Raw genomic sequence first — 258,925 nt, 5'->3', positions numbered from 1 at the left:
AGACTGCTCAGCAAAGAAGAAGCCACTACTCCAAAACTGCCATAAAAAAGCCAGACTACAGTTTGCAAGTGCACATGGGGACAAAGATCTTACTTTTTGGAGAAATGTCCTCTGGTCTAATGAAACAAACATTGAACTGTTTGGCCATAATGACCATCGTTAAGCAAAATGGCTTAAGGACATTGGAGTGGCCATCACAAAGCCCTGACCTCAATCCGATAGAAAATTTGTGGGCAGAACTGAAAAATCGTGTGCAAGCAAGGAGGCCTAGAAACCTGACTCAGTCACACCAGTTCTGTCTGGAGGAATGGGCCAAAATTCCAGCCAATTATTTTGAAGCTTGTGGAAGGCTACCCAAATCGTTTGACCCAAGTTAAACAATGGTAATGCTACCAAATACTAACAAAGTGCATATAAACTTCTGAACCACTGGGAATGTGATGAAAGAAATAAAAGCTGAAATAAATCATTCTCTCTACTATTATTCTGACATTTCACATTCCTAAAATAAAGTAGTGACCCTAACTTACCTAAGACATGGAATGTTTTCTACAATTAAAAGTCAGGAATTGTGAAAAACTGAGTTTATATGTATTTGGCTAAGGTGTAAGTAAACTTCTGACTTCAGCTATATATATAAATTATTAGTCATGTAAGTTACATGATTATTAGAAACAATGTCATTTCAAATTAACAATTAGAACAAAGGAATAGTTCACACAAAAATTAAAATTCTCTCATCATTTACTCACCCTCATGCCATCACAGATGTGTATGACTTACTTTATTCTGCTGAACAAAAATTAAGACTTTTAGAAGAATATCTCAGCTCTGTTGGTCCTTACAATGTAAGTCAAAGGTGACCAGAAATCAAAAGGTCCAAAAAGCACATAAGTCAGCACAAAAGTAATCCATAAGACTCCAGTGGTTAAATCCATATATTCTGAAGTGATGTGATAGGTGTGGGTGTGAAACAGATCAATATTTAAGTCCGTTTTTTTTACTATAAATCTCCACCTTTGACCAGCCCCAATCAGTAGGTGGCTGAATGTGAACGTGTAGATTAACAGAAGAAAACTGACTTAAAATGTATCTATTTCTCACCCGCACCTATCATTATCACAAACTTTTGTGTGTGATTCAGTTATGAGTGAGAACGATGAACATATGGTCTCAGATCAAAGGCTTATATAAGTCTCTTCAGCACCACCAACCTCTCTCTTTCTCTGTGGAGGCACTTTTAATGAAACTCTTTGACAGCTTTCCGGCATGCTATCATGAGCGAGAATTGTCACACCTCTACAGCTTGCTCAGCTCCTCAGACTTCAATGCTGTATCACGCTACATAATTTCAGTGCCGCCTCTTAGATTACTGTGTATTACTTCTTTGCGTAACATAACATTTGAGCTCAGCAAGTCTGAATATTTGAGTGACTGAGTGAGACAAATCCACTTGTAGGTCTGTTCTCTGTTTGTCTAAATGCCTGTTGCTTGGAATGTCTGTTGCACTTCCGTAGTCGACACCGTAAGCCAGGGCGGACTGGGAAGAGGTTCAAGGGAAGAGGAAGAAACTGGCCCAAAAGTTGCTGGGGGTGGGGGGGTAATCTGGGTCGCTGTCCTTTTCTGCATATCACTGCCCCCTTCAGCCCATTTCAGCTTATCGCGGCCCATTCGGCCCCGTTTCATGGCCGGCCCTATGGAAAAAGTCTCGGTTCTCCCGATGGCCAGTCTGCCCCTGCCGTAAGCCTGAAGTCGACTAGTTGCTCACCGTGTGATTTATAAAATGCATCTGTTGGAAATACAGCAGGTGTGAAGCCCGGTGGCTCTGCACTAACAAAAAGGTGTGGTTGTGATGTTCTGTCAGACACTCACATTAAAAGACACACACACAGAATTCACGTCAGAACTGGTGTTTGTTTACTGTGTCGCTCTGCTCAACAATGTAACACATCAACATGTCAACAACAATCTTACGCATTCTCCGTATCTGTATTGCACATGCACATAGCATTGTATCAACAGAGATAATGTTCAGAACTTTCCATCTATAGATCCTTTGTCAGCTACTCTGATAAAGATGACACACATGCTACAGTAACCTGAAATATATGCAAATTGGACTTCAAATATAACCAAAATACTAGTGTTATGCTGACCTGGATGCTGTTTGCTCCTTCAAGAACATGATTCGTCAGCAGTTAGAAAAGTACTTAATGTTGGAGTCTGATGACCTGACAGAATACATCCCGATTGTCACCTATGTGTGTTGGGACATCTGACTCGGATGCTGTTAGCTCCCTCAAGAATGTGATTTGACAGTTTAGAGAAGAACTTCAAGAAAGCATCTGAACAAGTGCCGGCAAGAGGATGAGGAACCGCCTGCAGCTACATGTAGTCCAGGCTATGATAAATATGTTATGTAAACAACATTTATGTTAATTTTTAGCCAGATTACAACTTAACATATTACCTGTTGTGGCACACTTCTAATAAAAAAACAGTACAATGATCAGTCGCTCGTAGCAGTTCTCAAGTCAACAGTACATTGAACTGAGAATCGCCTCTTTTGGATGTGTCCGACATACTGAGAATTGATGAGCTGATGATACTGAGCAGTCATGTGCCGTGTGATTAAGTGGGGGCGAAATGTATGGTTCTGATGTATTTTACAGAACAGCAGAAAGTATAACAAATACAACATACTGGAAATATGTTTATGACTTGATTGCATTACCGTTTTATCAACGCATGCTAATGATCCGGTCGCAATAGTTCTGAAGTCACCAGTACACTAATCCGGGGACAGCAGCTCTCGAGTAAACAGTAAACTGAGTCGATCACATCAGTTCTCGAGTTAACAGTACAGTGAACTGAGAATCGCTTCTTTCGATTCGAAATAATGAGAACTGATAAGGGAGCTGCTGATGAGCATGCATGGACTTGAGTGAGGGGGCGAAACGTTTCAATTGAGAGATTGAGTATTGTTGAGTATTGCTACTGAGTATTGTGCATGCAGATTATATTCGAAGTCGTTATGAGCTGGATCATGGTTACTGAAAAAGGGATGAGTAAAGACTAGTTTATTAACTTTTTATGCTTTAGACACGAAGAACATCCGCGGTTGTATATCAGTGTCAGTATTGGGTGCTTAAATGCAAAAATTGTATGTAGGAAACTTATCCAAGATGTAAGATCACTGAATGAAACACTGATGACAATAAACACCCTTGCTATTATAACTTAATTGAATAAAATGTAATAATCAGCAATATGTGCTTAAATTTGGCTTTTTTGAATGTGTTTGAGCATGTATTCCACAACGCCGGGGTATTATCATTATGTATGTTGACGTCATTATGCAATGTCGTAAAAGAACTGGTGAATCATATTTTTTTAGCCGGTTCATTGAAACGAACCGTCCAAAAGAACCGGTTCGTGGAAAAGAATCGGACTTCCCATCACTACAACAGCATTAACAGCTCTCTGAAGAGGAAGATTATAAGTATAATGCAAAAGAAATATGGACTACTTTTATGATACATTTATTGTGCTTTTTTATCTTAAAAGTTCCAGTCCCTATTATCTGTAGCTGCATGGAAAAAAATGAGTTAATGATAACAGTTTAAGGTGAACTATTCCTTTAAGTTTGTACTTTGTGCATTCACTCTATCTTGTGTCACCTATGTAATCACCACTTAATTTATTCATAGGTTTTTGAATCATGTGTCAAACAGACATTTCTCTTCTGCTTTCTTCTTTTTCTCTGTGTCCTTTGTATTTTTGGCAGGTAGAGAGGCTTTGTGCAACACAAGGACAAATTGCCCTGTTAGCCATTCACAAATTATGCACTTGTCACTGCACGTTCATTTGCTTTTAACTAAGATAAGAAGGTGATAATGTTCTTTGATCATCTTTCTGTAATGAGTTTTTGCAGAGGAATGTTGTGACTTCAAGGTTGTGCAGGGTATAATGCGGGTACTAGCTAAAACAAGCTCCAAATCAGTGCCAGTCATCTGCACCTTCTTCGGTAAGAGAGGTAGGACCACCCGCCTACCTGATCCGAGACAACTGGGCGATGCTTGAAAAGACAGTGTCAGATTAAGCTGGAGTGTGTAAGCATATCTAGGATCTGTAATTGACCTTTTACAAAGCATTAAAGATTGAACGCTGATGTCTGGTTTAAAAACATCAAGGGAATACCCTCCGACCACCCTCTATCTTCTTTTTCCCTATGAACACTGCTGGTTCTCCTATCTGTACCATCAACCTCGCCAACAGAGTTCTGTGACCTGCTTTATCAAAGTCCTCAGAGTCAAAGCTAATGTGTCCATTGCTGATCTGAGACCAGTGTGAGGTGGCGTTATCATAAAACCGAGGTCTGCACCTGCTTTTAGATCCTTAATCCTTATAGCAATTCATGGCAGAGTGAGAGGGGCATTGTGGGCAATGAAATGGCCTACCTTAATCTAAGGGTCTTAATGTTGATACCATCATGCAGAGGCTTTAATTGAACCTCTGATTAGCCAATCACTGAGGTATTAGAATGGGTGGTTGTTTGCATAGGATGTAAAGATCAAGTGTCATTAATCCACACAACTGATTCCCACCAAACACAGCAAGGCAGAAGCAACTGAGTGATGCATGTGTTGATGCTTTTAATATTTTTAAACTTCTGAGCAGAGATGTTATTTCATTCTACTGATGACTGCCAGTGTTGACCAATCAAATTAATCAATCTTCAAGCATCTGTTCAAGAGAATTTATGGTTAATGGAATATTCCGGTGTGACGAGGATGAGGGCGGGGCCGGGCAATGAGGACGCACGCCCGGCGCTGAGTTGCCTAATCAGCGGGAGAGAGATAAAGGAGGGGCTGGAGACGAGAGAGAGAGAGAGAGAGAGAGAGAGAGAGAGAGAGAGAGACACACACACACGGCCGCTGTGTGTGTGTCTGTGTGTTTTATGATATGTTTAAGTTCCTTTGTACCATTAAAGTTTACGTTTACTGCTCAGCCGGTTCCCACTTCCTCCTTGCCCATCTTGCAAACTCGTTAAATGGGTGCCGAAACCAGCGATTTATTTCTTCTAACATAATTACACAATTTCAAAGCAAATCAAAGTGTCATGTCCATTTATTAGTTTATTTGGCAAGTAGTCTTGTAATAGGCTGAATAATGATGAGTCAGATAGTAATTTTCACAGAAAGAAACCACCAACAGAACTCCGACGCAAACCGGAGGTTGATTTCAGCTGTTCAGTGATTTCTTTCTTCTCAAATTACATAATTTCAACGCAAATCAATGTTTTATGTCCATGTATTTATTATTTTTGTCTAGTAGCCATGTAATAAGCAGGATATAATATTCTGTTAAAACTCATGTATTATTTGTTATTATTTTGTTTGTTTAAATCATCATTTTTACAGTCATTTTAGGGTTTGTTACATCGTCATGGCAACAAAGTTGTAAAATTGGCTATTACTTTACACAGAAAAGGTTAGTAATTAAGGGATAATGCACAGTCAGCCGGTTGTTATTGCACAATAAACCCCAACAGGGTGATCAGGGGCCGGTTGCACCAGCTGTTCGTACGTTAAAACTTAGCCTAGTTGTGGCGTAAATGGGCACTAAGTCACAATTTACACACTACTAAATATTTGAGCGTTGCACTATTAAACTTAGGTAGGATGTAGGTAGGTAGCTACGTATAAACTAAATATTTATGGCAGACTCCGACCATGAGTAAAAGTTGGAATAAAAAAACAGACTCATTTAATTACATCAATGAGCTCATGTTTTGACTGACGGGTATCAATCCTTTCAACATATATGATGGTGTTGGCATTTACACTCGTCAACCGTAACAAGATCAAATTGAAGCTGATGGCTTTTTAACACTTCTGTGTACAAATTTGAAGGCTGCTTATTGGATAAATACGGGTAAACGTCATATTATGCGACTACGCATTACTTTACGGAGAGCTTACGACCTACTAGTTAAGTCTTGCCTTAAGAACAGGTGGTGCAACCAAATTAAGCACTGACTTAGTTACTAACTAACTAGTAGTTACTAAGCCCTTAGTGTGAACTTCACATCCCAACTTACGTGAGAACTTACACACAGCTGGTGCAACCCTTCCCAGGACCCCGACGCGAAGCGGAGCTACTGCCCATCACTGACATTTTCTCTCTTGAGCTGTCCTCCCTCATTATGTAGTATGCTACTGATGCCTGTTCCATGTAAAATTCATGTAGGAAAAAACATGCAGTGGTCGCCCCCTTCCTGTCTAAATTGGCATTTCTTGCCACGAATTGCTGCAATGTTAATCAGACTTTACGTCAGTAGTCAAAAGTCAGACAACCTGCATGTACCATACATCTATTGTACAGCAAGTAAATATATCTCTAAATATGGATATATCACTTATTAAGCAAATGCTGCTGCTTGACTTGTTCTTAAAGGAATATTCCAGGTTCAGTACAAGTTAAGCTCAATTGACAGCATTTGTGGCTTAATGTTGTTGATTACCAAAAATAAATAAATATTTTTTTTTAAAAGAAATCCACTTGTTCATCCTTTTCTTTAAAAACAAAACAAAATTGAGGTTACAGTGAGGCACTTTCAATGGTAGTGAATGGGTGGTTTAAATGTAGAAATATAAAGCTTATCATTTTATAAAAGCAATTACATTAAATATTCTGTTAAAACACAAATTGCCTATGACAAAATTGTCATAGCCAATTTTACAACTTTGTTGCCATGACGATGTAACAAACCCTAAAACGACTGTAAAAATGATTTAAACAAAATAAGAACAAATAATACATGAGTTTTAACAGAATATTTAATGTAAGTGCTTTTATAAAATTATAAGCTTTATATTTCTGCCTTTAAACCCTCCAACAAATTGCCCCATTCACTTCCATTTTAAGTGCCTCACTGTAACTTAGTGGAATTTTTGTTGTTGTTGTTGGTAATCAACAACATTATGCCACAAATGCTGTCGATTGAGCTTAACTTGTATTGAACCTGGAATATTCCTTTAAGAACAAGTCAAGCAACAGCATTTGCTTAATAAGTGATATATCCGTATTTAGAGATATATTTACTTGCTGTACAATAGATGCATGGTACATGCAGGTTGTCTGACTTTTGACTACTGTCGTAAAGTCTGATTAACACTGCAGCAATTCTTGGCAAGAAATGCCAACTTAGATAGTAAGGGGGCGACCACTGCATGTTTTTTCCTACATTAATTTTACATGAAACATGCATCAACAGCATACTACATAATGAGGGAGGACAGCTCAAGAAACAAAATGTCAGGGATTGGCAGTAGCTCCGCTAAAACTACCAAAGCTATTAGATTAACTACATTTCTGAGTAGCGAGGTGGTAGCTTCACTAGTTTTTAAATCTAGTAGCTTTTCAGTAACGAAGCTATATTTCTGATTAGGTAGCGTGTAGCTTTGATAAAAGCTACATCGCTACATCATATATCACAGCCAGTTTTGAATCAGAACTAAAGATGTCTGACTCACAAATGAATCGCTCATCTGAGTCGGTTGTTTACAATGATTTGGTCACACTTCATAGCAAAGCTGTCTGAATTGGTTTGCGATTCAACATAAATGACTCAGGAAGCTCATGCGCGTGCTGCTGAATCATTTGGTGCGCGCTGTCACTTGCCAACACGCTCACGGAATATTTTAAAATATGGAAAATAAAGATAATGCTGGTTGCAGTGGATCTACAATCGATGGAAACCAAACCTGAAAATGCGTCCTATCGTTTGCCAGTGATGAAGAAGGTCTTTATTAAGTTCAACACGTGTACAACTTGAATGGCACTGCAGGTAAAGATTTTACCACCAAAAAAGTATCAAAACATTTAGAAGCCCATATGAAAGCACATCAAAAAAGTATCATGGCATTACCATGTTTTTTGGACATGTACCGTTACCTGGGAGCACCATGTTAATACAGTGGTATATGAATAAGGTAGTCATTTATTGAAGTATCATAGTAGTACCATGGTATTCTTTTAATTACCTTGAAGCACCATGTACATTTAATTGCATATGAATGTAGTAATCATATATACAATTACCATGGTATTACCATCTGATACCATCAGAAATTACATTGATATTGCCCAGATGTGCTTAAACACACAAAGAATTTGGCCTCTGATCAGAAGCTTCAGATATACAATAGCTAGATACAGAATTACAGGATAAGATGAATAGTATATGTGGAGTTTTTATTTAGGAACGTGCAAAGGAAATTATGTTCAAATGGGTATGGGTTTGTAGAGGTAGTAGTATAAATATGATAAATAATATATAAAAATAGTGATTTTTCATATTGAACACATGGATTTGTAGAGGTAGTAGTATGAAAAAGAAAATGTAAAAATAGTGATTTTTCATTTTGAATGCATGGGATTTTACAGGTAGCATGCATAAATATGAATTTACATGTTTTTTACATGCATATTATTTGCACCATACAGCATACCTGATACTGTACTTTATTGCACTATGCTGTACTATGCTGTACCATGGCTTTGATAAACATTATGTGAATAAGTATTTTGGATGTTATGACAGTATGCTCTGTGCATCTCTTTGAAAAAATATGTAGTTGTTTAAATGTAGCATACTACTTTTGTTGTGTAGCTTGTAGTGTAGCTTATCTAATTTTTCTGTTGAATAGTTGGTAGCTTAGCTTGCTACATTTTTTGAGTAGCTTGCCCAACACTGGAAAATGTTAATGTGTTATATGCAAGAATCTAAAGCTGAGAACAAGACGGGCATGGAAAGGCCAATGCCCTTTTGTGAATACATGAAAGCAGTAGTGTAGTCTAGGGCATACACAGGCATACACCGTATGCCCACCTATCTTTCTTAGGATTTTGCGTATGCCCACCTAAAATAAGTTATGATAAGCAGGGTTGGGGAGTAACGGAATACATGTAACGGGATTACGTATTTAAAATATAAAATATAAGTAACTGTATTCCACTACAGTTACAATTTAAATCATTGGTATTTAGAATACAGTTACATTCAAAAAGTATTTTGATTACTGAAGAGATTACTTTGCATTTTATTGTCATTTGTTTCATTTAATATTTAGTCCTTTCAGATGGAAAACATTTATACATATAAATGATGCGATCCAAAGTGCATTTGAACAGTGGTGAAACACTTTCTTATGATGTGTTACATTCATACGAGTAGACAGAGAAGTACGTTTGAAGTAAGTTTGGAGCAGAAGAAATAGATATAAACCTTGTGTAAATTGTCAACTTTACGCTAAGCTAAAATGCTATTTCTAGCCATTTTACATGCACATGTTACCGGACACGATCATATTTTTTATCAAGAAAATTTTTTTCTAGTAAGACCTTTGATATTAGGGCAAAAATTGTATTCTTGATTAATAATTTTTGTATTGTTTTCCTGTAAAAATATCTAAAAATCCTTAAAACAAGATCAATTAGATTTATCTTGTTTTAGAAACAACACTGCATAAGATATTATTAGAGTTTTTATAGTCAAAACAAGTGAAAAAATCAACCAGTGCTGAAGAAGTAATCCAAAGTATTTAGAATACGTTACTAACATTGAGTAATCTAACGGAATACGTTACAAATTACATTTTAAAGCATGTATTCTGTAATCTGTAGTGGAATACATTTCAAAAGTAACCCTCCCAACCCTGATGAAGTATGGCCGCCAGTACAACAAATAGGCTTTTGATCTGAAACTTTTTCAATCTAATAACACGATGCTGCAGCACCGTTGAGTGAATTGTGTTTATTATTATTATTATTATTATTTTAAAAAGTATACAGAGCTTCTCTCTAAATGTGCACGGATCTGTGGGAGGCAGGAGAGCAACTGATGGCACAGGCAAGACAGTCAGTCTGACTAAGCTAATCCACCAATCAGAACATTCATTTCAGACGCTATTGGATATTTGCTAACCAATCATATTTTCCGTTTCAGTAAGGGGCGAGACATTTCCAGCGTCTAATGCTGATGCACGAGCAACCCTGGAGTAACAATAATTTACACTGTAAATTTATTTCCCTGCTAAACGTATGTATATATATATATATATATATATATATATATATATATATATATATATATATATATATATATATATATATACATACACACATTTAAAATTAACTTATGCAATTAAACTTTGTTAAAATACTGCATATTATTGCACCTGTGCTAGTTTTTGTTTGCAGATGCTGGACAACTGTGTCCTGTAATTACAGTATATCAAATGTTTTTTTTTTTGTGTGTGTGTGTGTGTGTGCCTTTTATTGCTGTCTGTGGTGCCTTTTTCTCGTGGTATCAAATCAGTTACATTTATATTTCTTAGTAGGAAAACAATTTAACTATACACAGAAAAGCACATTATAGTACACAAATAAAAAAAAACATTAATCATTATGTAGGCTATATATGGTAATACAAGATAACATGTTAATGTGAATATTACTACACTCATATGAGCTATACAATGCTTAACAGTTTATTGCATAATATGTATGTATTAGTTTATTAATTAGAGTAATTTTCAAAGTAGCCTAATGAAAGGAAATTTAATAAGACCTATAAATGTAAATACATATTTAACATCAAGTTACCATACCCTGGTTTTTAGTAGTGTACTGTACATCATGCCAGCAAGAAACTTACCATGATATACATTTAGTAAATTCATGTGGGACTATAATTACAACAGCCAATGTTTTTTTTAATGGAATTTTTTTTTTACACATTTTACATATGTACTGTATATAAATGTAAATGTAACTTTTAGTGACTGGGTGCATGTGTTTGTTTTATGAAAAAAAAAAAAAAAAAAAATCTTCATAAATTCACAGTATGCCCATCTCTTCAGACACTACTACACCACAGCATAAAAGGCATCTCTGTGATCAGGCAGGACTGGGGGGGAGTTGTAACACCATCATTTTCACCAATTAGAAATTAGCTACAAGGGTGAATGCCTTATTGCCAGGGTTGGGGAGTAACGAAATACATGTAACGGGATTATGTATTTAGAATACAGTTACATTCAAAAAGTATTTTGATTACTGAAGAGTTTACTTTGCATTTTATTGTTCAGTTTTGTGCGAATCAATCCCAGAACCACAACAAAGGACCTTGTGAAGATGCTGGAGGAAATAGGTAGACAAGTATCTATATCCACAGTAAAACGAGTCCTATATCGACAGAACCTGAAAGGCTCCTCAGCAAGGAAAAAGCCACACAGTTACATTCCAAAACCACCATTAAAAAAACAAAAAAAAAATGTAACTGTTTGGCCATAATGACCATCGCTATGTTTGGAGGAAAAAGGGTGAGGCTTGCAAGCCAAAGAACACCATCCCAACCGTGAAGCATGCGGGTGGCAGCATCATGTTGTGGGCATGCTTTACTGCAGGAGGGACTGGTGCACTTCACAAAATAGATGGTATCATGAGGAAGGAAAATTATGTGGATATATTGAAGCAACATCTCAAGACATCAGCTAGGAAGTTAAAGCTTGGTCGCAAATGGGTCTTCCAAATGGACAATGACCCCAAGCATACCTCCAAAGTTGTGGCAAAATGGCTTAAGGACAACAAAGTCAAGGTAATGGAGTGGCCATCACAAAGCCCTGACCTCAGTCAGATAGAAAACTTGTGGGCAAAACTGAAAAATCGTGTGCAAGCAAGGATGCCTACAAACCTGACTCCGTTACACCAGTTCTGTCTGGAGGAATGGGCCAAAATTCCAGCAACTTATTGTGAGAAGCTTGTGGAAGGCTACCCAAAACATTTGACCCAAGTTAAACAAATTAAAGGCAATGCTACCAAATACTAACAAAGTGCATGTAAACTACTGACCCACTGGGAATGTGATGAAAGAAATAAAAGCTGAAATAAATCATTCTCTCTACTATTATTCTGACATTTCACTTTCTTAAAATAAAGTAGTGATCCTAACTGACCTAAGACAGGGAATGTTTTCTTCAATTAAATGTCAGGAATTGTGAAAAACTGAGTTTAAATGTATTTGGCTAAGGTGTATGTAAACTTCGGACTTTTATATATATATATATATATATATATATATATATATATATATATATATATATATATATATATATATATATATACACAACAGTTAGTTCCGGTCCTCTGATTGGACGAGAGACATTCCATGAGCACTGATGGTCTGACACCATCAGCACTCCGACGCTTCACTGTGTGTGTATCACTCTGTGTGTGTTCATGCCATTCTAAACTAAAGTTTAAGAGCAGTGCAGATGTGTTAAGAGCTACAGTTTGTCTTTTTTTTTTTTTACATGTATTTTTTTGACAATACATATGTTAGCCAGCAGGTGGTGGCAAAAGATCATTTTTTTTTGTAATATGAGCCAGTTAGGTGATGTGAAGTGAATCCGCATCAGCCAGTGTTTACATACAGCACTATATGATCGCTTGTATTACTACTACACTACTAAAGCTAGGAAATAGCTTTAAATGGCTTTAAACAAACAACTTCAGCATTACAGCTCATCACAGCTGAGAGACACAACAGACTGATTATTTACACAAACTGAAGGCGCTTACCTCTTATCGGACTTTCCACATTGGAGTGGACATATGGCTGTAGCCAGCTATGAGGTCACCGAGGTCCAGACCTCTGTAATTTTTTCATATTCGAAAATAAATGTTGATGCTATGTACAATTGAATTAAAAAAAAAATAAGCAATTGATAACTCCTTTGAGTGTCTGCATGCATGTATAATTTAGTTTAGACAGTTGGAAGGATTCTTTAGTGTCTGCAAATACTACAAAAGTGTGACGAAATGGCGCTACCTGAAGCTGCGCAGCGCATTTTGCCGGGCAGAGCAGAGTAAAAGTGGGCCGGTCTCACTAATCTGACGAACCTGCGCTGCGCTTGCAGCATGCTGTCCTGAGGTTAACACAGTGCGAGTCGCATGTGACCCATTTGAATTTGACACAGAATTCTCTGTTATAAACCCATCTGATATGAGACACTTAAAGGCTCTGTGCTGAAGCTAGTTGATACAAGATTAAACAGCCCGTCATATCAAACTACAGTGACGAGGTAAACAGGAAAACATTGTTCCATTCACAACAGTAATTATTTCATTCCACAAATCAGCACACTTACAGAAATATACCTGACAGTTACTGTAGTATCATTAACTGTAGTAGTAACTATGGTATTTTGTCAGAAATAGTGTATATGTTTGTAATAAATGTTAATATTATTAGCCTACAAAAATATGAAATATTATGTATTAGGGCAATAAAAGTCAATTATGGAGGTTGTTTTTATTATTTCTACATGTGTTTAGGATATTGTTTTTTATTACAAATTCCATAGATCATTATGTATTTGTTTATTTATTTTTACAAATTAATTACATACAATAGTTACATCAAACCATGGTGATCTTATTTTTATTTTTATTTTTTAACCTGTGATTAACATGATCTTACTAATACCATAGTTAAACTCTGGATACTATGCACGAACAATGGTAAATTGTCATAAAGGCAACTACAAAGCAGAATTTAACAAAAAAGCTTTAAAGCCTGGACACTCATGAATTAAGGATGAAGTTATGACTTTTTCTCCTTTGTAAATATGTTTAGTTCTAGTGAACTTTAATTGAAAAAGGTGAATTTAAGGTAGCTACACTCGCTAACTCTTTGTTCATGTCATCTTGGAGTTGGACAGTGACATCTAGTGGTGTGGGTGCATCATTCAAAATCAGCAGTTTTCAGTTACAGATGCCATTGTAGAAATTCACTATTCACAATCAACCATGATTAATTTAATCCAGGAGTGAAAGTGTCCAATAACAAGATGGTTACTGAGATTAAGCGAGTAGTATTCAGCTGGTCATGTGATTCTAAAATGGCAGCCCCCATGAGGGCGCCCCTGCCCCATTATAAGGTTGCTGATATGACTAGAGTCCTCATCTCATGTGAGTGGTCATGATTTTATACATATGTTTCAAAATTATAATTCATTTCTTCAGGAGTAAAACTTTTTTAAAAGGGGAAAAAATTACTGAGTGCACCTTTAAATAATTAAGAGTCTGTCAAAAGGAAAACAATTGATTGTTTTGGATAATGTTAATATGTAACGGAGTTAACATAGCCCTAGATAAATGAGTTGTTAATTAACTTTTGCTGTTTTTCTGTAGTTAGTATGAGTAAATTTAGCTGCCCAACTCAAAATCAATGCTTTATTTTCAAATGTGCATTTCTATGTGACAAAAAATCAGTATTAATATTGTTAACTGCATTTGAGATTAAAAAATTATTTCAGTATTATTATTGGTTTCTGTCCTTTAATTTTTATATTTAATTTTGATGTATAGAATATGTTGCGTTTGTAGGTGTAATTTTGGTAAAAGTCTTGACACCTCACCGTGGACCTGACTCATTTTCAAACCCTGGTTACGGCCCAGAGTGGACACACTGTTTAAAATGGAGGACATTGCAGTTTCTATAGTGATCGACTCTTGCGCACCAGCTACCGCGAAATAGGTAGAATTACCCCCACTTGGACCTCTACTTTTCCACTGAGAAAGCTGATCTTCAGAAAACTGACAACATCTCTGCTGTGGAGTGGCAACAGGTGATCGCACATGCTACGTCTCTCTCTCTCTCACACACACACACTCATACACACACACACATATCCATCCATCCATCCTTGTTTATCCAGTAACTTGTTAGAAACAGCACAAGCCCTGATACTATTTCTGAAGTGAAATTTTTGAATTACTAACAAAGGCTTGGACGCATCATTTGGTTTGAACCAGCAATGGCAGATTCTGATCCGCCACATAATAAAGTAGTTCCATGCACAAATGCGTTTTTATGACTGTACTAAATTTTTCCTAATTTTTAAAAATTTACTTGTTCATTGAACTGTTATATATAAGCAATATCACACTCGCAATCGTGCTATATGGCCCTAAATCAGCACTGCTGTGATTACCTACGACACTTGGACTGCGGCCGAATCACAGCAGTGCTGATGTAGGGCCATATCGCACTCTTGCTCGTGTGAAATTGCTGAAATATATATATATATATATATATATATATATATATATAAAAACAGTATATTAGGGCTGTCAATTGGTTAAAGTGTTTAATCTAATTAATTACATGATGTGCCGATTAATTAATTGAACTAAATACAATAATATGCAGGTATTGCATCCCAGTATTCACTTAGAAAGGACCCCAAAATAAAGGTAATTTAAAACAACTACAACAATTGTAAACATAATACAGAGGCCTAATAAATATTATAATTCAAATACATTACATAATATTGGGGCAACAGACAAGTACAAACATTTAGACAATACAAAAATCTTTAAATATTGAAGACAAGTATACAAAAACAAGTGAAAATATTGTGAAAATCTTTATTTTATTTCCGTATCATTTTTTTTATTTTATTTATTTTTGATTTTCTCCCCTTTTCTCGCCAATTTTGGCATGCCCAATTCCCAGTGCGCTCTAAGTCCTCGTGGTGGAGTAGTGACTCACCTCAATCCGGGTGGCGGAGGATGAATCTCAGTTGCCTCCGCGTCTGAGACTGTCAATCCGTGCATCTTATCACGTGGCTTGTTAAGCGCATTACCGCAGAGACCTAGCGTGTGTGGAGGCTCATGCTATTCTACACGGCATCCACGCCCAACTCCTCATGCGCCCCACCGAGAGTGAGAACCACATTATAGCGACCACGAGGAGTTTAACCCAACATGACTCTACCCGGCAACCGGGCCAACTGGTTGATTAGGAAGCCTGGCTGGAGTCACTCAGCACGCTCTGGATTCGAACTTGCGACTCCAGGTGTGGTAGTCAGTGTCTTTACTTGCTGAGCTACCCAGACCCCCTATTTCCATATCATTGAACATCTACTGTATACTCATATATATATATATGTATATGTTTTTTCAAGCTTTTCTCGTGAATCTCACACACAATATATTTATTTCAAAGCTATCACCATCTGCATGTCTGTCAACCACTCTCATCTCATATACCCTCCAACACACACACTCTGCGAGCACATTTGCTTGAAGTAATTCTGCATATCATGTCCGAACACATTCTGAACTGAACACCTTACATGTGTATTACTAGGCCCATCTGTATACACCGATCAGCCACAACATTAAAACCACCTGTCTAATATCGTGTAGGTCCCCTTCGTGCCACCATAACAGCTCTGACCCGTCAAAGCATGGACTCCACAAGACCTCTGAAGGTGTCCTGTGGTATCTGGCACCAAGACATTAGCAGCAGATCCTTTAAGTTCTGTAAGTTGCATGGCGGGGCCTCCATGGAACGGACTTGTTGGTCCAGTACATCCCATAGATGCTCAGTCAGATTGAGATCTGGGGAATTTTAAGTCCAAGTCAACACCTTGAACTCTTTGTCATGTTCCTCAAACCATTCCTGAACAGTTTTTGCAGTGTGGCAGGGTGCATTATCCTGCTAAAAGAGGCCACTGCCATCAGGAATTACTGTTGCACAGGGGTGAAAGTGATCTGCAACAATCTTTAGGTAGGTGGTACGTGTCAAAGTAACATCCACATGAATGCCAGAACCCAAGGTTTCCCAGCAGAACATTGCCCAGAGCATCACACTGCCTCCGCCGGCCTGCCTTCTTCCCATAATGCATCCTGCTGCCATCTCTTCCATAAACGACCCACACGCACCCAGTCGTCCACATGATCCGAAAGAACACGTGATTCATCATACCAGGCCACCTTCTTCCATTGCTCCATGATCCAGTTCTGACGCTCACGTGCCCATTGTAGGCACTTTCGGCAGTGGACAGGGGTCAGCATGGGCACTCTGACCGGTCTGCGGCTTCGCAGCCCCATACGCAGCAAACTGCGATGCACTGTGTGTTCTGACACATTTCTATCATGGCCAGCATTAAGTTATTTAACAATGTTTTCTACAGTAGCTCTTCTGTGGGATCGGACCAGACGGGCTAGCCTTCGCTCCCCAAGCACATCAGTGAGCATTGGGTGCTCATGACCCTGTCGCCGGCTCACCGGTTGTCCTTCCTTGGACCACTTTTGGTAGGTACTAACCACTGCATACCAGGAACACCCCACAAGACCTGCCATTTTTGAGATGCTCTGACCCAGTCGTCTGGCCATCACAGTATTGTCAAAGTTGCTCAAATCCTTACGCTTGCCCATTTTTCTTGCTTCCAACACATGAAATTCAAGAACTGACTGTTCACTTGCTGCTTTATATATCCCACCCCTTGACAGGTGCCATTGTAATGATATAATCAATGTTATTCACTTCACCTGTCAGTGGTTTTATTGTTGTGGCTGATCAGTGTAAAATCACTGCATGTTCTTGGAACACTGTTTTGAATGTCAAATCCTGATTTCAAATGCATCATACATTTCTATGAGTGGAAACAAAGCATCAATGTTGAAAAGAAAAAAGAGAACTGTACTTGAATGGAATAGACTTCTTGTAAATAATAATGTGGTGAGAATATGACTCAAAGGCAAACAAGACCAATTGACTTTGGCAGCTCGTGCTCCCTTCAACTTGAGTGTATAATGAGATGCTAATGTATGCACAAAAGTTAAAAGCTTTCAGCCTATGGAAGCAAATCTGGCAAACTTTACATTTGAATCACACTTACAAGCGTATCACGTTTATCATCCTTACAATATCTCAAGCTACACAATAATTTGTTAACATTCACTGCCATCTTTTTCCCACACAGTGAAAGTAAATGGTGACTGAGGCTAACATTCTGCTTAACTCTGCCTAGCTCTGTAGGTCCCCATAATGCAAGTGAAGAGTGAACAAAACTTTGAAGCTCCCAAAAGCACATAAAGGCAGCAATAAAGAAATCCATAAGACTCCAGTGGTTTAATCCATGTCTGCTGAAGTGATCCAATCAGTTTTGGTTGAGAACAGACCAAAATGTAACTCCTTTTTCACTATAAGTCTTGACATCAGCAGTTGGCCATCATGATTTCAAGCTTGATAACACTTCCTAGCACCATCTAGCGCTCTACACATGCTTCAAACACTAGGAAGTGTAATCGAGCTTGAAACCACGATCATACCTAGAGACTACAATGGCAAGATGTACAGTAAAAAACAAGTTATATTTTGGTCTGTTCTCACCCAAAACCGATTGGATTTCTTCTGAAGACATGGATTAAACCACTGGAGTCATATAGATTACTTTTATGCTGCCTTTATGTGTTTTTTGGAGCTTAAATGTTTCGATCACCATTCACTTGCTTTGTAGGGACCTACAGAGTTGAGATATTCTTCCAAATATCTTTGTTTGTATTCTGCAGAAAAAAGAAAGTCATACACATCTGGAATGGCATAAGGGTGAGTAAATGATGAGAGAATTTTCTTTTTTGGGTGAGCTATCCCTTTAAAAACACCTGGGGCTTCATGTATAAAACTCTCTAGATTTCATCGTAAAAGTGTGCGTAAGCACATAAATCAGAACGCCAGAACCAATGCAAAGTTCACTTTATAATCCAAGCTAGGGGAAGATTGTTCATACATGCACGTGATTTATTCCCCATCTCCTCCCTGAAATATCCATATATGGAGTGTACAATGGCTGTTTTTATTATGTATAACCTCTTTTACATACAATTACCATATGCAAATCGCCATCCAGACATGTGACTACCAAGTTTAACGGTACAAGAAAATATGAACACGGGAGATATTACAGACTGTTAATGCCTCAAGTGCCCATAAGTTAGATGCTGGTGCTAAAAATCATTTCTTAATCTTTGTCTTGTTTTAGAGTAAAATATTTAGATTATTTAGACCAATATTTCCTTATTACAGCTTAGATTTGAATGCCTTTTCAGTTAGTTGCATACAAATAATATAGCCTAATATTAGCTGGATAGCGATTCATTTTGATTCAAGTGCTTAACTACATATTGTTTTTATTCTAAATGCTGTGTATTTAATTAAAAGCAGAGTTTATAATCAGTCTGTTCAGTTCATTACTTGCCCTGCTGGAGTTGCCAATTCACACACAGCAGTAAAAGAGCGCGTATGAAAGGGGTACAGCTTCCGTGGTGGTGTGCATATTTTCACATCAAGTGTACTTTTTATTAATCCCGTACGCATCATTTTTGTGAGTATGCAACGTTTATACATGAGGCCCCTGAAGTTTTTATTGATTTCCCCCTTTTTTACGACACAGATAAGAGTATATGTAAACTTTGATCCTTGTAGACGATTTTTACTGTTATCTTCACAACTGTCATGTTTTATAGACGATGTTTTAGAGATGACATTGCAGGGCAGTGCACAGATGTAAGGAACAATTTTATTCTGATGATATTTTTTATATTTGCTGTGGCCCCATCCATTACCTCTGGACAAATTTAGATATGGCATCTGATACTCTTTAGAAGTCACCCCTAAGACAAGTACTGAAAGTGGGACAAACTAAAATTATATGTTTTTCCAGAACCCAATATGTATGCATATACTGTATGTTTCCTACCTCAGCTGAAACCAGACTTGCATCACAAATTCATTGTATATGGTCAGTTTAGAAACAAGCATGTGGCCCTATCAGGAAAGAAAATAGCCTAAGCTGGTTAGCTGGTCTTGGTCAGTTGGCTGGTTAAAAAGTTTTTTTGGGGGGCTCTGTTTAAACCAGCTACACCAACTTGGCCAGGCTGGGACCAGCTTAGACCAGCTAAAAATAGCTTAGGCTGGACAGGTCAGGACAGTGGTAATGGACAGTGGTAATGGATGGGACAAAAGGCTATTTAAGCTGTGGCCCTGTTAGAATGGTTTCAGAAATGTGATATGGTGAAGATATGGTTGACATAATAGGGATGCCTTAGACATTATGAAATGACTGATTGGTAAACACTTGGAAGTGTTATGTTATGGTATTGTAGTCAATGGCATTAGTGTGTATAAGGATAGTCACTTTTTTGTTGTTTTCCTTTCTGTGTGCAAGATTGGAAACACTCAGTTGACCTTTTTATGTGATTACGGCTCAACTCCCCAACAGCACACTGACATTTCCATCTCATGAAAACTTAGTTCATTACAGACCACCTGGGAGACAACTACACACAGACCCTGCATCAATACATGCAAAAAAAAAAAAAAAAAAAAAATCATGTCTAAAAAAATATGTGAAGAGAATGAAGTGAAGAAAATATCAGTGATTATTGCCTGTGCAAAACGTGCTGCCATGATGCTAGGTCGTTGGTGGTGGTTGCCAGGGCATTGTTATGTAGTAGCTAAGGTGTTCTGAGGCCCTGTCTCAAACAGTGCATCTTTTAATTTTTTATCTTTTAACTAACCTTTTCTCTGGTCTTATTAACACATTTGACCATATTTAAATCCATTCTGCAGAATTCAGCAGATTTCCCCCAAAAAAGCACAGAAAATGCTAAAAAATAAAATTAAAAAATTGCAGATTCTGTCCAACACAGGAAAACGTCCTGGTTACTTTCGTAACCTCCATTCCCTGATGGAGGGAACAAGACGTTGCATCGATGTAGTGTCTGCTTTTTTGAAAAAAGGCCAATGGGAATTGGCGAGTGGAATATGCATGCCACTCCCCCGGACATACAGGTATAAAAGGAGCTGGTATGCAACCACTCATTCAGGTTTTGTGCTGAGGAGCCGAGACCAGGTCCAGGCCATTTCAGCAGGTAGTTCAGCGTTGTGGCAAGAGGAACACAAAGTCTTGTTCCCTCCATCAGGGAACGGAGGTTATGAAAGTAACCAGGACGCTCCCTGTCTGTCACTCACTCGACGTTGTGTCGATGTAGTGACACTAGGGGTCCCTATACTAAACACCACAACTAGCTGAACTGTTACGTGAACTGGTGGTGTGTGACGGGCAGACTGCTGTGTGCCTCGTAGCCAGCGCACCAGGCCGTCACTTAACCTCCCCCAACGCTCGCATTGGCCTTTTTTCCAAAAAGCAGAGGTGTTTGGGGCTCCCAAGACTGACCCCTAGTGTCACTACATCGACACAACGTCTAGTGAGTGACAGATAGGGAACAAGCACACACATTCATAGGCACACACCAAAAGGAAGTTACATGTAAAGGTATAGATAAAATGAACCCAAAGCTAATACCTCTTAGCTTGACAGAGTACAGGGCAGACTCTGATCTTTTCAGTCCACTGAGACATAAAACAATCATCTGATGAATCATGCACACACAGGCACTAATTTATTCACACACAGACACACACCTACAGATGACATCAGTAACCTTTAAGATTGAGAGTGGATGAAAGTGTACTACACTTCTTCCTCCAAGCGAGTCTGTCCCTTCGTATTATTGATTCTCAAAGCTCTACTGAGCATCTGATTTTTTCTCCGTCACTGGGACTTCAACTGCTTCATACTTTAAGAAAATACATTAAGCAAATTAAATTTAGTTGAGGACATCTAAGTTGGATAATTTCCAGATGTCTGTCGGTCTCATTCTTTGCAGAGGTTCTTGAACATTTTGTTCTGATGATAACAAAATTTGAAAGACATTGTGGTAAAAGGAAGTAGGATTAGAAATCTGACTTTTGCTTCACTGCCAACAAACATCACTTTTTTTTTCTCCCCTTCTTCTCCCCAATTTGGAATGCCCAATTTCCAATGTGCTCTAAGTCCTCATGGTGGTGTAGTGACTCGCCTCAATCCAGGTAGCGGAGGGCGAATCTCAGTTGCCTCTGCATCTGAGACCGTCAATCAGCGCATCTTATAATGTGGCTGGTTGAGCGCATTACTGCAGAGACATAGCGCATGTGGAGGCTTCATGCTATTCTCCGTGGCATCCACGCACAACTCACCATGCGGCCCACCGAGAGCGAACCACATTATAGTGACCACGAGGAGGTTACCCCATGTGACTCTACCCTCCCTAGCAACTGGGCCAATTTGGTTGCTTAGGAGACCTGGCTGGAGTCACTCAGCATGCCCTGGATTCGAACTCACTACTCCAGGGGTGGTAGTCAGTGTCTTTACTTGCTGAGCTACCCAGGCCCCAACAAATGTCACTCTTAATCCTACATGACATAGTAAGAGGCAAGAAAGGATGGTAAGCGCTATCTTAAATTGAAATTTTTATTCTCCTTGTCTCTCTGTCTGTCTTGAAAAGATTTCAGCACTAAAGCCCAAAGTATACTTCAGTTTTTATCCGAACGCTTAGAGTCTTGTGTACAGTCAAATGCTCAGCCTTTCAAAGTATACGTTCTTCATTTGACTGTGCGCACATACACAGGCGGTTGACGCATTCACACTACGACTGCTATGTGATAGTGGACTATTTCTCTTCAGGAGTTTAGACCCAAAGAGATGCCTTTATATTCTTTAAGACTCAAGTTATACAAATGCAGGTATCTCCTGACCTCACACCCGTGTTCTTGATGTGCACATCCACTGTTGTTGTTTACTAAAGTGGAAGTCCAAATTATATAGTGTTTTTTAACTGAATTAAGATCAAGAACCGTGACCAAAAATTTTGTCCTAGGAACACTCAGGTACAATTTAATTTATTTGGTACTTCCTGAACACTATTAACATGGTTTGAGTGTATTTATATGTCTGGCTCTCAGAATAACCAGACTGGCTTCAGGCACTGCACATAATCTTGCTGACCCAGCTGTCCATCACTGAACTGTGTGTGTTTGTGTAAGTGCGTTTAAAGGTACAATAAAGTTCAACAAAATATGAAAATTCTATCATTTCTTCATTCTGTCATGAACATTCTATCCTCATGTCATTCCAAACCCATTTTCTATCTTATTTATAACACAAAAGAAGATTTTTAGCTAAATGTAAAATCTGCTCTTTTCCATACAGTGAAAATGAAAAGACTGTTGAGCTCCAAAAATGACAAAAGGCATAAGAAATGTAGTCTATTTACTCATGCCCTACATTCTAAGTCTTCTGAAGTCTTTGAATAACTTTCATGAGAAAACAGATTGAAATCTAAAGCCACGTCCACACTAGTTTTGAAAACGCTCTCCATTACCGCATGTTTTGAAAAACGATGACATGTGGCTTAAGTCAAAAACTAAATTAATACTTTTATTGACTTAGACAACTTGGTGTCAGCGGTATGGTTTTAGTCTGGGCAATTTCCCCACCAATCCAATCCATGCAGCATGGACTTAATAGAACTTCAAATATTTAACAAGTTGGTAAATGAAGAACAAGGCACAGTAACACATTAAATATAGACTTGCAATAGACTGCTCGTCTGGAATGCCTAAGAGCAGAGATTAACAGATGTTAAGAGAATTCAAGGCAAAAAGCTGTCAGACAAAGATGCTGAGCTGAGGATAAAGGAGTATGTTAAGTGTAGCTTGCATCCATGCAATGGAAGAGAATGAATGAATGGAGGACTTAATAGACCACACTGATAAGTGACTGAATTGTATTGGTATACATCATGATCAGCTGATTGCAAGCTTGACTGATGCTGCGTATCATTCAAGTCAGATGTGGGATATTCCTACTTGATATCTCCAATCTCCCACCATAAATGCATTCCATTGCCCGATATTTGGAAGGTGATGTTGAAGGAAACATATCTGCAATGCTCCCGTTAGCTTAGCAGGGGTTTGACTGTACCAGAGACGTCTCCTAGCAACCCAACTGATAAAGATTGCTGTAGCGCAAGGATTTGTGCTAAAGGTGTACGATTGTCAAAAAATAGTTTAATTTACCATGTTTTATACACCTGTTTCTGCTGGAGTTTGTTAAACAAGCTTTAATATCATGTAATATGGAAACTTGAACTAATTTTTCGATATTACTTAATAAAGTGAATGTTTTTTACTTACTTTGTATATCTCCCTGGGTACCGCCATGTTTGTGTGACATCACACACTTGCACTTCGGCGAGGTTGGAATTCCAACTTCAAGTGGCGTTCCATTGTACATTTCTTATTAGGAAATTGGAAAATCCGATTTTCCGAGTTGAATGGAACACAGCATAACATGACCTGACTGAACTAATGCATTGCTTGACTTCGTGTTCCACAGAAGAATGAAAACCAAGCTGGTTTGGAACAATATGAGGATGAGTAAATTAGAACAGAATTAAAACATTTTAGTGAACTATTACTTTAAGAGATAGAGAGCTTTCTCACAAGCTTTAGCCTGCAGTTAAAACACCTACATCTCCAGTAATAAGCACGTGAGTGGAGCTATTTTATGAGATAGCTAAAAATATCCCATGCTGCATCATGTCTCATGCACTACATGACACCACACTATTACAGCCACCAAAACACATGCATACACACATGAAATTGATATGCCATTTTAAAAACATCAACGGATTATTAAAAATGCTTTCCCTCATTTTGACAGATAGAAACATTCCAACAGTAAATGATGCTAATGGACCCTTTTCACAGACTGTGATTATGCATTTCCACCTTATCTAGCATAGCAGCAGATATTTTGTAAACTTTCATATATTTTCACATTTTTTATTACTTGGTGTAAATTTATAACATTATTCTTTGTATTATAATAAACTGCCATTATTTTTTTTATTTTTTTAAACAACAACTAGCCAATGACTCTGTGATGGGCTTGAGGGAGTGAAATCAAAATCAAATCCGTTTATTGTCACTCAACCATATCCCCAAGTGCAGCAGTGGGTGAAAGATAAACATCTGATTTACACATAACACAGTTTACACATCTTGCTACACAGCACAATATACAATATACACCTGATAATATACAATATAGAGTAAGCACAAAATAAGAATACTGTATACAATAAAAATACACTGTACAAAAAAATACACTGTACACCACTGTACAAGTTTTTTATTTATATACATGTTTTTAAAAAGGAAGAGATTGATACTATTGCAATGTAGATGGGTGTATATGAGTTTGGCAACTCTGCACACCACTGTGTTTATTTTGACTGATCTCGACTGACTATGTAAACAAATTTTAAAATAAGTTGCCACCGAAGTAGGTGGAGCACTGGGTCACGCCCACATGTTGGACCAATGTTTGTAAGAAGGTGTTAAACAGCTGTCACAAACTTTTCCTGGAAGTACGCAAACCACACACTCAAAACCTTCTTTTTTGGTTCTTTTTTTGATTTCGCTAGAATTATATTGGCGCCTTAAATGTGGCATCTTTCTCTCTTCTGACTGACGTAATCCACTGCTCTCTGTTTTTTTTGTTTGTTTTTTTTTTAAGTCGTGGAAATGTAATAGTGGATTTATTATTTTGCTGTTGGAGCTCAAAAATTTTTTTTTTTTTTTGCTGTGATCTCCCATTCATCGCTATGGAAGTTTACCCCACAGTAGTTTACTTTCATGTTCCAAACCCAAAAATGGGCCATTGTGATTAGAAGTGAAGAAAAGGGGAGGAAACCTAGTTTTTAACCACCACCTGAGAGACATGAGTGAGGATTTGAGGAGTTAAACAAGAGATTCCAAGTGTTGTCCAGTGGGATGTTGTTCATTAAATCGGAGACCGCAGCAAATGTTGTCTCTTTCACATTGCGAAAGCAGAATAGAAAAAATAAAAAGACCTCTTTCCACAGAAGTTAATTTGATCAGTGTCAACTTAAATACCTAGCGTTATTTTATTTTACTGATGATTAAAAATAGTGTGTGGCGGATAATTTACAAGCCAATCCACAACAGTTATGGAAAATAATTTTTGTTGCACAAACTCTGTTGAGAATTTCAGAATGCTTTGGAAAAGATCTGATGACCAATGTGTGTTTGTGTGAAAGAATATAATGAGGAAAGACATCTACACTTTTTTCGTAATTTGAAACTTGTGAATGGGTTGTAGGAGAAGATAAGGAGAGGTTATGCTGAGATGAAAATGAGTGTGTATGTGTGTGTGTGTGTTTGTGTGTGTTGGAAAGGTCAGGTGATTAATTTCACACTTGAGCAGAGACACAGGCCATCTTATTTGTTCATGAAAATAAGATCCGTCCCATCAGCCCCTTGGTCGGCCTGATAACCAGCTAAAAAAGACATCACTTCCAGTGTGATGTTGAATGATGGTCTTCTTTAAATGTTGTATTTTTTTACTCTTATTCAGTGTATTGTGTCTATGTGTCAATGTGTGTGTTTTTTGTGTGTAACAGATGAACAAGCTTGGACAGGTGGCAAGGCAAATAATGAATGTTTTCAATTACTGTCAAGATGTGTTTTCTTATTTTTTTTTTTTTTCATCCCTGGTGTTCCCTTTATCCATTTCTCTCACTCACTCTTTCTTCATTTCATCATTCTCTTTACCTTTTCCAAAACATTTTTATTGATCAGAGTTGACGGTCCTATTCATAAACAATATTAACCTTAAAACCACAAATGACAAGTCTCTGGCCTTTATGTGGACATGTGTACAGGCATGTGCAGGTGAACAATGTATTTATTTGAAGTCAACATGACATGTAATTTCGTAACCCAGTTTAATTCTACAAATGGATATATTTCTGAGTGAAACAGAATAAAAACGTATGGCAGGACTTCATTTTATCCATCAGAAATTTATTGGTTTGTGATAAGTGGGTGTGCTACATATCAGAATGGAGCCATGTAGATGGAGGGGAGGAGTTGAAACAAGGAGGTCTTTAATAACTGGAAAAAGGTTATTCGTTAGCATTCTCATTCTTCCTTAATGGTAGTTGCTCAGCTGGCACATGCATATGCAGCCCTCGAAGTATGCAATATGGAGGCTGCCATCTTTGAAACATTGAGAATGGGCCCTGGTGAAATATCAAACTCGTTGGATGGAACACGAAGCCCCAGCACACAACAAAGTAAAACATGGCAGTCATGACAAAAGACTAACTGACCATTTGAAGCGTCACACAGCACATTGAAGGACCAGAGCCTCATCATAAAGTTGGCAAAAAAAGAGGGTTTTTTTTAACAGCACCCCAACCACCAATAAATATAGAAATAAATACGCAACTGAACACACTGATTTTAGTTTTAAATGTTAAGTGTTTCAAGTGTTTCATAATTAAGTAAACATTGCTTTAAGATTTTAAAGAAATGATTCATAACAAGTAAACAGTATTAAAATGAATCAGAAAACATCAAATGAAGTAAACATTGCTGTAGGTTTTTCCATAAGAGCAGCATTCAATTAAACATTCAGAAAATTGAAGCGAAGGCTTCCCTCCTCTTTGCCGCTAGTTCTGGGGCAGCCGCTGGTTGCGCTGCAGGCAAGAGTCATGCATAATTCCCTCTGTCTACCTGTCTGTCGGCTTGGCAACAGCTGAAAAGGCATTTCGAACTGGGAACTTCGAACAATAAAGAATGGTTATGTAATTCAATTCAGGTGGGCTCCGCCAGTATTCAATGGGGTTGTTCCGACAGAAGTTTCTGTTCTGGAAGCCCCGTATTTGATTCAGGAAATTCACTCTCTCTTAGAAAAAGGGGCAATTGAGGAGATTCCCCCTTCTCAGAGAGAATGTGGCTTTTTTAGCTGTTATTTTCTGGTCCTGAAAAAAGACAGCAGCTTGTATCCCATTCTGGATTTGAGACGTTTGAATTTCACTCTAATGACATGTCAATTCAGAATGCTGACGCAGAAACAAATAATGTCACAAGTACAGCCAGGGGACTGGTTTGTGACAATGGATTTGAAGGATGCTTATTTCCATATTCAGACTGCATCGAAGCACAGGCGTTTTCTCAGATTCACTTTTGGGAGCAAAGCATATCAGTTTTGCGCCCTTCCCTTCTAATTTGCTCTGGCACCACACACTTTAAAAAAATGAATGGATGTGGCTTTGACGCCCTTGATGCTTCATAGAATCTGCGTTTTTAATTATCTCAGCAATTGGTTGGTGTTAGCCCACTCAGAGACTTTGGCTGCCCAACGTTGAGATGTCGTTCTCAGTCATTTGAGCAATCTAGGGCTGCGTGTAAACCTAGACAAGAGTGTTCTGTTGACAGGGAAACAGACTCTGTTTCCAGGGGTGGAGCTGGATTCACGGGTGATGCAGGCACGTCTGTCTCCAGCTCGCTTTCTGTCTGTCTTTTCACCAGTGTTTAGCGATGTTCAGAGTGGGACATGTTCTCTCTGCAAGAATATTTCACAGGCTTTTGGGGTTCATGATCGTGGCTTCTGCTGTCATTCCCCTGGGCATGTTGCATGCGAGACCTTTTCAGTGCTGGATGAACTCCATGAAAAGACTTCAACAACTGACGCATGCATCCCGTCTCTTCAAAGTGACACGTGGGTGCTACCAAACTCTGTTAACATGTAAACGGACCAACCTTCTGATGTCAAGTGTTCCATTGGGACAGGTGTGTTGCCTAAAGGTTATGATGACTGACACCTCCTCCAGGGGTTGGGGCACTGTGTACGAGGGTTGTCAAGCCTATGGGGTTTGGACGGGCCAGCGGCAATATTGGCACATAAATTGTCTGGAGATGTTCACGGTACTACTAGCATTAAAGTTTTTCCTCCCGGAAATTCAGGACAGCCATGTCCTTATCCAGTCGGACAACAGGACGGTGGTGTCCTACATCAATTGCCAATGAGGAGTGTGCTCTCATGCCATGCTGAGGCTGGCATGTCGCATTCTCCTGTGGGCACGGGACAGTGTGCTATCTCTACAAGCCGTACATATTCCAGGCCAGTTGAATTTGGGGGCGGATCTCCTGTCCAGACAGGGCTTGATGCCCAGAGAGTGGGCTTTACATCCTCAGATTATTAAACAAATCCAGAGAAGGTTCGGCAGAGCGGAATTGGACCTGTTTGCTTCGAGCGAGACATTGTACTGTCCCCTCTGGTTTTCTCTCTCGCCCTCGGCACCGCTGGGCATTGATGCATTGGAGCATCAGTGGCCGACAGCGTGTCTATACGTGTTTTCACCAATCAGTCTGCTGCACGCAGTTCTGCAGAGAGTTCGGGAGGATCTGTTCGACTTCTGTTAGTGGCACCGTTTTGGCCATCTCAAGTGTGGTTTTCGACTCTGGTCTCTCTCCTGGAGAAAGTGCTTTGGGAGATTCCAGTCAGAACAGACATATTGTCTCAGACTTGGTGCAGCATTTGGCACCCCCTGCCGGACTTGTGGAAGTTATGGGTATGGCCCCTCAATGGGGCAATCTTTTGAATGATGGGTTATACCCCGCTGTGGTTGATACCATTCTAAATGCTAGAGCTTCATCAACTAGGAGGCTTTATATGTTCAAGTGGCGTATTTTTGCTTTTTGCTTCGCGAGGTGAAAATCCAGTTCACTGCCCTGTCAGTACAGTGCTGGAATTTTTGCAAGAGCGTTTCGGGGCCAGGGTTGCCCTGGTAATGCTTAAATTCTATGTTGCCGCTATAGTGGTTGAACATGCACTTATCGATGGAGTCTCTGTCAGTAGACATTCTCTTGTCTTTCCTTTAATGCACGGGTACGCAGGCTTAGACCTTTTAGTCCCGTCCACTTTCCTTTATGGGATTTATCTGTTGTTTTAGAGGTGCTCTAGGGTGCTCCATTCGAGCCCTTGGCAACAATCACTGATATGTTTTTGACTCTTAAAACAGCCCTGCTAGTGGCATTGGCATCATATAAGAGAGTTTGTGATTTGCATGCCCTGTCGATCAATCCCTTATGTATTGATTTTGCACCAGGGTGTTCAAGGGTCGTGTTAATACCTTGTTTGGTCTACTTTCCCAAGGTTATTTTGATGTCATTTCGCTCACAGGCCATTCATTTTCAGGCTTTCTATCCTCCCCCATTTGAGTCGGAGCATGAATGGTTACATACAGTATGATTTGCCCAGTTCGGGTGCTGTGAGTTTATGTTGACCGTACTAGCCAGTGGCATAAGTCATAGCAGTTGTTTGTGTGCTTTGGTGGCCGCAACAGGGGTGTTTCTGTGTCCAAGAAAAGACTGTCTCATTGGCTTATTGATACAATTTCAAGTGCCTACAAAGCGCACAGTTTACCTTCGCCTTTGGGTATTTGAGCCCATTCTATGAGGAACATGGCATCCTCATAGGCTTTGGCTACACAAATGTCCGTGGAGGGACATTTGTATGGCGGCAGGGTGGTCCTCCCACATACATTTGTTAAATTTTATAATCTGGACGAGGGTTTGACTCCTGCTTCCCAGGTTCTTTCTGTTGGAACAGGAGTAAACTCATATGTCCTTCTTTTTATTCAGATGCCTTAGCTCGCTTGTGCACTGCTATATGCTTGCCACATGGGCTTAAACAGTTGGCAGCTATCGTTCGCATGGCATGAATGTATATCGTTCCCATAGCAATTACGCAGCTCAAGTTCATACAAAAGGGAACGTCTCAGTTGCGTGGAATGTAACCCTGGTTCCCTGAGTGGGAATGAGACAATTCATAGCTGGCCATACTCTCTAGCAGCTGCATAGGCTCGTGCCTTCCTGCAGAAAATCTGACTCGATGGCGCGAGAGCGCGTGCCTTTTTGGAGTCTGTGCCAATAAATTGCCGTGATTGTATAAGGGCTTTAGACCACGTGACACTCAGACGGTGTCCCATAGCGATTACGCAGCATCTTGTTTCCACTCAGGAAAACCAGGGTTACCACAGTGACACAGTGTTTACAGTTTATGAGAAAATGAACCAACAAACTTTAATACTACTGGTACTCTTGGCATCGTAGGCTATTAAAATACTTAACTGAGCAGAGATTCTGTGGCACCTCCAGTAAGTGTCGTAGATTGCATCTGTGTTAGTATATTCATGGTCGTCGATGTGAATCCCAAGGTTTGAATCGACTCTCTCCACATTGCAGACATGATTACAGACGGGTAGGGTTATTTTTTCTTTCCTAGCTAATTGCTAGTTCCTTGGTTTTAGCAACAATAATTTGAAGACAGTTTGTTCCACACCACTTCAAAAAGTTGTTGACCAGTGTCCTGTACTCAGTCTCCTTCCCACCCTTTAATATAACCCACAACAGCAGCTGAGCTGTATTGCATCTACCATAATACCATATGTGATTTCTATATTGGTTACAATTTTTTTTTTAATTTTTTAATTTTTTTATTAGAGTCATTATTTTAAATGACTATTAAAGGGATATTTTACTCAAAAGTGAAAATTCTCTTATCATTTACTCACCCTCGTGCCATCCCAGATGTGTATGACTTTCTATCTTCTGCTGAACATAAATGAAGATTTTTAGAAATATATCTCAGCTCTTTTGGTCCTTTCAATTAAAGTGAATGGTGGCCAGAAATCTTAAGGTCCAAAAAGCAGATAAAGGCAGCATAAAAGTAATCCATAAGACTCCAGTGGTTAAATACATATCTTCAGAAGCGATATGATAGGTGTGGGTGAGAAAAAGAACAATATATAAATATTTAAAACTTTCAGATGTGAAAGTGAAACTAAACAGATGACAAGATGAAGAAAGTAAAAGTGGATATTTATAGTAAAAATGACTTAAAAATACACCTGTTTCTCACCCACACTGATCATATCGCATTCACTTGCACTGAAAAGACCAACAGAGCTATATACTATATAGCTATAGAGATATACTTCTAAAAATCTTCATTTGTGTTCAGCAAAAGAAAGAATGCCATACACATGCGGGTGAGTAAATGATGAGAGAATGTTTTAATTTTGGGGAGAACTATCCCTTTAATGGAAAAACATTAACGGAAGTTTTTTGTTGACATAATTGTGTAGCTGCTACATTCACTCAAAGTGGCTCGCAAAACCCTGACTCCTTGCATTGAAAAAGTAAGAGGGATTTATGCCGTCATCCGAAAAGGAGGGTCATTTCAGAGGCGGAGCAAGTTATTAGGCTCCATTGTGATAAAAGGCTATGAAGACAAAAACAAAAATATTTGGATTTACCGGCGCAGATGAATTGTGCACAATAAGACAGAAATAAATTAGCCAATTTTGATTTCATGTTGAAGTCTGAATTGCATTACCATGTGGCATTCAGGCTCAGTAATAATGGGGTTTGATGGTAATGTTTAATAAAGTGGAAGGCTAAATGGGGAAAACAAATCACTGAAGGACAGAGAAAGGAAAGGAAATTATTTTTGGGGGGGTGAAATCAGTCTAAGGGTACGTTTTCAATCAGATCCAAGGCTGTGAGTATTCGCACCTGTCTGTATATGTACTGTATATGCTCAGGGTGCCAGATGGCACACAGAGTTTGTCACAAATGAGCTAAATAAATAGACTGCCACATGACCTCACTCTCAAACCCTTGATTTGCCTAAGCTCAGCTTTGGTTGCTACTGATCTAAATCTGTTGTTTTATACCATGTCATAATCACAATCAGGAAACCCACATCAGGGTTCAACAATAAGGATTTTTGGGGCCTTGGTAGCTCAGTGGTAAAAGACGCTGGCTACCACCCCTGGAGTTCGCTAGTTCACTAGTTCGAATCCCAGGGTGTGCTGAGTGACTCCAGCCAGGTCTCCTAAGCAACCAAATTAGCCCGGTTGCTAGGGAGGATAGAGTCACATGGGGTAACCTCCTCGTGGACGCTATAATGTGGTTTGTTCTCGGTGGGGTGCATGGTGAATTGAGCGTGGTTGCCGCGGTGGATGGCGTGAAGCCTCCACACGCGCTATGTCTCCGTGGCAACGCGCTCAACAAGCCACGTGATAAGATGCGCGGGTTGACTGTCTCAGATGTGGAGGCAACTGGGATTCGTCCTCCGCCACCTGGACTGAGGCGAATCACTATGTGACCACGAGGACTTAGAGCGCATTGGGAATTGGGCATTCCAAATTGGGAGAAAAAGGGGAAAAATCCCCCCAAAAAACAAAAAAAAAACAATAAGGATTTTTTTTTCTGCTGGTCTGGTCAGGCCAGTAATTCAGATTTCTACCTGTCGTGGCCAGCATTGCGAAAACCTCCCTTTGGGGGCATCCGCGGACATGGTCAATTGAAAAAAATACATTACATTATAATTAGCTTTAAATAAAACAATAGTCTATGACAAGTCCTCATTTAGATAATAGGAAATAATAAGTTAACATGTGTGAGCTGTCTATGTTAGCTGTCCTGCTTGTTCTGGTGTTGTATCAATTGTGTGAGAGGTCTTTGGCCTTTCTTGCCTGACCCTAATGATTGCTGTGTCAAGGGTGTTGGTAGCTAAGCTAAGAGCTTCAAACTGTGTCCTACTTTGCCACTTTAATCCACTTATACAAGAACGTGTGTGTGAAGGTATTTGTGAGTGCTCTTTTCTTGGTGTGTGTATGAGTTTCTATAAGTGTGGAACACATTTAGGAGAAGGTTACATATGTAGATGCTTTTTATTGCATAATGATATGAGGTTATTGTGAAGTATGTGAGTCAGCAACATTTGCACTGTGTGTGTGTTGAACCAGTACATTTGTCTTTTATTCTCTATAGACTCCCAGCTGCTAAGCACCCGCTCTCTCACCTCCTCAAAGAGATTAGACACATTACATACACACGCACACACATTATAATGTAACGTGCATGCTGCAACAAGACAAGAAAAATAGAATTATTACATGCATAACAATGAGCAAATACATTAATTCTGTCAACATTACCTGTAAGAGACATATTTAATACACACTGAACACTGCAAGTTACTCACACATAGCCACTACGGTAAGAGCAAAGCCAGAGCTTCAACGTCGTCTCTCTCAAAGAGAATGATAGAGAGAGAGAAAAAGAAGGAGAGAAGAGTAGAAGATGAAAGCGAATGATCCTCGTGGACTCAAAGAAAAATACACTTGTTCGTCACAGTGTGCTGATGAGAAAGAGAGTTCAGCTTAAGGTAAGTTGCAGCCTGGTTCTGCTTTGCATGTGCTGCCAAGTTTGTGCGCATGTGTGTTGTTTGTGTTTATTTACTGTCTCTGTTGATGAATGCACTAGTCTTTGTGTTCATCTGTGAATGTTTGTGTATCTGAGAGAGCTAATGGGACATTTTTGTGTGAGATTGTGAATTTAAAAGCAAAAGCATATATGTTGTGTTCTGTCTATACATTTATAGTGTGATGCAATTATTTTGTTGCACTGCAGTGGTGTGCACAGACCACAGCAGGGACAGGGGCGGAAAGATGAAGGTCGCTAATATATATATTAATGAATAGTACTTATAGTATTATACTTAACTAATTCTTTGATTTTAGAATATTTAAAGGAGTCATGACTTGCATTGTTTTAATTATTTTAATATGTTCCTTGAAGTACACAAAAAATATAAAAAATGTTTTTGTATTTTTTTTGTATTTTTTTTTTTTTTTTGCACTTAAAACAGTCATATATTTGTAAAATATGATCATTACATTAACACCCACCCACTCTTATGATTGGCTCTCTGCTCTTGACTGACCTGTTCTCTCCTTGCCAACTCACTGCTACTGGGTGGGCTACGGAAGTGATAAGGTAAAGTAGGTGTTGATGTGTTGTGGTGGAGTTGGTCAGATGCAAATGTCTAACACAGTGTGACATCCCAATGTGGATGAAGTAGACAACAAGACATTTTGGCAACTTGGTTTCAACAAATGCTCTTTTTGCAGCAAGAAGGAAGTTTTAAGTTCTGAAACTTACAGCATGTTTTCTATAGTATGTCAAAAGATCAAGGACAATTTGATTCTTCATGTCATGACCCCTTTAAGCATTTTTCTTTTATTAAATAGATATCCAAATTTGTCCAGTGTTTCCATTATCACAAATAATTGCCTTTTGTAATACCTTTCTCACAAAAAGCACCACAGTATTACAATGTTTTTTTTTTTAGACATGATCCGTGGTAATGCAAATAGTAAAACCGAGGTATTTTTTGAAGAACCGTGGAGTACCATGACAATATCACGAAATGTGACTATAGTATTTATTAGGCACGTTTCCACAGTCGGGCCAGTGCGAACCAGGGCTATCAACTGGTCAGCCAGTGCCAATAGCCTCAGACCTCGAGCCACGAGACCAGAATCGATCTGTGTTCCACCATCAGCTGTACCACCAACGCACTAGCACGCCCTCATTTGGCCTGATAGTGGAAACTCTGCTATTCAGTTCCATGGTATTACCCTGGTAATGGCACATGGCTTTTTTGTTGAGCTTAAATGTTTTTTTTTTTTTTTTTTTTAATTTTTTTAAATGTTTCACAGCACTAAAGCTAACTCTAAATCTAACAGGAGTAGCCCTATTCTGTACCTTTACACTGACCTAACTGACTCAAATGGCAACTGCTCAAATACTCAACTCAGTCTCATTACAAGTCTTAATAATAACAGTACAAGATGGCAGAATCATACAAAATTGTACAAGTTGACTCTACAAAAAGGTACAACTTTTACTCCCATTGAGAAAAATGAACCAAAGTATGACGTTATTACGATTTCCCCTAAGTTTAACCCTTACCCAAACAAAAACCTAACCATGTTTTAATAGGAAAATAACTTTTGCATACAATGGACGAAAGAAAATATCAGGTTTGGAATGAGACGAGATTGTTTTAAGAATGTTTAGACATTTTTAAAAGAAGACAAAAATGCTAATTAAGAAATTTATTTTTTGCATTGTAAATGTCCAAATACTCACAAAATAATATTTTTTTACTATTTTGTCTTGTTTTCCAGTGAATATACTGTATATGCATATCAATTTGATTCAAAGAGAAAACAAGCTTACCCCATTAGCAAACAGTTTTTTCTTCTTGTTGTTTTTAAGCATAAATGTAGATTTCTCTGAAAACAAGACTTAATGTCATTCTACCTGTCAAGTAATTTGTTCTTGTTTTAAGGATGTTTCGATATTTTTACTGCAAAATACAACAAAAATGTTGTGTTGTTCTATGACCCTTATGAACTCCTTAGTTATCTGCTATAATGAGTCTGAAGTCATCTCTCTGGGACTAAATAAAGAATAAAATGAATGCAGGTTTTGTTTAATCAAAGTAATGAATGAGTGTACAGAGATCAGCATATGGCACATAAATAAATGTATGAAAAACATAAAAGATAGTATGAGAAAGTGAAAGTGAGTATAAAGTGTTTGAAGAGATTGAACCGCTTGCAACAAATACACTGATTTTTGTTACAGTTCCCTGATGCTTTAATGTATTTTTATCTGTCAAATCATTTATTTAGGGCAAAACACTACATTTAATGATCTGGCACTGTCTACTGATGGCTGTAATGAAGATAGGAGGGAAATCTCATTATCTGTGATTTATGAGTTATTTCAATTCACCTCAAAATCACCAGATATCCTCTTATTTAGCTCTCACAAAGTAGGCCAAAATCATCTGTTTTTGCTCTAGTGACCAGTAGTTGGACTCAGATCAATGCATGTTTACTTTATCTTACAAGGGTTGACGATGACATACTGACAACAAAACTGACAATGTGTGTGAAGTCTGTTTAAAGTTGGCAGTGCACAGTAGCTGTTTGAGTCATAGTGCTGGGTGTTTTCTAAATTTTCATCCACCCTCTCTGTGTTAATACCCAAAACAGGTCACAGCACTAAAGCTAACTCTTGATCTAACATGAGTAATCTTATTAATTTACACTGACCTAACTGACTCCATTGGCAACTGCTCAAATACTCATCTCTCCCTCTCTTTCACTCTACCTATCCTGAACCTGTTTTTAGGCTGAAGTTAATATCTAGAGAGGAAGGAATATTAGATTCATACAAAAAAGGAATATCACATTCCTAAAAAAACGAGGAGCAAATTCAGTAAACAGTTGCATCACTTTTGTGTATGGTATCTCAGCGCAATAACTTTCATCATATTCACAGACTAGCCGTAATCCAATTCAACCTGGTGCTAAATTAATGTAATTAAAATTAAGACATTTAAATTCTTTTCAGTGCAAACACCTCTTCTTCCTATGTAAATTATGCTTATAATTAGTGCTGTCAATTGATTAATCACATAATTTTTTGTAGTTACTCGCAATTAATCACAGATTTTTAAAGTGCTGAAATTTCTCCTGTCAAAATTTATTTATTTCCATCACAGGAAAGAAAACAAAACAATATGTAGCAATATAATGCTTTACTAACTTTTTCCAAACAAAGCCTTCTACAATATAAAGATAGAAATGCATTAAAATAGCACCAATTCAAGTAACATTAAATGTTTCCCAAAGTCTAATTGGGAGTTTGACTAATTGAAAGAACTAGTCCCCACATAGGTTGCATATTCATTGCAATGGGCATTAAATCATTTAAAGCCAAAGTATACATTGCGCATCCGCGTTGCTGATCGCTTCGTGCACAGTATGCGTGACGCAAATTTCATCATCAGCACAGCCACCTAGATTTTCTTGACTCGCGCACACGGTCCTCATCTGTGCATGTCGACTGCGCATGCACTGGCCATTAACTGTACTAAAAGAGTGTCACAAAGCAGTTGTAGTGCGCATGCGTTGAATGTGTTCCTATTCCTTCGCAGTCAGAAAAGTATACTCAGAAAGGCAAAGTGGTTGGCTGGGCACGATACGATACGGAATGCGCAATAAAGGGTACCTGGGCTTTTAAACTCTCATCCTCCACAATATTAATCTGCCAGTAGACTGTGGCAATTTGCTTTGTCACAGCAATCGTGAAGCTGCGTTCATGATTCGTGTCTCTGTACTCACCATGACAAGCGCTTGCAGACAAAAACGTCTCATTCTGCGTGTGACAAGGAGGAGGGCATGGCCGGGCCCTGAGGACGCACGCCCGGCACTGAATTGTCTTAATCAGCCGCTGTGTGTCTCTCTCTCTCTTTCGAACTGGCGCCTCTGGCTCATCTTTATCCCCCTCCCGGCTGATTAGGACAATTCAGCGCCGGGCGTGTGTCCTCACGGCCCGGCCACACCCTCCTCCTCATCACACTGCGTTTTGGTGATAGTTAAGACTTGAAGTGCTTCTGTGGTAATTAAAATGCACCTTACATAGGCTGAAAAATACTTGATTTCTATCACAAGTCCTGTCTGGGCTTGTTTTGTACATCAAATAGCGCTAAGAGCTCCTTTCTCCACAATTTTTTCACTGACAGGGAAGCACTGTCAGAGATTCTTTTATTTATCGAGATAACAAACTCCACAGCTCAATCATTGGAGAGAGTGTAACAGTAAACAAGCGTGTTACGACAGTACCACCCATAAAATGTCTATGGGGCCGCTGCCTAATGCTATTTTTATGCTAAGCTTGTAGGCTTAACTTTGTAGAAGGGCTCTGGAGCTGTTGTGTGTCTGTCTGTTTGTGGCATGTGCGTCAGTGTAATGACTGTGGGCGGACACATTACAAAGGTTCCACCCTTCACACCAGTGTTTATTCTGTATTAACGGTAAATACGTTTAAGAATGGAGCAATGCTTTATATACTAAAACAGTGCAGACAGTGCATGCAAATAAGTGGGGCTTTAAGAAGGCGCATTTTATTTTTTGGTGAATTTGGTAAGTCTTAAATTAAAAAAATACTGTAACACATTACATTTTAAATTCTTGGAATCAGACTACAGTTACTGATTTCAGTTAAGTTAATTCTGTTAAATATATTACTTGGGTAAAGTGGGTCTACAATTTTTGTGTGACAATGAACAATAAGGAAATATTGCCTTTTGAATTTGTTGACAGATAAACAAAAACGTTTCTGTTTTAAAAAGTAATTTAAAAGTAATTAGTAATGTGATTACTTATTTAATGTAGTAATCAGTCAAGTAATCTGATCATAATTTTAAATTACAAGAAGTAATTAGTCATTTGTAGTGGATTAATTTTGGGGGGAATTTACCCAATACTGATTCCCACTATTTGACAGCACATGTAGGGTTGGGGTATAGCAAATAACATTACCATCATATAAAAACTATTTATTCTACTGTATGAGATGCCCTCACTTATATAGTGAAATCAATGTGTGTATGTGTGTGTTTGTGAGAGTGAGGCTAGTCTTGAGTTCTACAGATGTTTAGAGAATTAACTGAGTGACTGAACAAATGGAAGTGCAACATAGCAAAAAATGTGTATATAATTGAGAGCAAAATAAAGGTCAAACAGAAAAGACAAGAAGCTGGAAAAAGAGAATATCAAATTGCGGGTGCAATGCTCACTGCAGGTAAAGAAGAAGGTAGAGATTATAACATTTCTTTGTGTTACAAGAATTGTGAGATAGGTAACAAATACACTGTATTCCAGAAGAAGGTGTGGTTGTCTCTTCTATCATACTTATATATGTATCCAAACAATCACACAAACATTAGGGATGGGCATTTTGGTCATTTTGTCTACTCGAGTACTCAGACTAATTACTCGAGTACTCGAGGGGTAATGACATGTACATTACTGTATATATAATAACATGTCCGACAAACGTCTTTGGCTGCTGCATTGCATCTTGTTGTTCCAGTGTATCGTCTATTCGTTATTATAAACTGTTATAAAATAATCTGTTACAAAATGTACAAAAGATTGCATAATCAAAATATAATGTATCATATTTTGTCATTATGTAAAGATTCGCTGCCCAACTCAATGAAAGAATGTGCACAACGCATGTCTGTCTGTTTTTCCTTCAGGTTACCGTGGTAATCTTAGTAAGCGTGCACCAGTTTTTTTAATGAATGCCTGAACCGTCTATTTTCAAATAGTGGTTGGCTTAACAGGAGACACCATAACCATCTCGTTTTTAATATACGTGTTAAGTTGAAGTTCAGTTTTGAAGATGCTGCATTCTGCTCTGTCTAGCTGTTTGAAACACTTGCAGTGCATTGAGTCCACTGCCACACGCCTGGCCTGTGTGTCCCCAAGTGTTCACTCCTGTGGGGAAAGCCTCAATGCTCCATATTGTTGTTGCTGTGATGATTCATGAATTTCCATTCAACTCGGAGAGTCAGAATTTCCACCTTTCAACTGGGGAAAATGCAATGGAGTGACACTTTATGTCGGAGTTCTGACTTGGAAATTCGTGCGGAAATCTTCAGCTCCCATTTCATTGAGATGCAAGTGTTACGTCACGCAAACATTTCGGCTCCCAGGGCAGGGAGGTTTACAGTCAGTGACGAACATTCACTTTTATTAAATAATATCCATTAACGAGTCAAAGAGCTTTCATTATATTATATTAAAACGTGTTTAGCAAACGTTTTTCAGAGACAGGTGTTTAAAACACGGTTAATTACACTCTCTTTTGATGATCATAATGATAGCATTGCAGCTTAATAGCGACAACGAATGAGCTCACACACAAATATATCAAAGTACTATTTAAGTGAAACAGCAACAGCCAACACACGGACAGCTTGTTAGCTGGGCTCTCTATGATGGATGGAGGTGAGAGCCAGCAAACATCCAAACATACGACTTTTATTAAAAACACTTTTCAATGTGACACAAAATAAAATAGCTTTTCATCACACAATATCTTCGACACACCCACACACAGCACTGTGTGTCTCTCTCACAGTTGACTTTTCAGCCCAACATGGAATGCACACATCAACTCGGCTGCGTGCATCTCTCTCTCTCTCTGTGTCTTGCCTCTGTGGCTCTGGCTGCGTCTTTATCCCTCGCCCGCTATCTCCGTAATCGTCCACAGCTGCGAGGGATAATTCGCCACAAGAGAAAAGTAGAGATGGAATTTGTTCTTCATTTCCTGTGTTGTGTTGAGGCTGGGGTCTATTGGGTTATTTTATGTCAAATCAACCAACTTTTTGAAAAATCTCTGGCTGAAATTTTTTATTTTTTAAATATCTTTTATAAAGAAAGATAAACATAAATGATGACGAAAGCCATATTATTAAACGACATGGATCAATATTTACTAAGTAATCCATTATTTTGTAGAGGGGGATCAAAATGACAATTTTCACCTGTGATTTGGAGATAAACTACAGGTAAAAAAAGTACTTTAGAAAGGTGGCAGCGAAATAATAATAATAATAATAATAATAATAATAATAATAATAATAATAATAATAATTATTATTATTATTATTATTATTATTATTTATTTATTTATTTTTACACAAAGATAGGTAGGTCATTTGACTTCAGCACCTGTTGTTGCATTAAATGCCAATGTGTAAAAAAAGATTTTTTTTAAATTGTGTTGTTTTTCCAAAGTTGGAGTGCCTATAACTCCAGAAGTATCTTTTAAGATTCTGATTCAGAACAAACTTTCCTATTGTTTAGACTTTCCTATCCTCTTCATATTTAAGGCCCTATATGGTTAAATCCCAGAGATATGGGGCTTTTAGTGTGGATTTTTGTTTTAATTTTTTTTTTAAATAATTGTAGTTTTTTTTATTTATATATATATATTAAAGAGATCTTTTTTATTTTTATTAAATTGTTTTGGTCATATGGGTAAGGGGGGTAGGCTATGATTTCTGTTGTGCTATTTTAGAGGTTTTTAACTATACATCTAAAACACTGCCATCTACTATTGATTTACTCTAATGGAATTACTTCAAAGACATACTTTCCTTTTACATTAGGTTTGTGAACATTTATTCTTTAAAACAGCCATTTCACAGAGTTAAGGTTAAAAAATAAACCTCATTAATATTGCACTGCTAAACACGAAAAACAGCAACAAAATGTGCACTAAAACGTGGGCTGATTTTAAAGGGCGAAAGCCTGTCGTGCAGAGAATGTCAGTTTGTGTGCGACTGTGCGTGTGCCAATAGGAGGTTCTTTTCCTGCTGGCTGCCATGATGGTGACATGGCATTGTGGGGTTTAGGGTCACCAGAGCACTGTGAGTCAGTTAGACAAGATAATTACTGAGCACACTTAGAGGGTTGAAACAATCGACCAATCAAAACAACCAAAAGATCTCCCATGCTAACAGTTTCCTCTAATACAAAAGTGCTTTTCCCCTCCCACTCTTTGTTTTCAAGTACGATTGTGCATGTGTGCTTGTTTCATGTCTTGTAAAATGGGTCATTTTGAGTTTTGACTGTAAAGTCAGTGCCTTGCATGGGCTTTCTGAAACTGAGTAACCATATTAACCAGAATGTATTGCTCAAAGTTCAGGAGACTTAATGGAGATTTCAGTTAGGTTTCAATTTGTGTATCAACTTTTTCTCAGATGTTTCTTAAAATTTTTGTGAAGAAATACAATTAGACACAAATGAGACTTGTTGACATGCAGTAAGTGAACAGACCTACAGTATTAATGAATGTGGATAGCATAGTTATAGATAATTTGTCTTAGAAATGCTTGCGTTCATGTCAAAATCTCTGACATTTGATTACAGACTTTGGTATTTTGTCAAATCTGAGCAGTTTGTAACATTGAGTGCATACATAGACATTAAAAGTTAGATTTCAGTTGGACCAAAGCAATAATTTGTCATTGTAAAATATAACGTAAACACGTTAGTCTGACTGAAAGTGTAATACAATTGTAGCTAGGCTTCGTCCAGCATGTATACACTTTATTCGGACCGCAACTGGCCTCGGCGTTACGCGCATGCTCAGGTGCAACACTTAAGTATAAAAAAATATTTTTCATGATGTTACGTCGACTATTTTCACAAATTCCATTATATAATATAATAAAAGAGCATAACAGGTGCATACTATGGCCAAGGTTAGCATGCTATGTATAGAATGTAAACATTACAAATTACACATTATCTACTGCATATATCTTTCAATTATTATCGAGTGGCTATAACAGCATTTTTTACTTATATCATGTGGATTACATTTATAAAATGAGGCAGAAAACATGATTTTTATTGAATATGCAGCCTGAAGCAAATGACAGGTTCAGTGACAGATGCTAACCTATTCAAGTATAAAGACACCATGCCTATAAAAATATGACAAACCATATATTTTCTTAATCGTCTGTTTATTCACAACATCTGTCCTGACATAAATAGAACAATATGGAAATTATTGATTCTAAGTCGAGATATGGGAGAGAATAGCCACTGAGAAGAGCTAAGTGGGAGCAACAAGCAAGTGGATTAGCATGCATGCATTCAATAAAGGAAGTGAGTGAGAGATCCCTGTATTCAGTCTCATGGGTTGTTGTGGCAGACCCATAGAGGCGTCTTATAATCTATAGACAGATGGCCCCTCCAGTCCAACTGTCCTCTGTCTCTTTCTGTTTCATCAGTTACCACTTCAGTTCCTCCACTCTTTCTTTCCTATCTCTTCTCCCTCCGATTCTTAATTTCTTCCTCAGTAGCACAGAATAACCTGGATCAGGTATTAAATAAATAGTTAAAATAATGGCGATTCTGTCATAATTTACTCACCATAATTTAGTTTTAAACCTGTACAAGAGTTTCTCTCTTCTGTGGAACATAAACAGTACATTTTTGAAGAATATCAAAGTCCGTCTTTTCCATATCATGAAAAATCAGCTCCAAAAAAGTTTCATAAAAGTGGTCCATACGATATATTGTGCATTATTTTCCAGGTTTTATGAATCCATGTGATAGCTTTGTTTGAGGAACAGACCCATTTAAGCAGTTATTCAGTGCAAATTCTGCCCACTGTTAAAAAAAAAAAAAAAAAAAAAGAAAGAAAAGAAAAAAAAAATTACTGTTAAATTGAGTTATAATCCATTTAAAGATATCTTCTTTAGACACATGACTTCAGGTTTGGCATGAATGCCATCTGGTCATGATACACACGAGAGCCAAACCTCACACAGCACGTCTAAAGGCACCATATTGGAATGTACTGTATATGGATGCAAATGAGTCACACACAGCTATTTTAAGGTTCCAGAAAATGCTAAATATAGAGCACTGGTCATATGGACTACTTTAATGATACTTTCATGGTCATTTTTGGGAGCTTGTCAGCACACCTCCCCACTTTCAAGAAGTCAGGACATTCTTCCAAAATTCACCTTTTGTGTGACTCAGAGAGGAATGAAAGTCAGTCCATACTGGTAGAGATACACTGATGAGCCAAAACATTATGACCACTCACAGGTGAAGCACATAATGTTGATCAACTCCTAACTAGGCCACATATCAAGGTCTGGGTAGATTAGATGGTAAGCAAAAAATCAGTTCTTGTAGTTAACATGTTGAATGCAGGACAAATGGGCAGGAGTAAAGACCTGAGTGTCTTTGACAAGGGCCAAACTTTTATGGCCAGATGACTGGGTCAGAGCATCTCTGAAATGGCAAGGATTGTGGGGTGCCTACTGACAGTGGTCCGAGGAGGGACAAACCACAAACCAGCGACAAAGTGTCTGGCGCCCAAGGCTCATCGATGTGCGAGGGCCACGAAGGCTATCCCGTCTGGTCCAAACCGACAGATGGTCTACTGTGGCACAAGTCACAGAAAATTTTAATGATGGTTAAGGGAGGAATGTGTCAAAACATACAGTGCATCGCACCCTGCTGTGTACGGGGCTGTGTAGCCTCAGACCGGTCAGAGTGCCCATGATGACCCCTGTCCACTGCTGAAGAGCATCGGAACTGGACCTCAGAGCAGTGGAAGAAGGTCACCTGGTCCGATGAGTCCCGTTTTCTTTTACATCACGTGGGCGGCTGTATACGTGTGAGACGTTTACCTGGGGAAGTGATGGCACCAGGATGCTCTATGGCAAGATGACAAGCCAGTGGAGAGAGTGTGATACTCTGGGCAATGTTCTGCTGGGAAAGCCTGGGTCCGGCCATTCATGTGGACGTCAGTTTGACACGTGCCACCTACCTAAACATCGTTGCAGACCAGGTACACCCCTTCATGGCAATGGTATTTCCTGATGGCAGTGGTCTCTTTCAGCAGGATAATGCGTCCTGCCACACTGCACGTATTGATCGGGAATGGTTTGAGGAACATGATGAAGAGTTCAAGGTGTTGCCCTGGCCTCCAGATTCCCCAGATCTTAATCTGATTGAGCATTTGTGGGATGTGCTGGACCAACAAGTCTGATCCTTTGCGGCTCCACCTCGCAACTTACAGGACTTTTACAGGATCTGCTGCTAATGGCTTGGTGCCAGATACCACAGGACACCTTCAGGGGTCTTGTAGAGTCCATGCCTCCGTGGGTCTGCACTGTTGTGGTGGCAAGTGGAGGATCAACAGCACATTTGGCAGGTGGCCATATTGTTTTGGCACATCTGTGTATATGGAACATTATGAGGGTGAGTAAATAATGACAGCATTTCAGCTTTGGCTGAACTATTCCTTTAAGGCAGTTAGAAAGGGAGATAGAAAGATTGTAGTCTGTTTGGACTTAAGGATATAAGGAGATAATTTTTTCTTTGATAAAGTGATAAATGAAGCACTTGGTTCTCCCCCTGTCTTTCCTTAATCTCCTTGTGCTCTGTGTAGAGCGAGACTTCATGCTCCACTGCATCCAATCAGGTCAAGAAACAGGGATCTTCACCCTTCTGTGATGTCTTTACAACTGTTTTCTGGGCAGTTGGCTTTTTCTATACACCCCAATGCAACTCTGATTATAAAAGACCCACCTGATCCCAGGTCAGTCTTGCAATAAAAGGGTGGCAATGAAATACAGGGGACAGGTAGACTCAGCCTTATACAGCACACCCACAGACCGCCCACAGTCTGTTCGCTAACCATCTAATGCATGATTTGACTAGCACTAATTTGATTGGCTCACACAATTTATGGAAGTCAGGGTGCACTGGTTTATCTTCATGAGACCACATGTCCACATGCATGGACATTACTTTTTGGTTTCACTATAGGCTATGCATAATTTAATTTAATTAAACCAACTGATCTCAGTTCAGGAGACTCTAGGCTGTCATTAAAAACTTTCAACGCACCGAGTTATGTGACAAAACAACATGGGGCTGATCTCAGCTGAGTTTGTCTTGGGGAGAAACGGCAACAAAACTATATCTGGTAAGAAACCTCATTAAGTTTTTACATTAAATTCTGTTTGAGTCAAAAGAGTAGTCTCTAGTTTCATCCGATATGCCATTTTAAAAAATGTCATTGATTTATTGCAAAATGGCATAATGTTAAACACAATGACCATGTACGTGGACTATAGACTAATTTTCCTTAAAATATTCTATATTCACTGTTATTATCACATTGAGAGTCAATGGGTTCATCCAAAAGCTGGAAAATGTTGCTTTCAGAGGCTGTATACGGAGCTTGAATGAAAATAAGGTGCATTTCAAACTGTTCTAAAACCAGTGCAGACAAACAGCACACTGGAGGCTAAATAATTCCCTAATTATGGCGCAAGGGAGCATCCTATAGCTTTCCTATGCAGCCAAGTTCATTCACTCCTAACATCCGGTCAAAAGTTCAGTTTCAGGCTGCAGATGATGTTTGGACCACTCAACATGTTTGGCAGATATGGGAGAGTAGTAATCAGTACATAGATTCAGCATTCTTCATTCAAAATACAATTTTAACATGGTTGGCAGTGATTGGAAAATGCTGGCCATTATTTTGAATCAGAATTATTATGCTAATTTCTGATGTAATGTCTGTAACATAACAATCAACACTCCTGGAAACATAACAATTTGATAAAAAATTTCACAACTTAATCCTACTGTCCACATATGTGCACATTAATTTTTAGGAAAACTATTTGGCCTAAAAAATAAATGTTATTATTATTATTATAATATATATATATATATATATGTTTTTTGCATGTTTCTTAGGGGCTACTAGTTACAAATCAAACAGGGAAATGGAAACCGCACACAGCAGTCCTGCTCGGGTCTCACAAGGTTTTACCAGTCCGCCTGGACACAAAGTTATGTTTACAAGGTTCATTCACTTCACTCCATTGGTTGATACAATGAGTGCTTTTGAGGATGAAATAATCATTGGATGTGAAAAAAATTTGTTCAGTTTGAGGATGTTAGCAGCTAGTTAACAAAATATCCATGCAGACTGATCACACTGTGAATTCGGCAACAGTCGGTTGAACGTTTTACTGCTGAAATCAGCTCTTTGCTGAAATTCAAATAATTCAAATAATCTCCCCAAGTGGCCGAAGCTGGAAGTGTTGTTAAATGTATAGGCACAGATGAGCTCATTTATCTGAGTGAAATGTCCACAGAGTGGCACCAAAAGAGAATTGCATTTTTAGTCGTAAAAGATGTAATACAGTCAACAGAAATGCATTTGTATCAACAGTTTCCCCTAACCCCAACGCTAAACCTAACTGTCAGTGGAGTAAGAATTTAATTTTAGAGCGAAAAAGCAATTTTTGAATCAAATTCACCCATTGTTTATGTTTTCTCAATTACTTCCTTGTTTCCATGGGACCAGAACCCTTGTCTTGAAGGTTGTTCATGCTATAGTTGTGCTTGGGAAATGTGTTCAAGCTTGAACTGATGCAAAAATATCTGATGGAGGATGCCACGTGTCAGTAATTCGGTAGTATGGGGTCAATTTTAGGGTACATGAACTTTCGTAAGCAACATGTATATTTCACATGTGATTATGTTCATCCATGAACAGATTCTTCTGTAAAATTACAAATAAAAGAGTGAATTGTGATTGGTCACGTTTCATGCTGGTCACCATTTGAAGTAAAAAAAAAAAAAATTAAGTTACCTGACAAAATCTTTTGCAGTGTTGGAGACAGGGTGCACTTCAGAATGAATGTGGTGATATCAGTATGTCAGAAAAGTATTTCCAGTTAAAATAAAATTTATTGTGCTACTGCATTTGAATAGATTAGTTGGTCAGAGTTAGCAAACGACTGGAAGAGAGCTACAGAATATTGCACTTTCATTTTATTGGTTTGCATTGCCCATTTCGGCTACGTGCCGATGAATAATATTTGTGAGCATTCATGCAATTTCTTTGGGTATAAAACCCAGTTTTAAAGTGACAGTGTACACACACACACACTCACACATACATACATACACACACACACATACACACAATGTATGGTATTCTGAGTCTGGCTGCAGTTGCACACAGCCTGTAGAAAATCATCGGTTTAATCCTTCATTCTGTACCGAAACACTCACACACATATACTCACAGCTCAATTTCATGGGTTTGGAGAAAAAGAATGGCTGCTGTTTAGCATCACTGATTCATGTAGAGCAATTCACAGCAGGAGACATAGAAAAGTACTTAAATTTAACATGTACCTGTATATCGGTGGACGATAAGCTACAAACTGTCTCGCTTTCTCTCACTTGTGCCCTATTGCCAAAACTATTGGCTGGAATTTCTGGTGTGAACACACAAGCTCCACTTAACGGTTTACCATGATACAGTGTGAACTATGTTTTGTCAGGTAACCTACATGTGCTTCATGTATCTAAATGAACTGGTTTTATTCAAGTCCAATATATTTTTTAAATGACTGAATCAATCTGACTACATTAGGTTACACCAATGAAAGTCCCTTTTTTATGTTGAGATAATCTAGAAATAGTGTTTAATAAAGTGTCATCAAACAGAATTCCAAAAATAAGGATCGTTGTCATACAGGTTGCTGTTGTTACCTTAAAGGAATATTCCGGGTTCAATACAAGTTAAGCTCTATCGACAGCATTTGTGGAATAATGAGCATTGGGGACTAATCCGTAAACATTAAAATACTCACTGTTTCAAAAGTATAGCCAGAAAACATAAACAATATGCATGTTAACATTATTTTAGTGTGATAAATCGCTTACTAACCTTTTATGAGTAAAGTTATATCCAATTTTACATTTTTGTTGCCATGCCGACGTATCACCGTAAACCCTTGAACCCCAAAAAAAAAAAAAAAAATGTAAAAACAATGATTTAAACAAATGTACAGCTCAAATAATACACACGTTTTAACAGAAGAATTAATGTAAGTGCTTTTATAATATTATAAGCTTCACATTTCTGCCTTTAAACCCTCCAAAAATTGTCCCCATTTACTTCCGTTTAATGAGCTATTTCTCCTTGATCTGACCATAAAAATTATGTTTTCAGGTATTTTCAGTAATATTAAATCACATTTTTGACTTGAGTAAAACCAGTAACTTTTTTTTTTTTGTTGTTTACCTGATTTGTGAAAGACATTAAAAGCTCATACATATGTCTTGAAATGAACAAGAAGCTAAGTTTAAGAAAGGTTGGCCATCTAATACACAGCATATGTTTAGACAAGAATCATATCATGCATTCATACTGTCCCAGTTTGCATCTAACATGTAATTTCCATATGTTTATCTGATAGAGACAGTGACAGAAAGCAAATAAAAGAGGTAAGACAGGCAGAAGAGGAGAAAAACCACATGTGACATCTTGTTATATACAGGTGCATCTCAATAAATTAGAATGTCATGGAAAAGTTCATTTATTTCAGTAATTCAACTCAAATTGTGAAACTTGTGTATTAAATAAATTCAGTGCACACAGACTGAAGTAGTTTAAGTCTTTGGTTCTTTTAATTGTGATGATTTTGGCTCACATTTAACAAAAACCCACCAATTCACTATCTCAAAAAATTAGAATACATCATAAGACCAATAAAAGAAACATTTTTAGTGAATTGTTGGCCTTCTGGAAAGTATGTTCATTTACTGTATATGTACTCAATACTTGGTAGGGGCTCCTTTCGCTTTAATTACTGCCTCAATTCGGCGTGGCATGGAGGTGATCAGTTTGTGGCACTGCTGAGGTGGTACGGAAGCCCAGGTTTCTTTGACAGTGGCCTTTAGCTCATCTGCATTTTTTGGTCTCTTGTTTCTCATTTTCCTCTTGACAATACCCCATAGATTCTCTGTGGGGTTCAGGTCTGGTGAGTTTACTGGCCAGTCAAGCACACCAACACCATGGTCATTTAACCAACTTTTGGTGCTTTTGGCAATGTGGGCATGTGCCAAATCCTGCTGGAAAATGAAATCAGCATCTTTAAAAAGCTGGTCAGCAGAAGGAAGCATGAAGTGCTCCAAAATTTCTTGGTAAACGGGTGCAGTGACTTTGGTTTTCAAAAAACACAATGGACCAACACCAGCAGATGACATTGCACCCCAAATCATCACAGACTGTGGAAACTTAACACTGGACTTCAAGCAACTTGGGTTATGAGCTTCTCCACCCTTCCTCCAGACTCTAGGACCTTGGTTTCCAAATTAAATACAAAACTTGCTCTCATCTGAAAAGAGGACTTTGGAACACTGGGCAACAGTCCAGTTCTTCTTCTCCTTAGCCCAGGTAAGACGCCTCTGACGTTGTCTGTGGTTCAGGAGTGGCTTAACAAGAGGAATACAACAACTGTAGCCAAATTCCTTGACACGTCTGTGTGTGGTGACTCTCGATGCCTTGACCCCAGCCTCAGTCCATTCCTTGTGAATTCAACCAAATTCTTGAATCGATTTTGCTTGACAATCCTCATAAGGCTGCGGTTCTCTCGGTTGGTTGTGTATCTTTTTCTTCCACACTTTTCCCTTCCACTTAACTTTCTGTTAACATGCTTGGATACAGCACTCTGTGAACAGCCAGCTTCTTTGGCAATGAATGTTTGTGGCTTACCCTCCTTGTGAAGGGTGTCAATGATTGTCTTCTGGACAACTGTCAGATCAGCAGATTGTGTAGCCCAGTGAACCAAACTGAGAGACCATTTTGAAGGCTCAGGAAACCTTTGCAGGTGTTTTGAGTTGATTAGCTGATTGGCATGTCACCATATTCAAATTTTTTGAGATAGTGAATTGGTGGGTTTTTGTAAAATGTGAGCCAAAATCATCACAATTAAAAGAACCAAAGACTTAAACTACTTCAGTCTGTGTGCACTGAATTTATTTAATACACAAGTTTCACAATTTGAGTTGAATTACTGAAATAAATGAACTTTTCCACGACATTCTAATTTATTGAGATGCACCTGTAGATACTTCTCGAATTGAAATGCTCTCTGCCATTTCTTGCTTTTACCTACCAGAGTTATTTCAGTGTTTTTGTTATTAAGTGAATGGATGGTAGTTAGCATACATTCATTAATATTCAGCTCATTAATATCCAATACTCAGTATATCAAAAACGTTATTCATTATTTAAAAAATCAACAGAAGCTAGCTGAATCAGATTGCCAAAAGCCCTTTCATGTCACATCTCCTATTAAGCTGTTAGAAAGTAATTCAACTGCAATGCAGAAAGTGGTAGTGTTTAATTCTCTTTCTTGCTGTAATTATGTTGTAACTTTTGGTCCAACAGATCAGACAACCAGACCTAACACATGTGGACCAATCAGATCCTTTGGAAGATTTTGCAAGATAAACAGAGTGTAAGTAATTGAGTGCCGGATCTTCATTGAGATACAACTTTTTAATCTATGTGGAAACTTTCATTATTTAGCTTTACTGTATGTGTGTGTATTTTGTGTGTGTTTGTGTATATGCAGTGAAGCAAAACGAGACAGGTGGGAAGGTGATATTCAATCAATGGCATTTAATTAGAAAGATATCTGTCGAGAGTGATGTTATAGATCAAACGTCTATTGGGGATGCAGATATCAGTGTCATTATGGATACCATCGTTGCCACGGTAGCACAGCGATAAGCTGAAAGAGGGTCACTGTGGTCAAGTGTCAACTTTTATGCTTGGTTTTCATTGATCCAAACACGGTTCACTCGAAAAGAAACAAGGTCACAACATTAATCCTGCTCTACACACCCAGAGGATAATGTGATTGCTCAGAGGTTGCTCTTTCATAGAGCAAGAGACTTATTGGAGATCTCAGTTATGAATTATGCAAGTATCAACTTTATCCCAGATGTATCTCATGAAATTACTTAGGAGAAATAAAAAATAGAAACAAATGAGACAATTCTTGACATACAGTAAAATTATAGAGCTACAGTATATAGAGATGTCATGATACCAAATTTTCAGTAGTCTACCAATACCAGTGAAATTTCTCTATTCTCAATACCAATCTTGATACCACTGCAAAAATTAATATTTTTTTTTTTGCCAATGTGTGAACGGCTTGTAACACAACTTAAAAAACGAGCCCTTCCCGGACTTCCTAGGTTGCCTATTAAAGCTTGTAGACTGATTTTCATGTGAAGGGAGCGGGTCGCTTTTGCCGGGAAAATCCAAAGGATGTGACGTTTTGCGCGCTCCCGAAAGCCTTACCTCAGTGCTTCTCTTCCACTGTTCAATAGCGACAACAAACTGCAACACAAGGTAACGTTATCTTAGAGATGGAATCCAGCAAACGGCCGGCTCCAAACACAACACCAACTCCTACACAAACTCAGAGTAAGAAAAAAATAAAATTGGAAAAAAAAATTTAATTTACTGAATCCCGTCTGACTAAGCGGGAACGTGATCGTGGTCGAGCGAAAGCTAGACTGAACATCGGCAGGACATTTGATTACTGGAGGGACCTTTGTTTGGTTTTGGGGATCAGAACAGACCCTGAATTGGCGTTCTTCTTATTGGACAGGTAAGCTTACATAACTGCAAAGCATGTGAAATATAGTGCCATAAGGATTGATCTGTGTAATTTTAGCTAACTTGATCTTGCCTGCTAACCCTGACGAATTGCAAGCTACCTTGCTTCGTAACTTTAAAATAATTTCAACGATCTTCTCTTTATACTAAAAGTCAGGTATGCTGATTCACAGTAACTGACATAATGTTAATCTGTAATTATTCAGCAAGATTAACGACAATAATACATGAAATGAATGTTAGACAATGTTCAAGATAATGCAAAAAGCTCCATTCATTAGTGTAACGTAACTTGGTTATACAGAAAATATATACATTCTATTATTATAAAACAATAGCGCATCGATATATATGGAATAAGATGGAATCACATCAATACTGAATTGTGTCAACATATTTATAATGTACAGTCTATTTTATAAGCAGCTACTGTCATCATCCACCAAATTTAACTAACAGCTTTTGGTAAAGCTGGCTAGCTAGCTAACGCCGACATAGGCTACCATATAAATGCTGTCAATGTATCATACAAAGAAAAGTGATTACTTCAAACTACAGTCTCGCATAATCAGACCTATATCCACACTTTGTTTTAGCCCTGTTCCAGCACTGGAGAGTCAAATATAATATACAGTCTAAAAGTTTGTAGTAAAACAATCATAACTGTGTAATTTTAATTGTGCTACCTCATCTGTCATCATGATGCCGGTGAATCACGTTCAGTCTCTTTGTTTTGGTCGATGCTCGCTCGCGTCCCTATGGAGTGTGTGAGCGCGATCACGAGCAACAGGCTGCAGTTCACTTAACGGCCACAGGTGTCATTAATAACAAGGGTTTCTGAATCTTACATACTGCACCTTTAACTACACTGAACAAAAATATAAACGCAACATGTAAAGAGTTGGTCCCATGTTTCATGAGCTGAAATAAAAGATCCCAGAAATTTTCCATATGCATTGATTAGATAAGATTAGGGCCTAATGAATTTATTTCAATTGACTGATTTCCTTAAATGAACTGTAACTCAGTAAAATCTTTGAAATTGTTGCATGTTGCATTTATATTTTTGTTCAGTATAATTTGTTAAGTAAGTATGCTGCTTGTCAATCAGAAAGCAAGCAGGTACCGAAATGAGTCAGTGCTTGGTACTATTGGTACTGCAGAAAGTCTATTATATTGTTACATTTTCTTAATTTTAGTATTGACTTGGTACCGAAGTATCGGTACTTTTGAAATCCCTAGAGCTATAACATTCATGTGAAAAGCATAGCTCAGACAATTTGGTTTGAGAAAAATCTGATAAAAGTTTTAACTTATATTGAAATTTCTTTTGATTGCAGACTTTGGTATCTTAGCAAATGAACACAGTTTGAAAAATTGTTGAGACATCTTTTGAAACTCTTGAGGAGACACATGTGAGATTACCAAGGTTTTTTTTATCAGGAGAACTATCTGAAAAGCAGGAGACTTAAAAAAAAAAATCTCCATTTACTCTCCATTTAATCTCATTGCAGTCTAGGAGTGAAACTGAAATATTCAAGAGGTCTCGTTTGTAATTTCTCTTATCAGGCAGACCTTCCTAGATCTAGAATGACATATTAAGCAACAATGACCTGAATGAATGTTAAGGAAGTAAAAGACTGATAAAAAGACGAAAGCTGGGAGGAAATTGGGGAGTAAAAAAGCAAAAAGCAAGAGAAAGAGAATGAAACCCTCTTGTCTTCTGCATGTCCTTGCAGAGGTTTCAGGAGATGGATGAGGGTTAATCAGGGCTCAATAATGAGACATTATTAAGCAATTGACTCTCACTGATTGACTGAGACCATGGCCCTCTTTATCACCATTACCATCACTTGCTCAGTCTCTCTCTTACCTGTCTCTACTTCCACTGTTACCTATTTGAAAAGTACACCCCTCTCAAACTGCGCAATTCTCATCACCAGTTGAAGATAATAATTCTTTAAAAGTATTTAGACTTTTTCAATTACAAAGCATCTACCTGCAACGTTGTTATCTCTCCACCCTGAACAAACAAACTAAATTATTAGATATAAATGTTCTGTGACTTATTTGTATGTCTATTGCTTGGCATCTCGTAGCTAGACAGAGACCAGCTTCTCTCTGAAACAACTTAGTATCCTGTCCTATCCTATTCTATCCTATTCACTTCTGTAAGTCACCCAGGTCACTAAACTTTTGACAAATATGGCATTTCACGCAATTTCCAGACTGTGACTGTGGTGACATTTTTGTGAAATTACACTTGGTTCATTACATGTTTCACAGAAGTTCTGAGGTGAAATGTCCACTGTCAACATGGTCATATGGGAAGTCTGCATTGCTACCGAATGTTCCAGTACCCTGACATCGGCCCCATTTTGCAGAGTTACTGACAAGCACAATCTCCCTTTAGACATTTTTTGCATCAGTTGTGTTTACCTTCTCCTGGCGCTTTGCAGGTCTTGTCCTACATTGAAAATGGGAAGTAACTGTGTTAGCATAATCATTGACAAGTGCAATTCGGAAGATTACATTGCATTTCCATTCACTGGAACCTCTCATGTGGATATTCGTTCAAAAACACTTCCTGTTTTGGCCACTGGGGGCAGTGCTTTGAAATTTGTTAAGCACAGGCCGAGTTTAGCTCAAGAATTGTCAATTTACTGTTGCTGAATTCACATTAAGATCGGTCTGCCACTGTGTGATGCTAAAAACAAGTTACATTTTCTCCCAAACAGAAGAGGTTTTTAAGGTAAATGCTTTATCTAGATTTAAATTAACAAAAGCTACCTACCTCCCTACCCTAAACCTTAAATCTAACTAGTAGTGTCATAAAAGCAAACATAAGATGAAAAACGAAATTGCTGAAGCAACCACGTCATTTTGTGTTGCTTCTATGACACTTTTGGCGTGTTTCTATGACAATTTCGATTCCCGTGATCTTTAGGACTCGTACTCCAGTAATTTGTGCCTATCAGTTAAGCTAACACATAATTGGATTGTACTAGCTTCCAAATGTAATTGATTATGTAGTAAAAATGTTCAAATGTATTGCCTTACAAGTCATGAACTATAGTAAAAGAGTTTTGAAATCATGAGAGAGCATTGTGTGAACAGGAATGGGGTGAAAGTAATTGTTTATGAACTGATAATCTGCCATTTTACTCGTGATTTGTGTGAAGGGAATAAAAGTAATGAAAGTCATAAAAGTCAAAGCCATGTTGTTTTAGTGCCTCTAGTGTTCATTTTACTAGGATACGTCCAATGAGATATGCTTTAATAAGAACATTTAACAAAAATGTAGGTAAAGTAACATGATTTTATGAGACCAGTTTGGCAGTTTCACACACATTCACACAATACTTCCAATATAGACAGTTAACAGACAGTTAACAGTGAGACCAAGTTAATGCAAACAGTGAAGCTAATATGCTAACAAATTTGACTGCAATACATTCCCTTGGGTTTTGCTTAAACTAAAGCATCGCTGCAAATATCAGTTATACTGTATGTCCTCACTCCTAAATGATCGATGGTCAGACACTTGCCCCACTCTTATTTATTAAGTGCTGCCATTTTCTGATGTGCATGTAAAACACCAAAAGCCATATGCTCCAAAAGGGTGATGAAACGGTGCTACCCGACTAAACCTCGCAGCACATCCACTGGCCACAGTGCGAGAGCAGAGAGCTCTCTCTCACCCTTGCAGTGCTGACGAAACAACTCTGCGCTCGCGCCACGCTGTACACTGGTAAACAAAGGGCGAGTCCCGCTACCCATTTGAATTCGCCACGTTGTACACCTGTGTGATGTGGGAACCTTAACGGGTCTGTGCTGAAGCAAGCTGAAACCAGATTAAACAGCCCGGACATTCTAAACAGCAGTGAAATGCTGGTAGTAACTTACCTGAATAAGAACTAGTGCTGTCAGTCGATAACATTTTTAATCGCGATTAACCGCACTATTTTTTGTAGTTATACGCAAATAATTGCAGATTTTGAAAATGCTGAAATTTTACACTATATATACTTCTTTTCCTGTCAAAATAAATTAATTTACAGCTTAGGAAAGAAAACAAAACAATATGTAACAATATAATGCTTTATTAACATTTTCCACACAAAGCCTTACAAAGTATAAAGATAGAAATGCACTAAAATACCACCAATTCAAGTAACATTAAATGTTTCCCAAAGTCTAAGTGGGAGATAAATCCTGAGTTTCTGCTATGCAAAAGTTATTCCATGAATGATTATTTCTTTTTTTGTGTTTTTAATTATTGCATTTTTGTTGCACCTATTTTGTTGACACTGATTCTTTAAGTGCCAGAATTAGTTTGAGAATGTAAGTTTTTTGTGGTTGTCTGCATTTAAAGCTCCTACTATAAGGTAATTTGTTATGTTATGGAGTGACGGCTTTGTAAGTTTTGCTTTTTTTAAAAAGTCACAAATTTGTCATCAGACACCTGCAACTTGTGGTGTTTTTTTAGTCCTCCTGTAGAGATTTGTATCTATTTTATACTTTTCATTTTTAATACACATTCCTGTTTTTACATTTCGACCTTCAATAATTCAACCTTTTTTGTCATGGCAATGTCTCATTTCATTTATTTCCTCTCAGTCCTCTTCTCATTTTCCTCTTCTTGTTCAATATCTATCTATCTTTCTTATGTTTTCTATTTTATCCAATCCATCTTTTCTTTTCAATGTTGGCTGCTGTTGTTTATTCAACAACATGTCACTATTCTTCTTTTTCCATTTTTCTTGGCAGCTGTCATTCTGACTTTTCTTTTATCTGTTTCTCTCAGGCAATTTTTGGTCAGTTTGATGTGAAAAATATACTCAACATTCACATATGTATTCATCACATGCACACGCGTCTTTACACAAATCAGGTGAATTGTGCCTTTCATGGTCTCTCTCTCTCTCTCTCTGTGTGTGTGTGTGTGTGTGTGTGTGTGTGTGTGTGTGTGTGTGTGTAAGCACACACTCTCTGTCTGCTGTCAAACGTAGACATAGAACATTAACCGACCTTAAATCCATGACCTCACCCTCCAGTTCAGTTGTCTTGATTTCAGTAGCATGTCTGTCAAAATACAATACTGCCAAAGTAATGTATAGTAAGGAATTTTAAATGAAGAAATAATACATTTTAAGCAGACCATATATTATACGCATTTTTGCAAATTGATGACAATAAAATGAAAAGAGAAAAATTATATTTTGATGTGAAATGAAACAAAAGGGAAAGAAATATCCTTCCTGAAAATTGAGAATGAAAGTGTAAATAATCAAGTATGGTTTCTGAGATTGTTTTTCACATAGAAGTTATTGTGTGTTGGGGAATTAAGAAAAGGAATATATTTTTATATTAATATGGAAATATCATATTTAATATTATTCATCCACAGATATTTTCATAAAAATGAACCATCTCTCTGACTGATATGTATTTCAGGCAACAGAATAGAAATGTGTTTTATGCATTGCCTACATAACTTCTGCTGTCCTTATAAGCAGGTTGCATTTTTTCTTCTCGGTTTCTAGATTAATTACATTTTTCGTTTTTAAAGCTTAACTTACCAATGCAGCACTATCTAAGGTCTGAGAACATTAACACATTTAAAAACTTTTTCAATTGTTGAAGGTCTGATGATTTTGTTGTTTAATCATGATTATTACATTTTAGTTCATTTGTCGAAATCTAATTTTAAAGTTAATCATAGATAATCATATCATAGATTGTCAATTAGGTTAAGCATGCATGCACGTATAAAGGATGTGACTCTCTTGACATTTAAATGACAAGATGAATGTTATAATGGAATTAAACCAATTAACTTGATTGCGGTGACAGTAAAATTAAACAGCCCTTTTGCATTTCAGTGTGGAGTCACAAATGGGGGACGTTCAGTTTAGATTATTTCTTCATTAGAGCAATAATACTGCTATCAAGAATTTTATTTATATATTTATCTTGTTGTAACGTGATTTTATAATGCCTCCAGGCTAGAGCTGAATGATTTGGACAAAAAATCAAAATGCAATTATTTTGAAAATTATTGAGATTGTGATTTGAACTGTGATATGATTATTAACATAAAAAATAACAAATAAAAAAAAAAAAAAAATAGTGTTTCCTTTTGACCAAAATTAGTCATTGGCAAACATACTCTATTGCCAGAGTTGAAATACTGTTCAGGAAAGGACATTCACACTTGAGTCCTCTTAAAAAGAACCAGACTAAATAAACAAAAAACAGTGAAACATAGAGGTGGAAAAAAAACTGATTCACATCATCTACACATCATTCTTTTTTGGAAGTTATTATTAAGTATATTTAATATATAATATATATAAATATATTCTTATGAAAATATATTTTTGTATAATATTTACAACAACAGTAACTATTATAATTCTTGTTATAAAAAAGTACCATATTTGTGTAATATTTTCTGAACCTACAGTATATATGGCATAGCTATGAGACCCTTTATTTTGGCGGAAGCTTTTATTTTGACGGTTCACTGAAAGTTTGTAGTAGAGTGGACAAAGGCCTCTTAATGCAGAGAAATGCTCTCATCCACTCTTCTATCCACAAAAACTTTTTGAGGTTACTCTTGATTTGGATAGTAACTCAGCGGCCAAGCATATTTGGAATTACACAAATGTGCAGTTAGTGAATTTAGCAGTATATTTAACACGCTCAGCTCATTAGCCTCACACATGCTTTTGTGAGATTGCAGATGGCAAGATTTATATTGAAAAAGGAGTTACATTTTGTTCTGGTTCTCAGCCCAAACCAATCATATCACTTCAGAAGACATGGATTAAACCACATGAGTCGCATGGATTACCTTTATGCTGCCGTTTTGTCCTTTTTGGAGCTTGGAAGTGTTATTGACTTGCATTGTGTGGATATTTTAACATCATATCTCCATCAAAACATCTTTGTTTGTGTTCCACAGAATAGAGAAAGTCATATGAGTTTGAGACAGCATAAGGGTGACTTAATAATGAGATAATTATCATTTTAGGGTGAACTATTCTTTTATGTTAGGACAAGTATAGATTGCTGCAGTATTAGATTTCCTAAATGTTTAATAAAGTTGCAAGAGAGCCTTCTGTAAGTCTTTTAATGTTTTAATTTAATAAGTAATGTGAATTATTTATTACATTTTAATGTACATTCATTGTCAAACAAAACTTCTTGAGCATTGTTTGATCTCTGCTTGGCTCTACTGACAGCGTTCCAAATGGAATATTCAGATTTCAATTGCTACATTTACTGTATTTATTTATTATAATATATTGGATAGAAAATTAGTTAGCTTTTTGTTATAATGGGCTTTTTCATGTTCCCTTAAACGTCTCAGAGCTGAATTCATTTCATTTGATGTTGGGCTTGGAAATAAAATAACAAGGCCTTAGGCCTAGGTCTTTTTAATTAGTTTTTTTTTTTTAATGGAAGTAAACTTTTTTCAATGCTCAAAAAGTTGGAGCATTGGTCTGTCTGTATAAGCATTATTAGAACCTGATAACAGGAGTGTGTAAAACAGTCGTCTGCAGTGCTTCCTCATTTGAATTGGTGTATACTGTGTGTATATACAGTAAATTTGTATATCGTTTGAGACTCTTGTGTTCCTGCTATAAGTTACACAGACATGCAGATCGATTTTTTTACACCCCAAGTCGCCAAGTTTTTTTGAGTTTAGTTAAAGCTAGGGTGTGTAAACCAGAGAGGCTAGCAGTTAGCAAGCTATCTTTGAAAGCATAGAGCCCGCCCTCGCTTCAGATGTGTCTCCAAAGCCACGCCTCCTCCAGCGTGGAAAAGCAATGCCAATGTTAATTCTGCTTTTAGCACGCTCTTGATCCATACGTTTTTCGTTGTAGAAGTTTCTAACACAGTCTTTCTTTTCTTGTTTCCTTTTATTGGTGGTTCAGGAGGAACATAAGGTAGCTGCGGTTCGCCTTCCATTCTCGCGCTCGCTCTGCACATCGTCAAGGAACCCGCGCTGATGACGTGTAATTGTCTGCGCGAACAAGTTGCGCGGCGTTATGCAAATATAGATTGACAGACAGGAAGGACATCCTATCATTACATTCGGACCGAATGCAATGATTGGTCGATCATTTTTTAGTCCTGTCCCTTCCACAGAAGAGAGATATATATATATATATATATATATATATATATATATATATATATATATATATATATATACTTTTATTTAATTATATATATATATATATATATATATATATATATATATATATATATTTATATTTATATATATATATTTATATTATTTTATTTTTTTTATTTTTTATTTTTTATTTATTTTATTTTTTTTTTACATTTAGACCACTTAAATTATTGATTGCTATCAGGATGTGAAGAGCCTTTGAACCAGTATAACAAAAAAAATGTTTCAGGAAAAGATTCCACACCCTAGCTTTAACTGTTTTGTTCCTGTTTCTTTGAGAAATATCTGGAGTTAATTGAAACATAATGATTAACATATTACGGTGCCGTTAAGGTTCCCATATGATTTATCTTGCTGTCCAGTCACTCCCTGGGTTCTTTAGACCCCCCCATTTTAGAATAATAGTAAAGTAATTAAAACTATGGAATAACATAAATGGAACTATGGGAATTATGTGGTGACTAAGCAAAATCCAAAATAAATCAACACTGTGTTATATTTTAGCATCTTCAAAGTAGTCACCCTTTGTCTAGAATTTGCAGACATGTACTCTTGACATTTTCTCAACCAACTTCTTGAGGTATCACCCTGGGATGCTTTTTAAACAGTATTGAAGGAGTTCCCATCTATGTTGGGTACTTATTGGCTGCTTTTCTTTATTATTTGGTCCAAGTCATCAATTTCAAAAACTTTTTTTTTTTATTTTTATAAAATTTTAATAATTATAATTTATAATTTAGTTTTATAATGAAATAAATTAATATGGTGGCACAATGATATTTTTGTCTACAAAACTAATTTCAAACATTTAAGCATACGCCTTCAGATCAAAAGATTTTTAAGATCATGGAAAACATTTCAGTCAAGTGTTTCAAAACTTTTGACCAGTAGTGTGTGTGTGTATATATATATATATATATATATATATATATATATATATATATATATATATATATACATATATGAATCAATACAAAATTGTTAATCAGAAAAATAAAAGTAGCAACATTACTAACTTAACTACATTTTTCAGTAGCTTGACAATAACTCAGCTATTTTCACAATAGTATTACTTTTTCAGTAACAAGCTACATTTTCCAACAAGTAGCGCCACAAAACGATGCATTTGTCAGATTGTATTGCGAACACAGCAGTCAACCAAAAAAAGAATTAAAACTTGCTCACCTAAACTACTCTCTCTCTTATATGTATCGATGGGAAAACTAAATCATTCAAGGAAACTGGTTCTTTCTGACAGTTCATCAAGATGAACGGGTTAAAAAAACAATTTCTTTATACAGTGTTGGGAACTCCGATTCATTTTAGTGAGTCGCTTCTTTTGGACTGTTTATGTTAATGAACTAGTTCACATACAGTAAATTATTCCGGCGCAGCCTTTTTTTTTTTTTTAAATATTTAGTTAATTGCTGCTGTTAATCACAATATTTATATTCATTTATATAAAAAAAGGGTGTTTTTAGTTTTAGTAGTGTACATTAAGTATACCTGTACATTTTTGTTCAATTTAATGTTGTTACCCTATTTGTTTAACCTTTATGAAAATGAATCATGGTCTTACTGTAGTCATTTTGTTGTAACTATGACTGTAGTAACCTTTTTATTAACCTTCCAGTATTTATTACAGTAATAATACAGTTGAACTGTTTATTGAATATTAAACCACTTGAAAAGCAATAAACCACATAACTCCGTGCATTAGAGTGATTTTTATTTCTGGTAAAGGAGGTTTTCTCTGTTTTGCATCATGTCTAACAACACCCATGGTAAAATCACTGACCTTTCGTGGCTTATTGCTTTAGTGTACCTTCCACCATCATCAGCTCTATCTGAGAATCTCTTTTAGAGGCGATTGTAGTTACTTTGGTCATTACTGTCATTCTGAAGACAGGAAATCTTTAAAGTCTCTGCTCTGGGCATTAAACAGAGTACACAGGTCCAGCACACCTTAAGAATTTTGACTCAGTGTTTATTTTTCTTTAGAGAAAAAATGAGCTGTCAAAGGTTCAAAGCGTACCTCAGGCACAGAAATGCATTATGGGTGGTGGGCAGCGTGACGGTGGGGCAGAGAGTGAGAGACGACTTTTTAAGTCCATCTTAAGGCCAGCTGTACGAATACAAATCCTGACCATAATCATTATTAGAGCAAACACACACATACTACACAAACAAAAAAAGGGCACAGCCCACAGCTGTTTCTGAAGGGTAAGATTGATGATCACAGCCTTAGTCTGGCCACCACAGAACATTTCAGAGCCCCCCTGCACAGCGTGCTCAGTGCACAGCTAGCATTTTCCTCTCTTCTAAGCAGTTTGGACATAAATTAAGTGTGGAAATGTCTGCTTTTACCATCAGCTATGGAAGCCATCAGTCTTTATGCTTTTAATCGCTTAAAGCCATCACCTGATGCAAAGAAGCAGTACATTCAAATAACAAGGCAAATATTCCTCTCTCTCTCTCTCTCTCTCTCTCTCTCTCTCTCTCTCTCACTCTTTCATACACATGCTCAGCCACACAGAGTAAAGTGCTTCCGACAGCATGGCAAAAAAATGTGCCTGTGAAAAAAGAAACTGAAAAACAGGGAAAGGTTATATGAGAACTGGGAGATGGAGGACTAGGAGAGTTCTTAACTTGGGTAATTATTGCCTTCATAAGCACTCTAGGGAGAACAGGTTGTGAGTATGAGTAATACAACAGTTGTTTTGGACACATTCTGTAGGGCTTGTATCATGTACCCATATACGAGGTTCTCAACTTGTTTTGCTTCAGGACCCAGATTTTACATTGGATAAAACAAAATTGGATACATAATAAACAAAATCTCTCGATAATCAAACATTGAAATGTATTAGTCAAGTCATTTTTATTAGTATAGCACTTTTCACAGCACACATAATTTGTAAAGCAGCTTTACAGAAAATGATGCTTTAACAGAAAAAGAAGCTGAGCTGGCACCAGTTCACCCTCTGTGAAGTCCATCATAGTAGACTGAGGTGATATCTGGCTGGCACTGGCTGCAGTTAATCATCCTCTCTCAGGAATACGTAGTAGTGTGAGTTGGACATCAGGCAGGATCTGCTGGATCTGGCAGGCTCTGATAACCTCAGGATATGTATCCCGAGGTTAAGCCAGGGAAACAAATAGAATAATATTAGCGTAGATGCCATTCACTTTAAAACAGGATTATAGAATAATAGAGAGAAAGTGTTTCCAGTACCGGCAAACCTAACTAATGCAGCATAACTGAGTTGATGGGTAAATTAGGTGTATGCCTGGCTGAAAAGATGAGTCTATAGCCTAGACTTACATTTTGTTTTTTTATTACCTTGCACATTTTTGTTCATTGTTTTTGAGAATGAGGGCATGTCATGCAATGTTGGCATCTGCCTCATTTGGCTAGCTTCTACCAAGTGATAGATAGAGTTTTTATGCCAAAATACCATAGAGTTTGATTGGACACACAACCTTTGACATCAACAACAAAAGATCTGAGAATCATTCTCACCTCCCTTTTAAAGATTAATAAGATGAATTATTTTGCTACTAACTATGCAAAATTATATGGTTAATTGCTTGGAATTCTTTGCAATTAGCATTGTTTTATTTTAATTTTTTTCTGCGAAAATACCTGTTACTCATTTATAGGTCACCACCTACCGCTTTTTGCTCTATCCATCAGTCCACACTGAAAAAAAAAAAAAAAGAATTTGGACATGAATATATTATGCTCTTTCAAATTTGGCAAATTTTACTCAATAATAATACATTATCTTTAAATGTATTCTCTGAGTTTTGAATGGACTTATTATTATTTAAAGTCAATTAGATTTTTTTTTTTTTACTGTCTTTGAGTGGCCATAGGCTCTTGCACCCGAATTGTCCACTATGTGGGCCCAGCTGAGGTATGGGAGCTATTGTGGAGCATAAATACTAGTTGTTGTTAGTAATTAATACGAGTTGTAGTTGTGTTTACACTTCTGTTTAGTGTTGCCCAAGCTGTTTTGTGTTCAATTAAGATGTTTTAGTTGAAGTAACCATCATGGAGATTAGTGTTCCTTCTAACTAAGGGAAACCTTTTTCTCCACAATGTACAGTATTTCTGAAACTGAACATGACAAGCTGATGCACTGAAATTTAAGTCAAATGTACATATTATAATTAGGTGGGATGAACATTATTAGCATTAACATTTACTCAATATAATTGAGCTACATTTTGTGTTTTAACTAAACAATAATGAGTATTTTCAACTAGTATTTTAAATTTAGATAAATCAATTTCATGCAGCCACTTACCTTAAAAATTGTGTTAATTCAAAAAGCAGTTTTTCAGTCCATCCATCCATAAATCCATCCATTTCTTTCTTGCTGTGCCATTTGAAGCAACATCAAAATACAAACAGAGAGAGAGAGAGAGACAGAGAGAGAGAGAGAGAGAGAGAGAGAGAGAGAGAGAAAGAGAGAGAGAGAGAAAGGGATGCTATAAGGTATGGAGGAATAGGCTAATATGTGAGTGAGGAGAAAGAAAAAGTGGAGGGAGAAAAGTGACAGAAAAATATCAGCAGATGGGAGTGAAGACTACCTGATTTTTCTTAGTTTCCCCTTGGGAGCAGATGTCTTTCTCCCTTCCTGTCCCCTCCATCTCTCTCCCCCTCCTTTTCTCACTCTTTTCATCCCTCTGAGTGATTACTGTTTCTGATGTGAAGCCACTCACCCTGAGAGCTGATCTGTTTTCCTTCCTTTCCTCGCTCTTCTTCATTTTCTCTCTTTCCGATACCTATTGTAGTTTTTCCCTCTTCTTCAAATGGAAAATTGAAATTTCAGGGGCGAATTAACTAAACTGTTGTCACATTAGCACATAAACCAATGCAATGTACAATGCAAAGCCATAAGCATATAAGACAGACCATAATGGCTCCCTATTTCTGTGGTTAGGTTAATATAGCTAGTCTTTCTAAAAATAAATTATAGTATTTTTGAATACAATAGTAGCCAAACACTTTTAAAACATTATTTATTACAACATGGTTTCAATACACAAACATATAATAGATTTCACCTAAAAGGTTAGCCTATTTAATATGATACTAACAAATTTTGTCAAAATACCTCAGTTAATGTTACTACTAAAATCATAATACATTTTAGTAAGGGAGGGGGATTATGTGTAAAGCATGAAAACTGTACCTTCTAAGGGACTGTTGTTGAATTCCTAGATCGATTTGGCATAGAGAAAAAAAATTCCCATCACCATAATATTAATGTGGAAAAATTAAAATAATAATATTGATATTCGGCATGCAAATATCGATACAATATCACGAGGAAAAATATCACGATATATTAACATATCAATATTTTTTCCCAGCTCTAATAACCAGGCATATATCCAAACTTGCCGTGCAATCAAACACATTTTTGACATTTTAAAAATCTGATTCAGGTGATTGGATCACAGTGGTGGAACAGTGCTATACAGTCCCAGTATGTGCCATATCGGGTAGTCTGCTGCATCCTCCATCACCTAACCCTCAGAACTGGCATGCAAGATGGGCAACTGCAGCGTGGAAATTGCATTCAACACTATTTTTGGGGGTGTTTTTGCACTGTTACTTGATTTGCATAATTCATGACCTGAATCGAAGGCGTGTGCAAATAAACAGCGCTATCAGTCCATGCAAATCATTCTTAGTGAATCCCTTAGTGAAAAGAGATTTTTACCATCTCCATCAGTCCTCTGCATCAGTTTGTCCTCTCTCTGTGTTCTGACGTTAATCAAGCTCTTGCGTCTGCTACAGTAATAATTGGCTGTAATTTCACAGTGTGTCTAATTCATAGAGTGTGAGGTTTCATTTGCATGGTGATTAGTCCAATTTCTGACAGTAAAAACTTGGTTCTCTTTGTCAGCTGCTCTTTATGTGTAAGAATTGCAATTGCAATGAGCTCAGTAAAAAACAATCATCCAAGATGCCAGACAGAGTCAAGAGAACTTTTAAATATATTTGATTCAAATATATATATATATATATATATATATATATATATATATATATATATATATATATATATATATATTAGAAAAAGTTATATTTAGAGATGCCATGGTGTGAGTTTTTGACGATTAGAAAAAATATTGCTGTTAACTGGTTTTACAATTATTTGCAAATTGTCTTATTTTGCAACAGCACTGAGGCAAATAAGTCATCTCATATCACAACTGAACGTGTTAGTGAACGCGTTTCTTAGGGATATATGGATGCTAAGTGTAGCCATACAATAGGAAAACTTATAAATACACAACAAGTAAATAGAAGGTATATAGTAAGAGACACTCCAACATAGGGCAGAACACCACTTGTGCCCATCCTAGGCTCAGAATGATGTGCTTCAATGTAACCAGAATGCTTGATGTCTCTTCAAAAGTGCATAACTGTAAGATTATTGTGGGTAACATGTGGCGCAACATGTACAGTAGTTCACGGCATCCAACGATTTTTCTTCTGCAACACAATTCCAATGGTTTTTGTTGTGAATACTTTTAGATATGTTCGATTAAATTAATATCTTACATAAAATTAACCTAATATGAAAAGTAGCTAGTTTTAAACACATAAAATGTCCTCATCCTTAGAATGGTGATTTTGGTCCATCCCACCTCACCTTCTCAGCTGTATCCAGAATGTAAAATCATACAACAGTGGCACATTTTTGCCATTATCAATTGAACTGAATAAATGTTTTAATGATTAAATAATGAATTTAAATGAAAAAAGTGTAATATTTAGCTGTGTTTCACATTTTGTGCACAACCCTGTTATTGCATGAATTTTCCTCATAAAACAACAACAACAACAACAACAAAATCCTTAAAATTATGACACCCAAGAAGTAACATCATTTAGACCCTTTAGCATGGTTGGAAGACAATAAAATAATATATTTTCAATTTTAACAAGTATTGTTACTTTGACTGCATTCATCAAGCTCAGCATGGAACTTACCCAAGTTATTGCAAGAGAAAAATATCAAATGAATCCTTTACGTTATTGTTTGGGGAATATAAGTTAATCAATAACTATAAACCAACATTTTGTCCCAAACTAGCGGCTCCTATATAGCTTAAAGGTGCTATATGTAAGATTGACAACAAATGGATACTGCAGTCCATATTCAAAATATTGGAGAGTTGTCTGCCCCGCCCCAGACTCGAAGCTCATGTGGCTTGCCAGAATGAACGAAACTGAAAATGTCTCCAATATTTATCCTTTTTTTACTACGCCTCTGGTCATGGTGGTTTTTAGATGGATGGCGAGGCTTTTTAGGTCGGGTGGAATCTGTTATCTCTGATCCAGTTAATTTGCTTCCATGGCTGCAGCTCGCAGTGTTGTTTGCCTGTAAACCTGTTCAAATCTGGCAACCCGGCGGTGTCGAAATACTACTGTTGAGCGGGCAGTGGGAGGGATCACACAGGCCAAAACATAAACAGAAATTCCGGCCCGGAATGGAAACTTCAAAGTAGAATATACTGGCTGTAGCATTGTTATCGGAGAAGCCAGTATTTCAACTTAGCATGTTTCCTAATTCTCTAATGACATATTATGGTCATTTTATAATTTAGTACAGTACAAATATTACATATAGCACCTTTTATTAAGGCCATTTTACTGATATTTATTTTATTTTATTTTTTATTTTTATTTTTTCAATTTGTACCCTATTTATGGAAAGTGTACCTTACCTGCCTGAATACTTTTATTTCTGTCTGGATCCGCTGTTAACTCCCTGTACATCTTAATTCAGTCTGGTTGAGGTACAGACTCAGAAAAAGAGAGATGTTAAAAAAAACACTGAAAATGTTCTTCTGTTATGTTTCGCCCATCTTCTGTGATGAGATTTTGTTTTTCAGCCCCCTGCCGATTCGGGTCCCTCACCTTCGTGCCACATATGGATGACATTTAAGGCTATTTTCATTTCAAGTTACTGTCGCTCAGTGTTACCTCTGCATCTAAAAAGCTATTTTATCGGCATGGCATTTGAGTCTTCCTGTTTGTGCTGTTTAGTTTTTACTTCAACACTGAAAAAAAAGTTTTTTCGTTTTTTTAGTTTCTACATTAAATAAGTTAGTTCAAGCATGAACTATTAAAATATTAAAGGAATAGTTCACCCAACAATGAAAATTCTCTTATCATTTACTCATCCTCATGCCATCCTAGATGTGTATGAGTTTCTTTCTTCTGCAGAAAACAAACAAAGATTTTTAGAAGAATATCTCAGCTCTGTAGGTCCACACAATGCAAGTTAATGGTAAACTAAACTTTAAAGCTCCAAAAAGCACATAAAGTCAGCACAAAAGTAATCCATAAGACTCCAGTTTTTTAATCTATGTCTTCTGAAGCAATCCAATCAACAGATCAAAGAACAGATCAAAATTTAACTAATTTTTCAAAATAAATCTTGACATCTGCAGTCTCCTTGGAAATCATGATTGCGCCTAGTGACTGGCCATAAATAACTAATAAGGTTGCATGATTTCATTGTTTGCCAGTTTTATTTACACTGTAGTTGTTGTTTATTTTGTTGTTTAGTAGCTTGTTTTGTGACATCTAAAGTTCACCTTCCTCCCAAAATTAATGACTTGTTTAAAAAAATTTTTTTTTTTTTACCCTTATCATGTATTTTGCATTATGTGTTGAGGTCTGTGTGATGTGTGGCAGTTTGTCTTGTAATTTTACATTATTTTATACCTGTGAAATTTATTTAAATTATCTAACATTATCACACAGGAAATCGACTTGTTGTTCCTTAAAGTTCATGTGCCCTGAAATCAACCCATTTCGCCGAAATAATAACAAGCACCATCCCCGATCTTTGCATAAATAGAAGTGTGATCCCCTTTCCCTCTAGCGCTACTGATGAGCATCCTATAAGACACAGATACGGATCCTATGGAAACCAGGACGTAAACACGTTCACATATACTGTGGTAAGCATGATTCTGAGGTTGCATTTTCGCCATAAAATTTATTTTGTACTCCACTGATGATTAGGTTTAGGGTTGGGGTTAGTGTAAGGGTGTGCGGTTAATAAAATATGCATTATTGTTGACATTACAACTTGTATTTGGCACCACTGTGTGGACATTTCACCCTGAAACTGGAGCTCACATGTGCCCAAATGTTCATCAACACTTCCAGCTTCGGCTACTGGGAGCGGTGGTTCGAATTTTGGTTTGCAGAGCAATTTTAGCAGGAAAACTTTTGACCTACCGTTGCTGAATTCACAGTAAATCAGTATTAATTATCTATGTGCAAAAACTTGCAAAATAATTTTTTATTAAATCCTACTTGTTATAATTTACACATCTCAGCTCAGTAAATACTGATAGTTAAGTTGTGCTGTTTGCATCAGTCCTCATTGTGTGTGTGGGTGTGTGTGTGTGTGTGTGTGTGTGTATAAAAATCAAACTCATCTCAACACCTTCTCCATCATATGTAGAAACCCCTCTCGCAGTAATTAGCACTCATTCGCTCTCTCATTAGCTGCAGAATCAAACCTGTGCATGCCTTTTATGAGGCTTTATTTTCTCATTAAAAAAGAGCTGCCTCATATTGAGCGGTCTGTTGAGAATCAGTCGTCATGGAGGCACATGAAAGAATCGCAGGGAGCTGATAGACGCTCTCACACTGAGCAGGACTTTAAGTGACTTAAAGCATAAACAGAAGTGTAATTTGATAAACATTTGCTGAATTATAGATCAGATGCATCCTGCTAGTAGACACCTTTCAAACTCATATTTTTGTAAGTTAAATTATGGATATTAGTCAGTGACACCATACTTAATTTTACAAAACTGTGAGGAATAGAAGTACAGTCTGTTCAATGGGTTGTACTGTTGTATAACTTGGTGTCAGTCCTTCAGCCATTACAACACTGAAGTGACATCTTTCCCAAATGTCTCCAGGTGAAAACATGGATTGTGAAAATTAGTCATGATATAGGACCTTAAAGGAATAGTTCACCCAAAAATTAAATTCTCTAATTATTTACTCACCTTCATGCCATACCAAATGTTGTGTTTTTCTTCTGTAAAACACAAATTAAGATTTTTATAAGAATATCCCAGCTCTGTAGGTCCTCACAATGCAAGTGAATGGGTGCCAAAATGTTGACATTCCAAAAAGCATACAAAGTCAGCATAAAATTAATCCAAATGATTCCAGTGGTTAAATACATATCTTCAGAAGTGATATTTACATTTATGCATGCATTTAGCAGACACTTTTATCCAAAGCAACTTACAGTGCACTTATTACAGAGACAATTGCCCTGGAGCAACCTGGAGTTAAGTGCTTTGCTCATGGACACAATGGTGGTGGCTCTGGGGGTCAAACCAGCAACCTTCTGATTACCAGTTAGGTGCTTTAGCCCACTATGCCATCACCACTCAGGACAATTTTGCTAGAAATTCTTCTCCCTGCCCAGTAAACATGAATAATGTGAATCACCAAAAACACAAGAAAAAGAATGTGAAAGAGAATGTTAAAGTGGAGTTTGACTGAGCAGAGAGGAGAATTTATAGTAAAAATGTATTTACATTTTAAATTAAATCACACCTAACAAATCGCTTCTGAAGACATTGATTTACCCACTGGAGTCATATGGATTATTTTAATGCTGACTTATGTTATTTTTGGAGCTTCAAAATGTTCACTTGCATTGTATAGACCAAAAGAGCTGAGATATTCTTCTAAGAATCTTAATTTGTGTTCTGCTGAAGAAAGAAAGTCATACACATACGGGATGGCATGAGGGTGAGTAAATGATAATGGAATTTTTAATTTTGGGTGAACTATCCCTTTAAATGAATAGTTCACCCAAACATTTTTATTATTTCATCATTTACTCACCCTTATGCCTTCTCAAACTTATATGACTTTCTTCTGTGGAACACTCGATTATACTTCCTCGGGCTTGACGCACACGAAGACTATTTGTTCAGTGCGTGTTTTCCCCAGAACCAATCACATCCCTTCAGAAGATGTATATTAAACAACATGAGTCATATGGATTACCTTTATGCTCTCTTTATGTCCTTTTTGGAGCTTGGAAGTGTTGGACCCCATTGACCTGCATTGAATGGACATATTCACATCATATATCCATCAAAATATCTTTATTTGCAGCCTGATCTCTTGACAATTATGTTACTATGGCCACATTTTTGCAAGTTTAACAGTGAAATTAACAGTGAAGTTGAGTTTAACAATGAAATGTCCAGCAGGGGGAGCCAAAAGCAAGTGAAATGGTGTAGTAATCAGACGATGTATTTAATGTGAGTTTTAATGAGTAAAATGTACAAGCCTAACCTAAAACTTTAGCCTAAACCTAACCTAACCAATAGTGATCTAAAATGAAATGATAGGTAGGCTCAAAACAGACATCCTTACCCTAAACCAACACCTAAACCTAACCGATAGTGTTTTAAAAGCAAATGTGACATGAGAAGCACATTTTCTGAAACAACCACGTCATTTTGTGTCACCTCTATGACACTTTAATCTCAAGTGTCAGCTTGCACGCCTGACTAGGTTTGAACCGTGGTCTTCCAAGTTCAAAGCGCAACACTGTTAATAAAGTCATAATCAGCCATTGTACTCTTGATTTGTGTGAAACTGAATAAAACGCACAGTTGCTGTAGCACCTCTGGTGTTAATTTCACCAGCAAACTGCGGCGAAATTTAGAATGCGGCATGTAAAAGTCAGTTTGCATGAATGTAGCAATAGTAACGTTCATTCTTAGAGACTAGATTGTTAATTTGTGTTCCACAAAATAAAGTCATACGAGTTTGAGACGATACTCACTATAGACTGGTGAGTAAATGATGAGAGAATTATCTTTTTTGGGTGAACTATTCCTTTAAAGGTGATGTATATAATTTCTGCACTACAAGCATCATGAAGCAGAATTGCAAAAATAATGAGTGTTTTTAAACAGGTTTCATGATCACTCCCCCATTCTGCCATTGGTAGGACAAACAGATAGTCCTGCCCCAACCTCACGCCATTAGTTGAGCCAATGTTGCTCTGTCAGGGTGCCAAAAAAAAAAAAGTAATGTTTTGATAACGCTTAAAATAGTAAACAGAGTTTACATTTTTCAGGTAAGTAAACCTATAAATGTGTTACTTCACCTTTAAGACAGTACAAACTGTTGGACTGTGTGCATCTATCACTCTCAGCATCGTTTCCATTTGTGTCCTGATTAAGGTCTATACTGGTACATTTTTTACAAGTTGTTACAGAATGCCGTTTAATATCTAATATTTTTTGACAGACTGCCTCTTTTTTCAGACATGTTTGCTCTATGATTACAGAACGAAACTGACAGTCGAAAGATGCTGTCATATACATGCCCAAACACACACAAACATCATCATTTGAAAATGTAAACTTGTTCTCCTGTGAGCTTTAATAAATAAGCTGTTCAGCATGCATGGTACAGTGAAAGTGGAAATGCATATTTAACTTCAGCATCTTGCCAAATAGATCATCTATAATGAAAGTGAGCAGTCAGAGACTTCCACAGCAGAGTTTTATCTGAACTGAAGGAAGGGTGAGTGAGTGAGTGAGTGAGTGTGTGTGTGTGTGTGTGTGTGTGTGTGTGTGTGTAGGCGGGTTTCGGTGGTTTATGAGGATAGTTCTAGTGTTCCCATAATTCAAATTGCTTAAAAAACATACTAAACAATGTTTTTTTGAAAATGAAAAAATGCAGAAAGTTTTTTGTGAGGGTTAGGTTTAGGGTTAGGGTTAGGGGATAGAATCTATAGTTCGTACAGTATAAAAATCAATATGTCTATGGAGAATCCTCATAAGTATAACTGCACCAACATGTGTGCGTGTGTGTGTGTGTGTGTGTGTGTGTGTGTGTGTGTGTGTGTGTGTGTTTGTGTGTGAGTGTACAGACAATGACAACTGTCAACAGTGGATGTTACGCAAACATCACTTTCAGATGTGCCTTGTTGCCTTTGTACATCACTTGGTGTTGGGCAAGCTACTAAAAAAAATAGTTAACTAAGCTACCAATAACTTGACAGGAAAATTAACAACGCTAAGCTGAATGCTACCCTATATAGAGAAAGTTACTAGTTACACTACAAGCTGTAAGCTACTAGAACGTTAACCCAATAGCTTTGTATTGTACCTCTGTATACACCGTGTTGGGCAAGCTGTAAAAATTTAGCTAGCTAAGCTACCAACTATGCGACTGAAAAATTTGCATGCAGTAGAGAATATAGCTAGTTACACTACAAGCTTCAAGCTACTAGAGCATTAACCAAATAGCTTTGTATTGTACCTCTGTATACTCAGTGTTGGGCAAGCTACTAAAAAAAATTAGCTAACTATGCTACCAACTACTTGACAGAAACATTAGTCAAAGCTAAAGTATGTAATTTCTTCGCCACTAGCGCCACCAAGTGGAATTGTAAAAATAAACATTGTTTTCAAAACAGCTTTCTGAATACGCCTCCATTCTGCCACTGGTCAAACAAAGAGATAGTCCCGCCCCAAATTTACACCATTGGTTGAATCATTGTTATTGTCTCTCATGAGATGGGTTGCTTAAAACAAACAGAGGAATTTTCATAGTGCCACAAATACGCAGTGTTTACAGTTTTCAAGAAAATGGACCTATGAATGGCTTATTTATGGCTGTCTCTGCATATTAAGCTGGGATAGGAGAAAATATTTTAACACCAAAAAAGTTATATATACTTCAACTTTAAGTGAAAGCTACACTTTAGAAAAATTAGTTTGTTATGTTACAAGCCGCAAGCACCACAAAAACTACCACTATACCAAATTATTAAAATAGCTTTGCTACTGATGCAACCACCTCACTAATGAAAAATTTAGTTAAGCTTTGCTACTGAAGGCAGCATTTTTCAGCTTCTGGAAATTGCCATGGACTTCATAGTTGTTATGTAATTAGAATTAAGAAGTTCACATTGGTTTTCATTTGGGGTGTGGGTGGTTCATGTGGATCTCCTTGAATCGTTCAAACAGTCAACAGAATACTCATGTATAAACCAAGAGACTGGATTTTAGACGGCAATTTTTACCACTTATTCTCTCTCTCTGATTGTCTCTCTCTATCATGCACACTCCCATCTAAACCATTTAGCCTCATGCCTGTATATATACTGAAGGGTAGGAGCTGAGATTGGCACGTGCCTCAATCTGTGCTTTTAAATATCAGACACATGCTCTGCTCATTTGGATACACCCCACCAAGCACCAGACGTCATATGGACATTTTGGGCTAAATCTGGTCGGCCCGTCATGGCCTTAATTTAGCCCAAAAATAGTTTGAGCCCAATAAATTGGGCTTTGTTTAGTCCGTCTGATTTGGTCCAAATTTATCCCAAGATGGATGTCTGTTTTGGACCACATATAGCCCTAATACAGCCATCAAAATAAGATCACATTGCAGCAAGTGGAGAATTATACCTTGATGAAAACGTGTGTTGTGTTGTGTACACTGTGTTGTTTACGCTAATCCCAAATTAGTCTTTCTGAACATTTTTTTTACATAATTAATGCTGTTCAAAAACTTAAATATATTTATATAAATATAAGCATTTTAAAACATGCCATACAAATAACTTGACATTACTGCTCTTTTATATAAAATGTGGCTTGTTTTGACTGATTGGTCTCTCAAAATTCGAAATAGTTGCAGATGGGCGCGGAGGAGAAGGGCAGGGGTAGTGTAAAAAGGCGGAAGACACTCACTCTGTAACATACGTTATGAAACCTAGAGCGACGGAGATGGAGACACAGACACACGTTGAACTGGGTAAGTATTCAGTAATTATTATTTATTTGGAAAATACAGAAATGCGTGTTTGACTGAAGTTTAGTCGAGCTAATCAGTTGCAAGGTAAGCGTTCCGTTAGCAGCTATAGCGTTATGTTAGCCAAGCTAGAACATTGTAGTTAAACTGGATTTCTGAGGCAGTTGGGCATGTAGTGTGAAGTTGGTCCATTTGAATGGAGCACTTTATTCTTAGTTCAGTACATAATCAATCTAAGCATTTTCCTGTATCACTTGGTGTTACAGGGCAGTCCAGCTCTATAAGGGAGTGCTCCAACTCTTCCAGTCACCGATCACGCCATGGAAGTGATAAAAGACACTCCCCTTCTAGTTTTCAATCGCCGTTGGGTTCATCTTCTGGCTGTTACTACTCAAGACATGCTCAGAGAATATTTTTAAGTGTTTTTTATTGTACATTCAATAACATGCCCCTGGACGGTCTGGCAGATGTATCTGACGTGTCAATATATTTTTTATTGGTACTTTTTCGTCAATTGTCTTATTTTGAGAGCAATTATGAATATAATATGATGATATAATAATATAATGAATATAATATATAATCATGAATTCCAGGTTGAAATTAGATTGAATTCAAGTCGTTGAAACAGCCTGAAAAAGACGTCTTTTCAATTTAACTTTGCAACCAAATTTAGACGTAGAGGGATGTCTTTTTATAGACATCTTTTCAACGACCTGAAATAGACGGCTTTTCACCTTTCACTTTTCAACCAAATATCAACACTGTTGAGACGTTAGGCAAAGTTGTCTTTTCAACGAGTTTTTGCAGTTCTCCATCAGAGAAGAGCTGCACTTCAAAGACGAACCCTACAGCATCTCTGCACAAGGGCTGCTAATATTTATAGATTCACACACACACACACACACACACACACAGACATCTAAGTACTGCACGCAAAAATCAGCTTGCTCCTAAATAAAAAAGCTTTCTCTTGCTAGCCAAGTGTAGTACACACAGCTTCCTCAATCGCAAAAGCATTTATACTCACACACACCATTTTTCCAGCACCTCTGAATCACTAAACACGTTGTCACCTTGAAGTTTGTATGCAGACTATGACTCAGAGTCATCCAAAAATAGCCCATACTCTACAGATGTTACACCCTCCTCTATATAGATCACTCCACATAGTGCAAAGCACAAGAGAGTTTAGAACAACCATGTAAAGGACAAAGTGCCTAAAACGGGTTATCTTGACAAATGAGAGGAGGTTGAGATTTTGTGTGCAAAGAGTCAGAGCCCCTCACCCCCCCACACATTTTTTTCTTTTTTTTTTTTTTCTTGAAATGCAACATTTTACAAACATTTACAAACTTGGCATCCACACTACCATAATGAAACTTGTCGTAGAATGCACTAAACGAAACAAAACTAAAAAATACAAAAAAAAAAAAAGGACAAGTAAAATTTAATTAGTATTAGGGCTGTCGATTAAATGTGTTAATTTAGTGCCCTTTGGAGGGACACCCCCCGACGCAGACACTTATGGCTCCTAGTCGGTTAACAAATTCCACTCTTTCTGAAGGACCGTTTGACACTCATAAATGCGTTGGGGGAGGTTATGTGACGGCCTGGTGCGCTGGCTACGAGGCACACAGCGGTCTGCCGTCACACACCGCCAGTTCATGTAACACAGTTCAGATAGTTGTGGCGTTTTGTATAGGAACCTCTAGTGTCACTACATCGACACAACGTCGAGTGAGTGACAGATAAGGAACGTCATGGTTACTTTCGTAACCTCCGTTCCCTGATGGACGGAACGAGACATTGTGTCCCTCTTGCCACAATGCTGAAATGGCCGGGACCTGGTCTCGGCTCCTCAGCACAAAACCTGAATGAGTGGTTGCATATCAGCTCCTTTTATACCCGTATGTCCGGGGGAGTGGCAAATTCCACTCGCCAGTTCTCACTGGCCTTTTTTCAAAAAAGCAGAGGTGTTTGGGGCCTCCAAGAGTGACCCCTAGTGTCACTACATCGACACAACATCTCGTTCCCTCCATCAGGGAACGGAGGTTACGAAAGTAACCATGACGTTAACCATTGATGTTTTTCACAATGTGCAGTGACAAACTGATACAAATTTGTTTTTGACTCCTATTCCGAGTCTGCAACATTACCATGTTTTTATGCATGTAACAAAACCTTGCTGGCAACACACTCAAACAGTTCTATTATACTAAAATATTTTCCAGGACATTGTTTTTTTAATTTTCCATGACTTTTCCATGACTGGAAAAGTGCATTGCAAAATTCCAGGTTTTCCAGGTTTTCCAGGATGCGTGGGAACCCTGCTAGTAATAGGCAGTAATGTTTCCAAGTCTCCACAGCCAGGCCAAGCGCCTGGTAAAATGGCAAAACCCCAAAAGAGAGCCACTGAATCGAACACAGCATGTTACAAATCTAAAAGGGAGAAGAGATTCATCCCTACTTGGTAGGATGAATTTGACTGGGTGCTGTATGAAGCCTGGTTTATATTTGAAGTGCCAGCTTGTTCGCCAGGTAAGGCACTCAGAGAGTGACGTCATAGTCGTCAAGCCTTTGCAAGGCTCTGTTTCACGCGGTCGTACACATGCCAATTTTTTTTACTTTAAGTACAGTGCGCTTTAGAGTTCAACCGTGGTGCACGTCAAGAATAAATGCCTCGGGCCATCGAGAGATGCAGGATGCATTGCGGTCTAACTATATGCATTTGTCTTCTTTCCATGATCTGACCACGTCATTGCTGTTGGCAGCTACCACATCACTGTAAGGTTTGGTGCTGATTTAAATTGAATTTTTATTATGCATTGTTTGTATTGAATATACCTTTATTTGGGGAGCTTCTCAGCAAATATGGATATTTGCGATTAATTCTATTAATTAAATGTAATTTAATTAATTCAGTTAAAAACTGATATACAGCACTAATTAAAATGTTATTTGTTGAAGTATTAGAGATTACCCATGTTCTTGCTCTATTTGTATTTTATTTTAATTTACAAACAAAGTTTTACAAAAATTTAATTTTGACCAGGGCCAACACATTCATCATGATACCTTTTGCCTGCACCCTCAATACGTCACATTTGGTCCATTGCCCTACCTGTGCCCTGATGTGTTATGACAACTTTGAAGTCAGTGATGTGAAATGCAATTGGATCTCGTGTCATGTGACCGATCGCAACATTCTTATATTTGGATGGATATTTCTGAATGAGATACGATTGTCTCACAGAAAGGAAGATTTTCAATGATTAAAACCTTCAGTTTGACTCCCCACATAGAGCTATTGTATGGTTTCAGAAGACTTTAAATGCAGCATGAGATGTTTGGAATACTTTTATAGCGCTTTTTTTTATTTATTTTTTTTATTTTATGGAATAAATTATTGTGAATATACTTTTATCTGCTTGTCATATAATAACATATGCATATTATATATATATACAGTATATATATATATATATATATATATATATATATATATATATATATATATATATATATATATATATATATATACACACACACACACTACCGGTCAAAAGTTTTAAACACTTGACTGAAATGTTTCTCATGATCTTAAAAATCTTTTGACCAGAAGGCGTATGCTTAAATGTTTGAAATTAGTTTTGTTGACAAAAATATAATTGTGCCACCATATTAATTTATTTATTATAAAACTAAAATTTTATTACAAAAAAAAAAGTTTTTGAAATTGATGACTTGGACCAAATAATAAAGAAAAGCAGCTAATAAGTGCCCAACATAGATGGGAACTCCTTCAGTACAGTTTAAAAATCATCCCAGGGTGATACCTCAAGAAGCTGGTTGAGAAAATGTCAGGAGTTCATGTCTGCAAATTCTAGGCAAAGGGTGACTACTTTGAAGATGCTAAAATACAACACAGTTTTGATTTATTTTAGATTTTGTTTAGTCACAACATAATTCCCATAGTTCCATTTATGTTATTCCATAGTTTTGATGACTTTACTATTATTCTAAAATGTGAAAAAAACAATAATAATAATAATATATATATATATATATATATATATATATATATATATATATATATATATATATATATATATATATATATATAAATCGTTTTAATGGTGCAGGCACAAAGTCGCTTCAATGACACTTCGCTTATGAGACTGCCCCGCAAAGACTTCTGAAAATTTCTTTATAAATATTATAAAAAGTGGGGGTGATTTGATTAATCTAAATTTGTGGAAAATATTTTGCCAATATAATATTAATATCAAAATAATACCAGAAAATGAAAGTCAGAGCTACTTGTTTAACTCACACTATTTTCTATGACATTAGCTGCTGAGAAATCTACAGACTCCGAGAAAAGATGCTCATTTCCCCAGAGAGCCATTTACTGATGTTACTACCATACATTATCATATCATTTTTCCATAAATCACAATAGTGCAGTTATAAAGTGTTAATTTATATCTTATTATGGTGTAATAAATGAATGTGTGGCAGTGTGATGGATTTAGGCGTCTACACTTTATCTGTCGACACATAAATCTGTCTCTCTTACAAACATACAGTGAGAGATGTCTCTACAGATATCAATCATTTGGGTACATTCAGCACACAGGTCTGAAGGTTGTCATTTGACAGCAAAATTTACTGTTTGTCAGAACCGTCATAAATCACAAAGCTACTCCTGTCAGCATATGCTAATTGTGTTTGTATCTCATGGGCTAGGTGTGTGTTTAGGTGTGTGTGTGTGTACAGGTAAAGGCCTGACTTTGATTTCCCTTTAGGCAACATGCTCCCTCCTCTGGTAAAATTCATTGACTGTTAAGACAGGAAGCAAAGTGAAAGGAAAGAATGAAAGTCTGGTCCTTTGAAACTCTTAAATGCCATTGATTTTGCAATGTGCAACTTTCAGGCCTGAAAAGTGCATGAAATATAGATGTTTAAATTTAGCTGCACATAAAGCAATACAGACTATACCAATAAACAAGTCTGAGGTACAGAGCTGCAAGATGGAGTCATTTCCTACCCTTCATTTTTATTCAGTTTTCCCCTCTACATCACCACACTCCCCACCTGTGCTTTCATATGCTCATTCATTCTATCTATCTATCTATCTATCTATCTATCTATCTATCTATCTATCTATCTATCTATCTATCTATCTATCTATCTATCTATCTATCTATCTATCTATCTATCTATCTATCTATCTATCTATCTATCAGAGTGGTGGTGGTGTAGTGGGCTAAAGCACTGAACTAGTAAGCAAAAGGTTGTTGGTTCAATCCCCACAGCCACCACCATTGTGTCCTTGAGCAAGGCACTTAACTCCAGGTTGCTCCAGGGGGATTGTCCCTGTAATAAGGGCACTGTAAGTTGCTTTGGATAAAAGCATCTGCCAAATGCATAAATGTAAATCTATCTGTCTGTCAAAAATGCACACATATATACATTTCTGTAGATATGAGTTCATAAATGCACTTGAGCCTCCATGAAATCAGAATCATTCTGCAAATCATTTATGTCCTATTTACATCCTGAAAGACCAAACAAATGTGTAGGGAAACAGACTGCACAGTAATGATTGTTCTTTGAAACATTTTTCATGAAATTACTCTGACACATCCTTTGACACATCCAATTCTTAAAACTGCTTTAAAGGATGAAATTGTGATTTTCCTTCTTTTTCAGTTCAGTACAGAAACATATTATTGATTTATAAATCTATCTTAAGACAAAAGATGAATGTCCTGCTCTTAAAATGAAAGGCAGTCTGAAAATGATCTCTGCTGGTCTGGGTAAAAAGTCACATAAAACACAGTAACTGGCAAAGTGTATGAGTGTGAATCATTAATAGTCAATAAATAATTTATTTATTTAGAAATAGACATACAAAATGATATTGATCTAAATATATTTTAGACAGGATAAAAACAGCATAATTTACAGAATTGTATATGTGTTATGTTAATAACTGAATTATTGATTCTGAGGAGCACATGACCATATTAGGTGTGGTCATAGCCTCATGTTTTATATACCCGTGAACTCTGGTTGTCCTTAAAAAGACATTGTCTGTAGACAAATATTTATGCAGTCAAGTCTGGCCTTATGGTTTTTAAAATGTTTGAAACTTCAATCCCAGATTGGGATGGCAATGAAATGGAAACTTTTCTAAGCACTGAGATCCTGTGAGCAAGACACTTTACACTAGGTTGTTCCCGGGGGACTGTTTCTTTAAGTACTGCACTCACTAGTGCATTTAGGAATGGAAATAGAAATATGATGCCATGAAACTGTGTAATTTTATAACCAGCCAAACTTAAATACATATTGTTCCAACAGAGGTTAACCAAAAATCTTCTGTCATTTACTTCAATGATGTAATTTAGTTTACAATTCAAAATGCTCTCCGTCATTGTATTGAGTTTCCCTACTTCAGAAACAACACAGTAAATTTCAGCGGATTGTGAGTCATCCATGACTTTCATAACTTCCTTTGTAACATGTATGTTTTGCCAAGTGCAGGACATTATAATCATAAATATAGACTATGCCTAAAAAAAAAAAGGCCTCAATAATAAATACTCTTATGCTCTATATTTCATTTAAATTAGTAAATATATTCAATTAAATGTAACAATTATTGTGTCAGGTACAAAGGTTGCCACCAAACATAAATTGAGATCTGATGCACAGAAGGAAGATTTAATAATAAAAAAGCCAACTCTAATTTTCTCCAGAGCATTGCATCTTGCAACATTTTGTTTTCTCTGGTGCACTGCACAACACCTGCATGATTGTAATTAAATCAGGTGAGGGGTTAGAGTCTTGTTGGGATTTGCTGGGATGGTGATTGGTCTGCATGCAGTTTTGCCAATGATTAAAATGACAGTAGGAACTGGGATGTTTCAGAGGGCACACACTGTGATATGTCTATCTTTTATATCTCGAAATGATGATGACTGCACTGACAGATGAATTCACTGATCCAGGCACTGGTTCACCCCAGACCTCACTGGTAAATATTCACTATACTGTATATGGATGAGCTCAGCTGATCTGCACAAAGTCGTCCCGCTCACAGATGCTGGGCTTGGGTGAGTCAGCCCTCTTGGGAGGCTGCAGCTATTTCAGGCAGTAGACTGGAGCCAAACTGCCTGATGCTTACATGGAAATTTAGCTCACCTTGGTTATTATTGCATGTGTGTTTTAGAGTGTGTATGAGTTGATGGAGTGTGCGGAGGGTGTTTATGCATATAAAAGGACAAGGAGGGTTAAATAGAGCTTTTGATCATTGGTTGAAGCTAGTAGATACCTCTCAACATCATTTTCAGCTTCATTTGGCCTTTTCAATGTTTTCTCTGCCATTAAAAGTGAGCCAGTGCATTAGCCAATGGGAGCATCCTCTGTTTTAAACAGCCAACCAGTACCTGCACTACAAGAGCTAATGAAAGTCTCCAATTAAGTACATGTTGACATCACATCAAAGAGCCAGGCAACCTGATTAGTTAGGTTGTATCCATGTAAAACAAGTTCTCAGAACCATTTTCCCTGAGATTTTTTTTTATGATTTACAATTACATTTATTCTCTAGGCACTTCCTGCTGGTCAGCAGGATAAGTTGTTTTTTGGATGCCGGTGTCCCTTCCAGGCTTCCTAACAAGACTAACCAGCATGATGAAACACCATTACATGTCTTTACCTTAACAGAGATTTGCTGTTCAACATATAGGCTGCGCTGGTCCACACCAGCACTAACCAGTATTAACCAGTCTGGACCAGCATAGTCTCAGCCGAAGACAGCACACCCACAGACTGTCCACAGTCCTTTCACTAATCTTTTTATGCATATTAGACACACAAATGGCAATTCAACTTTTTCTTCTTATATATGTGAAATAATAAGTATTTATTATGATTAGACCACATTACTGTTGGATTTTATTGGTGTTTTCTCACTGTTTGTAGATACTGCCTTGCTTTTATTTTATTTTTATTTATTTATTTTTTCAGACAGTATTTTCTTGTATAATTGGGTGATGCAATGTAGCCAAGAATTTATGCCTCAAGTCAAAAGTCTGGCTTTGCAGGATTAGGACATACATGGAAAGCCAAAAAGTTTCAGTTAGTTTCATATAGTTTATTTGAGGTGTCATGAAAAACATAGTGATGTTTGTAGAATGGAAAAGTTTTGCAAATTATAGGTTACTATGTTTTTTTATAGATTGTTTAGTTAGCAGTGTAGTGTTTGAGTGTTTTCTTCTTTATTTGACAGTTTAATCAAGGTTTTTTTTTTTTTTGTTTGTTTTGTTTTTTAAGTGTCTTTAGCCAGCAAAAGCATGTAATCATTAAGATGGCCTTGCTGTTCTCTTGCCATCTTAAACATTTTGGCTAAAAGCTCTGTGTTTTTAAACATGGCATCTCATATTTTGCTGGTCCAAGTTTATCGACCATCACAGTCACGACCAGCATTGTCACATGACAGTATGAGGTGGCAGTATTGGAAGATATCGTATGACTTGGTTAATATGAAAAGGTATGACTTTTATTCCCATAGAGACTGACCAATCAACAAACTGAATTTCAAATACAATACAGGCATCAAATGTTTGGCTTCGAGTTTTAATTTAGGAAAAATCATTATAACATAGTTAGTTGGTTCATTTATTTTTCCTTTGGGAGTCTAAGTCGTACAAGCCAACTCGTTCGATTTCTTACATTTTCTCGTACATTTTCTACATATCGTACTATTATTACGACAAGAAACCAGCTACCATGTTCCAAAAACCAGCTACCACCTTAAGCTTGTTTTAGCTGGATTTTCCAGCAGGGATGTTTATATTGTTGTCTGAGTTCTTATTCTGACAGTGTTGGGAAAATTAATGGAATAACTAGTGCAATGTCACAACATCAAATAAAGGAGGTTATCAAAGAAAACTAAGAAAATTCTTGTTTTACAACTTTGTCATCAATTTACATTTGTACTCACCAACACTCCCTCATACAAGCCAAATGAGATAGGAAGCCAACACTGACATGTAAACATGTCATTAGTGTCCTGTGCGGCTTGGTCTGCTAGTTGTGTCAAACTGGACAGCACAAAGGTGTGTGTGTTTATGTGGGTGTGTGTGATGCAGCTGGAATTTAATGGAAGCTGACAGTCTGGCAGGATAGTCTTGACCCAGCTCAGCTCCTTGCAAACTGGGTAAGCGTGACTTTGTGTGTGTGTGTGTGTATGTCTGTTTGTACACTGCACACATGTTGTAATAAAAGTATGTAAGTTGGGTCGGTTGCTTTTTATACACAATAGCAAGCGACTAACTTAACATTGTTTTATTTTTATACATTAAACCTACTTCACTTAATTAAGTGCTGTCAGATTCTGAGTAGAGCTATTTCATGATACGACTGCTAAGGCAATTAATAAAAGTGAAATGATCATTCTACTTTTTTCTCCTATTTCCGAAGGAGCGCTTCCAGAATTGTCAACTAACATATGAAATAAAAGTGACAGGTAGTTGATTCTGTCTTTAACTCTGATAACTGGAAATAATAATAAGTTAGTATGACAGATATTTTTTTATACAGTTTTACTGACACATGCTCATGGAAAACAAATGAGAAGACACATGAGTTTCCAAGGTCTAGCACCTAATATGTGATTTCGGTATTATTTGGTATTCATACGAAAAGTGTACATGTTTTACATTTGGATCAAAACTAATACATACAATTAAAAAGGTATAGACAGCTTCTAAAATTGGAAGCCTTTTATTGAACATACTGTAAGTACCAATATAACAAATCCTCTTTCCTCTTTCTAAAGACTGGTCTGAAGTGGAATTGCCAGAACTTTTGTGAGGGTGAACAAGTTTAATATTTAGACACAAAAATCCCATAGTCAGACTTTCGTTTATCAGTAATTGGTGAAGAACCTTTGTCTGGGACATTTGTAATGCCATTTTTTTATAAATGAAATCCAGTTGGGACTTTTTGTGCAGTTTTTGTAATAATATTTTTTTCTATCAGGAAGACTTGCAGACTTGAGTGAAATTTAAGATGACATTTATTTGATGAATATAAAACAGAAATGTAATGTCTCTCTTTGGTGTAAGCCCCGTCTGGCGGTCCAAAGAAGGTGTACTCGGAACCGTCATATCCTGCCGGAGATAGGAGGCAGGGGCGAAGGGCCTACCCCAATGCAGGACGGGACTCAACCTGTGGTGGTGGGGTGGTGGAGGTTGCCGTGTTAGCACACTGAAACAGCATTGTGATAGATTGTGAGCAGACTTATAAAGCAATGGCTTACATGTGATTGGCTAGGAGTTACCTAGCTAATTGTGCGATGATGTACAGCTGCTAGTCTTCCCGCTAGAACTACGCTGCGCTTACAAAGAATGCTGTCCATATGCTGATATTGTACTGAATATTCACATTAAAAAAATTATAAGTTTTAGAACAACACTTTGTTGAAGTATAATGTAGCAATATCTGTGAAAATAATAACGTGAGTATGCCTGGGTGTTTGTTTAATTCTACAGTCCTGTTTGCTTTCAAACACACACTAACAGTATTCCCACTCTAAAAGCATTTCTCTATAAATATCGAACTTTTCCAGACGATATTCCAAAGATAGCATGTCTTAGTTAAAAGTTAAAAGAAAATAATCGAATGCAGGCTTGAATTTAAGTGCTTCTTTTCTTTAAAGATCTTTCAGTTCTTCAGCGTATGAACAGGACAGGAGGAGATGAAAGAAAAGTGGAGAGAGAAGCAGTTAGCTTTAAATAACATGTCAGAACAAACATTAGTTCAAGAATTGTATCTGCGTGTCCATTTACTCTTTAAAGAGGAAATTTGTCTGCTTTAAAAAAAGAGATACAGTGTGCACACTGCTGCCCACTGTGAACTGGCACTGTGGTGGAGCAATTAAGAGAGCTCTAATGACTGTTAACGAGTCTAACAAGGTATAACAAAGGCCAAGGTTTGGGCTCCTGCTGCAGAGCTTGTTAAAACAGGCCTGTGTGGACAATCAAGCAGTCAGCTAATGAGCAAACACAATAATCAGTTAATCAACCAGCAAAAACTATACACGGCTTAGAGATGTAGAGAACACAACTAGAGAGAAAGTCTGAATATATGTCTCCCAAAAGACAGAGTCTCTGTTCCTAAACCTAGTGAGCTGCCTATGTAAGAATCAGAATCAGAATGCATCAGAATCAGAATCAGAATGAGCTTTACTGCCAAGTATGCTTACACATACAAGGAATTTGTCTTGGTGACAAAAGCTTCCAGTGCACAAACAATACAACAATACAACAACAAGACAGAGATAATAATGAAAAATAAAAAAAACAGAATAAAAATAAAAAGAGAATAGAAAAGTATATAACAAAATACACAATAAGACAAAAAAACATATACGTATGTACAAATACAAATCTGTTATATACAGACAGTGCAAGGGAATGTAATGGCTGAAGAGGTAGGATATGTTGGATAAAGATAAATATAAGCTGTGTACTGATTTTGCCCAGAGTGATTTTTCCAGCCCTTTTCCTCACTCTGGAAGTGTGCAGTTCTTGAAGAGAGGGCAGGGGGCAACCAATAATCTGCTCAGCAGTCCGAACTGTCCTTTGTAGTCTTCTGATGTCCGATTTCGTAGCTGAACCAAACCAGACAGTTATTGAAGTGCAGAGGACAGACTCAATGACTGCTGAGTAGAACTGTATCAGCAGCACCTGTGGCAGGTTCCTCAACTGGAGAAGGAAATACAACCTCTGCTGGACCTTTTTCACCAATGTGGGTCTCCCACTTCAGGTCTGTGTTGTACTTCATTTATGTTGTATATTTCTTTCATATTATAATTTTTATATATATATATATATATATATATATAAAAATTATAATATGAAAGAAATATACAACATAAATGAACAATACAAAATATATATATAATATATATATATATATATATATATATTTACTAATTTCTTTCAATTCATTTTAGATATTCAATTTTACTTACTACTAGAGCCCAGGAACCTGAATGACTCCACTGCTGCCACAGTGCTGTTCAGTATGGTGAGCGGGGTCAATGTTGGGGAATTCCTCCTAAAGTCCACTATTATCTCCACTGTTTTGAGCATGTTCAGCTCCAGGTTGTTTTGACTGCACCAGACAGCCAGCTGTTCAACCTACCTTCTGTATGCTGACTCATTGTCATCCTGGATGAAGCCGATGACAGTAGTGTCTTCTGCAATCTTCAGAAGCTTTACAGAGGGGTCCTTGGTGGTGCAGTCATTTGTGTACAAGGAGAAGAGTAGTGGGGAGAGCACACATACCTGGGGGGCACCAGTGCTGATCGTACAGGTGCTTAATGTGAATTTCCCCAGTCTCACTAACTGCTGCCTATCTGTCAGAAAGCTGTTGATCCACTGACAGATAGAGAGTTGGTTTAGTTTAGTCCAGAGAATAGCTGGGATGATGGTGTTGAAAGCCAAACTGAAGTTCACAAAAAGAATCCTTGCATATGTCCCTGGTCTGTCCAGATGTTGCAGGATATGATGCAATCCCATGTTGACTGCATCATTGACAGACCTGTTTACTCGATAAGCAAATTGAAGGGGATCCAGAAAGGGTCCAGTGATGTCCTTCGGGTGGGCCAACACCAGTCTCTCAAATGACTTCATGAACACAGATGGCAGAGCGACAGGTCTGTAGTCATTAAATCCTGTGATTTTGGGTTTTTTGGGACAGGGATGATGGTGGAGCTTTTGAAGCAGCAGGGAACTTCACACTGCTCCAGTGATCTGTTGAAGATCTGTGTGAAGATGGGGCCAGCTGGTCAATACAGGATTTTAGACAAGTGGGTGAAACACCGTCTGGGCCCTGTGCTTTCCTTGTTTTTTTGTTTCCGGAAGGCCCGGCACACATCCTCTTCACAGATCTTAAGTGCAGGTTGAGTAGCAGGAGGGGGGAGGAGGGGGGTTGCAGGAGGTGTTGATGTTTGTGGTGAAGTGACGGTCAGAGTGGGTGTGGGGTGTGAGATTGTGCTACAGTAAAACACATTCAGGTCATCAGCCAGTTGTTGATTCCCTACAGTGTTGGGGGATGGTGTCTTGTAGTTAGTAATGGCTTTCAGGGCTCTCCACACTGATGCAGGGTCGTCAGCTGAAAACTTGTTTTTCAGCTTCTCAGAGTAGCTTCTCTTTTGTCAGTGTGTTTCTGGCCTGATTGTACAAGATTTTATCCCCACTTCTGTAAGCATCCTCTTTGGCCTGACAAAGCTGCCTGAGTTTTGCTGTAAACCATGGGCTGTCATTGTTGAATGTTAAATAAGTCCTAGTAGGAATGCACATATCCTCATAGAAACTGATATATGATGTCACAGTATCGATGAGCTCATCCAGATTGGTGTATGCAGCTTCAAAAACACTCCAATCAGTGCAGTCAAAGCAGGCTTGTAGTTCCATTTCTGCTTCATTGGTCCATCTCTTTACTGTCCTTATTACAGGTTTAGCTGATTTAAGTTTCTGCCTTTAGGTCAGAAGAAAATGAACCAGACAGTGATCAGAGAGTCCCAAATCTGCTCTAGGGACAGAGCGATATGCATCCTTTAATGTTGTGTAGCAGTGATCCAGTATATTTCTGTCTCTGGTGGGGTATGTAATGTGCTGTCTGTATTTTGGCAGTTCACGGGTGAGGTTGGCTTTGTTAAAATCACTGATAATAATAATAAATAAGTCCGGGGATTGTTGTTCCATGTCTGTGATCTGGTCAGCCAACTGTTGCAGCGCTGAGCTCACACACACTTGTAAAGGAATATAAACACTCGCCAGAATAAACGAGGAAAACTCCTGTGGCGAGTAGAAAGGCTTACAGTTGATAAAGAGATCTTCAAAATTAGAACAGCGCATCTTCTTTAATGTTGTTACATCTGTACACCAACTTTCATTTATGTAAAAGCATGTTTCACCGCCTCTCGTTTTCCCCGTTAACTCCACAATGCAATCCGCTCTGAACAGCTGGAAGCCCGGCAGATGTAACATGCTGTCCGTAATGGCTTCACTCAGCCAGGTTTCTGTGAAGCACAAGTTTGAAAAGTCCTTGTTTGTACAGGTGAGGAGATGTAGTTTGTCTGTTTTGTTAGGAAGAGAGCGGAGATTCGATAGATGAATACTCGGTAGTACTGTTCGAAAGCCGCGCTGACGGAGTTTGACCAGCAGCATTTTATGGCAGTGGTTTTCAAGTCCAGTCCTGGGGACCCACAGCACTGCACATTATGGATGTCTCCTTATAATATTTGTTATTAGGGAGGAATATGTTAAGATTTGTGTCAGCTACTGTATGTAATTTTATGCTTATTTGAGTATTGCATCATTAGCTTAGCAACATGCTGACACCAACCTCAACTGAAATCAATTGAGTTGCCTATGCAGAGTATTTTCAAATCAGTCACTTATGAGGTTCCATTGAAATTAGGATACTGCCATTTATTTTTGACTTTTTTTCCATTCTTAAAATCTTAATTATCATCATAACTGATAAAAATCATAATCTTTTTATCCATGATTTCATGTGATTTTTAACGTTCTTTTTCAGAGGAGAATACACGTTTACATGCACGTTTTTACACCGATTATGCTTAATAAGCCGACAACGTGTGTGGTCATGTAAACACATTAAATGGCTTTCCTTTATCGGTGCAAGGTCATAAACCACTTAAGATTAACCGAATGGCACGGGTAGATTTTTGCCCATAACCCCGATTTCAAGTTGCATGTAAACACCTTTACCAGCCTTTTTAGCGGCTTATCCAATGTACACAAGTGTTGTGCACATGTCTCTTCAGGGTTTGACGTCAAAAGCAGAGAAACAACTCATGTAAACATTGTTTTCGGATGTTTTAAATAAGATGATTTAGGGAGTTAACAGTGTATTGGTGTGCATGGAAATGGGTTTAACATCTGTCAGATAAAACACATGCAGTGCAGACAAAGTAACAAAGTATCCCACTAGAACAGTGGTTTCCAACAAGTGTGCACCCCCTTCTTATCTTTGACAGCAGTCTAACACACCTATCTCAACCATTAATGGTAACTAGTAATCGACATGGTAGAAATTACTAATAATTGGGTAACTCAATTAAATATAATACAAAATAAAAAGAATAAAATAATATACAATCCAGAATTTTGTATCTCAGCTCAAAAAGTTGGCTATGCAAACAATATTGTTTGTTTGTATTGGAATAAGAACATATCTAATTTTCACAAACTTTCTTATCTTAGAGTCAACTGAGAAGGTCTTAAATAATTTAATAATTGAGCAAGAAAGTTATTTTAAGAAAATTATTTTTTAGTGATATTTAGATATTTTTAATTATAATGGCCAAATTGTCTTGGCTATAAAAAGATCCACTCTGTTGTCCTGTAAATATCCTAATTTACATAGTTTTGAAAAGTCACTCAGAGGAGCTAAACACTGCTTTGAAATTTCTGGTGTTTTGTGTATGTTTGAAGATTTTGTGCTGAAAAAGGTCACCCACTTTGGTCTTTTCAGTCTTGCACAGACTGCAGAAATGGGCACAATACAGTTTTTCAAATGAGGACATTGGAACTGTGGTATAAAAGGAAAGCAACATTACAATCAGAACATGTTAGATGTAAGTGAGTGGAGGCATTTCTAGAAGGGAAGAAGAATGCAAAATGATATTCAAGCAAGAAGCCATTTAAAGTACCTGTGGGCAGTAAAAAAGAAAATCAAAAAGAAATGAAGGTTGATCAAAGTAAAAAATTTCAACAAACAGTAGTCTAGGGTCAAGAGAAGAGGGAGAAGGCTGTAGCTCATAGAAAACAGTAGATGAATCAGCCACTGAACCATTAATCGTTTTTCTCAAGAGAATCCTCAGATTCATTTTTGGTTAAAGTCAATGGTGTAATAGTTATAGCCTGGAAAGGGTAAGGAGGTTCTCTAAAAAGTACAAAAGACAATAGTATAGAAACAGAAATCAGGTTATTGCAGATGTTTTCTCCTGATTATGAACTCTTTTATTGATTTAGCAAAGTTTTTAATGAAATATATAGATGATAATATTTATTCTCGAATTGAATGTATACAGCAATAATCTAAATGGAGCATGGGACATTATAGTTTGAAAAGCATGTACACTAGTGTAAGCCACCATGAGAGCACATAAATCATCTATCCATTGGCTTCCAGAAGATTGGGGGTGCAAGGTTGGTGTTAGATCCTGACCGACAACGCCAGGAATGTTAGATCCAGTCTCCCACAAGACCTCTCTCTCCATCAGAAGATATCCAAATATCAGGGTTTGTCTGATATCAAAAACCCAGTCAACATCAATAGCTTGTTATGTTAACTCTTCTGCCAGCCCAAGAGTAGGCAGAGTATTGAATTATCTTAGTTGAATAAAGCACTTCGTCTGACCAGCACAAATTCAACCATTTGTTATTATAGCACTATTATAATCTTGATATTGCCCACGTGCCAACCCCTCCACATGGCAAAGGTGGCATGTGTACCTTCGGCAAGCCTTTTAAACTTTAAACTCATGTACATGCTGTCCGTTCCCTAACCCACACCCCTGCGCTAATAGTACAGTCCACAGCGCAAATTGCAAGACAAAACATTTTTAAAATTTAAAATTGATGAAAAGTCATTTATTTAAAAATTCATTACTAAAGTCACAATTTAGAAAAAGTTAAATTGAAGAGAAGGAAAGAAAAGTACATTTATCCATTGTTGAAGTAACTGGAAAAAATTAAGAATAAAAGTTTCAAGCTGTTTTTCCATGTTTGCATTTTGGATTGGTATGGTCTGAAAAATGAAATGTAAAGCATTACACAGACCACTTTTTATCTCTTAACTTGTGAAAACAATACAGCACACAACATAAGATTAAACAAAAGTAATAATGCATAGCAATTATTTACTAAGATTTTTTTATTAATCTTGGTTAATGTTAGTTTATAAAAATACAACTGTTCATTGCTAGTTCATGTTAGTTCAAAATGCATCAATTAATGTTAACATATACAACTTTTCATTTAAAATGTATTAATATATGTTGAAATTAACATTAACCTAGATTAATAAATGCTGTTAAAGTAATATGTATTATTAGTTCATTAATTCATAAAACTTATTGTAAAGTAAATGGAATAAAAAGAAAATTAATAAGTAAAATTGAATATCTAAAATGAATTGAAAGAAATTAGTAAATATATAAAATAATAATAATATGAAAGAAATATACAACATAAATGAAGTACAACACAGATGTATATTTGCTCTCTTTAAGGAGCACACACACTCCGATTGCCTTTAAAACTCGAATTTGATTTTTAAATCATTCAGTTACAGTGCATTCATAAAGTATTCCATCACATTTTATTATGTTGCAGCCTTATGCTAAAATGCTTTAAATTAGGGATGCACCGATACCGATACTGCTATCGGAATCGGGTCCGATACCGCACTCAAGTACTAGTACTTGTACTTGTAAAAATGCTCCGATACCAAAAACTGATATCATCTGACATATGAAAGTCATTATGTAAACATTCAGCGCACAGATTAAAATCATATTATGTCCTAGTGAGATTATTTAACAGCAAAAGCTGTGATTTAATGAGATAAATATATAGTTTGCACATGCAGCGTTTTAAATGTGAGTGCTTGTGAATGTGTGGAGCCGGTGTACTGACATAGAGACACAAACTGATCATACCTTCAGAGATCCTTGGCTCATACATGGAAAACACTATTATGAGCACTGCATGCTCTGTTTGTAGCAGATGATAGCAGGCAGAGTGCTAATTCACTTTTTAGCAAGAGTCATATACAGACTACCTATTTATTTATTTAAATAGTAGCTTTTGCGGTTTAATAATTCCTGTGATTCACGTAGCGACTGGCTTTTCCGGATTGGGAATCTGGTGTCATTACGTCAGAGCTCCTTGGTCTAACAACACAGAAACACTTCAAAATAAAAGCTCTGCCAAAATAAAAGCTCAATTTAAATGAAAAAAGTATGACAGAAATAGATCACTACTATATAGTTATGTAATATTCACTGTTATACTACTACTTCTTCTACTACTACTACTACTACTATTACTACTACTACTACTAATAATAATAATAATAATAAATCAATAGTAACTGATTATATTCAAGTAATATCCCACATCTGTGATGCTCTATTATGCTGCAAAAATAACTTCAATTTGTATTTTGGATAGTGCTGTGAGTTTCTGTATAAAATCACTTCATTTGATAAAAAATTATACAATTTCATGTTGAAAATTAATTGTTCTACTTTCATTTGATTAAAGTTTTAATTAACGTGTTTATTTAAACACAAATTTGATTATAACATTGAAATAAACTGAAAATAAAACAGGTATCGGACTCGGTATCAGCGAATACTAAAAAAAAGTATCGGTACTCATACTCTTTCTCAAAAAAATGGTATCAGGACATCCCTACTTTAAATGATTATTTTTTTCACATCAATCTACACTCCATACCCCATAATGATAAAGAAAAAAACAGATTTTTAATAACTTTGCAAATTTATTGAAATTAAAACATAAGTATTCAGACCCTTTGCTATGAAACTTGAAATTTAGCTCAGGTGCATCCCATTTCTCTGGATCATCTTTGAGATGTTTCTACATTTTGAATCGAGTCTACCTGTGGCAAATGCAATTGATTGGAAATTATTTGGAAAGGCATACACCTGTCTATATAAGGTCTCACAGCTGAAAATGCTTATCAGAGCAAAGGTCAAAGGAACTGCCTGCAGAGCTTAGAGACAGAATTGTGTCGAGGCACAGATCTGGGGAAGGCTACAACAAATTTTTGGCTGCATTGAAGGTTCCCAAGTGCACAGTGGCCTCCAAACTTCTTAAATGGAAGAAGTTTGGAACAACCAGGACTCTTTCTAAAGCTGGCCGCCTGGCCAAACTGAGCAATCGGGGGAGAAGAGCTTTGGTAAGAGAGGTGACCAAGAACCCGATGGTCACTCTGGTTGTGCTTCAGAGATTATGTGTGGAGATGGGAGAAACTTGCAGAAGGACAACCATCACTGCAACACTCCAGTGATCTGGGCTTTATGGCAGAGTGGCCAGACAGAAGCCTCTCCTCAGTGCAAGACACATGAAAGCCTGCTTGGAATTAGCAAAAAAGCACCTAAAGGACTCTCAGACTGTGAGAAACAAGATTCTCTGGTTTGATGAAACGAAGATTGAACTGTTTGGCCTCAATTCCAAGCGTCATGTCTGGAGGAAACCAGGCACCGCTCATCACATGTGCAATACCATCCCTAAAGCACTGAACTGGTAAGCAAAAGGTTGTTGGTTCAATCCCCACAGCCACCACCATTGTGTCCTTGAGCAAGGCACTTAACTCCAGGTTGCTCCAGGGGGATTGTCCCTGTAATAAGTGCACTGTAAGTCGCTTTGGATAAAAGCGTCTGCCAAATGCATAAATGTAAATGTAAATGTAAATGTAAATGGTAGCATCATGCTGTGGGGGTGCTTTTCAGTGGCAGGGACTGGGGGACTGGTCAGGGTTGAAGGAAAGCTGAACACAGCAAAATACAAAGATATTCTTAATGAAAACCTGGTCCAGAGTGCTCAGGACCTCAGACTGGGCCGAAGATTCACCTTCCAACAGGACAATGACACCAAGCACACAGCCAAGACAACGTAAGAGTGGCAAAGAGACAACTCTGTGAATATCCTTGAGTGGCCCAGCCAGAACCTGGACTTGAACCCAATCTAAGATCTCTGAGACCTGAAAATAGCTGTCCACCGATGGTCCCCATCCAACCTGACAAAGCTCGAGAGGATCTGCGGAGAAGAATGGCAGAAAATCCCCAAATCCAGGTGTGCAAAGGTTGTCGCATCATACCCAAAAAGACTTGAGGCTGTAATCGCTGCCAAAAGAGATTAAACTAAGTGCTGAGTTAAGGGTCTGAATAATTATGTCAATGTGATATTTCAGTTTTTTCTTTGTAATACATTTGCAAAGTCATAAACACTCTGGTTTTTGCTTTGTCATTATGGGGTATGGAGTGTAGATTGATGTGGAAAAAAATAATAATTTAAAGCATTTTAACATAAGGCTGCAACATAACAAAATGTGAAAAAATGAAGGGGTCTGAATACTTTCTGAATGCACTTTAGTTAATCAAAACATCGCTCTTGGTCCTTATTTCAAATGTCTCTCTCAGGGCAGTAACCACAAAAGACATTGAGGAGGACATGCCCCCCCCCCAAGTATTCTAACATAGCTCGTCACTGTCGTTTGAGATGGCCAAGAAAATCAAAGAGGGCAGGTTTCAAGTTTAATAGAATCTAAGTGGGAACCCAGTGGATTATTCCAGCGCAATATTTGCAATATTTGCCCACTTTTTGCCCGTTTTGAATTGAAAATATGCCATGTACAGTACATGATTTGTGAATGTGAATGTGAAAACATTAACAGAGCAGTTTTCATAATATCAGGCATAAGACAAAGAGTGAATGTGCATGTGAATGAATGTGGTTATCTGGGTAGCTTTTGAAGTTGTCTTTTAGAAAATTCATTTGATATTGTCTTAGAAAAGATCCATAAAACTCAAAGAAGGAGATTTATCACTCTCAAAGTAAAACTAGAACATGATAAGATTTTTGGCTTTGACTCCATTGTGTTTTTAGGTTGTGACAAGGACAGTGTCATATATTTTTAATGAAAATATTACTTGCAAACATTTACAATAAATTTGAGTGTTTTCTAACTATTTTCCTAACTTTATGACTTCTGACATTTGGACAACAATCTCTGAAGTGGTCTTCTTTCAAAAGAGACCAGGGTTCATGAACTGCTCAAAAAGGTATTATTTAGTCCAGTTAGTAGGAGTAGTTTACCTAAAAATGGAAAAATCTGTCGTTTACTTACCCTTATGTTATTCTGATGCTATAATTTGTTTCTATATTATTCACTGTATCTGAGACAAAAGTTATAGTAATAAGACAAAAGTCCTCTCTGGGGTAGAGAGAGTAAATCTGAAAATGGTTATAGAGGTAGCAAAAGTTTGGCAGACCCAGATCCAGGCTGTAAAATATAAATATCATTACAATAAATAACTGTCTAATCAGGCTACTAGGTAATTTCCTTTTTGGGCACTGCACAGATGTAGTTTTTGGCAAAAGGCTATGTGAGTTGTGGACATTGCCTGTTATTTATATGTTAGATATGTTAGATAAATGTAATATGCAGACGTCAGAAGAAGAGTGTATATTTTTAAATAAAGAAATGTGTACATTTTGGGCCTTTATCACATTTGGAGCCTTTATTCCAGAAGTTATTGCATTCAGCACCTTTACTATTTTAAGGATAAAAAAAGTTCAATACATTTGTGACCTCAACAACCATTCATGCATTCATGTTTGGCAGTTCAAAAGGTCATGCATATCTCTAGAGCAATGAAAGGTCATGCTATAGTAGCCCAAGGCAAACACACACATACATAGACACACGATTATGACTCAGAGACAACACGGAGAAAACCTTGATTACAAAATGTGCATTTTATTATTTTTTATTGCATTTAAAAAACAAAAAAAATTTTTTATCAAGAATTGTTACATAAGCATACCCTCCCTCTGTCATTGCATGACCAGTCTTCACCCAATAACTGCCTGCTGCTCTTGTAAGCACACCACTTTCTCCTTAGTGCAAATACATATGATAAAAGAGCAGAGAATGATGGAACATGTGTGTAACACACACACACACACACACACACACACACAGGGCAGGGCATGTTGTTTTCGTTGACTGAATACACCTGCTGCTTGACCTGTGAGTCATACAGCAACAAGGAATTATGGAGCAGGTTTCCCCTGTCCCATCTGCCTATCTGGTGGACAGCTGTGTGAATCAAAAATTACATTAACACCTCTCCCTACTGTTCTTCTCCTCCCCCTCCCTCTCTGATTTAGAAAAAAACCCAAAGAATGCTGTTTTGCAGTAGTTATCCTGTAAGTATATTATACTTACAATATATTTGTAGTTCACTGTGAAATTAATGATGCTAGTTGTATGAATGCTGTATATTAAATTATAGTCTTTAACATAAATACACTATAACATACTAATACTGTTATTTTTAGTTTACTGTAAGCACACTGTAATTTACTATACAGCTTTCAAACAACTTCCATAATTTTATAGAAAAGTACAAATATACTGTAATGTCATTACACAGTATGCAGTAAACTGCTGTAGTGCATTTTACTGTAGTATGAAATACAACAACTTTTTTGCTGTTTGTTGCTGGTAAGTTACTGTTCGTTTTATTTTTACAGTGATAGTAGGCTACTATACATTATATGCACATTTTCTGTATGTAGGCTATAGAATACCCAAATAACTCACTACATTTGCCAAAATGATCAGTATACAACTGTGTGGAATACTGTATCCGGGGGGGGTTATCTCAGACTACTAATTTAATGTCTTTAATTAGCGTAACATGGAGTAATTGTTAAGATCAAAAGGCCCAGTATAACTATATTTTACACTTATTCCCAATTTAAAAAAATATTGAAATAAGTCAACATTGCCCTGACAACCTTATTCTTGGTATACAACCTCCATTACTAATAAATAAAATAAAACAATACACTTTCAGAGTAAATAGAATTAATTTAAACAAATTACAAACACAAATCAGACAAATTTTAATTGCTGAGTGTGTGTGCGGGTGGGAAAACACTGATGTGTGAGCAGGAGCGGGAGAAAGAAATGACTCGTGGGACTCCATTCTGTAATGTGTACAGAATGTAATTTGTGTTATTCATCTATTGCACAAGTGCAACAAAAAAACAAATGATTTACAGGCGCAGGGTTGGTGGCTAATTCATACAAATTCTTCCTTGCACTCCATGTGGTGAAAAGTAGTGCTTTGGATGTTAATGCTTTATTAAAGAAATGTACAAACAAAACTTTGAAATCAACCAAAGGTCAATCAGATATTTGGCAATGTTAGGGTGTTAACAAAACATGTTTTTTCTCTCTCTTTCCATTGGTGGGGGGATTGTAAACCAGAGCAGGACAGAATCTTAGGGGAGCTGGACTGAAAACTACCCGTGGGCCTTTGCGTGCAGGATCGAGACAATCGTGAAAGTTGTGGTCGGGAGTGGGACAAAATATGACATATTTTTTACAGGCAGGAAAGAATCTCGCGGGAGTGGGTCTGAAAAATCCATGCCGCACAGACTTCTACTTTATAATTCAGGTCCAATATTTCATGAACACCTACAGCGTGATTTTGGGGAGCTGAGGTGGAGAGGGAGATATTTGATGAGAGGGAGCCTGTTGTACATTAACAGCAGCCACTGGAGACACTAAATAGAAAAACACTACACATTTCTGGTGCTGTTTTGTGATTGGGTGGTCTGCAGCCCACACTCAATGTTTGCAACACACAGCCTGCCCCATATTGCTTTAAACCAATGCACAAATCGTAAATACCATGTTTCCCATATGTTTAAAAGGGTGGGCAAGACTCACGTTTGGGTGGGCTCAGCCCACCCCTGCCCATGCCTACATCCCTTACTGTATCACACAATGCAATATGTTTTACTTAAACTTCCATTTCCAAAAGGGACACGAGCTGCACCAAATTAAATAAATAAACAAAACAAAATCCCCCTCTAGATGATGTTAAACCCTCATAACTGGCTAGAAAACCAAAAAGTATGACAGGAAAAAAGAACTTCTGTCTCCAAGACGCCATAATTATTCTATCAGCCAAACAGAAGTTATTCAGTAAGTGGCACTCACTCCTAACCTAATGTGTCTAATAAATAGGATATACATTTATAAACATTAATAAACAGAATTTAGAGTCAGAACTATTCACTTTATAATACACAGTATGCAGTATGGTAGTATTCAATTTTGAATAGAGCCCAGGGAAATGAAAAGAAAGAGAAGAGAAATAAAAAAAATTCCATGGTAGAGAAAGAGGCAGAGGCTAAGACATTATAAAACACTCTGTCTGTCCATCTCTAAAGAGACTGGATCAATAATTCAATCTTCAGATATCTGAAACTGACAAAACAACAAAAGTACAAACACACACATACATCTTTTTATGTGTCAGATCAAAGCAAACAAGGTTTGGAATACTGTATGTACACAATTAGGCATTAACAACATAAAATATTTAATGTGTGAGGCCAAAGTGGCGAGGTTGCAGATTTTCAGAGGATAACGAAACCGATACCACCAGAGAAATGCTGGTCTTTTTCCTTGACAGCCTCTCTCTTTCAAAATCTATCTTCAACTTAATGTTTGTTCTCTGGTTTGAGGATATCAGCTGGAGGTCTCATGCCTCAGCTGTTAAAGTGCCAGATTGATTTTTGCTGCTACATATGAGTTTTTTCATGTTGAGATTTTTGTTCACCTTGGATCTGAGAAAAGCAGCACTAGAAAAAATAGCTATGTATCTTCAGACGAGGCCCTAAAGTGTTTCTTTGAAACAAAAAGACAAATGAGCAATGGAATGGAAGAAAGAACAGCAAACAATATCTACCATCTATGTGTGTGTGCCCACACACATATGTGTGTGCTGTTATATTATTTCTATCATTCAGTGCATTCCAGCAAATGCCTGTCTGCATGTAAGATGTTTGTGAGAACATATGTATGTGTAAATGTGTGAGTGTGTGTAATTGCTCTTTTCGCATTGCTGGCAGTGCTGTCATTTCTAATAATCCCTGTGATATCACTGTGAGTCAGGGTAATCGTAATCATTAATGAGTTCATTACACAGGGTCACAAAATGTCACTTTCACAGATCAAAATTGTCTCTTTGCTGGGGCGAATGCTCTAACAAAACAAGGCTGCTTTTACTTGCAAACACACGCACACACACGCATGCACGCATGCACACACACACACACACACACACACACACACGCGCGCGCACACACACACACACACATACTACTATCAGCTGAGAGCTGCATTTCCCTTCCCTGCAGTTTTTTAGCCCCCTCTTTAAACAAATCCTCTCTCTTTTTGCCTGGATTATAATTAGCATCACTATTACTGCTTACAGTTGCTCATGCTTCATTCCAGCATCATTTGTGCCACGGACATGAATGACGGCAAGTTGTCAGCAATCAGACATGATTTTTACTTGTTAGACGACAAAATAGTTGAAAAAACCCTTAGATTTACATTGCAGGAGGGAGCAGTGTCATCTAGAGATCAGACTATCATGGAGACTTGGGTGGTGTAGGTCAGTAAGCAACCACTGCTCTTATTAAAAAGATGAATTAACATTTACAATCATACGTTTAGACAAATCTTAATGATTGGAGCTGACTTGCGTGCAATTGTGCATCAGATGGACTGATTTCATAGGGGGTATAATATATTGCAGCTGAGTGCCCTAAACAATCGAGAGGAACCAGAATTCGATACCTAATGACTAGTAAAGTATAATACTTAAAGTGGTGAAGTTTAAAGTTTTTATGACTGGTAGAGGAGGATTCAGACAGAAAGAAAAATATTACTTATATCAGATTGGTTTAAAATTAAGATTAAAAGGCTCACTGCAACTGAGTTTTCAGTTAACAAGAAGAAAGGAAAGAGTAATCATCAAGATGCAGAATTTCAGCACCACTGGAAATAAACAATGACCGATCAAACACAAAGCATAGACATACACCGATCAGCCACAACATTAAATCCACCTGCCTAATATTGTGTAGGTCCCCCTCGTGCTGTCAAAACAGCGCCAACCCGCATCTCAGAATAATATTCTGAGATGCTATTCTTCTCACCACAGTTGTACAGAGCGGTTATCTGAGTTACCGTAGACTTTGTCAGTTCGAACCAGTCTGGCCATTCTCTGTTGACCTCTTTCACCAACAAGGCATTTCCATCCACAGAACTGCCACTCACTGGATGTTTTTTGTTTTTGGCACCATTCTGAGTAAATTCTAGAGACTGCTGTGTGTGAAAATCCCAGGAGATCAGCAGTTACAGAAATACTCAAACCAGCCCATCTGGCACCAACAATCACCCATGCGATTATCTAATCAGCCAATCGTGTGGCAGCAGTGCAGTGCATAAAATCTTGCAGCTACAGGTCAGGAGCTTCAGTTAATTTTCACATCAACCATCAGAATGGGGAAAAAAATTTGATCTCAGTGATTTAGACTGTGGCATGTTTGTTGGTGCCAGACGGCTGGTTTAAGTATTTCTGTAACTGCTGATCTCCTGGGATTTTCACACACAGAAGTCTCTAGAATTTACTCTGAATGGTGCCAAAAACAAAAAAAATAAAGTGAGCAGCAGTTCTGCAGATGGAAACGCCTTGTTGATGAGAGAGGTCAACAAAGAATGGCCAGACTGGTTCGAACTGACAAAGTCTACGGTAACTCAGATAACCCTCTCTCTGCAATTGTGGTGAGAAGAATAGAATCTCAGAATGCTATTCTGAGATGCGGGTTGGCACTGATTTGGTGGCATAAGGGGGACCTACACAATATTAGGCAGGTGGTTTTAATGTTGTGGCTGATAGGTGTATATATATGGAAAAACTGGCTGACTGTTCTACTGAAATCAGAAACATAGTAACTGCGTCCTTCTTGAATGTCATGTATATATCCATGGCACGCTTTTTGTATACTCAGGGAAAGTGTGGTGCTCATCGGGCTCTCTTAAATTATAGATAATGTAAGTATATTTAATGATATTGCTCTACTGACATGTAACAACATGTACTAACTGTAATTGTCAGGGATGTTCCTTTATGTTTTTATTGATGTCTTAAGTGTAAAAATTTACAGTATTAAACTGGGATTTGGGACACTTCATTAACATGGACCTCCCATATATTTTTGCAAATACACCCACTGTTTGCTTGCATCAGCCCACAAAAAGCATGAACACTCCCACCCACGCCCAGCTACAAATTTCCCAGGCACAAAAATTGCACTTAGATTTAGCGCTCTCATGTAAATTGAATAAGCCTAACCCAGGTACAAAAATAAAGCCTTTTAACTCTGTTTTTATGGCATGTACCGTATGTAAAATGTGTTACTGACTGGAAATCTATTGAGCCTTGGTAAAGCATCCCAAGGGGAACGTGAAGGGATGGATGTAATGGAATGATGGGAAGTACAATACTTTTAACACCATTGAAAAATAAAAAATATGAACTACCTTCTCCTTGGACCCCATTGTCAACTACAACAACACAGCCACTAAAAACATCTGTGAAAAATGCATGTTACTATGTGTACAAAGGAGTCAGGAGTATGGACGAGAAAAACTGCAGACCCTGTGAAGTGTTAATTACTCATTTTCAGTATTAGACATATATTGCATGGTTGCATTGCTTTAGCAACACTGAACCTTATCAGCCACAGCAGATGCAAAGAATGTACTTTGTAAAAGAATGATGGGGAGGGAAAGAGAGTAAATAGAAAGATGGTATGAAAAGGGGCTGAAAACAAGTGTCCACTGCTGCAGTCCCATCAACATTATCTTTCTTTATTATGCAGCTCTCTGAAATACTTGATTCTGACTTGCAAATATTTTTGTGAAATGACCACTGCAGTTTATAACTTGGGACCGTTGTCCCAGGCAGACTATTTTCTACATAGCTGTGCTAGTTTCATGCCTCTCGTATCACTCAGCGATCTCTTTATTCTCACTTACCAAAATAATTTAAACTCAAATATATATTTTATGTCAATTTATTTATCAGTAGCTCTATATTATTTATAATTTATACTTTTTAAAATTATACTTAAATTATGACAGAGGCACTAAATAGATGCAAATAGCAATAGATGCTATCTACAGTAAGTGTAAATAGCAACCAAAAGCATACACTAAGTGCAAATAGTGTTAGAAACTATTTGCACCCCGGTGCAAATAATTGAAGATACTATTTATACCCCTAATTAAATGCTAAAATACAGTATAGGGGCATCACTGCAGTGTGTTTATTGTGTTTATTTAGAGACCCACAGGCACCCTACACCAACCCCTACCCCTAAACTTACCCCTTCCATTTACGATCCCATTAAACATGGTTACTATATTAAAACCATATTACTGTAGTTATACCATGGTTAGTTACATTAAAATTATGGCTTCTGCAAAAAATAAATAAAATAAAAATAAAACATGATTACTGCAATATTACTATAGAAAAACCATGGTTAATTTTACCCAGATCAAACCTTTCTCTCAAATCCCTGACCTTCATCGTGACCAAATCACTGCGAGGAAATCAACCTTTATATTCATTTTTATGTATTATTTATTATAATTAGTATTAAAGGAAATATTAAGAGTGTAGACAGGAAACAGGATAAAATGTGGGACAAAAGGTGGAATCAAACCGGGGTCTTCCGCACGAAAAAGCACATCCACACCTTCATTACACCCCACACCACTGCAACGACAATAGAGGCGCATGTTTGTCTTTAGTTTATGTGTTTGTACTAGACTATTGGAGTGCAAATAGCCACGCTGTGTGGTAGGGGCTTTTACACCTAGTGCAAATAGTCACTCCATTAAGTTATTATACTTTAAATGATTAACTTTTTGTGAAATTATTTACTTGAAATGTGTGTTTCTGCTTTCTATCTTTAAAATAAATGACAGTTAGTTTGATATTTTGTATTTAATGCAATGACATTCATACTTTTTTAAGAGTGACTTAAGTGAGGGTCACGTGACACCATGCAGGGAGCAGACGTGTGAGCAACAAGCTCTGCGCACTTTGCTAAATTTTTAATTATTTTTATGTGATAACCTGGTGAAATTCGATACAGTCAGTTACACATTTGCTCTTTGAGGTAAAATATGGCAAAGAAGTCAAAATTCTCAGGCTCTGGAGACATTAAAAGACACTTACGTGCTCAGGATGAAAGCCCCGTCAGGCCTACAGACCGGGGACTCGATTTGGTTGGTGCGAAGAGAGAGGATCCAGCGTCAACTGTCCAACATGTCGGTGATGCTGACGAGGATTCTTGCTGACTTGGAGGATCTCGCTGTTATATGTCAATCGATTCTGAGTTAGTCACAAGAGTGACGGATGTTGAGAGACGAATCGATTGTCTTGAGTCATCGGAGAGGGAATTACTCGCTAATCCACCCGTGACAAAAGTTAATTTGGAATGTGTTCTTGGAAAAATGTAAGATCTTGAGAATAGAAATCACAGGAATAACATCAGAATTGTTGGAATTCCTGAGCATGAGGAGGGCAGAGATATGGTGAAATTCTTGGATGAACTCTTCCCGAGTCTGCTCGACATAACGGGCCGCAGGCTGGAAATCGAGCAAGCTCACAGAGTCCCTGCGGGTAGATCTACTGAGGGAAACAGGCCCCGAACGATTTTGGTCAAATTTCTGAGATCATCCGATAAAGATCTTGTGTTGCGCCAGACGAGGAACAAGGGAAGGCTTTCTTGGAAGAATCACAGTATTTTCTTGTTCCCGGACTTTGCGAATTCAACAAGAGAGAAACGTGAGCGATTTAAGGAGTGTAAGAAACTCTTGCGTCAAAGAAATATCGTTTTTGCACTGATGTTTCTGGCCAGAGTGAGAATAGAGACAAAGGACGGTTGCAAAGTATTCACGTGTCCGAAACAAGCACTGTCTTTTATACAATCTATGAGTGAGTAAACCATTTGGGGTTTTTCTCATGTAAGTGGATCGACTCACTGTTCATTGACTCTACTGTTGGAGGAAGTTGGGCGTCATTTTTGTTTCTTTTTGCCTAGTGGCTGGAGTCCGTTTGGTGGAATAACAGTTTTCCTTAAAGAATCTTTTGCATTGACGGAAGATTGCTTCTGCACTGAAGTTCCCGGCCAGATTTTAGATTAGACACTATGGATGACCGCAAAATGTTTACATGCCCACACAAAGGATGTCTTTTTTCAGTTGGCGGTCTGAGTAAGTCATGGTGTATTCTTTTCATGTGCCCACTGAGTGAACTTGACTCTTGATCACCCGAGGAACCGGGATTCCAGTTTTGCTGCTGTTTATGATGGTTCCGCCTAGCGGCTGGAGTTTGCTTTGTGGAGTAACACTGCTTAGGGACAGTTTTGTGGATGAACCTGCATGTTTTTTGTTCTTATGCCTCCTGTTGGCTGGGGTTTGATTTGCGGAGTTTTTCTGCGGGACATTGGAATGCTTACGTCATCTGCTGCATTCATAAGCAACCGGTTCACTGTTCATCTGTTTGATTGTTCGAGGACACTGAACGGTTTATAGTGGCTGGAATTTTGTTCTATGGAAGAACACATCTTTGAGTCAGTTCTGCGAATGAATCTATCCGTTACGTGTGTTTATGATGCCTACTGGCAGAGGTTTGTTTTACAAAGTATTTTCTGTTATGTAATTTTGCCTTACAAATTTGTGAGGCAAAATTGAGCAATCCAATGGCAAAGTTGTCGGGGGGCTCTTGCAGGCGTGCATGGACCTTTTGAGTTTGGAGGGATTGACCCTGGTTGGCGCTATCGTGCGTGGGGTTAATGCGCACGTTTTCTTTTTTCTTTTTTTTTTTGGTTCGGGGTTTGAATGTTGCACTAATGGGGATTGTGGTCTGTATAATCTTGTTTTTGACACACATTTTTTTTCTTTCTTTCTATTATATCAAGATGTCAATCATTAATATGAATGGATTATCCCTCTCCACATGGAATGTGAATGGGTTGGGGCACCCCATAAAAAGAAGAAAGGTTGTTACTTTTCTTAAGCGTAAGAAATATGATATAGTGTTTCTTCAAGAAACACATCTTTCCCCACAGGAAGCTGAAAAATTTGGAAAGATATGGGGTGGACATGTTTTTTTTTAGTGCTGGCTCAAGTAAGAGCAGGGGAGTTATTGTATTGATAAATAAACATCTTCAATTCAAATATCTTAAACAGATTAAGGAAAAATTAGGAAGATACATTCTTGTTTTAGTTGAAATTCAGGAACAAAGGCTGATTTTGGCTAATATTTATGCACCTAATGCTGATGACCAGGGCTTTTTTATAGATCTTGAAGGGATGTTGCAAACCGCTGGCACCCCTTATGATATAATATTGGGAGGAGACTTTAATCTTTTGATGGACTCAGTTCTTGATCATTGTGAAGCAAAAGTATGTAAGCCCCATAGGGCAACATTGATACTTCACAGGATGTGTAAAAATCTTGGTCTTGCAGTTATCTGGCGACTTTTGAACCCATCTGGTAGGGACTAAACATTTTTTTCATCAGTTCATAAAATCTATTCTAGAATAGATTTATATATATATATATATATATATATATATATATATATATATATATATATATAGATATAGATATATATATATATCTAAGTCCCTCATTTCATCTGTAGTCGATTGCTCAATTGGAAACATCTTAGTCTCAGATCACGCCCTGGTGAGTTTAGAGATGTTGCCACATACAAAGAAAAATAAATCATATAGTTGGTGCTTTAATGTATCCCTTTTGCAAAATCCTGAATTCCAACAAATGTTAAAGGCTGAAATCAATGTTTATATGGAGACCAACTGGTCCTCAGTATCCTCTGTGGGCGTGGCTTGGGAGGCACTTAAGGCGGTTCTTAGGGGTCTGATCATACAGTATGCCTCATTCCTCAAAAAATCCAAAGCACAAGAACTTGTGGAATTGGAAGGGAATATTAAAAGGGCAGAGGCGGAGCTGAAATGTTGTATGTCGTCTGATGGCCTCAGAGAATTGACCCAATTGAAATATAGATATAGTGCTATTTTGTCGTGGAAAGTGGAGTTTTGGTTATTCAGGGCAAGACAGTCATACTTTGAGTCGGGGGACAAAGCAGGGAAGCTTTTAGCTAAATATATAAAACAGAGAGAGTCTTTTTCTACCATTCCCTCAATAAAATATTCTGCCGGTGAAATATTTACCTCGACCAGTGATATTAATAATGCTTTAAGGGAGTTCTATTTTGATCTCTATATTTCCACGTCTTCATCTACTGATGAAGATATTGGAAAATTTGTGGATCCATTAGAACTCCCTAAACTGACGACCGAGCAAAAAAACTCTCTTGATTCTGAGATAAACTTGGAGGAGCTTGACGAGGTAATTAAGTCCCTGCCTACAGGCAAAGCTCCGGGGCCAGATGGATTTGCCGCTGAATTTTTTAGATCTTGTGCAACAGAATTGGCTCCACTTTTGCTAGAAGTTTATACAGAAGCATTAAAGAATGGAAAGCTTCCCCAACCATGACACAAGCCCGGATCAGTCTGATTCTTAAAAAGGACAAAGATCCAAGTGAGTGTAAAAGTTACTGCCCAATTTCCCTGATCCAGTTAGATGTAAACATTTTGTCAAAACTTCTGGCTAACCAATTAAGTAAAGTTATGACATCTCTTATACATATAGATCAGGTGGGGTTTATTCGGGGCCATAGCTCTTCTGATAATATTAGGCGTTTCATCAATATCATGTGGTCAGTGGTGAATGATCAGAATCTGGTCGCTGCCATCTCACTCGACGCTGAAAAGGCATTTGATATGGTTGAATGGGATTATCTTTTTAAGATTTTGGAAATATATGGGTTCTGGAGAACATTTATTGGTTGGACTAAGTTACTTTATAGAGACCCTATAGCAGCAGTACAAACAAACAGATTAATTTCAGATTATTTTACTCTGAATAGGGGCACCCGGCAGGGTTGCCCACTTTCCCCATTATTGAATTATTAATTCCTTCTCCAAGTTCTCAGGATACAAAGTCAATTGGTCTAAATCCGAAGCTTTGGCTCTGACAGCATACTGTCCAGAAGTGGCTTTCCAGCCAGGTGCTTTCCAGTGGCCCAAACAGGGCATTAAATATTTAGTTATTTTATTTCCACCAAATTTGTCTGACAAAGTTAGAGTTGATTTTGACCCTCTAATAAAAAGAGCGATGTAGACAGGTGGGCTTCACTACATTTATCGATGATTGGGAAGGTCAATGTAATTAAAATGAATTTTATTCCAAAATTCAACTACCTGCTACAGTCACTCCCTATAGATGTCCCCCTCTCTTATTTTAAGCAATTTGAAAGTATAGCGAAGTCCTTCATTTGGAATCGTAAGCATCCCAGATTGCACTTCAACAAATTACATAGGCCGATTGACAAAGGTGGACTAGGCCTACCCAAGATTTTGTTTTATTATTATGCATTCGGTCTCAGACATTTGGCTCATTGGTCGCTTCCACCTGAAAGGGCCCCTCCTTGGTTTTGTATTGAACAAGAAGTTCTTTACCCTATTTCACCATTGCAGGGCCTGTCTATCAAATTAATCGGTGAAATTAAGTTACACCCAGTCATCTCGCATTTGAACTCGGTATGGACAAAAGTGTCCAGAGTGTTTAATTCTGACATTTATTTGAATGCTGCTTCAAGCATATGGTTGAACCCAAAATTATGTATTGACAAGTCCCCCTTGTGCTGGTCAGAGTGGATTGTCAGTGGGGTTGCTGCACTCGGTGATCTATATGAGAACGGAGTGTTGAAATCCTTTGATAATTTGACTCAACATTTTGGGATTCCCAGATCTCAGTTTTTTAGGTATTTACAGTTGCGCCACCTGCTCTTTACTATTTTTGGGAGTAGCGTACACCCCCTAGAGCGGTAGATACTTTGGGAGAGGTGCTTGCTGCTTTTGGTAAAGGACATGAGGCATCAGTGTATTACACTTTGCTAATTCAGAGTTTGAGGAATTGAGCTTTAACTTCTATTAAGAGATTATGGGAGAAAGATTTTAATTTGGTGTGGGAGGATGGGGTGTGGGCTGGGATTTAAAAAAAACATCAAGTCTGCATCTAGAGATGCAAGGGTGCACCTTATGCAATTTAAGATTTTGCATCAATTTTATTGGACCCCCTCTAGAATGTATAGGCTTGGTCTTAAAGACACACCCACCTGCTGGAGATGTCAATTGGAAGATGGGGACACATCCCATGTTTTTTGGGGATGTGTTAGGATACAAGAGTTTTGGTTGAAAGTACAGAGGTTCGTATGTGAAGTGGTCAATACACGGTTTTCGTTTTGCCCCAGACTGTGTGTTTTGGGGGATGGAGCGGTCCTGCATGTGGGTGATAAATACGTGGAGAGTTGGGTCCTGACAGGCATGATGATTGGCAGGCAGTTAATTCTCAAGGGATGGAAGTCGTCTGTTGCGCCCTCGTTTCGTGAGTGGTGCGTTGAGCTGGGTAGGGTGGCAACCCCTTTTTTTTTTATTATTATTATTATTTTATTATTAATATTTATTTATTTATTTTTTATTTCTATGTCTAAATATTTCCTGTTTTATTGTCTATTTGTGTGTCTTTGTCAGTAATGAAAAAAAAAAAAGAAAAGAAAAGAGTGGCTTAAGTGTCCAAATCCTTTTTAAGGGCACTGTATTTGAATACATACATAATACTGGTACAAATATACTCACCTATCTATAATAAATTCTATTTACACTGTAAAACCTTTTTAATAAGTACATATTTTTGTATGTGTGTATAAGAAGGCATTTAATGGCCCCATATCTTTTTTCTATGTCATTCTCTTTGCACTTGTAGAAAAGACTTTTAGGTGTGTTTGTGAAAATGAGTGTAAGAGCTATGGAGGTGAGATAAATGGAGTTGTTAATGCTATGTGATGCCATTCTGCTCTATGCCTTGGGCAGTCAAGAAGAAAGCGTGAAAATATTATCATTACCATTTCATTGCAAATTGTTTTAGCACGTATATTGAAATATCCCCTGTGGAGATTATAAGACTGCTCTGAATTGTATTTGAGAGGCTGAAGAAACAGAAACCTGAAGAGAGTGAAAAGAGGGTCTTGTGAAAGTGTTTACATCTTTAGTTATGTTATGTTGTGTTGTCTACCTGTGGTTTTTGTGTTATGTTTTATTTTACATTCAGCAAATTTGGCTGATTATCTGCACTTCACTATAGAGTGAACAGTAAAATCAATGTTTCACGTGTCTTTCCGTCAGCTTAAGATGGATCGAGACATTTTGGTCTTGAAGCACACTCAGCGTATACACACACACACACACACACACACACACACACACAAACACTGAAGAGCAAGTGATCCAAGTGTAGCAGTGTAACGGATTACACGCTATGTCTCTCTAACTGGACTTTCTCCCATTTCTGTCTATCATCCTTTCTCTTTGTCTGCCTCTTTCATCCTAAGATAAACACTGTGTTGGTGGAAAAATGTCTAAGATGGTTAGAGGAGAATCAAATACAATACTTCCTGAACAATTTCATAATTACACAGAATGCTTTGCTGGGTGATTGAATTAAAGTTAAGTGAAACTGCTAAGACAAAATGGAAATCGGTCAGCACTATAATTAAACCATCATGCTTCTGGTTGATGTTTTAAAACGGCATATTAAAGATGTTATACAGAACTTGAAGTGTCTTAAGATGAGATAAAATGGGGAAAAAGTAATTGCTTGTTTTATGTGCATGGTGGTAAAATACACATACATTTTAGTACACACATAAATTGGGGGTGGTGTCTGAAAATTTTGAGTGTGCGCTTTTTTGAAGGTATGTGTTTTCTGCACAATTTGAGATTAATTCATTCTCTCTATGTTCCAAAGCAGCAGTCCAACACCTGTCATTTGACGCCCAGGGAAACCACAGTGATTAGAAAGAACCGAAGAGACAAAGTGCCATCTGTTTCACACACTCTCACATACATACCCACCAGTGCACACGTACGCATACAGAACGTTTATCACAGGCTTAGCTTCATGAGAGATGACCATATTATAGTGGACAGAGTGTATGTCTATGTGTGTGCTTTAGGAGTTTGAGCATATGATCATGGATCAGAAGAATCTCTTTGAAAAATGTATATAATTTCCCTCTTCCACACTTTCCCTGTCTGTACTAATTTTTATTATCTAATGCTTGATTTTTAACTGCCCTTAAATTGCATGAGCCATATCCATATGACAGACACGTGCCTAGAGTGGCTACAAGGAGTATTTGGACACTTAAGTCATGCTAAAAAATGTATAAATGTCATTAAATTAGAAAACAAAATATCAAAGTAAATTGTATTTCTTTAGAATGATAGCACAAGCACACTTTCACGAAATTGGTTTGTTAGGTTTAAAATGTTAAAACAAAATATACGGTTCAAAATAAAGTATTTAGACACTTTCAGGCTGTCAAATGTTATAGTGGATCATGTCCATAGTTAATGTGAACTACACCAGTGGTTACTCTGCTAGGACACTTGGTTGTTCAAAAAATGGCTACGAAAAGAGAAGTTAGTTCTGAGAAAAGGTCTAACATCATATGTTTGCAGATGCAACTTTGTCTGATATTTTGTTCCCTAATACAATGATATTCATACAACTTCAAGTGTAGCTTTAAGGGATAGTTCACCCAAAAATGAAATTTCTATCATCATTTACTCAACCTCATGCCATCCCAGATGTGTAAAGCATTTTTTCTTCTTCTGCTGAACACAAACAAAGATTTTTAGAAGCATATTTCAGCTCTTTAGGTCCTCACAATGCAAGTGAATGGGTACCTACATTTTGAAGCTCCAAAAAGCACATAAAGGCAGCATAAAAGTAATCCATAAGACTCCAGTGGTTAAATCTATATCTTCAGAAGCGACATGATAGGTGTGGGTGAGAAACAGATCCTTTTTTACTATAAATTCTCCTCCCTGCCCAGTTTATATGCACGTAGAATGTGAATGGCCAAAAAATAAATAAAAAAGAAGAAGAATGTGAAAGTGAAAGTGGAGATTGATAGTATAAAAGGACATAAATATTGATCTATTTCTCACCAACACTTATCATATCTATTTAGAAGACATGGATTTAACCACTGGAGTTTTTAGGATTACTTTCATGCTGCCATTATGTGCATTTGGAGCTTCAAAGTTCTGGTCACCATTCACTTGTATTGTATGGACCAAAAGAGCCGAGAAACTCTTCTACAAATCTTTGTTTGTGTACAGCAGAAGAAAGAAAGTCATACACATCTAGGATGGCATGATGGTGAGTAAATGATGATAGAATTTTCATTTTTGGGTGAACAATCCCTTTAAGTGTCCAGATACTTCTAGGGACACTGTACATATTGATTAATGTCCATAGAGCATTCATAAAGAGTATGAAGTACCTTATAAAAACTACTCCAGTTTATTGACAAAATAATAATTATTATTGTATAAAACATACTTTAATTCAGCCTAATAATGTGACTGTGGCAACACTTTATCAAAATGACATGAAGTGGTTCATTACGCGCATTGCTTCATTTGTTGCGCTAAAGGCGATCTACATGGTATCCCAAACAGATGATGTTTTTAGGGTTAATAGTCTATTGAGTTTTAATTCAGTAAAACCTATCTATACCACCATTGTAAAAAAAGATAATAATAAATAAATAATAAATTGATCTAATTCAACATAAAAGCTTAAGTTTAATTGCTGCCAAAGATTTAGTTTGCAACTGGAGCACACTCAAATAAGTTTGTAAATGTAGTTGGTTATATAATGAAACATTAAAATGTATCACCTTACAAATCATGTGCTGTAGTAAATGTGTTTTGATGTCATAAGATAGCATTGTGTGAGGAACAGGGCGAAAAGTAAGTTTTTATGAACTGATAATCTGCTATTTTACTTGTGAACTGAAAATGAATAAGTCATTATTGTTGTAGCGCCTTTTGTTTATTTCACCAGGGAACTGCTGCAATACTGCAATGTACTGTAGGTGCAGTATTTATCAAGTTATGTATGCTAATAAAACTAGTCATTGAATTATTTATTAGCACACCATCATAAAATTGTCAGTGAATATAATTATACAGGCTTAAATGAGGAGAGAACATTACATATTCAGCACTACATTCCATCAGAGACCCAAGAATGAGATAAAACTGTTTTTCACTGAGAAATTTAATTCCTCATAAATTTTTTTCTTGTGTATAATCTTATATATGTATAATATTTATTTTTCAGGAGGGGAACAGAAGTAAACATGCTAGCTAACCTGCTTACCGTCCTTCGAAACTTCACAGAGAGGTAGGTAGAGGATATAAATCTTGTTTTTATTTCAAGCTAGGGGTGATTTTTATTTTGGATTATTTTATTATGTTGTGATGTATAAATAACAAAACTTCAACATATATTTGCTTGACAGTCTGCATTATCACTCTGGAATGATCCTCCTAAACATGCTCATAATTCTCTTCATTTGCTCTTGGGTAAAATCATTCTATTTTTCCAGCCCATTTTTCAGACCTTGTAAATCTTTTCATTTCTGTTTATCAGACCACAATAACAAGCCTGCTCTTTAAAAACCCGCGAGGAAGGTGGATTATATTCCTTTTTGTGCCATCAGTAAATAAAGGGAAGTGGTAGCCAGGCGAGACATCAGGATTAGTCCCTCTGAGTCAATGTTATAATCGAGTGAATAATCTTCTTCTTAAGTGCTTCCCCTCCTATAGTGTTCCTCAGACATGTTCTCATTCAACAAGTATGGATATTAGTGTATTTTAATGCCTGCTGTAAATAGCCATTTCTACACTAGATTAATCTTGGATATCTGTTTCTGGGCTCTGTGCTGTTTATTCCTTTATCCGGCTCTTGGATATGTCAATACACTCACACAAATTTTTGAATTAGCTAAATTAATCACATAAACCCTCTTTACATCTGTCCGTATCATGCCTGCTCTAAAAGCCATAAAACTAGAGTAACAAGCTAATATTTAGTATTGCTAGAAAAATAATTCCTGTTGCACACCATGCATTGATTTTTATACTTTTCTTTGTTATGTGCCATGTTGCAAGGATGCAAACGTCATGGTTACTTTCGTAACCTCCATTCCCTGATGGAGGGAATGAGATGTTGTGTCAATGTAGTGATGCTAGGGGTCACTCTTGGGAGCACCAAACACCTCTGCTTTTTTGAAAAAATGCCAATGAGAATTGGTGAGTGGAATTTGCATGCCACTCCCCCGGACATACGGGTATAAAAGGAGCTGGTATGCAACCACTCATTCAGGTTTTTTGCTGAGGAGCCGAGACCAGGTCCCGGCCATTTCAGCGAGTAGTTCAGCGTTGTGGCAAGAGGGACACAACATCTCGTTTCCTCCATCAGGGAACAGAGGTTACGAAAGTAACCATGACTATCTGTCACTCACTCGATGTTGTGTCGATGTAGTGACACTAGGGTCCCTATACAAAACGCCACAACTATCTGAACTGTGTTACGTGAACTGGCGGTGCGTGATGGGCAGACCGCTGTGTGCCTCGTAGCTAGCACACCAGGCCGTCACGTAACCTCCCCCAATGCTCTTATGAGCGTCGAACGGTCCTTCAGGAACAAGTCAACTGCCCAACGATAGGGACAGGCTAGCCCAGCCGAGGCCTCTTTTCCTCTCGTTTCTCCCCAAAAAGAGTGGAATTTGTTAACCGACTGGGAGCCATAAGTGTCTGTGTCGGGGGCTGTCGCTCCCAAGGGGACGACACCGCGGAGACCATACCCCACCCAAAAAGGGGGGGGGGGGGTATTTTGAGTGGAATACGTCACATGGTCTTACCGAGTCTTGTCGGAAGTATGTCATGTGGAGAGGTCCCATGGTAGGTCCTACCCAAAGGGGGAGGAGTTTCTACAGAGCATGGCGACCGGGGGCAGAGGGGCCTCTGCCCAAGGAAGATGCAGTTTACAGACAGGGAAACTATATTGCGGAAGATATCACATGGGGTCGCCTTGGGAGAACCAGCACATGTGGAGCACCTACCTCAGTACAGGGTCTCATTAGCACACATACTGGGCCGGCAGCGAGTTTCTCTGCAAACTCAACAGCCAGAGGGCTAAGGAGGAAAGTCATCCAGGGATCACAGTCTGTGAACACGACTGGGAGTCAAGAACGCACATCTTCACCTCAAGGGAGGGGAAAGGCGCTATGCGCAAGCGGTACACTCGGCCAGCTGTCCCGGAACTTACCAGCTCGTGCCTGCCAATACATGGGATGAGACCGGCTCAACCCAGAGATAGGCTCACTGGGGGAAACGCATATTTGTGTAGTCCAGGGGGCCAGCTGTGTGCCAGCGCATCTATACCGAGGGGTGCCTCTGTCAGGGTGTACCAAAGCGGGCAGTGGGAGGATTCCCGGTAAGCAAACAGGTCTACCTGTGCTCGGACAAATCGAGTCCAAATCAGCTGGACCACCTGAGGGTGGAGTCTCCACTCTACCCTGAGGGTAACCTGATGTGACAGCGCATCCGCTGCGGTGTCGAGGTCGCCCGGGCTCGAAGCGACTTGAGGCACTGTTGACTCCAGAGGAGGAGACGGCGGGTGAGTTGTGACATGCAACGGGAGCGTAGACCACCTTGACGGTTGATGTATGCTACCATCGCTGTGTTGTCCATCCGGAACAACACGTGCTTGCCCTGGATCAATGGCCAGAACCTCCACAGGGCGAGCAGTACTGCCAACAAATCTAGGCAGTTGATGTGCCAATGCAGCCGCGGGCCAGTCCAGGAGCCGGCGGCTGTGTGCCCATTGCATACGGTGCCCCAGCCCATCTTGGAGGTGTCTGTTGTAACCATGACGCACCTGGAGACCTGCTCTAGGGGTAGCCCTGCCCATAGAAATGCAAGGTCGGTCCAAGGACTGAAGAGGCGGCGACAGGATGGTGTGATGGCCACGCGATGTGTCCCGTGGTGCCATGCCCTTCTCGGGACTCGAGTCTGAAGCCAGTGCTGAAGCGGTCTCATATGCATCAACCCGAGCGGTGTGGCCGCCGCTGAGGATGCCATATGCCCCAGGAGCCTCTGAAAAGTTTTCAGTGGAACCACTGTCCTCCGTCTGAACGCCTTCAGACAGTTCAGCACCGACTGCGCGTGCTCGTTCGTGAGGCGCGCTGTCACCGAGACTGAGTCCAACTCCAAACCGAGAAAAGAGATGCTCTGAACTGGGGAGAGCTTGCTCTTTTCCCAGTTGGCTGAGGTGCCGGAGCACGAGGTCCCTGTGTGCGCACAGCAACTCTCGAGAGTGAGCTAGGATTAGCCTGTCATGATCACATCAGACGTACCGACGGGTGGGGCCTCGCGGCGAGGTGGAGCTCGAGGTGCCATGTCGAGGGGACTCGAGCCCCATGGCCGTGCTGAGTCCAGGGACATCAAAGCACTTACCTGGCTCCTGCCGCCCACCATAAGATTGGCCGAGGAGGGGGGAGGAGGGATCTCGTCCCCGTAGTCCACCCCGTGTGGTCGTGTTTGTGCCACAGCTGGGCGCACAGGGGCGGGGGGTCTGCCGCTGGAGCGCCATACCTGCCAAAATTGGACAGTGGTCATGACCTTGCCCCTGGGTCGCCCGTCTTGGGGGGGGGGGCTTCGAAGCCTTCCTCGGGTTCTTAGCGGCCGGCCCCGAGAAGGGTGGTGTCTGCTTCCTGCGGAGGTCTCCACGCCGGAGCCGGGCCACGGGGGCTGGCTGCGGCGGAGCTGGTGAAGTCACCGCAGGGGGACGCCCTTGGTGATGAGCAGACGGGGTGCGGGATCTTGAGCAGCGCCGGGGCAGGATGTGCCGGATAACCTCCGTCTGCTGCTTCAACTGCTGGGCAAATTCCTCAACGGTGTCGCCGGACTGGCCAACCTGGGAAATGGGGGCGCCAAGTAACCGTGTCTTGTCGGCCTCTCCCATCTCAACCAGTTTGAGCCTGGACCACCAAGGTGGACATCGCCCGCCCGAGAGACCGTGCCGTGACCTTCATCGCCTGGAGAGCGAGGTCGGTCGCTGAGAACAGATCCTGCATCAATCCCGGGTCAGAACTACCCTCGTGCAGTTCTTTTAGCGCCTTGGCTTGGTGTACTTGCAGGAGAGCCATGGCGTGCAGGGCGGAGGCAGCTTGTCCAGCGGCACCACAGGCCACAGTTGTCAGGGACGACATAAACCTACAGGCCCTGGACCAGCGCCAGGTGGCGGCGCTCTGCGGTCACAAGTGCACCGTGAGCGCCTTATCTACCTGGGGGATCACCAAATACCCCCTGGCCACTCCACCATCAAGGGTAGCGAGAGCGGGGGAGCTGAAAGACCGGGACCGGGCAGTAAAAGGTGCCTCCCATGATCTTGTCAGCTCCTCATGCACTTCCGGGAAGAATGGAACGGGGTGGGGCGTGGCCGTGGCCGTGGATGGTGCCCCAAGCCCAGGAACCAATCGTGGAGCCGCGAGGGTTCAGGGGAGAGTGGAGGGTTCCACTCTAGCCCAACGCTCGCGGCCGCCCAAGAAAGCATGTCCGTCATTTCCGCGTCAGCGTGAGACTGGGTGACCGTTCCCGAAGGAGGAAGCCCAGCCAAAGCCTCTGCCTCAGACTGGATGAGCCCGCTCTCCGATGCTGCACTTGATAACTCTCGTGCGAGAGCCCAATCGGGGCAAGCGAGCGTGCTGGGGAATGGGAGGTCCGTGGGGGGATACCCGGCGGAGGTGGTCCCATTGATGTCCCCAAATCACCCCCAGTGCTAACCGATGCAGCCTCAAACCCGTAGGTAGAAGGACCAGTGCGGGGAGCCACTGGGGTGGCTTGCTTTCTTACGAAATGTTCTCGCAATGAGGACATGACTCATCCACGAACTATGTCTCCATGTGGAAAGTGCCCAGACACGTGAGACAGCGATCGTGGCCGTCAGAAGCGGAGAGATAACGACCACAACCAGGAATAACACACAAACGGAAAGGCATCTTTAAAAAGACGTTCCGTGTGTGCCACTCTTTTTGTGAATGAAAATATACTCTTTTAGAATAAACTCTCTTATTTTCGCTCTGTGGTAGCACCCAGGGGCTTTCTCTGCACTCCACGGGTGCAGAGGGGGAGAAGCCGCTAAAATGTGCCGTAAATCCAGCAGTTTTGAGGTGCGTCTTTGGAGGGAATTGAATTCAGTGCACTGAATACAACTGCTTGGCTCCGAAGAGAAAATCTGAATGAGCAGTTGCATACCAGCTCCTTTTACACCCGTATGTCCAGGGGAGTGGCATGCAAATTCCATTCGCCAATTCTCATTGGCCTTTTTTCAAAAAAGCAGAGGTGTTTGGGGCTCCCAAGAGTGACCCCTAGTTCAACACAACGTCGAGTGAGTGACAGATAGGGAATAGCAGTTATCATAACCCCATCTGCCATGTTTTTTGCCTCCACACCTGTGGGGGGCAGCACAAACTCTATTTTTCCTTCTCATAAATATATTAAACTACTGCCACCCAGCATGGTAGAGGCATAATAACTGAGCAGATGCAGAGAGAGATACGAGAATGGAAAGGCCAGCACTTATTTGTGCCGCAGAGATACACCATAGAGAGGGGTGGAGGGTCATAAAATCTGTAGTGGCTGACTGGGTGCTGAGTGTGCAGGGGTGTGAGGGTACAAGTTGTATTTCACCATACACTCCACTGTGTGTGTGTACTGTATGTACGTGTACGTAATTGCAACCATAAGTTTGATAGATGACTATGATTAAAAAGATGGTGTGCATGCTTGTTTGTGTACATGCGTTGTGTCTGCGTGTAGGGTGGACGGCAGGATGTTTGGTGAGTAAAATTTGTCCCTGTAATCACACAACATAAAAATGTTATGTGTTCTCTCTAAATGCTGTATTACGAGGTCATTTCCCTGTTACTATGGTTCAGCAGGAATGTTTGTGTGCTGGGGACTGATGTTTTTAATGGGATAATTGCCCCAAAAATGAAAATTCTGTCATCATTTAATCACTCTCATGTCGTTCCAAACCTGAATTTCTTTCTTTTCTATTTTCCACCCAATGACACCATATAGTGACATGGGACTGTCAAGCCCCAAAAAGAACAAAAAAGCATCAGAAAAGTAAAAAGTCCCATAAAAGTAGTCCACGGTGCATTATATTTCATGTCCTCTGAAGCCATTTGATACTTCTGTGTGAGGAACAGATGAAATGTTACTAAAATCTTACTACGCACTTTACATTAAAACAAAACATGCTTTTCTGTTGGGAAATACAGATTAATCTGCTCTGATGATTTCCTGGAGTTAAAAGTTGTAACATAATCTAGAAAGTTCCATTTTGATGCTATGTGTTAACAAAGCCGTAAAATCAAATGTTAGAGCACGTACAAGGTTAGGAAGCGCTGACATCATTCACAAAGTTCTGACAGAGATGACACAATTACTCTGCGATGTTTAACACGTGACTCAGGAGTAAAGCAATTTTTTTCAAATTGGACAGATAGTGAAACTAAAGCACTTCTCTTAATCTGAGCGGATGAAGAAATTTGTCGACGGTTTACAGGAACAGTAAGTGATTCCATTGCTTTTGATAAAATTACTAGCCTCCCTCAGGAACAAGGTATACACAAAAGCTTTTTCTGCAAAAAACATCATAGGCCCTTATTAATCAAACATGAGTAGAACACATTTGTGTGTTATTTAAAAAAATATTGCAATTGCGATTTGAACTGCAATATGATAAACGTAAAAAATAAATGTGTTAGTAATTCCTTTTAACCAAAATTAAACCATGTTTCACCCATATCTCAGGATTCAGTGCTTGGATCCCTCCTCTTATGCATACACATGACATCACTGGGATCAGTCATTCAGGCACATGGCTTTCTTATCATGTCGATGACACACAACTCTACCTCTCATTCCAGCCTGACAATTCTACAGTAGCTGCACGGATCTCTGGTAGACATCTCGGGCTGGATAAATCTCCACCTCCAAGTCAACCTAGCAAAGTAGGAACTTCCCGTTGTTCCAGCGAGCCCAGCTATAAAACATATCTTCACCATTCAGGTGAAGTAGATTAATCAACAATCAAACCATTCAGGACAGCCAGAAATCTTGTGGTTGTGTTTGATGATCAGCTGAAATTCACGGACCACATCGCAAAGACAGCCCATTGATGCAGATTTGCACTGCAGAACATTAGGAAGATCAGACCTTTCCTGTCTGAGCATGCTACACAACTACTTGTCAAAGCTCTTGTCATTCCTAGACTGGACTACTGCAATGATCTTCTGGCTGAACTTCCTGCATGTACAGTCAAACCTCTGCAATTAATCCAGAACGCAGCAGCACGTTTGGTTTTCAACGAACCCAAGAGAGCGCATGTCACGCCTCTCTTCATCAAACTGCACTGGCTGCCAATGGTTGCTCGCATCAAGTTCAAGTTATTGATGCTCGCTTACTGAACAGCCACTGCTTCCATGCCTCCTATCTACACTCATTAATTCAGGTCTATACGCCCTTCAAAAGCTTGCGATCGGCGGGTGAACGGTGCCTCGTGGTGCCTTCTCACAGAGGCACAAAATTGCTTTCTCTGACTTTCACTTCCATAGTTCCTCGCTGGTGAAACGACCTTTCGAGCTCCACCCCGAGCAGCTGATTCTCTAAATATTTTCAAAAAACATTTAATGACTCATGTCTTTCGTGAGCACTTGACCCAGTCACACTAATGCACTAACAGTCTTCTTTTTTACTCCATTCCTTCACCAATGTCTCTCACCTTTCCCTTCTTGTACTTCTCTAAGCAATTTAAAAGTTTGTATTGCAGCACTTCTCATTTTTTGCCTCCTTATGACAAATCGCTTTTGCTGTATTTCTCATTTGTAAGTAGCTTTGGATAAAAGTGTCTGCTAAATGAATAAATGTAAATTTCATGAATAAGGCCCACAGAGTATAACACCATTTGGTGCTGATGTGTGAATTGTAGCAAAACAGATAAAAGATGAAAGTCATTACATGTGTGAATAGCAGATGTGGTACATTTACCAGAAAAGGCAATACAGCAGTTTTACTGCAGTTTAACAGGTTTTATGGTTGAATGCGGCAAGTGACAGCAAACGTCGTCGCTGGTTCTCCCTTGTCTCAAAACTGTTTTTATCAAATTGAATAATGAGTTACATTTTGGTTTGTTGCTTCATAAGACTCCTTGTATGGTGATTTTATTTATTTATTTATTTTTTCCCTTTTTTGAACTCGATAGTCTCTGGTCACCATGCGCTTCCGTTTAATTAAAAAAAGAAATGTAAATATTTTTTACAATTTCTTTCATTGTGTTATACAGTAAATAAAGTCATAGACGTTTGGAACAACACAAGGGTTGTAAATAATAAAAAAAATTTAATACATTTTCATTTTGAAGTCAACTATTCCTTTAATTCCTTTAGGGGTCTTAAAAGGTCTGCAAGGCTGAAAGGACAAATGGAGTTGTGTATTTGTATGTGTGTGTGCATGACATGCGTGTAAAGTTAATTAATAAGGCTGGGGGGGAATCTTCACTCTGATTGGGGTCAGAAAGGTAATGAAGAGATGCTCTCATTAGTGTGTGTCTGTGAATACGAGTGTGTTTAGAGGACTATGCATGTGTCATCATCTGTGTCTCTCTCTCTGTCTGGTGCATTAACTTAGTCGCATCTCCATGTTTGGAGAGGGTGAGGAAGTATCTGCATAATTCTGCAAATATAACCCCACTGAGTGTACAGATAATTAGGCAACACTTTGTTGCTCTTGATCTAAAGTTTGATTGTAGTCATTAAAGTGTGTATCTGGAAGTGAAAGTGTATGTTTGATTATGGGGACGCTCTTGGTTCCATCTGTCCTAACCTACCATCATTCAGACATCAGCAGGTGTGGATGTGAGATCATCAGACCCCCTGATTATAACAAACAAATGGAGGCCACAGGACTTGCCAAATCCCCCTCTTGCTATTCCTCTCTTCTTCCCCCCTCCTTATTTTTCCCTCGCCCAGTAGGCTTAAAGCTATTCTTTCTGCTTTCCATTTTATTTGTGATGTTATGTGTTTATTGATTGGCCAGTAGCGTCTAGACCTGAATTGATTGAGGTCTTTTATGTCTCCATAGTGGGGTAATATTGGAGCAGCATGCCTACATTAGCTGGGGTTTAGGTTTTAGAACACTCCCATGCATTAACACACACACACACATACACAAACACAAAGAAACGATGACTTGCTCACATTGCCCCAACAAGGGCTTTGGCTGGAGGCAGCCTGATGTCTTGCAGGCCCAGCAGAGGTCGACTATGTTGGGCTACACTGACAGAAGATTAATACTTTGAGTTGTCTGCTTCATGTGTATGTGATCAAGGCTCAGATACAACCTGGGATACAAATGCTCTGAAAGATCAGTGCTTGTTTGTGGCTCAAAATTACTAAATTAATCCGTTGTTCATAGTCTTGTTTTGCCCTCTCTTCCTCTCTATGTTTCTGTGACATTGACCAATTTTTCTTTCTTAATACACAATTATTCCAAAGAAAAAATGTTTACCTTCATAATCCGCTTTCAGAAATGACTTTTTATCTCAGCCGAAAATGTTAACAAGTAGCAAATTTAAGCATTGTTTTAGGCAACAGTTGTAGGTAATGCAGCCTTTCTAAAATCTTTCTGATAGTTATCGCAATAGAGCACAACAGTGTGGTTCTGGAAGTAAATACCCCATTTATTATTTCCATAGGGGTATTGATTATTAACAATAACTTACTGTATAATAGTAAGCTATAGAATGTCAGATTTTTTTTTATCAAATAGTTTATTATCTTTCAAGGAGAGCTGGTTATTCATGTTTTTGAGACGTTACAGACATTACATCAGAAATTGGCATAAATAATTATTACAGTATTCAAAGTAATGGCCAGCATCATCCTATCACTACCAACCATGTTAAAATAAAATTTTGCATGAAAAATTCTGAATCTATATACTGATTACCATTGTCCCAATTGTGCCAAACATGTTCAGTGGTCCAAACATCATCTGCAGCCTGACCAGATGTTGGGAGTATATACACTTGGCTGCATAGGAAAGCTAAAGGATTCTCCCTTGCTCCTTGTTTAGTGAATGACTCCAATGTGCTGTCTATTTGCACTGGTCTCAGAACAGTTTGAAATGCACATTATTTTCATTCTAAAACTATATACAGCACCGGAAAGCAACATTTTCCAGCTTTTGGATGCATCCATTGATTGTCAATGTGATAATGCACTGTAAATATAGGATATTTTGAGGAAAATGAGCCTAAATCCACATACGTGGTCATTGTTAAACAGTGTGGCAACATTTTAAAAATGGCATATTGGACGAAACTAGAAACTTTACTGTTTTGACTCAAACAGGCTTTAATGTACAAAACTTAATGAGGTTTCTTACCAGATGTTGTTTTGTTGCCGTTCCTCCCAAAGACAAACTCAGCTGAGATCAGAACCATGTTGTTTTTTTACATGAGTCATCGAAATTTTAACCCTTTAAAGACAGCCTAAAGTCTCCTGAAATCAGTCGGTTTAAATTAAATTAAATTATGCATATCATATAGCGAAGGTGGGCACTTTTGCGCTCTACAATTAAATGCCGGTAAATGTAACAAAGGTTACAGCAATAATAACAAATGACAATACATAAAAAAAATTTTAAAAAAACGTTACTACTAGGACAGTGTTTCTCAACCCTGTTCCTGGAGGCCCACATCAGTACATATTTTGGATGTCTCCTTAATCTGACACACCTATTTCAGGTCTTGGAGCGCTCTACTAATGAGTTGATGAACTGAATCAGGTGTGTTTTTATAATGGAGACACCAAAATGTGTAGTGTTGGGGGGTCCCCATGAAAAAGGTTTGGGACACACTGCATGTGACGAGGAGGAGGGCATGGCCGGGCCATGATGATGCACAGCCGGTGCTGAATCAGCTGATCACCAGGAGAGCGAGATAAAGGGGAGCCAGAGACACCAGTTTGAGAGAGAGAGAGAGAGAGAGAGAGAGAGATGCACGCGGCCATGCTGTATGTGTGTCTGTGTTTGTCTTATGTTTTATGTTGTTTTAAGTTCATTTATATCAATAAACCTTTATATTGACTGTTCAGCCGGTTCCCACCTCATCCTTGCCCGTCCTGCTACACTGCACTATACTGTACATCGAAAGCTTGACCTTCAGTTTCCATGTCACGGTCAATAAGTCTCCTCAAAAGTGCTGGCTATGTTTCAGGTGGAAAGTTGTCTTCACGGGTCCACCCTAACCCGAGGACCCGAGACCCGACCCGGGACCGTACGGGTTCGGATCCACATTTTTTATGGTTAGCCGGGTCCAGGTCGGGTCCCATTCTATTGCTGTGGGTCTCGGGTCTGTTTAACATTATGTGTAATACCCGAGTCGATCCGAGAAGACCCAGCCGTGATCAGACAGCGCTGATGATGATGGTGCTGTGTGTGTGTGTGTGTTGTAACTTGCAACATTGTAAAATTAGGATGAGAAAGTGCGGGCCGGGAAATAAGGTGAAATACGGAGAGGAGCCACAACGAGCTGAGTGACGTCAGAGGCAGAGCAGAGTTAAGGCACACGATAGCAAATTAGCAATGCTAACGTTAGCAGCCGTGGCAATGAACGAGCAATTGTTATTATAGTTCAAAAGGGCTGGCTATGTTTCAGGTGGAAAGTTGTCTTCACGGGTCCACCCTAACCCGAGGACCCGAGACCCGACCCGGGACCGTACGGGTTCGGATCCACATTTTTTATGGTTAGCCGGGTCCAGGTCGGGTCCCATTCTATTGCTGTGGGTCTCGGGTCTGTTTAACATTATGTGTAATACCCGAGTCGATCCGAGAAGACCCAGCCGTGATCAGACAGCGCTGATGATGATGGTGCTGTGTGTGTGTGTGTGTTGTAACTTGCAACATTGTAAAATTAGGATGAGAAAGTGCGGGCCGGGAAATAAGGTGAAATACGGAGAGGAGCCACAACGAGCTGAGTGACGTCAGAGGCAGAGCAGAGTTAAGGCACACGATAGCAAATTAGCAATGCTAACGTTAGCAGCCGTGGCAATGAACGAGCAATTGTTATTATAGTTCAAAAGGGCAAACAGTCAAATTTATCTTATGCGAGATACAAAAAAACTGCAAAGCAGATTCTAAACAAGTTGCGTTTGTCATCCGTCACCGTGACAGCAAGTGGACTTTTGAAGCTGAAATAATGAGTGGATTAGCTCACATTCATGTTAGACTCAATTCTGGTATGAACCACCCACTTATCCTGATACAATCAATTCCCAGTGGATAAAAGTCCGGCCCAACATGTTAGCTTGTTGAATACTCTTTTACACACAAAATAAATAAAATTACAAATTAAAATGTGTTATGTATGTCATTTGTCATTGACTTTAAAGAAAAAGACAACGAGTGAATGGGTGACCCAGAACAGATTTCATTTCACACTTTAAAAGTCATCCAGAACAGAAGACAAAGTGTCTCAGAGTGGGCTTATCTTTGCACTTACATAGACACACACTGGCTTTGTGCTTTACATCAGCAACCTGTGTATAAGACACACTCTTTTTGTTTGGTTTTAGTGTTTTTGTCTCAAATCTGTCTTGTGTTTATTGTCTTTGTGCACAGTGCTTTTTCTTTCTCTTCTCTCTCACTTTTTCTCACCCTCTCTTTCTTTTTCTCTCTCTGGTGTGTGAGATAAACTCATGAAACACAATTTGAATTTTAATCCGTAACAGTAATGCTCACTTCATTTTTTTCCTTTCACTGCAGTCTAGCTCTGGCAAGCAGAGGAAGAAAGAGCTGGGCCTCTAACTGTCAACCATGCAAAATGAACACAATAGCCATTATATTACAAATATAAATTTTCAGGCTCATAGTTAAAAAAAATAATAAAAATAAATAAAATAAAATAAAAAACATACTAAACACAGATAAAACAACAATGAGACAAGAAGTTAGAAGAAAACCAGCTTAGAAAAAAATCAAAAGAGGTGCTAAAAAACCAGAGCAGCAGACAGGTGTTTCCCACAGATTAAATCTCTCTCTTTTTATTTCTCTTGCTTCTTTCCTCACTCACTCTGACGTTTTCACTCTGCCTGAGTTTATTGGCCTATGTTACCCTTTGGCATCATGTTGAGTTGCAGTCTGGGTAATTTCATGCTGCCAGAGCACCAGGTAAAGAGCTTCTCCTACTGGCGCAGCAACCTGCAGCTGATTTTAATAAATGATAGTGGCCCCTAAAGCAGAAGAGCAGGCCAACGAGGGGACACATGGCTCACAGGGAGAGGCAGGGAGGAAGTAAAGGAAACATGGATACCATAGAAACATGTGAGCTATTTTTAGACTTGCTCCTGCATGGCCTTGTGTGGCATGTGCAGATTGTTCTGTCTCTTACTATCAGTGTTCTCAATTTATGAGTTCAGCCATCAGCTGATAAATGTTTAGGAGAAAACTGCTCATCTTAAAGGGATAGTTCACCCAAAAAAGAAAATTTTCTCATCATTTACTCACCCTCATGCCATCCCAGATGTGTATGACTTTCTTTCTTCTGCTGAACACAAACAAAGATTTTTAGAAGAATATCTCAGCTCTGTAGGTGCATACAATGGAAGTTAATGGTGGTCAGCACTCCAAAAGCTCCAAAAAGTACATGAAGTCAGCATAAAAGTAATCCATCTGACTCCAGTGGTTTAATCAATGTCTTCTGAAGCGATCCAGTTGGTTTTGGATGAGAATAGACCAAAATATAAATTCACTGTTCATCTTGTCATTGTAGTCTCAAGACACAATTATGATTTTTAAGCTCGATTACACTTCCTAGTGCTTGATGCATGAGCAGAGCACTAGATGGCGCGATAGGAAGTTTAATCGAGCTTGAATTCATGATTGCCAAGGAGACTGCTGTCAAGATATACAGTGAAAAAGCGTTTTACATTTTGGTCTGTTCTCACCCAAAACCAACTGGATTGCTTCAGAAGACATTGATTAAACCACTGGATCTGATGGATTACTTTTACGCTGACTTTATCTCCTTATTGGAGCTTTTGGAGTGCTGATCACCATTCACTTGCATTGTATGGACCTACAGAGCTGAGATACTCTTCTAAAAATTGTAATTTGTGTTCAGCAGAAGAAAGTCATACACATCTGCGATGGCATGAATGTGAGTAAATGATGAGAAAATGTAAAAGGAATTGTTTACCACAAAATGAAAAGTCTGTCATCATTTACAGGTACTCACTGTTATGTCATTACAAACTTGTATTACTTCCTTTCTTCCGTGGAACACAAAAGGAAATATTTTGGAGAATGTTCACACTGTTTTTTCTAATGTAATGAAAGCAAGCAGAGACCAGGGGCTTTCAAGATCCTAAAATGGAAAAAAGGCACCACAAAAGTAGCATGAAAGTATCTTGAAAGTAGTTCATATGACTTTTACACTATACTGTATAAGAAGCCATACAATACGATAATCTTTCCCCACGCAGCAGCTCTGAAATCTCACTTGCATATTCACACAAATAGTCAAAGGTTTTGCATCAAGATTTGTCATGTAAGGTTTGACATCAATGACACTGAGCACCATTAGGTCATCTGTGTCTAGTAACTGAATGCTACATGCCATCTTGTCTCATTTTAAAGCAGAAGATTTAAGAACTATGCTGAAGGGAAACATTGTGCAGTTTATATAGAGCCAGCAACAATTGTCAAAGGGCAATTCTTATGGACGCCATATGTGTGATGTAAGAAACTAAAATTGCCCTGTGCATTCTCTTTCACACTTTATCCTCTCCTTCTGTTCCTTTGATTCCTGTTACTGGCTGTTTCCATTGCAGGGTTTAATTTATAATTGATTTAAAAGGGGGTCATACATAATTAATTTCAGTGTGCTAATGAGGCCTAAAAGACATTGACAGATCCAGTTGAGTATTGTTTTTCTACAGGCACACAGTTAATTGACACTCCCAATGAATATTAGCTCAGGTCTGGACCCTGTTTCATTATTGATAGGAATTGATTAACTTTGAAACAAGCACCCACAGACAAGTCTGGGTGATGGCAACTGCAGCATAACAGAGTGTTGCATTACTGTGGTCAAACATGATCTCATATCAACCTTTTTCCTTTCCTTTTACTCTCTCTCTCTTTATTTAAACAGTTAACAGCCTTCGTTAAGAGTATGGACTCTTTGAACTCTTTTCACAGCTTATGGGAGCCATTACTGCCTCTATAAGAGTCATAAGTACATACGAGACTCATTAAAAGAATTCTGAATGTTTGTTTCAGTTCTGTGATGTCCATAAAGGATAGTCCATTGATTTCACTTATTCCCTTACTTCAGAAATCCATTTGGAATGTCAAAGTGGGTATGTGCAATAAGTGGCACAAGACAAGCCTATTTCTTTATTAACAGTTACATTACTAAGTACATACTTATGTACATACGTAAAAAGGTTCTATGTTCGTAGGCAATGGACAAGTCAGGAGACAGCGAACAGTCAAGGTCAGTCTTTATTTTCATTAAAGAGTTACGGCATATAGCCAACTCAAAATCAGGACTCTTTGGTTTGCCGATCTTTCTCTCGGCACATCCCTGGTGCTCTCCCCCCTGCTCTGACGCTCTGGCGTGGCTTTTCAGATCTCCCTCCACCATCACTATAATTAGAGACAGGTGCTAGAGTAATCAACCCAGGTGACGATCCTTACAGCTCTCCCGCAGACCGACACATGACCACGCCCCCCCCATGCCACAACATACTAAAGTGACTTAGCTTTTCTTAGTTTTGCTTGTTCTCAGGCTTGAAATGTTCAATCATGGCATTCTTTTAAGCTTGACAGGATAGCAATGTTCTCAGCTGTTCTGTGGGTAGCACCTGCCGCTCTGCATATTATTTCAAATGATCACAACATTGGGATAGAGTGGGTGAAGTTTTTTTTTCCTTGTTCATTTCAGTCTGATCTTTACAGTTTGAGCTTTACAGTATGAGAGCCATTACTGCCTCTTTAAGAGTCATTAGTACACATGTGACACATTAAATGACATATGTAGTTCTGCTTCTGTTCTGTGATGTCCATAAAGACAGACCATTGATTTCCATTATTCTCTTACACCATAAAGAGGCTGTTATTGATGCATCTCATTTCACATGCTGTAAAAGTCTTAAAGGTACAGCAGTAAATAATAATAATAGTACTGATAATATAATAATAATAATATAATAAATATAATACAAATACTAATACTAATACAATAATAATTCTAAGGGTCAGAGAGAGGGTGGAAAATGGTTATGACTAACATTACAAGTGGATCTCAGGGAAAACAATAAAATGATTTAAAAATGTATGATATGAACCCTTAAAACCCTGAAGTGTTTTTGTTTTTGTCTATGTGCAACACTGATGTAGTTGTGGGTGTGCATTCTGTGCCAGTATAATCAAGTGCATTCAAATGTTGGCCAGCATGGCCACAGAGGCTCATAACTGTTGTCATGCCAAGTAGTAAAGCATTTAGATGAGCATGAACAGTATATTTCAATATACGTGTACACAAGTGGAAAAACAACTAAAACAGAAATGGATGGACAATCATTGGCTTTAAAATCAACTAAAATGTCAAATATTCTTGTCTTAATGACATGATAAATGTCGACTTAGTCACGTTTTTTTTTCTTGCCAAATTTGACTAGCAAATGAAATGAAACTCAAACAAAATGAAATTAATGTTTATGAAATAGATGATTCAGTTAATAAAGGGTAAACATTAGATATATATTTTCAGAAGTCTCTCACAAATTCATGCATGTAATAACTGTGAAGTCATTCCTGCTATTGTGTCAGCCTCATAGCTTTGTTTTTAGTCCTGTCCTAATGATGTACATTTCAGTCTCATTTTCACAGATCCTTAGAGCAGCTTCCTTACTCCAGGAATGATTGTGGCCGTCTGTTTGCCATACACAGTGGTAAATTTTGCCGCCTTTGTATATGATAATGCCCTCCGATATGCCACTAAGCTATGTCTCAGTCCTAATCCTGATCCATAATTGTTGCTTGTATTGCCCTGTCATGCAGGTCGACTGGCATTAAGAAGTTAATTGAATTGAGGAGATCAAACACCTGGTATTCCATTTGGTCTGCATGTAAATTAAGGAACTTAATTAAGCTGTCTAAGGCATTCGTTGGACTAATTACAAATCAATCCCTCTGCTTTTCATGAATACACACACACAAACAAATATGTATTCACATTTATAGAGAAATTGAGAATAATAAATCATACAAATATAAAGGCTACAAAAGGAGTTTGTTTCTTAGCAATATACTGCTTCTATATTAGTTGTTTTTCCACCTCATGAACTAGTTCCACATGGAACTAAAACCTGAACCAAACCTGGAACCGTTTTAGTACCTGCTCCAGAGGTAGAATCTTCCTTGCAAAATGGAATTATTTGGGTGTAGTCAGTACAGCTAATGCTTCTCGTTGGTCAAGAAAAATGCGTCATCAGACATCTGATATTTTTAAAAGACTGGTGTGACGAGGAGGAAGGCGTGGCCGGGCCGTGATAGAGCACAGCTGGTGCTGAATCAGCTAATCAGTGGAAGAGCGAGATAAAGGAGCGACCAGAGACACCGGTTCGAGAGAGAGACGCATGTGGCTGCGCTGCACTGCACTGCACTGCACAGCACATTTGTTTATGTTGGTTTTAAGATTACCATTAAAGTTTCTGTTTTCTGTTCAGCCGGATCCCGCCTCCTCCTTGCACGTCCTTATACTGTTACAACCGGTTAATAAGATTTGCTAAAACTTTTGTTGTGTTGTTGCTTTTGTAGGTTATTCGAATCGATATGGATAGATGGACATACGCTTTTGTGTATTTATGGAGAAGAATAAATCATTGTGTGTTTGAAACAATGACCAGAAACAAGAAGGTGTACAAATAATATTTGACCATCTCGTTAAGTTAGCTTTGATGACCACGACCTTAAACAATGTAGATTGAAAATAAAGAAAATTAAACAAGACTGCAAGAGACTAAAGGATCATAACATCTTTACGTTTCATGCTTACCGTGTATGTAATTTTTATGTTGTGATTATTGTGTACATAGTTCGCTCATTTTTCTGTTCATTATTTAAATATTTTACCTACCTTTTTACAGTGCCTTGTTTGCACCTTTTAAAGGGTTTACTGTGTTCATTATGCACTAATTAAGACATTTTTACTTTGCTTCAAAGCTATAAGTGAACTTTTTATGTTCTTTGTGTGAACATACTATCAACCCTACAAATCAGAGTGTTGATTTAATTGCTGGTGGAAATCAGTGCTAGAAAACTCAAAACACAATAGTTTTAAGTGGCATTGTTTTTATTAGAATTAGGAAAATTTTCAGTATATAACAACTTAAATTTCAATCTTTTTTTTTACACAAAGCTATTGTATGTCTTCAGAAGACTTAGAATATAGTTAGGGCCCTATGATTTCCGCGATGCGGAAAACACGGACGGAATCGCAGAATCCAGTCATAAAAATGGAATTAACTATAAAACGCTTAATGTCACAGAATCTGAAATATCTGGGATAAAATGTATAAATAAATGCACAATTAATCAAATCGTGATATGACCTAGTGTGATGATTAAACCAAAAAAAGGCTGAGATTTAATTAAACAAATATATGGTCTGCATTGCTTCAACAGTAAGTGAATGTGAGAAGCTGGCCGCTCATTCACTAACCGCATCATTAACGTCACATGCGCTCTGGTTGTGTATAAATGACAGAGAGCAGAGCACTTTATTCACTGTAAAGCATAGTACATGCAGACTATATATTTATATAATTAAACCATAGCCTTTTGCAGTTTAATAAGCACATTTCACCATTTAGCGAATTGCTTTTCTGGAGGTGAGAAGCAAAGTCGTCAATAACATCTGGTTTTCCACCATAATGCCAAAATAAAAGCTCCAATTAACTAGATGTGTGAAATTGAAAAAATGCGATGGCAATATATTACTTCTGTATAGTTAAATGTTGTATTTGACCAAAAAAAAAAAAACAAAGTGCAGTGATGATCAGTACTGAAGCACTTCGTTTGATAAAAATAATGCAATGGTATGTTGAAAAGTATTCAGCATTAAGATTCTATGAATTCATTTGATTAGACAGTTTTTTTTTTATGATCAAATTTTATTAAACTTTAAAACCTGGAATTCTGAGAAATTAAAACGGAAAACACAAAATTTGGGATAAAATAAATTGGAATTTGTAAAAAAAAATCAAATGGATTTCATAGGGCCCTAAATATAGTGCATGAGTCATATGGACTACTTTTATGGTACTGTTCATTTATGGTGCACTTTTGTTGAAAAAAAAAAAAAAAAGCAGCATTAACATTCTGCCTAGCATCTCCCATTGTGTTCAACGGAAGAAAGTCAAACTGGTTTGAAATGACAAAAGAGTGAATAAATGTTGACAGAATTTTCATTTTTGGTTACCATAACCTTTTAAGAAAATGGGCCTTTGTCAGCACTGACAAACACAGAAATAGAGATGAACAGAGAGAAAATGTACGAAAGAAAATGTACTGTAAATTACAGCAAGAAATTGGACTTGGACATTGAAGGGTGTTTGACGTGAGAGAAATGGCAGGTGATAATGAGTGATAGGAATGGGTTGAAAGTGGAGAGAATAAAAAAAAAAAAAAGATCATAATCGTAGTCCAGATAAGAAAAATTCTGAATGAATAAAGATCAGAGACCGACGTAAGGACTGGAACCATAAAGAACCAGACAAACATGATGGGCAACTGATTCCCGGAGAGAAAGAGAGACAGAAGATTTTGGCATAGTACTGGTCTGGATGTTAATGCATTCTCACTTGTGGTCTGGAAACAATCTTTCCACCTCTTCTCACTACCGGAAACTCATAAACAAACGTACAGTAGCTGCACACACTTTTCACTCTCACCTACAGTATACGAGGTTATCGACACAATCTCTCTTTCTCTTGCAAATGTCCCAAAGGTTTTTCTCTCTTAGACACACGCCTCATTGCTCACAATCTCTACAAGAACAGCACACGCACACTCGTGTTGAAAAGAAAGCTGATGGCAGATCTGTGCCCTGTCTGCAGTGTGTGATTATCATAATCAGTGATGCAGGTCGTAACTATCTAAATTATTAGAGGTAGCTGATGTGCAAAGGACACAGACACACTTATAAATCTGCACGATTAGAATAACAGCAGCCAGTGACTCAGTAATTATACTGATCAGCTATCCTATTAATGCTAATTACACCCACGTGGGCCGCCTCAAATATTTGTGAAGGTGTGTGCGTGTCTCTGTATGTATTTGTGCATTATTTGTGTACCTACCTGAGTAGTGTGTGTGACAGTGTGTGTGTGAGGGGTGGGATGTTCTCTTGACAGAGGGCACTCATTGTCTTTGATGATGTGATAAAAGGCCTGCGGGATTACATGGAAATAATTGTCAATTTAATTTCGTTCTCCAGCACAGCTGCAAAGTAATGCACTCTTTTTCTCTCTTCCCCTTTATGATAACATCTCCTGCATCTGTCAACACACCTTGCCTGACTCTTACGCATCCCCCCTAATTAGATGACCGACTCCTGTCTTTACAGCATTTAGATAACACTAGGTATTAGCATATCATTAAAGTGACACATGGAATTTGCATTTGATTTGCATAACTCTTGAGCGGTTTAATGCAGCCCCTGGCATAGAGCACAGCTGAAACACATCTCTATATATGTCATGTGGCCTGCCCTTTTCCGAGAGCCCCTAAGCCTACAGGTCATGCCACCTATATCCCATAAATATCTCTGTTTGTGTCACATTCCTTCTTTCCCTGTCTTTTTCTCCTTCATCACATCCCCTACAGATTCTCCCATTCCCGTATTTCTTTTCATCTATCTGTGTGTACAGTGGATACTCGCAGTTGATTTCCATAGCGTTCTCTCTCTCTCTCTCTCTTCTGAGTCTCTCGTTTTCACTTTTCTTATTTCATCAAAGCAGACTCCCTCGCAGGGTTGAGTCTCATTCTTGGGAAAAACTAAAGTGCTCCTCTTCTCTAGCTTTGAGAATGAATTTCAGAGATTTTAATGCTGAAGCTGTTTAGTATTCTTTTGCCGTTTGTGTTAATTTGCTTCTCATTCCATCATCTACCAAACATTGCAGCAAAACTCTAGTCTCCCTCCACTCTGACTGAAATTACTCCACTCCCATTTCATCATGAGAAAGAAAGAGAGAAATTGATAAAGAGGATGAGCAAGATTTTTCATCCATGTTCTAACCCTCAGGCAAGCTCTCTCAGCTTACGTCAAAGTCACAGTGACAGCTGTCAGTTGCCAACACAGGCTTGGTAGGGACTGTTCTGGTTAAGGCACATTAAATAGCCAGTCTCTGTCCTGAGAGACAGATGAGAGAGAGAGAGAGAGAGAGAGAGAGAGAGAGAGAGAGAGAGAGAGAGAGAGAGAGAGAGAGAGAGAGAGAGAGAGAGAGAGACATCAGAGATATCAGTGTTTGACCAGTAATAGTTCAGTATCACTCTTATCAGTTGTTTAAAAAAGCAGTGAATCAAACCAGCACTTTAGAAGAATGTCTGGACAGTATTTTCTCTGGGCCAGGCAGAGATGTATGATTAAATCAAAGAGTGTTGCTTGCACATCTACTGCTTGTATGCCTTCTAAATAATTTATTACAGAGCAAGACCTTAACCAAGAAAGTCATAAAAGCAAATCCCTGCAGAGAATCATTTTCAGAAGGCAAGCTATAATGCAAGACCTCTTTTTAGAGAACTTCTTAATGCTGATTGGGAACTGGAGGTGGAAAGAGTGTTTTTTGCATTACTGGGTGTGAAAATATGCTGATGAAGCTTGAGAGGGTGGTAATGGTTATGGTGCTGAATCATATTAGTTATACTTACAGAGCTTTATCTCTGGGGAATCTGAGGGAACAGCTGGTCTTGTCATCTATAATGCACTAAAAATGCAGCCAGTAATGCCTCTTCTCTCCTTTTCACTTTTCCCCTGATGAATGAATGAAATGTACAGTGTTGTTAAAACTAATAGTCTTTTTGTGGAGATTTAGGTAGTATTTTCAGCAATGTCATACGGTTTGACATGCTATGATCCATTAAAACTATTTTGTCCAAATCTTCTATAATTATTATGCATGCAGTTTTATGATATCATAATAATTGAGAGATAACGTGATATTGTACCTTTAAAAATAACGTATGCATGCGTCTTTATTAACCTTTTTTCATGTGCCTTCCCTGTGAGCATAGAAGCATACAATTTGTTCTGTTTATCAAATGAAACCGCAGTGACGTGTAGTTCCCCCGCTGTTTTGATTATGCCTGACCACCGGTCCTTAGCCGTATCTGGCATTCAATAACGTATAGTCTGTGCGCAGCTCTCGCGCACAAGTATATTAACTAAAATCAGAGCTCAGCGCGAGCTCTGGACATTCCTCCGCTGCTCACGGACTGTGATGTGCTCGCGCTCGGGACAGGGGGACCACCGGCACGCGGGATAGAGGAATATAAGGCTACTTACTGCTCGTATATTTTCCGTGGCGGAGTGGCAGAAGCCCAGTGTCTTCTGAAAACATTGGGGTAAGTGCGCTCATTTTCCACTTAAATCAAATCACGAGATAATGTGAGTTTAATATTAACACGCGGAAAGATAAAGTAAATGTGCGTTCTTATTCCATAGCATGCTCCTTACTAAAATAGTTTGCGTTTTATTGGGTGTTCAAATCTAATTCATGTGTACTCACACCACGGAAATGACTTTGTGATAGCTTTTAAACAGTAAATAACAATTCCCATAAAATCATCGCCAAAAAAGTGAGCAAGCATCCAGAGGTGTTGTGAATACATGTTTGCATTTGCATACATTCGGATGTTTACATACAGACACGTTAATTATTTAGAAAGTGAAACATGCGGGAATTATTAAATTCATTTAGCATTTTAATCAGGAAACTGTTTGGTCAGTCTTTCAGAGTAAATGTCAAACGCATTGTGGTAAAATTAATGCTCATGTCGTTGAATGGTTGTGTACAGAATATAGATGAAAATAAGGTTGTCGTTGTGGATAAAATAATCTATTTATCCCAGGTGGCTCGTGATGTTGCGCACTGCACGCTCAATTTTGCGCATCTGTTCGCGCGCTGACCGTGGGGGAACTCAGTCTGTTTTTCTGTTTAAGAATGGACCACCGTTTAGTCTTAAACAAATCTAATGGATTACCAAAATTACCATTAGAGACAACTGTGACGGATATCTGGGGTCTGTTATCACTCTTCATTTACAATCATTTTGAGCTGAGAAATGCGTGTCAGTCAGGCGTGAAAAAGCGGTTCTCCTCTCCAACATTTATGGCGGGAACTCCGTGCCAACCTTAATCTCCAACCGGTCAAAAGGGTCACTTTAAAACTAAACATGACAGCCGGATCATTAAAAAAAAAAAAAAATAATTAAATCAAATGAAGGATGAAACGTGTCCCCGTTTGAGAGAACAGGCGCACAAGTTATCACGCCTGGAGAGCGGGAACTGCACGGACAACACGGAACGAATGTTGTTATATTTCAACTGTGTAATATATATTGATACCAACATTGCTGTAATATATAGCTTTTCTGGTTGAGTGTACTGTGTCACCACCTGAATTCTTTTACTGAGATTTGAACAGTTTTAAAATGACCGAGTGACTACAGCATTAAAGGCGATTTTTTTAATACCACACATAAAATGTATGCCTATCCAATTACCTTACTGTAATGTGTGTCTTTATTGAGATATCACACCTGTCTGTGTGACAGCTAGGGTCTGTAAACAACAACAACAAACAAAAAGTAAATGGAGCGGACCACTCTTTTGTAGCCAATCAAATGAGAGGGTCCTCGCTGCAGACTGTAACGCCATGATGTAGTGGATCTAAGGGTACGTTTACACGACAACGATGTACTAAAAACGGACATGTTTTTCCTTTGTGTTTTTGAAAAGTTTCGTGTACAGACGACAACGTCAAGACGATCCCCGTTCACACGCATCTGCGAAAATGGCTAAAAAGGCTGTATTACGCATGCCAGGCCAGTAGTTGCTGATGTCACTATGTAAAGAAACACTACGCGCCTGCGCACATAAGCATTCTTCCAAAGAGCGGTGAATACAAACAATGAAGATGGCGAAAGCATCGAGCAATTTTGTCTGGACGGACAATGAGGTTGCTTTATTACTACAATTACTTTGCTGGAGAAGTGTCAATAAACTCAAAATCTTGAGCAGCACAAACACAGTCCTGTAGTCCGCCATTGTAGTTTTGAATGACTCGCATGTTGTTTTGAAGTACTCGCGCGCATGCCTATAGACTGAACACGTAATACGCATGTGCATGACGTCATCGTTTTCACAAATTCACATTTTTGTATGTTTACACGGAGACGATAACGGCATCGTTTTCAAAATGTGCATTTTGAAACCCGTTTTCAAAAGTTTGCGTTTTCAGGCCCCAAAATGACGTTGTCGTGTAAACGAACAGCCAAAATGCATAAAAAGTTTTCCGTTTTTAGAAAATGATGTCGAGTAAACGGCCTCTAATCCTCTCCATAGTGGATTTTAGTGACGTGGATGTTTTGGTTTTTATGCGTTACACTGCGTACATTATTACTTAGTATTAAAGTATTACACTGATACATTTTTTTAATATAGATTAGCTTCAAAAATGGTCATAACCATGGATTTCATAAATTACTTTTCCTTGTTTTTCGATTTCGCCCACAGAAAACAAATATATAAATTAAGCAATATACTCCTCACTATAATGTGTTGCTCATTTTAATATCTCCGCTGTACATAAATGCCATGGGGTGAATTATTTGTATTTGTATATTAACGTGTAGTGGTCAGACACACTTGGAAGTATGCAAAAGTGAAATTAAAATGAATCTGGAGCACTTTTAAAATGACGCGCTCAGCACACGGAACCGAATGGGGCACATCCGTTACTCTGAGCACGAGTTGTGGAGCACAGAACCGCTCTGAATACATTGTAATAATGCTTATACACAATACAGACAGGACAGAGCAGCGTGCATAGACTTTGAAGCAAACAACTTGATTGGTCTAGAGGTTACCCCGTGTGACTCCACCCTCCCTAGCAACCGGGACAATTTGGTTGCTTAGGAGACCTGGCTGGAGTCGCTCAGCACACCCTAGATTCGAGGGGTGGTAGTCAGCGTCAATACTCGCTGAGCTATCCAGGCCCGATTGAGCACAATTTTAACAATTCCCGCATGTTTCACTTTCAAAATGCGGGGAATTCCCTCTATAGCGTCGCCCTTTCTCACTCTCGCCTTCACTCATGGTGCAGCGTTCAGCAGCTTGTGAGTGCGAGCAGTGCGCGTATCTACTGAACTTTAGATTTTACATATATAAACGGGTATAAACCTGTTAATTGGACATGCGAATGGTGTTGTACCACGTCTTTATGAGCGAGCGATGCGATAAAACTATTGCTTCTGTTTATAATCAACAACGCTGTCTTCATCGCAAGTGTGCAACATTGGAGAAATCTAATTTTGTCTCGTCACATCATGGCGCTCCCTCATAAAACAGCAAGAAAGGCAGAAATTGCAAAAACGCTTTGTGTAATAATACCATCTGTAGAGCGAAGAGAAATGCTTAAAACAGACATATGCACCCGTTACATCTCTCATCTTTCTAGCGCTCCATCTAATGTATGTATCCGAGGTATTTTCTCTGCCATGCGAATCAGACAATTTTAATAAGTATATAACAATATACATTATAATAATATTAACACTATAACATTAATAAATTATACACAATGAACACATTATCTATCTTTAATATGCATATCTGTTTTGAATATACAACATAACTGATTTAGCAGCAGGGTTCTCTCAGGATTTTATCAGTTAACATTTTCAGTGCTTTTTGTCAATATTAAACAGCCGTTTTTAATGCAGCTTGTGAGAATTGACTTGAACTTTCAAAGAGATGATTTACCCCAAAATGAAAATTGGGTAACACTTTACAAAAAGGTTCCATTTGTTAACATTAGTTAACTACATCAGTTAACATGAACTAACAATAAACACCACTTTTATATAATTTATTCATCTTGGTTAATGTTAATTCCAACATACAGTATATAAATACATTTTCATACATTAAAATAAAAAGTTGTATATGTTAACATTAGTTCATGCACTATGAACTAACAATGAACAGTTGTATTTTTTTTAGTAACTAAGATTAACTAAGATTGATAAATGCTGTTAAATATTGTTCATTGTTAATTCATGATAGCTAATGCATTATCTAATTTTAATGAACCATATTGTAAAGTGTTACCAAAAATTACACTACCGATCAAAAGTTTTGAAACACTTATTCATTCTTTATTATAATTTTTTTTTTTTATCACATTTTAGAATAGTAGTAAAGTCATCAAAACTATGGAATAACATAAATGGAACTATGGGAATTATGTTGTGACTAAACAAAATCCAAAATAAATCAAAACTGTGTTATATTTTAGCATCTTCAAAGTAGTCATCCATTTGCCTAGAATTTGCAGACATGAACTCTTGACATTTTCTCAACCAACTTCTTGAGGTATCACCCTGGGATGCTTTTTAAACAGTATTGAATGAGTTCCCGTCTATGTTGGGCAATTATTGGCTGCTTTTCTTTATTATTTGGTACAAGTCATCAATTTCAAAAAAAATTTTTTTTTTTTTTATTACATTTGAGTTTTATAATGAAATAAATTAATATGGTGGCACAATTATATTTTTGTCTACAAAACTAATTTCAAACATTTAAGCATACACCTTCAGAACAAAAGATTTTTAAAATCATGAGGAACATTTCAGTCAAGTGTTTCAAAACTTTTGACCGGTAGTGTATGTCATCATTACTTGCCTTCATGTTGTTCCAAACCTGTCTGACTTTCTATCTTCCGTGGAACTCTAAAGAAGATGTTAATGAGAATGTTAGTTTCAGTCTCAATCCACTTTTATTTTATGGAGAGAGAAAAAAAAGATGCAGTGACAGTGAATAGTGACTGTGACTAACATTCTGTCAAAAATCTAATTCTGTGTTCCTCAGAAGAGAGAAATTCATACAGGCTTGAGGGTTAGTAATGATTTACGATCTTTCTGCCCTGTGTTCTTAATCCCTATCAGGTGTAAATGATGACGATGGAGGCTTTTCTTTCTTTTTTTTTTCTTTCTTATGTCATTTCTTTTGTTTTTGTCTCCAGACAAGTAACTTTTTTACTCAGACAAGTGAATGACCAATTTACTTGTCCGAAGGACAAGCACATGACGATGCTTAATGTCGAGCCCTGTAATAGGTGTTTTCCCGATGACTGCATAATTACAGCAAGAAAGTTTGGAAGTATAAGTCCAAATGGACTTGGTTTCAAAGCCGCATTCCATTGCTCCAGTGTGGGAACATTTTAGCCTTAAGCCGAATGAGAGAGGAGAGTCCATTAACGTGACCGAGCCGGTATGCCGACTTGTGCCAATGAAAAGTGGCAATACAACTAACCTAAAAGCTCATCTAAAACATAACCATCCCATCCAGTTTTCCGAGCTGGGAACAAAAACCGCAGTTGGAGATGGAGAGGGGCCTTCCCATTTTATTTTTTTTGACATTCCGATTCCAATGTCTGAATATTCTTAAGATTTAAAAGTTCATTGCTCTTTGAAAGGGTGTACTTGCATTATTATGCAATTATATTATCATTATATCAGTGGCAAAAAATGGTCTTAAAATGACAATAATATAGTTTATCGCAATTATTTCTGGGACAATATATCATCCAACAAAAGTAGTTATTGTGACAGGCCTAGATTTGATCCACTACATCATAACGTTTCAGTCTGCAGTGAGGAGTACTTGGATCAAATGCCTGTCAAAAGAGCGCAACAGTGCCCGCCCACTTATTCAGCCACCTGGGTTACGGAAGTATCTTTCCCATTCATTTTTCCCATAGACTTTTAATAAGATCCTGCATAAAATAGTTGTAAGCCATGATCCAAACTAACCAGCTCCGAGGTAAATCACAACATCACCAAATTTGTTTTGAGGTTAAAAAGTATTTGAAAATTGGACTAAAAGAAAAAGGAACAATACTTTCATGAGGACACGGACTACAATCCATTGAAGCATTGCGAATTATGTCTTTGAATATAAAATGATGGTAATATATATATATATATATATATATATATATATATATATATATATATATATATATATATATATTAATTATACACAGTAGCGTCATATTAGATTTTTGATGTTTATGAAAATTAGGCTGTGAGGGATAGACTTCAATGCCATGCACTGTATAAAGCTGTACAAAGCTCGTAGATCACATCTTATTTTCCACAACTCATGTTTTCTGGAGTTTTCTTAAATTTCTTGGCAAGATATTTAGTCAGCGGAATGATCCAAAACATTTTAAACAAGAGTACAACTTACTGAAGAGACCGCACATCTATCCCTCACAGCCTTGTTGTCGTTCCCGTAAAAAACAAGATGGTGCTTCTGTGTATAAGGTCTATTCACTGATATACTGTATATAGAACTGGATTGCTCATGACATCATATCAGTGAAGCCACTGCGCCGCCATATCACGATGCCCAAACATTCCAATGTCCTCTCTTTGTCCAGCCTAGGTGTTGTCCCGCTTGGTCGTAGGGTCGGCTTTTCTGCGTTATTGCCTCCATTTTGCATGGTCTGCTGCATCCTCTTTGGTGACATTGGCTGCACTCATGTCTTCCTTTATCTGATCCAACCATCGTTTCTTTGGTCTTCCACTTCTGGGCTGAGTGCTAGTGTTATTTAGCTACTGAATCTAAACTACTTCGTAGCACGTCCGTAACACCTCAAGCGTGCTTCCTGCATCTTTTCTCGAATTGGGGCAACACAGAGTGTCTTCCGTACGTGGATGTTTGTAACTCAATCAAGCCTTGTCAGCCCAATTGACCACCTAAGCATCCACATTTCCGTGGCGCTCAAGACTTGTTCATGTTACTTGGTGATGCCACTGGTCTGATAACAGTTCTGTAGATCTTGGATTTCAGACGTGTTGGATCTTGCGGTCACAGAGGACTGCAGTAGTTTGCCGCCATTTTACTCATGCTGCATTCGCTTGCATTCGTGCATCTCGTATTGTGTCACCATCAACTGTGACGTAGGATCCAAGGTAATTAAGTTACCTTGTTAAGTTGTTATCCATCTACATAGATGGTGCCATCTGTCTGGTCTCCACATTCGAGATACTCTGTTTTCTTGATGTTGAGCCACATCCCATATTCGCCCTGTCTCATGAGCCCTGTCTCATTCGCCATGCATGAGCTCATTGTTCTAGAGAATGCGTGTCGCGTTTTGTCTGCCAGCATGGCATAATCTGCATAGAGAAGTGTCCATGGGTGTCTGGTTTGGATGTCTGCTGTCGCTGTATCCATGCAGAGTATGAACAGCAGAGGCGATAGTGTAGACCCCTGAAGGACTCCTACCTGAATGTCGAAGGGTGGCACTGGTGACATTTTTGTACAGCAGTTGTATCCATTTGACATATGTTTCCAGTACTCCAATGACTGCCAGATCAGCTCATGTGGTACGTGATCAAAAGCTTTCTCTAGGTCTAGGAAGGTCAGGTGGATGCACTTTCTCTTTTCGTGATGTTGTTCCATCATTAGATGAGCTGCATGGATAGTATCTGTTGTCCCGCATCCCTTTGCAAAGCCGCATTGATTTGCTGTGATGGTAACAATGTCCCTGATGTGCTTGTCCAGTACTCGTTCGAATATCTTCATTGTGTGGCACAGGAGACGGATAGGCCTGTAGTTGGAGCATTCATTGACATCGCCTTTGCCTTTCTAAATTGGGAGTGTGGTGCTGGTTAACCAGGAGGGTTGTGCTTCATCTTCATTAGTAATTTTGTTGAATAAAGCTGCAAGGAATTCTGCTCCTTTTCTCCCCATCAGTTTCCATACCTCTGCGGGGATGTCGTCAGGCCCTATGGCTTTTCAATTCTTCATGTGGCTTATTGTGGTTGCCACTTCTGTTGTGGTTATGGGTGGTACTGGGCCAAATATTAGCTGGTGGATAGATATGGCTGGGTGTGGGAATTCCTTATTGCAAATGTCAGCAAAATGGTCTTTCCAATGTTGCTGAATTTCCTCGGGGGTTCGTAGCAGTTGCTGGTTCCTGTCCTTCATATGCATTACATTGCCAATGTCTTGTGTTGCTCTGTGCTGCATTTTGGCCAGTCTATAGATGTTATTGGCACCTTCGGATGTGTCCAGTTGATTGTAGAGATCTTGGTAGTGGGCTGCCCTGGCTGCTGCAACCTCTCTTTGCTGCAGATTTCAGACTCCCATTTGTTTGGAAGGCCTCAGCGTCTCGTGTCTAGAGCCACTGCTTGAAGGCAGTCTTCTTTGCTCAAACAGCTTGTTTTACTGCTTCATTCCACCACCAAATTTATTTGTCCAAATACCGTCATCCAGGCTTTGTCATCCAGAGGGCTTGGGAGGCACAGTTGTGAATTTTGGCTGTGGCCTCGTCCCATGCTGCTGCAGCTGTTGTGGTGTCATCCAACTCAAGTGTTACTAAAGCCTCTTTAAATTGATATCCGCACTCCTTTAGCCGCCACCATTTAATATGTTCTGTTGATGTTTTAGGTGGCTTTGGTGGAAGTGGGGCTGGGAGTTTGGAATCGAGTATCAGCAGTCGATGTTAGGGGGCAGTGTTGTCTGATGTGATGACTTTCGTGTCCACAGTTGCCTTGAGGTCTCTTCTTCGCACTAACCAGTAGTCTACTTGGGTGTTGTAGCCACCGCTACTGTAGGGGATGAGGTGGAACGGTCTTTTTGGAAAGAATGTGTTTGCGGCTATAAGGCCATGAGCTTCTGCTTTCGTTGTTCTGTGCTCCCTTGCCATATCCACCATGTGTCTCTTCGATACCATCCCTTGACTGGCCAACGTGCCCATTTAGGCCTCCTCCCACATAGAGGATTTCATTGTCTGTGATGGTGTGGAGGTGGACGTCGATACTTTCCCAGAAATCTGCTTTCTCCTCATCTGTGCACCCCACCTATGGGGCATAGCAAGAGATAACTGGTAGTGTACAGTTTCTGGTGTCAAATTTGAGTTGATCGGAGATTCTGGTTACTTCTGTGACAAAGTCTGACGTTTGCTGACAGCAATAGCAACACAATTTTGGGCATTTGTTGGGCCACTGAAGTGCAGTTTGTATCCATCCCCAACATTCCAATGTCCCTATTGACTTAATAGGAAATAATTTAATTTCAGTGAGTAAACATTAGTCATTCAGTCACCGATTTTATATCTGCACGCCATCCACCGCGGCATCCAAGCACAGCTCACCATGTGCCCCACCGAGAGCGAACCACATTATAGCGACCACGAGGAGTTTACCCCATGTGGCTCTACCCTCTCTAGCAACCGGGCCAATTTGGTTGCTTAGGAGACCTGGCTGGAGTCACTTAGCATTAGAGCCCAACCGATATGGGAATTTTGAGACCGATACCGATTTTAGAATGGGAAAATTCACCGATATGGTGAATAGAAATGAACACTGAGAAAATAAAGAATAATTAAAAATACAATAAATAGCTAAATAAACATCAGTACTGTTTAGTATTAGTCAATTGCTGACCATTAAAATAAAGAATAAATAAAAAATAAAATAAATAGCTAAATAAACGTCAGTACTGTTTAGTATCAGTCAATGGCTGACCATTAAAATAAAGAATAAATAAAAAATAAAATAAATAGCTAAATAAACATCAGGGGCCGGTTGCATACCGGTTGCATACGTACGTTACAACTTAGTCTAGTTGTGGCGTAAATGGGCACTAAGTCACCATTTACGCTCTACTAAATATTTGAGTGTTGCACCATTACATTTATGTAGGACGTAAACTAAAACTAAATATATACTGCAGCCTCTGACCAGGAGTAACTGATGGAATAAAAAAGCAGACTCATTTAATGACATCAATGAGCTCATGTTTTGGTTGACAGGCATCAGTCCTTTCGACATATATGATGATGTTGGCATTTACACTCATGTACATTTACGAGAGAGAAAAAAACGTACTTTTAAGCAGCTCTTCAGCATGAAACCAATCTAATGGTGCCGTTTCTAAGGTGTGTCGCCCGGTGTCAAGTTTCATCACATTCAAAATATATATAGGATATTAAAATAAATAAATGTCTGTTTTTCCAGCCTGTTGCATTAGTATTTATCACCCCTCATTTATTTTAGATAAAGTTCCTATATATTATTATTTACACAGGGCGAATATACTATTTATTAAATCTACTTTTATTACGCATCCTATTTTAATGTCTGGAAAACCAGACTTTTAAATATTACATATTATAAATGCAACGACTGGAATTGTTCGGTTGAAGGGGGTACCAAACTGTGAATCCTGAACAAAACAGTTTGGTGAATACATGTTTACATGCTGACAGCAATGAAAGTAGCTACGTGGTTAGCTAGTTAGCTGTAAACTTGTTGCCATGGAGAGTAAAAGATGGACTTTATTTACTTTCCAGCATTGTGTCTCACCAATTAGGTAGCAAAGCGTGAAATTAACACTCACCACACACAATCCACCACTGCACCGTTGTCTGCTGAGCTGCAAAAAAATGCTCTGATGTTTACCTTTCAATCTGCTGCATTACTGACTGCACTGACAAACTATAGCTGGCTAACAGCAAACAGATGTGATAAACATGAGTGACATGGTTGTCATGGACAGGGTTAACGTTATATTAGTTATATAAAATGATGGGGTCATTTTCTATTAACTTTCCAGTATGTATTTCACAAACTAGTTAGCAATTTATGGAGAAGAGTTCGTACAAATCCACACCATTTAACTCCGCCCTGTCTGCAGAACCACCGTCAGTTCAGAGTCAGCTCTGTAAACAATGGAGTCGGAGCATGCTCTGCTGGACAAACTATGCTATGACACCAATTCTAAAGCGTTGTTTTCTGCATTATATGTTCTGAAAAATTTTTTTCATATCGGCGCATATCGGTAAAATATACGCCGAAACCGATATATTGGCGAAAGGCTAATATCGGCCGACCGATATATCGGTTGGGCACTACTTGGCATACCCTGTGATTCGCACTTGCGAACTCCAGGGGTGGTAGTCAGCGTCTTTACTCGCTGAGCTACCCAGACCCCCATTTTTCCTGTTTCTTGAAGTTATGTATATCTATATACCGATATGGTGACCGATATAGCTAATTTTTGAGCTGGAATGAAAACAGACCTTTTCTATGTGGATTTTGCACCAATTTTGCACCGATATGACTATGCAAAGGTACTCAGAAGGCTGCTTTCTTAAACAAATATTTTTATCAAAGAACATTTGACATTATTATTATACATTGTAACAAATTCTAGAAATGAACACTGAGAAAATAAAGAATAATTAAAAATACAATAAATAGCTAAATAAACATCAGTACTGTTTAGTGTTAGTCAATTGCTGACCACTTAAATAAAGAATAAATAAAATAAAAGTTTTCATATCGGCGCATATCGGTAAAATATACGCCGAAACCGATATATTGGCGAAAGGCTAATATCGGCCGACCGATATATCGGTCGGGCACTACTTGGCATACCCTGTGATTCACACTTGCGAACTCCAGGGGTGGTAGTCAGCGTCTTTACTCGCTGAGCTACCCAGACCCCCATTTTTCCTGTTTCTTGAAGTTATGTATATCTATATCAAACAGAATCCACCTCTAACAAATTTAATCTGAAACTGAGGTAAGATACAAACAGACATTTTCAGACGTATTTATTGTATTCATCAAGTGTTTGTTCAGAGTTACTTGTTTTATGTTTTTATCAAAAAGTGCCTTGTTCTCTTGGTCACTTGAATAAGAGCGCGCACTCTCTCCCTCTATCACACGCACAGTTGGTTAAAATTAAACTGATATGGGTTTGACTGGATGACAATTAATTAAACTGACTACAGAGAACACTTCAATGTGAAAACAAACAAATCCCGGGCATTTAAGGTGAAATCCTGGTCCCTTTCGAGGGTAAGGACATGTTGTCACCCTAAACAAGCAGATATTACAGCTTTTCCTACTTACATTACAACTTGTGGACAGTTTTTCCGCTTCCCTTGATGATTGTTGTGCTGCACTGATAGACTGAACACCGGGGCAGGTGAATACTCTGACATTGCGATAGGCGTATATCTTCTCCCTCGTAACAAATATTATCCATAACAAGCTAATTAAACATTAAAGATGATTGTCACTAGAGGGCGAAATGCAACTGTCATAGCTGTAGGTTGGAAACGGTGAAACGGGGGTGTTTTTGCCTGTCAGTCATTGACGCTCTATGAGAGTTTGGGCATACTAAGATGGCCGCTCAAACAATTCCGGTGACTTCACCTCCTGCTGAAAGTTTAACGTTGCTTCAGCGATCCAGTTCTATATACAGTATATATCAGTGGGTCTACTCAATTGCTTAGTCTTGCGGAAGCATCTAAATTTCTTTAGCGGGAGCGTTGAATAGAGATGGGTGGTACTACTTATTTTCATTTTGATCCAATATCAATTAATATCAAGGCCAATATTGCTGATACCTTTATTAAATAAATTTTTTTTTGCAAATCCTTGTGACATTTATAGTCATAAAAAGAAAAAATATTAGACTTCTGTTTTGTTTACCCTTTAGAAATTAATCATGGTTTTATGGTTTCTGTGACTGCGTGACTTTCAGCAGCTCATGCGTTAAGATGAGTGGAAGAACAAATAGTTTCTAACCATTTGCTAATATATACTTCTTTTTTCACTCTGACCCTTACAATAGGCATTCATTTTCATGATAACTAAATAATAATATCACTAGTTAAAATGTTTTTTTGTATAGATATTTCTATGTGAGGATAGATATTCTCAATCAACATCAGTTTCAGAAGTATCGATACTTTAGGATTGATCCGCCGATCCCTATACTGTAAAAAGAATCCTGTTGTTTTACAAAATAAATTTGGCAGCTGTGGTTGCCAGAATAATTATGTAAAAAATACAGTAAAAATGTAAACAACTTTACAGAACAACCTGTAAATTTTACAGTTTAAAACTGTTGTAATTTACATGACCACGATGGCACTTAAAAAAAAAACAATTAAAAAAAAAAATCTGTTAAATTTACAGTAAAAAAATGTAATAAACTTGATATTAGCCTACTGAAACTGTAAAAATCTGCTTTTTACTTTATAAGGTATTTGTTGTAACTACAGAAGAGCACATGATGACATGAAGTTCATCAATAGTGGCTCCTCCAGGAGCAATAACCAATAAACATGTAGAGACAGTGCTCAGTTGCACTTACACAAACACTAAACACCATCACGGTAGTACATGTAAAATTTTAATAACGTAATAAACATTAACTAAACTACATTAAATATAAAACAGAACACCCCAATGTACGTAACTGATATTAAAAATAAGAAGAAACATAACTATTCCCATCAAATATTATGAAATGTAATGGGTCACGCAGGGAATTGTGGGAACGCCCGATTACTGCTTTATACTGTAATTTTAACAATAATTTGCTGTAAAAAGTAAATGTACTCTCTTGTTAAACATGTCATTTTTTTTACCATTAATTATACAGGAAAATCATACTTTTTCAATCTAAAATGTTTTATTTTTACAACATTTTATTGTAAAAACTACTGTATTGTCTTTTAAAAAATATATTAATTTTTTTTACTGCATATTTTACAGTTAATACTCGTTAATCAATTAACGTTTTATTTCTGTAGCATTTTTACAGTCTTTTACTGTTAAAATTACAGACATTTTTTACAGTGTAGCATTGAACAGAACAGGACAAAAACAGCATTAATTTGCAGCCTCTTGCATGCTGGTCCTGTTATTGAGGGACTGAAAAAACTGAAGGCGCTTGTGAAAGGTTGTCATGAATGAAACTCACATACATTGGTTTACGGATTCTTGCTGAGTCTATGATTGACAGACTGAGAAAACTGAATGCATGTGTGACAGGTCGTTATGAGTAAAAAACCCATACGAGCATGTGTTTTGTACTAGGGATGTGCGCTACGATTAATTTGACTGTCGTTTAAACGGAAGTTTTATAACCGACTAGTCGACTAGTCTAAAGAGAAACCAACCTTCAGAAAACAGAAAAAAAAAAAAAAAAATGTTATGCGACCCATTTAAAATACTTAATCTATTCCAAATCCGATGCTGAATTCCACTGACAAGGGGCATTTATCTGCGACATGCTCGCCTTGAATTATGATCATTGTACATTAAATATAGAACATGACACGCATTCACTGAATCAACATTAGCGAATATGTAACAGACATATTTATTGAAAAAATTTAATGAATAGTGCAGGATCATTGGAACAACCATTAAAAGCCTGTTCTAAACGGAAATTACCAAGTAAAAGTTACTTAATATATTAAAACAGTCAGGACATTGTTGAAAATAATTAACAGGTAGACTAAGCCAAATCTATGAGAGAGAAAAAAACGCTCTGAAAAGTTGCGTGTATTTCACAACGTGCAGTCGTGCATTATATTCTAAACATGACGTGCACACAGAATCAAAGATAGTTTAACATGTTAAGCAGTCGGAACCTCGTTGAAAATAGCCTTCTTAATCAGCAGATTAAAAAAATTGCATACCTAGTCTAAAACAGTTATGTACTTAGGGTGTATTTACACTTGGTCACTTTATGCGTTTTTACTGATCGGATTGCTTTCCGATTGAATAAGCACATTCCATTTACACTTGGCCACATCAGTGTGTCTCCACCAAATGGATAGAAATCCAATCTTCAATTCCAGCACTATATGCAAATAAAACAAATTTAAAAGATGCGATTTATTATTTGATTCCATGTGACTTTGCCCCATGTGCGGGTATCTGTGTATTATTCCCCTCGGGGCATGTCATAGTTCAGATATGTTCATGCGCATCAACTGCACTTATTGCGAAATGAGGCTGCCTTCCAAGGATCCTCACAATTTAGATGGCCTTCGACGGTGCTTGATGACGTGGCAGCCAAGATATCCAGCCTAACTAGGCTCTAGCCTTTCCGATTGAGAAGCACCCATTGAACGTAAGAGTGTCATCTGTGGAAGGCTGACCTGCCTGCTTGTTGGTTTGTCGAGCAGTGTTGTCTGTACAGCTGGAGTGCTGACTGCCTTCTGCTGCTTCAAAGTGGTACATCAACCTCGAATTGTTCTGATGGTAGGAACATTCCTTATTACGGAATTTGCATAAAGGTCGGAGGGATAATTAATTGCGTTAACGTGTTATTTTTCATATAATTATTCACACTAAATTAAAACGTTAAAACGACAGCCCTAATAATTTGTTATCTAACCTATATTACCTTGAGGAAAACCTAGTAGAACCTGGCCTTTTGGTGGGTTCAGGTCATCCTGGAAAGGTCGTATTTACAAGCTCGTAAACCTTAAATACGATGTGATGTACGTTCAAGTGATTTAGTCGGAAAAAACGGACCCGTTTTGCAGTTTCAATTTTCTTTCTCTCTTTTTCACTTACTAGTGAAGGCAGGAAGCTTTTTTAGCACCAATGCAACAAAATGAAGAGCAAAGCCACACATTAGGTGTGTAATTAATGCTTTATACAGTACTGTGCAAAAGTTTTAGGCACTTGTGAAAAATGTTGCATAGTGAGGGTGACTTCAAAAAATAATGACATAAATAGTTTTCATTTATCAATTGACATCATACAAAATCCAGTAAACATAAAAAAGCCAAATCAATATTTGGTGTGGCCACCTTTGCTTTTAAAACAGCCCCAATTCTCATACTGTAGGTACACCTGAACACAGTTTTTCTTGGTTGTTGGCAGATAGGATGTACCAAGCTTCTTGGAGAATTCACCACAGTTCTTCTATCTAATTAGGCTGTCTCAATTGCTTCTGTCTCTTTACGTAATCTTAGACTGACTCGATGTTCAGTGGGGGGCTCTGTGGGGGCAATGCCATCTCTTGCAGAGCACCCTGTTCTTCTAATCTTTTCTATTTGCAAAAGTAATGTTTGTGAGTCTTAAATGTATCATTCTTATTGACACACTAAAGCTGAAGATATAAATAACCATCATAAGACAAATGTTTTTGTGAAACATCTTAAGTGCCTAAAACTTTTGCACAGTACTGTATATCTATTTTATCATTCTTGTGCTGGAAATGTAGTTTTGTTGCAAATGCTTGTTGCTGCATTAACCAGCTAGTCTTATCATTATTTTTCATTAACAGTACAAAAAATGCATACAAACTAAACTATGCAGTCAAAATCCTCAAGTAAATCTGAATTATTACCAATAACAATTTGCTTCCGCCATGATTCTTAAATTGACACGCTCCCAACTCGGAAAGTCGGGGCTCAAACAAAATCACGAGTTCCCTATCTGTCACTCACTCGATGTTGTGTCGATGTAGTGACACTAGGGGTCACTCTTGGGAGCCCCAAACATCTCTGCTTTTTGAAAAAAGGCCAATGGGAATTGGCGAGTGGAATTTGCATGCCACTCCCCCGGACATACGGGTATAAAAGGAGCTGGTATGCAACCACTCATTCAGGTTTTGTGCTGAGGAGCCAAGACAAGGTCCCAGCCATTTCAGTGGGTAGTTCAGTGTTGTGGCAAGAGAGACACAACGTCTCGTTCCCTCCATCAGGGAACGGAGGTTACGAAAGTAACCAGGATGTTCCCTATCTGTCACTCACTCGACATTGTGTCGATGTAGTGACACTAGGGGTCCCTATACAAAACGCCACAACTAGCTGAACTGTCACGTAACCTCCCCCAGTGCTCTTATGAGCAGCAGATTTTCTCTTCGGAGCCGAGCGGTTGTGTTCAGCGAGCTGAATTACACTGCCAATCCATTCACCTCAAAAAGCTGTTGGATTTACAGCGCATTACAGTGGCTTCTCCCCCTCTTGCACTAGTGAAGTGCAGAGAACGCCCCTGGGCGCTTCAGCAGCTAAAAGAGTATATTCTTCCTACTAAAAAATTATATTTTCCCTTCTTAAAAGAGTGGCATTAACGGAGAGCGTCTTTTTAAAGATGCCTCTCCGTTTGTGTATTTCTTGGTTGCGGTCGTTACCTCTCCGCTTCCGATGGCCACGATCGCGGTCTTACGCGGAGACAGTGTTTGTGGACTGGACATGTTCTCACTGCGAGAGCGTGACCATGGCAACATTGCGGTCGCGGTTTTTCCTTCGTTAGAAGGAAAGACCACCCCAGCGGCTCCCCGCCTCGGTCCTTCTACCTACGAGTTTGAGGCCGCGTCGGTTAGTACTGGGGCCAATTTGGGGACCCCAATGGGAGCCACTCCACCGGGTAACTCCCCATGGATTTCCCATTCCCCAGTACGCTTGTTTGCCCCGCTGGGATGAGACTGCCGGCTCGTCTCAGGGCAAGTTTGCGATCTCGTTTCGGCGTTCGCGAAGTGGATGAGCTCTCGATTGCACATCGTAGAGCGGGCTGTCCAGTCTGACGTTGAGGACTCTATTGGGCTCCCACCTTCGGGTGTGGTCGCCCAGTCGCAGCCTGACGCGCAGCTGGCAGCCATGCTTGCCCGGGTGGCTGTGTGTGTCGGGCTGGAGTGGAACCCTCCACCCCCCCGATCCCTCGCAGCCTGACGATTGGTTCCTGGGTCCCTTTCTTACCGGAAGTGCATGAGGAGCTCACAAGATCGTGGCGGGCACCTTTCACTGCCTGGACCCGGTCTCTGAGCTCTTCCGCTCTCACTACCCTCGATGTTGGGGCTGCCAGGGGGTACTCCACGATCCCCAAGGTGGAAAAGGCGGTTGCGGTGCACCTGTGCTTGCAAAACGCCGCCACCTGGCGGGGCCACCTGAGACCCCTGTCCAGTGCCTGTAAGGTTATATTGTCTCTGGCGACTAAGGCCTGCGGTGCCGCTGGACAGGCCGCCTCAGCCCTGCACGCCACGACTCTCCTGCAAGTGCACCAAGCCAAGGCGCTAAGAGAAATGCACGAGGGTAGTTTTGACCCGGGATTGATGCAGGAGCTGCGCTCGGCGGCCGACCTCGCTCTCCGGGCGACGAAGGTCACGGCGCGGTCTCTCGGGCAGGCGATGTCCACCCTGGTGGTCCAGGAGCGCCACTATGGCTCAACCTGGTCGAGATGAGAGAGGCTGACAAGGCATGGTTCCTTGACGCCCCCATTTCCTGGGTCAGCCTGTTCGGTGACACCGTCGAGGACTTCGCCCAGCAGTTCTCGGTGGTGAAGAAGCAGACGGAGTCTGTACAGTACATCCTGCCCCGGCGGGGCTCAAGACCCCGCACCCCGTCTGCTCGTCGCCAAGGGCGTCCTCCTGCAGCAACAGCACCGGCTCCGCCGCAGCCCGCCCCTGCGGCCCGGCCACTGCGTGGAGCCCACCGCAGGAAGCAGACCCCACCCGTCTCACGGCCGGCTGCCAAGAACACTTGGAAGGCTTCGAAGTGCCCCTAAGACGGGCGACCCAGGGACGAGGAGATCCGCTTCTACGGAGCTGGTAGACAGACCACTCCATCCCCCGTTGGAGGGCCGGGAGGAGAATCTTTTGTTTCATTTTTCACTGCATGCCCAAGTGGCTGCGGTACACAAAACTTCAACAAAAGAGTGGTTTCCTTGTTCTCTGGGTCACATGTCAGGTGCGCACGGCTGTCGTCACGACCGCCGTCCACCGTCCCATTTCGGCAGGTTTGGCGCTCCAGCAGTGGACCCCCCACCCCTGCATGCCCAGCTGTGGCACAAACACGCCCACACTGGGTTGGCTCTGATGGACTGCGGGGACGATGTTCCTCCTCCCCCCTCCTCGACCAATCTTATGGTGGGTGTCAGGAACCAGGTAAGTGCTTCGATGTCCCTGGACTCAACATGGCCACAGGGCTCGAGCCCCCACGATGTGGCGCCTCAGGCTCCGCCCCGCCGCGAGGTCCCACCTGCCGGTATGTCCGATGTGATTATCCCCTTAGTCCCCCTCGCCCGGAGTTTGGACGCATGGTTGCTCTTTCCAACCCGTCATGATGGTTGACCCGGACCATCCGACTCGGCTACGTGATTCAGTTCGCCAGGCGCCCGCCCAGGTTCAGCGGCATCCGCTTCACCTCGGTGAAGGGCGAGAGCGCCGCTACCTTGCGTGCGGAGATCGCAACCCTTCTGTGCAAGGGCGCGATGGAGCCTGTCCCTCCAGCCGAGATGAAGAAAGGGTTTTACAGCCCTCACTTCATCGTACCGAAGAAAGGCGGTGGGTTGCGGCCAATCTTGGACCTGCGAGTTCTGAACTGGGCCTTGCACAGACTCCCGTTAAAGATGCTGATGCAAAAACGCATTTTAGCGAGCGTCCGGCATCAAGATTGGTTCACGGTGGTAGACCTGAAGGACGCGTACTTCCTTGTCTCAGTTTTACCTTGACACAGACCCTTCCTGCGGTTTGCTTTCGAGGGCCAGGCGTACCAGTACAAGGTCCTCCCCTTCGGCCTGTCCTTGTCCCCTTGTGTCTTCACGAAGGTCGCAGAGGCAGCCCTTGCCCCGCTAAGGGAAGTGGGTGTCTGCATACTCAACTACCTTGATGACTGGCTGATCCTAGCTCACTCTCGAGAGTTACTGTGCACACACAGGGACCTGGTGCTCAGGCACCTCAGCCGTCTAGGGCTTCGGGTCAACTGGGAAAAGAGAAAGCTCTTCCCGGTTCAGAGCATCTCTTTTCTTGGCTTGGAGTTGGACTCAGTCTCGATGACTGCACGCCTCATGAACGAGCACGCACAGTCGGTGCTGAACTGTCTGAAGGCGTTCAGACAGAAGACAGCAGTTCCACTGAAACCTGTTCAGAGGCTCCTGGGGCATATGGCATCCTCTACGGTTGCCCCACCGCTCGGGTTGATGCATATGAGACCGCTTCAGCACTGGCTTCAGACTCGAGTCCCGAGATGGGCATGGCGCCACGGGACACATCGCGTGGTCATCACAGACTCAGCTTTGGTGTTTCTGTGTCTGGTGCGTGCTTTACGCATCTATTTGGATCACACGCAGAGCTTTAGAAGCTCCGAGCAGCTCTTTGTCTGCTTTGGTGGACAGCGGAAAGGAAGGGCTTTCTCCAAACAGAGGATCGCCCACTGGGTCATTGACGCCATCATGATGGCATATCACGCTCAGGATGTGCCGCCCCCCATGGCGCTACGAGCCCACTCTACTAGGAGTGAAGCGGCCTCCTGGGCCCTGACCAGTGGTGCCTCTTTGGCAGACATCTGCAGAGCAGCGGGCTGGGCGACACCCAACACCTTTGTGAGGTTCTATAATCTCCGGGTTGAGCTGGTTTCATCCCGTGTGTTGTCGGTCCGAACAGGTAAGTTCCGGGACAGCTTGCCGGGTGTACCGCTTGCGTATAGCGCCTTTCCCCTCCCACGAGGTGAAGACGTGTGCCTTTGACTCCCAGTCGTGTTCACAAGTTGTGATCCCTGGATGACTTTCCTCCTTAGCCCTGTGGTAGACGAGTTTGCGGAGAAACTCGCTGCCGGCCCAGTACATGTGCTAACTAAGCCCTGTACTAAGGTAGGTGCTCCACATGCGCTGGTTCCCCATAGGTGACCCCATGTGATATGTTTTTCACGAAATCGTTTCCCTGTCAGTAAACTGCGTCTTCCTTGGGCAGAGGCCCCTCTGCCCCCGGTCACCATGCTTGTAGAAACTCCTCCCCCATCGGGGAGGACCTACCATGTGACTTCTCCACATGACATACTTCCGACAAGACTCGGTAAGACCATGTGACATATTTCCACTCAGAATACCCCCCCCCTTCTCTGGGCGGGGTGTGGTCTCCGCGGTGTTTTCCCCTTGGGAGTGACACCCCACTGACGTAGACATTTATGCCCCCAGTCGGTTAACAAATTCCATTCTTTTTGGGGTGAAAAAAGAGGAAAAGAGGCCACGGCTGGGCTAGCCTGTTCCTATTTGTTGGGCAGTCGACTTGTTCACGAAGGACCATTCGATGCTCATAAGAGCACTGGGGGAGGTTACGTGACAGTTCAGCTAGTTGTGGCGTTTTGTATAGGGACCCCTAGTGCCACTACTTCGACACAATGTCGAGTGAGTGACAGATAGGGAACATCCTGGTTACTTTCGTAACCTCCGTTCCCTAATGGAGGGAACGAGATGTTGTGTCCCTCTTGCCACAACACTGAACTACCCACTGAAATGGCTGGGACCTTGTCTTGGTTCCTCAGCACAAAACCTGAATGAGTGGTCACATACCAGCTCCTTTTATACCCATATGTCCGGGGCAGTGGCATGCAAATTCTACTCGCCAATTCCGATTGGCCTTTTTTCAAAAAGCAGAGATGTTTGGGGCTCCCAAGAGTGACCCCTAGTGTCACTACATCGACACAACGTCTCGTTCCCTCCATCAGGGAACGGAGGTCACGAAAGTAACCAGGACGTTTCCCACTTGTAATTATGACTTTGTGGTGGTGTTCATGGATGTTCAACTCGTAAATACAATCATTCTGTCATGACTAAAATGCACCATTTCTCAGGGGGTTTGTGTACACACTCAGATTGGTAAGAGAAAAGATGGGTCATGAAATATAAAGAGAAAATTGGGACAGAACACATACACACACTTACTGTTTTTGGTTTTCAAGTGCCTGCTTAACGCAAATTTAACTGTTGACTGACTTGTTTTAGAGTTCATGGGCTTTTGAAATATAATTGTATTTTTAAAGATAACAAAGAGCTCACACGTTTTGAACGTAAAACTTGGCTTGTATGAAAACTTATGACTTTTATCCCCACAGAAACCAACCAATCAACATAATTTCAAATCGATACAATACAGACATCAAATTTTACCTCGCCTAGAAAAAGGAAATTCCAGTGAACAAATTCAGTTACTCATTCCATATTTATTTATTTATTAATACAAATGCCTGGTGTATGTCAATAAAATGTAATATGTGTCCCTTGTCTCTTTCCAAACCCCAACGTTTTCTTTATTCTGTGGTATTTAAATCATGGTCACATTTATGGTTCGGGTAGGGGGTTAGACTTTATGTTCAGTTTAGATTTTGGCTCAAGTCATACATTTTTGTATGAGCCAACTCGTGCGATTTCTTATGATTTCGCCATCTTTGACAAATTATTTTGACTTGTCCTGAGACGGGGCTAGAGAATATGGAGTTCAGATACAAATGGTCTGCAGCAGAGGAACATCCAGTGCACACTGTACAATTTGGATAATGTTCTTTTTCTGCCACATCAGAGAACTGGGTGATTGACTATGATTTTTCATCCTTACTCAATGTACCCCTAGTAGCCAATTAATCCTGTAGAATTTAATTAAACAGTCCATGTTCCATTTTCTTCTCCTTTCCCACTCTCACTTTCTCTCTCTTTTGACTGTGCCTTTATCCACAAATGTCACAGAGAGAGAAATAAAGAAACTCATTTTTCATTTACTTCATTTTACCCAGACATTGTAAAAGTTACTGGCCATTTGGGCACTTCTTCAATTTTCATGTTTTACAGTCTCTCTCTCTTTCTCTCGCTTTTTTTTTTACAGTAATTTCCAATCGTCTGCCATGTATGAGGGGTCTGAGTCCGTGGACACACAGGAAGTTAGAACTGAGAGCACCCTTGGGTCCTCTGTCTCCACCTGCAAGAAGGTGCATATCCGTGTGTGTGTCTGTGTTTACCACTGTATTATGTCAAGGCCTGAAACATACTCTGCGCTATTACATAAATGCAAACCCTTCTAGCTACCCAAGCACAATTTCTTTTGTCATTGCATTCCAAAAGCATGTGTTGCATTTTCAGAATTGCCGTAATGGGCAATCAGCCCATTAAATTTCTTCTTCTATGATCCGTTTTCTCTTTCATGTCAACTACTATCATGGCGGAACAACAGTTTAAAGAGAATCTTGTTTAGCAAATTAAAGTTAGATATACTGTCACCATGTTTCTAGCTAGATACCTGAATAAAAACACATCCAGTTTAATGGCACAGACATTTGAAGGCAAGTCTATCGCCCCCTAGAGTACTCAGGTTTGTTAGCGATACATTAATGCAAGAATACACTAAGTATGTACAAAGGGACAGCACGTGCAGTGCATGGGCCAAGAATTTGTTGCTGCATATTATAGTATGTTTCGGCATTGCCTGAAGCATCATGAATGTGCTGAATGCACATGGATGTGTAACAGTTTGAGGACTTGTGTTTGAGCACTAGCAGGAATCTTATGCTCCAAGCAGAGGCGCATCACAGAATGATTAAAATGAAGCCTCCCTGATTGGCTGACTGCTCCCACCTGTGCACGGACAGAGACTTTGGCTTTTTACTCAGTAGGCAGCTGCACTACAAGTCAGGTTACATTAGCTCAATGTAAATTCAATGTATAAAAAGGAAAGGCTTCAAAAAAGAGGGAGTGAGAGAAAGAGGGAGTGTGACAGAACAAGAAGCCTGATTTGTTCAATGTCTCCCTTGTCTTCTAGCTCTTTTTAATTTATATCGCTTTCAACCAAACCGCTTTATTAGCAGATGGGTCCTAAAGTAAAGTGGCCCCTGTGGGAGCAGATCCAAGATCAGTGGAAGGGGAAGATACTATAGCATCATACTGTAATAATAATTTTTGTAGCTCTCTTTCTTTTAATCAGGAGATGAGCCATTACTGATGGACATTTCTTGACATTTAAAAAATAAATAAAAATTACTGTGCAAAATCGCCCCACCCCCACCACCATATAAAAAAGCAGATAACATCCCCTTCATTTATGCAAAGTTCAGAGAGCAAAAAAGGTACAAAAAGCACACTGCATCACTACTGTGGGCACAAGTGGTACTGCGCTCAATGAGTTAACTTGTGTGACACTGTGCAGCAAGGACCCACCTGTGTGCACTCCAAACTGATTTGCACAGCATGAACTGATCCGCTCTGCACTATTCAGTAGGGTTGGGAACTGAGAACCAGTTACACTTAAAAAATAAAAATAAAAATATAAAACTCTGTAATCGAATGATTTCATGATATTTGGTTCCATTAAAAGTTTTTGAACATCCACATTCTTCTGCCCTTGCAGATGGAATGCCGTACTAAAAGTCCCTTATTGTTGCCTAAAGCACTATTCAGTGGCACTTAATGGCAAAGGAAATTGTATTTAAGTTGTGAGTTTTCAGACTGAATTGAACGTGATGAGAGAGAAAGTCTGGGTACCACAATAAATACATAGACAACACATCTTTCTATTGCACTGTCCATGCTGGTTGCATGCAACAGCAAACATAAAGCAGGGAAAGTGTAGTCTGACTTTTGACCAAATTACTCTTATGAGAAATTACTCACTCTTATTATGGTAAAAAAGACTGAATAATCTGTCTCTGCAATGGGAGTAAATCTCTCAGATATGCGTCCAAATTTCACGCTATATGCGACTAAAAATGTCTGTGAGAAATCCAGTGATTGAGTAGTATATTGGTATAGAAGTTTAGTGCAAGATCCTTTCACTGTATCTTGTGAGTTAAAGTTTGATTTGACTCATTCCATGTAATGTGTGTGAGAAGACGAGATCCACGCAATCCATTTGTCAATGAATTGTGTCGGACCCACTTTATATTAGGTGGCCTTAACCACTATGTATTTAACCATTTGATACAATGTACTTATTATGTACATACATGTTGTTGCATTTAATTACATTTGTAGTTACACTGTCAATTTTACCCCTAGCCCTAACCCAACACTTACCACAAAACCTAAATCTAACCCCTAATCCTAACCCTAACCTAAACCTACCCATACCTCAACCTCAGTAGCAGCAAATGTGGGAATTTTGCAGAACAACATGCAGTTACACAGTAAATACTTTTAATCTTTTAATACCCTTTCTGTTCTTTATAGTCAGTTGTTGATCAAAAACAAAACAAAATAGAAACATTTAATTTTAATCACACATAGCATGGATGCATTAAAGAAGCAGTGCAACTCCTCTCGTTAAGTACTCAACCAACACACTTCTGTGACATGCTCACTAAACTGTCACTATTCTTAAAGAGACAGTACTGTTTAAGCACTTCTAAATATCAGTTTAAATACTTATGCATGTAAACAATAAACATATAACTATATATATATATATATATATATATATATATACACAACAGTTAGTTCCGGTCCTCGAATCTGATTGGACGAGAGATGTTCCATGAGCACTGATGGTCTGACACCACCATCACTCGGATGCTTCACTGTGTGTGTATCACTCCACTTGTGTTCGTGCCGTTCTAAACTAAAGTGTAAGAGCAGTGCATATGTGTTAAGAGCTACTGTTTGTCTTTTTTTTTTTGACATTACATATGTTAGCAAGCAGGTGATGTGCAAAAGATCATTTTTGTGTGTAAAAAGAGCCAGTTGGTGACGTGAAGTGAATCTGCGTCAGCCACTGTTTACATACAACAGTGCTCCGTGATCGCTACGGCCTCGTGCCTGCGGCCAAATCACAGCAGTGCTGATGTAGGGCCATATCGCACAAACAGATTGTTGCAACCTACAAAAACAAAGGAAGAATTGCAGTGTGTGTATGTATATATATATATATATATATATATATATATATATATATATATATATATATATATATATACTGTATATACAGTTTATATACATTGTAAGACATATTTATTGATTTATTGATGGAATACATGGAATTTGTACATTAAAAGGCTAAAATGTGATCAAATTGGTAAAAACTAATGATAAAATTAAATTGGCTAAATTTTCGTAATGTACTAAGTTAGAAGGTGCCCTGTATAATTAACAGCATTAGCTGAGAGAGAATTTATTTAATTTGTAAGCAAAATGGGCATTATAAATTAAATATACCCAAATTAATTGGAATCGAATAGAAATCAGAATCAAATTGAATCGAGAGCTTGTGAACAAGAACTGAATTGAATTGGGTAATCTGTATCTATACCCAGCCCTAGTTATCGGTTTGAATCAGTCTAATGACTTACTCAATGACTGAATATGTTGGAGTTGTTCTTGACTTACTCAGTGAACCACAGGTCAGTACTTTTGTTATGTCAAACTTGAAATGAACTGAAACTATGTTCTATCAGAAAAGACTCAGGATTAATGGAATTAATAGGAACATAGAGATACTTATATAATTTGGCGTGAGCCCTGTCCTAATGTTCAGTGCTCAGATACTTGCTTGAACCATCAGATCCTGCCAGAAGTGATGACGGCAGGGGAGCGGAGCTTACCCCCGCCCAGGACGGGACCTAAACTTGTGGTGATGGGGTGGAGGGGGGTGAAAACAAGGGAAGTATGCCAACAGTGAGAGACAGCTGAGCAGGCTTATAAAGCGGAGGCTGTATTGTGATTGGATGAGATGCCTGATAGTCTTAAATCAGTGTAATTACTGATTGACTGGTTGTTCTTATAAAACAAGTATGTAAAGATGTACTTTTAGAACAGAGTTTTGTCGCACTAAATGGTAATTTAATAAAAAAAAAAATAATAATAATAATAATAATAATTAAAACATGTGACCATAAAGTAGTAGTATTTTTGTTAAGCATTTTTGTGGAATCGGCGTGAATAGGAAGTGGAATCAGAACCAGAATCATTCATTTTCATCACAATTTCCATCACTACTATCACTACTAATGGGTTTAGCTTGGTCACACTTTTGGAGAGTTTGGCTTCCCATACAAGTCATATCTAAATAAAACAGGCTGTGTAACTACAAGGAAGGGCATGCAGATGCACCTGACTTAAAAATTTCTAATTAAACTACTAAGTCAAATAAATGCACATAATATGAATCTCTCTCCCTGTTATCGATTGTGTGCAAACAATTACCACACTAGTGTATTAGTTTCGTCAGCAGTCTGACCATGCTGAACTGTGATGCAACCGTACAAGCAACCCTGTCATATGGTTGTCTCTGCCAGGAAAGCAGTCAGTACAGATGGTACACACAGCGAGGGGATAGAAAATACACACATGTGCTCAAGCATAAAAACACACATATAAACACCCACAAACTCCATCTAATCAAAGGAAGTAAACACATGCATTAACTGTCAAGAGAGTATACACAGCAGCACACAGACAGGAGAGTACACAGGGTTATGTTTATTCCTTAAATACACATTGAGATAATTAATGCTTACAAAGTCACAACATTTATCTTGAATCAAGCTGAAGGTTACATACACATACTCACAGCACACACACTCTAACGGGGGGGGGGTGTGGTTATGTTTATTTCAAGGATCTCTAACGTACTGATATAAGTGGTAATTCAATTAGAGGTTTATATTTCTAGCAAACATGTTTGCAGTTTGTATCAGACCTCATTATTATTTATTCATTAATGTAATAACCTTAAGTTTTACTAACTGCAAACATGATCTGCACATATACGTTCATGACGTGTTATGAAACTAATACCAGTCACATTCTGATAACAGTTCACTGAAGGGGCACACACTTAGCAGTTCATTAATAATCCATAAATGACTTAAATATGCTTACTTGGCTGTGAAGCTAGTGTGTTGCACACGGTTACAAAACAGTGACGGCAATATTGCCAGACTTAGTGTATTATAAGGCCATATTAAATATTTATATGCAAATTATGTTACAATTGACCAAACATCAAATTCATGGTGGGGTCAAAGGGTACTATGAACAGAGACAGGGTCTGATTGTCAATAAAAGGCACATGATTCCGAATTGAAATGTTAAATAGGGTGTTTTTGCAAATCCTAGATCGTGTGTGTGTGTGTGTGTGTGTGTGTGTGTGTGTGGCGCGGTTTAGGTGGTTTACGAGGAAATTTATTTAGGTTACAAACTGGTAATTACAAGGGTATTATGCTATAAATGTGGTTTATGAGGACATTTGTAGTGTCCCCATAATTCAAATCGCTTAAAAAACATAATAAACAATGTTTTTTTGAAAATGTAAAAACGCAGAAAGTTTTTTGTGAGGGTTAGGTTTAGGGGTAGGGTTAGGGGATAGAATCTATAGTTCGTACAATATAAAGATCATTATGTCTATGGAGAGTCCTCATAAGGATAGCTGCACCAACATGTGTGTGTGTGTGTGTGTTCAAGTAACCTTACATGTCTGAAGAGACACTTGTGTGCGGAATATGTGATAAAGGTAAAAATACTTAAAGGGTAAGAGAAAGTGAATTATATTATACTCGTAGCTCGATGTACTGCAGCAGTTTAGTTCATAATAATCTAAGTAATATGTATTGTAAAGTATTCTGCTAAATGAATGTTTTTTTTCTGTGTTGTTATTTAATATTATAGTCATTTGGACAGTGTGGCCCTGGTTACTCATAATATTAACATTCATCTTGGGTGATCCAATCTCAAGTGGACAGCGCTAAATGCAGGTATAAACAACGTTGATACCCTCAAACCACATTCATAGATGGTCAGCGACAAATATGACCACATCGCATTTATAGTGTAAACGCTAATATGTCCTGATGCGTCACAGACAACAGCGAAGGACAGCTTACTCATACTAATACGTAATCATCGCTGCAAAACTAGGGTTGTAAATTTTGCCAGCTAGGTATGACTTTAAAATAAATAACTACCCAATTGGGAATTCTGTTAAAAGCCAATGCAAACAGATGCACAAGACATCACAGAACATGTTCAGGATGCCTGATATCAACATGCAGTGACAAACTGTAGATCATGTGAAGCATAGAGGTGCTTGACTGAAATAACAATGAATATTCCACTCAAAATGTCACGTTTGCAGTGAGATTAAAATATTTTTTATACAAAATATAAAATGTATTTTTACTTTTTTGTGTTTTATCAACATGCACTGTGTCGTTATAAAATCAGAGACATTCCCCTTGTCAAAATCTAATCACAAGTGGTCTCAAGTGATGCATTTGAGACACATGTTAATACCAGGAGTAGACAGCAATCTGTCTCGGCTGACCACTTGTGATCGGATCATCCGAGATGAACGCTAATGTCAGTTGTAAACACTTCCTGTAAGTCCTCAGTTTCACTTATTTGTAAATGTTGGCCCTCAGTCTGAACAAATGTGTGTGTTTATGTCAGGTTTTGTGCAGTAACAGTGTTCTGGATTCATCTGAGTACTGGTTGAATAACGATAAGGCGCTCTGCAGAATCGGATTCCTGGAGGACCAGCATGACGGAGGATGCCCGACAGTGAGTCTCTTACACAAACACACAGATATGCTAAAGTAGTGTATGTACATATGTCCATACATGTGAGTAATGTTGCGTGAGTATATGTATGACTGTGTGGAAGTGTGGTGGCATTTATATTGTGAATAGCCTCCCACTTATAAATGCTGTCTTGATTGGAGTGATAATATTGGCTAAGGCTGAATAACATATGTGGTAATTTTCTGAACCAAGGGAATGCATTTAGCTGCACATCGATAACGGTTGCACTAACTGCAGGACAGGATAATTAGAGTCTAATGACAGATTTTACACCTCACTTTACTTTAATGACAAGTTTCTTGTCTCATGTAAATGATGGTGAAATATTCTGAATCTGCTCTCATCCTGCTGTGCATAACATTATGGCATTCTAGCAGATCTGCTCCTTGTGTCTTGTGGAGACAGAACCTGTCTCGTTTTCTGTTTAACGGTAATTTTATGGACATTTTATGCAAGGATTCTTGAGCTTTGTTGAATTCTTGTGAGCACCGAAGAATTTTACTATTTTTACCAGAATTTAACTAATTCAATTAATGAATTAAATTTGGGGATTGCAACAGACTTCTTTTAAAATATTCTATAGTGTGCAACAGTGCCAACCCACTTTTTCAGCCTTCTTGGTTTCTGAAGTATTTTTCCCATAAATGTTTGTCAATAGGGATTTCATAAAATCCTTCTTTCTAAGCCATGAACCAAACCAATCAGCTCTGAGGTGAATTACAGCATTATAATCTTTGATTTGAGCAAAATAGTATTTGAAAATCAGATTAAAAGGTACTAAACAGTGTACTGAAAGGTGCTATGAGAAATTTATACACCTAAAGAAATAAAAAGTACTTCAGATAAATATTATTAAAAAATGATGCACATTCAAATTAGATAAAGATTCCATTCATACCAGTGGATTGGAAAAAGGTATTTTATTCTACATTTGATTTATTTTACAATGTAGGTCGTGCACATGGTGACCGCTACTTTGAGGTCTTATGTCCAGCCACGTCTTGAAATTCAACTGAGCTAATAAACATAAACATAATGCATTCACACTGATAGGTATTACTGTTGTCTTGTAAGCAGAAATTACTTTAAAGGAATAATTCGCCCAAAATAAAAAAGTTACGTACTTTCATGTCATTCCAAAATCACATGACTTTCTTCTACAGAACATAAAAGCAGATATTTTAAGGAGTGTTTGAATGCTGATTTTCATACAGTATAATAGTAGTTGATAGTGACTAATTTCTTAAACATCACCCAAAAGTTTCATAAAAGCTGTCCATTCGGCTCGTGCATCATATTCCAAATCTTCTGAAGACATACAACAGACCGAAATTTAAGTAGTTAATCACTCTCAAATCATATCATTGATCATTTCCGGTAAACTAGGGATGCACCGATACCATTTTTTCTCTCCCGAGCCGAACTAACTACACATTCATTCATTATAAAATAGAGAAAAAAAAAAACAATAACATTACAAATGTGTAGCCTATTAATAAAAAATGTCTTTTTAAATAGTCTAGTAGATAATGCAGCAGCATGTTAAGCAGTAATTCCAGTGAAAGTCTTCAGTAGAAAAGAAGCCAGTTCATATACATTTATGTGGATTTAAATGGATTTAGACTTATTTTTTGTTCACTTCAGTTGTAATAGGATGTCAGTCCACATTTCAATCACATTTTTTGGAACCCATTCAAGTTAAACATTATTGTTATGTAGTATAAAAAAATATAATAAAATAATAATAAAAATAATATAATATAATAATACATTTTTAAATTTTCTCATACAATAGTATTGTATTTTAGTCATCATTTCTTAACTTTAAAATACTGGGGCTTTTATTTTGGTGGAAAACTCCAGAAAGAACTTAGAGTGTCTGTTTGTGGGTTAGTTCACAGTAGTTTAATAGTGTGGAGCACTCACAAATGGACCCTTTTTACAGACCTGTTGTGATGCATTTCCACCTTCTTTTTACAACATAAATGTAGCAGACTTTTATATTTTCAATTTTAAAAATATTTAGTGTAAATTTATAACATTGTGCTTTGTATTATATTACCCTGGAATAAGTAACTGAAATCAGTTACCATAGCTCTGATGAGGCTTCTAACACAGCTGCTGAGGGAGAGACAGTAGTGATGGGTAGATCGAATCATTTTACTGACTTGAATCTTTGAGTCTCGTTCAGCAAAATTAACGAATGTTTATTCAAGTAATTTCGTTCATTTCGTTCATTTGAGCAGAATTAAATTTAAATGTTACATTTTCAATGGCCAAATCCCCTCCAACACGTCTACTTATGCAAACTTTGATTATAGTCCCAATAAGGAAAAACTGATAATGCAGCCAAGGACAAATTATGAGAAACATAGCGTATACGGCTGTCACATGACAAAAGAACGAACGACTCGGACCAAAAGACTCGAGAGGTGAACTAATCATTTCTGTTTCCTGTGTGAGCAATGCATAGCGTATATGGCTGTCAGGTGACAAAGAACGAACGACTCGGACCAAAACACTCATGAGGTGAACTAATAATTTCTGTTTCCTGTACAGTGCCTATGCGGTTTTCACGTAACTAATGAACGGAGGTTGCGCGGCCAAAACAAAATGAATGAATCACTCACTGAGACTACTCGTTCTTCTGAGTCACATAAAAGATTCGTTCAAATTAATGAACTAATCGTTCATGAAAGACCCATCACTAAGTGACAGACAATTTGGCCTGTTTCTCTCTTCTTACTGATGTTATCCAGCGCTCTATATGTTTATCTTTTTTCTTTTGCTGTTGGAGCAAAGGGGTAAGCAAATATTTTATTTGCTGTGGTCCCCCATTTACCGACATTCAAGTTTAGCCAGCTATGACGACTTCCGCTTCACAATCGCGGACGTGCGAAAAGGGTCCTTTGCACGCTGCTCTGAGAGCTGAAAACAAGGGCGTAGATTTGGGGGGGGGGGGGGGGGTTGTACATTCTTGTTTTGATTATTGGGGGAGGTTACATCCGCCCCGGTATCTACGCCCCTGGCTGAAAACAGCAGCGCGTCATGAGCCCGCGCGTGCTATGTGTATGTGTGACACAACAGAGCACCACTCTTTTGCTGAAACATGCTGTGCATGCAGACAATATATTTTATTTATTAATGTAGCCTTTTGATATTCACAAAGCTATTGTATTGTCTTCAAGAGACTTTAAATAAAATGAGTCATATGAACTACTTTGATGGTGCTTCTGTGGTCCTTTTATGATGTTTTTGGAGCTTGACTATAACAACCATGACCAACACACAGTATTGGATTTGGATCGGGTTCGTCGGACTGATACCGAATCCAGTTAAAAACTTTCAGCATCGGTATTGGATCGGTGCATCCCTACTGTAAACAGCGCAAATCTCTTCTTGTGTTCCACAGAAGAAAGGGAGAAAAATAGCGTGAGTAAATCATGACTGCATTTTAATTTTTGGGTGAACCATCCCTTTAAATAAAACAGATTCCACAATATTTTTTATTACACACTCTTGTATTACAGATTGATGACCGTTGGTTATATAGTCAGAAAATTACAACCAGTTATTTGTTACGACAGTAAATCATATAAAATGTTCCATATGTGTGCAGTGGGGTGGTCAGATTGTGACTCCTCCACCCCCAGGCTCAGGTGCAGTCAGAACAGGTTTTAGCAAGGCTGTGCTTTTACTGTGCTGATGTCACACATGATGTTCCTTTAACACTAAAAATCCACACAGGGAATCAGATCCCACACACACCAGCTGGCGGTGAGATTGTAATGCCAATGCTGAGTGCCAACGTTACGGTGAGATAGAGAGACAGGGAGAAAGTGAGAAAGACAGTAAATTAAGGAAAATGGCATGTTGATTTTTTGGAGCTTTTAAACCTTTTTTTAAGGCAGAAGCTGTATTTTGAATTAATCATGGTTTTTAATTAAATCTTTCAAGACATTTGAAAATAAGATTCATACTCAAATTCCACAGGGAATTTAAAAAATGCAGGCCTGCATAGAAGTTTGCTGTAATAAAATAAAAATGCATTTGAATAGACACAACACACTGCTGTGTCTCAAAGCCATACTATCCTGATACAGCCCACTGTGTCATATCCACACTACTGCTTTCACTGAAATTATCAGTAATCAGCCATATATCCTCCGCAGCCAGTCAGACATGTTGTAATAGCCCCATTTGTTTGGTGAAAATGCAGAGGCATGAGCTCTTTTTTCATAAACATCACATCAGTGGGGTTACATGCATAAAAATAATTCCTCTGTCTTAATAAATGGAATCAAGATTTCACATTTCTAATGTGCTTTTCAAAAGGCTATTATAATGAGAATAGCACCTCTACATGAACATATCAGTTTGAATTATTTGCACCACATAGTTTATTCAAACAGATGAAATTAGAAATGTAGCCATCAATCACAAATAAAAAGAGATTTTTTTAAGGAAATAGAATGTTTCTCTGTGCATTTTGTTACACACAGAAACTGTATTTACATGTACTCAGTTTGATGCTAATAACTCTCAGAAATAAGCTTTGAGGGTTCAAGGGTTTATATGCAAAATATAGCTTCAAGCAGAAATTACAGGGCCAAGCTCTGAATTGGCAAGCATTGCACAGCATTAACCACAACCCAAAGATCACATATGACATAAAGCACAAACACACACAACATTACGCATTGCCTCAGGATGGATTTGAATCTATGACTTTCTGTTTAACAGGTCACTGCACAGTCCACTGGACCACAACACTGACATACCAGGCATAGAGCAATCACAGCCAATCATCGTAGTCACCATAATCAACTTCGTATTCATGTAACTACAACAAAATGAAAATCAACATTTGCTTGGAGAAAAGCCCAGTTACCAAGCCCAATGCAAAGATCTCTGTATCAACAGAAATCTTAACTGCATGATTTGTTGAGTTGGGGATTTGAACCCATGACCTTTGAAACAATAAACCAGTGTTTTAATACAATGAGCCACTCAGTTGACAGTTCAGGCTGGTGGCAAAGAGAAACCGCAAGGTTAGAGTCAGCACACAAGTGTGGATTATCTTTTGAAATGCTTTTAAAAGAGGGGATAATAATAATACTAACAGATACAATGGGGGCTATGCACCTTCATTGCTTGACCCCTAATAATAATACAAATGGATACAATAGGGGCTACACACCTTCGGTGATTGGCCCCTAATTTATTAACCATCAACACAAGAAAGTTTTCGATCTTGATGTCAAAATGTACGCAGACATGAACACTACATGTCCACATTGAGTAAGCTGACAGAGCATGATAAAGGCATTTGCATATAAAGAAATCAGACTTATTGGCAAAAAATAGCCATTTATGACTATTCCCCAATAAAAAGAACACTGTTTAAAGATAAAGTGTGTAATTTCTGCGCCACTAACGTTACCAAACAGAATTGCAAAAATAAACATTATTTTTAAACTGCTTTCCAGAATACTTAGTTTCTTTTCTTTTTTGATTTTCTCCCCAATTTGGAATGCCCAATTCCCAATGTGCTCTAAGTCCTCATGGTAGTGCCTTGCCTCAATCCAGGTGGTGGAGGATGAATCTCAGTTTCCTCTGCATCTGTGACCATCAATCCATGCATCTTATCATGTGGCTTGTTGAGCACGTTACTGTGGAGACATAGCAAGTGTGGAGGCTTCACACTGTTCTCTGCAGCATCCACGCACAACTCACCACGCACCCCACCAAGAACGAACCACATTATTGCGACCACAAGGAGGTTACCCCATGTGACTCTACCCTCCCTAGCAACTGGGCCAATTGGTTGCTTAGGAGACCTGGCTGGAGTCACCTGGCACACCCTGGATTCAAACTTGCAACTCCAGGTGTGGTAGTCAGGGTCTTTACTTGCTGAGCTACCCAGGCCCCCAGAATACTCAGTTTCAAGCTTTTCAGTTTCAAGTTTTTTTGTCATTCCAGCCAATATACAAGTATACAGTGGAAGGACATGGCGATTTACCAGGTCTGCAGTGCACAATTACAGACAAAACAAGGCACACCTCACAAACATAATAAACAATAAACAAGAGCTTAAGAACAAACACTATGAGCAATATAAATCTATATGTACATACTGTAAGTTCGTATGCATATATACACGCAATGTAGGCAAACCGTACTGTAAACACTATCCATACTCTCTAGACAATATACACTGAAACATAATAAATACAATGTCCACTCAAATACTGGTGGTGGCAGCAGCAACATATGGTATATATACCAGTATATGATATGCAATAAAGTGTAAAGTGTTGTGCAAAAGGCTGAAAGTAGTGCAAAATTTTTCTTTCAGTTATGTTTAAGTTCTTGTCCTGGAGGTGGTAGGAGGTGTCAGGGTGTTGAGGAGCCTGACAGCCTGAGGGAAAAAGCTGTTGCAGAGTCTTGGTGTTTTGGCCCGTATGCTATGGGATCTCTTTTGAGATGGCCACAGGTTAAAAAGTCTGTGGGAGGGGTGGGGGATTGAGGTCCACTATGATGCTGTGGGCCTTGTGCAGACAGTGTTTTTGGTAAATGTCTGTTATGGATGGGAGTGAGTGTCAGATGATTTTTTCTGCTGTTTTCACAATGCGTGGTTGCGGTCTGAAGCATTGCAGTTTCCAAACCAGTCGGTGATGCAGGTTGTTAGAATGCTCTCAGTGGTTCCTCTGTAGAACATGGTGGGGATGGAGGCGGGGAGGTTTGCCTTCTTCAGTCACCGTAGAAAGTGAAGATGCTGCTGTGCTTTCTTAATGAGTGAAGTGCTGAGGGACCAAGTCAGATTGTCTGTGATGTGCAGACCCAGAAACGTACTCTCTCCACAGGGGACCCATTGATGAGCGGTGGTGGGTGGTTGGAGCGTGACTTCCTGAAGTCAATGATCATCTCCCTCCATCTCCCATTGATCGAACATGCAGAAAGTCCTGTCATAAATTGGTTGAGCCAATGTTACTATGTCAGGCTGGGGTGCATTTCCCGTACAACGACGTAACTCACTGCTTAACCACCATAGTACGATGCATCATTGGAGAAATTAATTAGCTAGTCAAACTGTTTCTCGAAACCGTAGTAACTATGTAACACATCCATTGTTCGAACCACGTTGGTTCAACAACATAGAGCTGTCATTAATGACATTACGCAGGGGGTTGAGTAATAACTTCTGGGAAAATTAAATGATAATAGCTAATTTACACATACACCAGAAAGATGTTTAATATATAAGCACATAAAAGCCATGTTCTCTGATAGAAACCGTGCTTTCATCTTCAATCCTTTAAATGGCTGCACTTACGTTTATGTTGGGATAACCAACCAAACAGCTATGTTCTGACAGTACCACAGAGCAACAGTGTTTGCACTTTGAAAATCCTTTGAAAAAATTGTCTCTACCTATTAAACTGTTTTAAGGCATCAACATGACCTTAAATATCATCAGTGTATTAAGCATATTATGCATGTTAACACACTCACTGTCACCTTTAGCAGATTTATAACAGAATGTTAAGTGTCATCTCTGTGCTCTTTACAACATTTTGTATAGCTCTTTTGTGTGTGTCCATCCTCCCATCCTCTGGTCATTGTGAAATATCACAAGAGCATATTTTAGAATCTAGTGTTTTCCCTTTCCCATCTTTTCCTCTTTCCCTTTCTCTCCCTTTATTGCGCTCTCTTGTCCTCTGCTCTATTGGTGCATACGGAAATTAACTCTTGTAAGTTGATCTCTGTGGGAAATGCTCAGAGGAAGAGTCATGCATCTATTAAAATTGTTTGTGAGAAATTGAAAGGGCATTAATTAGAATTTATGTTATTAGTGCCATTTAGCTGACACTTGTCTTCTACAGGAAAAGCACAGTACGCTAATGGCATGGGCAATCCCACAGGAGCAGCCTCATATTAAGTGTCTTTCTCAAGAGCACAATGATCATAGAGTAGGACTGAGATAAAAGGAAGTCTCCAGTTTCTGGGTCACCCATCCCTAGGATTAAATATGCAATCAATATGCATTAGTACAATACAAATTAATCCACTAGAATATCACAATCCCAAAAATGTAGCTTCTACGATTTAAGCTAAGGTGTGTAATTTCTGTGCCATTAGCAGCACCAAATGGAATTGCAAAAATACTTTTTTCCAAACAAGTTCACAAAAACACTTCCCCCCATATGTCATTTCAGCCAAATAGGTAGTCCCACGCCAGACTCACGCCATTGGCTAAGCCAGAAGGTCACATGTCAGACCACTTAAACAAACTGCAATAATTTGGAAATCATTGTAAATAGTATAATCAAGACATATTTTTACATTCTTCCACATTTTTTAAAACATTTTCTTTAGCATGTCCAGAAATAGTCTCATTACCACGACACACAAAACCCTGGCCAAAAATCTGAGATGCTGAGTATTTTAAAGGATAATTAAAATTGATTTGAACTTTACATGTCAAATTTAGTAGGGGCTATAGAAAAATAATCATTACTTACCAATTTAAAAAAAATAAAAAATAAACAATTTATCTCATTACAGAAACACCAACCAAATGCGCATCTTTTTCAGATTAATCCAAATATTTTTAAATAAATGTATGCCTAATGGTTGATCTAAGGAAAAATAATCAGATTTTGTTTTTAGTAATTGTTACAAGGGTATTAAGGTATTTGTACATGTTTCAGTAATGATAAGTATGTTGCGGTAATGAGTATTATTTATCATTTATAATTAAAAACTAAGGATGCACCAATGTATCGGCTGCCAATATTTATTGGCCCATTATTGACTAAATTAAAACCATCGGCATATTGGTAATAAGCATGAAAACATCGATATGAAAAACTGATGGTTTATTTGTAATTAGTAACACACTTTGTAAAATCTCTGTGAACTGTCCTAAAAACATGTAATATTACATTTTTATTCTTTCTCGTTCTTACATTAATGCGGAAAAAAGCCATTAACGGATGTGACCGGTGTGAAAGTGGCAAACATATAAAACATCCAGTGAGTGGCAGTTCTCCGGACGGAAATGCCTTGTTGATGAAAGAGGTCAACTGAAAATTGCCAGATTGGTTTGAGCTGACAGAAAGGCTACAGTAACTCAGGTAACCACTCTGTACAATTGTGGTGAGCAGAATATCATCTCAGAATGCACAACATGTCAAACCTTGAGGGAGATGGGCTACAACAGCAGAATAACATATCGGGCACTTTATTAGGACCATAGTGTTCCTAATAAAGTGCTCAGTGAGTGTATATTGAAAAGTATTTGTTGTTAAAACTTTAAAAAAAAAAAGCTTTTACCTCATTATAATTGTTCTTAAAGCATTTCTAAGTAAAACAGTAATTTGATGACAAAATAAGGTAAGTGAAATAAATCGTTATTTATGTTAGTTATGTTAGTTTCGGTATTGGCCTGTAGTTTTTTGTTAAAATCGGGACTGGACAAATATTTTCATATCAGTGCATCCCTTTTAAAACCAACTTAAAAAAAGACTACAAAATCTCCCCTTTTTCTCACATATATACTTTGTCAGTCTCTCACAATATCGTTGAAATTAGCGATAGAACAGTCTGTTATGTCTGCTAATCTGTTGATATTTGGCCATATTGAGATTATTTGCATCAGCCATTTGCCCTCTAGATGCTGGCGTTGGTATCAGCATTTTAAAAAATCCTGCATTGGTCTACTACTTGATACACCATATACTTAATCGTAATTACACTCTTAAAAATACAAAGTCAGTTTAAAGTGTGGATAAAGTGTACATACATATAATGTTATGCTTATAAAGAACTTAAACAACAACATTTTTGAATATAAAATTCCTCACTGCCCTGTTTTAAGCTTATTTTTATGAGAATCATCCACAAATGGCTTACGTATAGTTGTCTCTGCACATTTAATTGGGAAAGGGGGAAGTATTTTAACATTACGTGACAGGATTACACACCTTGTGTTTACATGTTGTTTACATGTTAAGATCATAAGACAAAGTTTATGCATTTGTAAATGTGTGTGTGGAAATGTATGCATGAGTGTATGTGGGCACTGTGTATTTGCAGAGATAATAGTGATGTCATTGATAAAGTGGGTTTGGAAAACAAAGGCTGAGGTTAGTTAGGAGGCAGTGCTAACTAACTGTGGAAACTGAATGACATAATTGATAGCTTCAGTCTGTAATTAAATGAAGTGGTATTGTGGTCAATAACTAACAAATAAACCTTAGAAGGGTTCTCGTCTCTTCTCTTCTTTTCACCTCTTCTCTCTTCTCATCTCACTGAGAGCAGTAGCGAGCTGCAGGCCTGACAGTGTACTGTGTAGAGAGTCACAGAGGTTACATAAAGCCCTGAAGAATAGACAAAGGGTTTATGGAGGGCAGTGTGTGTAGTGTGAGATGACAGAAATCGTGTGTGTGTGTGTGTGTGTGTGTGTATGTGTGTTTTGCACCAGAGCTGTAGGCCACCCTGGAATCTGTGTTTGGCCAAATTAGATTACACACAGATTGCTCAGGACAAGTTGTGTCTTTTATTCAGCCTTTTGTGTGTGTTTGTGGCCCCAGGGAGAGTGATAGGTCAGACCTATCCCATCTCACTTTTATCAAGGTAACCATAAAATCCATATTCACCCTTTTCTTAAGGTCACCATTACCAAGACAGGACTCCTAACCTCAAACCCTTATCTGGCCCTTGATGTTTAGCTGACATGAGACCTGTCATTACGTTATTACGTCAAAGGTGACCCAAGAGACAGTTACACAGAGAAGAACAGACTAGCTGTTTCTTGTGTGTGGTGAGTTTGTGTACTGCTTTGACCTCTCCCTGTGCTAGAGGTTAGAAGGGATAACTCCAGTTATACCAAAAAAAATTATCATTCCCTGTGGTCATTGTGGTCATCATGTCATTTTTTCCCCTGTAGTCCACTAATAATGTTAATCAAGGTTTTGTTTTTCATCAGAAATAGTTATTAGATTTCATGACCATTTTATATCCTCTCTCTGACCCTTAAGGCCGATTTATACTTCTCCATCGAGCATACATCATAGCTTCTATGCAGTGGTTTGCATTTTCTGTAAGTTCTGTGAGTACACAACCAAATTTCTAATGTATTGAGCGAAAATGATATAACCGATATTATGCCACAAATGCTGTCGATTAAGCTTGACTTGTATTGAACCCAGAATATTCCTTTAACAAAACAATCAGCAATAAAATGAAATTAAGATCAGAAATGATCAGGAATCTTGTAAAAAAGCAAAAAATTCTGCCGCATGTTTCTAATGTTGGTATTTGGGCTGGGCGATATACCAGTTACAACGAGATACTGGTAGAAATGTGTCAACCTGTACAAATGTTAAATATTATATCGTGGTTAAAACATGCTGCCGCATGATACAAAATGCATGTTCAAATAATTATTTTCTGTCACTTCTATTGGTCACAGATCTGAGTTGTAAAATTTCCGTCGTGGTCTATTGTTTTGGTCATTAATTGTTTTTTAGTTATTTTTACATTAAAAAGAATCTCTCACAGTCACTTGGATTAGAGCACGTAAATATGGTTAAAATGAAAACTGTTGGGTGTAATCCAATTGCAAAGTAATTATTTACTGTAATCTGTAATAAACAAAAAGTAGTATAATGCATTACATTTTAAATTCTTGTAATCAGATTACAGTTACTGACTTTCAGTTAATTTAATTACTTCTAAGTACATTAGAGGGATATGTTTATGTCTAATATATAATTTATGTAGAATACATGAATTATGGCCCTTTAACGAGTCATTGTGAAGGAGAAATGTGAGGGGCTGAGTGTTTGACTTGTGTGTAACAATGAACAAGAAAGAAATACAGACATTATTTAGAATTTGCTGAGCAGAAAACTGTTTTAGAAAGTAAATTAAAAGTAATGTGATTAGTAATGTGATTACTTTTTCAATGAAGTAATTATTAAAGTAATCTGATTACAATTTTAGAGAAATAATTAGTAATTTGTAGAGGTTATCGACCAAAGATTTCAAGAATATTGCCATATAATTTTTTTCTTATATCACCCACACCTAGTTGGTATTATTCAAAAGGATATACAGAGCAGCAGGTGCTACACACAGCTAGGAACAGCACAGTGTTTGGTGAATTTTCCCATAATTTACTCTTATTGTTTGTTCTTCTGGGAACTGGTTTAGGAATAATACTGTAGGATCCATGTACTTCCTCCTCGTTACCACACTGTGCTAATTCTTGGGTGTCATATGTTAATGTATTAATCTATCTGACATTGGAACAAGACATTTTTGCAGCTTAACTTTAATAAATGGTCTTTATAGATCGGGGGAGGAAGTTTTGAGTTACAGCATGTCTTCATAGTACAGTTAAGCCTGACTCTTTTATTTCCAAAGCTCAAGGAAAATGTGGTTTTCATAATAGGATCCCTTCAGTGTTTATGTTAACAAAATGTGTCAACTTCTAAGATAGCAAGAATATTTTGAGAAATGAAGCTTTGACTGGTGAATAGTTGCAAGCAGATCTTGTCTTAAGGATAGGACAGCCTTGTGTGGTCATAACCAGAGGCACAGATGTGAATTTGCTTCCTCACTGGGCACCTAGTGAACCAAGAGGTCTCGGGCGATGCACACACACACACACACACACACACACACACACACAATCCAAAACTGAAGAACCTGAGCTCTCTGGAACGTAACAGTCTGTCAAGTGCTGAAAATAGGCACCCAGAGGAAAAACAATATTACTCAGAGCTTTCATAGCTCAGGAGACTGTATTTTCATTAATCTATGTTCCTCCTAAAATTCCTTAGGAGGAATAAAAAAGAAATAAATGAGACAATTGTTGACATAAAGTAAGAATACAGAGCTATGTGTTGAAAGAATTTGATGAGAAATGTCTATATTAAAACTTTGATTGCAGACTTTCGTATTTTGCCAAATCTGAGCACAGGTTAAGACATATTTGAGATCTTTTTCTGAAACAAAGGGGTTTTCAAACTGGGGTCCGGGGACCCCCAGGGGCTGCAAGGGGGTGCTAAGGGGTCAGCTGAAAAATTCAGAGAATCTTACATTACTATAGAATATTTCATACTTGTGTTGTATCTTTCTGGAGAGTTTCTTCTTGCCGCTGTCATCTTTAGCTTGCTGGATTTTAAGGCAATATTCTCTGTAAAGCTGATTTGGAACAATATATATTGTAAAAAAAATAAATAAAAAAAAAGCACTGTACTAATACATTTGAATTGAACTGAAAACTTTTCTCTTCAGTTTTATACATCTTATAGTGGGTCAAAAAAGATACACACAGATGTTTTTTCCAGATAGTATTCAAATATTTTCTTTTGACTTAAGGAACATGACAATGACAATCTCACATAGGGGGTCACTAACAAGGGGATCATCATATTTGGGGGTCACTGGCATCAAAAAGTTTGAAAACCCCTGCTCTAGATGAGATGCATGTGAGGTTACTAGGGTGTTTTTTCTAAGGAAAATCTGAGAAGCAAAGAAATAAGCCAAATTCTCCACTGACTCTCCATTTCATCTCATTGCAGAAACAATCGAGATATCAAAGGGATCTCTTTTATGATTTCTTTTTCCTATATGCAGAAACCAAAATAGATGTTCACACCCATACATTCATGCACTCTTATAACTTAATGATGTCAGATTTTAAAGGACAGGATACATCACAGATTAGCCATCTGATGAGTAAAAGAGTATGCATTTTTGTGTCTGCTTTTTCACTCATACCATGCCCCATTTAGAAGCTAAGTGGATGTGAAAAGGTAGAACAGTCTGTGTGTGCGTGAACCCACTCAGTCGGAAATGATAAAGAGCGCTTCTGCTCATTTCCAGTAGTGCAATATGGCAGCATCTCAAAACAACCCCTTTCCACTCCTCTGATCTCCAACTTTGTTCTTTTATCCGCTCCTTTCCATCCTTTTCCCTCTCTCTCTTTCTCTCTCTGTAAGCAGTGATGAGGTGTGTCCCAGTGGAGGTCATTTTTAGTCATGGTGGCGAATGTCTGCCATCTCCCCTCTGATGATAATGGGTGAAATTAGTTTGTCAGTGGCAAGGACGACGTGCAGCCATCTCTGTCCTACCATCTCACTCCCTTTCTCTATGTCTCATTCCCACAAATTCCTCTCTTCCTCCCCCACACTGTCTATCTTCCCTCCTCTTTTCCAAGCTTGTGTTTCTTTTGCACCCGTCTCTCCAATCTGTCTTGCCATCTCCCACTTCAGTGAAGGGTGAAATGTTCTAAGTTGAAAATTGACCTCTCTAACCTAGCAATTTTGAGGATTGGTGCAGTGTGTGCGTTTGAGACTGTGAGAGATCACCTGGAGAGACCGCCAGTTAGAGTACCGACCTGTATACTTATTGCAAATAATTTTTTGACATTATAAATAGGTCATGACATTTTTTGAGTAAAAAAGTTACTTGTCCGGAGAGAAAAAAGGATGAAAGGAAGAAAAAAATAAAAGCCTCCATCTCCATCATTTACAGCTAGTAGGGATCACATTAAGATCACAGTGCAGAAAGACGGTTTAACCTAGCGAATATAAGCCCACTGTTCCCCAAACTCTGTTACATGTATCGGGCAATGTAGCTAGCTAGCTGCCACAGTTTCAGTATGATTAATAAAATTAGCTGCAGTGAACATCTTATACCAATTTCAATCATCAGTTAGCCACTTACTTTCCAAGTTAAGAACATAGTCTAGCCTAGTCAATCAGCTAGTCTACACAACTAATATTAATAGAATAGTAACTTGGGAAGCCAAGTTGGGATGCATTCGACTGACAGTGCAGAACATCACATACCACACCCAATCAAATTCATCCTTACATGAAGGGATGATTTTCCTCACCCTATTAGATTCTTAACCTGCTGTGTTCGATTTATGTGATTAACATGGATTACAAGATATGAATGAGTAATAATGAGGCCCACATAGGATCTGCAGAAGTGAAACAAGCCTTTCGCAAAGTTGTACACATCCCCCGTGATTTGCATGTTCGTTTATTAAATATTTGGGCTAATTGTATGCCAATATACCTTTTTATTGCATTTTAATGCTCACATTTTTACCATGTTTAAATGCTTAATCCACAGAATTGCACAGATTTTCCTCCGAATGCAGCATAGAAACTGTGAAAAAAAAAAAAAGTCTGCAGATTATGAGATCGGCAATAATAACCTTATTTACAGTGCATTGGGGTTTACACTGACAGCCAGGAAGCACTTTATTTGGAGAGTAGGCTATTAGAATCACATTACTGTAATCCTGATTATTAGGACCATTGCTCCTTTGTAGATGCTCACAGACTTTGATTTCAAACAATATAATATCTAGCCTTCATGTCAGTTGCCTCAGTTGTTTTTAGCTGCCTAAAAATGGTTGTGCTTGGACTCTTAAACTATTTAGTAAAAGCTAAATAAAATAGTAAATTGATCAGAAAGTTTTATGCTCAAACCCTCCATTATGGACAGCAAGCCAAATCTGTTTACCTTCATCTCATTTGAGAATTATATGAACATGTGAACTCGTAAACTAAAATAATGTGTGTGCGCCCTTATGTACTTTATCATTTCACATATTTTTACACTGGTGGTGCACCGTTTAAGAAATTTGAGGCCAATGCTAATATTTTAACACTGTGATTGGATGATATGATACTGTTGCTATGTAACACAAATTACTAATAGTAATAAAGTATTTGCAAGAAGACCTCTCAACGCTGTTAATGCAGCATAAACTGTTGTTATTACTGTTATTACAATGAACTTATATCACTAATGAACTCTTAAAGCAGTTTTGTCACAGACTGGTGCTGTAATGAGAGATAAGCATTCATGTATGTACAAACTGTCTGTTGACACTGACAATACATCAAGTATACTTGAAAGATTTTTATTTGCATCTTTGTTTGTTGTTTATTTATTTTATTTATTTCTTATTTCTTTGCTGTTTCTTTTTCCTTTCCATCTCTAACTTTGCAGTGAGTCTGCAGAATTGCCAAATTACTCATGGGCACCTAACAATTCATACACATTTAATATATATATACAGGTGCATCTCAATAAATTAGAATGTCGTGGAAAAGTTCATTTATTTCAGTAATTCAACTCAAATTGTGAAACTCGTGTATTAAATAAATTCAGTGCACACAGACTGAAGTAGTTTAAGTCTTTGGTTCTTTTAATTGTGATGATTTTGGCTCACATTTAACAAAAACCCACCAATTCACTATCTCAAAAAATTAGAATACATCATAAGACCAATAAAAAAAACATTTTTAGTGAATTGTTGGCCTTCTGGAAAGTATGTTCATTTACTGTATATGTACTCAGTACTTGGTAGGGGCTCCTTTTGCTTTAATTACTGCCTCAATTCGGCGTGGCATGGAGGTGATCAGTTTGTGGCACTGCTGAGGTGGTATGGAAGCCCAGGTTTCTTTGACAGTGGCCTTCAGCTCATCTGCATTTTTTGGTCTCTTGTTTCTCATTTCCCTCTTGACAATACCCCATAGATTCTCTATGGGGTTCAGGTCTGGTGAGTTTGCTGGCCAGTCAAGCACACCAACACCATGGTCATTTAACCAACTTTTGGTGCTTTTGGCAGTGTTGGCAGGTGCCAAGTCCTGCTGGAAAATGAAATCAGCATCTTTAAAAAGCTGGTCAGCAGAAGGAAGCCTGAAGTGCTCCAAAATGTCTTGGTAAACGGGTGCAGTGACTTTGGTTTTCAAAAAACACAATGGACCAACACCAGCAGATGACATTGCACCCCAAATCATCACAGACTGTGGAAACTTAACACTGGACTTCAAGCAACTTGGGCTATGAGCTTCTCTACCCTTCCTCCAGACTCTAGGACCTTGGTTTCCAAATGAAATACAAAACTTGCTCTCATCTGAAAAGAGGACTTTGGAACACTGGGCAACAGTCCAGTTCTTCTTCTCCTTAGCCCAGGTAAGACGCCTCTGACGTTGTCTGTGGTTCAGGAGTGATTTAACAAGAGGAATACGACAACTGTAGCCAAATTCCTTGACATGTCTGTGTCTTGATGCCTTGACCCCAGCCTCAGTCCATTCCTTGTGAAGTTCACCCAAATTCTTGAATCGATTTTGCTTGACAATCATAAGGCTGCGGTTCTCTCTGTTGGTTGTGCATCTTTTTCTTCCACACTTTTTCCTTCCACTCAACTTTCTGTTAACATGCTTGGATACAGCACTCTGTGAACAGCCAGCTTCTTTGGCAATGAATGTTTGTGGCTTACCCTCCTTGTGAAGGGTGTCAATGATTGTCTTCTGGACAACTGTCAGATCAGCAGTCTTCCCCATGATTGTGTAGCCTAGTGAACCAAACTGAGAGACCATTTTGAAGGCTCAGGAAACCTTTGCAGGTGTTTTGAGTTGATTAGCTGATTGGCATGCCACCATATTCTAATTTTTTGAGATAGTGAATTGGTAGGTTTTTGTTAAATGTGAGCCAAAATCATCACAATTAAAAGAACCAAAGACTTAAACTACTTCAGTCTGTGTGCATTGAATTTATTTAATACACGAGTTTCACAATTTGAGTTGAATTACTGAAATAAATGAACTTTTCCACGACATTCTAATTTATTGAGATGCACCTGTATATTAAATGTGTATGAATTGTTAGGTGCCCATGAGTAATTTGGTAATTCTGCAGACTCACTGCAAAGTATATATTATTATTAAATATTATATATATATATATATATATATATATATATATATATATATATATATATATATATATATATACACACAGTTGTTCTCAAAAGTTTGCATACCATTTTTAAAGAAAACATGAGTGAGCAGGCAAAACACATTTCTTTTATTTCTTATGGGATTCATATTCAACTGTAGGTTATAACAGAATGGCACAATCATAAAACAATACATGGCAACAAAGAAAAAAATGAAATGACCCCTGTTCAAAAGTCTGCATACCCTTAGTTCTTAATACTGTGTATTGCCCCCTTTAGCATCAATGACAGCGTGCAGTCTTTTGTAATAGTTGTCTATGAGGCCCCAAATTCTTGCAGGTGGTATAGCTGCCCATTCATTTTGGCAAAATGCCTACAGGTCATGCAAAGTCTTTGGTCGTCTTGCATGAACCGCACATTTGAGATCTCCCCAGAGTGGCTCGATAATATTAAGGTCAGGAGACTGTGATGGCCACTCCAGAACCTTCACCTTTTTCTGCTGTAACCACTGGAGGGTCAACTTGGCCTTGTGCTTAGGGTCATTGTCATGCTGGAAAGTCCAAGAGCGTCCCATGCGCAGCTTTCATGCATAAGAATGCAAATTGTCAGCCAGTATTTTCTGATAACATGCTGCATTCATCTTGCCATCAATTTTCACAAGATTCTCATGCCTTTAGAGCTAACACACCCCCAAAACATCAGTGAGCCACCACCATGCTTCACAGTGGGGATGGTATTCTTTTCACTATAGGCCTTGTTGACCCCTCTCCAAACATAGCGCTTATGGTTTTGACCATAAAGCTCTATTTTGGTCTCGTCACTCCAAATTACAGTGTGCCAGAAGCTGTGTGGCGTGTCAAGGTGTTGTCGGGCATATTGTAACCGGGCTTTTTTGTGGCATTGGCGCAGTAAAGGCTTCTTTCTGGCAACTCGACCATGCAGCTCATTTTTGTTCAAGTATCGTAGTATTGTGCTCCTTGAAACAACCACACCGTCTTTTTCCAGAGCAGCCTGTATTTCTCCTGAGGTTACCTGTGGGTTTTTCTTTTTTCTGACTGGCATTTTCAAGGCTTTGGATATCTTTTTATATCCTTTTCCATCTTTATAAAGTTCCATTACCTTGTTACGCAGGTCTTTTGACAGTTCTTTTCTGCTCCCCATGGCTCAGTATCTAGCCTGCACAGTGCATCCACGTGAGAGCTAAGAAACTCATTGACTATTTATACACAGACACTAATTGCAATTTAAAAAGCCACAGGTGTGGGAAATTAACCTTTAATTGGCATTTAAACCTGTGTGTGTCATCTTGTGTGTCTGTAACAAGGCCAAACATTCAAGGGTATGTAAACTTTTGATCAGGGCCAAACTTTTGTTATCATTATGATTTAAAAAAGAGCCAAACAGAGTGATAATAAATGGCTTCATATGATCACTATCCTTAAATATTTTCAAAATCAATGCCAAAATTTCACAATTTCTGCCAGGGTATGCAAACTTTTGAGCACAACTGTATATATATATATATATATATATATATATATATATATATATATATATATATATATATATATATATATATATATATATACATACACTATATTGCCAAAAGTATTCGCTCACCCATCCAAATAATTTAATTCAGGTGTTCCAATCACTTCCATGGCCACAGGTGTATAAAATGAAGCACCTAGGCATGCAGGCTGCTTCTACAAACATTTGTGAAAGAATGGGCCGCTCTCAGGAGCTCAGTGAATTCCAGCGTGGTACTGTGATAGGATGCCACCTGTGCAACAAGTCCAGTCGTGAAATTTCCTCGCTACTAAATATTCCACAGTCAACTGTCAGTGGTATTATAACAAAGTGGAAGCGATTGGGAATGACAGCAACTCAGCCATGAAGTAAAATGACAGAGCGGGGTCAGCGGATGCTGAGGCGCATAGTGCGCAGAGGTCGCCAACTTTCTGCAGAGTCAATTGCTACAGATCTCCAAAGTTCATGTGGCCTTCAGATTAGCTCAAGAACAGTGCGTAGAGAGCTTCATGGAATGGGTTTCCATGGCCGAGCAGCTGCATCCAAGCCATACATCACCAAGTGCAATGCAAAGCGTCGGATGCAGTGGTGTAAAGCACGGCCCCACTGGACTCTAGAGCAGTGGAGACGTGTTCTCTGGAGTGACGAATCACGCTTCTCCATCTGGCAATCTGATGGACGAGTCTAGGTTTGGCGGTTGCCAGGAGAACGGTACTTGTCTGACTGCATTGTGCCAACTGTGAAGTTTGGTGGACGGTGGATTATGGTGTGGGGTTGTTTTTCAGGAGCTGGGCTTGGCCCCTTAGTTCCAGTGAAAGGAACTCTGAATGCTTCAGCATACCAAGAGATTTTGGACAATTCCATGCTCCCAACTTTGTGGGAACAGTTTGGGGATGGCCCCTTCCTGTTCCAACATGACTGCGCACCAGTGCACAAAGCAAGGTCCATAAAGACATGGATGAGCGAGTTTGGTGTGGAAGAACTTGACTGGCCTGCACAGAGTCCTGACCTCAACCCGATAGAGCACCTTTGGGATGAATTAGAGCGAAGACTGCGAGCCAGGCCTTCTCGTCCAACATCAGTGTCTGACCTCACAAATGCGCTTCTGGAAGAATGGTCAAAAATTCCCATAAACACACTCCTAAACCTTGTGGAAAGCCTTCCCAGAAGAGTTGAAGCTGTTATAGCTGCAAAGGGTGGGCCGACGTCATATTAAACCCTATGGATTAAGAATGGAATGTCACTTAAATTCATATGCGTCTAAAGGCAGATGAGCGAATACTTTTGGCAATATAGTGTATATATACACACACACACACACACACACACATACAGATATATATATTAAATGTGTATGAATTGTATATATTAAATTGTAATTGTATTTCTTTTATTTCTTTTATTTTTTAAAGGGCATAAACATCAAAATTACAGCATGCCACATTAAATGTTTAGTCATGAATGCCTATAATGGCAAATGCTTCGCCCTCTCTCTTACAGAAATGTAATGTATGGCCATATATTTAGACATGTATGTACATATTTCAGATTCCACTATTTTTTAGGGATATGTTACATATATGAAAATGGCCACTTTTGTGGCATTTTAATGAGTGAGTGTATGATTGAGTACATGTGTGGTTTGAGGGCGTGCTACAATTAAATGATATTCTCAAATGAAAGTGTAGGAGGAACACATTCATCTTATCTTGTTAATCACAATGCAAGTGTAGGCCTATATAAACTACCACTTACCTCACTGCTGTAACAATTATTCTGGCATTTCTCCACCACCCCATCTCCACCTTTGTTTCTATTTACTTCTATATTATAGCTCTTTAAGTAGTCCAAGGGGGGTATTTAGAGTTCGAGTTGAGTCTCATGTGTGAACCCTATATCATGGACAGGAAGCCAAATATGTTTACCTTTATTTCACTCAAGGATTATGAAAATATGAACTCATGAAAAAAACATCAGCCTTGAATTAAAGCTTGATCAGCCAATTTCCAATCACAGATCTAAGATGATATACGGCCATTAATGATTGGTGGCTGATCGACTGGATCATCTCAACTTTGCATTGAAGTAAATGAATGATAGAATTTGGTACAGAAAGTCAAAAGGACAAATGGACAGTAAGACAAGCAGAGATGTACAAGAGTAAGAAAGAGTGAGGACCATGTTCTGTACTGTGTCAGTGAGATGCACATTTGGACTCTGCATAAACAGTCTAATTCAGGCTCAGTTGCCAGCCTACCCTTTCTCTCGCTCTCTCTCTCTATTTCCTTTTCCAATTTCTGATGCAATATCTTTAAACACCCTTAATTTAATGAGTTAGTCATCACCATACTCACTTACTGTACATCCCCTCTTTTGACCTTAAATCTTGGAGCAAACTCCCATTTTGTCCTACCAAACCTGTTCTGGGGATGTGCTGTACTCATTACCAGGTTAAGAATTCAGCATTTTTACCTGGAAATTAACGAGGGGGAGACTCAGTTCCTGTGATAATTCAGATATTCGAAAAGATTTAGTTGGTAAACATAAAATAACCTCTAGACCTATCTTTTGTATTCTTGCCATAGAAATGTAATTGAGCAACCAGGCATTACTATAACTATTGCTCATTGTAAGGGGGTTCAGTGGAAAGGAGGAGGCGAGAACCGGCTTGACAACTTAAATAATAATTTAATAAACAACTTAAACAAAAACACACAACCATAAACACACAGTTCAGCTGCCTGTAATTCTCTCTCTCGTACTGTCGTCCCCGGCCGCCTTTATCCCTCGCGCGCCCCATCAGGCTGATTGGGGACCGGGCGTGCGTCATTCCAGCCCGGTCCCGCCCTCCTCGGCTCTACACTCATTCTTAGGGATAGGGATTTGAGCAAACCCTTAAATCTAAGAATTAAATGTTTGCAAATGTTAATGTCCCACACTATTTGGACTGCAGACATGAATAATGCTTCAAATCAGGCAGCTTGTTGAGTTGAGATGTGTTGTTACTTTTCTAAGCGATTTTGCCTTGGAGATGATAAAACGGGCAAAATCCCATAGACTTACATTGAAGGAGGGACCCAAGCCATATCTAGAGGCCAGAATATTATAAAGGCTTCAGGGTGAGCCTGACTTTGGCCAATAAGCAACCACTCAGAACACCCTAGCAACTGCACAGCACCATGTACAAACACCTTAATAATCACACAGCAATACCCTGGCATTCATCCAGCCATAACATGCTAACATTGTTACTGTGAGTTATATACGGAAAAGCAACACTCAACTATTTATTAAGTTAAGTCAACTATTTATTTAAGGAATAAGAATTGTGTGTTCTTTATTTGTTTTTTTGGTCATGTGTATGTCAGAAAAAGACTGTGACAGAGACTGAGTCACATATCAGCACCACGATACATTAATTGCATCACCTGACAGCCGAGATACTCCAAACCTCCAGTGCAGAATCTGTTCTTAGTCTGAATATGACAGTTCAGGACAGTAATGACAAGTTACTCACTCGCTCCCTTTCTCTGTCTCCCCATCACAAATAAACTCTCAAATAGCACAAAACATTTAACGCACTTAGGTGTCTGCAGTATAGATTAAATTACTCTGACGTCACTCCGTAGGCAACCGTGCTCTTTCGAGCATCAGATTTCATAGTGCATATGGGCAGTGCTGCAGTTTTAATAATTTTTAAGCATTATATAATGTAATTTAGTTTATTTTTATATTAATAAAATGTATTATAAATGGATATCTATAATTTACAGTGACAGCAAATGTGTAGGTTCTTTCTTAACTATCAGCAAAATAAGTTATAAATTGGTTCAGTAGGCCTGTGTGATAATGTCAGACATGAAACAGGTTGATGAATACACATCCTCACACGTTTAACACACTTCTAAAGCAAGAGAAATGTGGCATATAAAAATGAACGCTACCATCAAAAAATGCAATATGTATTTTTACTTCTTAAAATATTGGTCTCCATACAGTAAATAATAATATTTTACTTCAATATCAACATATATTGAATATTGGTTTTAATTTAACAAGGTACTTACTGCAGTCAGAATAAATGCAAAGACATAATTTTAGAAGTATGACATTATTTTTATTTGCATATCCTTTCCCAAACAGTATGTGCTCCGGTGGTATAGAGAGGGTCCTGTTTATTCCGTTAGATCATTCATGGCTTTGAATGATCTCCTCATATCTGTCACAGCGATTGCACATTTTAAATTAAAAACGGATGTTTGCAATCAGAGATTGTGGGATTCCTTCGTGAAAAATTCAAATCTACCAACAGCAGCTGTAGGGTGAGTGGTTGTTATTAGAGCAGGCACGATAACAATGACGGTGATCTGTGAAATATCATAAATAATGCCAAATCTTGAGTTCGTCCATATCCACTGATTCTGATGGAAATATAAAGAATCCTAATTCTCCAATAATCTTTCGGAAATGTGGTGTTTCAACCCCACAAATAGCACTTTTTGGTTATTTTAAATCAATTTGTGTGAAGCGCGCATTTAACGCAGTTCTTGTTTTTTCATTTTTTCAATGCGATGCAAGCGTTTGTTTGTAAAAAGTAACTTTATCTACAACCCCAATTCCGAAAAAGTTGGGACGGTATGAAAAATGCTAATAAAAACAAAAAGGAGTGATTTGTAAATTATATTCACCCTTTGCTATATTGAAAGCACTACAACTACACATTATATGATGTTTTTCCTTGTGAATTTCATTGTTTTTTGAAATTGTACAGTAATTTCAAATCAGATGATTGCAACATGCTCCAAAAAAGTTGGGACAGTCAATTGTTTACCACTGTGAAACATCACCATTTCTTCTAATAAAATTAATTAAGCATGTGGGCACTGAAGACACAAGTTTACATTTAGAAAGTGGAATTTTCCCCCAGTCATCCATTATGTAGTTCTTTAACTGCACAATTGTAAGTGGTCTTTGTTGCTGTATGGTGTGCTTCATAATGCGCAACACATTCTCAATTGGAGACAGGTCAGTATTGCAGGCAGGCCAATCTAGCACCCACACTCTCTGCTTACACAGCCAATCATTTAAAATCCGGGCAGTATGTGATTTGAAGTTGTCCTGCTGGAAAATGCAGGGACGTCTCTGGAAAAGACGGTGCTGGATGGCAGTATATGTTGCTCCAAAATTTGTACATATCTGTCTGCATTCATGGTGTTCTCACAGATGTGCGAGTTACCCATGCCATGGGCACTGACACGCCCCTGGCCTATACAGACACTGGCTTTTGGACCTGACGCTAATAACAGCATGGATGGCACTTTTCCTCTTTGGCCCGGATAACACGACGGCTATGTTTTTCAAAAAATTTTGAAATGTGGACTCTTCGGACAAAAAACACAGTTCCACTGTTCTACTTTCCATCTAAGACAAGATTGAGCCCAGAACAGTCGGCAGCACTTCTGGAGAGTGTTGATGTAGGGCTTCTGCTTTGTAGAGTAAAGTCTTAACTTGCATCTGTGGATGCAGCGGTGAGTAGTGTTGACTATCAAAGGTTTACTAGAGTTATCCCAAGTCCATGTTCATGATATCCATTACAGATGAATGCCGTTTTTTAAGACAGTGACATCTGAGGGATCAGAGATCACGCGCATTCAGAAGTGGTTTTCGTCTTGCCCTTTACGCACCGAGATTTGACCAGATTCCTTGAATCTTTTAACTATATTCTGCACTGTAGAGGCTGAAATGCACAAAATCCTTCCAATTTGTCTTTGGGGAACATTGTTCTCAAAATGCTGGATTATTTGCTGAAGCATCTGTTGGCAAATTGACAAGTCTCGAATCATCCTTGCCCTTGAAGGACTAGGCTGTTTTTGGAGGCTCCTTATATACTATGACACGATTGCCTCACCTGTTTAACATCTGTTTCACATCGCCTTATTATTTCAACTAGTCAAATTATTATTAGTCTAAATTCCCCCTGTCTCAACTTTTTTGGAGTGTGTTGCAATCATCTGATTTGAAATTACTGTACATTTTCAAAAAACAATGAAATTCACAAGGAAAAACATCATATAATGTGTAGTTGTAGTGCTTTCAATATAACAACGGGCGAATATAATTTACAAATTACTCATTTTTGTTTTAATTAGCATTTTTCCTACTGTCCCAACTTTTTCTGAATTGGGGTTGTATATTGCCATTAGGACTGGGCGATATACAGTATATTGAATATTATTCACAATAAATTCACAATAATTTTGTAACTGGTTGAGTCAATGTTACTGCGCCGGGCTGGATGGGCCACTTAAAACAAACACAGCAATTGTATAGCGCCAAAGAGCCACAGTTTTTACAGTTTTTGAGGAAATCAGCCTATGAAGGGCTTACTTATAGATGCCTCTGCATTAAGCTGGGATAGTAGAAAGTATTTTAACATCGAAAAAGTTACACACTTGGGCTTTAAGCAACTTGAATATTTAAATGCACTTTTTATTTGGCCACTAGGTTTCCCAAAGCGTGTGTCATTAGACTAGTTTTACGATCATTCCTTGTCTTGCAACTTGCGTGTATTGGAGCATTTGGAAATATATTAAAATATGTATATATTAGTAATATACAGCATATTTGTAAGATATTTAGACATTTTTCAAATGCTTTTATCCAGAGTAACTTATAATGCATTCAACTACAGTATCTTGGCATTGCTAGCACCATGCTGCCAGTAACACTACAGGAATACTCCAGAAATGTTTCATTAGCATCTCTGATTTAAACTTACATAGTTGTTAAGTTTGATTCATTTCTTTGAATCAGTTCAAAATGTAACCATTTAAAAGTTTTATTAAAAAAAAATAAATAAATAAATATATATATATATATAAGTAAATTTAGCTGTTTATTACTAAGTATTGTTTCATATAAAAATGGTTAAATATCATTCTTTCTTGTGTTCAATTAGTGAAAAAAATGCACATACACACACACACTCACACACACACACCGATCAGCCACAACATTAAAACCACCTGCCTAATATTGTGTAGGTCCTCTACATGCCGCCAAAACAGCTTCAGTTCTGCGGACAGAAATGCCTTGTTGATGAGAGATCAACAGTTCTTCTCATCACAATTGTACAGAGTGTTTATCTGAGTTACCGTAGACTTTGTCAGTTCGAACCAGTTTGGCCATTCTCTGTTGACCTCTCTCATCAACAAGGCATTTCCGTCTGCAGAACTGGATGTTTTTTGTTTTTGGCACCATTCTGAGTAAATTATAGAGACTGTTGTGTGTGAAAATCTCAGGAGATCAGCAGTTACAGAAATACTCAAACCAGCCCGCCTGGCACCAACAATCATCCATGCGATTATCTAATCAGCCAATCGTGGGGCAGCAGTGCAGTGCATAAAATCATGCAGATACGAGTGAGGAGCCTCAGTTAATGTTCACATCAACCATCAGAATGGGGAAAAAAAATGTGATCTCAGTAATTTGGACTATGGCATGATTGTTGGTGCCAGACGGGCTGGTTTGTGTATTTCTGTAACTGCTGATCTCCTGGGATTTTCATGCACAACAGTTTCTAGAATTTACTCTGGAAATGCCTTGTGGATGAGAGAGGTCAACAGAGAATGGCCAGACTGGTTCGAACTGACAATGTCTACAGTAACTCAGACAACCACTCTGTACAATTGTGATGAGAAGAATAGCTCTGGGGTTGGCGCTGTTTTGGCGGCACAAGGGGGACCTACACAATATTAGGCAGGTGGTTTTAATGTTGTGGCTGATAGGTGTGTATATATATGTGTGTGTGTATATATATATATATAATACTGTTAAAAAGTAAAAAAATATCAAGACTCCCTGCCCTAATAGCAGTGCAGTACATAACAATACTTTAGGATAGAAGTGCTTCTGTCATTTTCTGTTTGTCAGCATTGACTGAGAAGGGAAAGGTGCTTTATCTGTGATACCTGAGAGTGAAAGCCATCCTCCCTCAGAGAATCCTACAGATTGGAAACACATTTGCCACCAAAGTGATCTTAAGAGTGAAAGAGGATCTGAGAGAAATGGACACATTTGAGTTAAACACGCTAATAACAACACGATATGCTTTTAAGAGACCATTGCATGAGTCATAAGCACAAGTAAAGGTGAAGCCTATGTGTGTGTATGTGTGTATCAGTAAAAAGAGATGACAAATGCTCAATGCAGCCAGAAAATAGATGCAATTCAAACTGTATAAACACGCCACAGAACAGAGGCGATAAGGAAAAAATGAAGAGATATTTTATAATACAATGGCTTAAAGAAATAGTTTGCCCAAAAATGACAACTGAAAAAGTTTTTACGGTATTTACCTACCCTCATGTCTTTCCCTGACAGTTGCTTTTATTTTTTCTGTGGAATACAAAGGGAGAAATTTTGAATAATCTTCATGCAGCTCTTTTTTCATACAAATACAGTTCATAGTGACCACAGCAGTCCAAAAAGAAAAGAAAAGAAAAAAACTAAACTAAACAAAACACCATAAAATTATTCCATACAACTTGTATGCCAAGTATTCTGAAGCCACTGAATATCTTTGTGTGTGGAACAGATCGAATATTTTCCACTATGTTCAATTCAATTGATGTCAATATGTGGAATGGAGATTGACATTTAAGAGCTGTAGTGAATTGGAAACTTTTCAGTGAATAGCTAATTAAATTTAGTTCTGTCCATCACACAAAGCTATAGATACAATTTCACCTTTCAGGTGCATGCTGATTTCTTTTAAACTCCTCCTCTCTCTTCCCAGATCTGCTTCGTAAACCTGGACAAACACACCTCTGATCACCATGACGACAGTTACATTAAGGTGGGTGGAGCTCTTCCTCCCTCTATTTACACTGGTGAAGAGAGTAGGTTCCATGATAATTTAGTTTTAATAATTAGTTATGTGACATTGTGGCATTGTTTTCTCTCTTGCTGAGAGACTCCTATCATAGCTCTAATATCTCATTCTTGGGTGAATCCTTCAATAGTGCAATTTTCTCTCAATTTTTCATTAATACCCACAAATATCTACCCCTCTTCACCCACTGATTTCTAATTAATCACATTTTATTAACAATAATATGAACGTCTTTCATCATTTGCGACGTAAACAAATATCTAATAAAAAGGGAAATTAGACTCAATACATATGATCAAGATAATGCAAGCAAAGAACCAAATATATAAATTTCCACACAGAAACTGGCCTCAGTGTGCCCAGAGCTGCCACGGTTAATTGAGTCTCTCGGAGTGCGGCAACCCAAAAAAAATGAGATTCTGCTTCTCAGCAGCCTAGAGTCACCTGACTCCTGCCAGCATGACCCCAGCCACCCACAGGTAAGCAATGAATGTGGACCAACACATGTGACATCATTTTACAGATTAAACCCTGCCTCGTCGAACTGTAACAAACTGCGTGTGTTTCTGTATTTCAGAGCCAGAGAACTGCTCATGTCTGTCTGGTGCATTGTTCCTGTGGGCGTCGGCCTACCCAAACGAACAGTGTCATTTTTGAGATCAATAAGTTTCTTATTGGTTTACAGTCAGGTCAGGAGAGGCAGCGGCATGGCCGATTGGCTGGTCAGCGGGCTGCTGAAGATGACACCAATCGCTCTGTTTCATCCATAGAAGAAGACTTCCTTACTGCCTCTGAGCAGCTTGGGGACGACAGCGAGGATGATCCATTCAGAAATGGTGAACAGTCCATCCATCCTTCCATCCCTCCAGAAATCTAATTTATCCAACTAACAAACCTGTCAGAAATCTCAAAATCTCATTCTAAATTCATAGCTCAAGTGTGGTACTTTAAATATCCTTGGTGCTGTATTGTGAAAATCCGCTTGGGCATCCTGAAAGCGCAACTTTAGTGCAGTTCTGGCACATTTGCTTTATTTTCTCACTTGTCCGTGTCTTGCATAGACAGAAAATTGCTCAAATTGTGGCTGGAATAGCATTCACCCATTCACTATTTTTCACTATCTGTAAACCTTCTTCGATAAGAGTGGACCTATTTGGAGGACTGTTTGGGAGCTCTTCCACCCCAAGCTTTTTTTTTGTTTAGTAATACAATGTAGCCCTAGTCACTAACAATGAGATTATGGTGTTCACAACAAATTTGGGCATGTCACATAAATTTGCATCGATAAAAAAGCACATAAACATAGTCTGTAGTTTTTGCCTGTGGTAATTATTTGGAACTCAGCGTAATCACATTTATAGGGGTTGCATTGATTATCATAGACTTTGCTATCTTCTGTACTTATTTAGATACAAAGTAAACAAGCGATAGCATGAATGCACCATAAATTTACAGCTATGTTATGTATGTTATCTATGTAGAGAGAATGAGAGAGACAAAGGAAAAGATGTTTTACACATTTTCTGAAGGTTGCATTTGCAAATTAAGCCCTATTTGGTCAGAATTAGATTTATATGGGGATGTGGGGTAATGTAATAATTACCACAGATTCTCCGTGAATTTAATCCCATGAGAATCAGTGATGTCAATAATTTTCCAGTCTGTTTGTGCTCTTTGCGTTCTCACGCTGGTAAAGATTACAGCGTCTTTTACCTTATATAAAACACACAGGAAAAATAACCCCTGGTTACAGTATTCTAATTCCGTGCAAATTTACATGCTGGAAAAGAAAGCCAGTGAATCTGCACTGTCCAGCTTGTGAGCCCTTTAACTATCATTGATTGTCAAGTTCTTCAAGGGTCTGAAGTGGATGTTGGCCATTGAGAAGACACCAGATAATGTAAGACAAGCCTCACAGCTTCAGAGTACGCTCACAGTTGCATATGGACTTATGCATGTTTTTCTCAAGCATTTTAATCTATTGAGTGTTTATTTACCCATGTAAAAGAGAAAGAAACTAGCGTGTTTTCAATTTGTTAGAAAATGAGAAAAGTACACAAGCACATCATTTTGTGATTTGAGCAGAGTGAAGGGGGGAAATTGTGTTGAGGTTTGTATGTTGTTCGGACACTGCAGAAACCACATTTTGGAAAATATTTTCCAGAAGGACAAATACAATTACATGTGAACGGATTGTCTATATATTTTTAATTCAAAAGTGTAATATGGTATTGCAGGCTTGCTAATGTCACCAGTTCTGTTGTATTTTGCCAGATATTCCAATCAATTTCTTCTAATAATCCCAGACACAGTATATGATCATGTTTCATATTTCCTATATAATTAATCAGTGCAGCTACACATTTTCTGATAAGTCAGTGTGAATAGATGGTAAACATTACAGATGTCCGCAGTAAAAAGTTACAGACATATGTCCAAAAAAAGGAATCCTGACCGAATAGGGCTTAAGACATGTAACACTCTCTAACAAAGAAGCACTGTCCCTAAAATGTCTTGTGGATTTCCATTCTGCATGTCTGAAAGCTTGTTTGTTTTGCTTTATTCTGCTGATTTTGCCCTATAACACTAAGCTAAACCAATGAGTATATATGCGAAAAGACTTGCCCCGAAGTATAATATTAAAGAGACAAGACACACTGGGCCCTGCTTCTGCCATAAGGCAGAGCTAATCTATAATTTATCTCTCATATGAAATTAGAACTAACACTGTGTGAAGGTTATGCTCTCCTCAAAGCCAACGTAATATTCATAAACAGATCGGCCCAGAGAGAGATCTGTGTTTGTAGGGGATTGGTCATGGTGGAACAAAAAATTAATACAAATACAGCAGTGTGTTATGGACAGTGTTGGGAGGGTTACTTTTGAAATTTATTCCACTACAGATTACAGAATACATGCTGTAAAATGTAATTTGTAATGTATTCCGTTAGATTACTCAAGGTCAGTAACATATTCTAAATACTTTGGATTACTCCTTCAGCACTGGTAGATTTTTTTCACTTGTTTTAACTACAAAAACTGCCAGTACAGTAAGACAAAATACATGCTGACAATTTACACAAGGTTTATTTCTATTTCTTCTGCTCCAAACTTACTTCAAATTTACTTCTCTGTTTGCTCGTGTGAATGTAACACATCATAAGAAAGTGTTTCACCGCTTTTCAAATGCACTTTGGATCGCATCATTTATATGTATAAATGTTTTCCATCTTAAAGGACTAAATATTGAAAAAAATGACAATAAAATGCAAAGTAATCTCTTCAGTATTCAAAATACTTTTTGAATGTAACTGTATTCTAATTACCAAATGATTTAAATTGTAAATGTAGTGGAATACAGTTACTTATATTTTGTGAATCCTGTTGCATGTATTCTGTTACTCCCCAACCCTGGTTATGGATAGTTTGCTCAGACCTCTAACTGGGCCCTAACTTCCTCAGCTGGGCACAACAGGCGAGACAGAGTAAGCCCGAAATAGCTATAGACACCTCACCTTTTTACTTTTTTTTGTACATGTATTCTCAATTTTTTCCTTTATTTTCACTCACTTTCTCGTGTGTCTTTCTGTCTTTATTGGCTTCTTGAATGGGCTTCATATGCATTGATTTTGATTTTCATGAAGGATTATCAAAGTTCTTTCTTCATTCTTTTTTCTTTGCTCTCTCTCTATCTCTGCCCCAACACTGCCACCCATCCTTCTTTCTGCAGATCCTGAGATTTATGCTATGCCTGAGTCGGTTAAGGCATTAAGAGCAGCCCAAGCTCAAAGAAGGACTGAAATGGAGAGAGATGATAGTGAGGACTCAGAGACGCTCTGCACCTCTTCCAACTCTCAGAAGCTGTCAAGAACATATTCCACCCCCTCCAGAGGCCCAAGTACCTCCCCAAAACAATTCAATCATCACACCAACAAGTCAGCTGGTCACTATGCCACGAATCTGGCGGAGTCTGTCCTCCAGGACACTTTCATTAGTTTGTCACAAGATGAATCTTCTTTTGCCCCGGAAGCAGCTGTGAGTGTCTCCAACACTTTGCAACAGTCAGGTGATGTGAGCCACTCTGTTGAAGAGCTCCCAAGTGCTCGAACCTGCTCTTTTGAACTCCCTAAAATCGTAATTGTCCAGAGTCCTGACAACAGTGAAGAGGTGACAGAGTGGCCTGAAGCACAGTCGCATGGAACACCGGAGCATGACGGAGTACACAAGGCCGGAACGAAGCATGGGACTCACCCCCAGCACAACTCCCCAATTGTACACTCTGCTAAGCCAGTGGAGATAGCATTGGCATGTGCGGCAAGCGTCATCGGCACCATTACCTCACCTCAGGTCACAGAACAACTCACAATGGAGTCAGAAGATGAAGATGAGTGTGAGGATGAGGAAGAAGAAGGGAGTGAAACAGAACATGGGGAGTATTCGTTTTCTTCTGCAGTATGTGGAATGTCTCAGGTTGCTGGAGCAGTAGCTGCGGTAGATCTTGCTGAAGACTCTGGGGATACAGAAGACTCAACAGACATGTACTCTGCTTCTATGGGACTTCTGTCAGTTGCCCAAGCATCAACTGCCATACCTCTCCACTGTAGCGTTGCCGAGGGCACCAGTGTTGAGGCTTTCAGGGCCAATGTGGCTGAAGTTCTTCTTAGGGAAGCTTCAGCTGTTCTCACCCACAGACAAAGTTATTCAAGCGTTGCAAATTTCCTTGAGACCACACATAGCAAGATAGTGGATGGAATCACAAATCCAAGAAGGCCCTATCAGGAACAACAGGAGCTGGATAATTTTACCCAGGAAATATCAGACACTATCTTTCAATACGCCCTTGAGAAGGCTGAAAAGAGAAAAGAGCTTGAGGGTCCTGGAAAAGATGCTCCAAACATCCAGGGTTTTCTCTTGGAATGTGTGAATAATTTTCTCTTTGATGTCCTTTGTGTTACATCAAGAAAAATCTGTGACATTTCAAAATGTAATTTGGGGTCATCTGACAGGAAAGAAGACAACATCAGCTTTAGGGAGTATGAGGCTGATACCAAGTCTGCCAGAGAAGCATTAAGTCAATTACAGCATTTGATTGAGCCAAGCCAGGCTTATAATCATGGAGAAAGGCAGAGCAGTGTGGAGAACCTGTCTGTTTTCATAGGGAAAAGAGAGAGAGAACAGAAATATATACAGGAGGACAGAGAGAATGAGCCAAAACTGAAAGAAACCTACAGACTTACTCTGAATCGAGTGACTGCCACTATGCTCAAAGAGCAATCTAACCTGCAAGCGCAGCTGGGTAAGAGTGAGAAGAGCTCAGACTCTACTCTCCCCTCAGCCGAAAGCTCCCCACTTCATGTGCCACGAGGGAGGCCAGGAGGAGAGAGTGAGGCCAGACAGTATTCTTTATCGTCCTTTTCAGGAGCGCTTGTGTCACTTAAAATGGATTCGGCCGAGTCCAAAACTCCTGTCACATGCTTTGCCGAAGACTTGGCGACTACAGTGATCTCCATGGCGACAGAGCTGGCAGCGATATGCTTGGAGAATTCAAGTGGAAAGCAGCCATGGTTCTGCGCCTTAAAGGGAGGGTCAGAAGGTCCAGAGGGGCTGCTTCTGCCCTGCCGCACAGCTGCAGCTCTCCGCCGTAAAGAGACACAAAATGGCACTGCAGTCATCAAGAAGCACAGACCTCCACGCCTCAGTGAAATCAAACGTAAAACTGAAGAGCAGCCTGAACTCATGGAGCATCTGGTCAACCGTGTCGTGGATGAGACCGTCAACCTAGATGAACCAACAACCTCTGACCCATTTGCACTCTTTGCATCCGAGGTCACAGCCAAGATAATGAACTGCCCTGAATTGAGTGTGGTGGACACTTCTAAATCTGGCCAATCATCTCGCAGCCGCCTGCAGTGTGAGAGATGGAGCAGTAGAGGGCAAGCATCAAGTTATGAAAGCATTCCAGAGGAGGACATGGATCCCTCTGGAACACTAAACACTTTGGGACCAGGAAACAGGCTTGGGCATAATTTGAGCAGAGGTAGCTCTATCTCCAAGCAGTCCAGCTGTGAGAGCATTACAGATGAGTTCTCTCGGTTCATGGTGAACCAGATGGAGACTGAGGGTCGTGGGTTTGACCTTCTACTGGACTACTATGCAGGGAAAAATGCCAGCAGCATCCTTGCAGCAGCTGTTCAGCAGGCTGCCAGTAAAAAAAACGGACACCTCAATGTGCGGACTTCATCATCATGTCTCTCTAAGCAATCAAGCACTGAGAGTATCACAGAGGAATTTTACCGCTTCATGCTGAAAGACATGGACAAGGAGAACAAGGACTACAGTCTGACCAAGACCAAAGAATGGAGTAATAGCCTGTTACCCCCATCACCCAGAACCCCATTTTGTATCCGTCAGTCCTCTGTTCCTGATAGACGATCATCAGATTCCAGACTAACTGTAAACTCACCCATTAAGGCTAATTCATTTGATGGTTTTGCTCAAAATGTTCATGGAGACTCACTCAGCATTTATCCGACCAGCTCTGTGTCATCAACAGGACTCTGCAAGTCTGATTCCTGCTTGTATCAGCGTGGTCAAACGGACCAAATCACAGATATGTTGATTCATGAGACCTGGGCCAGCTCTATTGAGTCTCTAATGCGCAAGAATAAAATCATTGCAGAGCCATCAGAGGACAGTGTGGAACTGGATTCTGCAGACTCACAACCACATGTGCAGCTCTTTGCTGATCGTCTAGCAGCAGACATCGTAGAAAGTGGCAAATCCTTGCTTGGAAGCCAGCAAGAAATCAGTGCAGCCGCTTGTCAGCCACATGTTCCTGTTAGAGAAAGGAGACATGGCTTTAAACATTCTCGTCGAGAAAGTGGTGGAAACCGGCCAAGTGTGGAGCATCAAGAAAATAGGGGTAATTCGCAAAGTTCTTCCTGTATGAGGCAAGCATGGCGAGGGCAGAGGGAGGTACCTCTGATCCATATTGAGCCAGATCAAAGAGAAGAGGTCTCTGAAGATGTGGGGAGGGACGGCACCCACCACAGAGAAGCATCCCATCAGGTCCAGCCACAAAGTGGAAAAGAAAGTGGGATGGCAACCAAAAGCAGGTATATATAACTTTACAAACATCATTCTCTAAGAGAGAGCCTAAGTCAAGTAAATTATCTTAAAACAATGTGTGTCATACCACAGGTCTGATAAATACTTGATTCTGATTGGTTCACAGACGTTCTAAGGTGTGCAGTTATTTTTCAGTAAACCAACGGCTATGAGGTATTTCCAGGTCTTGACCGCATAATGGTTCCATATCACTTCAAATTATTTCAGTTATTTCAAAGAGCTGTACTGGCTACCACAGTAAAATAACCACATAAAACAAAGACAGTGGTGAAGTACATTGGATAAGTATGACAAAAAATTTATATAATATCCTGAGTTTATTTCAATTTCAGTTGAAAAGCATCTTCGCGCTCCCTCTCTCTCTCTTTCTTTCGCTCTCGTCTCACACACACACATACGCTGACACACAAATGTACACTCACACACACATAGAGACTTTGAGTCACGACCAACAAAAAGAGCTGCACCCCCGCGGCTTGATAAATACAGTTTCTATATTATCTGAAATAACTTTTAATATGTGTGTTTCGATGTATTTGACCCTAATCAGCCACCCATAGTGGAAAGCACCCTCCCACTCCCCTCCCCCTCTCTTTCACTCTCACACACAAACACACACACAATCTCAAACTAGGACACACACACATACTCGCGACTCGCGAGCGGCATGTCAGCGCACCCCTGCATCTCAGTGTGGCAGTAAACAGTTGATTAACAACTGAAAAACTATATACAAGAATGGCGACACTACCACGCTGCTGCAGAGATGTGTGCTTGAATGTACATCTTGCCGATTTGAAGCGATGTTACTTCTGGGGAGAGCTTCAGCAAACAGGTCATTCCCACATGTGATCTCTCTCCATTTCTCCATCTTGCTCATGCACACTCACACACAAACGTACAAACACTCTACTTCAGTAAGCGCTCTAGTAAAGCAGATCAAGCATCGCAATGCTACGTTGTAGTTCAACTTCTTAGCTGATGTAGGCACACCCGAGGTGTAATGGCCACTCCGCTGTGCATCGTGACAGCATTACCACCTCAGGGTGTGCATTATTATTCAATAATTCAATGGTCCGGAGTTAATTATTTCTTACTTAAATCAACAGGGTGCCTTTAACCAGAGTACAATAGTGGTACTGGGAAGGTATAGAGATCTGCATGGGCATTAAGTTGAAGCCTGAAACTGACCAGTACCTTAGACCATCTGACCCTAACTGAACCCTACCTGACTAGTACCATCAGATTTTTATCCTGAACCCGACCTACATTTACATTTAAATTTTTTAATTTGGCAGACGCTTTTATCCAAAGCGACTTACAAAAGAGGAATACATTGTAAGCTAATCATCTTAAGGAGACAGTGGTACAAAAAGTGCTGTAATACAAAGTTTCACTAGTATCAGAATAGTAGTATTTAAGACAGACAGTAGTGCAACAAGAATTTTTTTTTGTTTTTTTTTTTGTGACTGGTTAAGTGCTCATAGAAAAGATGTGTCTTTAGCCCTTTTTTTGAAGACAGAAAGTGAGTCAGCTTCACGGATGTAGTTGGGAAGGTCATTCCACCAACGTGGTACAATGAAACCGAAAGTCCGGGAAAGTGTTTTGGTGCCTCTTTGTGTTGGTACAACAAGGCACCATTCCTTAGCCGACCGCAGGCTTCAGGTGGGGACCTAAACCCAAAATTGCTGACTCTTTATAATTTCCTCTCCAAGCAAGAAAATTGTTGAAATAAGCTGTATTTTATTTAGACATAATAATGTATTTTTTATGAATAACAAACCCGACCCAAACCAGAAGTTATACTTGAAAAACTGACCTGAACCCGGTATGAAACCTGATGGTTTGTCGGGTAACATCGGACTCAGGTCAGGTAGCAAACCTCTAGTAAGGTAAACAAAAATAAGGAATTAGTTACTTAAAGGGACAATGTTCACATAGGTGAAACTAACTGTTTTCCTCTAACATAAGCAAAACCATTAAAAGAAGATTTGACTTATATAATGACACCAGATGTAGTCTGTACCAAGGGTTAGGAGGTTTTCTCCTGCTTTACATGAAACTGTGAAAATCTTGTGGCTGCATTTAAAGAACCTGCTTTAAATTGCATCTGTAGTTACACTGTTAACCTTACCCCTAAACCTAACCCTCCAACCCTTACCATAAACTCCTAAACCTACCCATACTTCAACCTCAGTAGCAGCAAATGTGAATTTTGTGAGAATTTTGCAGAACAGTATGTAGTTGCACAATAAATACATTGCATTTTATGTATTTTAATGTTAGTACAGAGTAGTTTAAGACACCTAATATAAAGTGGGACCTTTTATTGACTTTATACCTGTGCTCCCTTAGGAGGAATAGGGAGAAAAGAGCAATTTTAACTAAATAACATAAAAGAGATCATCAACTGCTGCCTGAGGATCAATCATCAGTTGGAATATCTGGCTCTTTGTGACGCTGCAGTTTTGCCGTGTATCCTCTCTCCCCCCTCAGTGACAAACACAGGGCTTCCCCAGTGGCCACAGCACCCTCTGCAGATGTGGAGGTGGAGCGACGCTCTTTCAGTGCTAGCAGTGAGGAAAGTGGCTCAGGAAGTTGGGCCCAGATTGCCCCTGATGACGACCCCCAGGAGGAGACCACCAGTAGCTTTATCCAGCTAAGCGAGGGGTCAGTCTTCCAGTGGACCATCATGCCTTGCTGGACAGTGTGGCTTCTCCATTTGGCTTTTCATTAAGCAACATGTGCTAAATTCATATTTTGAATGCGCTGGGCCGCCCAGAGTGTAGCGTAGCACCCATTTGTGAGACTGCTTCTCTCATCTTTGCGGCATTTGAGAGAATTAAAGCTATTACTTTGCTTTCAGTGTGTGTATATTACTAATTTTTGACATTTAACAAATCTTAATTAGGGTTGCATCGATAGTTGATACCAATAACAGAAGATTTAACGATTTTCTAAGCAATGACAAAGACAGGGCTTCCTCAGTGGCTACAGTGCCTTCTGCAGATGTGGAGGTATTAATTTCGATACAACAGTGAAAACTAATATGCAATGGAACACACAGTTTGTTTTAAAGTTAAATATTGGCATAAATATTTAAAATTACAACAGTCTTCAAGTATTTCTCAGTTAAGTAAACATCGCTTCATGTTCAGTTATTCAATTAAAGAGTGATTAATAAAGAACAAAAAATAAAGAGCAGTGAAAAATTTATTTTGTATATATTGTTAAGTAATAGATAATTCAGTATATAATAATCAAAATAATTATAAATATATATAATATTTTAGATAATCCAAAGATTACCTTATTGTAGCAGACAAGTAAAACATTGAGTAGGCATTAAAAAAAGTGGTTTTAGTAGTCAGTATGTTGTTTGGTTTATTTCCATATCATGAACATATGCCTATTATTGACCTACAGTCCACCATGATCCATTCTGCAATTGAGTTCAACAATCTGTAGACTTTGGCTGTTTTCACAGTGAAGCGTTCTTGCGTTCGTCTGTACCCATGCATCAGACGAACGCTTTGGAACATCTCACTGTGGTTGTTTCGTGTTTAACTGGTTTTCAGCGGCTCTAGCCATAACCACCACGTTTTTGATGCTGTGTCAAGTTAAATTTAATTTGAAACTTTAAAAAATGCATCTTGAGACCTCTGCACTCTTTTTACATCCAGCTGTTTTTAAACAGATGTCGGTTTGTTGTCTGTACAACTAAGGGTTGACTGTACAGATGGAGTTGTGCTGACTGCCCCCTTCTGACTGCATGTCACAAAGACATGAAAATTGTACCTTAAGCTTGAATTGCTCAGTTTATAGAAAACTTACGTAAGGCCAGGGGGCATGATTAGTTGTGTTAATTTTTCTATGAGCAATTTTTTATATAACTAACCGCACTGAATTAACACATTAAATAGGCAGCCTTTTAAGTTATGTAAGGTAAGGTTAAGTAAGGCGTTCTGCATCAGACTAACACACACAAATTCCCAAACAAAGTGTAACAGAATAAGACATGTTGACATACTGAAAACCCTAAGAGACAAGCAAATACTGAAAGCATTATAAAAGATAAAAGAAAATTGCTTTGTAGACATTTTTACATAAACCTATTTCCCACTGTACACATACACACTAAGCAGAGGCCTGAGGTAGTGTAAATCTCTGAAGTGAGAGAGTTTCCATTTGCAAGCCTAGTCCAGCACAGCTGTCTGAGTAAACATCTTTGACAGCATGAATGGAGTCTGGAGCAGAGCTTTCGCCTAAAGACACCCCATCCAACACTCCTAGCCCTGACAGGCAGGTGCCATATGTCACATCCTGTTGACTCTAGAATCAAAAGGAGGTAATGGGTGTGAGAATCCTCCCTGCTGATTGAATCATGCCGAGACTAACGTGTTCACCGTGCTGCTTTACCTGTGCCAACTCAATGCCATCCTTACTTATCCAACTCTGGGTAGCCGGCCATTCACCTCCATCTGACTTTTCACTTTACACCCACTTCATCCCCAGTTTTCTTTCCACCCTGTCAGGGGGAAAGGTTACTCTCCACTTGTCCACCTGGCTGTTGCCAGTTTTGGCACAGGTGGCACACTTTCATAGTCATCAGCCGACAGGAGAGTTGCTAGTGATGCCCATGCTAATGAATTTCATACCAGTGTTCATGCCTACTTGGTCTTTTCCAAGCCTCGCTGCTGTTTACGCCATAGTTATTGCTGAGAAAATTAGTAGCTTCTGCATTGACAGTACTTTTACAGATCCAAAGAGTGGGAATGCAGAGGGAGTTAAAGGGATAATTCATCTAAAAATTAATCATTTACTCACCAAACCAGTATGACTTATTTTCTTCTATGTAACACAAAAGGAGATGTTAGGCAGAATGTTTAGGACTGACAGCTTCAGTCACCATTCACTTTCATTGCATCTTTTTTCCTTAAAATGTAAGTGACTGAGGCTGTCATTTTGCCTAACATCTGCTTTTGTGTTCCACAGAAGAGAGAAAGTCATATGAGTTCGGAACTAAATGAGGGTGAGTAAACAATTCAGTTTTGGGTGAACTATCCCTTTAAAACAAAGTTTTACACATTTATCATTTTGTGTGCATATGTATGTTGCAGAAATGGGAATAGCAGTGCTTCTAGTCTCGGACTGGCAGACCTGGAGGGCTTTCTAGACTACTCGATCTCCAGCACCCTAATCAGGTATCCAAGAGCAACACAGTAACTGCGGCACACTTAGCGAGAAACTTGCCCATAGCACTGGAGCAAATGGCTGTTAAACGCTCCTCCATAACCCAAAGTGCTGTCCTTACTTCTACAGCTTCCCTCAAGAGGATACAGCCACAGTTAGAAAACAAAATTTTGATTAAATTTTGTCATATTTGAGCCAGTGGATTCATCTGAAAGTGTGTACATGTTGTTTATGGTGTGTGCTCACTAAGCAGGGGTTGTTTTTTGTTTTTTTGCTGTGTCTGGAAATGATCGTCTGGGAACAGTCTCAAACACCAGCGGTTCTAATGGGCTTTGTCGCCAAAAGCTTGCAGTCATTTACTATTTTGAGCTCTTATTAGATGAGAGCAATTTAGTATTGCCCCCACATGGCCAGCATTGCTCTATACATCTCTAGACAGCATGGTAATGATAGTGTATCTATTTGCAGCGAGGAGAGAGAGAGGAAAGCACCGAACTGTCAGGATCAGGCAGATGGTGAGTGATATTCCCTCTTACAACCTTTTACATGCACACAGGCACACAGAAACACATTTAAATAAAGAATACAATGCTGCAACTTTAATGTTCTTGGAGGTAAAAGGATAATCCACCTAAAATGAAAGATATGTCATCATTTACTCACCCTAGTGTTCCAAACCCATACGGCTTACTTTCTTCCATGGAATACAAAAGATGTTAGGCAGACTGACAGCCTCAGTCACCATTCACTTTCATTTTATAGAAGAAAAAGATTAAATGAATGTGAATAATGGCTGAGACTAACATTCTGCCTAACATCATCTTTCTAGTTCCACTCAAAAGCCTAACAACGGCCTCTCGTATACTGTATTGTGTAATTTAACAGAATTAATAGAAATCTCAACTGTTTGGCAGATGCTCATTCTTAAAAAAAAAAAAAAAAAAAAAAATGATTTCCATCGTTAAACAAAATGTGTTTGTTTTTATTGCTCCAAGGAATGACAAAATGCAAGAAATAATTTTTCAGTTGTTTTTATTTTTCTGGATGATGCTATTAAAGGGTTAAATACATTGATTCATTGATTTTCTTTTACTGAAATGAAATAATTTCCGGAATATTCTGGGTTCAGTACAGGTTAAGTTCAATCAACAGCTCCTTTTCTTTAAAAAAAATAATAATAATAATAATAATAATCATGGCAGGGAAGTGAATGGGTTCAGACCATAAACATTAAAATACTCACTATTTCAGAAGTATAGCAACAAGACAAAACTATACAGTATGCATGTTAACATGATTTTAGTGTGATAAAATTACTTGCCTTTTTTGTGTAAAGTTATATGCAATTTTACAAGTTCATTGCCATGGTGAAGTACCACCATAAACACTAAAATCTTTAAACGACCATGCTTTTATAAAGCTTCACATTTCTGCCTTTAAACCCTACTAAAATTGGTCCCATTCACTTCCATTGTAAGTGCCTTACTGTGTTGTCTTGATTTCTGCTTATTTTTTTAAGAAAAGAATGGACAAGTCAAAATTATTTTTGTGGTAATCAACATTATGCCACAAATGCTGTCAATTGAGCTTAACTTGTATTGAACCCGGAATATTCCTTTAAGGCCAGACACATACTCTACCAAAGTATGCAAACATAGGTGCTTCTAGCTATGTAAGCTCTATTTTGTATGTTGTTGCATTCAGAAATTAGTCAGACATACAGAAATACATAACGCAAATACGCATTGCATTCTCAACATTGCGGGAAGAGGTGCTTATGTTGTCTGTAGCAATGCAGTAAAATGGAGAATGTTGTGTAAACAGTCCATGGAAAAGTTTAACCAAAATTAGAGTTGAAGTGGTTAAATGCAATGTACATGTAACTATGGCATACCATGGCCATGTGATTAATTTAAAATTTATAACATGGTAAATCTTTCTAAATTGCGTTTAACGCATTTACCACTTTTCACATTAGATTCTGACATTTTATTAAGCTCTGTGTGAGTGCTGAACACTGATTGGAATGGGGCGGATCATTTGCGCTGTGTCCGGGGTCATTACACTGACGCACACACCTCAAACACACACACATCATCAATTCTGTGTCAATGATCAAGTGATGAAGAAAACTTATCAGAAACCCAGATGGGACATGTGATAAGCTGCATTCACATGACTCGCTTGAGGAAGCATCAGCATTTCTAAGGCGTCGCATTCCATACAATTAGGATGAACTATCATTTGACAGTGCCAACGCTAAAAGCAAAACAATACGTTCTTTGCAAGCGCTTTTCAAGTGGAGTTCAAAGCAGAAAATCATGTAAATGCAGCTTTACGATTGCTGTAGCAAAGTGAATAGCCAATATTAATATTGTGGAGGATGAGGGTTTAAGAGATTTAATGCCCGTTGCAATGAAAACCCAAACTACGTGGACTAGATTTTTTAGTTTGGGAAACTTGTTACTTGAATTCGTGCTGTTTTAGTGCAATTCTCTCTTTATACTGTGTAATGCTTTGTTTGAAATGTTAATAAAACATTTATGTTTCATATTGTTTTCTTTTCTAAGAAAGAACTAAATGATTTTGACAGGAAAATAGTATATTTAGAGTCAAATTTCAGCACTTTCAAAATCAGTGATTAATCGCAATTAACTGTGAAAAATAATGCGATTAATCGCAATTAAATATTTAAATGGACTGACAGCACTAATTAATTTATTTTCTTTTACTGAAATGACATTTAACATGTTGCCACAACCAGTGTCTGAATTGAGTTAGAGCTCTTGGGGGGGTCCCCTTCCACCGACCCAGAAATTCACAGAATAATTAGATATATTGATTAAAATGAGTCATTTTGATATTTTAATGAGTTGTAAGACAAGAGTAAGATGCCACAACTCAAAGCTGCAAGATCTCCGTGAGTGTGGTAACTATGATCCTACACTCAACATCTGTGTATTTTTTCACTGATGTTCTTTCTACAATGGCTTTTTATCATTGCCCTCCTCTATCTCTGTAACATTTACATGCCCTCTCCACTCTCGAATTAGCATACAGTCTTACTGAAGCAGCATCACTTGCCCTCTGTGCCTTATCGCTCACTATGCCATGTGCTTCTAGTCTTTGGCAGAGTGAGCATGTGAGTGAGTGAGAGAGAAAGACAGAGAATGCAAAAGAGACTTTTGTATTGCCAGCACAACTCACACCTCACAAATGACTCATTCACATGCAAGAGAACAAAGGACACTTTCACTCACACAGACATGAGAGTTGACAGGCAAAGCATCATCCTGCTATGCTGAAATGCATGTTAAAATGAGAAGACACATGATAGAGCTGGGAAAGAGAGAGGGATTTATTTTGGAACAGATTATTATTTGGGGGGGGGGGTGGATTTTCCCCCTTTTCTCCCTAATTTGGAATGCCCAATTCCCAATGTGCTTTTAAGTCCTTGTGGTCGGGTAGTGATTTGCCTCAATCCGGGTGGTGGAGGACGAATCCCAGTTGCCTCTGCGTCTGAAACTGCCAACCCGTGCATCTTATCACGTGGCTTGTTGAGTGCGTTGCCACGGAGACATAGCGCATGTGGAGGCTTCATGCCATCCACCGCGGCATCCATGCTCAACTCACCACGTGCCCCACCGAGAATGAACCACATTATAACAACTGTGAGGAGGTTACCCCATGTGACTCTACCCTCCCTAGCAACCGGGCCAATTTGGTTGCATAGGAAGCCTGGCTGGAGTCACTCAGCACGCCCTGGGATTTGAACTAGCGAACTCCAGGGGTGGTAGCCAGTGTATTTTAACACTGAGCTACCCAGGCCCCCCTACAGATTTTTTTTTTTTTAATTGAAAGGCTACGGAGAAGAGAGAGATTAAATGAATATTACTAAGGCACAAAGGGGGAAAAAAGGACAGCTCGCTTTCTCTTTAAAAGATAAGCTAAAAATGAAGAGTGTTTATTTTAGAATGTTTGAACATAGCTATGAAAAAAGTGACAGAAAAGGGAGGGAGATTAGCCCATCTTTCTCAGAACAGCTCTTAAACAATGAGTTGATCCCTGAATATTTAAGCCCTCTTTCTCTTTATTTGCTCTGTATCATTCACACTGTTCCGCATTGCTATAAAGCCCTGCAGTGGCTATTGAGTAGTGCCTACTGAGGCAACAAAGTCCTATGAATGATGAATAATACCTCAAATTGTGCATATGAAGAAAGGTGTGGTATTACTTTCAACCACACTAGGCAGTTAGACTTTTCAGTCCTGTGGGTGTTTGAAAAAGTCCCATAGACTTACAATGGAAAAGGGATGCTAACCTTATCCAGAAACTTCTATTACTCTTTCTTTCTGTTTAAAAGTCTAGCTATTAGCAAAACAAAAACAAAAAATATATTTTGAATTTATCTATGTTTGTGTTAAACCTCCCACCAGCTTCACAGAACACAACAAAATGATTGCAGCGAAGTCCTTTTCTTTCCTTCGTTTTCCTTTTACTTTTTTCTTAGATTCTACTGGAAGCTTGTTACATTTACAGAAATCACATTCACAGTCACGTGTACAGAAGCGGCTCACAATGATCTTTTTTTTCTTCTTACAGAAGTAACATCGGGTTTATCCACAGCAGGCAGCAGCTGTCAAATGGAGCTCTTGGTGGTGAACTTTGACCAGGATCCAGAATGTGTGGATGGAGAACTAAGAGCAGCGCTTCAATGGATTGCTGCGTCTGAGCTTGGCGTTCCAGCAGTCAACTTCAAAAAGACTCAGGAGCACAATGTTGCTAAGGTGAGTGTACATGGAGGTCAGATATTAGTAGTGTGCTGTGAAGGGCTTGGAAACTATGGGTATGTACAGAACAGCATACTGTTACAACTAGGTATGTAGTATGTATATTGTCTACACAATTCAAGTTTTCTGGGTGATCTACATCTACATTTGGCAAAATGTGAAGTGTACAACCAGATCACACTGCACAGAATACTGTGTCCCACATTACAATTTGCTTGACTTGACCTTTCATTTCAACTGTTATCTCAAAGGCCATTGCTATTATGGTACTTTTTTGTTCTTTTTGAAACTCGATAGCCCCAGCCCCCCATTCAATTCTTTTTTTTTTTTTTTGTGGAAAAGAGCATCTTGAACATTCTGCTAAATAATTAGTCACACTGATTGTTTATGAAAGAAATAATTTTGGGGAGAACTAACCCTTTAATATCTGACTGAAGGACTGCCTAAACTTATATATATATATATATATATACACACTGGAGGCCAAAAGTTTGGAATAATGTACAGATTTTGCTGTTTCGGAAGGAAATTGGTAATTTAATTCACCAAAGTGGCATTCAACTGATCACAAAGTATAGTCAGGACATTACTGCCAAACAACTGAAGATTCCATATAAAGGTGTACACTACAGTCTTCAAAGACAAAGGACAACTGGCTCTAATAAAGACATAAAGAGATGTGGAAGGCCAGATGTACAACTAAACAAGAGGATAAGTACATCAGAGTCTCTAGTTTGAGAAATAGACGCCTCACATGTCCTCAGCTGACAGCTTCATTGAATTCTACCCGCTCAACACCAGTTTCATGTACAAGAGTAAAGAGAAGACTCAGGGGTGCCGGCCTTATGAGAAGAACTACAAAGAAAAAGCCACTTTTGAAACAGAAAAACAAAAAGAAAAGGATAGAGTGGGCAAAGAAACACAGACATTGGACAACAGATAATTGGAAAAGAGTGTTATGGATCTTAACCCCATTGAGCTTTTGTGTGATCAGCTAGACAGTAAGGTGCGTGAGAAGTGCCCAACAAGACAGCCACATCTATGGCAAGTGCTACAGGAAGTGTGGGGTGAAATGTCACCTGAGTATCTGGACAAACTGACAGCTAGAATGCCAAGGATCTGCAAAACTGTCATTGCTGCACATGGAGGATTTTTTGATGAGAACTCTTTGAAGAAGTTTAAGAAGTTCTGAACATTTTTTTCAAATTGTAATAGTAATTGTTCACGTTATTAATGTCCTGACTATATATTGTGATCAGCTGAATGCCACTTTGGTGAATAAAAGTACCAATTACTTTCCAAAAGAGCAAAATCTGTACATTATTCCAAACTTTTGGCCGCCAGTGCGTATACATATACAAAATTTGATTAATTCATGCAAAATTATTGTATTTATTTAAAAGATTATTATTGGATTCTTCTATCTACTTTAAACTTCCAATGTAGTGAGGTCATGTGAAAAAGTATACTACAGTTGAACACTTTTATCATCCCATGCAACACATTGTTTCAAATACCACATTTTAAAATACATATATATATATATATATATATATATATATATATATATATATATATATATATATATATATATATATATATATATAAATTGAGGGGTTAAATTATTTTCATGACAATTATGTAATAAAATAACTTATTTACATTTCTTCCTTTGATTTTTGGGTGATATATGATCTGGACATGTTCTTGACAAGCTTTTTGAGATTCACTCTGTAAAAAGTGTACTGGAAGTTTATATGGTGTGGCTAAACTATTGAAAACTGTGTATTTGAATGGCCCCATTCACTTCCATTGTAATTGCTTTTCTGTAACTGCGATTTTTGCTTTTTCAAAATATATTCATTTTTTATATTCATTTAGGTTCAAAATATATTTTTTGTTGTAATCAATATTATGCCACAAATGCTGTCAACTGAGTTTAACTTGTATTGAACTTGGAATCACTTGCATCACTCTGCTTTTCTGTGTTTGTGGCTTTCCAAATAGTGAATTATATTCATTGTTCATTTTGATTTCTTTCCCTAATTGGTTTAGTGACCATTTCTGGGGATTGCATATTTACAACAGTAGGTGGCGACAAATGAGCGTCTTTAATGTTTTGAATGACTTGTTCAATCATGTCCAAAACAATGGAAGTGAACAAGTACAATTTGTTTACTTACAGTTAAAGATTCATTCAAAAACAGTGATTAGTTTACATTCGAAACACCACTAGTTCAAAACATAGTATTGAGAGCAGTGCAGAGAGCGAGATGTGCTTGATGCTTTGGCTTCTTTAGGAACTATTTTCGTTGGCAGAGAAGAAATGCTCAAACAAACTGGCCATTTTTTGTCCGAAATGTAATTAGTAACATGATTTAATATGTATTACCTTTTCATCGAACTGTTGTATAAAAGCAATATCACATGAGCAGGAGTGCTGTTGTTCCGAATATCAGCACAGCTGTGATAACCTGCGGCAGTCAGCCATGCTGATATAAGTAACAATGATGCTCTTGCTAATATGATATTATGTAAGTATGCAGTAGGTAGCAAATATTCAATTGTGCCTTGTGTTTATCAGTTCTACAGAGTGGTGCAGTTGGCACATCAGAAGGCCTGGCGTGTGGGGGACTTGTTCAGTGCTGTGGCGCAGTTCTGTCAGCTCCACCAGGACCTGGAGCAGAGAGGACAGCCAGTGCCCAGCCTGTTTGACTGGATACTGAAGACCAAGCGCTAGAGTGCCCACACATCCACTATATGGACCAGGAGCTGGAGACACCATGTCTATCCTGTGCTAGCACAAATATATATTCTGGAGACAGTGTGAAAACATGCATCCCATTTGAGCCCACTGCTACACTCGCACACAGGCTACTCTAACAAAGACCCTGTGATCCTCCATAACCAGTCAAATTGTCTCACCACTGTACATCAACATGTTTTTCTTCAGTTAGCTTGCTTGAGAAAGCAAGCTGCTTTGTGAAACTCACAGGTAAGCAAGCTGGTTTACAGGATGCCAACAGTAATAAATCTGTACACACTCAGCCATACATGTGAACTCACCAGCACCTCCCACATTCTACCCTTTGATATGCTCATTAATATTCACGGCTTACATATGGCACAAATCTTTATTCAGATACCTGCACCACCTGTCACACTTTTATATGTTTTTGCTAGATCACAGGAATTATGGTATAAACTGTAGGAAGAAAGCCTTGTCCATAACTATCATGAGATGCAATGTGCTGGAAATGCTCTTCAGAGCATTGCTTATCAAATAGATTGTGATTAGAGGATATTTCCCTTTAAATTTAGCATGTTCCTATGTCTGTATGTGCACGGAACGTTAGATCCACCAGTCACCAGCCTGCTCTGGTTAGAGGAACATGGTTTAAACCAACCAACCGTTCAGCCTTGATATTTTGTAGCCTGCAGATTTTTACAGCACGACAAACTCATTTCAAATGCACAAGATGACTTTATATCAATAATAATGGACGTGACAGCTATGTTATGGGAATTTAAAGAAATTTAGATGTTTGTATATAAGGTGAAATATATAGTGAGATCCCATTACAAACACACAGCACATAAGACTTTTATTTAAAGTTTACATTGTGCAGTCGTTTTTATTGTACATCTGAGACTGAATTCTGTGTTTAGTTTTCTGTGACGACTGTTATTTAAGAGATTTTATTTTCAGCTAGATGTAAATAGTCTAGATTGTGAGCTATTGTACCTTTGGGTTGCAAATGGAAATCAAAGTTTTTGGTTTCTGATTGCAGAAACAGACAGACAGGATCACAGTAAAAAGGCTCACCAGACTACAGTAAAAGTTTAGGGTATGATTAGAATATATTTAAAGTACTGTACAAGTACAGTTTTGTCACGTAAAAGTTGACTTGTAAACGTGAAATCTGGTGCATTACGTTTTCTCTGCATAGTAACATAATAGTAATGTATGTGTTTTAATATCAGCGTTGAAAGCGCACAACAAAACTGTATCTAGTCCGTCACAGTATACCTGAATGTATTTATCTTTTCAAAATAAAATTTGCGTAAGGTAAGTTTCATGTCAACAGCCTTTATTTTGAAAGAGAGTAAATATAACAGAAGACTCCTCCCTCAGTTTGTAAAAAAAAAAAAAAAAAAAAGCAAAATGACTTTCATTGAAAGTGCATTTCTGTAAATGTGTTTTGTTTTTTTACAAACTGAGAGTCAAAATCATTTTCTGTCATAATCGACAGCACACCACAGATGCTTAATCTGAGTTTAACTTGTATATTTTTTGGTCTAAAAATATTTAGCACAGCAAATTAACCTGCAAAAATAGTGTCCTCTACAAATACTACATATTCTTCTTGCCCACAGCAGAAAGAGTACGGCAGTGTGACTTTACATAACACACAAGTTTTTACAGTACTCTAAATCCCTAATGCTAATCCAAAGAGCTGCTAGATCTAGGAATACTGTAATCCCAATTCATTCTCTACAAGAGTCCAGCACACTTTCTGCTGTCGAGTGTCTCAGTGCCAGATCCTACAGGTGTTGTCTTTACTTCCTGCAGAAAAGCAACAACAAGGATTAAAATTATTGGTATATGATGATCACATATTGTGAGTTAATATTTCTGTGGGGTATAGGGGAGACCGGGGCTAGTTATCACAAGAAATGAAAAGATTTGGAGTAAAAAATTCAATTTACTCTCCAATGTGTGTTTTCTCTAACAGAGGTTTTGTATGTTGGTTTTAAACAACTGTTTCGAAACCATTTTAAATTAGAGTCATTTTTTATGAATTCTACCCTCCAAAGTATATCGTAATATTTTTGTATAGCTGTGGTAAACAAGCAAACACTATAAACAAAACAAACTACACTGGCATACATTTAGGAAGGAGTCAACTATATTATGAAGGCAGATTTTTATCAAAAGGTTTAAATGTGTTCTTTGGACAAAGGAATTTTTCATGAAAGGCATGTTGTCACATGTGTTTTAAATGTCAGAAATGTTCCACCTTTTCCATTTATGTTGTTTCCTGAAACGTGTTGTGCTTTTTAGTTTTTTAATTTTGCTAAAAAGCCAGTAACAGTGTAGATTTAAAGAGAGGCGTAGATTATTATTTTTTGGTGGTGGTGGTGGTGGTGGTGGTGGGTTGACAGGGGAACATGTCCTGCCCAATGTTCACATGAAACCTTTAGTAGTGGTTCAATGGTTCCACTGTGACAACGTGTCCCACTCATAAGGCAAGTTGTCACAAAAGCTCAGCGTGTTCAATGAATATTTTTTCCTGGGCTTTTTTTTTTTTTTTTTAAAGATATGTTGCAATGCAGAAACTGACTTTCAAAACTAAACCTACCATGAGAAATATTCACTGTAGTAAAAAGTGTGACAACTAGCCCATCTCCCCTAAATGCGTTTATGAGGGTGTGTCTATTGGTTTGTCTCAATCAACTCCTTTGTTCAGTTCTCAGTGCACTGGCCAGGTAGTCAGCCATTTTTTTCATCGTTCAAGCGCAGTGAAACATTCGCTCCCTATAAATTCCCAGACTGTAAAAACAGTGAGCAATCCTTTAAACTTTTATGTATTCAGTTTGTTTGAAGAAAATTAAAATTCCCCTGTTTTTATTAGAGCTGTCGATTTAACAAGTTAATTTAGTGCGATTATTTCTATAAAAATGAATTAATCATGCCCCCTGATCGTGCATAAATTCCCTAACAAGGAATTTTCCAGCCATTTGAGCAATTCAAGCTTGAAGTGCCACCTTCATGTTTCTGTAAGAACTTAAAGGAATATTCTGGTTCGATACAAGTTAAGCTCAATCGACAGCTTGTGGCGTAATGTTGATTACCACAAAAATAATTTTGACTTTGTCCCTCCTTTTCTTTAAAGGTGCACTCAGTAACTTTTGTCTTTTCTGTCATCTTGGACTTACACTGACACCTGGATGCAGCATCATTTAAAATCAATCGTTTTTAGTTTCAGATGTCATTGTAGAAATTTTATATTCACATTTAACCATAATTACTTAAATCAATGAGTGAAAGTGTCAAATAACAGGATGGTTACTGAGATTAAGCGAGTAGAATTCGGCTGGTCATGTGATTCTAACATGGCAGCCCCCATGCGTGGACCCTCTCCATGTAGAATAAAACAGCTTTTATAAGGTTACTGATATGACTGGAGTCTTCATTTTAATGTGAGTGCTCATGATTTCCTACATATATTGCAAAATTACAATTCATGTCTTTGAAGTTAAACTTTTTTAATGACTAAAAATTACTCAAAAAATGCAAAAATGGAGGTTACAGTTAGGCACTTACAATGGAAGTGAATGGGGCCAATTTTTGAAGGGTTTAAAAGCAGAATTGTTAAGCTTATAATTTTATAAAGGCACATACATTTATTCTTCTGTTAAAACTCATGTATTATTTGAGCTGTAAAGTTGTTTCAATCATAATTTTTTACAGTCATTTTAGGGTTTGTTGACATTACATCGTCATAGCAACGAAGTTGTAAAATTGGCTATAACTTTACACGGAAAAGGTTAGTAAGTGATTTTATCACACTAATATCATGCATATTGTTTACGTCTTGTGGCTATACTTTTAAACACAGTATTTTAACGTTACGGATTGACCCCATTCACTTCCATTGTAACCCTGATTTTTGCTTTTTTGAAAGAAAAGGAGAGATGAGTCAAATTTATTTTTTGTGGTAATCAATATTATACCACACAAATGCTGTCGATTAAGCTTAACTTGTATTGAACACAGAATATTCCTTTAATAAACTCATTTATTGGCAAACTCAATTGTAAACTGGATTGCTGTGGACTGTAGGCCAGTGATAGGCTTATGTTTAAAAAATATAAAAACACAATAAACAATATATTGACTTTGTGTAATGCTTTACCCATCTGCCACAATAATGTAATGTATTTGAATTATCTGAATTATTATATTTATAAAATATATTTATCATTTTAATGTTATACATTTAATTTTAACTATATATGTATATATATATATATATATACATACAGTATATTTATCAAAGAAAAATAATATAATGTAAAACTGATAAATTGAATTTACTGAATTATCTTAAATACTGATATATTTAATTAATTCAGTTAATTAATTGGCACATCATTAAATTAATTTGATTAAAACATTTTATCTATTGACAGCCCTCATTTTTATTTATTTGTTAATTTATACTGTATATGTTTTCTTTCAAAATAGCACTGTACATTTTAACATCCACCACAAATACATACATAAATAGCGATACTGTTGGTAAATACCAGCCAAAATGTTTTGTCAGTGCCAAATGTTTTTAAATGTTTCAGTGTTAGTGCTGAAATTTGTGTTCACGCTATACTGATTCACTACGTAGGGAACTAGGGAGTGAAATGAGATACAGCAGCAGTGTTTGTGAGTATGTAGTGTTACACAGGTGTGTGTAATTGCCTGTAATGATGGTGTCCCCCTCGTAGTTGAACGCACAGGAGAAGATCTCATCAGAATGTCCCTCCAGCACCTGCAAACACACTCCTGTGCTCACACACCACACACGCGCAGTCTTATCCACGCTCGCTGTCAAAATGCGACTCCCTTGCGGATTAAAACACACCTACAGTGATAAAGAGAGAGAGGGAGGGAGATGTCATTGTGTTTTCTATTTGTGACAACATAATTCAATGTGATGACAAAAGTGGTAATGCATCAAGTAAATCTGAAATATTTACCATTGTCTGCAATTGTAATGGACATATGTGTAACTCTCTTAAAACATCATTTTCAAGGAATACAAATGATTGGGAATGATTATATTCTTGTGCATAAGAGATTAATATGATACAATTAAAGGGATAGTTCTCCCAAAAATGAACATTGTGTAATAAATTACTTTTCTTTCATTAAACACAAAAGATGTTTGGCAGAATGTTAGGGACTGCGAGCCTCAGTTACTATTGACCTTCATTGCATTTTTTTTCCATACAATAACTATGGCTAATAGTAACTAATGCTGTCATTCTACCCCATTCTGTAATAAATGTTTTGAACAATATGAGGGTGAATAAATCCTGACAGACTTAAAATATTTTGGGTGAACTATCCCTTGAATTTTAAAAGGCACCTCCCCTGCGGATTAAAACACCTACAGCGAGAAAGAGAGAGGGAGAAGGAAGGAGAGAGAAAATGAAAATCTATTTATATTTCTGCCTTTTGTTATGATAATGCACCAGGACCGTCCATAATATTCCATCATGGAACAATTACATTTTGTTTTGCTTTTGGGAACATCCGATTTCAGTGTGCGGAGAAAAGAAAAAAACAGAAAACAGAGGGATGAAGAAAGACATGGACAGAAGGAATGACAGCTGAACTAAATTTGACCTGTGTTGATATGACAGATGTTTTTTTATAGCTCTGAACTCTGTGCAGAACTGAGTATGTGGTTGAGTTATCATCTATACACAGGAAATGGAAATATTCCTGTGTTGATGATGATTTTTGGGAGGGGGGGCAGAGAAGAAAGGAGAGGATATTACGGCAAGATCGATTAAGGATAAGTAAATATAAAAAGAGAAAAGCAGGCAGATGAAAAGAGCAATGAGAAAGAAAGAGGGCAAGAATGTGCAGACAAGAAACGAGTGAAAGACGATGAACATGGCAGACAGGATGCTGGAGTAATGGCAAGAGGGCAAAACAGAAGGAGATAAACAGGAAGGGACCTAGACAGGAAATGAGTGCCTTTGGAGGCAAATAAAGAGATATGGAAGTACTGAGTCAGAAAAGACATTTGGAGTGACAAGGCAAAGATGGAGAGATAATGGCATTTCCTTACCTTCGATATTTCCCCTTTATGACCGTCTAATTTGCATAAACATAGGAATGTCTCTGCACTGTAAACTCTTGTTGTACCTGCACACAAAAACCCATATTCACACTCTGAACATAACCAGGTCACATTTCACCCCAAAATCAAAAGGAAAAAAATTGCATAAAGAAAATGAAGCCTATTTTTAGAACCAATAAGACTTTTTACTTTTAAGACATTATTTTCATGACAATTAAAAGAAAGTTCCGGCATTAATACAAGTTAAGCTCAATTGACAGCATTTGTGGCAAAAATATTGATTACCATAAAAATAATTTAGACTCAACCCTCGTTTATTTACAAAACAAAATTAAAATTTCTGTTACAGTAAGGCACTTATAATGGAACTGTGTGTGTGTGTGTGTGTGTGTGTGTGTGTGTATATATATATATATATATATATATATATATATATATATATATATATATATATATATATAGACTTCCCATATGCCCACAAAAAGACATTTCATCATGTAGTAAAAACACTCAGTTAGTAACCCGGATAGTTATATATTCTTAATTACAGTATTAAGAACTGAGGTGGGGAAAGTGCTTAATTGTCATGAAAATGTGTCACAATGTAAAAAAATATTAATGGTCCTAAAAATGGACTTCCATTTTCTTTAATCAACATATAATTACTTATTTCTTTATACAGCAGTCTCACCAGAAAATGATGATGTATGAAAAGACAGAAGAGAATGAGAAAATTTGAGAAATATGTTGATGAAGGAGGTGAATAGAATGGAATGAATAGAATGGTAGTGTGTGGCGGTGTGTCTCACCATCGGCAGAAGCAGTGGCTATTAACTGACCAGTGTAGTTAAAACACACGTCTAACACCTCGTCATTATGACCTAACAGAGTAGCCAAACACTGACCGCTGTCTGTGTTCCACACCTACACACAAACATGCACAAAGAACTTGTTACACAACACACAAACCACACAACGATCCAAATTAGCCATACACTCGCATAAAAACAGTATACTGTATGTATATGTGTGTATATATATATATATATATATATATATATATATATATATATATATATATATAAAAATATATATACTGATATATATATATATATATATATATATATATATATATATATATATATACACACACACACACATACATTTATATTCAGTGTGAATAATTATAATTTAAAAAAAAAGGTGCAAAAATTAACGCAATTGCCGTATTTTCCAGAAAGCAGCCGCCCGAGTCCCGACTTCCCTTCAGCTGCTCACATCAGACGTGCTCCATTATGAAGATTACCTCAGCAAATGTGCATCACTATGCTTTGAAACTCTATGCTGTATACAAATAAACAGCTTTTAGTCTGTAAATAAAACAGTATGCCTGGTGAATTCTATTCATTCATTAACGTTAGAGACTGTCTATCTGTGGATATTTCTTATGTTAGCAAACTTGCTCTGCATTAACTATCTGGGTTACTAACTGAATGTTTTTTACTACATGATGAAACATCTCTTTGTGGGCATGTGGGGAGTTGCGTTTGACGGCAGTCTAGAGTTTATTAGGACAGTAATGTTGATGGGCCAGAATATATAAGCTGGTTGCATAAAGTCATATTTAAAGGCAAAATACTCTGAATAGGCCACTTTAAATCACTACTACCATCTCTTTAACTTGATGTTTGTGTCTTAGCATATGTGTTATAGTGTGCGTGCGTTTGAATGGCCAACATTAATTACGTATAAATTATGTATATAAATTGCTTCGGACTATAAGTCGCAGGAGCTCAGATGATGAAAAAAAACGCGACTTATATTCAGGAAAGTAAGGTAATCATGCATCATGACCGTACGTATATTGCGTAATAAGCAATTTTCCTACCAAAGGAGCAATTCAAGCTTGAAGGACCACCTTCATGTTTATTCGACTCGCAGTCAGCAGGGGGCAGTAAGCACAACTCACGCTGTACAGGTCAGGATTTCCATTAGCCGGTAAATACAGTTTTTTTACAGTTAAAACATCCCAATGTCCGATAAATTAAAAAAACTGTCAGACACAATGTCCAGTGACAATATATATATACACGAAGCAGACATACATTAGATAGAGTACATCCATAAAACACAATTGTACACTTAAATAAGGTCACTGGCTGTGCAAATATTGATTTTTTTCACACTTCTATTTTTTGAAGTTTCAAACCACGTTGGACTTAAAATAGCATCCTAAATACGCAATATTGATGTGCACGACACTGAAAACCAGTGAAACATGATGCAACCACAGTGACACGCTCCAAAAGCGCACGTCAGCCAATATATTGACTTTTAAAGCCACTATATATATACTGTATGACCCCTTTAAGAGACACGATTACAGAATTAAGAGAAAAGAGACAGAAAATGTGAAAGAGACCTTGCAGGTTTTATCCAGAGAGGCTGTGGTGATGAGAGAACAATCCCAGTTGAACTGAACACAACTGATCTCTCCACGGTGACCTGACAGAACGTAAACTTTCCTGGGAGAAAATGAAAGAAAACAGCAACCATGATGATACTGACAATTCTTGATTTCTACCAAACAAAATGCCATTAGGTTGCCAAGGACAGGAAGTCAAACCAAAATCTTCTGATTTAATAGTCTTGTTTTATTAGAGTGTTGCATAACAGTGAATCTCAAACACACAGACCTGCCTGAAGGAACGTCCCACAGAATGGCAGTGTGGTCAAATGAACCCGTGACCAACCGGTTGCCCGTTGTGTTAAAAGAGAGAGAAATGATCTCAGCGAAGTGACCCTGAGAAAGTGACAAACAGAGAAATAGTGTGAGTGAAGAGAGGAAGAGTGTTTCAGTTGAGCGAGTAATATTATATTAACATTACCTGATTCATATTTAAGAACTCACAGAGCTATTCATAATTTAGATTCATAGAGAAATAATTGGAGAGTTAAGAGGGGTAATTACGCACACAGCTCTCAGTCACACTGCTTTGCCACGTGCTGCGGAGAGGAAAAGACCCCCAAATGCTCTCCCCTCCTCTCGTCTGTATCTTTACGGCTTAGTTCATACCGCATCACATGACTCATTTGTTTAGATTCTGTGTGTGCGCATGTTACAGTACTGTTGACTACATAAAGTAGAACACAATGCCTTGAGACAAAATGATTGAATTATTGCAGAAATGGGAGTAATGAATGATTTAACAAATTAATTTATGAACACACGCATGGGTGAGTTTTCTGATCATTGGAGATCACTGTGAATTAAAGAGAAATCATTAAAATCTCTTAGGAGAGAGAGAGAGAGATGAAGGGGAAATTATGAAAAGATGAAAGAGACCAGGATGGGAGGGAAAAGTGTAGGATGGGATGGAAGAGAATTGTAAGTGAAAAACAGTTGAAAGAACAATAATACTGCTAACAGGAAAACTAGAGGAGTTAAAAATTAGACATACTGCCAATGTGGACACCTCCTCGCCACTCTCAACATCCCATAATTTGGCTGTGGTGTCCATGCTGCCCGTAGCAACCAGGGTACTCTGAGGGTTGAAGGCCACGCATACCTAGCAGTAGGCACATACAGAAAATGAGACTCATTTTGCAGATTAATACAACAAATGGTCTTTGCTGAATTCAAAAAGCACAATAAAGCATTCATACACACTCATTAAAAAAATGTTCACCAAAAAATGAAAATTCTGTTATTTACTCAAGTTATTTGAAGCAGAGTCCTGCACGGGTACTGTTTTGTAAACCTGCACCCGCAGTACTTAAAAGAACACCCGACCCGTTATCCGACAGCAGCATTAATTTAATTCCGTACCCGACCTGGCCCGTCTAACATAAAGACCGCGATCCGAAACGCACCTGCATTAAAATAAATCAACTACATCAAGCAGACAAAAATGGTTTATTTGCTCACGTCACACAAGCAATCAAACTAACATTAGTCACTCTGAGTCGGAGCATTTAAGAAAAATAGACACGTAGCCTAACGTTTTGGTGACAATTAACGATGAGAAAGATTTTGATTCCCAACCCGCACCGCAAATGACAATTTACATATTTTTCCACCCATTTGCCGAATATTCAAGCTGCTTTTCCCTACACTAAAAGTGAATAGGGACAAGGGCTGTCGAGCTCTGAAAATAAAATAATAAAATACAAAAAGAATAAAAAAAGAATCATAAAAGTTTATAAGTATCACAAAAAGTCCTCAAGAGCTTCTAGTCCAATTCAATTTCATTGTATGGAAAAAAGCAGCCAGGACATTTTTCAAAACATCTTTTGTTTTCCATAGAATGCAAAGAAAGACAGGTTTGGAACAACATCAGAATTTTCATTGTTGGGTGAACTGTTCCTTTAACTGCTGACACTATTTTAAATACAAGCAGAACAAAAGCAGACATACGATTTCTGCTGTGTGCCCTCTAAATGTGTAGAAGCACTTTCCTGTTTCAGCACTCCACAATTTGCAGGTCTTGTCAAAGGAGCCTGTGGCAACCTTGTCGCTGAGAGAAAAATAAGAGGAAGAGAGAGAGAAAGGGGGCAAAGAGAGTGAAAAAAGGACAAGGGCTCCTGTTATGACTCAAAGTGACAAATGCTCCAATTGTAATAACAACAGAAGTTACCCTGCAGTGCCCTAATCCTGCTGAGGAACGGGCAGAAAGAGGCAGAGAGGATCACAGAGATTGCTTTTTTCTGTTGCAACGAGAAAATTAAAGGGATATTTCACCAAAATAAAAATGAAAAATCGGTCATAATTTACAAATCCTCATGTTGTTCCAAACTCGTATGACCTTCTTTCTTCTTCAGTGGAACGCAAAATAAGATGATAAGCAGAATGTTAGCCTCAGTCACCATTTACTTTCATTGAGCAAATGTGACTGAGGCTAACATTCTGCTTACATTCATGAGGGTGAGTAAATGACAATGGATTTTTCATTTTTGGGTGAACTGTCCCTTTAAAAGTGCAAGAGGGTGGCTGTTACCCATAAGGATTGTTGAAGGCGATGGCGTACACAACGTTCCTGTGACCCTCCAAAGTGTGCAGCTCCTCTCCGGATGCTGTGTCCCATATTTTACATGTCCTGTCATAGCTTCCAGTTATAAAACTGCAAACAGATGGAGTGCAAAGGAGAGAGACTGAATTACAGGGAAGGGGGGTGTAAGGATAGGCATGTGAGCATGGCTGATAAACACACCTCGATCCTGATTTATTGAAGGCTACATTCGTAAGGGGCAAGATGTGAGCCTGGAGTGCCTGTAGACAGAGAGAGAAAAGACAAACACTCAGGGGGAAAGCACTTAACCACATTAATTCATTTCAGATCTATAATCTTGACTGTGTAATTTCCATACACAATTGCTATGACTTTGATGTATAACAACAGCAGTCTTTACCACTTTACTGCCACCTACTGGTTACTGTCGAAGTAGGAAGACTTGATCAGGGCTTGTGCCTTTATAAAGTTAATAAAAATCCATTTTATTTGGCCATTCAGTATAAATTAAGGTGTTTAGTTGAAATAAAAAATGTGTTAAAACAGTGATCTTAAAAGTTTGTATCCTGTACAACCTTATCCTATCACTCCAGCACAATCGTAAAATAGAACAGAATACTGATATTTACAATAAATAACATATAAACTCAAAATAATAGTGTGTTTTTATATAGATATGCTTTTCCTAACAATCTAGCACAATCATGGAATAGAATAGAATAATGATATCTGCATTCAAATATACACTCAGAAGAATGCAGTGTGCATAGAATAGAATAGAATAGAATAATGTCCATAATAAATCAAATATTTAATCAGAAGAATGCTGTGTAATGTATCTGTATAGATATACTTTTCCTACCAATCCAGCACAATTATGGAATAGAACAGAATAGAATAATTATATCAACAGTAAATATACGCTCAGATATATAGAAATAAACACTCGGAAGAATGCTGAGTGCATAGAATAGAATAGAATCATGATTTCCACAATAAGTAAAATATACACAACCCAACCGTGAAAGGATCTGCACAGATGTGTATTAATGGACCAATATTTTTGTGAAACATATAAACATGTACACTTGTGCATGACTTATCAGTTAAGTAAAACATAGTACCCTGAAAAGGTAGTATTTACGGTCATCCTTTTGGCTGATTTTCTCCTGTAGTTTCTGGATCAGAATTTTCACCTGCTCAGCACAGGATGAGTTGATGAGAGGCTCAGCAGCTCTAATTTCTGAAAGTAACTCATTCACATCAGTCCTGGAGGGGGAAAATAAATTCACTCATTAAAGCATAAGTTAATAATAGCATGACAATATCTCCAACTCCTAATAAAATGTTTAAAATAATACTTTAAATCAATCAAAAGGGTGACATTACAAAACAGTGTTTAATGATGAGTTATTAAAAAAAAAAAAGAAATTCAATACAAATTACGAATTACTACTATAAAATTATAATCACATTACTGACTACACTGATTACTTAATCGTGAAATTAACTGCATTATTAATTACTTCACCCAACACTGTTATTAAATATAGAAATATTCGATTTAATGCAGACTGTTTTACGAGAAACGCAACAAGTCAGTTCCATAACAACAGGAGGACTTGTTGCTAACTAGTGAGTGAACTAGTTGTATTGGCATTTCTTTATTTAAAAATCATACTTACTCTGGAGTCAAGTCTAACAGATCAATGGATTTGGTCCTTAGCTGCCCCCCTTGATCATAATCCAGGAATATTCCTGCACAGCAATAAAACTGGTTGAAATGTTTGCAGTTCAAACCACTGTATCAATCATTTTGGCCTCTACACAGAACTAGACACACTTGACTATACAAAACAATGTGTATCAGGTTAATGGGAGACAATATACAACTTAAAATGTTTACATTACCTGGTGGGTAATAGCGTATGTGCAACCGTTTGAGTCTCATCACGCCACTGAAGACTAACAACAAACCGTTACTATGGCGATGAGACACATGCGCTATGCAATGCGCATGCCCACAGAGTAGTTTTGACTGATAATTATTTTTATTTTATTTTTTGTGTATTTTTTCTTATTTTTTCACCTGTTGTTAACCCCATTTATATATATTATTGTTCCAAAAATGTTTATTAATTCTCAAAGTAATGTTTTAATTCTTGGCTGAGGCCAACAGAAAATTAAAACACTAAAACTGCTGCGTGCAAACAACACATATGCACACAGATCAAAGTCTCCGTCATAAATATGTTCAGTTACCCATCTTGCACAGGTTCATTTGTGAAATCAGGAGATGGACTTGGCTTACTTTACATTGCACAGCAAAAAAATAATATATATATAATATAATAGCATACATACACCAAACCAACCAACCACAGTAGCTGCTGGACTTTGGTAGTCCATCCAGGCAGAAAGGATGAATTGCTGGGTGAAAATTAAGAGATCAGACTGGGTCTTCCCCACTGCTTTGCTCTCTTTTTATGGTTTCTTTGCCAACTGTAGACCAGCAGAACCTTTTCTTACACCTTACTTGGTTGGGCCCAAAAACATCTCAGAAGAAGTGGTGAGTATTGCTTTGTCCATTTTTGCACGAGCAAGATCTGCCTTAGAGATTGTTTGAGGGCTCAGAACAACTATTAAGACACAAAAATAACAAAAGTAATGCACAAACAGTGCAATTTCATCATTATGTTCTTAGCACTCGGCATTAGATATTCTGGTAACACTTTACAATAAGGTTCCATTTGTTAACATTAGTTAACAACATTAGTTGACATGAAGTAACAATGAAAAAGCTTTTAGGCTACTGCATTTATTAATCTAAGTTAATATTAATTTCAACATTTACTAATAGCTAAATGTTTTAAATCTAAAATTGTATTAGTTAAAATTAGTTAATGCGCTATAAACTAACATGAACTAACAATGAACTAACATTAACAAATATTAATAATAATAATAACATATATTGTTAATTGTTTGTTCATGTTAACTAATGTTGTTACTAATGATAATGAATGGAATCTTATTACAGTGGGAATGAGAATGAATGTCTATTGATTGTGTTTTAGAAAATTGATATCTTGCAACAGAAATTCTTTAAAATAAAAAACATATTTCCACACACAAACCATTTTCAGAGTACAATGGTGCCCATGGATGAAATGGTCATATTTTCTGTTTTTAAACATCAGTATCCAAAAACAAAACTAAAATTGGTCAGAATAGTGGTTAATATTGCATTCATATTTTGCATTAATTCCCACAATGGCTATACTGCACTCATCCTACACGTGCTTTTCAATGACTTGTTTATCTTATCTTAGAAATGTCTGTTGAGCAATTTAGCCTTTGTAGTAACCACACTGATTTCCAGTCCTTAACTTTTCCTGTACTCTTTTATTATTATTATTATTTTTATTATTTTAACAATCTTTCTTCTCGTCTAGGTAACAAACTACCTGTTTCCAATCTGGACGTACTCATATCTGTCCCTCCTCTGCCCAGTATTCTTGTTGACAGACTTATTGAGATACAAACCTCTAATTGTAACTCAAGGTCTCTTTCTAGTCACAAATTATATACTTCTTTGCTTTGCTCACAGCCTGACTGCTATGACCTACCTGCAGTTCAACTATGCAATGGTCACCTCCACTGAGGTGGCCTACTTTTCTTATATCTACAGTGTCATACCTCCCGAACACTACCAACAAGCCACTGGATATGTCCGCAGTGCTATGTTGACAGGCTTTGCTTTTGGGGCGACATTAGGGCAGTTGTTAATATCATTAGCCAGCACAAGCTACTTCCATGTAAACACCATTACTCTAGGTCTAATGGGAGTGGCTTTTTTTATTTCTTTGGGCCTACCAATGCCCAAGCATGGAATGTTTTTCAAAAGTGGAGTGGAGGTGTCTATGGACACGTTAACAGAGGCATCTGAGGGGGGGAAAGATCTAGGAAAGGAGGAAAAAGGAAGATGCTGTGCTTGGAAAAACTTAAAACACTCTGGAAGACAAATGTTGGAGAGTCTTAGAGAATCGTACTCCTCAAGGCGGCTTGTTCAGTGGTCGCTCTGGTGGGCTCTGGCTACAGCTGGATATGGACAGGTCTTCAACTATGTTCAGCTTATGTGGGACCACATCGAGCCCTCCAGTACATCTGCCGTGTATAATGGTGGAGTGGAGGCTGTATGCACACTTGTAGGTGAGACATTTTGTGGAGGATGGTGAAATACATCAATAGCATCTCCTATTTGTGTTCCATGGAAAAAAGAAGGTCATACATGTTTAGAAACACATGAGGGTGAGTAAATGGTGACAAAATGTGAACTATCCCTTTAACCCTTTAAGCTCTGAAGGTGATTTTAAAGAGTTCCTGTTTCAGTGGGATGCCCAACATTAAAGGCTTATAAAGAGGGTCAATTGTTTGGTATCATTTTAAAGAAAACATTTCAAATTGTTTAATGATATGAGACTCTCAGACTTAGAAACTGCTGAAACATCACAAATAAACTTGAACCACATTTTTTAATTTTTCTGATTTGACATTAAATATCTCAGGGTGGAAATAAGTTAGCTCCGAAAAACTGCTTTTGTTTTGTTCCCAATCATGTCACCAGTAACTTAGTAAAATGTTGTGTTGTGATACAACGAAGCAAAACAAACGTTAAAGCATTACAAAAAAAATGTATCCTAGTGTTAAAAAAAGTCTCCAAAAGCCTCTCCAAACAAATATAACATAATAATTGTACATAAGAACTAACTACACATGCAAATACAACAGTGAAAAGTGTGCTCTCTCTCTCCAAAGCATGGTGGCATGAGTAACATGAGTTCCATTCTGTGTCATCTGAGCCATCATTGAGTCTGTGTCACGTACTTGGCGCCATTTCCTGGTGACCATCTCCTGGTGACTTCCACCTCTGGTTGCAGCGATCTGAATCCTAATACGATTGGTTTAGCATTCCATGACTCTTCCGATGAAGTCATCTGATCCAGGAAAGCTAATCTGTTTTTTGCCAGATAGCACATTATGTGCTGTGTGCACATTGCGCTTCATGTGGATTATCTAATGATCCTTGCATCCGATTATGTTGTGTGTGGGCTCGCTTTAAAGGGAATCCCCTCCTCTAAGTAGTGTTTTGTGATATTTTATGTCCTGTTTATCTTTCGTGAAGTTATAAGCGTAAATGCGGCTTGTAAGCCACACCTGTTTACATGTAACATGTATATCAAAGACATGTACTTAACTATTACTTGCTATATTTTTGTCTGTGAGTAAAACAAAAACAAAAAGGCTGATTGTATTCTACTCTTTGAGAGTTTTCCAACGACATATGACACATGGCTATTTGATCAACTTGATGTTTTACCAATAACAATAATTTGTACAGAATAAAATTTTAATAAATTATCAAAACGGAACAGTTCTGATTTGTCTGCAAATTTCAAAGAACTTGTTCAGTTTTGGTCATCATGTTTACATTCAGTGTAAAGTACAGCTTTTAAGCTTTAAAACAATACCTATTTGTGTTGGTCAAGACTATAATTATTAATATTTTGATAATTATTTTTTTCTCTGTGGGCCTGCTGGTGGGCCAATCCAAGATTAAAGGGTTAAGCTAGTTAAAAACCCTGGAAGGGACACCAGCATCACATGCTTGGGACTAGAATCCAAACCACAACATGCTATACTGGCCTTTCAGCAGGGTGAACACAAGAGACTGTACTAATCCTAAACACTATCAAAAGTGTAATAAATCTGTTATCTTTATAGTGAAAGAGGGTATAAAACTGACTTCAGAAATATGCCCAGCCAAACCAACCCTTTTTTATTCATAAATCATATGTCTAATTGTCAAATACGTTGAGCAGAAGTCTGTCAAAGCCTCTCTTAATTGGTATGCTGTTTGCATAGAAAGAATTCAGCTGTGTGGGAGAAAATAATTTAAGCAATTACATCGGTAGGGGTTTGGTTTATAGTCACTTTAATCACAGCAGAAGAAAAATTTATCTCAGAGTACTGACAAGACAAAGAACATTCAAACAAAAGCAACATACTAAATTTGTACCAAGTACTCACATAAGTGGCATACAGAGTAAAATTTGAGTCTAATTGCATTTCCTTGCCAGAGAGCATGTAATTGTTTCCCTCAATCCTGCTTTGTCCACAGATTTGACATCTTCCACATTGTGATTCATGTTGTGATTGTTGCTTACAGGTGCAGCTGCAGCCTTCTCTGTCGGCCATATCAGAGTACAGTGGGGAGTGTGGGGTGAGCTCTCTCTGGGTGTATTCTCTGCTGTAGGTGCTGGGTGTGTCTTTCTTATGGGCCTCACCAACAATATCTGGTTGTGTTATGCAGGCTACGCTATCTTCAAAGCCTCATACATGTTCCTTATTACAATCACAATGTGAGTCATTACACAATTAACATGCGGTCGAGATTAATTATGAAAGACGACCACAGTTTGATTCATAAAACAGGGCAATGTTATGCCGCAAAGGTCCATAGAAATCAGCCATTAACATTTACATTTAGCACCATTATACTTTCATATTATGACTGATTACTTTTTCATGAATATTTCATATAAAGATGCCACGCTGTGCATTTTGAAGAGTGTTTTCCCTTATCTTCATATTTGTTTAGCTTATAATTAGCTTATTATTATCATTTTTTGTACTTGCAGGTTTCAGATAGCGGTTAACCTCTCTATGGAATGTTACGCTTTGACCTTTGGCATTAACACTTTTGTTGCACTTACCCTACAAACAATACTAACTGCTGTTGTGGTGGATAGTACTGCTCTGGGACTGGACATTGTAACACAAGTAAGAACTGAACATGGGTACATTTAATAAAGGTTTAAATGCATGACATCAATTTGCATCTTCTTTTATATTACAGTTCATTGTATATGGGGGTTACTACAGCACTATTTCCGTGCTGTTCTTCATCCAAGGTCTGTACACTGTTTGTAAGCATTACCGCACATCTGCAATGGGACCAAATATAGACCGACCACCCCCTGCAATTCTAGAGGGTCAATATGGACCAGCCATCAATGGCAAAGAGGATCTCGGTCTACAATCACCAGCACAACATGATAAAGAACATTCAGTGCCATAAGTAACACCCCAAACAAAACAAAATCATATATATATATTTTTTTTTTTTTTTTTTTTTTGCTGTTCTACTGTATATGGTTGTGTATTATCTTTTACATTTATCATGTATCTGAGTATCAAAACTCAGAATTATTTATTTTATCTGTATATTTGCATACACTCGAGTTTTTTTTTTCCAATCCTTTTTCTGTTTACATTACAAAATAAGTGAATAATTTTTGTATGCTGGTCCCCTCAATCATTAGTTATTATCGAAATGCTTGGTATAGATATAATAATGAATTTGATTAAAAAAAAAATATATATATATATATATATATTCTTTTTTCTTTAGTATCATGCCTTTGAAAAAAATGTCATGAGTTTCATTTAATAAACACAAATAAACAGTTATACCAGCAAACACGTGTACACTTCTTAAACTACTATAGTAACATTGAAACGACTGGCGCCACTTCTGTAATTTAACACCGGAAGGTTTAGAAAGACGTTGGAAGGGAAAAGCGGACGTGATGTCACCTATTCAAAAAGCCGCGGTGTAAACTGGGAATTGAAGTAAAAGAACCTTAGTCTGGTTAAGTTTAATGTGGCTAAACTTTGATCAGTGCAATTATAGCGTTTCTCGTATCATATTTTTGGCACCCAAATAAATAGATCTACTAGGCAATATCTCGAGAATAAAGTATTTATATTTGGAGAATAATTTTATAACAAAAAGAGTTATGATATTAGTTTGTTCTTGAAAGTAAGCATTTTGAAAATAAAACAATTCAGTATTGAAATGTATTCAATTACATTTTATAATAATGCAAATTATTATAAAAGTAAATAGTCAATTATTTGTGTTTCTCTATTAAAGTCTTTCAGGTTAGATGATACCAGTTATTTATTATTCATTATATTAAATGCATTTCTTGTGATAACTGCTCTGCTCCACCATATTTTTTCCAAACATTTGTTCATGGTTTTATAGATAGATAGATAGATAGATAGATAGATAGATAGATAGATAGATAGATAGATAGATAGATAGATCGATCGATCTAATCCTCTTCCATATATACACTACCGGTCAAAAGTTGAAGGAGTTCCCATCTATGTTGGGCACTTATTGGCTGCTTTTCTTTATTATTTGGTCCAAGTCATCAATTTCAAAAACGTTTTTTTTTTTTTTTTTAAATGAAATTTTAGTTTTATAATGAAATAAATTAATATGGTGGCACAATTATATTTTTGTCTACAAAACTAATTTCAAACATTTAAGCATACGCCTTCAGATCAAAAGATTTTTAAGATCATGGGAAACATTTCAATCAAGTGTTTCAAAACTTTTGACCGGTAGTGTGTGTGTGTGTATATATATATATATATATATATATATATATATATATATATATATATATATATATATATATATATATACACACACTACCGGTCAAAAGTATATATATATATATATATATATGGTGGAAATAAAGGAAAATAAAATCACTAGTGGAGCATCTGATTACTCAGCAGTGGAAGCATTGGTTGTTGTCTAAATATTCATGTAGAAAATAAAACTGTTATTTATATATTTATATATTTTTTATTTTATATCTTGACTATTGTTTTGATTTATATTTATTTTGTATTTAATTTAGAATACGTTCAATTTGCCTGCTGTCAGTTTAAAAAAAAAAAAAAAAAAATCCTAAGAGAGCTTCAGTGAAACTACATTTCCCACACTGCAACGGCTCATAGTTGTGTAACTTTCGGAACGTCTTCCAGGAGAAATTCTGCGGCCCAGACGAATTGGCAGAAACATCAAAACAAATCTATTCTGAATGACAGAAAGTCAAACGGAGTTGTATTTATTCGTCCGTAACGAGGAAATAGTCGCTCATATACGCTCGGAGGCTGGCTTCAAGAGAAAATCAGGGTGGATTTGAGAACGCAAGATCGCGAGGGCCTATCAAATATGTCCTCTACCTCGCAGGCATCTTCCAGGCGGCAATGGTGCTACCTTTGCGACTTGCCTAAGATGCCGTGGGCTATGATCTGGGACTTCAGCGAGGCAGTGTGCAGAGGGTGCGTGAACTACGAGGGAGCGGACAGAATAGAGCTGCTCATTGACACAGCGCGACAGCTGAAGCGAACACATGTGATGCAGGATGGCAGATCTCCGGGTCCACAGCCTGGTAGCAAACACGGTCCCGGTGGTAAGGAGGGTCCTATGGAGGCCGGCCGACCGCCCTCCGAGCGATATGAGAGGGGAAGAGGAGAGTATGTGTCCGCCCGGCTGCCAAATGGCCTGCCTAGACTGGAAGATGGTGGTCCGCCTGAGGTTAGTAGGCAGAGTCCTAATGCCAGAAGGACTATGTTAGGGGCTGTACCACCTAATTTAATGGCACAGGGGCTCGTTGGAGCCCCTCATGGCCTACTGACGGCAATGCCCGGTCTAAATGCCAGAGCTGGCAGTGCCGCCATGACCATTTCTGCTCCAATGTTGAATGAGATCAGTAAAAGACAGGCCCTGGGCATGGGGATGAGTGTGGGTGTGGCATCTTTCATGAGCCCTGAGTTTGAAAAAGAGCTGAAAGAGAAGCAGAGAAACTCAGAAGTCCTCGCTGAGCTCTCAGAAAGTGTGAGGAACCGTGCGGATGACTGGGCGGGACGCCCCAAGGCTTTGCGTGAAGCCTTACACACTCTCTCTGGTTGCACCCCGTTTAATGTACGCTTTAAAAAGGACCATGGCCTGCTGGGGAGAGTGTTTGCCTTCGATGCCAAGCTGGTGGTTGAGTTCGAGCTGAAAGTCTTTGTAGAATACCCCTGTGGGTCTGGTAACGTGTTCTCCAGCGTATTAGCTTTAGTCAAGCAGATGTTCCATGACTCTCAGAAAGATACCGGCAAGGTCATTAACTCAGGCTACAAATATGTGGAGTATGAGAAAAGACACGGCACCAGTGACTGGCGTCTTCTCTCTGATCTTCTCAGCGATGCTGTGCGAGCATTCAAAGATGCTCCTGCCCCTGAAGCCCTCCCGCAGCCTTACCTGGATGCCAGTTACTCCATGCTGCCCACCGCTTTCTGCAATATAGGCCGTCCCACACAGTCAAGAGTACGCAGACGTAAAGCCTCACCCGAGCCGGAAGGTGCGGAGAGGATGACCGCCGAGGAAATGCGCCAGCACTGGCCGCTAGGTGTGTATCCTGGCATCCCTGGTCATATGCCAGCCACCTCACTAGCAGTGCAGCCACCAGCTCTCCAGGAGGGGTTGGGTACCCACAGTAGTGACCCCTCACCTATCACAGCACTCATGAGTGTGGCAGACAATGTTGGCACAGCCACCCAGTCCCCGAAAGATGCCCCTGGCAGCAGCGGTGCTCACTCGGCCAGTGTAGGGCGTCAGAACAGCACCAGTCCTTCACCCGGTGGTCCACGACGCCTGGTGTCACGGAACGGAGAACCCTCAGCTGGCAGCAGCGTGGGTGGGCCAGCCACGACTGTCACAATGCCCCTCGCTGGCGGGGGTGACCAGGGGGCCGTTACAGGAGGTGAAGCCTCAGGAGGTGGTGGAGGCGCCCCGCTGTGCTGTACTATCTGCCACGAGCGCCTGGAAGACACGCACTTCGTCCAATGTCCATCAGTGCCAGGGCACAAATTCTGTTTCCCTTGCACCAGGGACTTCATCCGCAGACAGGGCTCAGGGAGTGAGGTTTACTGCCCCAGTGGGGAGAAGTGCCCGCTTGTGGGCTCCAATGTGCCATGGGCCTTCATGCAAGGAGAGATCTCCACCATTCTGGCTGGAGATGTGAAGGTGAAGAAGGAGAGAGACCCCTAACAGCTTACAGCAGGTTTGATATATGTTTAATGTGTATATAACCACTATAATGATCTGTTATGACGGCACTATAATAGAGCGCAACAGTGTAATTCTGAAGTTAAAATCCCATTCATTCACTTCATTGGCAAATTGATTTTTTACAATAACTTATAAACCTTTAAAGACAGACCTACCGTGAGATCCGGGGTTGTTAATCGACAGTATATGCTTCTTGTTGAAGCCATTTGCCCATGTTATTTTAACTTTTTCAAATTGTGTTTATTAGTGCAATTTTTGTTAAAGAACTACACCTACAACAAAGTGCACAAAAAGAGCTCTGCAGCAACCGCCAACTTGCATAACGCAATCGAGATGGCCTTGCTACACTCCAAAACTACTGATATGTTTGCATATATCTGAATATTTCACATTCAATTTGAAATATGTATTTTTCTAAACTTATAATCAACAACATCAAATCAATAGTTTTATATTTTATCATTGTTTTTTATTCAATTTCGTATTCGCATTGTAGCTCATTACTTCGTTAAAGACCGCAAGTACACAGTCTTGTACCTTTGGTCCAATTTTCAAATTGTTTGCTTCAAATCAAAGTTTTTAATGGTGTTATTCACCTTTTAGCTGGTTGGGTTTGTTTATGGCTTAGAACACCATTATGAAGAACTTTATAAAATCACTTTGGAAAAAATACTTCCAGAACCAAGACGGCTTTCTAGTGCTGAAAATGCATAATAATGTATATTTTATCTTTATCTAAACACGTATGACTTGTTTTCCTCACTACATCATATATTAACACCTTATATTTTTTAGTAACAAAGTATGTTAATATTTATCATCTGTTTAATATTGCCCTAACAGAACTAAAACCTCACTCAGAGGGAGCTGTGATCCTGAGCCCAAAAGATGACGACGTGACCATGTGGCCCACAGCACTGAAGAGATGACTGCCGGTGGGCAGGTCCTCTTCCTCCATCTTCCCGTGCCCCTTTTTCCCTTGTTCCACATTTTTCTTCCCTTCACCTTGCCTCCTTTTGCAAAGTCAAAGGAGAATACAGCCATTTTTCTCTTTAGAGATGCCCATGTATTAAACCCTCCTGCACTTACAACAGTCACTTAGATTTGTTGCCACACATAGATTGTTCTACAGCGCTTTAAGAACGTTCAGTCCTGAAAACGTTCAGTGCCCAGGTTCAAGATCCTTTTGTATTTACTCTGAATGATATTCAAAAACACATTTCAAAGATAGAGAGGAGTAAACAATGATTTCAAAGAATGTGTTACCACCAGACAGATGCAGAATGTACAGCGGGAAGCCTGTTTGGAAAGGCTTCCTTTACAATCACAAAACCTTTCCGACTATGACCTATACAGGCACACTCTTGTTTTGCTGTTGTCTATGCTGCATAAAACTATTAAATAGGAATATTACTAAGTGCTTAAAGCCCTTCATTACAATTGCGTTTTGATCCAGCATGTACAATAGATATCTGTATGTTTTTTATTCTTGTGTAGATTTTACAAAATTCTCCCTTTCAATGGTTATAGATGTGCAATCTATAGATTTGATACCATATTGCTTTATGTACCACAAAGTCTTTGAATGAATAGAAAACCAAAGATAGACATGCTGAGATCTTGTTGTATCATATGATGCTATAACATATATTTTTGTGGTAAAATTGTTTTGTGGCTTTCATCAAATAACAATGACAATTATGGGGAATGTTATACATTGGGAACTTATATTTAAACCTTTATGGTTGGACACAAAATAGATTTTTATTACAAGTAAGCAGATCACTATATTTTGTATTGTAACCCATTGGCTTTTTAATTGTTGCAGGCGAAGACTAGTTTAATATTATGAGAACAGAGCTATTCTGTTTTTTACAAGTATATGGTCCAGATTTTTTTCCAGCACAATGTGTGAAAGATGTACTTTACGAGAATCCTTTTAAAGAAAGTGATAAAATAATTTAAATACCCAGCATCTATTAGAAATGCAGTCCTGGTATACAGTGGCCCCAGGAAAGTATTTGGTCAACTAAGCCACACTTAAAAATCTATGAACTTAATTGCATAATATCAAACCCTGAGGCTTCTGCAGACAAATTATGCTACACCTTTTTAAGTGTGGCTTAAGTGTTAAAATACATTTTGGGGCTACTGTAGATTTGGTTCTCCATATTGTTTTGATATCTCTTCAGTCTTGTTGTATGACTTTGAAAAATATATAAATGACTAAGGATATAAATGCACAAAGTACTGTTTTATAAGACCTTTGTTTAAACTGCTTTATGTTAACAGCTCAAATTGTATTTAAATTAAAAGATTGACTTTTCACAAACTCTGAGACCATTGCTGTGGGTTTTTAAGTGTTTACTAATTCTATAGATGAATTGAAACATGGCCAAAAGCCTGCAAATATGATTAACTTAGATGCTGTTGATGCTAGTTGGTTGGTTGGTAGCTATTTTTAAGGCTGAGATTACAGTGTTTTTGATGTTTTGATATACAATGATATACAATATTAATAAATTATATAAATATATAATTACATGTATTTTAAGTTGTGATACTAGACAATAAAGAATGCTTAATTTGCAAATGATTTTAAAGTTTAAATCAAAAAGTGTCTAGTTTTTTAAACAGCGAGATTATTAGTAGAATTTTTTTTTATCCTAGACAGTCTTCTTGCTTTAATTTTAAACATCTCTTGTTCTTGCTCTGATATGATCTCACCAGGGTCAGAAGTTAATGTGGGCAAGGGGGGGAAATGACACAAAAAATGAATAGAAATCTTTTATGTTTACGTTAGCTGATGTATACATAAAAAATATTAGTTGATTCTGATATTAAATTTATAGGTCTAACAGCCTTACTGAATCAATTTGGAATTTATATTAATAAACTGATTAAAGTATTTTTACATAAAAGAATGACACTGAGTTTTATATACAGTTGTGCTCAAAAGTTTGCATACCCTTGGAGAATTGGTAATATATGTACCATTTTTAAAGAAAACATGAGTGAGCAGGCAAAACACATTTCTTTTATTTCTTATGGGATTCATATTCAACTGTAGGTTATAACAGAATGGCACAATCATAAAACAAAACATGGCAACAAAGAAAAAAATGAAATGACCCCTGTTCAAAAGTTTGCACACCCTTAGTTTTTAATACTGTGTATTGCCCCCTATAGCATCAATGACAGCGTGCAGTCTTTTGTAATAGTTGTCTATGAGGCCCCAAATTCTTGCAGGTGGTATAGCTGCCCATTCATCTTGGCAAAATGCCTACAGGTCATGCAAAGTCTTTGGTCGTCTTGCATGAACCGCACATTTGAGATCTCCCCAGAGTGGCTCGATCGATGATATTAAGGTCAGGAGACTGTGATGGCCACTCCAGAACCTTCACCTTTTTCTGCTGTAACCACTGGAGGGTCAACTTGACCCTGTGCTTAGGGTCATTGTCATGCTGGAAAGACCAAGAGCGTCCCATGCGCAGCTTTTGTGCAGAAGAATGGCAGAATTGTCTGCCAGTATTTTCTGATAACATGCTGCATTCATCTTGCCATCAATTTTCACAAGATTCCCCATGCCTTTAGAGCTCACACACCCCCAAAACATCAGTGAGCCACCACCATGCTTCACAGTGGGGATGGTATTCTTTTCAATATAGGCCTTGTTGACCCCTCTCCAAACATAGCACTTATGGTTGTGACCATAAAGCTCGATTTTGGTCGTCACTCCAAATTACAGTGTGCCAGAAGCTGTAAGGCGTGTCAAGGTGTTGTCGGGCATATTGTAACCGGGCTTTTTCGTGGCATTGGTGCAGTAAAGGCTTCTTTCTGGCAACTCGACCATGCAGCTCATTTTTGTTCAAGTATCGTCGTATTGTGCTCCTTGAAACAACCACACCGTCTTTTTCCAGAGCAGCCTGTATTTCTCCTGAGGTTACCTGTGGGTTTTTCTATGTATCCGGAACAATTCTTCTGGCAGTTGTGGCTGAAATCTTTCTTTGTCTACCTGACCTTGGCTTGGTATCAAGAGATCCCCGAATTTTCCACTTCTTAATAAGTGATTGAACAGTACTGACTGGCATTTTCAAGGTTTTGGATATCTTTTTATATCCTTTTCCATCTTTATAAAGTTCCATTACCTTGTTATGCAGGTCTTTTGACAGTTCTTTTCTGCTCCCCATGGCTCAGTATCTAGCCTGCGCAGTGCATCCACATGAGAGCTCTCACTGACTATTTATACACAGACACTATTTGCAATTTAAAAAGCCACTGGTGTGGGAAATTAACCTTTAATTGCCATTTAAACCTGTGTGTGTCACCTTGTGTGTCTGTAACAAGGCCAAACATTCAAGGGTATGTAAACTTTTGATCAGGGCCATTTGGGTGATTTCTGTTAGTATTATGATTTAAAAAGGAGCCAAACAACTATGTGATAATAAATGGCTTCATATGATCACTATCCTTAAATGAAAGAAGTTGTTTTGCATGGTCAGTCATATTTTCAAAATCAGTGCCAAAATTTCACAATTTCTGCCAGGGTATGCAAACTTTTGAGCACAACTGTATATATAAGGGTAAAAATATTGCCCCATTATAAAATAATAATAATAATAATAATAATAATAATAATGTCTGACCCTGGATCTCACCCTTATGGTCACTTTTTTTCACTGTTAAAAGTGAACGTTACTTTACGGAGCTGTATATCTATCCCTTCAAACTACATTTTATTTGTGTAATTCATTAGTGTAACCCACTGTAGTCAAGTTTGTTTACATGAACAAAATCAGTAGAATTAGATTTTTACCACATTTAATACATTTTAGGTTAACTGTTCAAACATTTTTACTGTGTAGTTTACATATAAGATGAACAGCACCAGGGTTGTAGCTAGTGGGGGAAAGGTGGTAATGATTCTAGGTGCCCAAAAGTTCAAGGGTTGCCCACAACAAATTCAAAATTGTTATTTTAATAGGTAAGGGCCCAAAGCAACAGCGGCCCAGAATTCCTTGCTACGGCCCTGCACAGCATTGAAATAGTATGACCCAATAATGGGAGGAACTGCTTTGGACTTTGACTTCAGCATTATGAAAGTGTGAGAATGTGTAGACCATACTGGGTTGTTTTTATTGGAGTTTCAAAAACTGTTCAAGGTTAGAGAATGTTTGCCTTCTTACTCTCTGCTTATCTGCTATGTTTGCGTGGCGAATGGACATGATTTCAAACCTCACAGTTTACGTCTGCATTTGACACCACTGTTTTCGTTAAACATAAATATGTAACCCACAGAAAATTTCATTTGCAAGAAGGAAGTATTATATCATTTTTCGCAGGTCGTCTCTTTGCTGTAGTGGAAACCTTTGTCCAGCAGATGGAAATATTCTACCAACATATTGCCACTGAAAGAGGAAAACTGTTGCGTATGTTGCATGAAAATGTTTAAGGATAAAAAACTCATCCTTAAAATCACTTCTTGATCCAGCTTGTAGAATAGATATGTTATAGATAAACTGATTGTACAACAAAAATTCAATTGTGCAATATTTAGATGACAGACAGACAGACGAATGGATGGATGGATGGATAGATAGATCCCATTTTCAGACATTCAGATGAAAGAAATTCTATTCTATTTGAAGGTTTCCATTCTCTTAATCTCTGAATTCTCTGTATTTTCATCCATTTAGAATAGGCAACCATTAATAACTGACCCCATGCTGACTCCTCAAAAACCCCAAGACACGTTTCTAATATTCAGCTTCCTCCATTAGCGTCACCCATTGAGACTATTGTTATCCAATTATAGAGGTGTTAATGAACGATTCGCCGCTACATTGGAATGAAAAGCGCTGAGACAGCTGGAGGATGTTCACATGTGTGTTCGCCAATAAACCATTTAATGACAGTGAAGGAATATTGAGGAATTCAGGCAGAAAAGATGAGAATTACGCGTGCCAAAGGGTCTTCAATTGCTCAAGCCACGTTTTTGTCTTCTACAGGGAAGCTACATGAAAAGAACAATTGCTTTAATTTCTCAACGACTGTATATTTTAGTAACTTAATTTTGTTAATCGCCCATTCTATGAAGTCATGAGATCCCTTCGCAAAGAGGCGTGAATGGTTTAACAGTCTGGGGCTGATCTTATAAGCTATGATGAAAGTAAGGAAGAATATATGTTTTTTTTTTTTTTTCATTGAAAGTAATTTAAAATACCACATTTATAGTATAACTTACATATACAGCTTTTTGTGTAGCAATATTTACTAGCGCATTTCTTAAAGTCAAATTTTGGGGGTCAGCTGTCTTCTCTTTAAGCGACTAATCCTGTCGACCCCCCGCCAATTGATCAATCACATCTCCATTCATTAGCCATTAGGAAATGCATTGACATTCTGATGTTCCTGTCTGCGCCTATCAACGAGATGTGTATTCTCAGACGTGAGTTGCGCATCGGTGGTCCTTTTTTCACGGGTCATTTCAAGTCAGGCAAAGGTTTACAGATCTTCCCACAGAAAATAATAGTTCCTGTTCTGGGAAATTTGCACGTTCTACCACTTTTTAACTCACAAATAAAAACGGTTTATAAAATAAAAATCGTCTACTCTCTGTAAACTCTTCTTCGGATCACGGCAGTTTTGTTGTTCAAAATTTGCTTACATTTTCCGAATTATTTAATGCTTATAATAATCAAATTAGTAGCTGTATACCATTTTAATTCGGTTATTTATTTATTTATTTAAAAAAAAAAAATAAAAAAAAAATATATATATATATATATATATATATATATATATATATATATTTTTTTTTTTTTTTTTTTGTTTGTTTTTTTTTTTTTTGTTTTGTTTATTCAGATTTCAGAGCTGCAGGTTTGTGAAAAGACGGCATGAGATCATCTTTTATAAAATCTCGGGAATTAATCACCGTCCTTCGCTGGGCCGACTGCAGCCGACGTGAAAGTGATAGCCAAGGAGATTTAACAACTTTTTAAACTGGTACCTCACATTAAATGTGGAACCCCATCGTGATGCGTTTAAACGCTGATGGGCTTATACCGCCCTGAGCACATGAATGATGACAGAACCAGCCATCAAATGATTGACTGATGATGTTTTATGCTGACGTCACATTAAAAGCAGTCCATGGTTCCTTACTCAAGAATATCTATCTATCTATCTATCTATCTATCTATCTATCTATCTATCTATCTATCTATCTATCTATCTATCTGTCTGTCTGTCTGTCTGTCTGTCTGTCTGTCTGTCTGTCATCACCTTTTTATAGGCCCATATATGTTCTGATTTAACCCTTAAATACATGAGAATTTCACTCTTAGGTATATATGTAACACTCTTACATATGCAGGTGTTTAGAGACCCGGCACTTATATCTATCACAAATGGATCTACTAAATGCCCAGATAGTGTCAAATTTTCAACATATTTTCAAGACCATTAGAAAATATTAAAGTAAAATACATTATTTTTTATTATTATTATTATTATTTTTTTCATATATCAAAGACAAAATGCAACAAATCATGAGAAATCTAGAACAGGATTCATTACTTTCACACTGAAATTTCCTGAGACGCAACTGTCTGTCAAACACATATTGAGCTCAGCTACACATAACACATAAGATACACATAAGTATTTTCTCAGGCACTTATTGAGTGTAAATAGATGCACGACATACATTATTTCAGTAGTACACCCAAATGACAATAGTCATATCATACTATTCAAGTGTTGTACTTGCTATAGTTTACTTCCACAATGTTTCTTTATCAAATAGCAATGATCAAATATACACTACCGTTCAAAAGTTTGGGGTCACTTGCCTGAAATGTTTCTCATGATCTTAAACATCTTTTGATCTGAAGGCGTATGCTTAAAAGTTTGAAATTAGTTTTGTAGACAAAAACACAATTGTGCCAACATATTAATTTATTTCATTATAAGACTAAAATTTTATAAAAAATATAAAATAAAAAAAGTTTTTGAAATGGATAACTTGGACCGAATAATTAAGAAAAGCAGCCAATAAGAGCCCAACATTGATGGGAACTCCTTCAATACTGTTTAAAAAGCATCCCAGGGTGATACCTCAAGAAGTTGGTTGAGAAAATGTCAAGAGTTCATGTCTGCAAATTCTAGGCAAAGGATGACTACTTTCAAGATGCTAAAATATAACACAGTGTTGATTTATTTTGGCTTTTTTTAGTCACAACACAATTCCCATAGTTTAATTTCTATTATTCCATAGTTGTGATGACTTTATTATTCTAAAATGTGAAATAAAGAAAGAAAGAAAGAAAGAAAGAAAGAAAGAAAGAAAGAATGAGTAAGTGACCCTAAACTTTTGAATGGTAGTGTAAATTAAGTCAATCACTGAAACAACATGTTATTTCCTGAGTAAGAAATAACATGTATAATATGTGCACGCCTATGGAATATTGATAAATAACCATTGTTGTTAATTCATGGTTGCACAGAAAATCAATGTGATAGCATTTGTTTGAATAAAGTACTAATTTCTCCTGTAATAAACAAAAATAGATATCCAGTGATAGTAAACATATAGATATAAAATAATAATAAAAATATTATTTGTGCAAAAAAAAAAAAAAAAATGACACTAGTAAATACCTAGGCTCTCTAATGACCCTATACATTTGTAGTACTTTATACCATTTTTAATTTAATTGTATTATTTATTTATTTATTTTTGCAATTTTGCCTTTGTGTGTGTGTGTGTGTGTGTTAGGTACAGGGGGTGGAATGAGGTCCCGGGTCACTGAAGACCCGAGGTACAGTATGCGTTTAAGATTTAAACAGAGGCCTGTCGCCTTTTTCACATCCTACCTCCTCTGCATTTCATTCCATGTACTATTTTAAGGCCCGAAGTTGTCTGGGATGACATTTGAGACGGACGTCTCCGCTGGCCAATATACAGAACACCAGGGGGCAAGAGAGACCGTTCGGGATCTCTTCCTGGGTCCCGGGACACTATTCAAATGGACTCTTGGGGCGGTCCCTTACCTGCGTGCATTTTAAAGCCTGGAGGTTACACTTTCTTACTGTACTTACCCATAGCGACCTGACAGAGTCACACCACGGGCCACGTCTCCGAGGCAGCTTCAGTTTGGACCTTTTTTTCAGGATTATTTGAAAATGTTTAGGACCTACCGCTCCTGCCACACAAAAGTGAGTGAACTAACTGATCATGAGAACACAACAAATTGATCCACGGGACTGAAGAAAAGAGAATCCTTTTAAACCAAGAAAAGAAAGAAAAAAACTTTTGTATTACATGCTGTTGAATTACGTGGATTGTGTGGCTTTGGAATCATAAAGTTTGTCGTTTTGTGGGACATTTTTGTTTTTAATCAACACCCCCCCCCCCCTCCCCCCCAAAAAAAGAGAGGACATTTTTAAAACTGCAGAGTTTGCTCTCCTGTCACTATTCTGTTTCTTTTGAGTTACAACTTTATTCGGGGATGTTGAGCTCTGTGAAGATGGAATCTCATGAAATTCCTGAATGGAATTCTTTCTACAGCGAGGCAAGTGAGGTAAGTTTGGAAAAGTCTTCAGTATTGTTATATGTAAGCTATAATAAATGTTTCTATTATAGACAGATAGATAGATAGATAGATAGATAGATAGATGTTTCGGGGTTTTTTTTCAGCTTTGGTTAAAACCATTGTTTCAGTTATTTAAGGAAAATTAGGTTTTGGAAAAAAGGTTATTTTTATTTTTTTTTAGTTCAAATCAGAATATTTATTCAAATTATGTACGTTTTTTCACCCAAAAATAGCATTAGAATTTTTTTAAATTATTTTTTTAAATGCTTAATAACCAGAATTAAATACTAGGCGTTTAAAAATAAATAAATAAACGTAAAACATCATGGTTTTAAATATTACAATTTTGATGTAATATCTGCACACAGCATTATTTTATTAGAACATAATTAAGAGATTTTAATTCCACGCTATAGTCTCTTCCACACATTCTACACGTTAATAAGTCCAATAGAACACTTTCTCTGTCCGATTTGTCACTGAAATTATTCATAAAACGCATTTACAAACTTACTTCGTTCAACATTTGCGAATTTATATCCAAAATGTGTTATTGCTCCGCATCCGCATTTTGTCATAGCAAACTTATCGCCTGAATGAATTTATTTACGCCTATTTTATTCTTTTTGTTTGATTTCACTTTTCAGATTTTTGGGATTCTAAGTTTCTAAAACGGAGCAGTTTTCCGTATGCGGTGCCATTTTAACTAATAATTAGTTTTAATACTTAAAAACGAAATGAAAATAAACGTTACAAAATTTTAGGGAAACTGCTGAGCCTGAAAATCTAAAACAATACCCATGAAACTCATTTATAGGCTAATAATAAATGAATAAAAAAAAATAATAAAAAAACTTAAATGGTAAATAGACTTTTGTATTAAAACTATTTTGCCACCAAGTTAGAATATATTGCAGCTATTTATTATTTAGAAGTCTCATGTGAAACGCTGTAGTATTTTATCTATCTGTCTCTGTGTGTGTGTGTGTGTGTGTGTGTGTGGGTGGGTAGGCGGGGGGGGGGGGGGTTGGGGTGGATGTCCCCACAAGGATAGTAAAACCTGAGATCACCTACACTGTGGGGACGAAATGGCATATTAAAAGATGTTTTTTTGAAAATGTAAAAATGCAAAAAGGTTTCTGTGAGGGTTAGGTTTAGGGGTAGGGTTAGGGTCAGGGGATAGAATCTATAGTTTGTACAATATAAAAATCATTATGTCTATGGAGGGTCCTAATAAGGATAGCTAAACCAACATGTGTGTGTGTGTGTGTGTGTGTGTGTGTTTATATACTGTAAGATTTTGTTTTATAGTTAGTTACAAAATTGTTAACGAGTTGATGATGTATTTATGGGGAAACATTAATGCCCTCTATTATTTACTTTTAGATGTACTCCTCTCCAAGCGCCATGAACACAATGAGCAGCTTGAACAGCTACATAAATCTAAACTCGGCCTGTTCCACAACCAGCATGAATATGGGCTACCCCAGTGCAGGTCTCAACAGCAGCCCATTGACCAGCATGGGTGGAGGCCCCAACCACATGAGCCTGTCCCCAGTAGGCTCCTCTTTGAACCCCAGTTCTCTGACCCAGCTGGGCTCTTCTGCCTCCTCCCTGGGTTCCCTCTCCCATTACCAGAGCATGGGTCAGCCCATGTCCCAGATCAGCTACCCCTCTCCTACCTCCCTAAACCGGACTAAGGAGGTGCCAAAGCCTTACCGTCGCTCTCTGACCCACGCCAAGCCACCATACTCCTACATATCCCTCATAACAATGGCTATTCAGCAGTCCAACAGTAAGATGCTAACACTCAATGAAATTTACCAGTGGATCATGGATCTGTTCCCATACTACCGCGAGAACCAGCAGCGCTGGCAAAACTCAATCCGCCACTCTCTGTCTTTCAACGACTGCTTCGTCAAAGTGGCACGTTCGCCCGACAAGCCTGGCAAGGGCTCCTACTGGGCGCTGCATCCCAATTCAGGGAATATGTTTGAGAATGGCTGCTACCTGCGTCGCCAGAAGCGCTTCAAGATCGAGGATAAATCTGGAAAGAAGAGCACGACAAAGTCTCAGGAGGGTGGCTGTACCAAAGGTGGGCATGGAGGGGAGGGACTGCAGGAAGAGCACAGTCCTGCCACGGGCTCAGAGGGTGCAGATTCAGCACACTCTGACAGCTCTCATCCTGGATCAGCCTCGGAGGAGCAGCAGAGGAATCTGGTGCAGCTGGATTGCCCATCTCAGCCACCCAGCCTTTCACACAGTTCACCAGTGAACATTCAATCTTCAGTATCCTCTTCCATGGCCCCTTCTAGCTCTCACCTGCACTCTCAGGGTATGGGTGGAAGCCCCCATCTGCTGGCCAGCCCAATGCAACATCTGGATCTGCAGAATGACCCACTAAAGTCCATGGACCCCCACTACAATTTCAACCATCCATTCTCCATCACAAATATAATGTCCAATGAACAGAAGATGGACCTCAAGTCATACCAGGATCAGGTGATGGCATACAACAGCTACACAGCATCTTCCCCTCTGGCCACCAAACAGATCTATGACAGTGCAGGCCCATCTGGCATTGACTCCGGTGCCTACTACCAGACCCTCTACAGCAGGTCTGTCCTCAATGCATCATAATGTGTCTACCAAACAAACCAAGCCATTTGAACTCTATAGACTCTTAATGGCTGTCTATTTAGACAGGATTTCCTACATCTTCACAGCATAGAACTTCTGAAGAAAAAGAAAAAAAGGCTATTTCTTTCAGAAACTAATTGAATTATTTTTTTCTGAATTAGCTAAATTCATATATTCAGGAACTAAACTTTTGGTTTTGGATGTAACCCAGAAGATGTATACAAATGATGCCATGTGTATATACTGTTTGCATATGTTTGGGGAGCAGGAGTCAGGCATTTATTTATGAAGGGAAGAATTTAATATATCTTTTATGAATTTGTGATGTGAAGTTACATTAAACAATTATGAGAGGACATAGATTGCGGAAATGTTTGAGTTCAGGTTACTGCTGTGAGCAGGTGTTACTGTGTTACAGGTAAAGTCTCATGTTGCGTTACAGCGAAATGCATGTTCAGTTTAAGCGCACTAACACAGTGCACAACTTTTCCCTTAGGAGAGTGCGTACCCTTCTGCTTTTCCCTTAGAGAAGCTGAAGAAATTACTTTTTTACACTTCGCCATGAAAGAAGTCATTTTGTATATTCTGTGCTTCAGTGAATATGTATTTGTTAAGTATATACAGTATAAAGGTAAAAGTTTCGACGAAGACAGATAAAACTGTGTTAAATCAGATGATTATTTCCCCCCACATTATAGGCAATAATATTCACAAAAACGATGTCAAATACTTTAAGTTTGCATCAGTTCCACTGTTATTCCAGTGTGCCACCAAGTCTGCAAAGTTCAGCTTTAGCGGTTACTTAAACATCAACAGACAATGCACTAAGGGCCATTTCCATACAATACTTTGCACTAGTGACCTCTCTGTTCTACACTACTGGGGAGGGGTGAGATCGTTTTGTTACAGCAATGCTTTGTAACTACCTTTTTATCAGAAAATTATGCAAACCCTGATGAAATTGCCATGATGTGTTGTTGTGAGGCCTCTATAACCTCCTTCCAAAATCTTAAGCCAATTTTAATTAAAAACTTCATGTTAAGCCATCATGTTGTAAACAAATTCTTGCAAATTGTTTTGAATTTTGTAAGAAAGCAGGTCAGAATATGTTCTTGTACTGTTTAGTTTGAAAAGACTATGTTTATTTAAACCCAGCTTTTTGTCCGTTGGGCTTAGAAGATAAGTGTCTTAATATATATCTATATATTGCTCTATGTGGTTGATTGTTTCATGGTATGTTCTTAATGTTGTTATGTTCTTTTCATATTAAACAAAAAACAAAACAAAAAACTGAGTTCTTTAAATTATACAATACATATTCTTGAAATATAACTGACAGTATTAAAAAGATTTTCATATGACGCCTATTTATTAAACAGAAGTCATTTTCAAGCAAATTATACACTGATAAATCTAAACTCAGAAATGACTTAAACTTTCCTACTCAATCAATCAGTCTACCAAATCTAGAATCAGCAATGATTCTTAGAACAGTTTAAGCACCAACTCGCAGTTTAACCGAAGGGCACACATAGTAATAAGCTATACGTCATCTCTGTTCATTACAGAGCTGGAGAGTAATGCAGAATTGTAGGATCTGGATATAATTTTGCTGATTTGATTAATCAGCTTTGAATTATTTACAGCAATTTAGATTTAGTATGGAAACTGAGAGCAAGTTGAGTCCAAAGCTGTAGCATATCTAGAGTGCATTAGAGTAAATTTGAGTAATAGGGTAAATTGGGCCACTGGGGTTCTAAATACAATTATTATTTAATTATTTATTTTTATACACAATTTACAATCATATTTAATCAAACAACACACTGATGTGGCTAGTTGTCACCTTTTTCTCCAATATTTCTTAGTGTAGGTTCACCTTTGGAAGTCAGTTTCTGTTTAGGCATATACCTTAAAATCTGGGTTGTCTGTATGGGGTAAGCCACAATATAACCTGCCATTAAACAGCCTATTATAGGCTTTTTGGCTAAATTTAAACAGTAAAAAAAAAAGGCAACATACAAAAATATCTCTTGTATTTGCTAACTGTATTCAGTTACAACATACAAAACATATTTGACAACTTTCCCTAACTTGACCCTTGTCCTGAGAACCCTGTTCAGCCTTTTAGTTAAAATCTACCTTTAGTTGATTCTTGCTTGAATGCCAGTGTGGTTTTATTGTGTTCACCTGTTTATCCAACAGCTATGACAAAAATGGTGATATTGTAATTTTAGTTTGGCACATAGAATTAATTTAGTTTGAAAGCAACAAATAAAACCATTGTATTTGGACTTCTTTGCTCTATAAAATCTTATAGTTACGGAGATATAGCCCTTGTAACTCCCCTGTGTGACAACTAGCCCGGGTCTCCCCTACTCCACTATTTTACTCATTTTTAATAGTGTTTAAAGAACAGTAAAGATGACAAGAGCAATATAACAACCACCTTGCAGACATGTTCCATCTGTCATGATAATAACATTTGATAGTAATCATTTATAGACCCAAGAGCATCCGCCAATAATGAATAACTAGTTCATATATACCTCAAGACACCAAATCATTTTTGTAATAATTGTTGGACAAGCGTTTTATAGTGTTCTTTTGATTTTTGTGTGAAATGTCCCACCCAGTCTATCTCTTTTTCTCTCCCCCTCTTTCTCTCAAGCCGTGGTTCAGCTGTGTTTTTTGCGGAGGGCTGTGAAACCATTCTCTCTTGTCACGTTGCTCTGTAAAGCTTTTTCAAAGGCAGAGCAGATTGCATGCAAAAGTAAGGGAAGGATAAATGCGAGACACAGCTAGAGAACGAGAGAATGTAAAGTAGACTCTGCCCTGGGTCTCCTGGTGGGAATCTATAGTAGCTATTTCTTCATGAGAAACACAAAGGGACCTTGCTGCTGGGACACTAACCTGATAAGATAGCCAATACTGAACTGATATGGTTTCCAGGGTGACACAATGGCAAATTAGGGACAAGGAACAGAGGGCCCTTCCCATCATGACTAAATTGGAACTTACCCAATTAAGAACTTGGGCTGTTTCAATTTTAAGGGAAAGTTCACCCAAAAATGCAAATTGTTTTTTCATTTACTCGCCCTCATGTTGTCCCAACCCCTTATGACTTTCAAAATAAGTTGTTGGGCAGAATGTTAGCCTCAGTCACCATTCACTTACATTACATTTCTTTTATTTTTATTAAATAAAAGTGAATGGTGACTGAGGCTGTCAATCCCTAACATATACCAAACAATGTTTCATGATCATGAACCATATCAGAACCACTTTATTAAATAGTCCACTACAAATAGTAGTCATACAATAGTAGAACCTGTGTTCCTAAAGTGGGACAGGTGCCATTAGTGATGCTGATATTGGGAAAAAAAAACATGCGTGACACTTGTGACGTTGGCACTTTTACAGGACAGCGAGAAGGTGAGCAATAACTTCTGTTCTTTCAGACACAACACCAGGACCTGATAAGAAACTTTCGTTAGAAGACCATAAATGAGTATGAAATCACTTTCATCTCCACATTTCTGATCAGCTCTTAGATTTGTTTGTTAATCCATATTTCTGTCTTCCCATTTCACTCTTTCTTTCTCTATCCAACCTTACCACCTTTTAACATTTTCACATGCTTTGAGGCAGAGTTCACCAAAAAATTAAAACTGGGTGTCCTCTCTGAGTGTTTTTCTGTCGGGACCACAGTTCAGAGACATCATTTAGTAATCCTTGCTGGTACTGTTCACTTCAAGCACTGAATGTTTGAAAAATTAATTCGATGGAAGTGAATGGTGACTGGGGCTGCCATTCTTCCTTACATTTCCACTGAATAAAGAAAGTAAATGAAGACAGAATTTTCATTTTTGAATGAACTATCCCTTTAAGCATGTTTGTGATAGGTAAAAGGAGGTAAAGATGGAAGGAACGAGAAAGAGAGAAACACAGAGAAGGAAATAGGAAACTAAGGAAAAAGAGAGACCTAAAAAAACGTGCCTGGATCTCCCAGAAGATGTGCTATGCAAATGACAGGTGGAGCATCCTTAACTGTATCCTGTAGGAGGGGTGTGCTTTGTTGACTTTTATTAGTGTTCTTTAAAGAAGCGCTGAAATGGGTCTCACAGTGCACCAACCTGTTCATGCCACAGGCAATTTCTTGGGTGTCAGGTTTTTAATATAAGGTGTGCTTCAGGGCAGATGGGTTTAGACTTCCCTTTTTTTCCTTTTATTTTTTATGAGTGCTGATATTTGAGTCATTTGCGCTGATAAATGGACCATTTACATATTAGTCATTTTCAGTTTGAATTATTTACAATGCAATCATAATTATATTCGGTCACACTTTATTTGACAGTTTTCATGTTACTGTGTATTTAAATTAATAAGTTATACTACTTAACTCTATGTACTTTATGTGTAATTATTTTATGGAGCTGATTGTACTTAAATATTGTTATTGTTATTGTTATTGTTATTGTTATTACCATGGTAATGTTGTGGGGTGTAGTCTGATAACAAAGTAATTAGCTACTGTAATCTAATTACTTTTTAGTCAAAGTTAGTGTAACACATTGCATTTGAAATGATTGTAATCAGCTTATAATTACAAACTTTTAATAAAGTTAATTACTTTTACAAACATTACTTGGGCTCCACATATTTCAAAAATAAAATGATTCTTGCTGACTTGCATGTGACAATGACCATGGAGAAAATACAGACATTGTTTTGTATTCTTTGAGCTGAAAACAAAAACTTTATTTATAAGAAATGTAACTAGCAATGTGATTTCTTTTCAATTAAGTAATCAGCAAGGTAATTTGATTACAATTTTAGATAATTTGTCATTTGAAGTGGATTACTATTTTGGAGTAAATACCCAACACTGGTAATTAGAAAAAATGCATTGTGTAATAAGTTATACAGACACTAAAATGATTACCTTACATTTATTACAGTAATATTTGCAATTCTGACTATGCAGTTACATCTTCATTTATATGAAACTTAAAGTTTCCCATAACAGTACATGTAAGGCACAAACTGTTGTTCTGGCTCTTGCAGTTTACAGTTTCTTATTATTCAAAGTACAACAATGTGTTCGGTTTATTTCTTTTATATTCATATTTAAATCCATAAACTATTTTCGAGGATGTCTTACTGTCACTCCAACAGGGTTCAGTAAAGAAACAAAGCCAGCAAAAGAACATAAACAAGAGCGGGAAAAAGGAGAGAGCCAGAGACAAAGAGAGAGAGAGAGAGAGAGAGAGAGAGAGAAAGAGAGAGCATGTGTCATAGAGAGCATTCATAGGGTGCAGGTTAGAGGTAGATAAAGGCTGGACTTTGCTCTGTGGCATGCTGTGGGTGAAGGTAAAATGGCTGCTGATTAGGCCAGACAGAGACAACGGCAGCCGAACTGCTTGATTAAATTTTCCTTTCAGAGAGAGGCAGATTGATCTTGGCTTGATCACTGTGTCAACAAAACAGAGGCCTGTGTGTTCCTGTCACTGTGCAGTCCTTATAGCCGCAGTCAAATGCAGTCTGTCAATGTATCAGTTCATTAGAGCTATTACAGTTGATGCTTACATGCTTGAATCCTTCACATAGTTGTTTCAGTGTTAATTACCTTTTTAAGACTACAGTGAATATATTTTTTTCTGTTTGTGTGCCAGATTAAAGAATTCCTGCATTCTCTTTTTCTATTGAAAGGAAAATGCATGGTGAAAACTGGCTGTCAAGTTCAGTTTTAATTTTGCTTGGTTTATTTAAACCACACTATTGATTTGTGGGCTCTCTATCGACATATGTGGTTGAAACATAAAATAGCAAGTGATTTGCGGAGCAACATTTCAACATTGTTTTTTATAAAGATATTGTATTTCTTTATAAAAACAACATATTTTTCAGATATACAGTACATCTCATATACATGTATGTGTGTGTGTGTGTGTGTGTGTGTGTGTTAGGTCAATATACAGTTCTGTATATATTCGGTATGCATTTGAACCCGGGTGCCCAATCTCACTAAACGCAAACTACACCAGTAGACTAACACATTTAACACATATACTAGTTAAAATAGTACTTTGTTTTCTTTAAGTTATGCCTTATTTCACCTAGGATGACATGTGAGCCAGGACTGCCACTGAAAAAAAAAAAGAAATAGGTGCTTGACACCCTTGGTTGAAGAACTCTTCTTTAGTGTTGAAGAGAAGAATTTTGGAAGGTCTAAAATTCACATAAACTAGACAGGGATGTGTGTGTGTGTGTGTGTGTGTGTGTGTGTGTGTCCTTGCTCTGGTGATTTACGAGGCCATGGATAGTGGCTGTCAAGTCAGGCTGTGTTGTCTTTTGGTCTAGTCGAGACTGACACTTTCTTCCTGATCTGTCCCCTAACATATCCACATGGACCCCAGATGTACATAGACATTCCTGCTGAATTCATTCCCATAGCATTCAAACACATAGCCTTCAAACCCTCAGACCTCACCTTTGTCCTCCAAAGACCCTCAGGATCAAATAACTGTCTCAGATAGATAAGTACCCTTCCAAAAGCCAGACTTAAAGATTCAATATATAATTTATCTGCGCTCAATTGTCTTAGACGTTGTATAAGAATTGCTACTCAATTTGATCAAAAGAGCGCAACAGTTTGCAACAGGTCCAGAAATACCGTAAAAATTGAATTAATTTTCTCCATAGAGAAAATGTTTTTTTATGATAATGAATAAGCCTTTCAAGACTGACCAATCTTAAGCTCAGAGATTGTTAAGCAATGATATATGCTTTTATAGAAGCCACAAATCAAGTATAATTTCAACTTGATCACACTGTCAATTCGGCAACAGTAGCTCGAAAGTTCTGCAGCTGAAATTGGTCTATGCTGACTGAAATACTAACCACTGTCCCCTGAGGCTGCAGCTGAAAGTGTTGTTGAACATATGGACATGTGTGAGCTCCAGTTTCTGTTTGAAATGTCAACAGAGTGGCACCAAAAGCTTATTGTATTTTTAGTAGTACATGATTTTATTCCGTATATTCAGTCTACCTCCAAAATCAAACCCCAACTTTAAAACCTAACCGTCAGTGGAATAAAAATGTAATTTCAGAGCGAAAATGCAATCTGTGAATCATGCTCAGCATTGTTTGTGTGAACGCGATTACTTCTAAGTTGCTGTTAACATGAACACATGAGTGCAGAAACGTACACTATGCAAGTACGTGAACGCAGACGCATCTTGCAATGCAAGCTCAATTTCGCGTGTTGTTGCATTCTGAAATGTGTCAGACTGCAGTTTATAACTTAACGCAACTACACATTGCATTTTCAACATTGATCCAAGAGGCGCTATAGCGAGATAAGTGTGAACTGCCGGCTTCTACGGTGAGTTTTTCCTTTCAACTTAACTACTGTCATGGCGGAGCAACAGTTTGAAAAGAATATTGCTAAGTAAATTAAAGTCAATATATTTATAGCAACTTACCTTGACTTAAGTCGTGTCAATAAAGCTCAATAGAAGTTGCCCATCCACATGAAGCATTGTGAATGACGTTAACTGAGTCTCTCTACACTCTCAATTAACTATATTTTTTAGATATTTATTAAGATAAAGTATTATGAAATATATTTAGCAAAAAGCTATTATATTGTTTAAATTTAGAATCAATGACTGTAAGTCAATATTTTTACTGAGATATTGGTCCCCTACACTTCCTTAAGTAATAAAATCTTGCACCTCGGAGTGATAATGTGTTGTAGAGTAAGCTGAGGTTAGTGGGTCTGAACTGAAAGAGTGGAGTTTGACCAGAAGACTGCAGATGAATGGATGTCAGTCATAACACAAACATAAAAATATGGCAGACTGATAATGAGGCAGGTGCAGACTCATTGTCTTGAATAATCTACTGTAGAAAGACACACCCTCTTTTCCATGCTCAAGCTCAGTGCATCCAGGCAAACAGTGGAATTATTGGTGACACAAGCTCCGGCCCTCACATATGACCTCATCCATACTATGAATAGTCATTGTTGCGATTCAATCAATTATTTATCATGTTCATTGCTATACTTTAACTTGCCTCTGCATTTCTTTAGAATGTCGTAGAAGCATGTTTCATATGCAGTAACAATACAATTACCTAACACTTAAATAACCATTAAATGGCCAATTGCAACTTTTATAATACTGCATGTGCATTTTCGTGTACTTTGGTAAGAATGCATCTGCTAAGAAATTAAATGATAAAAGACAGTCTCTTTTCAGTATCCTTCTACAAAAAGTACATTGTTTATCGCCTTTACATGGTCATTACAGAAGTACACTGTAAAATAAATACAAAAAATATGTTTGATACTTTTTTCAGATAAGCTAAAATGTAGTATCTACATTAACCAATTTTAAATAAAGTCAGATATACTTTTTTTAATTGACTGAATCAGCCTGACTGCATTACACATCGCACCATCTAAAGTCATTTTTAAGGGTCAGATCAGGTAGAAATAACTTTATAATATATAATTGTACATTTCCTCAAACATTATCTTATCACATTTCTTTGAATATACTTTGTAACATATATCCCAAAGCTTTTCCCCATAGCCTTCTATATTGTACGTGCATTACTCTAAACACAGTTTTTTGCTTGTTTTTACAAACTGACAGATGAATTAGATTATTTTCTGTTGTGATAGCTTTTCACTGATGCTGTTGATAGAGCTTAACATGTATAACCAGGAACATTCCTTTAACCCTAAAATGCATTTGCGACTTTTTCCCCCTAAAATGTACTTGTGGGTTGAAAAAGATGCAGGTGAAATATAGATACCTTTTTTTTAACTACTTGTTTTTTCAAGGAAAAGTAACTGTAATGATAATTTTATTAACAATTTACATTTTAAAATGCTTGTTATATCTTTTATTGAAAATTAAGTGTAAAAAAGGCTGTATAGCATATGTATGGGCATGTTTGGTGGTAACATCCGAAATACCTCAACAACCCTACCAACACAAACACATACATATACTGTAAGTACAATAGACTTGGATAAACAAAAATGTTACCAAATAGTTTTTACAAACTTGTAAAATGACAACCTTATGCAATCTATATTGCTATTTTACTCAATATTGCTACTCCATACAGCAATATTTGTTCTTTGGAGTGGTGAGGTGCACTGAAAAAATAAAAGTTCCAGGTTCAAACCTACTAAGAAGTAGTCCAGGAGCTATTACCATTGTGTCCTTGCTTTGAACTAGGCATCTAACCTCAGGTTGCTCCAGGGGGACTGTCCCTGTAAGTATATGGACTTTGGATAAAAGCATTGGCAGAATGTCAACTTGCATTCTACACTTAAATACAGTATGAATATAATCATGGTATTTGACATATATTTAGTTATATAACAGATGGAAAATGAAAACAATCAATGCATCAAAAGCATAATACCAGTTTTAAATACACTGATTTCCATAGGAAACACAAATAGGTCATGTAGGACCCACATAAGCATTCTAGGGCTAGCAATGCAAACTCTATAACAATTTAAAATATATTTAACTAAATGTTAAAAAAGTCAGTTCATATGGTCATTGAGGAATACCTTGAGTGTCTGATGAAAAGTAACTTTTCATGTAAACCACTTCATGTAAACATCAAAGTAGATGGTTGTGCAAATTGTGACCCAATTAACTTAATATAATTTAACACTGTAAAAAGTGAAAAGGACATTTAAGAGCAATTTCTACTAGAGGTCGACCGATAGTGGATTTTGCCGAAACCGATAATCACTGATAACGATTAATCGCTTGATAGTTGTTGTTTTTTTAATCGATTTATAAAATGATGAAACATTTCTTAGTCTTTCCTCACAATGACAGGCACAGACATTGAGGCTACAAAAGTCCAAAATGGATAAAACCCCAAAAGCAGTTTAGTGTGCAGCCAAAGTTCCAATAATACCCAGAAAAATTCAGATTTGGTGCATAACTCTGGACTTTTAACTATAAACAAGCCCAAAATACAACCGGGACTTGGTTCCGTTACAATGCTCTATATGTTAGTAATTACCAAAAGAAGCTTTTTATAGCCTATAAAAATACCAGATGAAGAGTTCTGTATATACAGTATAAGTGTATATATTATCAGTCGCTAGTGTGCATCTTGAGGCCAGGATAGTGAGGTTTACACACTGCACAGCTAACTACCAGCTGACTACCATTGCACTCACCCCCCTAAACCTCACTCCCATCCGGGTCACAGCACCACTGTAACCGGTCCTGTAACCGCTCCAAGCGGGATTTGAACTGGCATCTCTGGCATGGAAGGCGGGCGCGCTAACGAGGAGGCTAAAGACTACAGCCTCTAGCGTCAGTCGCTTCTTGAAGCCAGGGGAGTGTGGTTTTCACACTGAAAAGCTACCTACCAGCTGGCTACCATTACAATTACACTGGGGAAAGTGCAAATAGCTCACAAAATTCACTCAAAGTTTTTAGGAATCTACCAATTTGTCAAAATATGCTGTTTATCTCTTAATCTATATTTGTAGCTTACTATGACAGTGAAGCACTTATACAGGAAAGCCACCTCTGCAATTGCTTCCTTTTTTTTTTTTTTTTTTTGGAGTGTTTGTTGTTGCTGTTTTTTTGTTTGTTTGTTTTTAACTCGTTTGAAAGCAGCTTCTCATTTGCACACATGTCCCGAGGGAACTGGAAAGAGACACTGCAGTCATTGCAGTGCTCCATCTAGTCTCTGGCAATTGACTGAAGTGTTGCCTGTGGCCACAACTGTAGCTCATGACAATTATATTTTAAACATAGCCATGTATTACACCTCGCTGCCTCTCAGTACTCTGATAAGATGCTCAGATAAGTGTCTCTGCATGAATTCAGGTGAAAGTGTCTTTTTAAATGTTTTTAAAGGGACAGTTCACCCAGAAATTAAAATTCTGTTATAATTTTCTCACCCTCATGTTATTCCAAACCCACATGACTTTCTTCCATGTAACACAATAGGAGATGTTAGGTAGTATGTTAGTCTCAGTTAGCATTCACTTTTTATTGCATATTCTTAAAGGTGCACTCAGTAACTTTTGTCTTTGTGTCATCTTGGACTTACACTGACACCTAGCCGCTTGGATGCAGCATCATTTGAAATCAGTAGTTTTCAGTTTCAGATGCCAATTTAGAATTGAGTATTCATAGTCAGCCATGATTACTTTAATCAATGAGTGAAAGTGTCAAATAACAGGATGGATACTGAGATTAAGCGAGTAGAATTCAGCTAGTCATGTGATTCCAACATGGCCGCCCCCATGTGTGGACCCACTCCATGTAGATCAAAACAGCTTTTATAAGATTTCCTACATATATTGCAAAATTACAATTTATGTCTTTAGGAGTTAAACTTTTTTAATGAGGAAAAAATTACTGAGTGCACCTTTAACATACAATAAAAGCGAATGGTTACTGAGGATATCATTCTGTCTAACATCCATTTTTGTGTTCCACAGAAGATTGAAAGTCGTACGGGGTTAGAACGACATGAGGGTGAGTAAATGATGACAGAATTTTCATTTTTGGGTGAACTATTCCTTTAAGTGTCGGCAAGTCCTCAACCCCCACCGACCCCCCACCCCCAGCTTCCTAGCCCCTGCCACAGTCCCGTTACTGGGGGGTGTTGGTTGTGGGGGGGTCTTGTTTTCGTAC

General features: G+C 38.3%; 5 protein-coding genes across 8 annotated transcripts; 4 read left to right on the top strand and 1 right to left on the bottom strand.

Moving 5' to 3' along the window:
* Positions 1 to 33,721: 33,721 nt before the first annotated feature.
* LOC127456174 (A-kinase anchor protein SPHKAP-like) lies at positions 33,722 to 220,775 on the top strand. Of its 4 annotated transcripts, XR_007899799.1 has the most exons (14): positions 33,722 to 33,866; positions 113,603 to 113,665; positions 158,120 to 158,222; positions 164,665 to 164,775; positions 192,909 to 192,968; positions 193,346 to 193,483; positions 193,582 to 193,840; positions 196,735 to 200,119; positions 202,629 to 202,802; positions 205,253 to 205,336; positions 205,794 to 205,840; positions 209,928 to 210,112; positions 212,700 to 213,110; positions 220,226 to 220,775. XR_007899799.1 is itself a non-coding variant. In XM_051724522.1 (13 exons), the coding sequence occupies exons 2-13, from the start codon at positions 113,622 to 113,624 to the stop codon at positions 212,853 to 212,855; spliced, it is 4,746 nt and encodes a 1,581-aa protein (XP_051580482.1). In that variant the 5' UTR covers positions 33,722 to 33,866; positions 113,603 to 113,621; the 3' UTR covers positions 212,856 to 214,064. The 4 variants fall into 4 exon arrangements, 3 of the variants coding, with proteins under 3 accessions (XP_051580482.1, XP_051580484.1, XP_051580483.1); XM_051724522.1 differs by lacking the exon at positions 220,226 to 220,775 and having other exon boundaries at positions 212,700 to 214,064; XM_051724524.1 differs by lacking the exons at positions 202,629 to 202,802; positions 220,226 to 220,775 and having other exon boundaries at positions 33,724 to 33,866; positions 212,700 to 214,064.
* daw1 (dynein assembly factor with WDR repeat domains 1) lies at positions 214,186 to 225,961 on the bottom strand. Its single transcript, XM_051724552.1, has 13 exons — positions 225,909 to 225,961; positions 225,683 to 225,755; positions 225,122 to 225,266; positions 224,199 to 224,257; positions 223,986 to 224,108; positions 223,406 to 223,505; positions 222,450 to 222,557; positions 221,685 to 221,791; positions 221,411 to 221,513; positions 219,798 to 219,912; positions 218,977 to 219,053; positions 217,596 to 217,758; positions 214,186 to 214,682 (listed from the first exon to the last, which is right to left on the bottom strand). The coding sequence occupies exons 1-13, from the start codon at positions 225,946 to 225,948 to the stop codon at positions 214,648 to 214,650; spliced, it is 1,248 nt and encodes a 415-aa protein (XP_051580512.1). The 5' UTR covers positions 225,949 to 225,961; the 3' UTR covers positions 214,186 to 214,647.
* Positions 225,962 to 226,419: 458 nt separating this feature from the next.
* On the top strand, positions 226,420 to 231,258 carry slc19a3b (solute carrier family 19 member 3b). Its single transcript, XM_051724550.1, has 5 exons — positions 226,420 to 226,566; positions 227,453 to 228,209; positions 230,227 to 230,419; positions 230,699 to 230,840; positions 230,917 to 231,258. The coding sequence occupies exons 1-5, from the start codon at positions 226,420 to 226,422 to the stop codon at positions 231,136 to 231,138; spliced, it is 1,461 nt and encodes a 486-aa protein (XP_051580510.1). The 3' UTR covers positions 231,139 to 231,258.
* A 1,597-nt stretch (positions 231,259 to 232,855) lies between these two features.
* LOC127456178 (interferon regulatory factor 2-binding protein 1) lies at positions 232,856 to 237,577 on the top strand. Its single transcript, XM_051724536.1, has 2 exons — positions 232,856 to 234,973; positions 235,825 to 237,577. The coding sequence occupies exon 1, from the start codon at positions 233,098 to 233,100 to the stop codon at positions 234,958 to 234,960; it is 1,863 nt and encodes a 620-aa protein (XP_051580496.1). The 5' UTR covers positions 232,856 to 233,097; the 3' UTR covers positions 234,961 to 234,973; positions 235,825 to 237,577.
* Positions 237,578 to 244,094: 6,517 nt separating this feature from the next.
* Positions 244,095 to 248,567, top strand: LOC127456184 (hepatocyte nuclear factor 3-gamma-like). Its single transcript, XM_051724551.1, has 2 exons — positions 244,095 to 244,565; positions 245,964 to 248,567. The coding sequence occupies exons 1-2, from the start codon at positions 244,494 to 244,496 to the stop codon at positions 247,215 to 247,217; spliced, it is 1,326 nt and encodes a 441-aa protein (XP_051580511.1). The 5' UTR covers positions 244,095 to 244,493; the 3' UTR covers positions 247,218 to 248,567.
* Positions 248,568 to 258,925: the final 10,358 nt, after the last annotated feature.

The sequence above is a fragment of the Myxocyprinus asiaticus genome, chromosome 18 (assembly GCF_019703515.2).
Source record: "Myxocyprinus asiaticus isolate MX2 ecotype Aquarium Trade chromosome 18, UBuf_Myxa_2, whole genome shotgun sequence".
NCBI lineage: Eukaryota > Metazoa > Chordata > Actinopteri > Cypriniformes > Catostomidae > Myxocyprinus > Myxocyprinus asiaticus.
The sequence above is the reverse complement of the archived record's forward strand: the minus strand, read 5'-3'. Positions and strand labels throughout refer to the sequence as shown.

Coding starts and splice junctions, on each gene's coding strand:
- LOC127456174 (XM_051724522.1), top strand. CDS start 113,622: ATGCTAGCTAACCTGCTTACCGTCCTTCGAAACTTCACAGAGAG. Junction 193,484..193,581: donor ATGACCCCAGCCACCCACAG/GTAAGCAATGAA, acceptor TCTGTATTTCAG/AGCCAGAGAACTGCTCATGT. Junction 200,120..202,628: donor GGGATGGCAACCAAAAGCAG/GTATATATAACT, acceptor CTCCCCCCTCAG/TGACAAACACAGGGCTTCCC.
- daw1 (XM_051724552.1), bottom strand. CDS start 225,948: ATGAGACTCAAACGGTTGCACATACGCTATTACCCACCAG. Junction 221,792..222,449: donor AGGAGGTGTCCACATTGGCA/GTATGTCTAATT, acceptor TCACTTTCTCAG/GGTCACTTCGCTGAGATCAT. Junction 217,759..218,976: donor ATAAAGGGGAAATATCGAAG/GTAAGGAAATGC, acceptor TTATCACTGTAG/GTGTGTTTTAATCCGCAAGG.
- slc19a3b (XM_051724550.1), top strand. CDS start 226,420: ATGAATTGCTGGGTGAAAATTAAGAGATCAGACTGGGTCTTCCCCACT. Junction 230,420..230,698: donor TTCCTTATTACAATCACAAT/GTGAGTCATTAC, acceptor TTGTACTTGCAG/GTTTCAGATAGCGGTTAACC. Junction 230,841..230,916: donor GACTGGACATTGTAACACAA/GTAAGAACTGAA, acceptor TTTATATTACAG/TTCATTGTATATGGGGGTTA.
- LOC127456178 (XM_051724536.1), top strand. CDS start 233,098: ATGTCCTCTACCTCGCAGGCATCTTCCAGGCGGCAATGGTGCTACCTT.
- LOC127456184 (XM_051724551.1), top strand. CDS start 244,494: ATGTTGAGCTCTGTGAAGATGGAATCTCATGAAATTCCTGAATGGAAT. Junction 244,566..245,963: donor TCTACAGCGAGGCAAGTGAG/GTAAGTTTGGAA, acceptor ATTTACTTTTAG/ATGTACTCCTCTCCAAGCGC.